The following is a 288,358-nucleotide window of genomic DNA, read 5'->3' on the forward strand; positions in this document are numbered from 1 at the left end:
CACAAAACCAGAAATAGAGACCAATGGGATGAGAGAGAAAGCCCAGAGATAAACTTATACACTTATGGGTACTTTGACAAAGGAGCCAAGAATATACAATGGAGAAAAGACAGCCTCTTCAATAAGTGGTGCTGGGAAAACTGGACAACTACGTGCAAAAGAAGGAAACTAGAACACTTCCAAACACCATACACAAAAATAAACTCAAATGGATTAAAGACTTAAGTGTAACATCAGACACTATAAAGCTCTTAGCAGAAAACACAAGCAGTATGCTTCTCATCATAAATCACAGCAATCCTCTGTGACCCACCTCCTAGAGTAATGGAAATAAAAACAAAAATAAACAAGTGGACCTAATTAAACTTAAAAGCTTTTGCACAGCAAAGGAAACAATCAGTTCAGTTCAGTCGCTCAGTCGTGTCCAACTCTTTGCAACCCCACAGACTGCAGCAAGCCAGGCCTCCCTGTCCATCACCAACCCCCGGAGTTTACCCAAACTCATGTCCATTGAGTCAGTGATGCCATCCAACCATCTCATCCTCTGTCATCCCCTTTTCCTCCTGCCTTCAATCTTTCCCAGCATCAGGGTCTTTTCAAATGAGTCAGCTCTTAGCATCAGGTGGCCAAGTATTGGAGTTTCAGCTTCAGCATCAGTCCTTCCAATGAACACCCAGGACTGATCTCCTTTAGGATGGACTGGTTGGATCTCCTTGCAGTCCAAGGGACTCTCAAGTCTTCTCTAACACCACAGTTCAAAAGCATCAATTCTTTGATGATCAGCTTTCTTTATAGTCCAACTCTCACATCCATACATGACCACTGGAAAAACCATAGCTTTGACTAGATGGACCTTTGTTGGCAAAGTAATGTCTCTGCTCTTTAATATGCTGCCTAGGCTGGTCATAACTTTCTTTCTAAGGAGTAAGCATCTTTTAATTTCATAGCTGCAGTCATTATCTGCAGTGATTTTGGAGCCCCCAAAAATAAAGTCTGTCACTGTTTCCACTGTTTCCCCAAGTATTTGCCATGAAGTGATGGGACCAGATGCCACGATCTTAGTTTTCTGAATGTTGAGTTTTAAGCCAACTTTTTCACTCTCCTCTTTCACTTTCATCAAGAGGCTCTTTTGTTCTTCCTCACTTTTTGCCATAAGGGTGGTGTCATCTGCATATCTGAGGTTATTAATATTTCTCCCAGCAATCTTGATTCCAGCTTGTGCTTCCTGCAGCCCAGCGTTTCTTATGATGTACTCTGCATATAAGTTAAATAAGCAGGGTGACAATTTATAGTCTTGACATACTCCTTTCCCTATTTCGACCAGTCTGTTGTTCCATGTCCAGTTCTAACTGTTGCTTCCTGACCTGCATACAGATTTCTCAAGAGACAGGTCAGGTGGTCTGGTATTCCCATCTCTTGAAGAATTTTCCAGTTTGTTGTGATCCACACAGTCAAAGGCTTTGATATAGTCAATAAAGCAGAAATAGATGTTTTTCTGGAATTCTCTTGCTTTTTCAATGATCCAGAGGATGTTGGCAATTTGATCTCTGGTTCCTCTGCCTTTTCTAAATCCAGCTTGAACATCTGGAAGTTCACGGCTCACGTTCACCCCACTGTTGTTTACCCCACATCCAAGGTCAGAGAAGCCCCAGCAAGATGGTTAGCACTGGAGTGGAGGCTGTGCAGTGATGGAGCAACTTTGAGGAGATACCCCATGTCCAGGGGCTAAGGAGAAGCCCCAGTAAGATGGCAGGAGGGGCGAATTTGTGTTTAGAATCAAACCCCATTCCCACCAGAGATGCTCAGAGAGCTCAAACAAACCTTCCATGCACCAGGACCCAGAGACCCACAGAGACAGAATGGCATTTGAGCATCTGCTGTGGGGGTATGGGTCAGCAGCGGACTGCCGCAGGCACAGGGGCTCTGGATGCAGCAGACTTGGGTATGGCATAAGCCCTCTTGGAGGAGGTTGCCATTAATCCCACCATGGAGCTACCAGAACTTACACAGGACTGGGGAAATAGACTCTTGGAGGGCACAAACAGAAACTTGTGTGCACCAGGACTCAGGAGAAAGGAGCAGTGATCCCACAAGAGACTGACCCAGACTTGCCCAGGAGTGTCCAGAAGTCTGCAGCGGAGGTGTGGGTCGGTGGTAGCCTGCTGCAGGGTTGGGGGCAGTGAGTGTAGCAGTGCAGGCATGGGATCTTTTGAAGGAGGTCACCATTATCTTCATTACCTCCACCATAATTTGGCCCCAGGTAAATAACAGGGAGGAAACACAGCTCCACCCATCAACAGAAAAGTGGATTAAAGATTTACTGAGCACAGCCTCGCCCATCAGAACAAGACCCAGTTTCACCCTCAGTCAGTCTCTCCCATCAAGAAGCTTCCATAAGCCTCTTATCCTTATCCATCAGAGAGCAGACAGACTGAAAACCACAGTCACAGAAAACTACCAATCTGATCACATGGACCACAGCCTTGTCTAACTCAATAAAACTATGAGCCATGCCCTGTAGGGTCCCCCAAGATGGAACTGGTCATGGTGGAGAGTTCTGAAAAAATGTCCACTGGAGAAGGGAATGGCAAACCACTTTAGTATTCTTGCCTGGAGAATCCCATGAAGATTATGAAAAGGCAAAAAGATAGGACACTGAAAGAGGAACTCCCCAGGGCAGTAGGTGCCCAATATGCTACTGGAGATCAGTGGAGGAATAACTCCAGAAAGAATGAAGAGACGGAGCCAAAGCAAAAACAACACACAGCTGTGGATGTGACTGGTGATAGAAGTAAGTCCGATGCTATAAAGAGCAGTATTGCATAGGAACCTGGAATGTTAGGTCCACAAATCAAGGCAAATTGTAAGTGGTCAAACAGGAGATGGCAACGGTCAATGTCGACATTTTAGGAATCCATGAACTAAAATGGACTGGAATGGGTGAATTTAACTCAGATAACCATTATATCTACTACTGTGGGCAGGAATCCCTTAGAAGAAGTGGAGTAGCCATCATGGTCAAAAAAGAGTCCGAAATGCAGTACTTGGATGCAATCTCAAAAACGACAGAACGATCTCTGTTTGTTTCCAAGGCAAACCATTCAATGTCACAGTAATCCAAGTCTATGCCCTGACCCGTAACGCTGAAGAAGCTGAAGTTGAACGGTTCTATGAAGACCTACAATACCTTCTAGAACTAACACCCCCCAAAAAATGTCCTTTTCATTACAGGGAACTGAAATGCAAAAGTAGAAAATCAAGGAAATAATAAACAAAATTAAAAGACAGCCCTCAGAATGCAAGAAAATAATTGCAAATGAAACAACTGATAAAGGATTAATCTCTAGAATATATAAGCAGCTCATACAGCTCAATATTAGGAAAACAAACAGCCCAATCACAAAATGGGCAGAAGACCTAAACAGACATTTCTCCAAAGAAGACATACAGATGACTAATAAACATATAAAAAGATACTCAATATCACTAATTATTAGAGAAATGCAAATCAAAACTACAATGATGTATCATCTCACACCAGTCAGAAAGGCCATTGTCAAAAAAATCTACAGACAATAAATGCTGGAGAGGATGTGGAGGAAAGGGAACCCTCCTACACTGTTGGTGGGAATGTAAACTGATACAGCCATAATGGAGAAGAGTATGGAGATTCCTTTAAAAAAAAAACCTAGGAATAAATCAACCATATGACCCAGCAACCCTACCACTAGGCATATACCCTGAGAAAACCATAAGCAAAGAAGACACATGTACCTCAATGTTCATAACAGCATTGTTTACAATAGCCAGGACATGGAAACAACCAAGATGTCCATCAACAGATGAATGGATCAAGACGATATGGTACATATAGACAATAGAACTTTACTCAGCCATAAAAAAAGAATGAATTTGAGTCAGTCCTAATGAGGTGGATGAACCTAGAGCTTGTTATAAAGAGTGAAGTAAATCAGAAAGAGAAATACAAATATAGTATACTAACACATATATAAGAAATCTACAAAGGTGGTACTGATCAATCTAGTTGCAGGGAAGGAATGGAGACACATGTAGACAATGGACTTGCGGACACAGTCAGAGGGGAGAGAGTGGGACGAACGGAGAAAGTAGCATCTATCTATCTATCTATCTATATATATGTACATTATATATATATATACACACACACATATATATATATACACATTATCAGATGTAAGATGGAAAGATGGAAAGCTGGTGAGATGTTGCTGTAGCACAGGAAGCCCAGTCTGGCTCTCTGTGATGACCTGGAGGGATGGGATGAGGGTAGAGGAAGGATGCTAAGGAGGGAGGAGATGTACGAATAATTACGGCTGATTTGCTTTGTTGTATGGCAGAAACCAACATAACATTGAAAAAATTTTTTTAATGTTTAATATTTAAATAAAAAGTTGAAAAAATTATTGTATCAGAAAGTATGTAACATATATTATCTTTTTGATAAGCCATATAGAGATGATGTGAGGGTTTCCCAGGTGGCACTAACGGTAAACAACCCACCTGCCAATGCAGGATATGTAAGAGACACAGGTTTGATCCCTGGGTCGAGCAGATCCCCTGGAGGAGAAAATGGAAACCCACTCTAGAACTCTTGCCTGGAGAATCCCATGGACAGAGGAGCTTGGTGGGCCACAGTCCACAGGACTGCAGAGTCGGATATGACTGAAGCAACGTAGCACACATGCACAGATGACGTGAAGTGAAATTTCAGGAGAGTTTTTACTTTTCTACATAAAATAAAGAAATAGAAACTACAACGTTAAAAATGCAAGGTATATATAAAGGTGATAGAACCCATGTTTATCCTTGGATGAAAACTGCTAATCATGTTGGCAAACAAAAAAAGAATCATGCGTTTCAGGTGAAAAAAAATAAAGGTGAAGGAGAGGAGGAGTTAGTAAGAGAAAGAGAAGCAGAAAAGTGGCTTTGATATTAACTTTATAAAATCAAAACAGCTAAAAATGTCAGGTGATAATATTTCAAATACAAAGCCTTATGGATCATTTTCCTAAATTGTGTAGTACTAAAAATGTGTATCCATTTACATGGTAAGTCAACTATGTTGAATTTTAGCAACACGTCTTTCAACATCAATTGTATGCATAAAAGTAAATTAGAAAATCTACCACTTTGAAAATAATACAACTTAAAAAATTAAATGGCACAGTAGTAAAGTACACTACAGTAACGTTTACACTAACATGGAAAACAAATAATTACGTACCATTACACATCTTAGGTTGATCCATCTGTAATTTCTGTTTGCTCACATCTCTAGGAACTTAATTCATTAACGAGTAAGGCAACATAAAATCTGATGTAAAACCAAAGTGTATATTAAACCTAGTCACAAACTTAGAGTAAATGTGAAGTAAGCTTCACTTTCACGAACAGAATAAATAGCCACTTCACCCTTACAGCATAGCTACTGTAACTATTAAAAAGATGGTTGATTATCTGTTTCTAACCATGAGTTAATTTTTTTTTCATTTATTTTTATTAGTTGGAGGCTAATTACTTCACAACACTGCAGTGGGTTTTGTCATACATTGACATGAATCAGCCATGGAGTTACATGTATTCCCCATCCCGATCCCCCCTCCCACCTCCCTCTCCACCCACTCTCTCTGGGTCTTCCCAGTGCACCAGGCCTGAGCACTTGTCTCCCATGAGTTAATTTTGAAGGGAGACATAGGAGACATAAAAGTCAATTGGTCCCTCCAGAGATTCTAGGCAAATCGTCAAGGTCATTATATGACTTGGTGGAGGATCACGTAAGGAGAATTAAACTAATGAAAATTCTCCTACAAAGAGTTTCCATTAAATAATCTATGAATTACCAGCTGCCTTCAGAATTCACTTAGTTAGAAATAAAAGGATCAAAGAAGACCATAAATAAAAAAAGAAATCCCAATATTTGAGACAGGAAGTGATTAAGGTAAAAAGATGGACTTGAGTAGAGTCAAGGTCATGGTAAGGATGATTTCTATTTTGACCCTGTTCCAGTATATTGATAATTACAAGCCTATAGAGTGAAAAAGTAATTCCATGGTGCCAACAGCAGGCATATGTTAGACTTTCAATTATTTTATCATCCACTTTGATGGGAATGAGGCCAAATTTTTAAGCTAGAAAATGAAAATTTGTAGGAATATGAATACATGTCATGGATAATGTAATCCTGAGTTTAACTTAAAAGTTAAGATTGTGAAGTCATTTTTTTCAAATTCATGACATTCTGATGTTTTCAGATTCATTGTGCGAGAGAATGGAAGGATATGATGTTTTCACTGCTTCATTCTATGAGCAGCAGGCATGAAGCCCTCTCTGTAGGGGTAGCTTTGGGAAAAACCCTACCCTTTTGTAGGGAGCAAGGCTCCCTCCTTCTCAGGGATGCACTTTGATTCCTGCATTAAGACACACCCAGGCTTGCTGAGGAAGCAGGCTGCCTAGCCTCACCCAACAGAATGATCTCTTCTGTACACAGGCTGATGACATAGACAGCTGAACCTCACATTCACCTGTGTGCAGTCCTGATGTCCAGGAGGAAAATAAGAGATGCTAATGAGACTATGGAGGATGAGAGAAAAGGAAATTCAAAAAAAATCCCCAAACTAAGATTCTGATATATTTGAATGGAAATTAAAGACCTAGAAGAAATAACTAGGATAAACTGAAAGGGGTAGAATTGTTTGTACTTGGGAAAAAAACACACAGTAGAAGGATAGCACATTGAATCCTTTAAGCCAGAATGGAGATACAAGTTCCTCTGGAATGAAAGAAAAAGTACAAAACATTTATCAATATCTATATCATTAACAGTATATAGCACTTTGCTTATAATTGGTATTCAGTATTCATTATAGGGATTAATAAACTTTGGGAGTTTTAATAATACTACATTGCATACCAGGGCTTCCCTTGTGGCTCAGTGGTGAAGAATCTGCCTGCGATGCAGAAGACACAGGAAAGCTGGATTCAATCCCTGGGTCGGGAAGATCCCCTGGAGGAGGACATGGCAACCCACTCCAGTATCCTTGCCTAGAGAATCCCATGGACTGAGGATCCTGGGGGGCTACAGTCCATAGAGTCGCAAAGAGTCGGACACAACTGAAGCAACTTAGCACACACACACACATGCATACCAAGCACGAATGGGGTGACCACTGTGTTAAGTAATTTGTTATATGATTTTATCCTCACTGATTCGATGAGACAGGTAAAAACATGAGTTTTTCACAGAAGAAAAAACTGAGATTTAAAAAATTTAAGTTACTTGCCTGAGGTCTCATGGTTAGTAAATGAAGAATAAGGAGCGAATCCAGCCTGGCTTGATTTAAAGGTTCACAGTCTTATCAGTACAATAGCAAGCTTGCTAGACCTCCTACCAGCAAAGGGTCTGGGTCGCACACACTTGTACTAGTGGTTCTCAGCCCTATAAACCCACACCTCCACATCCCATTGTTATAAGAAATATTTTGTAATGCTCACTTTACTAGAGAAATTCATAGACAAGTACACACATATTTAATCAATATAATGCACTGGCTTCAATATAAAGAGTGAACTAAAGAAAGATAATTAATAATAAGCAATATCCATTTCAAAATATTCAACAGATACACTAAAACAATTTGTTAAGAAATCTGGTGCTTGTATCTAATCATAGAATCACCATGAAAAGAACAATTATACATATAGGGTAATATCAGTGTGGGATTCTTACATGGAGCCTCAGAGCTCCCAGACTATTCCAAGAATCAAGAAGTGCCCATTTCTAAACACTTGGGCCTGGAAATTTGCATCATGTCACTTCTGTGATGTTGTATCGATCAAAGAAATTCTAGAACCAGCCAAGATTCAAGGAGAGGGGCCATGGATCTCACATGCCATCTCTTGGTGGCAAGAGTGCCAAAAAATGTATGACAAGCACGAGAGTCCATTCTGTGACCACAGATTACTTACATTCCTCTCACTTGTAAAATACACTCCCTCTCTTCCCAAATTCCAAAATTCCCTTACAGCACCAGTCTCAGGCCAAGTTACAGGGTCTCATTATCTGCATCACAATCTCTTTCCCTATCTCCCATTTCTCCCAGTCTATGAGATCTTATTCTAATCAGGATGGAGTATCATCATACATTTTTTTTCAAATAACTTTAAAAGGCAAATACCTCATGTTCTCTTGACTTTGGGGCTTCATCTTTAAATCTTTTTCTCCCACAAGTTCAACCCTATCAAGTGAAAGTATTGGCTTGAAGACTTGTCTCTGATAAAAAATTTTAAAAGTCTTTTTGAAAGTGTCTATCCAGAAACTTTTTTCCTTTCTTTGTTTTTAAGCCGTATGAGAAAATAAATGTCACAGTACAGAATGGGTACTCCTGGGGAAAAAACTGGAGGCTGAGAGGTTATAAATGACCTCTGTGTCATAAATGAGGCTGTGTGATATTGTACACCTAAGATGATGTGCACCCAAAATCCTGCTTTGGATTGAGTCAGTGATTTGTCCTCTTGCCTAATGATAATGTTGAAAATTATTATTTCTTCCTTAGGTTATATTGACTCAATCCAAAACATAGTTTATTATTCTGTCATTTACCCTTTCATAAAATTCTTGATAGGTTCTCCAAGTCCTTAAAGTGCTCAGTATATGTTAATCCTTATTATTAGTAGCAGTACTTTATATCTTTAAAAGTAAGAACTTTCAGTTTTCACTAATTGAATAATATTATTTAGAGTTACCAGTAGGTGGGGATGTTGAACAATATTTTTCTAGGATGTCATAAGCTTTGTTCCTGACATTAAAAAAAAAAGCCTATGAATAAAGAACTTCTCTACTGTATTACAAATCTCTTTTTAATGGAAATTTTTTTCAAAATTTACAAATAACTTTTTTAAGTATTCAAAATAACCATAAAAAAAAGATTGGGTTCAGCCTGGAATATGAACTCTAGAGCTCCTGGGGGAGGTAGTCACTGAAAGGTCAGTCTCTTGCCTCTGGGCTGCTTAGTGGACTTTAAATCAATGCCTCATCACAATTTTGGACCCAGTACTTTGAGAGTGGATTACAAAATAGAAATAAAGAATAAGTACCTGTGTCTGATCCAGATGTCAAAAATACTAGGATAGACTCTGACTCTACTTCTTTCACTAATAGTAGCTATTCAGCAACTACAGGTGCCAGGTGCTAAATTACATGCTCTTCAGATTTGGTAAGAAGGCTGAGCGTCAAAAGAATTGATGCTTTTGCATTGTGGTGTTAGAGAAGACTCTTGAGAGTCCCTTGGACTGCAAGGAGATCAGTCCTCAAGGAAATCAGTCCTGAATATTCATTGGAAAGACTGATGCTGAAGCGAAAGCTTCAATACTTGGGCCACTTGATGCGAAGAGCAGACTCATTAGAAAAGACCCTGATGCTTGGAAAAATTAAAGGCAGGAGGAGAAGGGGACGACAGAGGAATAAGTGGTTGGATGGCATCACTGACTCAATGGACATTAGTTTGAGCAAGCTCTGGGAGATGGTGAAGGACAGGGAAGCCTGGCGTGCTGCAGTCCACGGGGTTGCAAAGAATCAGACACAACTGAGCGAGTGAACAACAACAAATTCTCATAGCAACCCTAGGAGGTCGATATTATTAGCTCTGTTTACAGATAAGAGAACTGAGGAATTAATTTACTTAGCTAGTTTCATTCAACATTCAACTATTAGATGGTGGAGACAGAATTTCATCTCTGCCTTCACTGATTCTTATGTTTTGCTTGCAAGCCTGCGTGTGTGCTAAGTCGCTTCAGTCGTGTCTGACTCTTCCACTCTTTGTGACGCTGTGGACTATAGCCCTTCGGGCTCCTCTGTCCATGGAATTCTCCTGGCAAAAATAGTGAAGAAGATCCCTTCTTCCTCACCCAGGGATCTTCCCCACCCAGGGACTGAACCTGCGCCTCTTACATCTCCTGCATTGACAACTGATGGTCTATGTTTTATCCTGGGAGTCAATTCTGACTAAATATCCTAAAGATGAAGTGAAACCAGCAAATATCTCCCCCAGTGCCAAACTACAGCATTCAAATGAAACTGCAGCTTCAATCTCATGTGGCATTTATGGAAAATGAGACTTCATTTTTGAAGTTGGCATTTATGGAAACTTCCAGTTTAGCAACAAAAGAACCATCTTTTCCGGATTTACCCATAAAATTGTTTCCTTGAACTTGTCATTCTAACCTAAATGGGACATTATTTTTCTCTAATACCCTAGGGAATAACAACGGAGAGAGGTTTGAGAAGACAAGATATAGAGTGTTAGAAAATAATTTTAATTCATATGTGTAGCCGAATTTATAAAGAACCCTTAAGAAACACATACAACCCTATTTTCAAATGGACAAAGCACTTAGCAGGTGCGTTTTATAAATGATACCTCCATGTGTCTGTATCTCTCTAGGGTAAAGGCTGAGAAATCAGAGACCTTGGCTGGGACAAGGGATTTGGGGGGATATGCCTATTTAGTCTGACCCAAAGTTTCCTATTTAATTAAATAAAAAAATCCTTTTATCAAAGGACAACTATTAACATCCTAAGCAAGTCTGGGAAACATTGACCTGGAGATTTTATTTTTTCTCTTCCTCTAGTTGCTCACACAAAATTTTCTCTCAGATCTTCCTAGTACCCAAACTAGGAGGTCGTCAGACACCTCTCTTGCTAGCATTCTATCATTCATTGAAATTGTAACTCATCAGTGTTTTGTTTTTCTTGTATCTCCTGGAAGATTATTTTCTAACTGGAGTTTAAATTTTTGGTTTACTTCATAATCCAAAGAAAATGCTTTTATCATTTCTTGTTTACTAAAGCAAGTTCTAGTAGTTTTAAACTGAGCATGAAAGTGAAGTGTGGAAACACACTAAGAGAGAGTGACAGACTTCAAAAGTTGAAAAATGTCAATGATTATCCTTTTCCTGTTTGTCCTTTACTGTCTTTGAAGCCAAATGTTTGATCTTTTGCATTTTCCAAGATGGACATATTATGCTATTGTTAGGTAAACACCAAGACAGAACCATGAAGCTCAACATAAATGTTTAAGCCACACCTCATTAAAAATAATATTTACCACATACTTAGTAAGAGAAAAGTACAAACTGTGTTTTATCTTGTATCCCATTTTATTGAATATTTTAGGAAAAATAGTGATAGTACAAAATGTAGAGAAATTTTATGTAGTTTTTCTTGAACATTTACCTATTTCAAAATATAGGTTCTATAGCCAAATAACTTGACTTCCTGAATCTATATCTGCATGCTTAGTGCAGCTGTAATGGAAATTGAAAAAAGAAAAAAATTTGAATTTTAGAGTTGGCAATTTTTCTAAGTAAGTCAGCAACTTCTGTTGGCTGTGGTTTTTAAATACATCCAGAACTTGACTACTTCTGACTTACTCTGCTACTAGACTCACCAGAGTCACCATCATCTTGCCTAAATTATTGTAATGACTACCAACTCTCTTCCAATCTACTCTCAACACAGAAACAAACTGACCCTTTAAAAATTTAAATCAAGTAACACAACATTGTAAATCAACTATACTCCAATAAAAGCTTTTAAAAAAGAACATGAAAAAGCAATGAAGTGGTCTAAAAAATGTAAATGAAGATATACATCACTACTATTCAAAACCTTTCAATAACTTCTCATTTAAAGTCAAAGTCCTTACAATGATCTACAAGGCCCTCATATACGGTCCCCAGTCATTTCTCTAATTCATCTCTTACTGCCCTCCTCCTTATTCCCCTTACTCCAAATGCTACTCTCTGCTATTCTGGATGCTCTCTATTCAACTTTATTTATTTTTTTTTAATCTTTATTGCTTCTGTTTTATGTTTTGGTTTTTTGACCACAAATCATGTGGGATCTTAGTTCCCCGAGCAAGGATCAGACTACATGCACTGCAAGGCGAAGTCTTAACCACTAAGCTGCCAGGGAAGTCTCCCTCTTCAAGCCTTTGTAACTGAATCACTCTTTCCTCCCATATCCACAGGCTCCTCTCCCTCACCTTTTTAAAATCTTTGTTCAAATGTCTCATCTTCTCAGCAAGCCCTTGAATGACCAACTTGCCTTACCAACTCTGGAACTTTCTATCTCTCTCTCTTTATTCTCTTTACAACCTTCTTAATACCTTCTAATACATTATAAAACATACATTTTCTGTAATTATTGGCCTTCTTCATTAGAGTGTAAGCCTCATGAAGGATGGATTTCTTTTTCTGTTTTTTTCACTTTTGTTTCTCCAGCACCTATGCTAGAGACATAGAAGACACTTAATAAGTATTTATTGAATATGAATATAGCATAGGCACAGTTTAATATGCCTTTTAACCAAGAAAGGAAAGAATGTATAAACAAATGAAAAGTAACTTTGGTCAATTGCCAGGCAACTGAGACTATTTTAGATAAATTATACCTGAGAATAGAATTGTAAGTATAACTGATCCAAGCTCTCTCTACATTTCTCCTAAAGCATTGAGTTGCTACATAATCAGTTTACCTTTGATAGAAATGGACAGTAGTCTATCAGCACACAAATGTTTATGTTTCAATTTTATTCTTGTTTCCAACTCTCATTTTCCACTTTATACATTTAAAGAATTATATACATCTATTTCTACAATGTTTGAGGACAAATTGAATGGATTCAAAGAGCTAAACAATGCTGGTCAATCTAACCAACGAGGATTCTATATAGCAGTCATAAGTATAATTGTTATCTTTCTTAGTAAGATATCTGTTTCACTGTCTTTTGTAGTCATAACAGAGAAGATTTTTACCCGTTTGTTTTCAATAGTGCTGTTATCTCTTTTTATAAATAAACTTTGAAAAAACCCTTCAGTGATTGCTTGCCAACAGAAGCAGCTAGATCTGCAATAATTCACCAACCTGGTTTAACCAAATTTGTCTGCCTTTGTTTGAGGGATTAAATCTGTTGATTATCTGGAATCTCAAGGGAGGAAGAGTTGAGCTTGTCTCTTACACTGGGTCCTATTCCCACTCAAACTCCCAACCCCATTACTTCTGCCTATGTGGATAAGGAACCTATAAAGGGAAACACCCCCATTCCTGAGCAACTTTGCAGTTTTTTCACTGATGAGCTCTTCATATGACAGAGTTCTGAGTTTCTTGTCTACTTATTTATCACTTACTTCGGCCTGTTCCTGTTAGTGATTTGAATTGAACAACTGCATGTGTAGCACATATAAAAAGTTATTTATCCTTAAAACACTCACATGTGACACTCAAAATGTGAACTGCAAAACTGATGGAGTATGTTGAAAACAAATAACAGGTCAGTAGTGAACCGTCTGTTGGGGCTACAATCAGCCAGGTGCTTACTATTTCAGCTCATTAGAAGTGGAAGTTGGAGAATGAATAAATAGGGGAGCAGGTATCATTGACTTCAATACAAATCTTCCTTTTGCGATCACAAACCAGAGAAAACCAATGTGAACTTGGGAGTTTCTGTTTTTAGCTACTTTTTGTGGGATTCACCAATATTCAGCTTTCAGAGTTTCTATGGGTGCTGTAGGTTCCTAAAGCTATGTGCACCCAGTCAAGGACAGCAGTCTCAACTGTAGCCATCCATTTTTGTCCTGTTTCAAAGTATTCATTCATTTGTCCAACAGCTTATTATTGAGTGTCTACCATGTGCTGGGCCCTGTATAAGATACTGGATACAGTCAAGTAACCTTATGGACATAATCTCTATCCTTGTAGAGTTTTAAAATATAATGGAGGAGGTGGACAGTAAACAAATAACTAATGGTGAGAGATATCAATAAATGCTGTGAAGAAAATGAATGAGTTCTCTAAGGAGCTTACACATTTAAAGCCAAAACCAAACACAAACAGGTTGAAAATACTCTAGTATCAACATCAGTAGGGTAACAAAAAGTGATCTCTAGACTTTTTCAACTTTGAACTCAACAGGGTAACCTGGTTAAGAAGGAATAGGTTTATCACTAGCATAAGTATTGTGTGCAGAATATTTATTAGGGAATGTGGAGATACAGGAACACAGTTTAGAAATTTCTGAAGAAAGTTTATTTTATAAATTAAGCATTATTTACTCATTATAGAGAAAAGAAAGCTTAGCATTTGTCTTGGACTGTATATGTGCACATCAAAAAACTGAAAAGTGAAACATTCAATCAGCCAATTGTATCAACAACTTGAAAGTAGTGATTCAGCAAATTTATTTTTTTCAAGGAATCTATAACTTAGCTTGATCCTGAAAATGGCTTTCAAGCATGTGCAACTTAGACAAAAGATGAAAGCCTTAAAACTTTTTTATAACTCCACTGAAGATAAGTTTGGGAGATTCAATTAATACATAAAAAGAAGGCTGAGACAGTGATTGGATACTGAGGCTAATCATTTGGGATTTTTATTTCCTTCCCTAATTTACAATTAGGGCTGAGCTGGGTGAAAAAAGTATTTGTACAACTGGAACAGTATATCAGAGTTAAAAGAGAAGATGATGAAATGCTATATTAGCATTCCATGTAAGACTGTGAAAGGTAGATCTCAATGGCAGCCTAAATTACTAAAGTTCTCCTCTTAAGAGAGAGAGGGGAACACACACACCCCCTCAAATTATAACAAAGTATTTATTTTAGTAGCAGCAGTTTTGCATGATTGGCAAAAAAAAAAAAAAGAAAGAAAATGAAAATAGCTTTGCAAAATGAACACTCAGAAAAAGGTCTGTTCTGTTTTGAACTAATGAAACAGTATAGACTGTTTCTGCTGCTTAACTTCGCTGGGAAACAGCAATCCTTCCCTTCATTTTGTGGTCAGTAATGTAAGTAGGTGTTCTTAGGGTGGTGATCTAGTTGTGATCTGCTTTGCCACTGATGAGAAGTACTTTGTGGGTCTTTTGACTGGTGGTTTTAAATGACAACTGGATATCAAGAAAATGATGAAGTTGTTAGTGCAAGATTAGTGAGAATGATTGGAGGTACAAATGGATAACAACAAAGGCAGTATCATTATCTTGGAAAACATTCCCTTGTTTCCTGGGAAGCAAGGCTCCAAACAGTTCTAATAGACAGTGGCACTTAACTTTGTGGGAAACAGACTCTGAGAATCTGATAAAAGCACTGCCTGCTCTCCCCCCCAAAAAATACATACATGCATGTCCACTCAAAAATTTTATACAGTTTTAAGGGATTCACAGATTTTCATAGATATACTAGGGTGACTTGAGTAGGTCACCTATGTTGAACATTAAAGAACACTAGCTTTCTAATGCTAAATCTATATATTACACACAAACAAAATGCTAGGAGAGAAATTTCAATTACAGGCAGGAGTACAGCAGATGGGGTATGATGGAGCAGCAGTGTTGCAGTGATAACAGACAATTCAGTGAGGATTACACAATGATGGAATACAGACAAGCTAAGTAAACAAAGAGGAACAAAGGAACTAGCAGATGAAAAACTGTAAGAACGCCAAAATTTGACTCAATTATTTTATAATCTTAAGAACCAACTCTAAAATTACATATTTGAAATATATTTTGAAATACTTTTAAAATTTGAAATTCAAATACTTACATATCTGAAATCGCTGAGTCTTGTCCGACTCTTTGCGACCCCATGGACTGTAGTCCATGGATTATACAGTCCATGGAATTCTCCAGGCCAGAATACTGGAAAGGATAGTCTTTCCCTTCTCCAGGGGGTCTTCCCAACCCAGGGATTGAACCCCGGTCTCCTGCATCACAGGTGGATTCTTTACCAGCTGAACCACAAGGGAAGCCCAAGAATCCTGGAGTGGGTGACCTATCCCTTCTCCAGTGGATCTTCCCAACCCAGAAATCCAACCGGGGTCTCCTGCATTGCAGGTGGATTCTATACCAACTGAGCTATTAGGGAAGCCTGGAAATCCAACTAAAGGAAATCAATTACTTAGCTAAGCAGCTAACTAGTTCCACTGGTGATTTAGGCCATCTAATTTTACCTCTAGCTGAAGTTTGCTGTGCTTTGTGATGTACGATACAGTGTTATCCCTCTAGCATCCAATGCTGCTTAAACGTCATATGCCTTGATAATTTGATTTTTCCAAGTGGGCAATAATAGTAATAGCCCATCTAAAATGCTGATCATATCTAGTAACCACTGTAGCTCAGATTAGCTTACTGGGCTGCAGCAACTCACCCTATTAAAGTGCTATAAACTAATGATAGTGCAAAGCACCTTTACTAATTGATTTTACATCCCTTACTGTACTTGTCCAAGCAGGGTTATGGTGTCTTTATGAGAATTACGTGGCTAGTGCTATCACTTCTGTGCTATCACCTTTAAATAATATTAGCCAGATATGTCTTGACATAAAGAAAATTTCAAAGAAATATAGAACCTTGAGATCAGAGGAGGAGCAAGCTAGTGCCATCAGCAATTCATCTCACTGGAAAGTTTTTTTCCAATTTTTATCTTTCAGAAGCAGTTAATTAAAAAAAACTTTTGGAATAGTAGTAATTATTATTGTCATTTTAAAGTCTTTTAAAATTGCATAAAATGTATAGTAACTGTAGATTCAAAATGATGGCTAAAACTTTTGTCCCTGGTCCAAAATTAAATCTTGATAGTAATGGAAACTACAACAATGAAGATAACATGTCCAGTGAAATTCTGAAGTAATTAATATACCTTTATCTTTCCTTATGCTGAACTTAGTAATGGATTTACATTCTAGGGAGACTATAGCCAGCTAATGGTTCTATCACAAACATCATCATTTCTACCAGGCATGCATTTAAGATATTTGAGAAAGACCTTTGAACAATGATTTACTTAGCCGATTGTGGAAAGCACTCCACATTTAGGAATTAATAACTTTCAGTTTGGTTTTAGGAAGGGACAGGAGAGGACTGCTAAGTTCTGAATGTTTATATCCTCCCCAAATTCAGATGTTAAAACCTAAGCCTAAAGGTGATGGTATTAGGAGGTGGGGCCTTCAGGAGGTGATTAGGTCATGAGAGCAGAGCCCTCCCAGTTGGATTAGGGCCTGTATGAAAGCAGCCTTGAGAAAGCTGCCTTGCCCTTTCTGCCACGTGAGGTTTATAGAAGCTCTCAGCAAACACTGAATCTGCCCGCACCATGATCTTGGACTTCACAACCTTCAGTACTGTGAGAATAAGTGTTTGTTGATTCTAGCCCAACCAGTTTACAGTATTTCTGTGATAGCAGCCCTGATGGATTAAAACAAGAGCTAATTATTGAGTGCCTACTAGAATCTAGGAGCTTTACAAATCGATTCAGCTCAAGTTTCAGAACATATCCATGAGACAGAGGATCTTATCTATTTTATATATGAAAAAATTATTGTCCAGAAAAGCTCAGTAATTCATTCATGGTCACATGCTAAGTGGTAGGCAGAGTCAGCCAATCTGTCAGTTTCCAAAGTCTGAGCACTTTCTGCCACATGACACTGAGTTTTATAGCACAAAGTCTTTTGAAACTTTCTGTTTTTTACCTTAGTAAGGCTCCTTAGTAGAAATAGATTTTCCAACTTAGATTAAACAGAAAGTCACAAATACCTAAATTTAACTGAATTTCATTTTTTACATAGAGTTTTTCTGGGAAAATAAATTTGGGATGCTATTTTTTTAATAAACTGCTCTGCAGCTTTTGTGCCTTGAATGTGATACCTTTGAAAATGCATAATTGTCCTTTTCCAAGATGAGAAAATGTTCCTGAACTGCTTCCTCTTGAAGATTCTATATCCCAGTTCAAAAGAAATGCCAACATGACTCAAAGCCCTTGACACATCAGAGGAATAAAAGATGCTATCACAGTGAGGAGCTGTGTATAAACACACACATTATACAATTCTACTGACTTTTATTTTGTGTTAGCCCTATCACACATCAACAATGGGGTGTGAGAGGGTCTGATATGTTCTTACTGGTGAAGAACTGTTTGGACCATCATCAGGTATCTGAACACTGGGTGTTTCTGCCCTTGACAGTGTCCCATGCTGTATATGTGTTTACAGGTGAAATAGGAATCATGTTACTGTCACCTGTGAGCTCAGAGAGTCCTAAGAACTCTCAAGAAGTCAGCAACGAAGACAGAAGCATGGCACAGTTGATAGTACTGATCACCTGTTTTGTGATTGTTTTTGCTACTTCTCAGCCTTGCCAGACCCCTGATGACTTTGTGGCTGCCACTTCACCAGGACACGTCATGACTGGAGGTTTGTTTGCCATTCATGAAAAAATGCTGTCCTCAGAAGAATACCCTAGAAGGCCAGAAATCCAGAAATGTGCCAGGTGAGTGAAGCCTCAGAGAACACATTTAGATTTCGAGCTTGCACCGTGAGACTAGGGCATGTAAATGTTTACTTGTATTAACATCTAAATTATTTTAATAAAATTTCAACTCATATACTTCTAAGTTGCATATAGTTAAGCCTTGCTATTCTTCCTTAAAAGAAAAATATATTAGTACTATATGTATAATCAGCCTCCAAGTACAGAGGCTATGACTGCTTCCCATTAATGTGTTTATTTGGATTTTGCCTAAAAAGAATAACCCCTGCAGTCACGAGGAAACCAATGAGAAGACACAATAGGTAGCCTGTCCACTACATGCACACATAGCACATTTTTATTTCTGTCACCCACAAATGCAGGTTGTTCCAAACATGAATCTTAATTCTTTAAAATAGACTGCACTTAAAATTTTTCTCTACACTGTTTTTGTCAACACAGTACTTATTTCATTCTTGAAGTAATCTAATTCTTTCATAATAAATTAAGACCTTACTTCAACTCAGAGTGTTCGTTCGTGAACACTTTATATTGTGAAAGCTGGACTATAGAACAGACATTTCTCATGGTGTATTACAGAAAAGTAAAGCTGAATGGAGGATATTGCAGATAGCTTTCTTTAAGGGGAGCAGACTATTTGAATTCTAATTTCAGTTTTGGGACAAAGTTATTTTGTAGATTTAGGCACATCATTTAAACTCTTTGAGTTCTAGCTTCTGATTTTTCTTTTCTGTAAAACAACAGCCTGGATAACTTTTAAAGGCAGGTGACATCAGCTTCTGCTGCTCTGGTAATGTGATTCCAGTGCTTCCTGCTAACTCTCAAATCTTGATTTTTTTATCTTGATATTTTTGGATGTAAATTTAATCTTTTCTTTTCATCTTTTTTTTTTTTTAAAAAAAAACACCTTTTTATTTTGTATTGGGGTATAGCTCATTAGCAATGTTGTGATAGTTTCAGATGAATAGCAAAAGGGACTCAGCCATACATATATGTATCATCATATATGGATACATACATGTATCCATTCTCCCCCAAACTCCCATCCATGCTGCCACATAACATTGAACAGAGTTCCATGTGCTGTATAGTAGGTCCTTGTTGTTCATCCATTTTAAATACAGCAGTGTGTCCATGTCCACCCCAAACTTCCTAACCATCTCTTCCCTCATCCGTCCCCCCAGCAATTTTCCGTTTTTTTTAAATCAAAAGTATTTAGCATGTCCTATATGAATGCTTTCAGGGAAAATGTGATTCCATGTCACTCTAATCTTCCTTCCTGGCATTCTCCCCAGAAGTTGGACATCTTGAGCTACTGTCATCTTAATCATTGATTATCAGGAATACCAGAGAACACTGCAAAAAAAAAATCAATGAGGATTTTTCAGAGCATGAAGTTGGCACCCAAAGAATGACTGTAGATTTAAGGCCACAATCATAGGCCAACTAATAAGGATAGAAAATGATTTCTTTTAAAAGTCATTTTGTCTAAAAAAATTTATTCCAAAAAAAAGGTCACTGAACACCCTTTGGTCTTATTGTCACTCCTTGAGAGAAATGGTATTCACTCAACACTGAACAACTATTATTAAATGCCTACATTACCTCGGCCCTATTCCAGGCATGGGTGATACTGAGGTGAACCAAAGAGATTCAGACTCTCATGGAGCTAACACTTTGAAAATATTATGCATTTTATTTGCCAGACAACTCATTACTTTAACCTCTCTCTCTTTTGTTTCTTTCTTTAAAAACTTAAAGCTTGTTGCCAAACTTCCTATTTAGATAGCTGTAGGGACAAACAGCATTATCCAAATATTATTTAATTTATCATAACTAAGTGCATTAAAAGAAACTTGAAAATATCAAAACCCTGAACAATATTCCTTTTTACTTATTCAAAAAAATTTCTTGAATTCTTCCTATATATTAGGCACTGTTTGTAACCTTTTGTATATGTGGTGGGTGAAGTAAACTTAATAGTATGTCAGTAACCAAACAATTCAATGCTCTGGAATAATTACAAGTCCAGAAGTCAACTGGAAAAACCCACTAAATTAGGAAATATCCATGCCTTAGAACTAAAATATTGCATGTTATCCAGGAGAAAGCTACTGGGCTTTTACCCAGAGCCTGTTTTATAAGTAATTCTTAAGACTCCTATTCATCTGGTTTCCAACCACAATAGCTTAGCATCACAAAACTAAAAAATGGGGAAGTGAGTCTACAAGAGCAGAATCTTGAATAGCAATAAAAATGCTGACATCTAACTACAAAAAGGAACAGATGTCAGATACATCTTCATACTGTAGAATACAAAATTGAGTATTCAAAATCATCCTGAATAATCAAGAAAAGGTTAACTCTTGTCACACCAACTCCATTCGAGAAGCTGTGGGTTCCTATATACATTAAAAAAATTTTTTTTGGCTGTGCCATGCAGCATTAGAAACACTAGACTGCCGGGGAAGTCCCCCATATACTCTTGAGAAAGGTTTCCATCAAAACCTGCTTTTAAATAAAGTTTAGATCCGTCGAGAGGTAAGCTTCACTGATTCAGGAATTGTCTATCATAAGGCAGAAATTGGGATAAAATTGCATATTATCATGTCTGAAGAAGAGTTATGTTCTAATTTCAAAAGCACATGTTTCTCAACAGCTTTGAAATATCAACTTTTCTTCAAACTCTTGATACACAGCATTGAGATGATCAATAATTCAACACTATTGTCTGGAGTCAAACTAGGGTACGAAATCTATGACACCTGTACAGATGTCACAGTGGCAATGGCAGCTGCTCTGAGGTCTTTCTAAGTTCAACAGCTCCAGAGAAATTGTGGAGTTTAAGTGCAACTATTCTAGCTACATGTCAAGGGTTAAGGCTGTCATCAGTTCAGTTCAGTTCAGTCACTCAGTCGTGTCCGACTCTTCACGACCCCATGAATCGCAGCATGCCAGGCCTCCCTGTCCATCACCAACTCCCGGAGTTGACTCAAACTCATGCCCATCGAGTCGGTGATGCCACCCAACCATCTCATCCTCTGTCGTCCCCTTCTCCTCCTGCCCCCAATCCCTCCCCCAGCATCAGGGTCTTTTCCAATGAGTCAACTCTTCGCATCAGGTGGCCAAAGTATTGTAGCTTCAGCTTCAGCATCAGTCCTTCCAATGAACACCCAGGACTGATCTCCTTTAGGATGGACTGGCTGGATCTCCTTGCAGTCCAAGGGACTCTCAAGAGTCTTCTCCAACACCACAGTTCAAAAGCATCAATTTCTTGGCGCTCAGCTTTCCTCACAGTCCAACTCTCACATCCATACATGACCACTGGAAAAACCATAGCCTTGACCAGACGGACCTTTGTTGGCAAAGTAATATCTCTGCTTTTTAATATGCTATCTAGGTTGGTCATAACTTTCCTTCCAAGGAGTAAGCATCTTTTAATTTCATGACTGCAATCACCATCTGCAGTGATTTTGGAGCCCAGAAAAATAAAGTCAGCCACTGTTTCCACTGTTTCCCCATCTATCTGCCATGAAGTGATGGGACCAGATGCCATGATCTTAGTTTTCTGAATGTTAAGCTTTAAGCCAACTTTTTCACTCTCCTCTTTCACTTTCATCAAGAGGCTTTTTAGTTCATCTTCACTTTCTGCCATAAGGGTGGTGTCATCTGCATATCTAAGGTTATTGATATTTCTCCTGGAAGGCTGTCATAGGTGCTGGCTACTCAGAAATAACCATGCTGTCTCCTGGATGTTGAGTTTACAGCTCATGACACAGGTGGGTTTTGTTCTACCACCATCGGTTGGGTGTAATCATATTCTTCATCCTGAAAGGATCAGGGTAATCTAGGAAACTAGTTGGGGAGATACTTCTACTTTAACTTTTCTTTCTCTTCAGAAAAAAATAAAGGATGTGTCCTAATATGGATAATATAGTGATCAAAGCACTAAGGAGTAGTCACCCCTCAATCTGTCAGGTCTAGTTTCTGACAGTTTTCAGCATGATTTAGATAAGACTGATGCCTCTAGGCAACTCGACTGTCTTGTTTCTAAAGTTACATCAGTTAGATGCCATGAAGAACACTGAAAAGGAAGTGAGAGGTAAAGGGGCCCAGAAGTCAAGGAATACTCTCAAGGAAATGATGTTTAGCCTGAAACTTGAATGGAAGAGACAGCCAAGAGATGGGGGAGGAGTGGAAAGTATCTAGGCTGAGAAAACAGTAAGTGCAAAGCTGAAATGTCAGAAGAAAAACAAAAGGTCAACAGGGCCAGATCAGTCTGAGCAGAAAGGTACAGAGTAAGGGATGCATTCACAGAGACGTGTAGGGGCCGGGCCATGGAGCATCCTGTAAGCCATGGTGGGCCTGGTATTTCATTCTGAGTATTATGGAAGGGCTTTGAGCAGACTGTGGAATTACTGAGCCTCCTATAATGTAAGGCCTTACCAGGAAGTAAGCAACATGGTCTCTGAAAGACCAAAGCACGTGTTTGAGAGCCGTGCACTAAGTTCCTATGCATTACTCAAACAAGTACCCCTGACTTTCATTTTGAACTAACTAACCTTTATATCACATCACTCTATAACTCAGTAGATCACTGCTTTCTAAGCTCAAGGAAGATTAGAAGCCAAAATTTAAACAATGCTCATGGTCAGATTATCAAGAAGTAACCATCTGATAGAAGTGAACAGATAAAAATATATATGAATAATAATAAACATGCATAAGAAATCAAATTATATAACTTTCTGGAGCCAGACTAAATAAGTGTGTATATACCCATAAGACTTTGAGAGTTCCATTATATTGTAGCCTAGTAAAGTTAATAGTGAAAAGTTTAAATTAAAAAAATAAAAAAGAACTATTCCTCCAAATATCTCAGAGATAAGGCTTTGGTCCCAAATTTCTAGACTATGTATAAAACTAGCTAGGTGACAAGAAAAGTAGAATATTTTTAACAATGGTTGTTTAATGTAAAAATGTAATTTCCATGATAGCATAATAGTAGAGAGGATTCTCCATGGTAACACAGAATTTACAGAAGCCCAGGTAGCAGAGTGAAGGTGAGCATAGCAATGTCTCCTGAGGCAATTAAGGTTTAGTGAATGAATGTCCACTGTGTGCCAATATCCATTTAAATCATTTACATTTTCTCCTTCAGTCTTCACAAGAACCCTGTCACTTCACAGGGAAAGCAATGTTAACTAACTTTGTCAAATTTGTTGCAGTCAGGATTCTAACAGTTTGTTTGACTTTAAAGTGTATTGTCTTTCCTTGCATACCAGTAGCTGCTATAAATAGTAAAAAAGAAAAGAAAAAAAATTCACTGAGCAAGTGGTATGGCGCAATGGCAGCTGTGGAAGGTAATCACTCTCCCTAGAATAAAATCAACAAAGCTGTAAATTAGGCAAAACTTTGCACACAGTAGGGAAATTTTCCAAAATGCTACTGCTCATTTGAGTGGATTAGGAGTCAGAAAACTATATAGCCAGTGGATCAAATGTGGCCCTCAAGGTCTTGAGTTCTCAAGCTAAGAACAATTTTTACATGTTTTTTGAAAGGTTGTTACAAAAAAATACAAACATAATATATGACAGAGACCATATATGTCCAACAAAGCTTAAAATATTTTACATTTGGTCCTTTACAGAAAGAGGTTTGCTGACCCCTGGACAGATGATTCTTTGTCTGGATGATTTATCTAGAATAAAAGTCATCAAAGTTGCCATTTATACAAATTTTGAACAAACAAGGAGTCCCAAAAGTCATGGTGCTTATTTGACTGGTTGCATTTTCCCATATTTATTTCTAAGTATTTAAATAATATCCACTGGTAGCCCTGACCTGAGATACAAGATAGATATAAATAAATATAGGCATGTAGACAGAGTTATAATATAGAGCCTGAACCCTTGCTTATACTATACACAGGCAAAACAAGTGAGACGCAATGACTCAATAATTTTCGGGTCCTAACTATCATGATTTAAGCTATTTATAAAGTAGTTCGTTGAAGGGGAAGGATAGAAAGGATCGAAGAATTTAGAAAACTTTATGGAAACTCACAGAAATTAAAGAGAAGAACATCTACTATGAATAGCCACCTGCAGCTCATCAACACCATAACTAAAATATTCTGTCCATTTCCAGGTGAGTTATGAATCTACTGCAGAAACCCTAAGTGACAAAATTCAGTTTCCTTCATTTTTATGGACGATGCCCAGTGATTTCTACCAAACTAAAGCAATGGCCCACCTGATTCAGAAATCTGGACAGAATTGGATTGGCATCCTAACCACAGATGATGACTATGGACTCTCAACACTTTTGCAGTTCAGTTCAGTTCAGTCGTTCAGTAGTGTCCTCCCTGTCCATCACCAACTCCTGGAGATTACTCAAACTCATGTCCATCGAGTGGGTGATGCCATCCAGCCATCTCATCCTCTGTCGTCCCCTTCTCCTCCTGCCTCCAATCCCTCCCAGCATCAGAGTCTTTTCCAATGAGTCAACTCTTCGCATCAGGTGGCCAAAGTATTGGAGTTTCAGCTTCAGCATCAGTCCTTCCAATGAACACCCAGGACTGATCTCCTTTGCAGTTCAGACAGCAGCAAATAATGTGTGCATAGTCTTCAGAGAAGCTCTCCCAGACTTCCTCTCATTAATGCCAGTAAATTATTGGTATTTTTGGTCAGGATCAATCAGACACTTGAGAGAATCATAGCAGAAGCCGAGGTTAATGTCGTTGTGGTATTTCTGAGTCAATTCCATGTTTTCAATCTCTTCAGTAAAGCCATTGAAAGGAATATAAATAAGACCTGGATTGCTAGCTATAGCTGATCAACATCCACCAAGATTGCTACCATTCCTGATGTTAATAGGATTGGCAAAGTTGTGAGGTTTACCTTTAGAAGAGGGAATGTGTCCTCTTTCTGTTCCCTTCTTCAAAATCTTTATGCGTTTCCCAGTGATAACAACAAACTCTCAAATGAATATGCCATGCTCTTGTCTGCTTGTGCACATACTAAAGACAGTGATCTGAGTTGATGCATCTCCAACTATTCTCAGGGCACTTTGGCCTCTGAGGACACAGAAAGGAACGTCTTCCTGAGAACTGACTTCCTGTGGGATTACACTGAACTGGGACTTGTTCACAGTATTCAGCTAGCAGTGCTGGCCCTTAGTTATGCCAGTCAGGATCTGTGACAAGCTTGAGGCTATCAGAACCCCAATGGCTTTCAACCATGGGAGGTAGTAACTCACACATACAAGAAAATTCCCCTACCATCATTTCTTTCTTTCCTTTAATTTGCAATATTGCTATAAAGTGCTCTAAATTTTATTCCTTCAATTAGTAGATACTATCAGTGTTGAATAACCTTCATTTCTATTATTAGTTCTTTGTTCTTAAGCGTAACAGAGTTATTTTACCTTCACCTTCTATTCTTTTCCACTAAAGTTGTATTATCTTATTTTCCAAGAAGATTCTGCTGATGGTGCTATTTTTCTTTAGCTTGTGGATTTATATCTGATCTTGCAGTTTTTCAAAATTTCATACGAATTATCTTTTTTGATGCTCTTAACAACACAAGACCAGGTATGTTTAATAATCCCTTTTATTATTGCTAAATATTGTGGGTAAGGAAACTAAAGCCAAAAGTACTAGACTCTAGTCTGGGTCTTCTGACTCCATACCCTTTGGGTGATTACAGCCCAGCACCTCCAGTTAGGACTCTTTCTTAGGGCAGTCTTTCTAGGACTCCAGTCTTCTTCAAAAGAATGTTATTAGGACTCCAGTCTTCTTCAAAAGAATGGTATTATAACAAGTCTTATGTTATCTCAGGTTTAAATGAACCACTACTTGTATAAAAGAAGTCTTTCTCTTTCTTCTCTTCAATTAGTTTGTAGAAACTCTAATTAGAGTGGCCCTATTTAGTGAAGATTATCCACTGTGTCTTTCAAATGTCCATAAACAAGGCATTTAAAAGCAAACTGCTGCTTTATATGGTAAATTTAACTCATTAAAAACAAATTTCTCAATATTCAAACTTGTTTGTCTTAAGGCAGAGTCATGTTCCAAAAATTTATTTCTTTTAAATTTGTTAGGGTAAAAAGGTAAAAGGGAATAAGATCCAGTTTTTTTCTGATCACATAAGTGATCAGTCCAGGGCTGTTTCTACTTTTAAACACCCACAACCACAAGCTCCGAGGTTTGAAGTGATCAGCTTACATTTGGATGAATCATGTGATGGTCAGAGGGTGTTTTAAGTTGCTCATATTAAAACTAGTTTTCACTTTGTAAATGCAAGGTCAAAAAAAACAAAAAAACAAAAAACTAATGAAGAGGTAAGACTAGAGATTAGGGGTTTTATTTTTAATTAATACATCACTATATATACACACACACATGCATATTTATATGTCTAATTATTTTAAGGTGGCTATTTGAAAATATACTCTTTGTAGTGAAAAACTTTAATGATGGATTGGTTTAAAAAAAAAAAAAAAACCCTATACGTTAAGTGGACCAACATAATGAAACCTACTAGATGAAATTTTAAGAATGAGAGGTGAGAGGTAGTGACGGAGAGGAAAATAGACAATTAGAGACAGATGGGATAAAGGGGAGGAGCTATAAAGAGACTCATAAGAAAAAAGAAATACAAATAGCAATAGCTACTTATCCTCTGGGAAAGTATTTTAAATCAGGAATAAGTCTCAAACATTCTGAGGAAAGATCTTGAGAAAGTATAATTGAAGCAGCTCTTTTAAAATGTTTTATTTAAACACTGGGAGCCTGGGGTCATTCTTTATTCACCCCCTGGGACATAGTAGTCCAGAAACAGACAGAAACAGCCTGGAAATGAGGAGCAGAGGAGCGCCTTGTTCCTTTGATCACCAGTGAGCCAAGTCCCTGCCAGATCCAGTAGGACAAATACAATAATGCAAACGATTGTCTTTTTAGGAAGAAATCTCCATGTAGATATTAAATTGAAAAGATCAGCAGTATTTAGGGTTACTGATCAAGGATATATTCCTCAAAATTATTTTGTCCCCTGGCAAAATTCACTAATCCTTAAATAATACTTTCTGAGTGATTTTAGATTCAAGTAACTTCAAAGGAGTTAGTTTTCTATAGTATTTGAGTATAATCCTTACTTTGGCTCCACATTTGGTGATATCTGTGAGCAGTATTCAGGGAGAGCGCAATCATATTTGTTTTACGGCAACAGATTTTTTTATGCTCCTCAGATGTGTGTGAGGACTCCTACCTCCTTGTCCCCAGTAGTGATTATGGTTTCCGTTTTTGTTTTCCTTTACTCTGGATCAGATACAAGGTAGTGAGTGATGTATGTGGGACAAGAGAATGTATAAGAGTCAAACTACTATTCACAATTATTTGGCAAATATTTACTGGATGTCTCAGTGTTCTGGACATGGTGTTGAAATTTGAAAATATTACAGGCAACGAGATAATTCTCTCTCTGAAGGAGGCATGTGTCTAGAGGAGTAAATGGTCAAAGAATTAAGGAGCTGATTACAGTGAAGAACAATGCATTACAACGTTTCATATAACTACAAGATGGCAGAGAATATTCTCCAAAGATCATGACATCCCTGGTGAATATGATAGATGAGTGGGTGCTAGGCAGGACAGAAACACTCCAGCGAAGTCACAGAGAGAGAAAGCGTGGCATCTTCACTTCACGAACTAAGCATTAACATACCTCATCTTTAATCTTTAAATATTATGGTAGATCCACAGATTCATGTTCACTACACTTCATCCTAAAGAACTGGCAAGAGGAGGTGTTACTGGTGATTGAGACTTGCAGCAGTTTAGAGATGGGGGACCTCAATTGTAATGATCTGGGGCCCATCAATAGCATAGAATTAGCAGCGAAACTCTCCCAGTCTTAGTCATGTGCTTTTGCTACACCATGGAAAACTTTACACAAGTAAAAGACATAGGTTGGGTACCAGAGAGAGATGTAAGGGTGCTTCCTCTGCAAGTCTCTGCTTGAGTCACGTAGATATCTTTCATAAGCACCACTCACTTAGAGTTGCAGCAGACAGCAGAGCGCCTGAGGACATGGAAAACAACATCAACCACAGCAGCTTAATGGGAGAGGCCTCCTGACCTTGTGTTCTCAAAAATAGGTCATTACCAAACTGAGGTGAATCATGGAAATGCAACTCCTACTCTCTAAATATTTTTGGGTCAATTTATCATGAGGGTCAGAGTCATGATGAAAAACAAAGAAATTATGAATGGAAGAAATCTTTAACAGCTTAATAACCGTAGCATTAGTGTTCAGAATTTAATCCACAGCAAACGTTCAAAAGAATATTTAACAAGTAATGAATGCACTGTTTTGTTTCCATCCTCTTTCCTATAAGAACAAATGTGGAATTGTGCCATTTTATTTACATCATGCAATGTTATCATTATTTACAGAACATATATGTGTCAGAAATTTACTCTGTAAAACCTAATTAAATACAGGAAAAAAGCTGGTGGAAATTACAGTTCGAACAAGAGAATGGAAGAGGATTTGCTCACTAAAGAACTAAGATACTAGGGCTTACATGTGTATGTTGCTTAAGGAAGGAACAGAAGAAAAATCAATATACAGGTAGAGCTGGGAACACTGAAAGCTGGGATTTTTTGCCTATTTTTGTTCCCTCCATATTTTTTTTTTCTTCCAGGCAACTGCTGCAATAAGATTTGGGTTAATTCCACCATGTTAGATTTGATATTCTGCTTCTTTAAAGTAATACTAATTAAATTTGAATTAATTAAAAGAACTAGAAGTCTGCAAAGACATATAATAAAATCAATTTAAAAAAAAGTGAAAGCAAAGTTGCTCAGTCGTGTCCGACTCTTTGCAACCCCATGGACTGTAGCCCACCAGGCTCCTCTGTCCATGGGATTCTCCAGGCAAGAATACTGGAGTGGGTTGCCATTTCTTTTCCCAGAATAAAATCAATACACATGTGTAAAGATTTTGCTAAAGTTATATTTGGTCATTGACCTGACCATTGTAGCTAATATATTCACTTAAAATACAACTTGATTTTCTTACACTGTATTTGCCAAAGGGGGAAAAAACTGAAGGAAGGAAACACTCATAAAAGATTAACTGAGAAAAAACAGAGGAAGAATAACTCTATTCAAGTAGAATAACTTCTGCCTTGTTCCATAGATTTTGCACCCAACAAAAACCACAGAAGCATCGCAGGTACAGATGTGATGGTATTTGCTTAGCCATGATTATATATCACATTAACGGTGGAGCCAGAACTCAAATGTTCTCTTCCTTCTCAGTCTAGTATTCTCTCCTGCACCACAAGTTCGATATGGCTGGCTCATTGGTCAGTAAAACATTTCTGTTCTAGCTGTACTGCATACAAGTTCTCACTGTAGAAACTGAATAATAAGAAGAGTAATTTTTCATTATATCTCTTTCTTCTCAGGTTAAAAAAATCATTTTCTGAACTAAATTGGAAATAGAATTTAGAGGTCTCTTTATTATACTCTGGGGCTTCCCCAGCAGCTCAGTGGTTAAGAATTCACCTGCGTTGCAGGAGACATGGGTTTGATCCCTGGGTTGGGAAGATCCTCTGGAGGAGGAAATGGCAACCCACTCTGGTATTCTTGCCTGGGAAATGCCATGGACAGAGGAGCTTGGCAGGCTACAGTCCATCAGGTTGCAAAAGAGTCAACACAACTTAGCAGCTGAACAACAATGACTATACCCTCTTACTGAAACAGACTTAAAAACCGTTGGTGATAGTTAAGATTCCCCCACTCCCACCTAATGAGTATGGACTCAGAGGGAGGTCACTAGCAGTTACTCTGTGCTCAGTTGTGTCCGACACTTCTGTGACCCCGGGGGCTGCAACCTGCCTGACTCCTCTGTCCATGGGATTTCTCAGGCAAGAATGGAGCGGGTTGCCATTTCCTTCTTCAGGGGATCTTCCTGACCCAGGGACTGAACCCTAGTCTCCTGCTTTGCAGGTGGATTCTTTACCATGAAGACATCTGGGAAGCCCGAGAAGTTACATTAGGTCCACCAGTTAAACTTCTCAGGTAGGGATGCACCCAAGAACAGGGTGCATTTGTTACTGAACTCTCTGGGTTTGCAGCTCTGTCACCTCAGCCTTCATTTTGGGGCTGGTGAGCATGACAACTCCCAGCTTGGATCGCCTGCTGAGACCCAGGTCAAAGACCCAGGATGAGTGTGACTCTAGAAGGAAAGGATGAATTTTCCTGCCTCCAAATGGCACCTTGATTATGGCTTTGAGTCAGAAGGAGAAAAAAAAAAGAAAAACACAGTGAGGAAAATTTAAACTAATATATCATTAGGTGCAACAGAAAGACCCCATAATGAAAGTCAAGATGTGTATCTTCAGAGAAGGTCTTTCACTCCCTGGCTGGGGTCCTCCTCTGAGAAAGGAAGATGATCCCTGCTAAGTGTGCTTTACTGAGTTGTTATGGAGTAAAAGGGCATCACAGATTTGAGTATTAGAAAGTAGCATATGAATGTCGGGTGACTTTATTACTTGATAGACTCAAAGCATTTTCATTTATTTGCACAACATCCCTGTTAGCTAATTATAGGTACTTAAAAGTATTAAGTTAATCTTTATTGACCTATTAACAATCTGTTATTAATCTGTTCCTGATGCTAGGCTAAAGTGTTCATACACATGTGTGTGTGTGCTCAGTTGCTCGGTCATGTCCAATTCTTTTGCGACCCTATGGACTGCAACCTGCCAGGCTCCTCTGTCCATGGGGTTTTCCAGGCAAGAATACTGGAGTGGGTTGCCATCTCCTTTTCCAGGGGAACCACCCAATCCAGGGATTGAACCCGCATCTCTTACGTCTCCTGCATTGGCAGGCAGACTCCTTATGCTGCAGCCACCTAGGAATAATTACATTTAATTCTTGCAACAATCCTATTAAGTATAATAGGTTACATTTATCTCAACTGAGGCCTAGAAAGAAGTTGTAAATGTCAAGATCACACCACTAATGAAATTTGGAACCAGAATTAGAGTGGCATCTGCTCTAGAAGACCCATTCTGAAATTATGCAAAGTGGAATACAGAAAGGTGCTCAGATTTCAGTTCTGTAAGTAAGAGAATCTACCTCCGTAAACATTAACTTGCTTTCTCAAATTCACAGAGCAAGACATCAGAAATTCTCAACAATTCTCAAATTGTTGCTTAGTAGTTAAGAACTACTAGTTCTCAAGTAGTTCTCACACTCTTTGACCAGAATGTCTTTTTTTCTAATTTTTAAGTGATATTCCTTGCAAGGCAGTGTTATAATTGGGATAATGGATACACTTAAAATATTTCTATCAGTCTTTATTTCTGTTTTTATTTTTCATAGTTACTTGCTATACTGAAAAATGTCACATTCATGGAGGGCTGCTGCTGCTAAGTCGCTTCAGACATGTCCGACTCTGTGCAACCCCATAGACAGCGGCCCACCAGGCTCCCCTGTCCCTGGGATTCTCCAGGCAAGGACACTGGAGTGGGTTGCCATTTCCTTCTCCAATGCATGAAAGTGAAAAGTGAAAGTGAAGTCGCTCAGTCATGTCCGACTCTTAGCGACCCCATGGACTGCAGCCCACCAGGGTCCTCCGTCCATGGGGTTTTCCAGCAAGAGTACTGGAGTGGGGTGCCATTGCCTTCTCTGATTCATGGATGGAGGGAGTTCATTTCATTTTGATGCCCATGGAACTATGAATACTGGATACAATATTGTGCTCTGGAGGGAGATCAGTGGCCACATGACTTTCACAAGATGGTACAATATGACCTGAAAAATGACGTCTTCATTGCCACAAATCAAGAAACAAAAAATGATCACAGGAATCTTAAGGTAATTTTGTATTGGCTGCTTCGTAGCATTCAAATCAATTGATACTTCAGCTGCAAAATTCCGTGTCCCCACCAGACCCTTCAGTGGCCCTACTGCCTGTTCAATGTTCCCAATTTCCCTCCTTAAATTCCAAGGTCAACTTGTATATTACTGCCTCGTACACACCCTCAGTTTCCTTGCCCATCTCTCTATTCATCATTCATTGGACCAAAGTATAATCCTGATTATATTAAACTTTGTCTGACCGATACAGCTGATCTTGGCAAAAACGAACAAAAATGAAAACAAAAAAATCCCACCTACTTTGCTAACTGTTCTCACTTAAAATTCATGATCTCTAACTTCCATTGGGTTCTAAATGCTATTGGGAAATCAGATTATTATCCTAGCCCATTGGTTTGTCTACCATTCTAGACAGTTATTTATACTTTCTTTTCTGTCCTTCGGCTCCAACACACCTTTCCCATCTTCACTTTCAGTGGACCCTGCTTCCTATTTGACTGACAAAAGTGAGACAATCAAAAGCGATGGACTGCCTCCACCACATCTGTGCTGCGTCGCTGCTTTCCATCTGGCACTGTTCATGGACTGTCCATGCTCCGAGGAGCCAAGATAGGCTCCTCTAAATCCCAGCACCTTTTACTTACTCAGAGATGTTTCTCTGGCAATTCTCCACTCTCTTCTGCACCCTCAAGTATTTTCTCTTCTATGTTATCTAAATGGTGATACAAATAAGTTGTTCTTCCATCTTAAGAAAAAAAAATCCAAAGAACTCTACTGATCCCCATCTTCCTCCTTCGTATACTGCCCATTCCTGTTTTCCTTTATGGCAAAACTCCTTGAAAAAGTTGAATATATTCACTGGCTTCAATTTCTCACCTCTCATAATTCTTTTAAATTCTTTTCAGTCCATCAAAATTATTCCTTTCTGGTTAATAAACACAAACATCATCTTACTTCGCTTACTGGCTAATTATTCTCCCCTCCGTGAAACGCTTTCTTTATTTGCTTCACGACAGCAGACTCCCTGGGTTTTCTTCCTTTGTCTCTGGCCATAACTTCTCAGTCTCCTTTGCCCTTTTCTTACCATTCCTGCTCCCTCTGAATATTGGTGGACCCAGAACTCAGAACTGCTCTTTTTAAAAATTTTTTTTATTTTCGCTACACCCTGTGGCATGTAGGATCTTAGTTCCCAGACCAGGGATCAAACCTGTGCCTTATAAACTGAAAGTGCAGAGTCTTAACCACTGGACCACCAGGGAAGTTCCCTGCTCGTCTTTTCTGTCTGCACTTTTCCTTAGTGATCTCATCCATGCCCTTAAACAATGTCATTATATAGAAGGCAGATGACTCCCACATTTTTATCTTCTGAATTTCAACTCAAGTAAATATACAACTGTCTATCTGACATCTCTACATGGGGGTCTAATAGTTTTTCATCTTAACTGATTATCTCCAAGACTAACCTCCAAAACCTACCTCCATCCCAATAAATGGTAACTCATTTCTCCTAGCTGCTTATGAAAAATACCTAGTGGGATCCTTGTCACTTCTCTTTCTGTCACACTTCACAGCCATTCTAGGTTACAATTTCAAAATCCACAGTCTACACTTCTGTCCTCTACTCCATTGCTACCACCACCCCGATCCAAGCTCCAGTCACCTCTCACCCAGACTCATTTTCTTATTGCTGCCTTTTATGTGGGGAGAGAGAAAAAAACTGTACAGCTGGGAAGCAAGGTTTCACTTTTATCCCCGTAATGATGTTCAACTTTATCTCATAGTTCAAACCTTTTGTGTCTTCTGAGCATCCTTTAGGAATGTGGATACTCTGGACTAAGTCTTCCTTGGGGAATCGACAGGGCAGATATCCTGCCTGCTGAAAATCCAGATCAGACATAGCTCTAGTGAAGACAAGAAAGCCAGCATCTGTGAACCCAGAGTTACTAACCTTGGCTACTTTTCTCTCTCACTCAGATCATTTTCATGTCCCAAAGAAAAGACTAGTTAGCCACAGACCTCATTTTCCAGGCTAAGGATAGCTGTTAAGACACTCTAGAGAAAGTCTCATTTATTTGTTCAGCTTTGGCTTCCCAAGGGTAAGAGTGAGACAAAAAAAAAATTATCTCACAAGATGAGTCATGAGAAAGGGATTAGGAATGGAGGAAAAAAAACAGATGAATTAAATATTATATTTTATTTATATATTAAGGGTTATCTTTTTAACTAATACTTTAATGGTTTTAAATTATAATTTTTCCAGTATTTTGTTTTTCAGGATTAGACTGGGCATGCTTCTTGGAAGCCATGATTAATAATCTTCATCTAAAGTATATAAATGGAGAAGGCAATGGCACCGCACTCCAGTACGCTTGCCTGGAAAATCCTGTGGACAGAGGAGCCTGGTAGGCTGCAGTCCACGCGGTCGCTGAGAGTAGGACACGACTGAGCGACTTCACTTTCATTTTTCACTTTCATGCATTGGAGAAGGAAATGGCAGCCCACTCCAGTGTTCTTGCCTGGAGAATCCCAGGGACAGAGGAACCTGGCAGGCTACAGTCCATGGGGTCACAAAGAGTCGGACACGACTGAGTGACTAACAACAACAAAGTATATAAAAGTCCAATGATTCTTATATAGTTGAGCTCTTTATATTTTATAAAATATAAAGTTATATTTTATAATTTCCAAAACATCATTTCCTCCATTAGTTCCACCACTACACATTTTTATGTCTGCTAGTGACTTTTTGAAAGAGTTAATTTCCTTATTTGCTTACAAAAATTATTCATATGATAAAAACTGTATTCTTCCTGAGCAGTTTCACTATCTGAAATACTTTCTATTTTTTAAAGTTGTTGAAATTCCTCCAGATGACAAAATAATTCTTTTACACTATGAAGAAAAAAAGACCAAAATACTGTTTTGTAAATAAATCTTTAAATTAAATCAGAGATATTATAGTTAGGATAAATCTTTTTAAAACTTATTTGGAATTTCTTTTTACTTTACAGAAAATTCAATCTAAATTCTCCAAGGAATGCAGTCCTGGGCAAATGAAGAAAACCACAAAAAGTCAACATACTTGCTGCTATGAATATGTGACCTGTCCTGAAAATCACTATAACAATCGGACAGGTAATTAATTACACTCCCTACAACATGCATAGTGATACACCTGAAACATTTCTCTTTAAGCTGATTTTTTAACATGAATTCTATTTGGTTTATTTTTTTTCATTTCAAAAAATAAAAAGTGTTTTATGCTTCTGCAGCAAATGAACACTCAATACCTAACAGATGGAAAAGTAACTTCACTTCCAAGGGAAGATGTTGTTCCTCTACTGGACTTGCTCTCCCAGCACCTCTTAAAATAATGCAAGTTCTCTGTTAATTTTTGTCTATGTATTCCACACAGACGTGTCTGATTTGTAACTGAGGCAGAATAACTATAGACAAATAAATGCTGAATTAACTAAACTGAGTATGATGAAAACCCAGAGGTGTGCATACCCTAGAGATCTCGTTATTCCTACCAAGAAGCACTAGTTCAATCAGCTTGTTCAAGATTACAGGACCCATAAGGGATAGAGAAAGGGCTTGAAATATGTCTGGTACCAAAGCTCTTATTCTTGACAGTCCCTGAACTGCTACCTATAATAGCAAGTTCATAAGAGGCTAGCATCTATCTTGAGTATATTAATTTTCTAAAGACTCATAGCCCAGATGAACTTTTCTCTTCCACTCTTCCTGTTCCCTCACTGTCACCCCTTCTTTCTCACCTTCCTGGGTCATGTGCATGCTTTATTTTAATAAGTAACCAATGTGACAATTATCTATATCCATTTTCCAGTCAGAACTCTCACTGAGGAGTCTCATTTGTAGCGCTGGGGACAATCACCTGGTTTAAATATTTGCAATGTAACCAAATCTGCTGTGTCTTTTAGATACGGATCATTGCCTTTTATGCAACAGCGAAACTCACTGGGCCCCTATAGGGCGCACAATGTACTTTGAAAAGGAAATGGAGTACCTTGACTGGAATGATTCCTTGGCTATCTTGCTCCTGGCCCTCTCTCTGCTGGGAATCCTGTTTGTTCTGGCCATTGGCATAATATTTGCAAGAAACCTGAACACACCCATTGTGAAATCATCCGGGGAATTGATGGTCTGCTACGTAATCCTCTTCTGTCATTTCCTCAATTTGGCCGGCTCAGGCTTTTTCATTAGAGAACCACAAAGCTTCACGTGTAAAACCAGGCAGACACTACTTGGCATGAGCTTTACTCTCTGCATCTCCCACATTCTGATGAAGACCCTGAAAATTCTGCTGGCCTTCAGCTTTGATCCCAAGCTTCAGAACTTCCTGAAGTGCTTCTATAAACCCATCCCCATCATTTTCACTTGCACCCTCCTGCTCATCTTTGCAGCCCCTGCTGTGGGACAAAATGTTTCCTTGCCCAGAGCCATTATCTTCGAATGTGAGGAGGGGTCCATTCTTGCATTTGGCTCCATGCTGGTCTATACTGCCATCCTGGCCTTCCAGTGCTTCATTTGTGCCTTCAAAGGCAGGAAATTACCTGAGAATTACAATGAGGCCAAATTCATAACATTTGGCATGCTCATTTACTTCATAGCTTGGATCACCTTTATCCCCATCCACTACGTTTGACAAATATTTGCTGGCTGTGGAGATTATTGTTATTTTAATATCTAACTACGGGATTCTATGTTGCATGCTCTTCCCCAAATGCTATGCTATTCTTTCTAAGCAAGAGACTAACACAAAATCTGTCTTTCTCAAGATGGTTTACAGTTACTACTCCCACAGTGCAGGCAGCCTTGCCATGAGCCACAGCAACAGCAAGGTCACAATAACCAACCCCAGCTCTGCTGGTGAGTCTGCAGTCCAGCAGAAAAGTAGAGATCTTCAGGTACAAGGCTTTGCACACACATGCAGAGAAAATGCTATGTGCAGATCTAAAACTTTGCCTCAAAAAAGAATCTCAAGTATATGAATGAGTCCTTAAGACATGGTACGTTTCAGAACAAAATGTTTTCTAGGGTCTCTGCATTTAAGATGTACATTTCTTTCTGAACAAATACACACTATGTTTCTTCACTACGACTCCCTGCACCGAATTTCCCCGTGTTCAACCAAAGAAACAATCAAACGAAGAAAACAGAGCCCTCAACCCGAAACTCCTTGCCTTCCTTAACCAACCCCATCAGCCTCCGTCTTTGCCTCCTTCCTTTTAGGCACAGAGTCAGAGGTATCTTTTCTACCGAAATCAACCCGTAATGCCTCATCCTTATTCCATTATCTATAACCTCTTCTCAAACCTCTTTGTATGGGTTCTCCTCCTCTCTTGAGCATCTTTACCTTCTAGCCTTGTCTGCTGAACAGGCAGTTGATCAATTAAGGTCAGTTAAACAAGAAGTTGAGCAGTTACCATGTTCAGGTGATATGCTAAATACAAAGGTACAAAAAGGACTGAGGCATCATTTCTGACTTTAAAGAGCTCAAAATCCTGGGGAGAACAGTCACAAAATCATTGTTCAGTCGCTCAGTCATGTCTGACTCTTTGTGACCCCATGGACTGCACCATGCCAGGCTTCCCCATCCTTCATCATCTCCTGGAGCTTGCTCAAACTCAGGTCCATTGAGTCGGTGATACCATCCAACCATCTTGTCCTCTGTCAACCCCTTCTCTTCCTGCCTTCAATCTTTCCCAGCATCAGTGTCTTTTCTCATGAATAGGCTCTTTGCATCAGGAGGCCAAAGTATTGGAGCTTCAGCTTCAGCATCAGTCCTTCCAATGAATATTCAGAGTTCAATTCCTTTAGGATTGACTGGTTTAAACTCCTTGCATCCAAGGGACTCTTAAGAGTCTTTTTGAAAGCATCAATCAATTCAGAGCGGTTGTGATTGATGGTTGTAATGTGAGTAGGGCACTATAATCACATAGTGAAGTAGCACTTAGCCACCGGGGGAATAATGGGAGGGCTTTAAAGAAGGTTAAATAAAGAATGTGATATTTAGTTGAAGTCTTGAAAGATGAGTAAGAGTCATGGCTAATCAAAGAAAATACAGAAAGCTGTTCCAGATAAAGGGGGAAAACAGCAGCAGAAAATGTATCAAGAGTATGTACCCAGGGAAGGACAGTCATTTTGTAGGATGGGAGAGAAGTCTTCAGCCATATGTAAAGATGAAATTATAAATGAGTGTCACAGACCAGAGTTCTTTTATGAAAACCTTAGGTCTTTATCTTATGGGTAGAAGGTGACCATCAAAGAAAGATAATAGGTTCAAAGTCCTGTTCTAACAATTTGAATGTACTTCATGCCACTGAATAGTATACTTAAAATTGTCAAAACAGTAAATTTATGTTGGTGGTTTAGTCACTAAGTCGTGTCTGACTCTTTGTGACCCCATGGACTGTAGCCCGCCAGGGTCCTCGGTCCTTGGAATTCTTCAGGCAAAGTTACTGGAGTGGGTTGCCATTTCCTTCTCCAGGGGATCTTCCCAACCCAGGGCTCGAACCTGGGTCTCCTGGATTACAGGCAGATTCCTTACTGATTGAGCCTCCAGGGATGTGCAAATTTATGTTATATATATTTTATCACAATAGAAAAAAGTATGCAAAGAAGAGTCCTGTTTAAGGCTGATCACTCTGACACAAGGTGATGGATGGAGTCTAGTTAACAGAGGATTAAGATCTATGCCAGGGAACAGAAAGAAGCATGTGGGGTGTGTGTGTGTGTGTGTGTGTGTGTGTGTGTGTTCAAGCTACATAGGAGGTGGGAATTTATTTTGGAGTAGCAGTTGAAGGTTAAGGTAATAGGCTTCTAGCTTGGTTTATTGAAGGGTGGCATAGAATACAGGAGAAAGACTAGTTTAAAGTAAAGGAAGAATACTGGACTTGTCTGGCGTCTAATATTGGAGGTACCTGGAGTCATCTCAAGATGTAACAGGAATTTACATGCATACAAGACTCTGAGCTCAGGGAATAGGTCGGGATGGTGATAAGGATTTGGATGCATGTTCACATCATTTCCATCCTTATAAAATAGATAAATGTACAAAATAATATCTCCCTCCTTTCCCTAACTGAATGCTTGAGGGAATAGTGTCATAAATGACTTGTGATCCATTAACTCTGAGACCACTAAAATCTGGCTTCTAGTTGCACCGCTCTGCAAAAAAGATCTCAGAAAAACGAGGCTTTTTAATCTATCAAATTCAATGGTCATTTTTAAGCATCTCCTTTTAATCTTAGTGGCATTTGTGGTATAATTCCTCCTACTTGAAATTCTCTTTCTTCATGACTGCCATAGTGTTTTTTTTAAAGCTTTCAGTTATTCCTCAATCTAATGCAAAGGCTCTTTTGGTTCTACTCTGACATCCCTGACCATTCAGATTTGGTCTCCATTGCTGATATGTCTTCCTCCTTTTGACTCTACATGTGGTTATTCCCCAGAGTTCCTCCCTCAGTATGAATCTCGCTTCTTTCAACACCCTTTCTCACTACAATATTATCCATCTTCATGTCTTAACTTTGATACAGATAACTCACCAAACTCTGGTCCAGGTCATTCTCTAATCAAACTACCTGTTTGTCACTCTAACACTTCAAAGTCAGTATGCCTAAAATTTATTCCATTATTTCCTTCTCCTAACTCCTCCTCCTCCTGTTTTCCATTTCTCAGCTTGTTGTACCACCACTGGACTAGGTGGAACCCTGGAATTCATCCTCGTCACCTTTAACTTCACTATTTCCTTCATTCTTCTCCATTTTTAATTCATCATCTATGTATTTTTTAAGTCGTGATTGAATTTGTTACAATATCGTTTCTGTTTTATGTTTTGGTTTTCTGGTTGTGAAGCAAGTGGGAATATTATCTCCATGACCAAAGACGAACCCACACACCCTGCATAGGAAGTAAGTAAGTGTCAGCTGCTCAGTTGTGCCCGACTCATTGCCACCCCGTGGAGTGTGATCCACCTGGCTCTTCTGTCCATGGAATTCTCCAGGCAAGAATACAGGAGTGGGTTGTCATTCCCTTCTCCAGGGGAATCATCTTGGCTCAGGGATCAAACCCGGGTCTCCTGCATTGCAGGCAGATTCTTTACTGTCTGAGCCACCAGAAGGCAAAGTCTTAACCACTGGACAGCCAGGGAAGTTCCTGTCTTTTATTTTCTAATTCTTGCATTTTCTCAAAATCTTGCCAAGATCTCTACCCCTGTCCTTAGTTCCTTAACCTAGACCTTCATCACTTCTTACATAGATTATTGCAATAGCCTTCAAATTGACTCTGGTCTCTCAATGTTTTATTCTAAACATAGAGAAGGACTCACTAAACCTTTCACTCATTTCTGATACACACATTTCTATATTAAAAACCTCTTTGCTTTACTGCAATTAGTCAAAACTCCTTATTCAGGTGCTCAAATTCTACAAGTCCATCTCCAACATGTAGGTAATGTCTACTGCCTTTCCTTGGGAAATGGCCAACTGCTGGAGATTGTCTGTTCCCACAGCTCAGAGCCCACCTCTTTGCCCTGCCTTAATGTCCTCTCCACCCCTCTGTCCTCCTCACTGGTCCATCAGATACAATTCAACCATCTCCTCTTCTACCAAGAATTTCTGCTTCTGTCAAAGCACATATTACATTTTACTGCATTCATCTGTTTTTATTCTAATTTATTCTACTAACATTTATCAAATGTTTTACTATACACAGGCATACCATTCTATGCAAGGGGAATATAGAAATGATAAAAGACAAACAAGTTCTCACCTCTTGAGGAGTTTATGTTCTAGTGTTTTCATCATTTTGCAGTGAGCGGTCAATTCTTCTTTAGAAAGATCTCTTTCAGCTGACCTTTCCTCTCTGCTATTACTGCTGTCATCATCACAATTTAAGCCCTTATGACTTTATCTCTCTCTGTTGGAAAATTCCATACTAGCTACCTACCCCAAGATTCTCCTTCAGATATACAGAATACCTCATTAGAGATCAACCTCTAACAAGTTTGTTCCAATACTATCATTTTCCTATTCAGAAAACTGAATAACCTCCTATTGCCTTCAGAATTAAATTCCCCCACCTTGCTAAGCAAGATCTTCCACAGTCTTATCTCAGCATGGACTAAACATTAAGATAAGTAAATAAATAAGCAAATGAAAAGAACAAAGATATTAATCCTAGGTGACTGCTTAGCTTAGCTTATTGTATGTAAATACAATATGGTGATAATATCTCATAAAATTGTTAAGGGTATAAAATATTCTGATGTACATGAAAGTGTTGAGAAATGAGTCTTCTGTTTGTCATTTCATTGACTCATTGTGCTGTTGACATGAACACAGTTTCTCCTATTGACGTGGGAGCAAAGCTGTGGGAATGCTTTCAGATTCTCAAGTGTAATCACACAAAACAGAAATCCCAGCACTGTTGTGCCAACAGAACGATAAAAGAAATATTGTTTCCTAGGAGTTGTGAGTTTTACTACAGTTACAAAGCTTTCAACAGTTATTCCACTAGAAAATGCTATTCAACCTATGAAATCAAGTTCTGAATTCTTTAAACCCAAAGCTACCTCCTTGCTTCCATGTAAAACGAACAACTAAATGAATGACTATTATACCTTTCATTTTTCTGTTAACTTTTGAGGTTTCAGAATTCAACTGGGTATAAACTCAATGATTTTCTTACTATTTTGTCATAAAGGGCTTATTTTTTATTATAAAGACAGAATACTAATATTATAAAAATGAGAAAATAGATTTATTATTTCTTCCCTGGTAGCTCAGACTGTAAACAATCTGCCTGCAATGCAAGAGACCTGGGTTTGATCCCTGGGTTGGGAAGATTTCCCTGGAGAAAGGAATGGCTACCCACTCCAGTATTCTAGCCTGGAGAATCCCATGGACAGGGGAGCTGGGTGGGCTACAGTCTTTGGGGTTGGAAAGAGTTGGACATGACTGAGTGACTAATACTACTAATAATAAAACAAAAATAAGCAAATGAACACTCAAAAAGGACCCATATAGTCATCTCCTTACTCTGTTTGTGGAGACACACTAATATATTTTATTGCTAAAATGCAGGGGTGGGGAAATAATACACATCGTACCACCACTTTTATTGGCAGGATGAAATCAGAAGCCTATCAGCCCAGGTTGTGAGGATCTCAAGATCAAGGTCCAAGTGTAATTGTGCACTCTGGGTTTGGTATAAGGCCACCTCTGAAACTGGCATTCAATAAATGTTAAATGAGCAATTTTAATGTTCTCACCAATTTTCCTTACATCTTGGTCAGCACAATAACTCAATGTTTGTGTTCCCAACTTTCTCCACAGTTCTTGAGCTATCTTTAAACCAAATCTTCAGATAGGCCCTTCACTGCCATGGTCAACAAAATTAGACTTTCAGAGCAGAAAACAATGAATTGCATAACCTTCAAAAGATGGCTTAAAATAAGGTGGAGAATAAGCATGTGAGCAATGAAACATGGAAGTAAGTGACACTTCCCTTGTGACATTAAAAGGAAAGGATATGCCCTCTCCCATCTTCCTTTCCCTTCTTGCTGCTTCTATGCAGCAATGGAGCCATGATCTCAGACCATGAGATAGAATCTGCAAGTTGAAGACGGTAAAGCAACAAGTCTGAGGAAGACTTGGTCCCCAACACTCTAGCACTGCTTTTTCAGCCCTGGATGACTTATGCTTAGAGAATATGTAAGAAACACAAACAGCCTGATAAATTCATGTATGGGCTGCTTGTCTGCTTTAATGGGTGGCCAACTTCAAAATCAATGTCAAGTACTGGAAGACAAAACACACAAACAGATGTATACATCAAAAGCTCTTTGGAGGAAAATCTCAATTGACATTTCTTGCATTTCATAATTTCTGCTCTTACATAATTTTTCTGGTACCTGGTATTATGTTTCCAGCTAAAATCAGATTATAGGAAAATAAAATTTTGAGAATGCCAGACCTAAAACAAATTAATCAAAGATCTTCTCATTTTTGCAAATAACCATTCCTTCACATCCATAAATATGTGAACTTGATCTGTTTCTTGCTTGTTAGAAATAGAAGGCAGGACTGTAAGATGTACAAGCTGACAGTGTGAAATCTAGTCAGCAGTTAACCAGTGGGTCTGTGTTAGATTATTTCCCATCTAAAGAGCTATCAATTGTAAATACTTTAGATAAACAAAACCTGGAGGTCAAATTCTGCACGTTACCAACGTAAAACTAATGGAATCCAGGATATTAGTCCTTACATGCCACTGGATAGACATAAGAACTGATAGTAAGAGATGCCCATGTTGGTAAAAAGCACAAGTGAAGTGTTGAAGGGTGCGAGTTATTTATTATATTTGCAACCACCTATTTCCAAAAAGAGATCTGAAGTGTATTTTTTAAAGGAAAATACATATAATAGAACTCTTAAACATTCTAGAAGGTAAATAATAGAAAGGCATTCTAGAAAGGCAAATAATAGCTGAAATTGAAGCTAGGAGTAGTGATTGCTCAACTTAGCTCTGGGCATCTTGGCAGACAAGGGAAGTGGACACCAGCGCCCTCAGCAGGCATAACCTGCGGTGCTGTTGGGAAGTTCATAGTCTCCGACGCTTGTTTTCTGGTCTCAGCTCCTTCCGCATTTGCTGTGCTCCAAGTCTCCATCCCTCTTCATAATTCTTTGAGGAGCTGTCTACTCCATGTGACACTGAAAGGACTGTCAATCCTGGGGCACTACAAGGGTGGAAAGCATCTGTGACTGAGCCAGCCACAAGAGTCCTGGGTCCTCTCTGCACTGGGAAGGAGACAGAAAGACCCTCCTTGACTTCAGTTTGTGAACGATTGGGCTATCACCCTTCACCTTTCCTGTCACATGAAGGAAACTTGTTTGAGATAGAAGAAAATGAGTTCAAAATGAAAAGTGATACAGAAGTGAGAAGCAGGTAGAGGGGAAGAAGAGGAGAGGAAGACCAACATTTGAACACCTTGATACAGCAGTACCTAAAGCTGAACTCTCTTTAGACTATGGGCTGTGAAAGCAAATTTTCCTGTTTTCTTCAGTTTATTTTTCTTGGATGTCTACTAATTGAAACTAAAGAATCATGACTAAAACCCTTGTGTTTCACATCACTGGTTACATGTTCTCATCTTAAAATGCAAGACATGAAATAAATTGATTTCAAACTTCCCTTTCCAATCTAAAATTCTATAGCTCTGACTAGATTAATATGTGAATTCCTTCAGCACAAGGATATTATCTCATCGACTTTGGTATCAAGAATTTGTGCCACCTAGAAGACTCTCATTAGCTATGTCTGGGAATCAATTGAAAAAATAGGCGGGCCACTCTTCAAACCTATTCTGTAATTATTTATCTCTAATTTTGCTTACTTATTTCCCATCTGCATCCCCAAATAAAGCAGTATCAGATATATGCTCATAGGCTAATCTTTCCTGGAAAAAGAGCTAAATAATGCAGCTAAATCACTGAATGTGTTTACAACCCAAGTGAGAAATACACATTGAATTAGAAGTCTGATTTCATAGGAAATATAATATTCCAAGAGAGTTATTTATTAGTGACATAGTTGAAGTTAGGGAGAAAAATTAATCATCCCACTCATAATGAACTTTAAGATTTGAATCAAGGGGAGTATAAAAGCATTTACTGGATCAGTAGATTTTAAAAGTATAAGCCAAATTTTGGAACTCTAGCTCATGAATCTGTTAATGTCAAGACTTTCTTTTCTTTCAAGTATCTGCTTCTACTCCTCAGAAAGAAATAAAAATGCACACTTACATACACGTCCTCCAGGATGGGGAAGAAGATGACAAATCACTCTGCAAAGCCACCTGAGAGAGGGCCCTTTTCTGGTTCTCCTCTAAGAGCCACCGTGTATTATGTTCTGGGGCTATTCCTAATAACCTAGTGTGTGCACAGCTACAAATCAGTGCTTGTAATGAAGCTCTAGTGGAAGCTGAGAAAACAGAAGGCGCAAATTAGATGCAGAACCAAGGCTTCCAGTTGTGGAAGAAACAAGAGGAAACTTGCCTGTTCTATTTCCAGTTGGGCATAGGTGAGTGAATTGCTATACGAAAGCAATGGCTGTCTAATAATTCATAGTACTTTTATCACGTACACATTTAGAAATCACACACACATATTTCTATTTTCTAGTAGTTAAACTTTTCTCCATAACTATATTCAAACAGTTTTGGTGGGAAAAGCAGAGGGAGAACTGTTGGTCACAGACTGGTCTTCTCATAGTAAACATCCTTAGGAACACTCGAAGAAATGCCATATACACACAGGAGCCCCTGAAACTCTTTGCTAGGAATATTTATGTAAGTGTCCTTGTCCTTGGTATTACCTTTGTGTAGTAAGATTAGCTTCTCAAAGAAACATTCCTTGATACTGTTAACATCTTAACTGTGCCTTAGTTTTCTTATGTGAGAAAATGATGATAAAAATGCAAGTTCTGCCTGCTATATCGGGTTACTCTAAAGATCTTCCCTGGCAGCTCAGCTGGTAAAGATTGCCTACAGTTCAGGAGACCCTGGTTCGATCCCTGCGTTAGTAAGTTCCCCTGGAGAAGGGATAGGCTACCCATTCCAGTATTTTGAGGCTTTCGTGGTGGCTCAGATGGTAAAGAATCCGCCTACAATCTGGGAGACCTGGGTTTGATCCCTGGGTCGGGAAGATCCCCTGGAGGAGGGCATGGCAACCCACTCCAGTATTCTTGCCTGGAGAGCCACCATGGACAAAGGAGCCTGGTGGGCTACAGTCCATGGGGTTGCAAAGAGTGGACATGACTGAGTGACTAAGCACAGCACAGCATAAAGATCTAAAGAGATAATGCACCATTAATGTGTTTTGAAAGCTATAAATCACTATTCAAAAATATTATTACTATCCTCATCACTGTTATTACTGATTTTCACAACAATCTTGTGAAGTTGGTAACTATTACAAGGAGAAAATCATGGAACAGTAAGATCAAGCATCTTGCCTGAAGTCTACAGCTATTTAGTGCCCAAACTGATGTGAATTCAGACACTCCAACTTGCTGCTAGACCATACAAATCCATATATTCTGCAAATTACAAGCAGAAAAGGTTTCCAGAGTTGTGTATCAACACTTTTTTCATGCCTTGGACCTAAAAATGTTTAAACTTTTAAGGGGATACATTAAATGACCTTACAGACATCCAAGTATCAGGTTAGAGTCATAAACCTGTTTCTCCAGTGAGTCAATCAAAACCAGATACAGAACAAGAGGAAAGCGTGTGTTGAACACAGTGTTTATTCAACCAGGAAAAGATATCATTGGAACCTTCAAATTGTGTTAAATTTACTAGTTTGGAAATAGGAATTATTATATACTGTAGATGAAACAGTAATTCAGGACAACTTTTTGAAGGTCAATTTGTCAGTATCTATCACAATTAAAGAACAGTCTCTGACTTAACAATTCTCCCACTAGAACATTCATACATCAGAAATAAACTCTCAACTACACAGAAATATATTTATTTACAAGATATTCCTTGTAAAAAAAAACCATATAAGGATAAATTTATCTTAAAAACTTCAATTTTTTTAATACCAAAAAAAATTTTTTTTAAACTTCAAATAAGTTAAATGTCTATAAAGAATTCACTAAATAAATAATCGCACATCTGTTCAATAAATGACTGTTCAGCCACTTGAAAAAGTGAAGTAAGTTTATATGAACAGGTATTAAAAGTCCTGCCTCCCATTCTGAATGTTGAAAATCAGTTGCAGAATAGTAAATTTTTTGCATATATGATATGTATAAAGATTGGAAAGATAAGAATCTAACTGAAAACACTAGTCTTCTCTAAAGAATACTCGGTCGAGTAGACTTTCATTTGCTATGCTTCATTACTGTATGAATTTTCATTACAATAAGCATGTTTCGTTTCAGAATAAAAATTTTAATAAAAATAATTTCTCAATTTAGCCCATTCACTTTTTTCATGTTATCACAATGAAGATCATAAAAAGCTATTTTGTATAATAAAAATGAAAAATAAATGGCAGAGAATATTCTAAAAGAGAATAAGAATGATAAAGGTGGGAGAAGTACCAGGAGTCAGTTGTGCTTCCAGATAAAGTAACAATAATTAAATGATGCAATATTGAAACAAAAACAAGCGTAAGTAAATTAGAACTTTAAAGTCCAAATTAACCCATTTGTATATTACAGTTAAGCAGGCAGTAAAATAAGAATCACATAATTCTAGGAAAGTGATTATTATTTAATAGACAGAGAGGGATATTGAAGAGCAGTTTAGAGAAAATTGATTTAGATCTAAAACTTACACCTTGAATGAACTCTCTGTCAATTATTTGGTTATAGAAAAGTGAAAAAAAAGTAAAGCATTACTTACAAAAAATAAAGTTATGATAACATTCCCAGAATTTAAGTAAAGTCTGAAGAAATATCATAACATTGTATTACTTTGACATTTTTGTTTGTGTGAACTGTTTCCTTAAGTCAACTTCCCAGACTAAAACTCTTGGTGCACGTGTATGCACACAGACACACACACACATACATTTACATGATTCTTGGCAGGTGCTGGGAATCAAATTCAGAATACATGTTTTGAAAAATATGAGAGTACATATTTACAGATAGAATTCTACAAAATATCTGAACTAAAGCCTATCCAGGACAACATATATTCTATAACTAATTACAACAGGTAAAGTTAGAAACCTGTCACTAACTTTCAGTGGTTGGGAAAGCCTCGGCCTACCGCCATCCACCATCCAGTGTCCATCCACCATCCAGTGTCCATCCACCGTCCAGTGTCCATCCACCATCCAGACTTCTGGGGCTCCAAAATGACTGCAGATGGTGACTGCAGCCGTGAAATTAAAAGACGCTTACTCCTTGGAAGGAAAGTTATGAACAACCTTATCAGCATATTAAAAAGCAGAGACATTACTTTGTCAACAAAGGTCCATCTAGTCAAAGCTATGGTTTTCCCAGTAGTCATGTATGGATGCGAGAGTTGGACTATAAAGAAAGCTGAATGCCGAAGAATTGATTCTTCTGAACTGTGGTGTTGGAGAAGACTCTTGAGAGTCCCTTGGACTGCAAGGAGATCCAACCAGTCCACCCTAAAGGAGATCAGTCCTGGGTGTTCATTGGAAGGACTGATGTTGAAGCTGAGACTCCAATACTTTGGCCACCTGATGCGAAGAGCTGACTCATTTGAAAAGACCCTGATGCTGGGAAAGATTGAGGGCAGGAGGAGAAGGGAACGACAAGATGAGATGGTTGGATGGCATCACCGACTCAATGGACATGGGTTTGGGTGAACTCTTGGAGTTGGAGATAGACAGGGAGGCCTGGCGTGCTGCGGTTCATGGGGTTGCAAAGAGTCGGACATGACTGAGCGACTGAACTAAACTGAACTGAAAGAAACAACCTATGTCTATCATATAAATTAAAATAAATTATAATATATCTTTATAGCTAAATTTTAAGATGCTGCATAAAAAGATAAATATAAAGATTAGGCTGCAAAATGGAAATGATTTATCATCTAGTAAGTGAAAAATTTTAGATATAATGGATACTGTAATTAGAACTGTGTATAAATGTAGATCTTCCTGCTGATGCAGGAGACATAAGAGACACGGTTTCAATCCCTGGGTTAGGAAGATGTCCTGGAGGAAGAAAATGGCAACCCACTCCAATATTCTTGCCTGGAGAATCCCATGATCGGAGGAGCCTGGCAGGCTATGGTCCGTGGGGTTACAAAGAGCCAGATATGACTGAGCAGCTGAACACAGTACTTTAAGGAAGCATAAGAGATAGAAAATATTTGTGTTCGGGATGGAGAATATGGACAATTTTATGTTACCTTTAATAAGACTTTAATAATATACAATATAAGTTAAATAACGTAATGGAATACAATGAAATATACAGATGAAAAGAATGAGATTGTTCCCATCAACTTGCAATTCTACTGCTACTAGTTAGAGCAAAAGTAGACTATGAAGTAAATAAAATAACCGTGAACTGAATGCCCTAAAGCACAGCTGCTTTCTAATCATAAATGCTAGTTTAATTGTCTGGAGGCTGAGAAAAATCATGATAAAAAGCAATGCCTGAAACCAAATACATTTTTAGTGGAAAAGCTATCAAAAAATGTCTATTTAACCTTTGGGGGGCTGGGTTCATGGGACACAAATCTTATAACTTGCTTCCAGGCACCTCACATAACCACTTGGTTGCTCAGAATCCACACTGGCAAAAAAAAGGCTACAGTAAACTCAGTTACTTTTCTGATATTTGAGAATAGTCTGTATTTAGAATTTTTAGCTACAAAAAGGGAAAAGGAAAAAAAAAAAAAAAACAGAAAGTACATATACAGCTGCAGAATGCAGACTGTGAGCTAGCTGAGGGCAGGGACAGAACTCATCCTTTTCATACCTATCATGAGATTTTAGGAAGACTTTATTTTGTAGGTGTGTATTCCTTGGATAAGGAAATGGCAACCCACTCCAATACTCTTGCTTGGAAAATCCCATGGATGGAGGAGTCTCATAGGCTACAGTCCATGGGGTCAAAAAGAGTCGGACACAACTGAGCGACGACACGTTTATGAGCGACAGGTTTATTCCCAGAACAATTTGGAATTCCGCTGCCACCTAGTGGGCAATCACATTTTTACTGTTTATTTATGGTCAATAGCATAATGGGAACTAGGACCCTCGTGGAATGATTTTAGAACCACTTCGTGATAAACACTTATATTTATGTTTCTGTTTCATTCAATACTAACAAGCATTAGATGAAAATACATATTTTGTTAGTTTACCAGATAAAGTATTTAAGAAGTGGTAATGTAAAGATATATCCTTAGGAGCAAAGAATTTGCTTTAAAATTGACTCAAAAAATTGCAATTTATCATTTTGTCAGGGCAATAATCCCTTATTTTCAACTTTTAAACATTTTTTTCTTTGGGGAAAACTGGTTATAGAAATTGCTTTGTTTCCTAAAAAGTCAAACTATAACACAGATGAACAAGATCTTCACAAAAATTTTTAAAACTTTCCCATCATTTATTCATTCACTCAGCATTTCTTGTTGTAGTCTTTCTTTTTTCATTTGAAGAAGCTCTTTTTAACACTTCTATAAAGTTGGTTTAGGATTGATGAACACTTAGTTTTTTCTGCCTGAGAAGCTTTCTCTCCCCTTCAATTCTGAATTACAACCTTCCTGGGTAAAGTATCCTAGATCATAGGATTATAGTTTTTCCCCCCTTTAAGTACTTTAAATATATCATGCCACTCCCTTCTGGCCTTATAACTCAATTTTTAAATAAAATGCTTACACAACTAGTAAGTGTTTTAATGGCCTCTTAGAGCAGTCTAGCTTTTTATGAACCAGCTTTCAAGATTTTAGATGACTACTAGAGGAAGCCAGGAAACAATTCAAACTCAGAACATGATGTTTGTAATAGAAGTAAAGAGTATTTAACATTCAGCTACCTCTGTCTCTGTTCCCATTTAACTTTTTTTTTCATGATCTAAACAAAACTTTGTTATTGAATCAATACGTTTCAGCCTGTCAGTGTTATAATTTTTTTTGTTTTAGAACTGCCATTTAGTCAAAATACACATGGAAATTCCAATAACAAGTAGGTATTCAAGGAGATAGCTTTTTAAATATTATTAGTGTTTTATTTTTGGATTGTCTAGTAGGGTTAACTCTTGGATATTTAGTAGTATTAAGCTTTTGAGAATAGATGTTTAATCTCTACTTTTTGGCTGAGTGAAAGAATGAAGGAATACTACACAAATAATAGCTGATTTTTAACCTATATAACATTCTGAATCCTGGGCCATCTAGTTTTGACCTTAAAATATTTCCCTAGATTTTGATTTTTTCACCTAGCTCTCTTGTAGGAGAGCTCTGATAATTTAAATGACTTGCGGTATTAGTGCCCTGTCAATTACCTTTAACCAATTCTGTTGTTAATCTTCATTATCACAATTATAAATAGTAAATAATAATTTAGTGTGAATTTGTAGATGGTGGTGTAAGGAGAAATATGAAAAAAAAAAAAACACACTTGAGACTCTACCCTTTTAATTAGCTATGCCTAGATATTATTAGACTTCACACTGGAAATTAGAAATTGGTATGAGTAGTCCCAAGAAAAAAGGTTCAGAAAGGCAAAAAGGAAATTATTCTGATAAGCTGATCTATTTACTCTGAACAGGGAAAACATTCAAATAGGCCAATTCCCTATTTCCTAGAAAATATGATCACATGAACCAAGAGACAGAAAAGCAGCTGGGAGAAGCTGAAGAACTGAATACATGCATGTAGGGAAAGAGGCAGTTGTCTTAAGAGAACGTGAGATGGCATCATTCACATCATGATTATGAAAAAAAAAAAACTTCAACTGTAACTGTATAAGTAAGGTACTATATCATACATTTATAGTGGACATCATTACTTTTGCAAGACCATTTTCCTATTATTCATGTGTGAGCAGGGGGATGAGGGACTCGGAGCTGGAGAAGTACTAGCAAGTCATTATAAATGTCTGTTGCAAGACACAGATTTGAACCACATAAGGGTATGACTGTGCCTCAAGGGAGTGAAGTCTGTAGCAAATTCAGGGTTGGGGGCCATAAAATCCTCATTTTTGTTATAAAACATTGTTACTAGGAATTTTGGAGTTTGAAATTGATCATGGGTGCCAGAGGCTGCTCCGCCAAAAATGATTAGCAACTACATACAATCTGACACTTAGGTGTCTTTCAGTTCAGTTCAGTCACTCAGTCGTGTCCAACTCTGCGACCCCATGAATCACAGCACGCCCGGCCTCCCTGTCCATCACCAACTCCCGGAGTTTACTCAACCTCATGCCCATTGAGTCGGTGATGCCATCCAGCCATCTCATCTTCTGTCGTCCCCTTCTCCTCCTGCCCCCAATCCCTCCCAGCATCAGGGTCTTTTCCAATGAGTCAACTCTTCGCATCAGGTGGCCAAAGTATTGTAGCTTCAGCTTCAGCATCAGTCCTTCCAATGAACACCCAGGACTGATCTCCTTTAGGATGGACTGGCTGGATCTCCTTGCAGTCCAAGGGACTCTCAAGAGTCTTCTCCAACACCACAGTTCAAAAGCATCAATTTTTCGGCGCTCAGCTTTCTTCACAGTCCAACTCTCACGTCCATACATGACCACTGGAAAAACCATAGCCCTGACCAGACGGACCTTTGTTGGCAAAGTAATGTTTCTGCTTTTTAATATGGTATCTAGATTGGTCATAACTTTCCTTCCAAGGAATAAGCGTCTTTTAATTTCATGGCTGCAGTCACCATCTGCAGTGATTTTGGAGCCCCCAAAAATAAAGTCTGACACTGTTTCCACTGTCTCCCCATCTATTTCTCATGAAGTGATGGGACCAGATGCCATGATCTTAGTTTTCTGAATGTTAAGCTTTAAGCCAACTTTTTCACTCTCCTCTTTCACTTTCATCAAGAGGCTTTTTAGTTCCTCTTCACTTTCTGCCATAAAGTGGTGTCATCTGCATATCTGAGGTTATTGATATTTCTTCTGGCAATCTTGATTCCAGCTTGTGCTTCTTCCAGCCCAGCGTTTCTCATGATGTACTCTGCATATAAATTAAATAAGCAGGGTGACAATATACAGACTTGATGTACTCCTTTTCCTATTGGGAACCAGTCTGTTGTTCCATTCCAAGTTCTAACTGTTGCGTCTTGACTTGCATACAGGTTTCTCAAGAGGCAGGTCAGGTGTTCTTGTATTCCCATCTCTTTCAGAATTTTCCACAGTTTATTGTGATCCACACAGTCAAAAGCTTTGGCATAGTCAATAAAGCAGAAATAGATACTTTTCTGGAACTCTCTTGCTTTTTCGATGATTCAGCGGATGTTGGCAGTTTGATCTCTGGTTCCTCTGCCTTTTCTAAAACCAGCTTGAACATCTGGAAGTTCACAGTTCACGTATTGCTGAAGCCTGGCTTGGAGAATTTTAAGCATTACTTTACTAGCGTGTGAGATGAGTGCAATTGTGCGGTAGTTTGAGCATTCTTTGGGGTTGCCTTTCTTAGGGATTGGAATGAAAACTGACCTTTTCCAGTCCTGTGGCTGCCAGGGTCCAGCCCCAGCAGGATCCAGGGGAACCCTCAGGATGAATGGCATCGGCGAGAGAAGACATGTAGGACTGGCTTTGATAGGGCCAAGACTATGAGGGGGAGAGAGAGAGAGAGAGAGGGAGAGAGACACCAGACTAGGAATATGCAGCAGAGTCTGGCAGTTGCTTTATTTTTCACCATCGCCTTTATACCCTAAGTTGGCACATTTCTAAAGGGCAGATAAGCACACAGACTTAGTTTAACATGACATCAGCTTGTCCTTCACGAAACCAGGTGTGCTCTGTATATTTTTGTTTATGAGAGTCTTTTCCCATAGATTTTTTTTACATTATCTTCTGGCCTTGAGGTTAGCAGAAAACAGAAAATTGGCAGTCTCATGGTACAGCAAGTCGCAACATAATAGAAATACAATCCTGTTAACATAAAAGTCAGTCTTTTTGCAGAAATTTTCGGCTAAATTTATCTAAAAAGTTTAACACACAAAGACTCTGCGGCTCTGGTGAGGGAGCCCCTGTTTAGCACTCCTGGTTAAAATTAGCAATTATCTTATAGTTTTTACACTGGGGCTAAACTCTTATTTTTCTAGATCTCCAACTATATTAACAATAGTTTCCACTGCACAACCTCAGCACATTAACATCAATCAAACGTTGATCTAATAACCACTTTTAAAACAATATTTTTTGTATTCTCTAATAGGGCTTCTTCACCCCCGAAAGGGCTCTGTGCCTATTAGGGCCTTTTTTATGGTTAATCTCTATGTATAATATCTTTTGGCCTTCAGGCCTGTTGACAATTTATGGCTTGCACCTGGTGCAACTTTAAGCAACTTTAGTAGCCGACCCTGTCTATTTTGTGGTTAATCTATTTTCTTTCTATTAGATTTCATCTCCATGGGAACTAGATAGGATTACATTTTCACAGAACAGAAATGCAAAGGATTGCAAAAACAGCAGATATAGCACAAAACAGGCTCTTAGTCTAAAAGTTAACTACCTGCAAGAAGTTGCCAGCTAATCTCTATCTAAAGTATTTTCTATTAGGCACATTTGTGGCTATAACATTTGTGGAGCTTTTATCACCCCGTGAAGGGGCCTGTGCTTAATAGTTTCTTTTGTTAGCGTGCTGTGCTTAGGATATTTAGAACAATCATGAGCATTTTTTGCAATAAGAGCACACATTTATCAAACAAGCCAGAATGCCAGCAAAAGGGTTTGAATTGAAGCATTTCCTTCATCCCTGGCCCCTTCATAGGGTACCAGCATCCAGGAGATTTATTAGTTAGGGTTTTAAGTTGTTCTTTATTCAGTGAAAGAGGAGCAGGAGAACTCCCAGCAGGCAACACAAGAATTCGCAGCAGGGCAAACAAGAACAACAGCAGAAAAGTGGAGAGGATATAGGGTGGGGTAGAGGCCGAGGCCAATCTGGAGGGTCCCTTATCCTAGACGGCCTTGCCTGTCGTATTTTCCTCATGACCTCATCATGGATGGGATCCCAGACGGCCTTGCCTGCCCGGTATTTTCTTCATGACCCCGTCACGGGCGGGACCTTCCATAATGGCTCCCGGCATGTGGCCACTGCTGAGTTTTCCAAATTTGCTGGCATATTGAGTGCAGCACTTTCACAGCATCATCTTTCAGGATTTGAAATCGCTCAACTGGAATTCCATCACCTCCACTAGCTTTGTTCGTAGTGATGCTTTCTGAGGCCCACTTGGCTTCATATTCCAGGATGCCTCGCTCTAGGTGAGTGATCACACCATCGTGATTATCTGGGTCATGAAGATCTTTTTTGTACAGTTCTGTGTATTCTTGCCACCTCTTCTTAATATCTTCTGCTTCTGTTAGGTCCATACTATTTCTGTCCTTTATTGAGCCCATCTTTGCATGAAATGTTCCCTTGGTATCTCTAATTTTCTTGAAGAGATCTCTAGTCTTTCCCATTCTGTTGTTTTCCTCTATTTCTTTGCATTGATTGCTGTGGAAGGCTTTCTTATCTCTCCTGGCTATTCTTTGGAACTTTGCACTCAAATGGGAATATCTTCCCTTTTCTCCTTTGCTTTTTGCTTCTCTTCTTTTCACAGCTATTTGTAAGGCCTCCTCAGACAACCATTTTGCCTTTTTGCATTCCTTTTTCTTGGGGATGGTCTTGATTGCTTGTCTCCTGTACAATGTCATGAACCTCCGTCTTTAGAGACATTCAAGTAGGCTACAAAAATAACCTTTCAGCCAAAGAAAGTGAGAGACACGACCACTATAGATGCCTCTTCACTGTCCTGGGGGACAGTTTGCATAAATAGTACTTCATAAATATGCTTATATCTCAGATTTGCTATTTCTGGAAAAAAATACAAGCTAGGTATTACTGAAAATATAAAAGGCTGTGATTGGTGCAAAAGCAGCTAATGCAGCCTGGTTTCTTCTGAATGTATTTCTCAGACTGATGTTTAGAACAATGGGACTACAAGCAACCCAGCCAGTCAGAACTCAGCCGTGCCCTGATGAGTATCATGCCCACCCAGCATGTAAGCCAGAACTAAACCATGATGTTAGTTGATTGCTGTTGTGCATCACTATTAGCACAGAGTAATTCAATGTAATCTACCTACCTGGGCTTAGTGACATTTTAAATGTCTAGGGATATGACAAGGGCATAGATTTGAATCAAACTATGCAAAATATCAAAGCAGAAGACTTTAAAAGAGCCCTCCCTGCCTCGCTATAAGTTTTTTCAAGGTCCTTTCTGTAGTCTGGGAATCGGGATGTGCAGAGCAGGATTAGAAAAGGAATAGGGAAGAAATTGGCACCATGAAAGGTTTACACAGTAACATCCATGTTTTAGAAAGCTATTTCCGGCAACTAGGCAGAGAAAGGACTGGAGATGGAACTGACCAGAGATGGGGAAGATACTTTGGAGGTCCTTACAATAGGATGATTGACAGAGAATAAAAGACTGAACTGCAGCAATGAACATGGGAATTAAAAGGAATAACATGAAGAGAAGTACATAGATCTTTTTGGTTTTCGAGATCTCATTTTGAACTTTGGCTGGTGTCCTCAGCATATACTTAGTACAGAGCAGGTAATCCGACACTTACCTGGACCACCCACTTGGGAAGGCTGCCTGAACCACTGGAGACCACTGTAACCTGGGTCTTCCAGGAAACTGTCACTTTAGAACTTTCCCTACAGAGGGGCCAGTAGGGGATTGGAAACAGATTAGTTAAAGTCCCTCCCAGCTCCTCCTTTGGGAGCAAGGCATTTCCTGATGAGGGACTACCATCTCAGCCAAACTGGGAACTTCTCCAGGACTGCGGCAGTCTTTGCATTTCCTGCCTTAGCCCAGTACTGAGCACACACTAGCTTTCAATAATAAAAAATGATAATAATTTAAAATTACCCACACTTTCCACTTACTTTATGTAATAACTTTACTCTAAAAAATTATATATCTATCTATAACACTCTATCTATAACAGAAGTAGGAAAATTAACTGTAGGAAATGGGAAAATGAGTTCAGTTCAGTTGCTCAGTTGTGTCCGACTCTTCACGACTCCATGAACCACAGCACGCCAGGCCTCACTGTCCATCACCAACTCCCGGAGTTTATTCAAACTCATATCCATTGAGTCAGTGATGCCATCCAGCCATCTCATCCTCTGTCATCCCCTTCTCCTCCTGCCCCCAATCCCTCCCAGCATCAGGGTCTTTTCCAATGAGTTAACTCTTCGCATCAGGTGGTCAAAGTGTTGGAGTTTCAGTTTCAGCATCAGTCCTTCCAATGAACACCCAGGACTGATCTCCTTTAGGATGGACTAGTTGGATCTCCTTGCAGTCCAAGGGACTCTCAAGAGTCTTCTCCAACACCACAGTTCAAAAGCATCAATTTTTCGGCACTCAGCTTTCTTCACAGTCCAACTCTCACATCCATACATGACCACTGGAAAAACTATAGCCTTGACTAGACGGACCTTTGTTGGCAAAGTGATGTCTCTGCTTTTTAATATGCTATCTAGGTTGGTCATAACTTTCCTTCCAAGGAATAAGCGTCTTTTAATTTTGTGACTGCAATCACCATCTGCAGTGATTTTGGAGCCCCCAAAAATAAAGTCTGACACTGTTTCCACTGTTTCCCCATCTATTTCCCATGAAGTGATGGGACCGGATGCCATGATCTTAGTTTTCTGAATGTTAAGCTTTAAGCCAACTTTTTCACTCTCCTCTTTCACTTTCATCAAGAGGCTTTTTAGTTCCTCTTCACTTTCTGCCATAAGGGTGGTGTCATATCCTAATCCAAACAAGCTCTGAAGGAGCAAAACTGAAAACAATACATGCAAGTTAGATGAACCATTGGACTGAGAAATAATATTGTATGGAATGGGTAAACTGAAAGCACCACGGATTAATAATAAGCTCTATAAGAAACAAAAAAATTTTGTATGCTTACCTGCTATGCCATGACCTCAGAGCCCAGAACAGTACTCAGTGCATAGGAGACACTCAACGAACATCTGTGGAATGAAGAAATGAACTGTCCTGGTTTAAAAGAAAGAAAGAAATATAAATGGCATATCTTTCTATTAGGAGTTGATTTGAGTTTGTTTGTTTATGTTTTTGGTTGGTTATCCCAATTCTAGAGCTAAAGAAAATATCTCTCATGCAGCTGTAACTTTTTAAAAATGGAGAACACTGCCAAAAAGTGGTATTTTAATCCCATCAGGACCAGAGAACAGAATGCAAACTGTTCTTTCTCTCATGACATAAGCCACGATTCTCTTGCCCTATGGTTCTGCAATGCTAGAGAAGCCTGAGATAGAAAACCATGTGTCGATGCCTGACATTTGGTTCTCTCCAGGGAAATAAACTTATTTAACTAGTTTAATATTTCTTGGTGAACTATTAATGACTGGCTGATTCACAGAGATGTTTTCCTCTAGCTCTATGGATATTCTCAGTGACGTGAAGAAAAATAAAATAATAAAGGAAAAAACAACACATTTGAATAATGGGAGAATTTTCAAGTGGCATATATGTGCAACCATCAAGTATTACCTATGGCAACATAATTTTTCAGGTAGGAATTCATTCTGTTTATCACGCAGCATGTCCTAAGTATCCAGTCTTTTCTTAAACTAGCCCAGATGCAGTCCATTTTATTATTGAATATTCACATTAATTTTTTCATTTATGTAAGATTAAAATTAAGTATCTATTAAGAGCCAGTGTTTGGGCTATACCCTCAGGGAGCTCATAGCCTCCTACAGTTCCCTTACAAGGGATTTCATGAATTAAAATGCACTTGTCTTTGGGAACTAGTTAAAGAATGTGAAGGGAAAGAAACATCTTTGAAAGTTTATTAATGTGCCAGGGACATTTAGAAGGGTAACCTAAACTATCCTCTCTAAACAGTTTCTACCTCACGTCTGCTTACTTTTTCTCATACTGTTTTTTTCCCCCTCTTCATATGTTAATCCTCACTGGACATTGTTCACTGCTCTATGGCAGGCTCTGAGGAGTAGCTGGCATAGCACAGGGGTTTTTTTTTTTTTTATAGTTGTTGCATGAATGAACTTGAAAGGAAGCCATTCTTATTTTACAAATGAGACCAAGACTAATGACTTAAAAAATGATTTGCTAATAATTGTGCAACTCTTAAATCACAAATTAGGGGTTTAAACCTTGGTGTGACGGCAAAGCTCATGGTTCTTTCCATTATCACATCTCTCAATGCATGTTTCTTTACTGAGATAATGAATGTCTTCTTTTATTGAACACATTAAGCGAAAGATGCAGAGTTACAGAGATATTGCCCTCAAGCGCTGGACACTTCTAGTTAGGAAGGAAAGAAGTATCTGGAGACCCAACTAAAAGTAGTTCAGTGTCTGGGTTCAGAAAAACCTCAGAGACAGAAAAAGGGAGGGTGGACTGGCCTGGGGCTCCCTCCAGGGGAGCACTTTAACTTGGGTGGGGTCTGTGGTCCCTTGTGTGTTGTTATGTTAGTTGCTCGGTCCTGTCTGGCTCTTTGCGATCCCATGAACTGTAGCCCTCCAGGCTCCTCTATCCATGGAATTCTCCAGGCAAGAATACTGGAGTGGGTTGCCATTCCCTTCTCCAGGGGCTCTCCCCTACCCAGGGAACCCAGGTCTCCTCATAGCAGGCAGATTTTTTATCCTCTGAGCCACCAGGGAATATGAGGACATAAAGTATATTTCTTTAGAGTTGACAGTTTTCCTACAAGCCCTTTTTTTTCTGAGTTCCTATCCACATTTAGATGCCAAAGAATAGAGGATTCTCCCCTCTTTTTGAGAGGGAATGATGGTAGAAATGTAGAATAGCTCATTTTGAAGAGTGTCTGGAGAGTTTGCAGTCTAAGAAATGAAGAGGTGGACAAAAACTGTAGGAACTGAGGTTGTTTTGTCTGGAAAAGAAAAAAGTATGGGAGTGGAGGGTGAGGTGAAGAGCTAACTTCAAAAAATCGCCTCATGGGAAAATCAGGAGTTTGTTGAAAGCCCTTACACTCACTTGGTAAACATCTGAAACGACCTGCACTTGAAGGCCTGACTGTTGGCTTTCCCTGGAGGATAGAGAGGTTAAATTTATTCTCTTAAGCACCAGTGAAATTTTAAAAAAAAAAAAGTGTGATGGAAACACGTTTCTACTGAATACCAAGAATTGCCTTTAAAAGGCATGGAGCTGTTTCGGGAGGAAAGTCGTCCGCGGCGCGCCGGGGGACCGACTCAGCCCCAGGGTCGAGACGCCCGGGTCGGGGGTCGCCGGCTGGGGGCGGGGACCCGGAGCCCAGGGTGCGCACGTCAGACTCCAGCTGCGCATCCGGGGCTCCCCTGGGAGCGGCGCGGGGCGGGGCGGCAGGGGTCCCGGGAGCTCCGGCCCCGGCTGGGCTGAGGGCGCGGGATCAGGGCTCAGCAGCATGCTGGCCACCGTCGGGAGCCTCCTGCGCCTCCGCCTAGGGCGCATCCCCTGCTGCGCCCCGGGAGCGCCCCCAGAAGCCGAGCGGCGGCCGGTCGCGTCTCTCTGGCCCCGGGGTCGCCCCCAATACTCCAGTGGCGGGAGCCCCGGCGGCTCGGAGCCCCCAGGTTCTGGTGAGCAGGGTCTGGGAACGACCCGGGAGGGACGGGTCCGTGGAGCGCTGAGGCTGGGGGATGGAGGCGTGAGCGCGCCCCGGTCACTGGGCCGTCGGTCTCTCCGTCCCTCTGTATGTCCCTGTCGCCTTCGCAGCCGGGAAGGTCCATAGGGTCCCCGCCGAGCACAAGCCGTCGCAATTCGACAAGAGAATCCTGCTGTGGACCGGGCGTTTCAAAGCGATGGAGGATATCCCGCCTCGGATTCCGTAAGTGTGGCCCGTGCCGGGCCGGGGTGAGGGCGCCCTGGAGGGTCGGCCCCAGGCCTGGAAGGCTCGGGGTCCACCCACTTCCCGACCTGCGTGCACAGAGGTCGGGAGAGGTGTGCAGAGCCACACGGGTCTTCACGGTATCACCTACCACTCTAAGGGAATTACTCACGCGCCCCTAGTGCGGCTAAATGCCAAGCTCCTTCACTGGACTGTGGGGGCCAAGCTAAGCTTGTGGGGAGATTGTTGAAATCGTGTGGAAATCCCGAAGTTCAGTGGGTACTTCCACCGTCGCTCAGATACCCGCCCCCGGTGATCTCCGGGGCCGGGAGGCAGTGGCGCCCTTAGGCCAAACAAAAACCAGGGTCCTCGCTGAGAGGCGGAGGGGCCCTGGCCTGGGCTGGGGAGGGGAGGAGTTGCGGCTCCCTAATCCACCCAAGGAGGGATCATGACTCGTGGGGTGGCCGGAGGGTCTCTGCGAAGAAGCCACATCCGTGTGACCTCCTCTTCTGGGGCGGGAGATGCCTGGTGTACGCGGTTTTGCAGCTATCTGAGCGTGGGTTTTCTAGGACTAGGGGCCAGGGCGCATCTGTGTCTCTGGCCTCCTCATCCCATTCTCAGGACAGACGTTCCCTTGATAAAAACCTAAGCTGACAACTTCAACTCCAGGGTAAATGTAATCTTTTACGAAAACAAGAACAAAGTAAAGGTCACCCTTAAAAAGCATTTTTTCTACAGCTTTAGTTTATGCAAAGCCCAGAAATCTTCCCAGCACCTTACAAGGGAGTGGTTAAAAGGGGAAGGAAGGAAACTAAGGATAAAACCAATCTACCACTTCTTAAACTGATCTCAGAAAAAAGTGAGACTAGAACTATAAAATCAAATAAGGATTTCAGATGTTCAAATATTATTTTATATGATGTGATCAATGCCTGTTAGAATGGATGATGGAAACTGGGTCTACACCTTGTTCTGTGCATATTGTGCACACTTTTTATTGATTGTTAATTTATTAGTCATCAAAAGCATCTCAAATGGGAAAAATATGGTGGGAAATGTTCAGTAATGAATTCTCAAACAGTTTTATTCCTTTCTTGAATTAAATGATTTAATGAGGAATGGACATAGAATTTGAAATAACATGGAATTTGAACTCTGTTTTCAGCATTTATTCACCACGGAGATTTTTTTTTTTAATATTATAAAACAAATTTTGTTGTCCTTGAGATCTATAATTTAGCTCAGAGCAGAAATTAGCCCCAGAAAAGCTTAAAAAGACCATCCTCAGTGTTTTTGGATTTTGAATTCTAGGGCTATATGACAGAGTAATCAAAAATGTAAAGAACCTGAATTATTGTAAATTAACACATCTAGAGATTCTAGACCCAAGATTATAGCAATATCGCTGTATATGTGAAGAGACCCATTTTACAAAAATAATTCTTCCCCAGGATTACAGTCAAAGAAATATTGTTAAAAAGGAGAAATTCTGTTAAATTAACTTTGAGCAAGGTGCCTAGGAAAAGTATTGTAGTTTTGGGTTGGAAACATGAAAGTATTTGAATATTTTTTATTATATTCTATAATTTTTAAATCATTGCTATTTAGGAGAGATATGCCTCCTAAGCATTAGATTTACAATGTAAACAGCTTTCACTTTTATGCTTTTAATGGACATAATTAACAAGTGACCTATAATTTTTGTACCATACACTAATGATATTTAATAATGATTGTACTTTTCTTTTCAGTGTTAAACTAATTTGGTATAGCAGTTCAAAGCCAGATGGATGGGTAAAAAAGATTAGATCTTTCAGGTTCCATCTGGAACAAAAATCAACAACAAATGTAATCTAATAATGTGCTAATATTAACCTGTTTGCAACTAATATCTTAAAACTTACATTAATCTGCCTAAAACCTGAAGAAAACAGGCTAGATATTGGTTTTCTGTGTTCTTTCAACCGGTGGAAAGTTAAAGAAATATTTTTTAATTTTTAAGAGGAATTGCTTCCTAGAATTTCTTTTTCTCTATTCAAACGACATATATAAGAAAAAATACTGCTGAATACTTTCTCAAAAATCATTCTTTACTTGTGTCTATTTATAAGCTGCCACTTCATATTACTGCAGCAATATAAATAATAAATACCTGTTAATTTGAAATTAGTAAGATAATGTACTAGAATTTGTAAGGCTTTCACATCCGCCAGTTGAATTCAGGGAAATTTTTGGAGTATTTATGTAAAAAATAATTGTCTATTGTGCCAGTCAGGAAATCATATTGCTTTAATGTAGTTAACAGAATACACATCTTGGTTTAGGCCAGAAATGATAGATGCTGCAAGAAACAAAGCTCGGGTGAAAGCTTGTTACATAATGATTGGACTCACGATCATCGCCTGCTTTGCAGTGATAGCATCAGCCAAAAGGGTGAGTACCTCTTTAAAGTAAAAATAGGCTTGAGAATTTTAAGAAGGATTATGAGCTTTGTTCTCACATGGGGGATTATTGCTGGTTTTCCAATGTAAGAACAGTCTCATCTCAGACATCTTGACCCATCTGCATATATCAGTTGTACTGGAAACAACACTGTTCATGGAAATTTGAGTCAACAAATTAACCATCTGGACAGAAGGGACAGAAGCTTGTTTCCATTTATAAGACAAAGAAAAATGAGAAATTACAGTTTATAACCTGGTTAAAATCGGCAAAGGAAGAACTTTTTGTATGAAAGTTATCCAAACTACATCCTTCCTTAAATAATGAACTGTTTAGCTATGGCATCAGTTCAGTTCAGTCGCTCAGTCCTGTCCGACTCTGCGACCCCATGAACCCCAGCATGCCAGGCCTCCCTGTCCATCACCAATTCCCGGAGTCCACCCAAACCCATGTCCATTGAGTCAGTGATGCCATCCGACCATCTCATCCTCTGTTGTCCCCTTCTCCTCCTGCCCTCAATCTTTCCCAGCATTAGGGTCTTTTCCAATGAGTCAGCTCTTTGCATCAGGTGGCCAAGTATTGGAGTTTCAGCTTCAACATCAGTCCTACCAGTGAACACCCAGGACTGATCTCCTTTAGGATGGACTGGTTGGATCTCCTTGCAGTCCAAGGGACTCTCAAGAGTCTTCTCCAACACTACAGTTCAAAAGCATCAATTCTTTGGTGCCCAGCTTTCTTTATAGTCCAACTCTCACATTCATACATGACCACTGGAAAAACTGTAGCCTTGACTAGATGGACCTTTGTTGACAAAGTAATATCTCTGCTTTTTATTATGCTATCTAGGTTGGGCATAACTTTCCTTCCAAGGAGTAAGCGTCTTTTAATTTCATGGCTGCAGTCACCATCTGCAGTGATTTTGGAGCCCAGAAAAATATAGTCAGCCACTGTTTCCACTATTTCCCCATCTATTTGCCATGAAGTCATGGGACCGAATGCCATGATTTTAGTTTCTGAATGTTGAGCTTTAAGCCAACTTTTTCACTCTCCTCTTTCACTTTCAGAGGCTCTTTAGTTCTTCACTTTATCCTATAAGGGTGGTGTCATCTGCATAACTGAGGTTATTGATATTTCTCCCGGCAATCTTGAGTCCAGCTTGTGCTTCTTCCAGCCCAGCATTTCTCATGATGTACTCTGCATATAAGTTAAATAAGCAGGGTGACAATATACAGCCTTGACATATTCCTTTTCCTTGGGAACCAGTCTGTTGTTCCATGTCCAGTTCTAACTGTTGCTTCCTGACCTGCATACAGGTTTCTCAAAGAGGCAGGTCAGGTGGTCTGGTATTCCCATCTCTTTCAGAATTTTTCACAGTTTATTGTGATCCACACAGTCAAAAAGTCAATAAAGCAGAAATAGATGATTTCTGGAACTCTCTTGCTTTTTCGATGATCCAGCGGATGTTGGCAATTTGATCTCTGGTTCCTCTGCCTTTCCTAAAACCAGCTTGGACATCTGGAAGGTCATGGTTCACGTATTGCTGAAGCCGGGCTTGGAGAATTTTGAGCATTACTTTACTAGCGTGTGAGATGAGTGCAATTGTGTGGTTGTCTGAGCATTCTTTGGCATTGCCTTTCTTTGGGATTGGAATGAAAACGGACCTTTTCCAGTCCTGTGGCCACTGCTGAGTTTTCCAAATTTGCTGGCATATTGAGTGCAGCACTTTCACAGCATCATCATTCAGGATTTGAAATAGCTCAACTGGAATTCCATCACCTCCACTAGCTTTGCTTGTAGTGATGGTTTCTAAGGCCCACTTGACTTCACATTCCAGGATGTCTGGCTCTAGGTGAGTGATCACACTATCGTGATTATCTGGGTCATGAAGATCTTTTTTGTACAGTTCTTCTGTGTATTCTTGCCACTTCTTCTTAATATCTTCTTCTTCTATTTGGTCCCTACCATTTCTGTCCTTTATAGAGCCCATCTTTGCATGAAATGTTCCCTCGGTATCTCTAATTTTCTTGAAGAGATCTCTAGTCTTTCCCATTCTGTTGTTTTCCTCTATTTCTTTGCATTGATCACTGAGGAAGGCTTTCTTATCTCTCCTTGCTGTTCTTTGGAACTCTGCATTCAAATGGGTATATCTTTCCTTTTCTCCTTTGCTTTTCACTTCTCTTCTTTTCACAGCTATTTGTAAGGCCTCCTCAGATAGTCATTTTGCTTTTTTGCATTTCTTTTGCTTGGGGATGGTCTTGATCCCTGTCTCCTGTACAATGTCACGAACCTCCATCCATAGTTCATCAGGCTCTCTGTCTATCAGATCTAGTCCCTTAAATCTATTTCTCACTTCCACTGTATAGTCATAAGGGATTTGATTTCGGTCATACCTGAATGGTCTAGTAGTTTTCCCTACTTTCTTCAATTTAAGTCTGAATTTGGCAATAAGGAGTTCATGATCTGAGCCACAGTCAGCTCCTGGTCTTGTTTTTGCTGACTGTATAGAGCTTCTCCATCTTTGGCTGCAAAGAATATAATCAGTCTGATTTCGGTGTTGACCATCTGGTGATGTCCATGTGTAGAGTCTTCTCTTGTGTTGTTGGAAGAGGGTGTTTGCTATGACCAGTGCATTCTCTTGGCAGAACTCTATAAACTTTGCTTTGCTTCATTCCATACTCCAAGGCCAAATTTTCCTGTTACTCCAGGTGTTTCTTGACTTCCTACTTTTGCATTCCAGTCCCCTATAATGAAAAGGACATCTTTTTTGGGTGTTAGTTCTAGAAGGTCTTGTAGGTCTTCATAGAACTGTTCAACTTCAGCTTCTTCAGTGTTACTGGTTGGGGCATAGACTTGGATTACTGTGATATTCAATGGTTTGCCTTGGAAACGAACAGAGATCATTCTGTTGTTTTTGAGATTGCATCCAAGTACTGCATTTCGGACTCCTTTGTTGACCATGATGGCTATTCCATTTCTTCTAAGGGATTCCTAGGCTATGGTTTTTCCAGTAGTCATGTACGGATGTGAGAGTTGGACTATAAAGAGAGCTGAGTGCCGAAGAATTGATGCTTTTGAACTGTGGTGTTGGAGAAGACTCTTGAGAGTCCCTTGGACTGCAAGGAGATCCAACCAGTCCATCCTAAAGGAGATCAGTCCTGGGTGTTCACTGGTAGGACTGATGTTGAAGCTGAAACTCCAATACTTGGCCACCTGATGCAAAGAACTGACTCACTGGAAAAGACCCTCATGCTGGGAGGGATTGGGGGCAAGAGGAGAAGGGGACGACAGAGGATGAGATGGTTGAATGGCATCACCAACTCAATGGACATGAGTTTGGGTAAACTCTGGGAGTTGGTGTTGGACAGGGAAGCCTGGCGTGTTGCAGTTCATGGGGTCGCAAAGAGTTGGACACCACTTAGCGACTAAACTGAACTGAACTGTATCCATCTTCCTTCTCTCCAATTCACCTGTCACTTTGAATAATTAAACTTATTTAATTTGAATAATTTGATATTTAATATTCAATTTGAATAATTAAACCTTAAATCTTATTTAAGATACTGTCAGATAGAGATGGAGAAATCGTTAGCAATTTGAGATATGTTTGGAAAGGTAAAAAGGATAGAGCTTTATGGTAAATTCAGTGTGGGAAGAGGAAACAAAATGGAAGAATGACACAAAAAATGCTTGGATTTCTGCCTTGAGCATCTAGGATGGATGGTGTTGCCATTCCCCATGTGTACAGCTGGGGAAAGAACTGGTAGGCCTGACAGACAAAATATATCAAGTCCTCTATTTTGGATATGTTAAGTGTGAAATGCATATCAGACTTCCACCAGTATCTATTAGATTTTTATTCTGCAAAGGACTTTGTGTGTTCTTGAGTCTGAGGGACCTATAGCTTTGCTCACTTCTGAAAAAGTGTAAGCTGTTTTTACTTCAAATATGACCTCTCCCCCCATTCTAATCACTCACCTATTGGGAATATATGTTGGAATTTCTAATTCTATTCTTCATGTCTCTTGTTTTTTTGTACTTATATCTCTGTGCCACATTTAGATTATTTCCTCTGATCCATTTTCTAGCTAGAGTTCTTTCCTCCTGATCACAATGCTAATTATCTTCTCTTTTCACAAGTAATTCTCCCCCCCAGGTAAATGCCTAGTGTCCTTGCCAGTTCTCAGGCTGGTAAGAGCTTTAGTCATTTCACAGGAATACCTCAGCTCCATGCCCATGATCTAAATCCTGAACTTGCCTATTGGCATAGCAACTCAGTTTCTAGCCCACAGCTGTTAAAGCCAGTATTTCCCCCTAATAAAGCCATTTCCGCTATTCTAGTGTTCGTCCTTCTCATTCCCCATCAACTTACGCCTTTTGCATTCTTTTCATAAAAGGTACCTGGGGATTTCCCTTTCTTGATTTTGAGTTTAATTATTTGAAAGTGTATGTATTTATTTTTTGTCCAACAACTATATCTATGTGTGCCAAGAGAGGGTGGGGGCAGATTTCTATATAGCAGTAGTATTGACTAGAAGTCTAATAACTTAGGCAGATTTTTTTCTGTATCAAAGGATTGTTTTTCTTAAATGCTACATGTGATTGATGCTTTATTTTTCTTCTTTTCATGGAGTCTGCTATATATCTCTAAATACAAATTTTTCCAGAGTGCCAAAATGCTTCGCCTTTTGCTTCTGCAGGCTGCAGAACGACATGAATCTTTAACAAGTTGGAATCTGGCAAAGAAGGCAAAATGGCGTGAAGAAGCGGCACTGGCTGCACAGGCCAAGGCTAAATGATATTCTGACAAAGTGTTCATCGGAATATCATCACTGTTACCAGCAACAATAAATGATAGGTAAAAGAGAATATTTAACAAAGTACTTGTCAAGGCTTTATTTTGGTAACAAGAATGGCAAAGTCTTTTTTTATTTCTACTTTTAGTAAACTTTTGCTGAAGTATAACATACATTTAGAAAGTGCACAAAAGTGTACACAGTTTGATAGAATTTTAGTGAACACACCTGCATAACCACTGTTCAGGTCAAGCCATAAAACATCTCCTTTCTGCCTCATTTCTGCCCTCAGTCAGTCATTATCACACAGATAAAAAAAGATGTTGTTTTATCACCATAGACTAGTTTTGCCTGTTTTAACTTTATATACATAGAATGATATAATATACACTTGTGTAAATTCTTATACTCAGTATTATATTGTGAAATTCATCCAGACTCTGAGTAGCAGGAAGTCATTCATTTTCATTGTTATAGTATTCCATTGTATGAATATGCCAGTTTATCTGATTATTTGGTCCAGTTTTTGGCCACTAGAGATGATGCTAAAATGAGCATTCTGGGGATTTCTTTGGCAGTCCAGTGGTTGAGACTGCGCTTCCACCACACGAGGCACAGGTTTCATCCCTGGTTGGGAAACTAAGATCCCACATGCCTCAGGAACAAAAGTAAAACAAACTTCCCTTACCAGACATCACGATGTAGTCACAAAACAGGATAGTAAACAGCAAAGAAAATGAACAAACCACACATATATGCATCAATATGAATCTCAAAAAATGTTAACATTGAGCCAAAACCCGAAACTCCCAGATATAGAAAATATATGTAAACTTCCAGTTTACACATTTAGAAAAAAGTTAAGTGAGGCTGTATTTCTTAGGGATATATACACATGAGATGAAACAATGAAGAAAAGCACAAGGATTATTAATAAAATCCAGAGTAATAGTTACAAGGGACTGATAATAATTAAATTGGATGGTGAGTACACAGGTGTTTTATTATTCAAACTGTCTTCTTACACATTATTCTCTTTGTGTATTTTATAATAAAACAATTTAGAAGGTGGAATGCTCAGAAAATAATGAGTCATGTTAAACCCCTAAAATTTTGCCATGCTTTTTTAGACAAGTTTAAAAAAACAACCATGACTGAAAGGGAACAAGAGGGATCCCTCAAAAGTAAAGCTGTCCAAAGTTTAGAACTCCCAATTTTTAAATAACAGATACTTTTGAGCATTACACATTAAATTCTCCAAACTGCCTACTGCTTCCAAATTGAAATGTTTATGCAAAAGCTAGTGAGCATTTTGACCTCTTTACTTGGTAGGGTTGCTCCCAATCAGCATTTTAGTTCTGGGGGTACTGTACAGCCATGCTCGGAAGTGCAACTATTTGAAAATTTTATTTCATAAGAATGGAAAATTGAAATGTTAAAGTGACTAATATTGATATGATGTATGTGTCTCTTAAAATTGCAGACTGCTTTATTGGGAGCAAGAAACCCTAAAAATAACTGACATAATTACTTTTACTACTCTGTGATTGACAAAGTTTCAAATACTGAAGGAAATGAGGCCAGATGAAGCCAAAAAAAAAAAAAAAAATAGTAGCAGAATAAGAAAATAAAAACACTAAACTAGGGGGGCCTAAGCTTGGCTACTGTGTGATTTTGGTTTCGAGCACACTAAGAAAGTTAAATCAGATATTCCCTTCTATTTCCATTTATTAGGTTTAAAACTCTAAGCCTTAAATAAATGCACTGTATTACATTAAAATAATAGAAAAGCAAAAATAATCTCAGTTGAAACATGTGAATGTCCCATTAATTGCCAAGGCATGAGATACAAACATAAATTAGATTCATCCTCCATTATAGTTGAATATACATATAAGTTCTAAAATAAAAGCAACATACTATTTTATCATATAATCCTACCAACAAAATCATACTGGTTTTAGAAAGGGGATGGAATTTTAATCATTGAGGGCATCTATTTTTGCTGTTAGGAATACACAATTGTGAGAACAAATGAAACAGACACGCTTATATAAATGCAATTGTAAAATAGCATTTTATTGTTTTTAATATAGTGCTGTAACATTTCATAATATTGCATATTACTCAAATATTGATTTTTTTAGTTAGTCAAGAACATCTTCCCCCATCCCACTTCCCAATCAGAACTTAAAGACACATTATCCTTCTAGAGCTCTATCATATTGGCTCCTAATATGTTACATTCCATAAAACAGTAATGCTATGAACTAAAATGAGTAAAGGTTAACAGTTACTTTGATTTCACAGTTTCACAATGCAGCCAGTAGACTGCTGAATTTAGAACAGCAACAAAAATCCACTAAGACTTTGTATTGTAATTACTTTTTCCATAATGCTCCTTCCTAAGAGAAGAAAAAATATGAAGGCAAAGGTAATGTTCTGTCCAACAAAAGTCCTTTATCAACAAATCAATCTTTATCTGCAAACAGGTTTTACAGTTACCGAATGATATGCTGTTTCTGTGCCAGCAGATTTTATTACATTTTTTTGTTTTTATTTTTTGCTTTCCTGTTCTAGTGCTACCAGTAAGTGAACAAAATGACACTAAGAATTAAGTTCTACAAACAGTTTTCAAAATAAAACTGATAGTAAAAACACCCGGGTCATTGAGTCAAGTACTTACAAATATAAAACAAGTAAATTGCATAGATTAGCTAGTAAAAATTCAAATTCAGACAAAAATAAAACACCAAATTTAATTAAACGTAAAGGACTCTTTCAAGTATTTTTTTTAATTTCTGCATTAATGTTGCATGCATTGCCCTTTAGAACATGTTTTCTTTTCTTTTTTTTTTTTTTGGCACAGTTTCTCTCAGATTTAAATATAATAAATCTCAGGAAAGCAAGTTGAAAAAAGAAAATTTCCCACATAAGGGCCAGTGAAGATTAAGGAAAATACATTTTGGAGCATTTAAAATAGTACATTTGAAAAGAGTAGTCATATTAAGAAAAATTTTAGAAACAAAGTATTTGCTAGTATTGGTTCAATAAAGTTATTACCACACCAATAGCTGGTCCCAATTGCCCCTTGCACTCAAATCTAATCAAATCAATTATCCTAGTAACAGATCCAATGAATTAAATATAATTTTTGTATATAAATGCCTAAAATATGGTCAAATTCTATACTTAGAGGTATAATGCTTGCTTTACTGGCAAAAATTTAAAATTAAAGGCCATTCTATTATTTCCATTATTTTTCCTTCTGTAAGAACTATTTTGTTTGAAAGACGTGGCTTAGAGATTTATTAATATAAATCTCCTAAACTGACTACAGGGTCCTCAAAATAAAAGCAGGCACAGCTGGTTAGTTTATGAATTATGCTGCATTATCAAGTTCAATTGATTAGAAAGAGTGGAATACCCTGTCACCTGATACTTACACTAGCAGCATCACAAAAAAGCGTTGATCTGATCAATTCACCACCAATTTGGTCATCTTTAATATAACTACCCTGTTCTTTTGAATATACATATACTGAACTTCATAACTTCTACTACAATAGAAAGGGCACAGATACAATACTCTACTTAATAATATAAAAGAGGTTTGGCAGATGCAGTCAGCATTATGGACACCATTTAAACCTGTAGTCTATAGCCTGTAGGTTTTAAGTGTCTTGCCAAAAGCTTAGTTTCATGATATATAATTTTACAAAGTGTCATACTATTTAAAAGTACCTCTGTATACATTTTCTTCTTGTTAACATGCCTCTGATTTCCAGCAGAAACATTATAAATGATACCATAAATGAAATCTTTCTTTACAGAATAGACTATGAGTTATATCAAAAATGCTTTTAGTTTCTATCTTAAAACAGCAATAAACTAATTTTTAAATAAGTATTTTAGATATATAACTGGAAATGTAAATAGCCTGTATATAACTATAAATGAAAAAGACTGAGCTCAACAGTACCATATCTGCTTAGAAAACTACCGAGTATAGTACTGTGAAAAAAAACACAGGTAAGACACATGCATATATATGGATCTATAAATAAATATATATATATAATTTTCTACTGAAACTTTTTTCAAAGTTTCACAATATGAAGAGGTTTTTGCTGTTAATACATAAACACTTACATTATATTAACCAATCTGATACAAATGTAATCTAATACAATGGTACATTGACAAGCAGCAGTATGACCCTCTGAATATTACCAAAGGGAAAAAAAATCCTAATATAGGTTTCAACCAATTAAAGAATCCTTAGTAATTTTCATTAATATCATCCTTTTGTGTCCAAACATTAAGTACATTTAATAAAATTTAATACATAACAAGGTGATTTCTTCAGAACAATTTTGCCATTCAAGTACCTAAGTTCATTATTACACAGAAAGTGAAACTTCTCAATTAGTGCTCTGAAAAATCAGAGAAAGGAATACAGTATTATTTTTGCTATGCAGCACTACTTTAGATTCATGATGGCATCTCTATCATGATGCTCTTTAAAATGAGCAGTGAAAAAATAAAAAAACACTATTTCAAAAATGTTAGCATATTTGGTCAAAATATAAAATATACTAATATAGCATTTATATGTTAAAAACACAAATATTTAAATGTTGTGTAATTATTTTAATGTGTTCAATATGAAAAACAGCTTCTCTCTTCACAATTGCTACATTTTAATCGATTACCAGTACAACATTTTTCCTATGTTTTGTAAGTAACTTTTACAGGTTTTGTTAAACCTTTTTTTTTTTTGCAAAGTATAACCTACAGCACAGTGATTTATAATTTCTGGTAACATCTATCTTTACATTCTAATTTAGCCTTTTCTCTATTTCATGCTTCTGAAGCTTTTTTGTTTTGTTTTTGCTTTGAGAGGTAGATTTAGTAGAGAATGGGAATGTCAAACACTGCCAAAATGCAACAGCTGTACTGTTATTGTGCAGTATCCAAGAGTGCTAGAAAAATTCAGAACCATTATTGTAATACTTTACCAAAATTCTCCTCCTCAGGCTTAAATTATTAAATAATGTATTTAACTGTTCTCAAACAGATACAAAAAAAGATAAAACAATGAAAGACATATATACAGGCAGACCAACATAACAACAAAACTATAATAAAAGGTTGCATATGAATGGAAACTTTTGTTTTGCTTTCTAAAAGTGCATCTTCTTTCTTTTTTTGTTCTACACAAAAACGCATCAACTATTCCTACTGACAATGCAAGAAAGGGGAGATATGTAAAGCTACCCTTCTTAGCCATTAATTTACCTCCTACCAAGTTAGAGTTGGAACCCTTCCATTGGTGCTTCCTGCTGCTGAAATACAAACTGTTGCTGATTTTCATCCACTTGAGGTACAATACTGGGGTCGTCATCTTCTACACCAAAGTAATGTTCAATCAGATCAAAAGCCTTTTGGTAAATTTCCTGATTTTCATGGCTTTGCAGAAATTCAATTTTATCTAGACCTATTATATAAAGCATATACATAAAATCAAAGTTATTACTCAGATTTAAATATATATTTAAATCAAAATAATGAATCAATAGTATCACCAGTCCACTGGCAATGGAACTGTTATTTTTAATCTAATTAAAAAAATTAAAACATAATTTTTAAAGGTTGTATTCCATTTACTGTTATTACAAAATATTGGCTATATTCCCTGTGTTGTACAATACATCCTTGAATCTATCTTACCCAATAATTTGCACTCCACCCCCACTGGTTGCACTGGTTACCACTAGTTTATATGAGTTTGCTTCTCTTTTGTTATATTCACTAGTTTGTAGTATTTTTTAGATTACACATTTAAGTGATTGTGTAGTTTTTATCTGATTTTTGCATATAACGATAGTCAGTGAAAGTGAAGTCGCTCAGTCGTGTCTGACTCTTTGCGACCCTGTGGACTGTAGCCTACCAGCCTCCTCCGTCCATGGGGTTCTCCAGGCAAGAATACTGGAGTGGGTTGCCTGGGATTCTCCAGGCAAGAATACTGGAATGGGTTGCCATTTCCTTCTCCAGGGGATCTTCCCGACCCAGGGATTGAACCTGGGTCTCCCACATTGTAGGCAGACGCTTTAACCTCTGAGCCACCAGGGAAGCCCCATGACAGTCAATACTTATGCTTTATAGTTCACGAATAAAAATATTGGGCAATAGGGTATGAAAAGTAAACATAGGCTGGGCAGTAGGAAGATCAGAGAATCCACCCTTTTAGTTGTATGATTTTTCCCAAGTAAGTTTGATTCCTCTGTACTTCAGTTTCTGAATTTTAAAATGACAGTTTTAGATCATGGAAACGTCACAAGTTGTTTCCAGAGTAATCATGCCAAACAAAAAGCACAAAAAGGGAAAGCAACAAAACAAAAACAAGTAAAAAACCTAAAATTAATGAGCAAAGTAACAATCAGTTCTCTCACAGAATAAGCCAAAGTGTATCAATAAGGAATAAATGAATACTATTTGTAAATCCAACACAGTTTATAAGTGAAACTGGAAAAACCCATTTGCATAGTGTAAGGAGAATCTACAATGCTCTATTTTACTGCTTACAAGAAAATAATCCATGTATCAGTCTGGATGATACTAAAAGTATTTTTCACTTAATTACAGATAAACCTCTTCAATTTGTTGCAGGTTATAAAGAATACATCAAGTAATCATATCTATATACACTCATAGAACAGCTCAAACTCTAGTATAACTTGGGGCCAAAATAATAATTGTAGTCAGGAAATATTCTTAAATCAGTGACTGATATCTTAACCAGTGACATTATGTAATTTGAAATAAAGGCAAAGTGGTCTCCCAGGCTTGGTTGAAGAATAGCAAATAAAAGCTTGAGTGGATATAATAGGACTTAAGACAGAAAGTGATATTTAATGGAAATATACTGAGAGGAAAAAGAACTGACTTAGATTCATGCCTCATCAGGAAATAAATTCCAGTCTTGGTGACAGCTGTTTGAATTCTGAATCTGATACCAAACACAAAGGACAAAAAAGCAAAAATAAACAAGTGGGACCACATTAAACTAAAAAACTTCTGCACAGCAAAGGAAAACATCAGCAATATGAAAAGATAACCTAGGAAATAAGAGAAAGTATTTGCGAATCATATACCTAGTAGGGGATTAATATCCAAAATATATAAAGAACTCATATAACTCAATACCCAAAAACCAAACTATCTGATTAAAAAATGGGCAGAAGATCTGAATGAACATTTTTTTCCAAGGGAGATACACAGATGCCCAACAGGTATATGACAAGATGTTCAACATTATTAATCATTAGGGAAATGGAAATCAAAACCACAATAAGACATCACCTTACAACTGTTAGAATGACCACCGTCAAAAAGATGAGACAGGAAGTGTTGGTAAGGATGTGGGAAAATGAAACCCTTGTGCACTATTGGTGGGAATGTAAACTGGTGCAATCCCTATGGATAACAATATGGATTATATGGTAGTTCTAGTTTTAACTTTTTACATTTATGTTTTTAAATATAATCCAGCAATTTCACTTCTTGATATTTATCGCAAGAAAATGAAAAAAAAATATATGAACTCAAAGATATTATGAACCCCCATGTTCACTTCAGCATTATTTATAACAGCCCAGACATGGAAGCAATTTTATCTATCAAAGAATGAATCGATAAAGAAAATGTGGTACATACACACACAACACATACACATACAGAGGAATATTATTCAGCTTTTTAAAAAAAAAAGACAACCTTGCCATCTGCAACAACCTGGATGGACCTTGGGGGCATTACACTCAGTGAAATAAGTCACAGATACAGACAAATACCTTATAATCTCACTTATATGCAGAATCTAAACAAACGAAAACAAAGAGCTCAGAGTGAGCACATTGGTACAGGGTAGACTGGCTGTTGCCAGAGACAGGAGGTGAGGGGGTGAATTAAACGGGTGAAAGGGGATGTCAAAAGGCACAAACTTCTAGTCTGTATAAGCTTTGGGGAAGTAATGTACAGTGATGGGGACTACATTTATTAATACTGTAAAATGTAAATGAAAGCTGCCAAGAGTAAATCTGAAGAGTTCTCATTACAAGAAAAAAATTTAAACTATGGTGACATGAACTATAATTATTACACTCATTTTCCAGCATATACAAATATTGAATCATTATGTTATATACATGAAACCAATGTGTCACTTGGATCTCAATTAAAAAAATTGTTAGCAACTATAAATTTTACTGAATGCTCACCATATGCTTCTTCAATGAGGGCACAGTATGGATTAATGCCCATTCCGTTCTGCTTAGATTCTTGTTCTCCAAGCCGTAAAATATTTTCAAGTCCATTTAAAGCCACTTGAACTATTTTAGAGTCCATAACAGTCAATAGATCACAAAGTGGTTTAATGCAGCCCAAGGCTACCAAATACCTTCAGAATAATTAAAAAAAAATGTGGGGGAGAAACATTTTAAAAGACTTAAATATTTAGAGCAATGACATGAAAACATTCTTCAATGAAATGTTACATAAACACTTAAGTATTCCTAAACAGTCTCAAACATTAAAAATACTTAAATTTTCACTTATATAGGAACCTGAAAATTCTTACTCTCTTATTTTCATAATTTACATAATTAGCAATTAATGGTATTACAAATATTACAAAAAATACATACAGGCAAATTGGTACTTATAGTTGTTTTTGCATAGCATATGAGTGCAAAGAATAGTGGGCTCAAGGTCTGTTTTTGTTTTAAAGGTTAGTTAGCCCGTGTAACACATGAAGCCATATCAGGGTAGGTAGAAATGAAGACGGAAAAGAGACACCTAAATCAAACTGAAAGAAATTTTCCACAGAAACAATCGTAGTTAATGTTCTAAAATATAGGCTGTATTTCAGAAGCACAGAAGGCTTGTAGGAGCAAAACAGGCCATGTTGTGAATAATCTTAATAAACAATGATCACAAAAATTATTCTACTCATTTCCTAATGCTTTTTCCTTTTCTAGTTGCTATTATATCTTTAAAATAGCTAATTCCTTCACCTGGCAAAAAGTCCATATTAAGCATGCTCTAAAGTCCATATTAAACATGCTCTGAAGCCAAACTCCATGGTTTCAAGTCCTAATCCCACTCCTTATTAGTTGTGTGATTTTGTGTAACCTCTCTGTGCCTCAGTTTCCACATCAAAAGTGGAAATAATAATAGTACTAAACTAGAATGTTGCTGTGAGAATACTGCAAACATTCAGTAGAAGTTAGTTTTCATCCCCACCTCTTTTAAATGTGCATATCTTCACTGGAATGCTCACTTGCCATATACTAACCTGTGACTGATCAAATATAATTGCTGAATGAATAACTATCTCATAGTTATAAAGTTAATGGAAATAAAATACATGAAAGCATCTGAAGTACTGCTGATGCTCAATAACTGAAATGACTTAGCATAACAACTAGCAGTCAATAAATATTAGTGATATGAATGCTGAACCTTATCTGAGATCAAGTCATCTTCCCCTATATATAGAGTTAATGAAATGGTGAAAACAGCTAGAAAAATAATAATCTCAGTTTGGACACCTGAGTCATACTAATACATTTTGAGGAACAGACACAAAGATGAAAATGAATTGAAAAATAAAATACAACTGTTGATAAACTGCTTACAAACTTTAGGCCCCAAAAAAGACAAAAATCATATCAGCATCAAAAAAATATACAATTTAGAACAAATGAAAGATCTTATTTTATTACTGTTTGTAATCATGACACAAATGAAATGGAAATAATACTGATTAAATCAAAGAGGAGGAATGGAAAATAAAAGGCAGAGACAGATGGTATCAACATATGTGAGAAAAGAAAGTAACAGTAGAAATGAAGGCAATAACAGACAATGATGTCCCAATAAGTAGATTTCAAAATCCTCCTAGTGACTTGTAAAGTGGCACAGCAGCCTGACTTCCTGTTATATAAACTAAGAATTAAATCAAATATGTATTAGAAAATATTTCCTAAATAAGCACTTCAAGAAACCAAAAAAGTCTCAAGTTTCATGAAGTGACCCTCAGAACAATAAGATTCTGTAGAAAGTCAGGCTTTTATAGAAGGGCAAAGTAGAACTTTGCTATGGAGGAAAAAAGAGTGAAAGCAGGGAATTCTCTGGCAGTCAAATGGTTAGGATTCTGTGTTTCCACTGCAGGGGGTATGGGTTTGATCCTTGTCCTGGAACTAAGATCCCACAAACCACACAATGCAGGGGAAAAAAATGCAGCAGAAAAGAGAATACCGATAATAAAAATTATGATGATTACAAATAATAATGATAATAGCTAATCTTAGTAGAGAGCTTAATGTTTAGGCATCATGTTAAAGCACTGTCTAAGACTGTAAGTGTACAAACTACATTTAATCATCAATATACTAACATAATGTACTAATCATTATTCAATCCATTTTTAAAAATGAAGACAATCATGGATTAGAGAGACTAAATGACTTTGGAAGGTCATGCATCTTTTACCGAATAGGATTTGAAAGCAGGCTGACTTCAAAGTCCATATATCTATTATTTACGTTGTTAGGAAAAGAAACAAAAACAATAAAAAGCCTAGAATCAAACAAATATCCTAAAAAAAATAAATTTTATTAATGAAAGAATAAAAATGAGATAATATACACAGATAAGGCTAAGAAAGAATGAAGGGATGGAGCCAAAGCATAAACAATACCCAGCTTGTGGATGTGACTGGTGATAGAAGCAAGGTCTGATGCTGTAAAGAGCAATATTGCATAGGAACCTGGAACGTTAGGTCCATGAATCAAGGCAAATTGGAAGTGGTCAAACAGGCGATGGCAAGAGTGAATGTCGACATTCTAGGAATCAGCGAACTAAAATGGACTGGAATGGATGAATTTAACTCAGATGACCATTATATCCACTACTGTGGGCAGGAATCCCTTAGAAGAAGTGGAGTAGCCATCATGGTCAACAAAAGAGTCTGAAATGCAGTACTTGGATGCAATCTCAAAAACAACAGAATGATCTCTGTTCGTTTCCAAGGCAAACCATTGAATATCACAGTAATCCAAGTCTATGCCCCAACCAGTAACGCTGAAGAAGCTGAAAGGTTCTATGAAGACCTATAAGACCTTCTAGAACTAACACCCAAAAAAGATGTCCTTTTCATTATAGGGGACTGGAATGCAAAAGTAGGAAGTCAAGAAACACCTGGAGTAACAGGAAAATTTGGCCTTGGAGTATGGAATGAAGCAAAGCAAAGTTTATAGAGTTCTGCCAAGAGAACGCACTGGTCATAGCAAACACCCTCTTCTAACAACACGAGAAGACTCTACACATGGACATCACCAGATGGTCAACACCGAAATCAGACTGATTATATTCTTTGCAGCCAAAGATGGAGAAGCTCTATACAGTCAGCAAAAACAAGACCAGGAGCTGACTGTGGCTCAGATCATGAACTCCTTAGTGCCAAATTCAGACTTAAATTGAAGAAAGTAGGGAAAACTACTAGACCATTCAGGTATGACCGAAATCAAATTCCTTATGACTATACAGTGGAAGTGAGAAATAGATTCAAGGGACTAGATCTGATAGACAGAGTGCCTGATGAACTATGGATGGAGGTTCGTGACATTGTACAGGAGACAGGGATCAAGACCATCCCCAAGCAAAAGAAATGCAAAAAAGCAAAATGACTGTCTGAGGAGGCCTTAAAAATAGCTGTGAAAAGAAGAGAAGCGAAAAGCAAAGGAGAAAAGGAAAGATATATCCATTTGAATGCAGAGTTCCAAAGAATAGCCAGGAGAGATAAGAAAGCCTTCCTCAGTGATCAATGCAAAGAAATAGAGGAAAACAACAGAATGGGAAAGACTAGAGATCTCTTCAAGAAAATTAGAGATACCGAGGGAATATTTCATGCAAAGATGAGCTCTATAAAGGACAGAAATGGTAGGGACCAAATAGAAGAAGAAGGTATTAAGAAGAATACACAAGAATACAAGAAGAATACACAAGAATACACAGAAGAACTGTACCAAAAAGATCTTCACGACCCAGATAATCACGATGGTGTGATCACTCACCTAGAGCCAGACATCCTGGAATGTGAAGCCAAGTGGGCCTTAGAAAGCATCACTACAAGCAAAGATAGTGGAGGTGATGGAGTTCCAGTTGAGCTATTTCAAATCCTGAATGATGATGCTGTGAAAGTGCTGCACTCAATATGCCAGCAAATTTGGAAAACTCAGCAGTGGCCACAGGACTGGAAAAGGTCACTTTTCATTCCAATCCCAAAGAAAGGCAATGCCAAAGAATGCTGAAACTACCGCACAATTGCACTCTTCTCACACTCTAGTAAAGTAATGTTCAAAATTCTCCAAGCCAGGCTTCAGCAATACGTGAACCCTGAACTTCCAGATGTCCAAGCTGGTTTTAGAAAAGGCAAAGGAGCAAGAGATCAAATTGCCAACATCCACTGGATCATCAAAAAAGCAACAGAGTTTCAGAAAAACATGTATTTCTGTTTTATTGACTATGCCAAGGCTTTTGACTGTGTGGATCACAATAAACTGTGGAAAATTCTGAAAGAGATGGGAATACCAGACCACCTGACCTGCCTCTTGAGAAACCTGTATGCAGGTCAGGAAGCAACAGTTAGAACTGGACATGCAACAACAGACTGGTTCCCAATAGGAAAAGGAGTATGTCAAGGCTGTATGTTGTCACCCTGCCTATTTAACTTATATGCAGAGTACATTATGAGAAATGCTGGGCTGGAAGAAGCACAAGCTGGAATCAAGATTGCCGGGAGAAATATCAATAACCTCAGATATGCAGATGACACCACCCTTATGGCAGAAAGTTAAGAGGAACTAAAAAGCCTCTTGAGGAAAGTGAGGAGGAGAGTGAAAAAGTTGGCTTAAAGCTCAACATTCAGAAAACTAAGATCATGGCATCTGGTCCCATTACTTCATGGGAAATAGTTGGGGAAACAATGGAAACAGTGTCAGACTTTATTTTTTTGGGCTCCAAAATCACTGCAGATGGTGACTGCAGCCATGAAATTAAAAGACACTTACTCCTTGGAAGGAAAGGTATGCCTAGACAGCATATTAAAAAGCAGAGACATACTTTGCCAACAAAGGTCCGTTTAGTCAAGGCTAGTGGTCGTGTATGGATGTGAGAGTTGGACTGTGAAGAAAGCTGAGTGCCGAAAAATTGATGCTTTTGAACTGTGGTGTTGGAGGAGACTCTTGAGAGTCCCTTGGACTGCAAGGAGATCCAACCAGTCCATCCTAAAGGACAGCAGTCCTGGGTGTTCATTAGAAGGACTGATGCTGAAGCTGAAACTCCAATACTTTGACTACCTCCTGTGAAGAGATGACTCATTTGAAAAGACCCTGATGCTGGGAGGGATTAGGGGCAGGAGGAGAAGGGGATGACAGAGGATGAGATGGCTGCATGGCATCACCGACTCAATGGACATGAGTTTGGGTAAACTCCGGAAGTTGGTGATGGACAGGGAGGCCTGGCATGCTGCAATTCATGGGGTTGCAAAGAGTCGGACACGACTGAGCGACTGAACTGAACCCTGAACTGAAGGCTGACAACCAAACAGGAATGTCTATTTCAATTTTATTTTAAATAAGTGGATATTCAAATTTATTAGCCATTTTATAATGTTACACGCATGAGATTTTAATGGTCAAAAAAATACTTAGCGTCCATAATGGTCAAAAAAATACTTAGCGTCCATAACAGTACAGTTTTCCAATTAACATATACTTCTTTTTCAGAGATTTTAATCTCTGATTTTTCATAGTTTACCTAGGAGAATATCAATTATACTTTGACAAAAATAAACCACTGTGAATGAATAAAAGATGTAAGAGATGCTATCATTTCACATTAGAAATGCTTATAAAACTAACTTAGAAATAATGTTTTAGTTTTATCAACAAATAAAGGTATGTATTATTCTAAATTTTGTCCTATTTACATTTAAAAAACAATTAAAAAATTTTTTTCACCTGATCTGTTCTGGAGTGCCTCCTGATGTTGCATTAGTTATAGCCCAAGCTGCTTCTTTCCTGGTGCGAAACTCTGCTTTCTGAAGAATCTCAATTAAAACAGGAAAAATATTTGCATCTATAACAGCCTGAGGAGAAAAAGTGATATAGCATAATCAGTGCAAATAGTGTCTTATAAATATTATGAAGTAGAGGAATCTTGAAACTCATTGGCTTTAAAATGTCACACTTTGTGGGAATGCAAACTAGTACAGCCACTACGGAGAACAGTGTGGAGATTTCTTAAAAAACTGGAATAGAACTGCCGTATGACCCAGCAATCCCACTCCTGGGCATACATACCGAGGAAACTAGATCTGAAAGAGACACGTGCACCCCAATGTTCATCGCAGCACTGTTTATAATTGCCAGGACATGGAAGCAACCTAGATGTCCATCAGCAGACGAATGGATAAGGAAGCTATGGTACATATACACAATGGAATATTACTCAGCCATTAAAAAGAATTCATTTGAATCAGTTCTAATGAGATGGATGAAACCGGAGCCCATTATACAGAGTGAAGTAAGCCGGAAACATAAAGACCAATACAGTATATTAACACATATATATGGAATTTAAAAAGATGGTAATGATAACCCAAAATGCAAAACAGAAAAAGAGACACAGATGTACAGAACAGACTTTGGGACTCTGTGGGAAAAGGTGAGGGTGGGATGTTCTGAGAGAATAGCATTGAAACAAGTATACTATCAAGGGTGAAACAGACCACCAGCCCAGGTTGGATGCATGAGACAAGTGCTCAGGGCTGGTGCACTGGGAAGACCCAGAGGGATGGGATGGGGAGGGAGGCGGGAGGGGGGATTGGGATGGGGAACACATGTAAATTCATGGCTGATTCATGTCAATGTATGGCAAAAACCACTACAATATTGTAAAGTAATTAGCCTCCAACTATTAAAAATAAATGAAAAAAAAATAAAAAATAAAAAAATAAAATAAAATGTCACACTTTTTGGAAACACCTTTAGAAATACTTTATTTCTAAATTTTCAACAAACTTTCACATACTTTCCTTTAAAGACTGGAAAATATATTAGCAGAATACAAATTTTAAAGATGATATAGCACAGGCTGGTGATTGATCAAAATGAAATTAGTATTAAATGACTCAAGGAGCTCGATGGTTCATTAATAAATCATTATTTAAAAGCATTGAGACGAAGATTATTGCCCAGTGTGTTAGTTGCTCAGTCATGTCTGACTCTTTGTAACCCTATGGACAGTAGCCTGTCAGGCTCCTCTATCCGTGGGATTTTCCAGGCAAGAATACTGGAGTAGGTAGCCAATCTTTCCAACCCAGGGATCAAACCTGGGTCTCTTGCAGGCAGATTCTTTACCATCTGACCCACCAGGGAAGCCCGATCATTGCTGATATTGAAACCTAATGAAATTCAACCTCTTCTTAATGACTAACCATTATGTGTCAGGCACTGTACTAGAATACCTACTACAAGTAAATGTTATTATTTTAGAGGAGGAAAATTCAGTTCTATAAAAAACTTTTCAAGGACCTTTTAAGAATCTGTTTTTAGTAACTCACTTAAAAAAAAAAAATCACTGATAAAATGCCGACTTTTGTCCAAAATGACTCCTGAGATCATCCTGTTTTTTCAGATATGAAAGCTGTTTACCTGAATCTGAGCTCTGTTTCCGGCAGTGATGTTTGAAACAGTCCAGCAGGCTTCTTTTCTGATTGACTCCTTTGAGCTACTCAGTAAGTGTAAAAGACAGGGTAAAGCAGAGCAATTCAAAATCACCTAAAACAACAACAAGAAAATGAAAAGTTTTATTGGAAAAGAACTACACAAAAATATACTATTTAGAAACACAATAATAATTCTGGGAAACTGTATTAAGAAAAAAGAAATTTCTCTCAAAGTAAAACTTAGTTACGCACTTGCTGCCTTCTACTCTCCCAATTTGCCAAAACTCGGTGAAGTGCCCTGTTCTGCAGAATACAGAGGTGCATCCTTCAAGTTTACAAATATATTCAGAGTTCAACTGACACAACTATTTGAGCAGAGATTTAGTGATTGGTCAGGATCCAACCAAATAAATTAATGGGGAAAATATATCTATATCTATACCCCAAACAGTTTGAATGTGTCTAATTCCATAACTGGAATTAAGAAACAGTGTCTATTAAGAAACTGTTAAGAAATGTGTGTATTAAGTCTATTTGTTTCATTAAAATTTATACTGTCCTATTTTCCTCTTGTAAGTAAGTACAGTTTGCTTCCCCGGTAGCTAGCTGGTAAAGAATGTGCCTGCAATGCAGGAGACCCTGGTTCGATTCCTGGGTCAGAAGATCCCTTGGAGAAGGGAAAGGCCACCCACTCAAGTATTCTTAGGAGCTTCCCTAGTGGCTCAGACAGCAAAGAATCTGCCTATAACACAGGAGACCTGGGTTCGATCCCTGGGTTGGAAGATTCCCCTGGAGGAGAGCATGGCAACCCACTCCAGTGTTCTTGCCTGGAGAACCCCACGGACAGAGGAACCTGGTGGGCTTCAGTCCATGGGGTCACAAAGAGTCGGACATGACTGAATGACTGAGCACGGCACGGTTTGCTTTGTCTCTCTACGTTCTGTATTTCATGGCAAGATTAATTATGCTCCATGTTCACAATGACCACAGTGATTTACAGTAAGTTTACTTGGTGAAGGACATATGAAGCCATGCACCAAAATTCTGCTGAAAACAGTGTATGTGTAGAAGCGCATTTTATTTTAAAGAGCTATTTTAAATTAATAATTATCAATTACTAAAGGTCTACTGTTTAATAACTAAGTATCTAAATATGACTTCAAAAGACTAAAACTGAAAGAATGTAGATTAGAATGTACAGTTTATGATAGCAATGGATAATTTAATGTTTCCGAGTTTAAGTTTGTATCTTTAAGAAAGAGTACTCCAGATATGAAATCAATCTGACATCATACCTTTTGTTTTTAAGTCTCACCATCATCTAAGACAGGCAAACACACACGCAGACACACACAGACACACACACACACACAGTTAGTTACCAATCTGGGAAATGTTTCCTTGCTATCCTTCCTTCAACTTTCATAATCTAGTTTTTCAATCTATTACAAAGACCCTTGCATTTCCAACCCAACTTGTAACCTGCTTATAATCAATCCCCATCTCCTAAGCAGTTTCTTTTCCAGCCAAGTTTAACACCTCTTAATCATAACTCACACATATGTGTCTCTACCCTATGACCACATAAATGTCTTCTAGTCTACTGAAATTCTTCTCCAGCTTTAATTCCAACTACTTTATGGAATCTACAAAGATTTCTCAGCACATCGATTAAAAAAAAATTTTATAGTATTTACTGACAAATCAGTTCTCAGCAAACATACTACTTTAGGTAAGTTGCTTTATTTCATGATATATTTTCTCCTCAATTGAAATGTAAACCCCTCAAGAGCCAAAGTCCTATCTTGTACTTCTTTACATTGATATAGGTCTAGGACAGTGCCTTCATATAGAGGTATTTGAGATGGATTACTTATTACTGAGAATATGCTTACTGACATATAACAGATGCCTGCATAATTATGGTAATGCTAACATCTTGATTAACATGTAATCAATTCATATGAAAATGATAAACTTCTTAAAAGTTCCTTATGCTACCAATTTATCATATTAAAGTCTGAACTCACCTGTGTTTGAATATCATCACCAGTCACAATATTACCAACTGCTCTTAATGCAGGTGATACAACTTTATAATCATTGTGCCTAAAAGTAATAAAAATATGAAATTATATTCTATATTAAAATTTACAGAAAATTTGCAAAAATAGTACAGAAAATTCCTCCGTACTCTTTACCCAGAGATCCCATTCAAGTTTCACTAATTATCCCAGTAATATTCCTCTAACAAAGAAATCTAACCCAGAATCATGTGTTGTACCCATGTCTTTCCAGTCTCTTTCAAGTCAAAAGAATTCCTTAGTTTTCCCTGTGACAATCAAAAGCTAATTATTTGGTTTTGTTCAATGATTAAAACGAAGTTATATGCTTTTGGCTGAGATATCTGAAATGCTATAGTCTTTGCATTACATGGTATTGGGTGGCATGTGGTATCTATTTTGTCCATTATACTGGCATTGGCCTTCTGTCACTTACATAAGATGGTGTCCCCCAGATTTCTTCACTATTGTTTTTCCCTTTATAATTAATGTTTTGTGAGAAAATACTTTTAGACTATGTAAAATACCATTCCTTAATCCACTTTCACCACTAGCTTTAGCATATTCTGATATTTATTGTCTGAATTAATAATAATCATCAATATTGTTGCCAATGATGACTTTCTAATACTATCACGTACACCATGTACCTTTTTTTAATCTACTGATCTATCTACTTATTTAAGTGTGGACTCATGGATTGCTATTTTATTCAAAAAAGCTGTAATATGTTACTACAATTTATTTCAATGTTCAAATCATCCCAGGTTTAAACTGTAGGAGTCCCTTCAAGGGGCCTTCTGATATTTCTCTCTTCTTTGAGCTCTCAATACTTTCTGGATTCATCTTGCCTTTTTTTTTTTTTCCAGGCCCAGCCCTGGTATTAGTTATTTCTTCAAGAACCCATGACTCTACTTGATGAGAGTAGTGATTAAAAACCAAGATTTGTGCATTCGGTGTGTTCATCTTGTTAGTATAGGTTTGTCACTGCTCCCAGGCCCTCTAAGAGGACACATATACACACATATATGTATGTTTACATATATATTTATTTCTACATCTATCTCTTTATGATGAACGCCATGAGTTCACACTGATACCTTTACTTCTGATCTGGTACCATAAGATTATTCTGGCTTTTCTCCCTTCCATACATATATCTCCATTTTCTAAGAATAAGAGGCTGGCTTCCATTATCACAACCTCCCTATGTATGACCAGTCTTCTGACTCAGCTAGGCTGCTGTCCTGTATTGGTCAATTCCTGCCCCAGCCTGCTTATCTGCTCTGCTCTCGTGGGTGTCATCGTCAGTGTGGGCCCTGATCTGATCCCTCTGTTGGACTGTGTTTCTCTCCTCCTCAGATGCTGTCTTCAAGCTAGGGCCACAACCTCTTACTGAACCTTTCTTTTGTACCATCTTCCTTGTTTGAGCCTACCTGATGACTTTTTGACAAAAGAAAAAAAGAAGAAAAATAACACACTTTTTTAAAAGAAGAGGATGAGGAAGCTAAAATAATCTTTTTAAAACAAGCTTTCTTACAAGTTTTTAATTTCTTTGTATAGAAAATCTGTTCTTTTTAATGAAAGTAGCAACAATAGCCCAGCAAAGAGAAACATGATCTTTAATTCAAGTGAAATACTATGCATGGACCCATACACAAATTGATTACTATAATGAACAATTAACTAAATTATTGGTTCTGTGAGAGCAGAACTGTGTTCCATGCATTATTAATATGTTGCATAACACTCTAGCAGGTAATAGGCATTCAATAAATACTTGCTGAATGAAGTCCCACCCATTCATGAAGAGATTAAACTAGTAAAATTCACTAACAAACCGATTAGTTCCAAATAGAGGATATAAAAGTTAAGTTTAAGGGTCAGATTCTCAGTATTTCAGCTATTCTGCAGAGTAGATTTAGTAGCTTTTCAATCCTTCCTAAAGTTATTAACTCTTGAGATGTTTAGAAGGCCATTACTCTAACTGCTAAACTTAAAACACAATCATATACTTATTAACCATAAATTATAGTTACATCAAAAGTTCCACCAATCTTCGACAGACTCCAGAATCAATGACTGCTTGAATTTTATCATTGGATCCATCAGAAAGATAAGAAAGGGCCCAACACACATCTGCTAATACGTCTGAGTCACTGCTAAACAACAATCGTGACAGGACATTTAAGCAAGGTGAAACCTGGAAGGGAAGAAAGAATCGGTATTTTAAATTTTTCTCTATCCAAAACAGTTTCTTTAGGAAAATAATTTCTACTCAGTTTAAAATAAAAATTTTAAATACAAAATTGAAGCTAGAAAAATATTAGAGAAATTAAGACATCTCACTGTTTTAAAATTATGATCATGAAAACTACATATAAACATGAAACTAACTATGATTCCTATTTATCTTATACTGAATAAGTTATTTGGCAAAGTTCGTAATAATAATTATGTATTAGGGAATTTCCTATGTCTGAATCATATACACACATCCCCACAATGATTTAAAAAACAATGAAATCCTACAGAGTTCTAGTTTTAAGAAAACAAAATAAAACCATTTTTGCCCCACTGTCTTCTCAGAAACTAGGAAAAGAAGAAATAGAAATACAAATTCCATCTTTGAGGAGTCCAGTAGACATTTATAATCCTGACTACAGCTGGTGAGCTACAGAAACTGAACCTCGGGGTACAGTTCATAGAAGATGCTGAAATGAAACACTGGACTGTAAACTAGGGAGATTAAGTAAAAGTTACATACTGATTGAATTGAAAACTTCCAGCCCTCTTGCAATTCACAGCTCCTAGATATCCAATGGTATTTATTACCTGCTCAACCTAATCTACCAACCTTCCAACAGGTGAGTAGAAAATCTGTCCCTAGAGAAACAAAACAGTTTCAGAAAACATACTGAAACTTGGAGTTTCTCAAAGAAAACATGGTTTTGCTGCCCAATTAGTCTACAGTGAAGCTCATAAGATGATGAGCCCATATAGCCATCTTTCAATCAGCTTTTTAGTGCCTGCCTCTTGAGTATTTCCAGAGTGTCAAGGATCACTAGCTGTATGAGAGCCTATAGTAGGGAAGAAATCAAAAGAGACGATAAACAAAATGAAGGAGACATCAGAAAAAAAGAAAAATTCAAAAATTATAAACCCACAGATAAGACAATTTGCTGCAATTATAAAAAAACAAAAATTTATATAAAGATGAGCAATCAAAGAACAAAAAATATTATTCTTGCAAATATAAAATATGATTGTGAAAATAAAATTTTTAAAAATTTGCATGATAAAAGAATCTCTCTCATAGAAAATCACAAAAAATTTACTTAACAACAGTCTAATGAAATAAAAAGACTCCTAACTTTAAGAATTTTACACTTTAGAGGAAGAAAGATTTTTTTTAAATATAAAAAAATCAACAAATAAACACATATTATATTAAAAGGTAGTGACAAAAAAGAGTAAAATGTGGAGGTCAGTGGCTAGGGATAGTCATAGATTACATTAAATACAGGAATTAAGGTAGAGATTGAACAGGTAATTTTTAAGGAAGGACTTAAAGATAAGAAATTAGTCAGGTAGATATTAAAGCAGTATTGCAGGTCAGGGGCTTTCAAAGTGTGGTTCTATGGACCCCTGGGGGATTCTTGAAACCTTTAGGGGGTCTTTAATGCCAAAATTATTTTCATAGTTATTATGTGTTAGCTTATAATCAGCCTTTTTCATTTTGTTGACATTTGAACTAAAAGTATAAAAACAGTGGTGGGTAGTAAAATTATCAGCACATTTACACAAACCAAGGCAGTGATACCAAAATGTACCACAAATCATTGTAGTCTTCACATCCACATACTTATAGTTAATAGTGGGGAGGGAGAATAATCCCGAAGAAGCAGTAAATATTACTAATATTTTAGTAAACCTCAACTCCTGAATACATGTCTTTTGAATACTGTGAGATAAAGTGGAAAATACACATCAAGCACTTCTGCATGTCAAAAAACTATGATGATGATCTCCAGGAAAAATACACATTTGAGTTACAAGCTGAATTAGCTATTTTCCCCATAGTAATACAATTTTTACTTAAAAGACTGACTCTTAATCGTTATTCAGTCAAATATTTCGCAGACTTTTTTCTTTGGGAAAATAAAACAAGTGTGCCTTTTCATTATGCCTCTTTTGATTTTGTGTATGTGCAAACATTGTCTAGTTAATTAAAAAATAATTACTAAAAAAGAGTACAGTCCCTTCAATCTCTAAAAATCTATTATAAGGAGATTTTAAAATTTTCATAGACAGATTCCTTAATTTGTGTACTTTACAAATACCTTACTAAAGTTTGGAGGAGGATTTTTGCCTCTACATAAATTTGAGAGGGCCCATACGGCATTTCTGGTTGTTGTAAGTCTGTTTGAATTTGTTAGTAACCTGCCAAGAAAAAGAAAAAAGGAACTGTCACTTTATATTCATTTTTCCTTTTCAGCTAGCTTCTACTATCAAAACAATAAAATTCTTAATATATCTTATAAGGAATAAAACTGATCTGATAAAAGGAAAAGTGAGTTTTAAAGATTCATTATATTTCCAGAAAAAAAAAAAAAAACATTCAAAATAAAGAGTGCCATGGGAAATTGACTTAGTTATTTCTAAATATTTTAAAGAGTACATTATTAGATTACTTGTTTTTAATGAAGAAAATAATACACAATACAAATTCATGAAGTAAGGAATATAGAGTCAAATTGAATGAAGATCAGATATTAAGAAAAAATAGTTTTTTGTTTTGTTTTTAACAGACTGCCTGTCTTAGTATTTCCATGTGCAACCTGCTAGCAAACTGCAAGAAGTACAGAGAACCTAGATTTAGGAAAAATTCTTATTCTAGAGTGACTTTGGCAAAAATGGTACAGAAGATAACCCTGGAGGCCTATCCTTCCCCAAAACACCAATTTTTGCAAACTCTGTTAGAATTAGCTTAATTAGAACTGTCCAAGATAGTAAATGTTCATAGTAAGGAAGTAAACTTTTAATCAGGAAGGGGTTGAAATGTGGAAGGAGAGCTTTCTGGCAATATAACTTACTTTTTTGTCCAATCCCCTCCCTAGCCTGGAAGCAGCCTTGAGGACAAAAGCTGGAGTTCCCACTGTGAGTTCTGTTTCCAAAAGGGCCTATGGAGACTTGTTTCCAAGTCATTACTGTGTTTCTCTGTTTTGACCTGTCTGGGAACTCTCTGAAAGATTGATGAAGGGGGCTTGGCTTCATTTTGCCTAGCTGGGAGCTCTCTCATCATGATCAATAGCTGATCTGTCATCAAAAATCATGGAGGACAGAGGCAATAATATACTTAAACTGCTGAAAGAAAACCATCAAACAAGAATTCTATATCAGCAATATTACCCTTCAAAAATGAAGGAACAACAAAAGCTGAGAAAATTCCATCATTAGTATATTCACTTTATAAGAATAAGTAAAATAACTAAAATGTCCTGAAATAAGATAATAACTAATAACTCAGGACTGTATGAAGAAAAGACAACACTAAAAATAACTACACAGGTAAATATAAAAGACAATATTATTTCATTTTTGGTTTCAAATTTCTTCTATGATTTAAAAAATATACACATAGAGCACTAATTACAAATTTATGTTAACAGGCACACAATGTATAACAATGTAATCTCTAATAATAGTAACTTATTGTAAGACAGAGGTATAAAGGAGCAGAGCTTTTGTATCATACTGAGACTAAAGTGGTATAAATTCAAAGTTATTCTAAATTTAAGATGTTCATTGTACTCCTTAGATTTTAAAAATACAACCGAAAATATACTAAAAAAGAAATGAGAAGGGAATAAATACAGTATATTATTTTAGAAAGTCAATAAATGCAAAAGGCAGCAAGAAGGAAGGAACTGAAGAACATAAAAGGTTTGAGGCATGAGACACAGAGAAAACAACCAAAGGGCAGAAGCACTTCCCGTGAGCGTTTACACTGAATATAAACAGACGAAACTCCTGAATGAGACTTAAAAGGCAGTGACTAGCAGCACGCACTAAAAACAATAAAAAAATAGTAATTCATGAGCCGTCTGGAATGCACTCTACAAGACACTCATGTTAGATTCAAAGATACAGACAGGCTGAAAGGATGGAAAAAGTATTCCATGCAAATAATAACCCAAAGAGAGCCAGGGTACCTATATTAATATTAGAAAAATAGACTTAAGAAAAAAATTGTTTAAGAGATAAAGAATAACATTACATGCTAATAAGAATGACAATCCATCATGAAGTTTTAACATTTAGCAACAAAGCAAATTGTACAAAGCAAAACCTGACAGAAGAGGGAGAAATAGACAGCTGTACCATCACAAAGGTCTTAATATAGTTTTCAGTAATAGCTAGAAAACTTGAACAGAAGATCAATAAGAAGATAGTGGACTGCATCAACACTATAAATTAACTAATAGTAAGACACCTAACCATCTATGGGGACACAATGAGTTGGACATGACCAAGCACAGCACATACAACACTCTTCTCATTAACAGCAGAACATACATTCTTTTCAAGTGCACATGGAATATTCTCCAGGATACATCAAATATGAGACCACAAGGTAAATCTGATATATTTTTAAAGATTGAAATCATACAGAGAACAATGGAATGAAGCTAAAAATCACTAAAAGAAGAGAAACTGGAAAATTCACAAATGTATGGAAATTAAGTAACATAATCTTAAACAACCAATAAGTCAGAAAAAAAATCACCAGGAAATGAGGAAATATTTCAGAATAAATGAAAATGAAAACCCAACATGCTAAAACTTACAGAATTCACCAAAAACTCAGAGAGAAAATTATAACTGAAAACACCTACATTAAACAATTTATCAAATAACATAAACCTTCATCTTAATTGAGAAACTAAAAAACGTGCAGCAAACTAAACCCCAAGCTAGAAGAAAGAAGGCAATAATAAAGAGCAGAGATAAATGAAACAGAAGAGAAAAACACTAGAGAAAATGAACTCCATCAAGAGTTGATTCTGTGAAAGAAAAATCAACAAAATAACCACTTACCCAGACTGACGAAGAATAAAAGACTTAAATCAGGAATGAGAGTTGGGGATAGTACTACTTATCTTTCAGAAACACAAGTAATTATAAGAGAATACTATGAACTATAAGCCAACAAATTGGATAGTGCAAAAGAAATGAACCATTTCTCAGAAACACATAAACTACCAAACTGATTCAAGAAGAAACAGAAAATCTAAATAGATATATAACAATTAACGATACTGAATGAGTAATCAAAACCCTCCTAATAAAGAAAAGTCAAACATGAAATGATTTCACTGGTAAATTCTACTAAACATTATAGAAGAATTAAATCCTTCTCAAACTCTTCTGGGAAATAAAAGAGAACATTTCTACCTTATTTTATGATGCCAGCATTACCCTGATACCAAAGCCAAAGACATGACAAGAGTGTGTGTGTGTGTGTGTGTGTGTGTGTGTGTGTATGTATTATTAACAGATACAAAAAAATCCTCAACACAATTCTAGGAAACTGAATCCAGGAACGTATTAGAATTATACCCTATGAACTACTGAGATTTATCCCAGGAATGCAAAGATGGTTCAATGAACAAAGACCAAACAATATATTCACCACATTAACAGCATAAAGGAAAACAAAACAAAACATGTGATCATGTCAACTGATGCAGAAAAAGCATTTAACAGATCCCAACACCTCTTCATGACAAAAACACTCAACAACCTAGCAAAAGGAAACCATCTCAATATGATAAAGGATATTTATGAAAAACCCACAGCTAACATTAATCTCAATGGTGAATGAGTGATAAAAAACATAATGTCACCACTTTTATGCAACATCATGGTGGCTCACCGGGTAAAGAATCTGCCTGCAGATTCAACTCACACATGATGGTCAACTCCTTTTCACCAAAGGTATCAAGATCATTCAACGAGGAGAGAATAGTCTCTTCAAGCAACCAAGCTGGAACAAGTGGATGTCCACATGTATTTCAAGTCACATTAAAAACATTACCTTAAGATGGACCAAAAATGCAAATCTAAGAGGTAAAACTCTTAGAAGAAAACATAGTGTTTCATGACCTTAAATCTGACCATAGTTTTTTACATATGACACTGAAAACATAAGTAAAAAGAGAAAAAAATAGATACTACTGGACTTCATCAAAATCAGAAATTATGTGAATAAAGAAATTATCAAGAGAGTGAAAAGAAAACCCACAGAATACAAAAGGTATTCTAAAATCTATCTGATAAGAATCTATCCAGAATATATGAAGAATTTTTACAACTCAACAACAAAATGACAACTGAATTTAAGAATATGCAAAGGTATTAGATATTTCTCCAAAGAACATACACAAATAGCCAACAAATGTATGAAAAGATATTCAATGTCATTAGGAAATGTAAATCAAAGCAAAATTAAATACCACCTCACACCCTTTAATCAGAATAACAGACAACAGAAGATGGTGGAGGAAGAGGATGGGGAGACTACTTTCTCCCCCATAAATTTATCAAAAGATCCTTTGAATGTTGCACAACTTCCACAAAACATCTGAATGCTGGCAGAGGACACTAGGCACCCAGAAAGGCAACCCATTCTCTTTGAAAGGAGGTGGGACAAAACATAAAAGACAAAAAGAGAGACAGAAGATTTAGGGATGGATATCTGTCCTGGGGAAGGAGTTGTGAAGAAGTTTCCACAGTAGGTCTGTGGGGAGTTTTGGAATCTCAGAGGGCAACATAACTGGGAGGAAAACAAACAAACAAACAAAAAAAAAAACCACAGATCATGTGCCTAACCACCACTGCCAGTGGAGAAGTAGCCCAGGTGCTTGCTGAGGCCAGGCTGCATCATCAGACCGGGCCTAAATGCCCCGAGGGCAATCTGAAGGAACTAACATGAGATAGCAACCAAAACTGTGATTCTCCACAGAGACAAAAAAAAAAAAAAACTTTCCAGGGGCTCTAAGGCTCTAAGCCTGGCATGCTCACAGAACAAAGGATTGAGTGTATACCAAAGGAGAGCCAGACAGCTGCAAATAGGCCCCTCTGCCCGCCCCCCACCCCGCCCCCCCAGCCCCCCCAGCCTGGAGGCAGAGAGGCAGCCAGAAGGCAAGAGGTGGCCCCAGAGACCAACATTTCAGCATCTTCCACCAAAAAATCACAAAAATCATAGCAGAAATATATGAAAAAGAAACAAAGGAGATATAGCAAAAATCAACAAAACTAAAAGCTGGTTCTTGGAGTAGATAAATAAAATAGACAAACCATTAGCCAGACTCATCAAGAAAAAAAGGGAGAAGAATCAAATCAATAAAATTAGAAATGAAAATGGAGAAATCACAACAGACAACACAGAGATACAAAGAATCATAAGAGACTACTATCAGCAGCTATATGCCAATAAAATGGACAACTTGGAAGAAATGGGCGAATTCTTAGAAAAATATAACCTTCCAAAACTGAACCAGGGAGAAACAGAAAATCTTAACAGACCCATTACAAGCATGGAAATCGAAACTGTAATCAAATATCTGCCAACAAACAAAAGTCCAGGACCAGATGGCTTCACAGCTGAATTCAATCAAAAATTTAGAGAAGCGCTAACACCTATCCTACTCAAACTCTTCCAGAAAACTGCAAAGGTAAACTCCCAAACTCATTCTATGAGGCCACCATCACCCTAATACCAAAACCAGACAAAGATGCCACAAAAAAAGAGAAAACTACAGGCCAATATCACTGATGAACAGAGATGCAAAATTCAAGAAAATTCTAGCAAGCAGAATCCAACAACATATTAAAAAGATCACACATAATGACCAAGTGGGCTTTATCCTAGGGATGCAAGGATTCTTCAATATTTGCAAATCAATGTAATACACCACATTAACAAACTGAAAGAAAAGCCATATGATTATCTCAATAGATTCAGAGAAAGCTTTTGACAAAATTCAACAACCCATTTACGATAAAAACTCTCCAGAAAGCAGGCATAGAAGGAACATACCTCAACATAACAAAAGCCATGTAGGATAAACCCACAGCAAACATTATCCTCAATGGCAAATCATTGAAAGCATTTCCCCTAAAGTCAGCAATAAGACAAGGGTGCCCACTCTCACCACTACTTTTCAACATAGCTTTGGAAGTTTTAGCCACAGCAATCAGAGAAGAAAAAGAAAAAAAGGAATCCAGATTGGAAAAGAAGTAAAACTCTTACTGTTTGCAGATGACATGATCCTCTACATAGAAAACCCTAAAGACACAACAAGAAAATTACTAGAGCTAATCAATGAATATAGTAAAGTTGGAGGATATAAAATTAATACACAGAAATCCCTTGCATTCCTATACACTAACAATGAGAAAACAAGGAGAAATTAAGGAAACAATCCCATTCACCACTGCCAACGAAAAGAATAAAGTACTTAGGAAAACCTCGAATAGCCAAAGCAATCTTGAGAAAGAAGAATGGAACTGGAAGAATCAACCTGCCTGACTTCAGACTATACTACAAAGCTACAGTCATCAAGACAGTTTGGTAGTGGCACAAAGACAGAAATATAGATCAATGGAACAAGACAGAAAGCCCAGAGGTAAATCCACAAACCTATGGACACCTTATCTTTAACAAAGGAAGCAAAAATATACAATGGAGAAAGACAATCTCTTTAACAAGTGGTGCTGGAAACACTGGTCAACCAGTTGTAAAAGAATGAAACTAGAACACTTTCTAACACCATACACAAAAATAAACTCAAAATGAATTAAAGATCTAAATGTAAGATCAGAAACTATAAAACTCCTAAAGGAAAACATAGGCAAAACACTCTCTGACATAATCATGACAAAATCCTCTATGACCCACCTCCCAGAGTAATGGAAATAAAAGAAAAAATAAACAGATGGGACCAAATTAAACTTAAAAACTTTTGCACAACAAAGGAAACTATAAGCAAGGTAAAAAGACAGCTTTCAGAGTGGGAGAAAATAATAGCAAATGAAGCAACTGAAAAAGAATTAATCTCAAAAATATACAAGCTGCTCAAGCAGCTCAATACCAGAAAAATAAATGATCCAATCAAACAATGGGCCAAAAAACTAAACACTAAACAGACATTTCTCCAAAGAGGACATACAGATGGCTAACAAACACATGAAAAGATGCTCAACATCACTCATTATCAGAGAAATGCAAATCAAAACCACAATGAGGTCCCATCTGACGCAGGTCAGAACGGCTGCTATCAAAAAGTCTACAAACAGTAAATGCTGGAGAGGGTGTGGAGAAAAGGGAACCCTCTTACACTGTTGGTGAGAATGCAAACTAGTACAGCCACTATGGAGAATAGTGTGGAGATTCCTTAAAAAAACTGGAAATAGAACTGCTACACAACCCAGCAATCCCACTGCTGGGCATACACACCGAGGAAACCAGAACTGAAAGAGACACGTGTACCCCAATGTTCACTGCAGTGCTCTTTACAAAAGCTAGGACATGGAAGTAACCTAGATATCCATCTGCAGATGAATGGATAAGAAAGTTGTGATGCATATACACAATGGATTACTCAGCTATTAAAAAGAACACATTTGAGTCCATTCTAATGAGGTGGATGAAACAGGAGCCTATTATACACAGTGAAGTAAGTCAGAAAGAAAAACACCAATACAGTATATTATTGCATATATATGGAATTTAGAAAGATGGTAACAATGACCCTATATGCGAGACAGCAAAAGAGACACAGATATAAAGAACAGACTTTTGGACTGTGTGGGAGAAGGTGAGGGTGGGATGATTTGAGAGAATAGCATTGAAACATGTATATTACCATATGTGAAATAGATGACCCGTCCAAGTTCGATGCCTGAAACAGGGCAATCAAAGCTGGTGCACTGAGACAACCCAGAGGGATGGGATAGGGAAGGAGGTGGGAGAGGGGCTCGGGTCGGGGGGACACATGTACACACATGGCTGATTCATATCAATGTATGGCAAAAATCACCACAATATTGTAAAGTAATTAGCCTCCATTAAAATAAATAAATCAATTAAAAACAACAACAACAACAGACAACTGTTGGTGAGAAACTGGAACTCTAACATGTTGTTGGTAGAAACAGAATGGTGCAGCTACTATGGAAAAAGTCTGGTGGTAAAAGGTAAAGACAGCATTAGCACATTACCCAGCAATTCCACTGGTAGGTATATACCTAAAAAGAATTGAAAACACTGGTGTTCAAACAAAAACCTGTACACAAATGTTCACAGGAGTACTACATATATACAGTAGCCAAAAGGTGGAAATAACCCAAATGATCAAGTGATGAATGTACCACAAAATGTGGTAAATCCATATAATGGAATATTATTTAACTATAAGAAGAATGAAATATTGATACATTCTACCATATGAATGAACCCTGAAAACCATATGCTAAGTGAAAGAAGCAGACACAAAAAGTCACACAGTATATGATTTCATTTATGTAAAATATCCAGAATAGGCAAATCCACAGAGACAGAAAACAGATTAGTGGTATCCAAGTACTTGGAAAAAGGGGTCCTGGGGTTTCTGTTTGGGAGGACAGAAAGTTCTAGAACTAGATAGTTGTTATGGTTGAGAAACACTGTGAACATACCGAGTGAGAGTAAACTGTACACTTTTAAATGGTAAACTTTTTGTAGTGTATATTCTGTCACACAAAAAATATGCGCTAAAAGTTTTGCTATAAAGAGTATTTGAAACCTCCTAAAACCATAACTCATTTAGAAATAAGTTAGTTACACTGACTTACATCAGGAATTGACAAACTTTTCAGTAAATACTTTTGGCTTCACAGGCCTTTCTCTGTTGCAGCTACTGAACTCTGCTGATACAGCATGAAAGCAACCACAGACAGTAAGTAAGCAAATTGATGTGACTGTATCCCAGTAAAATTTAATTTTCAAAAACAGGGGACAGGCCAAATTTGGCATGAAGACTGTACTTGGCCAAGCTGTGATATATATTATCCTCCTTGTATTAATGGGGGTATTATGAGAAATTACAAGTATTTTCTTGTCCAAATTTGCTGTATTATAAATTAAAGTGGCATTAAATTAAAACAACAAAGCTATATCAGTATATTGGGATCTTCCCTTGTAGCTCAGTCAGTAAAGAATCTGCCTGAAAGGCAAGAGACCCGGGTTTGATTCTTGGGTTGGGAAGATCCACTGGAGAAGGAAATGGCAACCCACTCCAGTATTCTTGCCTGGAGAATCCCATGGACAGAGGAGCCTGGCAGGCTACAGTTCATGGGGTCGCAAGAGTCAGACATGACCTGGTGACTAAATCACCACATCAGTATATAAGTCCGCAATAGTAAAAGGTTCACATTTACTGAGAACCAAAAGGCAGAACTGATAAAACTGTATTATATTAATAGAAATTTCATACATACTTAACACATTAGCGAAATGTTAATTTAACTTCAATGTGAACTTCAGATTATCCATAATCTTCTTAAAGTTAATACCATTTTTCCTTTAGACCAACTATGGTGAGAACATCTTGACATACCTTCCTTCTTATCACCTTCCTCAATTTTTTAATGAAACTTTGAAACTTTCTAAACCTACTCTTTTTCTGAAATTTATTACATTTATAACCATGATTAGATAGCTGGGTATTGTTTGTTTTTCATTAGACCTTTGTTTTTTAGTTTGGTTTCTTCAGTCATAATTAAAAGCTTCTTAGAACATTTAGAGTAATTAGAACTAAGAAATGCTTACTTACTATTTCATAAACCATTACTGACTTTAAATATTAACAAATAATAAATGACCCAAAGACAGAGAGCAAAGAATATGACCTAGAGACAAAGTAAAAAGAGAAACCAAGTGCTCACAGTTAATCTACAAACCATAAAATCAGGCCAGAAAAACCCCAAGTTGGAAATTTAAGAGATACTTTTTTTTAGTATATGATACTTTTTTTAGTTCATACATACTTTAGTAGTATGAACATCAAAATAATTTTGATATTGAACTCTAAATCAGTATTTTCCTTTATAATTGGACTAACTGCTCAGATATTATTTTGAATAAGCCCAAAGTAAATGAAATCACAAGTGGTTCAGTGGCCTGAACATAGTTAAGTACTCAGTGTGAGTTGAGTGAAATGATGCTGAGAAATCCATTTTGTCCATGGAAAGTTACACATTCTAAAACAATAAAATATATTTTGCAAAACTGTATCTAAAAACATATTCTTTCTGTTTGTATCTAAAAACAAAATAAAATTGTATCTAAAAGCATATTCTAATTTCTAAGCTTGGAAAGGATGGCGAATGGCACAAAAATGGTTAAGAATAAAATTTTCCCTCTCAAAATATCTCAATTACTTTTTCCTTCTTCACTATTTGCCAATGGTATTCAGCCTATATTAAAATTCTGTCAGTAAATGATAACCAACTTGGATAAATAAACATCTTTCAAATAATTTTATGTCATTTCTGTAAGGAACCCTATAATATAGGGTAGCTTCTTTTCTCAAAAAAAAGTGTAAATAAAGTATTAGAAAAAGAAACCACTAGCTAAGTCATTTTAAGTAAAATTCTAATTCTGGAAAAAATCTCTGTTCTCTGAACATTTCAAAATCAAATATGAAAATCTGACAAGATCAACACATCATCTGTTCATCAACTCAATACTATCTGCTTTAGTAACTTAAAATTTTTAGTGTATTAAAAACTACTACTTATCCTTGTTCTCTAGAATAATTGTTTTAGCACAGTAAGCATCAAGTAAGCAATGAATATTGTGAAGTGTGGCTTAAGGGAAAATAAAAGACAAATATATGACACAACCGGAAATTTTCTTTGTCAGTTTTATGCAATTCCAAGCTATTTCAGGCTTGGCCAAATATAAGCAAAATTTAAAAGTATCACTGAAGAAGTAAATGTGTATGTAGAAATATAGTGTAGAAAATAGTTTGCTTTTCCAAAAGTTAACAGTATTTAATTGTGATAAACTTAAAGTACTTACTCTAAAAGAGGTGGAAGTATTTCACAATTCAAAACAAAATCTCTGCATTCTGCATTGTCACCAGCAATATTACCAAGCGCCCAAACAGCCTTTAAAAAATAATAAAAAATATTCTTTTATGACAATATTTTAAATAAGATTCTCTCTTAAGAATGAAATTTTATTGTAAAAGGAAAAAATTGGTTAGTTTTCAAGATGTTAAAAAAAACATGCTAGTAGACAAGAAAGGAAAACTTCAAAAGTATCTTTAATAGTATTTTTAGTCAAATTAAAACACAGGGCATTTAAACTTTTTTTCTTATAGGCTAGTGAAATGTTTATTCTCTTTAAGAAGGAGATAGTTTGTCTACTTTGAATCTACATGGAGAGACAAAATATAGTTGACCTTTGAACAATTTGGCAGTGAGGGGGACCAACCCCTGCACAGTCGAAAACCCATGAATAACTTTAAAGCTGGCCCTCCTTACACAGGATCACTTGCAGACTCAAGCAACTTCGGATTGTGTAGTACTGCAGTATGTATTTATTGCAAAAAAAAAACTGTGTGTAAGTGAACCATGCATTCAAACCTGTTTTGTTCAAGGGTCAACTGTGTATCTATTTAGGGAATTTTCCAATTACCTATGCTAGAGGTTTGCTCCTATGCCAAAGAATCCACTCACTGGGAAGGAACTGACTTGTAAAAGAAAAAAGGAAGGAGAGATAAACCATAGAAAACTAAGGTAAAGCCAATGTGAGAACTGTCTTGAATCGATGCTTAAAAATAAGCTTAGAGATAGTCCAGGTTAAATAAACGACAGTAAAAGATCAAATTATTCATGTATTAAATTTCAATTAGGTAAGAAATTACACAAATGCAAATGATTATATTTTCATTTCAAGTTTCTCATATACGTACAAAAGTAGAAAGAAATTAATTTTTCAACTGGGAAAATTATATTTTAACATTCAAAATTTACACTAATATTTTTAACATCTACTCTAGATCTAAGTTTATTTTTACATTTTTAAGAAAACGTTTTTAAAGTGATGACATTTTGCACCCTGTGAAGTATTTTGTTGGTGGGATATCAATTTTTATAATATTTTGGAAGTCAACTTTGAAATAGTAATAGCACTTTAAAAGCTTTTCTTTGAGTACAATCATTTTTCCCTAATGAAATAATCAAGGCCTATATTAATGTCAAGACATATTACTATCAAGATTGATATATAATGATGCTCACCACAATATTATTAACACCATTAAGCTAGACATAACTCAACTGTACAACTACTGAGGAATAGATAAATTATGGTAGCTACCTGAATGGGTAATGAGTAATCAGTAAAGTTTTCTTCAAGAATAATTAATGACATAAGAAAAGGCTCTCCATACTATTGTTAAGTGGGAAAAAAATATAACACAAAAATAAAAATATAAACAAACAAATGGAATGGTAGTGAGATCTATGGATCAATTTGCATGAAAATGAATCAAAACAAAAATAACAAAACATTTGACTTTCTCTAGATGATAAAAATTATACGTGATTAAATTTTTCCTGTTACAATAAATATGATAATTTATATACAAAGTCTAATCTAAAATGGCTAATTAAAAATAACATGACATATTAAAAAGAAACAATAAAATAATCTACATACATATAAAGAACAAGGAGTCAGACTGGTCCAGGTTTAAAACCTGGCTCAGTCCTTCACTGTGACTTTGGGTAAATTATTATCTTTTCTGGGTCTCAGTATGCTCTTTTATAAATGGGAATAGTAATTCTCAATAGCTGAAATCTATGTACAAAGGACCCAGGATTATACCTAAAACAGTTCATTCTTCCTTCCTTCTAATTTGACACTAAACAGCAATTATTATATTCTAACAAACGTAATGCACAGGCAACTTGGTAAAAATTAATTTCAAATCATAATGACAAATGACACTTTCAAAAGAAAACTAAAATCTAGTAGATACGACAGTTCAAATTAGAAACTTACCTGTTCTTGAACATCTTCATGCTCTGAATTAAGAAGTTTGATAAAAATTGGAACAGCCCCAGTTTCAATCACTACTTTGGTATGCAGAAAAGTTCCAGATGCTATATTAGTTAATGCCCATGCAGCTTCAAACTAAGGAAAAATAAAAGCAAAATAAATGAAAGCCCCAAAGAAATGCCAGAAAGAGGAAGAAAGGAAGAAGAGAGGGAGTCAAGACTTAGCTGAACAAGTCTGAGAGAAAGATTCACTTATGATTAATAAGATTCAATGTGAAATCAGATTTGATAGGTAAAAATACTTAATTTTTTTAAAAAAGGACTCTTCAATCTGGAAAAATAAGAACTGAGAAGAATGTAATAAAAATTTATAAAATCATGAACAATAAATGAACAGATCTGAATTTATATTTCATAAGACCCTTGATGTTGACTATTAGGGAGCCAGGTATTCTAAATCAAGCCGTTTAAAACAAAATGATACACATCACTTAATAAATAGAATATTTATGGAACTTAGAATCATAAAAGGTATTTTTGTTTCCTTAAGGATCATCTATTCCTAACCTCCTCACTTAAGAAATAAGAAAAATTAGGAAGCCATACATTTAGGTGGTTAGTTCAAGGTCAAAGAGTTCATTATTAGCAGAGCCACAAGAACTTGTGGTATTCTTTCAAGTAGCAGAGCCTCTGGGAAGTTACTCTTATCAATCAGAATTCAGATATACTTATCCGTGATGGATTTATAATGATGCAATTGAGAAAAATTTAAGTCATGGTTCTCTAACAAACTAGCAAATTAGACCTGCAAATTAAGGAGTGACAATAGCTTTAAAAATGTTTGGCCTAGACAACTTCTCACATTAAGGTAGGTATTATTATGATTAATAAAAGTATAATAAAAAGCATTAGTGAAAGGCATGAAAAGTACAGCTAAAACAAGAGAATAGTGAAAGGCATGAAAAGTACAGCTAAAACAAGAGAAAATGGTTATAATTTTAAAAAGAAAAAAAAAAGAGGCAGAGTTCCTATTCAACTCCAATAGGTCTTTAGTATGTGGCAACAATGCCAATTCTTCTGATTTGTAAAAAGAAGCCCCAAATCTAGACTTCCATTTGAAATTCTTCAACTTTCGAAAGCCTGACATCTAAATTCATATATTTTAAAACATGTGCAGGCCAAACATGTAGGTCCCCAGTTTGAGGCCTCTCTACTACAGTAAGTCCCCTACAAATGAACCTTCAAGACACAAACTTTCAAAGATGTGAACGTGTGTTCCATCAACATCAGGCAAGAGTGAGACTGCAGCTTAACCTCCATCTCCTCTTGCTGACGATCCTCCAGCTCTACCATCTCCCACTTTCTCTCCCTCCTCGTCAGTAACTCTTCTCGCTGTACTACACCACTGTACTTTTCAAGGTAGTACACTATGCGATTAAAAATGTTTTCTTTATTTTTCGGTTGTTTTTTATGTATTATTTGTGTGGAAAGTATTATAAACCTTTTATAGGACAGTACTATATAGCCAATTGAGTTAGTTGGGTACCTAGGCTAACTTTATTGAGACTGACAGACGCACTCTCAGAACAGAACTTAGTACAGTTAGATCTATGGTTTGAACAATATATTTCATATTAACTTGGATAATACGGCACACCATATAGCTGCCCCAAGAACACACTGTTGAATTTCACTAGGTTTCAAGTACAACGATTAACTGGAGAACAAAATGGCAACTCACTCCAGTATTGTTGCCTGGAGAACTCCATGAACAGAGGAGCCTGGAGGGCTACAGTCCACAGGAGTACAAAGAGACAGGACTGAGTGACTCACACACACACACAATGACTGACAAACACTCAAATCCCCAGTGTTTTGAATACTATGTGCTTTCTACACATGCTATTTTCACAACCTGAAATTACTTTTCCTTTTATTCAGCCTGTTAAACTCTCCTTCTTCCTTAAGACTAGCTGAGTAACACTGTAAACATAAGCTGCTATGTTCTCTCTGCTCTCAAAGAACTTTGTATAATTTTCTGTTAGCACTAAGTGTACTATAGTATCACAGATCTGTTTAGGTGTTTGTCTTCCCCAACAGAGTGAAGAATTTCTGCAAAGAGAGAAATATCTTACTATTCTGTAACTACAATGCCTTATACAATGTATTGTTTAAACTAACATTCAATTATATCCATTCATTTCTTCTTTCAATCACTTAGAATTAGAGTGTCAAATAATAAACTAGCTATCAGGAGGCTTATGTTTTAGTTTGGACTCAGAGCTGACAAATAAAGCGAAAGACCAGATCATGATTTCCAGCCCTTACAGCACTATTACCTAAAGACTCTAGGTGACAGATTTTAGGTGATTAATAGTCCTTACAGCACTATCACTTAATTGACAATAAGACTATCCTTATTGTAAACATTCTCAGGATTTTTTATAAAGCTCATGATGGGTAATATTCAGAAGTGCAGCAAATTTTGTTGCTTATACCTAGAGAGAGGATCTTTCCCAAATTACTCAGATTAAGTAGAACACTATTCTAAGATGTAATTTCAAATTATTCGAATACCAGGAACAGTTCTCCAATACCAATAAAAGCACTGAGAAAGCAGGTGTAGGTCTGTACAATTCCTGATAGATATAATTCCATCCTGTACACTTACTTAAGAATATATATATAGCAATGAAAGTCAGGAAGAACAATCTTAAACAGTAAAATATTTGCAAACTTCAATACTTTTAGTAGCCAATTATTTGGAAGACATCTTAAAATTTTCACTATAACTGAGAAGCAACACTCTTTAAGACACACTTAACTTTGGTCACATTTTAAGTATATTATACTGATTTGTTCTTTCTTCAAAAAAAAAAAAGGAACTGATCAATCAGATAAAAATGTTTTAAGAGGTACAAGAGTTTATACTAAAAGTTACAACTTTAGTTAGGAGCCAAAATAAATTTTACCATTAAGTTAGTTAATATTTTGATTTATGATTTTCTAAAGCAAAAATTATTAAAGGTTGACAACTATAAAATTTTTCTTAAAATTACAAATGATTTTAAATATATTTTTCAAAAAAAATTGTTTAATAATCGTAGTTTCTAGAGAAAATAACAGTTCCTAGGAAAAATCAGCACTGTAAACTTGACCAGGGCAAGAGAGGTAGCACCACCTTTAATTGCCACCTATTGACATTTCCTGAATGCTTACAATATATTCAGTACTATAGAAGTTGCTTTCACTAGAAATTAATCCTATGTCATTTCTGGAAAGAGATAATTAAGAATGTAAACTACAGAACTCACTTGTAATGTACAATTTTCATTTCTTTCAAGAAATTTCACAAATCTCTGCACCACTCCTGGCTTCTGTATAACTTGATCGATTGGTGGATTAGGTTCTAGAAATTAAAAAAAGAATAAAGCTATTATGCAGACACAAAAGCACAATGATCTGGACCCTGTGTCAGTTAACAGGACACACAAAATAACTCTTTCCTAGATTTCACTGCCCAGATTTGAAACCCTTAGCTGGATGTAACTGAAGAAAACAAATGGTCTCATAACTGCAATGTTTACTGCAAAAAAATAAAAAGCAAATTCTTTTTCATTAGCATAACAGTAAGAAAATTTTAAAATACTTCCTATACAAATATTTAAAATTATAAAGGCTATTTAGGAGGTCACCTTTACAGTGTGGAAGTATTTCAGTCCAATACTCAAAACACCAATCAAAGGATAATAATCCTTCTAAGGATAACAGTCCTTCTAATTCTTCACAACCATACTCCAATTTCCAGGGATGTCCCTTTCACTATCAACCATGAACTGCCTAATATCTTTCAGCAAGACAAGTCCTATCTTCTCAAGATGTTATTTATAAAAATGCTATTGAACTATCTAGAATTCTTGATAAACTCTCATGATAGGCTGAGGAATTAAGAGAATAATAAAATCTCTAAGAAATTTAAATGCAAATTTAAAACAAATGCAATTAAAATAAATGCAAACTTAAAATAAAGATACTTCTGGGACTCCCTGGCAGTCCAGTGCACTTGCAATGCAGGGGGCTCAGGTTCAGTGGTTGGGAACTAAGATCCCACAAGTCAAGCAATGTGACCAAAAGAAAAAAAAAAAGGAATAGACTTTCTTCCTTTTCTTTTTTCTACAAATTTGCTATCCTAACTTTCTCAAAACCTGGGCGATTTCTGCAAAGTTAGTAAAATACTACAAAGTTTTGTTTCAGTGTTCTACACAAGAAGTCTGGATTCTTCAAAATGTAAATCACAGACTACAGCCTAAACTGCTCTTACAGTTACAAAACATCAGCAAGATAATACATACTATTATTAATGCTTTTACTCCCACCCAATATAAAATACAAATTACATTTTTTAAAATTTGGAAAAAAAGAAATATCTGATTGATTAAATTATTTTACATTCATGCTCTGCTGTCATGCTGCCATTTTTAAAAAGTCTGAAAAATATTTCTGTAAGAATTTAGAAATATGTATCTCTAACTTTCTTAGCAATGGTACTGATTTGGGACTATTTTGCTTCTTTAAATTCTTTTATATTTGCAGATATTCTACAGTCAACATGTGTTACTTTGACAGTATAATGGTTTTAAAAAAGAGATTATTATAGAAAAAATTAAGATGTACTGGCAAAGAAAGTGTCTTAAAAAAAAAAAAAACTAACAAAATTGCACTACAAATTCCTGTAACATCAGGAAATAAGTAACATCAAATAAGCACAATGAAAATAATTCTTGCCTTTAGAAAGCAGCTTTCTAAATTTTTGTGTAGCTGTTAGTTGTTGATCAGCATTATTAGAAAAAATCATCTGAACCATATCTGAAGTAATAACTTCTTCCTAAAACACAGAAAATGTAATTATTATCTAAATTTTTTACATCAATAATTTTGCAGTATCATCTCTGAAATACTGAAGAAATATAATTTGAAATACATTTGTAATATCTACCTCTGGAATGGGTACAGTGGAACTGATGTCTGGATCCTGGATAGGATTTTCTAACATAAATTCATCATTTCTGGGCAAAGAGACATTTCTGCGTTTGAATAACTATAATAAAGAGAAATAATACATTAAGCTTTCCATAAAACACTAAATTCCCATAGAATTATTTTTTCCTTTAAGTGAACAAAACAAAACAATCATTTTATCAATTAAAATTCTGAATATTTTAGTATTTTGTAATCACCATACCATAAACACCTAAATTATTCAAGAGAAGTTAAACATTTGGGGCTAGATTAGCTCTTGTCCTATAGACTGCTTTGGGACATTCTTAATCTCAGGTCTTTTAACCAATTTCCAGTACCATAACCATAAACATTTATATTTTGCAGCACCTGGAAAAGCACATATTCCTACACTGAATTATGAGGTATTTAAGAAGAAAAGCAGATATGTTATATGAGTAAGATAACATGATATATTAACAGAGCCGGAATATCAGACTAACAAGAAACAAAAACAACTCTCAGGAAAGATGACCCTATGCTTATTAACTGAGTGAACATAAAGAAAAAAAAAAAGAGAGGAAGAAAGAGACATGGTCAAGTCACTGAGCAAGATTTACAGGTATATTTCATAAATCAAAACTGATAAAAAAATCTGGTATAATCTTTTTGATAGCTATATAAAATTCTGCTCTTCCTCAGTCTCTACACAGTTCTTTTCGTACTCATTCAACAGACTTTTTTTCATGAGTACCTACTGTAATATAGTAGAGACTGTGTTAGACGTTATAAATAGGGGGGATAATCATATTTCTAAAACAGGCCCTTTTTTACTTTCTACATTGCTAGTCCCTTTTACATAGTAGGTTTAATTTATGTATGTGAGGACCATACCCTACTACTTATTTATGAATACTTCTAAATTTCAGTGCATCTTGGAATGAAACGTGGAGATGCATTCTTTTAAATGAATTTTTCTATTCCTTATGTTCCACATATAAAGTCCAAACAGATAAGGCTAAGAGGTCTGCCTGATGAGACTATAGGAGGAACAGTATGAGTAGCACAGGAAAACGATTATAATTAACTTAGGGGCAAGAGTTATGAAAACCACAAAGTGACAAATGAATATAGTTAATTTTTCTAGGGGGCAAATTTTACAATGCTGAGTGGAAGTGATACAAATAGGCTCAAGAGTAAATATGTCTTAGCACTGGGGTAGAAATATTGACATAAAAGGTTTATCAATGGAATAGAAAAATCATTCTTGTCAGTGATTAAAAATGGCATAGGATTCTGATTCATGAATTTGCTAATATTACTGGATTCTAATAAAAATATATATTCAATGTCCTAGAAAAAAAATTTTCATTTAAAATTATCTAAAAATTAGCAATAACAGAATTACATATTTTAAAACACCTACCTGTTCTTCCCTTTTTTGTTTTCGAAGCTGTATTCCTTCTTCTTCTCTTCGTCTACGCATCTCCTGGGGGTTTAGGGCTTTATTCTTATAACTTTTCATTCTATAGTTATCTTTCCCTGGACTAGCCATGGCATCTTAAGATTAGGAGAGAAGAAAATAGATATCAATTACTTTCAAAATAACATGAGATGTTTACTCTAGGGCAACTAAATTCAGGCTCGTGGATTAAATACACCAACAAAACTCATCCTGAAAATTATGTACAATGAATACATCCTCTCACCCCCACACCAAAATTGGAGGAAAATGATCAAATGTTTTAGGACTTCATATCAAACAAATAGATTTTGGTCTAAACACAAAGTCATTACCCTAATTTCACTGATTCAGAGAGGCACTCTCCTATCCCTGATATTTTAACCTTTCTATAAGTGAGGTGCATCTTAAAATAACTGTTAGCCAGGAAATAATCATGAAACAGTCGGAAAAAAACTTCTAAATCACAGCTTCTGGAAAGATCAAGAAATAATCAGCAATGAATCGTCTTATTTTCAATAAAATATGGCATCAAGTTTCAGTAAGCACATCTTTTATACATTTATTGGTGTCTGGCTTCTTTCATTTACTTAAGGAACTGCCTAAAGAACTAAAGTCACACAGGTCAGGACTTGAGTTATGACTATAATACCAGTTTTCAGTACTAGAGTATAATCAGTTCATTTAAAATACTGAAATATTTCTATAGTTTTCAGTAGTTATATTATACATGTTTTAAAAAATTAACACAAATATTTTATAAATATATAAAACATAAAATATATTTTTAAGGGGGCAGGAGATCAAACTAGAAAGGTAGGTAATGTTGAAATATACAGTTCCTGCAATCTAGCTGAGAAATCTGGTCTTGATCCTAAGGAGAAGAATTAAGAAATTAAAGAGAAGGTTGTTTCAAACTTTGATGATAAAGACCTAAAGTAAATTAGTAGCTGCACTGAAAAACACAGAAGACAGACTGATTCCAGAAACATTTCAGATATTGATTCAGTAAGAATTAGAGGCCAAGTGAACGTAAGGAAAATGTGCTAAGGAAGAGAAAGGAGTTGAGGATGATTTCATGGTTTTCAGCATGAACTCTTTCAGAATAATGACAAAATAACCCAACACGGGGAATACAGATGGAGGACTGGCGTGGTGGTTTTGTTTTCTTGCCTCCTTGTTTTTGAGATGAAAACGATGAATTCAATTATTTTATTTTTCATTTACATACAACAAAAATCACTCAGTACACAGTTCTACGAACTTGACACAATGCTCAGGCATATAACCAACACGATTAAGATACAGAACAGCTTCATAATTCCCCCCAAAGCTTCCTCTTGCTGCTCCTATTTAGTCCTTCTCCTACTCCTAAAACCTGGCAACCACTATTTCCATAGCTCTGCCTTTCCCCAAATTTCACATAAATGAAATAATAACAGTATATAGTCTTAACTGTCTTCTTTCATTTAACAGTGTATCTGTGAGTCACCATATTGTTGGAATGTATCAAAATTCATTCTTTATTGTTTAGTAATATTCTATTGTACAGATACACCACAGTTTATTGATTCATTAGCTGAAGGACATTTAGGTTTTTTCTAGTTTAGGGCAGTTACAAATAAAACTGTTATAAACATTCATGTACAGGTTGTGTAAATATAAGTTTTCATTTCTCTCAGATAAATATCTAGGAGTAGAATCTATGGATAACAGGACAAGCATATGCTTCACATTTTATAACATATTGCCATTCTGAAAAGTAAGTATACCACTTTGCATTTCCATTAGCTATTACTGTTGCTCTGTATCCTGGCTACCCTTATTAGAATTTTGCTATTGTTTACTGTAGCCACTCTAATGATATATAGTGACTTTAATCTTAAATGTGTTAAATTTACAGTACATAGAGCACAAACAGAAGGTTTTGATTTATAGATGGTTAAAAATTACGAGTCAAACTCAGGAAAAGAGTATTGAATGATTATTCAAGAGCATTAGAACTATAAATGAAAGACGTCCAAAAGAGAAATCTTAAGGATGTTCACATTTCCATGGAAAATGGAAAGCAAAGGAAACCAAACATAAATAGAAGGATGAGAAGAAAATAAGAGTCATGAAAAAGAAGGGAATTTAAAAGATAAAGAAATATTTCAGTTGCAGTGACACTAAAAAAAAAAAGTCACTCAATTTATTCATTCATGGATTTATCTCACAAATATTTAAGTGTCTAGAATAAGTCAAATGCCATTGGAAGGAAGATAGACTTGATAACTAGGTCACTGGTAAAGACAGAGAAATTTCTTTAGTGGTGGAACTAAAGGTAGAATGGAAGGGCTGAGGACTTTACAATGATTTAAAAAGTACTTTGCGCCTCTGAACACATGTATATAGTTGTGCAATTAAAATACATGTATAATCAACCAATATCTCTTTATAAAATATTCAATAAATTAATCTTAGCAGTACTGTGTGCACCTACAAATACTTATGTCTAGAAACTTATGTCATAAGAATACTTATGTCAACCTAACTTTCTTAATAACAACGTTTAGCATTATTTTCTATTTTATATATAAAAGCTCTGTTGCACTAATAAAAGCTTAAGCTCTTGGAAGAGAAAAACAAAGTTAATTACCGAGCAAACCGGGCTCCACATTAGTTGTTGAATTACACTTAACAGTATAAAATATCTTAGCAAAATGAAATGTTCGCAGCAATAAACCTCTTTACAATATTTACCACCTATACATTAGGTATCTTTTAGGCCACTGGCCTTTAAACTTTTGATCACATATCCTATGCACACAAAATACATTTGTGAATTCACCCTCAATATGCTTGTTTATTTATATATGTGTATTACTAACTTAATAAACTATCCAATTATAAATTCACAGAAATTTTTTTAAAAAAAGAATAGTTTTAAAAGATAAGCAGTGAAGTCGCTCAGTCATGTCTCTTTGCAATCCCATGGACTGTAGCCTACCAGGCTCCTCTGTCCATGGATTTTCCAGGCAAGAATACTGGAGTGGTTTGCCATTTCCTTCTCCAGGAGATCTTCCTGACCCAGGGATTGAACCAGAGTCTCCTGCATTGTAGGCAGACACTTTACCATCTAAGCCACTCTCCCCACATCTGAATCACCTTGTACCTACCAACACACACAGCAGACAGTACTCCTAAGACGATCAATCTAGGCAATGACAAATTAAAATCTTTCAGGATAAATGCTAATCAAATAAAATCTCGCCCCAGCAACTCATATATCATTTGTTCGTTTGCTTTCTATAAAACTAACTTCTTGTCTCTTATTTAACATCTGCATCCTCACTGCAGTTGTTTTAAAGGGGGTATAAAGTTCAAGGAAAATGATTTTCTTAAAGCTACCTCACCCAAAGGGATTTTCTTTCTCTGGAATATAGCTTAAAAGACTGTACTTCAAAGGCTGCTGTCTCATACAAGTTATTTCAAATATACGAAATGCCATTCAAACACTATAAAGTTGCCAGAGGAATTTTTTTTTTTTTTTCAGCCATAAGCTTATTTTTGTCTCCGCTCTTTGAAAAAAACTGTGCTGAGGGTGGGCAAACAACTGGAATCTGAACTTTTTCTATTACAGATTAACGGAATTTCTTGTCTCCATAAAGCCTGCGTTTCTACGTGTTTGGGCGTCTGTTAGTAAAATGACAAGATCAGTACAAAGGGGAAAGTGCAGCAACCAGAGCCTCTACAAGCAAACAAGCAGTACTTGAAGATCTAAAGGACAGAGCTATTTCCTGTTTATCATGAGAGAAAGTCACTTTTAAAATAAAATATAAATCATGGAATGCTGTAACTAAGGGACATCAGATCAGAAGGTTTTTTTTAAAAAAAAAGCGTTCAAAAAGACGAAGAGTAGATGCCAGTGTCATATTCTTTTGAAACAGCACTATCCCTTCTCACAGCTTTCAATTCCTCTCATCTCTTGGGCATTAGTGAGGAGACACTATTAAATTGTCACCGTGGAAGTGAGCTAGCAGAAGCATCTAACCCACGGCAGCCCGCGTCAGGACTGAGCCCTTCCAGGCATCTGCGCCAGGTGGGCGGCAGCTGCTGGAGGTGGAGGGTGAGACACGCAGGCCCCTGGGACCGAACCTGCCTTATTCTGGACACGAAGGAACTTCTAACAAGCTGAGCTGCGGAACAGACTGCTGAGCCCCTGAAGTGACAGGCAACGTCTGATAAGATCATGTACCGAAAAAAAAAAAGAACTATCGAGAGACAGCAAAGCAGAGCGGCCAGAGGATCCTGTGCCTAATGCTCCTGAGCATCAGCCTGGCTCTCGGAGAGGCTCTGAGCTCCCTGCGCCTTCGCGTCCCCAAGGGAAAGGTCTGGCTGCCACGCCCCCGCCACCGCTGTCTCCCTCTGGAGAAGCTGAGAGAACCCGGCCCGGCCCTGAACCCTTTGTAGGGGAAGAGATAAAAACAGTGGCCTCAGGAACTAGTAGCTCCCGAAAGGACCAAACCCGAGGCTCACCCCACCCGGCGTGTGTCACTCCCACTTACCCATTAATGTGGCACTAACCGGCGCCCTGACTTCCCAGTGCCCGGCTGCGGCGGCTGCTGCAGTAACTGTGGGGTCAGCACTCCGCCCCTAGCGATGAGTACAGAGACCAGGCTCACAACTCAAGATGGCGGCCTCCTGCGCCCCTTACTCCAGACCCCCAGGTCTGGGCTCCCAGAAGCCCTTGCACGCGGCGGCGGCGGCGGCGGCGGCGGCGGCGGCGGCGGCGGCAGCGGACGCAGCGAAGCTGCTGCACCGACCGGCCGAGGGGCGGAGAGAAACGGACGCCCCAGCCCCACCCACTCATGGAGGATCCGGCCACTTCTGGACTCTGGGATTTTAACTCTGCCCGTTGCTGTGGCCGGAGTGTGTCCTACTGCCCTGCCAGCAAAAGCGCTCCCTGCCAGTTCTGTCATTCACCCGTTCCTTCTTTTGTTCATCCATCCAAGCTTCCATCCATTCATTTAATTCATTTTACAACGTAGTATTGACGGAGGGACTAATCTGTGCCAGACTTTAATGATGTCGGAGGTACAATAGTGTACACAACGGATAAAAATCCTGACCTCATGGAGCTTCATTTTCTTTAACTTCATTGACTTCTTCCTATCTTCTCTGCTCATTTGTTTCAACCTTTCAGTTGAAAAATTTTGGATTCCGTAACATCTGTGGATTTTTGTTTTTGCAAAATAGTAGCCACTGATGTATGAAATAAATAACTCCAGGTAAAGTACTCTTAATTTATTATAACACACATATAGCCTTGTTCAACACATGATTCAACCTTGGGGTTGAACAAGCTGTATTGAAAGCAGATTGTTTTCTCTATGCAGTGCTAGGCACAGAATATGCAAGATAAATGACACATGATTCCTTCCCCAAAGAAGCTCCTGTTTTCCATCTCTTCCTTTTTGTTCTCTTTTCTGAGAAAATTTTTGGGTTACCTTACAGCTCTCTATTGATATGATTTTTAAATTCTGATATTGTATTTTTTAAGTACCAAGAACTGTTTCATATTTTTTAAGTCAGGGGTCAAAATAGTGTTATCTTGTAACCTTGAGGCAAGAACAGGTCTTTGTCACCCTCCATAGTTAGGAGTTTGGCACGCTGTAACATTATAAGCCCTTGATTGATGATGTAATAGAGTGCTACTCAGTCAGGCCCTAGATGGTGGGTATTGTGGATTCGTGTAATGCCTTAGGACCCAACCTGGGAATTCATTCATAGAGACCTCTGAGTCTAGTGTCTCCTCTTAAATTAGGCGTTGGAACCTTGATGGGAAAACGACTACGACTCCCAGAATGCACTACGACCCAGATTAGCGTGCAGAGGTTCATGCTGGGATTCCTTCTCTTCCGGGGAAAAGAGGAAAAGCTTTTTTGAATTTGCGTCTGAAGGCTGAAGCTTTTCAGAGTCGCTGGTTCTCTTCTAGGTTAACCGTGAGTCTCTGGGTATAAAGAAGGGCCTACCTCAATTTTTCAGGCCGGGAAAGGTAATCGACACCGCGCAGCACTCCTTTGCCCGCGAGCCAGACGGCATCCGCTGCGGCATCCGAAGAGGAAGCCAAGCATAGGGCTGTGTGACAGCGGCCGGCTCGCCAGGCCGGTAGGAACTGACCATCCCAGCCCCGGATCCCTAGGCCCAACGCTTTGACCCAGTTAGTATCGGGACTGGTTTCATGTCCTGGCCTTGGGACGTTGGCATGGACCTTTAGGCAGGCTCCGGCACCTCTCGCCGACCTCCACACATCTGTCATCCACTTGTTGTGATCTAAGTGTTGGGGAGCTCAGGCACACCCTTCTGGGTCTAGCTGTATCCTGGCCTGGGAAAAGAAGAAACTTCTCTGGGTGTCACGTTCTTTGCACTGGTGGTTTGGGAGAATTTACATCAAAATCATAGACTTTTCACTTGTCTGAGGAAAAAGGGGGCGGGGGGGAAAGAGGAAGTTGGGCGATCTTACAAAACTAAGTTTATTTAAATGGTGGGGATAGTTGCCTTATTTTCACTTTCTGTTTGTTTTAAAACAGTTTCTAGCTGAAAGATAGTCTAGATAGTAGAAATGTTGTGACTGTTCTTGCTTTTAAAAAACGTCTTAGCAAAATCACTTTTGTGTCATAGCCAGAACTTTGTAAAACCCAGAAGTGACTGCTGATTCAGTACAACACATTTTGAAGGCCGGACCTCAGATAGGTGAGGTGTCTCATCTAAAATTATGAAACCTGAGGTTATAACCCAGTTCTCTTGACTCTGGAATCAGTGCTCTTTTTAACTCTGCTCACTGTGCTTTTATATTTTGGGTGGAGAGTGCAGCTCTGGAGCCTGACTGGGTTAGCATTTTGGCTAACCATTTTTTGGTGCTGGTGACTTTGAGCCAGTTTCCTTCATTTAGAATGATCGTGTGTGCCCAGTCAATTCAGTCCTTACAACCACATGGACTATAGCCTGACAGGCTCCTCTGTACATGGGATTTTCATGGCAGGAATACTGGAGTGGGTTGCTATGCCCTCCTCTACGGGATCTTCCCGACCCAGGGATCCAACCTGCGTCTCCTGCATTGCTGGTGAATTCTTTACCGCTGAGCCATCAGTGAATCCCAGAATGATAGTAATGGTGCTTAAATTAGTTTGACATGTAAAACTCTTTAACTGTTAACTGCTATTATGAAATTTGTTTATTTGCACAGCTCATTATTAATAACTTTAAAAAGTTTTTGTATTTAGATATATTGGTTGGTAAGATTTCTTCTCTTTGTTTTCTCTTACTTGGGTTATTTTACCTGGGCGAGTTTATATACGTTTTTTCTTCACCTTAGTCCAGACACACTTTGAAATTTTTGAAAAATTGTTTATTTTAATATGCAGTATCATTGCCTTTGTTTAGGGATTCCTTGATGGCTCAGACAGTAAAGAGTCTGACCCAGGGCTCCATCCCTGGGTCAGGAAGATCCCCTGGAGAAGGAAATAACAACTCACTCCAGTATTTTTGCCTGGAAAATCCCATGGATAGAAGAGCCTGATGGACTACAGTCCACAAGAGTCAGACACGACTGAGCATCTTCACTTTCGCTTTGCCTTTGTTTCATCCAAACTATAAACTTGAAATACAGTAGTGAAGATTTGGTTGAGATTTATAAATAAATTCATATATTTGAGGAACAGTAAGGACACTGAAGACGGAGGAGCCTGGTAGGCTGCAGTCCATGGGGTCGCTAAGAGTCGGACAGGACTGAGCGACTTCACTTTCACTTTTCACTTTCATGCATTGGAGAAGGAAATGGCAACCCACTCCAGTGTTCTTGCCTGGAGAATCCCAGGGATGGAGGAGAGCTGGTGGGCTGCCGTCTGTGGGGTTGCGCAGAGTCGGACACGACTGAAGTGACTCAGCAGCAGCAGCAAGGACATTGAAAATTTCTCATCTAAATAATATAGTTATAAATAACAAATATAGTTGTTCCAAATCCTTTTATAAAATGTATTTTCTTGTTTTTCAGCTCTTACTTTCTAACATAAATAACATGTATTCTAACATAAATAAACATTGTATTCTTTTCTAGTTACCTGCTCTACCATGCTATCTTGTGATATTTGTGGTGAAACAGTATCCTCAGAACCAGACATGAAGGCTCACCTCCTAATTGTTCACATGGAAAATGAAGTTATATGTCCATTTTGCAAGTTGTCAGGTGTGAATTATGATGAAATGTGTTTTCATATTGAAACTGCTCATTTTGAGCAAAATGAACTAGAAAGAAACTTTGAGAGGATCAATACAGTACAGTATGGAACTTCTGATAACAGGAAGGACAGCAGCCTACAGTGTAGAGCAGACATTAATTCCGGTATTCATTCAGCTTGTGCATCTAATCAGCCGAAGACTTCAGCTCAAAGCCTGCCAAAGGATGGTACTTTAAAACATAAAGACTTTTATTCAGAGAACTTAACTGAATCTAGAAAATTCCTGAAAAGTATGGAAAAACAGCCTGACCAAACCGAACTTAAAGAATCAATTTATGAAACAATGTACAGTCCTCCTGAATGTCCATTCTGTGGAAAAATAGAAGATAATAGTCAAGATATGGAAACTCATGTGAAAACAAAGCATGCTGATCTTTTAGACACTCCATTAGAAGGTAAAGTATTCATTTTATGTAATAAGTAGCATTAGTCTCAATTTAATATGTAGTATCCCAAAAGTTGGTTAGTAAATAAGATTACTACAAATGTGTTTTTAATTTCAGTTTATAGCATTGCTCATTTGCCATTACTATAATATGAAACTACTATAATGGCAAAGAGTTTTGATGCAAACAATACATGTTTCATCTACTTCGAAAGTAGCTGTAGAAACTTTCTGAGGAGAAGTAGACTCACAGTCTAGTTTCCAGAGGAAGAAAGTGGAAATGAAAGTGTTAGTTGCTCAGTCCTATCTGACTCTTTGTGATATCATGGACTGTAACCTACAAGATTCTTCAGTCCATGAAATTCTCGAGGCAAGAATACTGGAGTGGGTTACCATTTCCTTCTCCAGGGGATATTTCCAACCCAGGGATGGAACCTTGGTCTCTTGCATTGCAGGCAGATTCTTTACCATCTAAGCCACAGGGAAGACCAGTTTCCAGAGGGTATTCTTTTATTTACCACCAGGCCAGTGACATCTGGATCGTCTGGGATTCTGATTTTCTGTTACTGAGTTCTACTATGATTCTTTTTTGATTAGAGAGCAAACTTTATGATTTAAGTTCTTTTGAATTTGTTGAAGTTGTTGAAACTTGTTTTATGGCCTAAGATATGGGGTGTGGTCTGTCTTAGCACATGTTCACATGTTCCATAGACATTTGAGGAAAAAAATATATATTCTGCTGTTGTTGGATCAAGTGTTCTATATTTGTCAGTTACAGTGTGTTGTTTGATTGTGTTCAGATCTTCCATGTCCTTATTGATTTCCTATCTAGCTGTTCTACCAGTTTTTGGATGGAGGTTAAAGTTCCCAATCATGATCTCTGTATATCTATATATCCCAGTATATTTATCTCTTTTTCCTTTAGGCTCTATCAGACTTGTTTCATGTATCTGAGGCTCTGTTGTTGGTGCATACACATTTAGAATCATGTGTCTCTTTGATACTGTTGATTTTTAAGAATAATTTATATATTGTGGATGCACGTCCTTTATTGGATTTTGCAAATTTTTTTTGCAAATATTTCACAGATATTTTCTCCCAGTCTGAGACTTGTCTTTTCATTCTCTTAACAGTGTCTTTCACAGATCAGAAGTTTTTACTTTTAATGAAGTTTGCCTTATTTGATTTCTTTTTTTCATGGGTGGTGCTTTTGGTGTTGTATCAAAACTCTGCCAAACCCAAGGTCACTTTTCCCATGTTATCTTCTAGAAGTTTTGAATTCTACATTTAAGTCCGATTCATTTGAATAATTTTTATGAAAGGTTAAGGAGAGGGCATATATTTGTGTTTTGAATTTTAATAAATGCTATTTTTTAAGGAAGTTTCGGGTTTACAGTAAAATTGAATAGAAAGTACAGAGAGTACCCAAGTACCCCCCTCCCTGTATCCTCATAAACTCCTCTGGCATTCAACAACCAGCCCATACCAAGTGATACATTTGTCAAAGTCAGTGAATCTACATTGATGGCAATATCACCCAAAGTCCATGTTTATATTAGGGTTCACTCTTGGTGATGTACACAGGTTTTGACAAATGTATAATGACATGAACCCACCATTTAGTATTTAGTATCATACAGAATAGCTTCACTGCCCTGAAAATCCCCTGTGCTCCACCTGTTCATCCTTCCCTCCCTCCCTGTGGCCACTGGCTACAAAATTGATCTTTTTATTGTCTCCATATTCTTGCCTTTTCCAGAGTGTCATATAATTGGAATCATATGCCATGTAGCTTTTTCATATTGGTTTATTTCACTTAGCAATGTGCATTTAAGATTCCTCCATCTTTTTATGGCTTAATAGCTTTTTTTTTTTTTTTTACATTGAAGAATCATCTTTTGGATGTTCCACAGTTTTTCTGTTCACCTACTGAAGGTCCCTTTGTTTGCTTCCAAGTTTTGGCAATTATGAATAAAGCTGCTATAAACTGTACTGGCTTTTGTGTGGACAGTAGTTTTCAATTCATTTTGGTGAACACAAGGGAATTCGTGATTTTGGATCATGTAATAATAGTGTGTTTGGTTTTATAAGAAATTGCCAGACTTTTTCAAAGTGATTGGACCATTTTGCATTCCCACCAGCAGTGAATGAGAGTTCCTGTTGCTCGTGTCCTTGCCAGCATTTGCTGTTGTCAGTGATTTTGTTGTTGTTGTTCAGTCACTAAGTCACATCCAACTCTTTGTGACCCCCATGAACTGTGGCACACAAGGCTTCCCTGTCCTTTGATATATCCCTGAGTTTGCTCAAACTCCTGTCCATTGAGTCAGTGATGCCATCCAACCATCTCATTCTCTGTCACCCACTCCTCCTCTTGTCCTCAGTCTTTTCCAGCATCAAGGTCTTTTCCAAAGAATGGCTCTTCATATCAGGTGGCCGATGGCTGGAGCTTCAGCTTCAGCATCAGTCCTTCCAATATGTTCAGGGTTGATTTCCTTTAGGATAAACTGGTTTGATCTCCTTGCTGTCCAAGGGACCATCAGAAGTCTTCTCCAACACCATAGTTCAAAAGCATCTATTCTTCAGCACTCAGCCTTCTTTATGGTCCAACTCTCACATCCACACATAACTTAGGAAAAACCAGAGTTTTGATCACACAGATTTTGACTATCCAGATTTTGGTTATTCTAATATGTATGTAGTGTTGTTTTATTTTAATTTGTAATTTTCTAATAACATCTTCTATACCCAGTATCAGCTAGGTCTTGGTCTTATAGAGGTACCATTTCTTGGGCAAGTTGTACCTGTCTGTCTGCAATGCTGGTTAATGGATGCAGCTCTTTGGTCTTATGCCTCCAACTAGGGCATTTGATCCCAGTGTCCAGCTTTATGCTGAATGCTTGAATTCTGCATATCACCACTTAGTTTGGAGGGTACTGAGAATCCAGCCTGCAAAATCCATTTCTAGACTGACCACTACTTACCATGTGATTTCCCTTTCTACTTTTCTTATTTTGACTACAGAGCTGAATATTTATTGTTAATGTTTTCTTTCACTGTAGTGATAAGAGGTTTGTGCTTATGCTCAGTCTTTCATCTAGAAGTAGAAAATTGCTTTGAATCTAACTACAAAGAGCTTTTACTTAATAAAGTTAGTGAGTAGTAGACAGTCTTTGACTTGATGTGAAAAATCTAAAGATTTTAAAAATAAAATCAACTAAATTATATCTCTAATACAGACTGTAATCAACTACTCTATGACTGCCCTATGTGTGGGCTTATTTGTACAAACTACCATATTCTGCAGGAACACGTTGACTTGCATTTGGAAGAAAGCAGCTTTGGACAAGGTATGACTATATGTTTAAAGATAAGGATGTTATGATTTAATTTCTATTTCCTAGGACATTATCTACTTTTTAGATTAGTGTTATAGAGGGGAAGAAAATACATTGGTTAAAAATAAATCTGTCCCTTAAAAAATTTTAATACAGCTTCAACTTGTCACAAATTTTTCACAGAAAAGATTGTAAAGGATTAACTGGTGTGACCAACAATTGAATTAGGGGTGTACATCCAAGGTTTTGACCCAGAACATCAGAAGATAATGACACATTGTACCATTTTTAAAATCTTTTTGATTTGAAATTTGAGGCCATTCTTTTAGCAGCTGGAATTAATTGAATTTGACATCTTATGAGTAAAAATTGTTCATGAACTCAGAAGCTGCCATATGGCACATGTAATTTTAAAAAGAATGTGAAGTATGTGACTTCAAAGTTTTTCAAGTACATTTTCAACTACTCTTCTAGCTTCTTTATTACCACTGACTAGTTTTATAAGAGATTCTAAAATTTTCTTCTGTTCCCCTATCTTTTTTGCTAGTGGCATTGATTAAGTAATCATGATGGTGCCTTAGAAGTGGAAAGATCCTATATGAGTTTCACAATTCCATTGAAACAAAATATAAAGTAGACCAAAAGAGAAACCATTGTGTTCTACTGGATATCAGTTTCTTAAGGTACATAGATATCTCCTGTCAATGCAGAGGTTTGTAGTATTCATTATTAACGATCCTAGTACCAGTTAGCGATGTCCATGGATAGCATTATACCGACCACTCAGCCTAATACCAAGATGAGAATTGCTGGAGTAAAGATGGAACAGTTCTTCACTGTGTTGGTTCTTTACTAATTACTGTGGGAGAATAACTCTGAAGTTGAGTTTCTGATAATTCTTTGTTTATGATAAGCTTTGTATGCTGCTGCTGCTGAGTCACCACTGAGCCCCCAGGGAAACCCAAGCTTTGCTTGGATACATGAGTTACTCTGTAACCTCCATAGGCTTACACATGGGCTGTGTGTACTCCATAGGCTGGAGTCTGAGGTGAATCTGAGCAAATCACTGTAGATAGCCTCATAAGTATGCTAAAAATCAGTATTGAATTGCATATCTCCACCAGTAGAAGTGGGGACCAGTTAGGAAGAGGTATCAGAGGCTGAGAGATTTGAAGGGAAAGAAAGAATATTCAGATACATAATTAAACCAACAAATTGGGAGATCAAGGAGATGCTAGCCAGAGGGCACTGAATAATGGATGTGTAGGACACTGGATAGAGAGCAAAATGGGCAAGTTATACTATTTGCTTGAGGTCAGACATTAGGTTATGATCTAATATCTGTACTTTGCTCACTTGTTTTTTTATTCTCTTAATTATTTCCACATACCGTGCCCCCTCCCCCCAAGTATTTCTCTTAAAAACCAATCTGCCTTATATGTATTTATGAGGGGCACCACTCCAGGGTGCTACTTAATTTCTCTTAAGATTTGGTTTCTTCAATAGATAATAATACTTCCTAGCTGTTATGAAGATCCAAATGAGATAATTGATGATAATGAGAAGTGTTTGTCACAGCCTAAACATTCAGTGAATATTAGTGATTTAAGTGGAGGTTGTACCCTTATAGAGGCAGTTTAAGTTCTGCTGGATTTATACTCAGTGTTTCTATGACATCATAGTCATGCATAAATGGCAAAATAATAGCCTTTACTCCATTTAAAAAATGTGTACTAACATATAAGTGAGCCTTGATTGCAGTGTTTTATTCTAAACATTAAAAATATATAATAGGTGTGAATAGAGTGCAGTGTTCTAGAGATCTAGAGTTGGCTCAACAGCTTCAACAAGAAGAAGACCGAAAGAGGAGATCTGATGAATCAAGACAAGAAATGGAAGAATTTCAGAAGTTGCAGGTACAAAGATTAATAATAATTATATTATTTCGGTTTAGTTAGAGTTCTTATTTTTCAAACATGCTGTTAAGACTTCAGCCTATTATTTTTGTCTTTATTATAATACAAAATATTTTTTACATATATTTTTTATAGTTCATAACAACCACCATTCATAAGTATACATTTACATACTGGGGTAAACACTTCTTTTAAAGTGGCAGTCCCCAACTTTTTTGGCACCAGGGACCAAGACAGTTTTTTCATGGACCTGGAGTGGCAGGGGGAATGGTTTCAGATTGATTCAAGTGCATTATATTTATTATGCTGCTGATGATCTGACAAAAGTTTCAGACAGTAATGGAAGTGATGGGGAGCGGTGGTAAATACAGGTGAAACTTTGCTCACTCACCTCCTGTTAATCTCCGGCTATGCGGCCTGGTTCCTAACAGGTCATGAACTGGTACCAGTCTGTGGCCCTGGGCTTGGGTACCCTAATGTAAAGTATCTTACAGTCTTCCATACTCCCATGAAGTTATTTTAGATTTTTTTTTTTGAATAGCAGGTGAAGAAATGGAAACAGAGTGCTTATGTAGCTTAACTGGTTCAGGATTGGGCAGTATTAAATGGTGAAGCCTACTTTTAAACCTATGTTAATGGAGAAAACTAAGAAATTGAGACTCAGAATTTTAAATGTTTGTATAAATACTTAAAACATGAACTTAGAATTAATGTCTCTTGAGCCTTAAATTCTTTTAGTGACTGCAGTTCAGGAATTTAGAAAGAACCATTTTTAATGGATAATGCTTTTTTATGAAGTTTGAGCCAATCTTAGGTGAATGGTAGTATCTACTGAACTAAACTGGTAGCTTCTTTTATATTTTAACAGCTTTTTCTACTCTTTTCAGTCTTAACTTGCTGTAGACTATGTAGTCATTTGCTAATAATGCTTATAGATTTTAAGCATTCTTTTTGTATGTGCTTATAGGATAATGTGTGAATAAAAAGGGTTTATTTATGAATGAATAGGTTTGAAAATGTTCAGTTAAACAGGTTTGTGTACCTGATGTCTTCTTAAAGCCTTTAATATACTAATATGCATTGTACATACCATAATCTTCCTGAACTTGTTTGACCTCTAACTTTTTTCCTCTGATTTCTTGCACATGGCTATTCTTTCTTTACAATATCTAATTTAGGCTATTTTTCTCACCTGTGGTTCATCTATTTGCATAATTATTTTCCCACCAAGATTCAGAGGAAGAAAAATTTGACTTTTCCTATATCTTCTCTACCTTATATTATCAACACAAAAAGTTTTCAGTGTTTAAGGGAGTATAAGTTTATTATGTAACTTTGCAGGTTAGTTGTTTAGATCTCAGAAATATTTTTGTAGGGGCTGTTTTAACATATTATTTTAGATTTTCTGTCAGTGTGAAAAAACATAGTTCATTTACTGCATAGAGTGAATACCTGAGTGAATTGTGGATTAAGTAGGCCTTTTTAAGCTAGCCTAGGAACCAAGTAACAAGTACAGGTTCCTTGACAGGTTGTCTTGAAAAAAATCAGCAGTATGGTCAGAACTCATCTGCTTGTCACATTACCATTAGTAGGAAGATTGGATTCTCTACTTTCCCTACTTCAAGGAAAACAAGTCTCTTGCCAAGATGGTTGTTTGTAGAGAAAGGCTCTCTACAAAATCCTGTTATTAACTCAGGGATTTTTTTGTTGTGTTATCATTTTTCATAAAAATCTGTAAGTTGGCTCATATAGAAGTCTATAAACCAGAATGTTTCAAAATATATTTCCAGATACATAAAATAGTGGTAAATTTCTCACCTCATTGATGTAAAGGGACATAAAAATTAAGTCATCTGTTTTTATGTTCAATAGAGACAATACGGTTTAGATAATTCTGGAGGGTACAAACAACAGCAGCTACGAAATATGGAGATAGAAGTAAATAGGGGAAGAATGCATCCATCTGAATTTCATAGAAGAAAAGCTGATATGATGGAATCACTAGCTATTGGTGTTGATGATGGAAAAACAAAAACGTCTGGTGAGTATTTAAACATCCAAATCATGGTTTTAATACTGCATACATAACTGAAGTAATAGGATTATTTGAATTGTGCTTGATTTTCACAACCCACAGTTTATATATTTTTAGGTGAGACCATATATTCAAATAATTTTTTTGTGTGTTGTTTTAAAACTCCTGAACTTTTATTTTTATAGTGAATGATTCACTTTTATCCTGTATCAATTTACTTGACATTTGAAAACGGACCTGTGAGAATAGTTTTTATTGAGAGCTTACTATTTTCCAGACAATTGCTGTCTAGTAGAATGTAAGTGAGCCACATAAATAATTTTAAATTTCCAATAGTCACATTAGAAAAATAAGAAAAGGCTAGATGAAATTAATTTTAATATTTTTCCAGTATGTCCAAAATATATTTCAATGTGTAATCAGTATTAAAAATTATCAGTGCAGTATTTTGCAATCTTTGTACATTCTTTAAAATCCAGTGTGTATTTTAGTTTGCAGAATATCTGAGGTTGGACAAGCCACATTTCAGGTGTTCAGATAGCCATATGCAAATAGTTTCTGCCATATTGTTCAGTCTAGTTTTAGACACTAAGACCTTTATATATATTGTATCATGTAACTCTCAAAAGAAAAATCTGTGTATTAGATTTTTCTGGTTGAGGAAATTGTGACTTAGGTTAAATTACTTTCCTAAGGTAAGGTTGGGCTTCTGAGGTGGCGCTAGCGGTAAAGAACCTGCCTTCCAATGCAGGAGACATAAGAGAGACAGTTTCAACCCCTGGGTTGGGAAGATCCCCTGGAGAAGGGCATGGCAACCAACCCGCTCCAGTATTCTTGCCTGGTAAATCCCATGAACAGGAGCCTGGAAGGCTACAGTCCATAAGGTTGCAAAGAGTCAGACGTGACTGAAGCAAATTAGCACAAGGTGAGGTTGCATAGCTAGTTATTGGCCCAGTTGGCATTCACAATCAGATCTGCCTTGTTCCAAAGAATGTATTTTTTCCTGATATTGTCCACATTTTTAAAAAACATACCTGTTAGTATAGTTAAAAAAGATTATATGGAAACAACTTTGTTCCTGCCACCCAGTTTTTATGAAACTTAATGTTTTTAAGCTGTAAAACCTTTTATATGTATTTTAAACCCCTGGTATACCCCTCTTTGATTTCTGATTTCTCCTCCTCCACAAAGGGAATCATCATCCTGAATTTGGTATTTATCAGTCTCATATATGTTTTAGTAATTTTATCTTGTATGTAAGTTTCCATAGTAATATATAATCTTTTATATTTTAAACTATGTGTAAGTTGGTGTACAATATGTATGCTCTGATTGGATTTGCTTAAATATGTTTATTCTTACAACTGTGCTGCTTTCACTTTGCTGAATAGAATTTGCTTTTATGACTTACTTTGTTGCCAGTGTTTTATTTTTAAAAATTATGAACAGGTTTCCTCCTCAAAAGTTTCTTTAACATCCAGACTAGAAATGCTAGGTTAAAGAGCATTTGCATAATTAATTTTGTTAAGAGTATTATGAAGTTGTTTTTTAGAATGTTTGTAACTGACATTAGGTCAGTGTGTTTTGACTCACACTTTATATTGTGACTCTTTTAAGTTTTTGCCATTTAATGGTGAGCTGCATCTCTTAATTGTATTTCTCTGATGACTCCTGAGCTCGTTTCTTCTGTAAATAACCTAGTCCATTTTCTCGTCTCTGTTGGGTTGTTTGTCTTTTTCTTATTGATTTTTGAAAGTCCGTTAAGTATTCAAGATATTAATTCTTCGTTGATTATATGAGGAGCAGTTTTCTTCTTCAAATCTATAATTTGCCTTGAACCCAGGTCTCCCACATGGCAAGTGGATTCTTTACCCGCTGAGCCACAAGGGAAGCCCGAGAACACTGCGGTGGTAGCCTGTCCCTTCTCCAGGGGATCTTCCCGACCCAGGAATTGAACCGGGGTCTCCTGCACTGCAGGCAGATTCTTTACCAACTGAGCTATCAGGGAAGCCCACATTTTTATATGGTGTCTTTAATTAGGCAGAATTATAAATTTGAATGTAATCAGATTTCTCAATCTTTCCCTTTACTTGTGTCTTAAGTGTCTTATTTAAGAAATTCCTCCATCTTTGATATCATAAACATATCCCTTTATATTGTCTTTAAATATTTATACCCTTAAAATTGATAACCAGCAAGGACCTACTGTATAGCACAGGGAACTCTGTTCAATATTATATAATAATCGTAATGGGAAAAAGAATTTGAAAAAGAACAGAATTATGTATGACTGAATCACTTTGCTGTATACCTGAAATTATCACATTGTTAATGTTAATCAACTATACTCAATATAAAATAAAAAGTTAAAAAAATTATATATGTATATGTACATAAAAACAATTCCTTCATGTAGATCTTGGTATTCTTTTATGCCAATTGGAAGTAATTATATCACATAAAAATCAACTCACTGTGATAAACCATAATGAAGTTTTTAAATTGGGAGCAAATTGATTAGAACTGAGCAGAGAGAATGATGTCCAGCAGAATGTATAATAAAATGGAGAGATAAGGACATTCATTCAGCAGTGTACTTTTTTTTTTTCCCATTTATTTTTATTAGTTGGAGGCTAATTACTTTATAATATTGTAGTGGTTTTTGTCATACATTGACATGAATCAGCCATGGATTTACATGTATTCCCCATCCCGATCCCCCCTTCCACCTCCCTCTCTACCCGATCCCTCTGGGACTTCCCAGTGCACCAGCTCCGAGCACTTGTCTCATGCATCCAACCTGGGCTGGTGATCTGTTTCACCCTAGATAATATACGTTTTGATGCTGTTCTCTCGAGACATCCCACCCTCGCCTTCTCCCACAGAGTCCAAAAGTCTGTTCTGTACATCTGTGTCTCTTTTTCTCTTTTGCATATAGGGTTATCATTACCATCTTTCTAAATTCCATATATATGTGTTAGTATACTGTATTGGTCTTTATCTTTCTGGCTTACTTCACTCTGTATAATGGGCTCCAGTTTCATCCATCTCATTAGAACTGATTCAAATGAATTCTTTTTAATAGCTGAGTAATATTCCATGGTGTATATGTACCACAACTTCCTTATCCATTCATCTGCTGATGGGCATCTAGGTTGCTTCCATGTCCTGGCTATTATAAACAGTTAAGCAGTGTACTTTCATGTGCTAGGCCCTGCAGATGCAGAAATGAAAAAGGCAAACAATTTCAATTCAGCATAATAAGTAATATGCTAGTGTTAGGAACCTTGCATTGTGTAAAACAAGCAGGACAATAACTAAGACTATGTCAGTAAAAAGGTAGAAGATGGAATTGGCAGCATTTACATGTGCTCTTGAGAAAGAGGCTGATACTGGAAATGTATGAGACATCCATGAAAGGTGATACCCTTCTAAGCCTTCTAAATCTCTTTTCCACTTTAGGAGTTATGGAAGCACTTTACAGGTATTATCAGAATGCTGCCACAGATGTGAGGCGTGTGTGGCTTTCTGCAGGAGTGGATCACTTTCATTCATCTTTTGGTGATAAAGGTTGGGGTTGTGGTTACAGAAATTTCCAAATGCTGCTTTCATCATTATTGCAAAATGATGCTTATGGTGATAGCTTGAAAGGTATGTGAAATACAGACTCTGAATTTACCATCTAATAAAGTACATATGTGGAATGAATTAGTATATAGTATGCATATTAAAATTAATAGCTTTAATAAAGATGTATTTTAGTGGATATTTACATTAAAAATCTTCATTCTGGTTGTAGAAAGAGAAAATAGCAGATGTCAGAAATAACTGTCTTAAAAATGATAGGTTCTTGTAGAATATGTGATGTACTGCTAAATATTATTCAGTACTTTAGTAATTGTCATATTACATGTTTGCTTTGTATAATTTTAGATATGTCAGTTCCTTGCATTCCAAAAATTCAGTCTATGATTGAAGATGCTTGGAAGGAAGGTTTTGATCCCCAAGGTGCCTCTCAGCTTAATAACAGGTTACAGGGAACAAAGGCCTGGATTGGAGCATGTGAAATATATACCCTTCTCACCTCCCTGAGGATAAAGTATGTACCTAAAAAGCCAAGTTAATGTTATTGTCACATCTAGGAAGTTTTTGTTGTTTGTGTTTTTTATCAAAGGGATAGTTTAAAAATAAGATTTAAGTAGCATTAATAAAATGAAAGTCTTATAATGAAAACCAACCACACGTACCCTGTTTCTTGCTCTTCTCTATTCTCAAGTCTTATTTCTTAGAGACGCTGTCACTTTCATTTTTTTTAAATAATATGCTTTCATGGCTTTATCTTGGTTTGTCAGCTTTAGACATTGTCTGTTGCATTCTCCTTATATCTCCCACCTGTTTCTCCTCACTTTTTGTAACACGGTTAAATCTCAGTTTCTATTAAGTTAGAGTCAACCATGTAAATATTATTCACTGATGATTTTATGTCTTTCCTGAAAAGCTTTTTAAAGCTTTCCTTAAGAATCGCCTTTCCTTTTCCCTTTTACTGTTTGACTGCATCATGTTTACGTTTTTACAGATAACTCCACTTATGTAATCTGAGGTACTCCTGATTCCTGGAGATATTTTTCTTGAAGCCGATTGTCCTCTTCTGTAGTCTGGATTGTTTGCTTCTAGATCTTTCCATAGCTCTGATCGTGTAGTATTTCTTCACTCTGTTGAATTGGATCCTAGAGTTTTTCCTGGATTCCATGTCTTTCTCGTTTTTGGATTATTCTCTTTTACTTGAACACTTCCTTTATTAGCTTCCTAAGAAAGGATGCCTAGTCTTATTACTGAGTGATAGTTTGTGTTGCTGTATTATTCTTAACTCAAAATCATTTATGAATCAGATTTTGTCATTCCTCTACTGGCTTCTCATAATCAGTATTACTTAATGAGAAGGCAAGACGTACCTGGAGAATCCCGTGGACAGAGGAGCCTGATGGGCTACAGTCCATGGGGTCGCAAAGAGTTGGGTATGACTAAGGGACTAGGCACATAGTGGATAAGAGCTTAGACGTTTTGAAGTGAAGTTGCCTACAGCTGATTCTAGCTCTCTGCTTACTAGCTCTATGACTTGACTTGTTCGTACCCTAGTTCCACCACTGAAAAAAGAACATGTAAATAGTGACTGCTTCATAGAGTTGTAGTGATAATATAGTGCTTAAGACTGTGACTGGCATGTGGTAAGGGCTTAAGGGTTCACTGTTGTTTGATGAGTATGATCTCTCCATTTTCTTTATTTTGCTTTCTGGCACTCCTGTTTGTTGGCCCCTGAACTTTTTTGACTTTTTGAGTTCACTGGTCGTGTCTCACATTTTGATCTTTGCTTTTTGTTTTACTATCTGGATTCTCAACTTTATCTCCTCACTACTTTATTGAAATTTTTATTTTAACAATAATGTTTTTCAATTTTAAGGAGTAATTTCATAGCATCACAGCCTTTTGTGGTTGTAAAATTTTTCTATTCCTTGCATTTTTCTGTTTCCTCCATGTTAAATTAGTTTCATGTCTATTTATTTTAGTCTGTTTGTTTAGAAGACTTCTAACTTTTAAAAATCCTTACTATTTTTCCTAAAGTGAAGAATGCAGCACTAAAAAAGCTGATTGGCATTCCTGTAGGGTTTCATGGAGCTTGTACTTGAGAAAACTTCATTTCTGAGGTGGAAGTTTGCTGTGTGGTTGGAGACTGTCAACTATTAGTATAAGACAAAAGTCTTTTCTGAGTCCGTTCTTGCCTGTAGTTCCTCCATCAGTAGAGGTGAGGAGTTGATTATTGATTTGCTCTATTTATTCAACCTTCCAATTAATCTCTTGTTTTCAGCCTCAGTACTACCCTACCCAATACCTGGTGTTCATTAAACTTCTGTCCTCTTTTGCGTTTTAAGAAAGTTGTCTCTATTTCTTTGTATTCACTTTTATGTTTCCTCTCTCCTGCTATCCATTTTCCAGAAATGTGTGCCTGTTTCTTGTCGGTCCCTATTCTTTTTCTCCATAGGTGTTTAAATCATTTTCTCCTTCAGTATTATGTTGTTGGGCTTTCAAGAGGCATCAGAGATAAATGCTTATGATCATCTTTAATAGAAAGTTTGCCTTAAGCTTCATGACTGTATATTTCCTTTTATGTTTGTTTCCAAGTCATTTTGCCAGTGTTTTATATCATTTCTATATATGAGTTATATTCAGAGATAAAAATACTTCTTAAATTTTAAACAGAAAAATGAATGTGTGTATAATAATTTTCTTGAATTATTAAATTCAAAGGACTGTTTTAATGCCCTTTAAATTTTTCTTCTTTTCCTTTTTGACAGTTTGTTCACACCTTCAGATTATTTATACTATATCATGTTTTGAGCTTTTAAGTAATTTTTAAGGAAAGGAAAATTTTTGTTTAAAGTACCTGATATATCAAGCTGTTTTCTTAGTACCTGAAATAAGTTAGTTCTTTGTAAAGCCTTTTTATTACTATACCCTCAATTTGTTTACTAGTTATTTAAATGTCTTCCTTTTGCTCTCTATGAATTTATCCATAGAATACTATTCTGATTCTAAATCTAAACCTGTAGTCAACTGCTAACCCAAGATCACTGTTCTTACTTTTTGATAGTTTTTCCAGAAGTTTATTTCAATATTTAAAGCTCAGGAGTAATCAGCTGAAAGTTATCAACATTAAACTTGCTGACGTTGAAGATAGCAACTAGTATAATGTGGGTGTATTTGGAAACTTTATGGCCAAGCAAGACAAGAATAGGATATCTGTGCTATACTTTAAAGTGAAAATAAATCTTTTAATTGTTTTTCCTTTCCTTTATACTCAGTCTTTTTAAAATAGTTGTTGAGAAGTGTAAATAACGCTCCTGGTTAAAATAATTTGGTTTATTCATGGTTGACTTCCTTTTGAGGAGACAGTACCAGCATGGTCTGTTGCCAAATAGTAGATAGATAGATAGATGTATAGATGGGGGTACACACAGGTTTTCTGTGACCTTTACAGGTATTCTTTTCTTGTCTATTATTGAAATTTGAGAGAACTGACAGGAAAAATATTTAGGATATTTTTGATAGCTCCTTATGGCTGCTGAGGAATCAAAAATCAACTTTTAATTAATCATCAGGTTTAGAGACTTTAGAATAAAAGTCCCCATGTCTCAGGTTATATGTAGACTCTTTAAAATCAGGTATGATTCTCATTTACTACGAAGGGAGATTTTCTGTGTGAGAAAATTTTTGTAACTTTGATAGCTGTCATCAACCTTATTTTTTTATCAACCTATTTAAAGAAATTCCTCCTAAAATAACAGTTTTCAGATAAATAATAAAATTTTATTTCTTCTTAGGAAAATAATGATGAAATAAAATTAATTAAAAATGTTTGCATTTTATAACTCCATTGATAAAAAGTTTCAAAAATATTTTCTAAATAATCCATTTTGTAAATTTTTTTTATAGATGCCGCATTGTTGACTTTCACAAGTCAACTGGTCCTTTGGGTACACACCCTCGCTTATTTGAATGGATATTGAGCTACTATGCTTCAGAGAGAGAAGGAAGTCCAAAAGTAGTGTGTACGTCTAAACCTCCTATCTATCTTCAGCATCAAGGTTAGTATAATTTATAGATACTGAGTGTAACTTATAAGATGGTTTATTTATATAAGACAACTAATCAGCTTTTGCTTTAGGGTATGTTAAGATTCTGATAATGAGAGGAGTATACTGACAGTACTCTGATTTTTAGAGCTATATTGTCATCATAATACATTGCAGTAATGGATGATATCCTTGATATCTTTGGGGGTACCTGATTCAGGGCTACCTCTTCCTTTATTATTCATCGTTAATTTTTTTCAGGACTTTTCTCACTTCAGTGAGGCCTTCCCTGACCACCCTTTAAAATGTTTTAGCTCATTTTTCTATCCCTCTCTAGCACTGGCATTTCCTTACCTTCTTCCCTGCATTATTTTGCTTTAGCTAACATATATAGACTTTACTCATTTACCTTATTTATGGAGTATTTCTTCCTATTAGAATGTAAACTCCATGAAAACAGACATGTTTGTTTTGTTTGCTTTTGTGTCACTAACTGCCTGGAACAGTGCTTGATGTATGGGTGTTTCATGAAATATGTCAAGTGGATGATTTGGATTGACAGGAAGAAGGAGAAGTAAATGTTAGGAATTTCATTGTTTAGGATATAAGCTATAAAAGTTAAGCCCTTCCCATTGAAATTCTCTTATATATAAATTAACTTTTGTTTACCTTTTGGAACCATGAGTTTTTGTTTTCCAGCAGTTAAATTTCAAATCCTTTTATCTGAGATCACTTGAATAAAAAGGACTATGGGATTAGGAAAGGAAACTAAAATATTTGGCATAGTAGAAGTAGAATATTTTGCTATGAAGCCTTTGGAAAACTAAAATTGAACAAAAGAAAACTGAAGGTTAGGAAGTAGAACTAAAGTTTTGTGTCTGAGAACTGAAAGAACTCAGATAACCAATATGTCAGAGGGACTGACTGTATTTATATTCAAAACACACATAAAAAGTATATATAGGGTGTCTATATATATGTGTGTGTGTGTGTGTGTGTGTGTGTGTATAGTAACTTACACCTATACGTAGCTGCTCAAATAGGTATCTCTGTCACATTTATATACGTACTCTTTTTTTTTATTTTTCTATAGGTCATAGTCGAACAATTGTTGGAATTGAAGAGAGAAAAAACCGAACATTATGTTTACTGGTATTTGATCCTGGATGTCCTTCTCGAGAAATGCAGAAACTCTTAAAGCAAGACATGGAAGTTAGCAGTCTCAAGCAACTACGGAAGTTTGTGGGGAATTTAAAACATAAACAATACCAGATAGTGGCAGTAGAAGGTGTGCTTTCTTCAGAGGAGAAAATTGTAAGTATCTAAATATTTTTCATGTGACGCTTGGACAGGTTGAACTTCAGAGTATAAAATTTTTAAGTTAAAAATCAATGTTATTCCTTTGTAACTCCTAACACCTCAGTCTATAACATTAGATTGGCAAAGATATGTTGTTGTTCACTACGTCACTTAATTCCAGAATGGACATCTTTAAATTTCACATGATACCCAAATATTGTCAAATACTTTGCTCAGAACTTCATAAAAATGTTTAATTTTATAATATATAATTTAATTTTGATTATTGGGGGAGTAATGAAAATGGCAATAGTATGATAAGAAAGTCTAACTTAATCCAAGGAGTTCCAGCTCATATTGGTCTTAGTTGATTAAATGTGATTCTAGAGATTCCTGAGGCTCTGTGTTAGGCACTTGAATATATTGGATGTACTATTGGAGATATAATTATCACACTATTGAGAGAGTTAAGTTCTCTGAGGGACATGTTTTTCTTTTAGATTCAAGAACTGTTCATACACATAATACTTAGTGGATATATACAATTCCAGAAATTAACTCCAGTAGTGTTGCCTCTTTATCCCTTGCATTTAAGTGATGAGCAGTACATTATAGAAAAATTCCTAGGAAGTGGAACCCCTCCATTTGTATAAACAGAAGCTATATGATAGCATATCAAATCTAGAAAATGCACAATTCTCTAATCTTGAAGAGAAAAAGTCCCTATTAGAGTACTCCACATTTGTTTCCCTCTAAAGAGAAAAGGGCTTCCCTTATGGCTCAGCTGGTAAAGAATCCTGCAATGTGGGAGACCTAGGTTCAATCTCTGGGTTGGGAAGATCCACTGGAGAAGGGAACACTTACCCACTCCAGTATTCAGGCCTGGAGATTCCATGGACTGTATAGTCTGTGGGGTCACAAAGAGTTGGACACGACCGAGCGACTTTCACTTTCACTTTCAAAGGGAGAAGAGACACCGCAGTAGAGAAGAGCAGTTATGAAGAATAATAGGATCATGAGGAAAAGAACTAAAGTTGTTTGAAATGAGATCTCTTTCATTTAGAGAGAGTAATCTTTGTAGCCTCACAACTTGGGATGTAAAGGCAAGGATTGTTGAAGAAGTTCTTCAATTTAATTATAAGTTTCTTTGCAAATGTTTGTGCAAAGAGGTTTCTTTGCAATGACTTAAATACAAAAATTGCATTCCTTTTTTTAACCCTATCATTTATTTGGCTGAATAAAGTTAGAAGTTAATTTTAACTGTTAGAAAAAGCAAGATGCTTGTTCACCAATATACAGATAACGTTTGAGATCATAGATGAGGTTAGATAACAAAGATGGAATTTAGCTGAGTGTTTTATTTGGCTGTTGTCCTTCTGGTCTTGAAAGTGAGGCGTTGGTGGTATTTCTCTGCTCATAGTCTCATCTTTATCTCTCCTTCCCTGTTTTTACTTGTCTCTGTGAGTTTCAGCCAGATTTTTACTTTTGATTCATTATTCCATAAAAAGGTGATATTTTAAAAAAATTTTTTGTGTTTTATCTTTATCTCAAATTTTCTTTAATTTTTTATGGCTTGACTTTTAAAATGATTTCCTAAATTTGAAGTTGTACTATTCCTTACAGGATTTTCATTATCTAGAAAAAAAATCCCAGATTTCAGTTTTTTTGATACTAGATGATAATGCATATTTTAATTAATTGACTTCTCACATACTTAACATTTTTAAAATTTCTTTTCAAGGCTAGGAGACAAGCTTCTCAAGTCTTTACAGCTGAGAAGATCCCTTGAAGAAGTCGGCATTGCAGTGATTGTGGAATTTTACTTTGTTTTCCAAATTCTGGTATTAACCTTAATGCAACATATGAATCTGTGGATTTTCTAAATACTCCATTTATGTTTTAATTTCTAAAATGCCTAAATTATACCTTTAGTGCTTCATTGTTTAGTAATTATTCCAATAAAATACCTTGCTTGCATTGTGAGTTTTGTATTTCTTGATTTATTCATGTTTTAGAAACTAGTTTTGTGTTATAGTCATATGACTATTTGTTGAGTTCTAACTCGTGTTAGGTATTCTCAGTATTTTGCATGTATTAATTAGCTTGATTTCCAAAATATTTTATAGTTCTGTGAGATAAATACTGTTATTAGCCCCGTGAGGAAGCTGAAACTTGCGAGATTAGTAATTTGCCCAAGAAAGTGGCCCTAATCCAAGATGTGAACCCAGACTGTCTCACCTCCAAGCTCTTACCATTAGAGCATTCTGCTTTATTCTGTTATTAATATATATATAATGAAATTCCTTCCTCACTAGATAGAAAGAACCTTAATACTTCATAGGCATAGTTCTGAAAAGAGTAATTTGCTTTTGTTAAATATTTACACTCTTATATAACTGTGAGAGTCTTATGTTTAATGTGTCCTGTAAGAAGGAATCTTTCAGTTTCATGTTAGATTTGCTAGTTAAGGTTGAAGCAAGAATCTTATTCTGGCCAGTTTTAAGCAGAAAAGAATTTGTTCAAATTATCAGAAGTTCTCAGAATCCGCAGGTAACTAGGGAACTATTCTAGAACAAAGGCAACAGTTGAGGCTAGAATATGGCCTAATAATAACAGGGGCAATCAGGTTAGGAGTCGAGGTAGAATGTCTGCTTAGATTTCAGATTCCAGAGAAGGCACATCTAATTAGTATGTGACCGTCTGCCATGGGTCAGAGGCACTTTCTCAAAAAGAAATCTGGGTAGATGAAAAAAGATGTTAAAAAGGAGAAGCAGTAAGGGGCTGCTACCCCATTAAAAAGTGAACAAGAACTTACCTGAATGAAGTTCTATGAATATTATCTATTGTATTAAATACTAAGTGTTGCACTCCTGGAATGAATAGTATTGCCAGTTGGAAAATTATAGAAAACCTCCTTTCTAATACTGTCATTCAGACTGGTAAACAGGTTTCCACTCTATATCCCCATGCAGTTCTGGTGCTTCATGCCATCATTATCTCTTACCTAGACAGTGTAATATCCTAACTGGTCTGTTTGTCTTGATCCTCTGTCAGTCCATCTTCCACACAGAAGCCAAATTGTTCTAAAATACAAATACGATTTTGTGACTGCCTGGTTGAGTCCCGCTCATTGCTCATGGTTAAAATCCAAACGTCCTACACAATCTGGGCTCTGCTTACCTCTTCAGTTTCATCTCTCACCATGCTCAAAGTTTCACTCCTTTCAGCCTAGAGTCCTTTGCCAAAATACAACTGGTGCTGCCTAGGACTCTTTCCTCCTTAGTTCTCCTCTTAGAAGGGCTTCCTCTTAGAAGGGCTTCCTGAACTGCTCAAGTTTGGATTAAATACACCTTCTAAGGGTTTGATAAGCAATGTTGCTCGAAGGTAAGATCACTGATCTGCAAATTGCCAGTCTATGACAAGAAAATTACAGAAACTACAATTACTGATACTTTTATTTTACACAGATAATAACCATGGAGTAGAAAGGTTTTTTATTTTTATTTTTTAACTGGTTCTTCACCACAGGGCTTGACAAACACTGTACTATGGCATAATATTTGTATCACAAAATATTTCCCTCCTTGAATGTAAGCTCCTAAGATTTCTGAAGCAATGCCTAGTTTTTAACAGTAGCCTTGGAGTGCCAGGGATATAGGACTTAAAAATACTTTTTTAGTGAATAAAAACAACCAGTTTAGAAAAGCAGTGATAGAAAATATCAGTCTGAAGTCTTTGGAGGTCCCAGCTAGCCATCTCTGCAAATAGTTTTCCCCCAAATCAGATAAAAACCAATTTCTATAGGATGAAAGAAGAGTTACATTGAGAAATTTCTTTAAGAAGTAACAGGTAAAAGTTAAAAAATTTGAATGTTCCTACAGTCTTGGAGCAGGTAATGGAATTGTATACCCTCTCCACATAGAGGGTTGGGGGGAATATATATGTATATACAGATAGATGTATATACATACAGTATTTGCAACAGTATCACAAATTGCTGAAGAACACATGCTCTAATTTGGTTATCAATATTTTTGGTCTCAGTATTCCTTGACACTCAAAAAATATTTAAGCCCCCAAGTAGCTTTTGTGGGGTATATATTACCATGTTTGCCCATTAGAAATTCAACCTGAGGCTTAAAAAATACAGAAGTACATAATTCGGTTAGCTGAAGCCATCAGAACAGTAATTAAGAAAATGTCATTTAGCCTCTGAAAAATCTGTTGAGCATCTTTCTAAAAGTACATATTAATAGTCCCAAATATGAAATTCCAAATTTTTATTTTCAGGGAATGATATTTTACACATGAATAGTTCTAATTTATATATATAAATCAGTCCCAAATAAGGAGTATGTGTGTATCAGTCTCATAAGACTGGGCTAATTCTACTTGTATTAGTCATAATCATCTTCGTCATCTTCCTCTTCCTCAGTTTCTTCATTCTCCTCTGTTGAATCTGCTGCTGCTTCTTGTGCAGCCCTGAAAGCCTGCTCCTCTCCCACAGTAGGGTCATCCATTTCCGTAATTTCTGGTCCACTGGGGTACTCTTGATAAACGGGTGGTGGAACTGGAGGTGTATAGCTGTCTGGACTATATTTATGACCCCAGCCTATGTAGAGATTTTCAAACTTTCTGTAAGTTAAAAAAAAAATGTAGATCATATAATTTTTCAGTAAGAAAAACTTATCCTTTTCTGTAACAATAAAGTACTTAAGAGTATCATAGTCCCATAATGTTAAAACAGTACAATATATTTAAAATGCATTAGAGCTGAAATATCCCTACACGATTCTTCTACCACAGGGAGTTGTGTGTGTTTGTGCTCAGTTGTGTCCAACTCTTCGCGACCCCGTGTACTATAGCCTGCCAGGTTCCTTTCTGTCCATGGGACTTCCCAGGCAAGAATACTGGAGCTGGTTGCCATTACCTCTTCCAGGGGATCTTCCTGACCCAGGGATTGAACCCACATCTCTCACATCTCCTGCATTGGCAGGTAGATTCTTTACCAAGCATAACCTGGGAAGCCCACAGGGGGTTACTATGACCCAAACTGCTCAAGCTGGTTAAGAAAACATAGAGCCAGACCCTGTCAAAATGTACCCTACACCTGGACCACAGCCTTTGATCTTTTAATTATTTTCAGAAAAACAAAACAACAAAGTTAAAAGTTGCATACATTCCTTAGAGTTAGGAACAATTAAGAAGTTGCCAGTCTAGCAAACGGCTGCATGAGGAGTTGGGCTTGTGGTTAGAAACCTATGTGTGATTTTTCAGGTCCAACCTTGGGCAATCACAAAAGCTTCCCCTGGTAGACCTCACGGAAAAACTGCTCTCTCCACACCAGACTTGGTGCACACCCGGGGCACTGCAGTCTCAAAGGAGTTGTGGGCAAGGACTCTGGCCCCTCTGGCCTGTCATGCTCTTGATAGAATTGTGTTTCTGGCCCAGGTGCCTTTATTCCCAAGCCTCTTCATCTGGGGCCTTCAGCAGAAGTCTTCAGGCCCCTCTGCCAAGGCTTCCTAATGGGGGTTGAGTAAGAAAAAAGGAGACCTTATAGATGCTTTCCCCTACTCTGCCTCAGTACCTAGTAGCTTTTTTGTTTTGTTTTTGATTTTTGGCATTATGGCATGTGGGATCTTAGTTCCTCAACCAGCGATTGAATCTGCATCCCCTGGAGTGGAAGCTCAGAGTCTTAACCGCTGAACCACCATGATAGCCCCAGTACCCAGTCCTTTTTTCTAGCCCTCCCCACCTTCCTCTGGTCACAGGTCCATACAACTGCAAGAGCCTTATGTTGAGGACTTCCTTGTCAATGGGATGACCTCACAACTGTGCTGACCCATCTGACTTTCCACCAGTGTGGCATTCCATGTGGGCAAATGGAATGAGGTGGTGGACAGCAAGTAGAATCAGTGCTTCAACTTGCTTATGCTATCACAGTAAGTCATTAAAGGCTTGAAAACACTTTCATTTTTGGCTTGTTGATCTCATGGCTACTCTGACATTTGACCACTCAGTTCTCCAGCTCAGCCAAGCTTCTGACCTTAGGTTATTAAGTAAGAAATGGAAGCATAAGACAAATGGAAATATATGCTCTGGGTGACAAAAGGACATTGACTATCCTCTTATCCTAATTCTCTTGAAAGTGATAGCCTAAATCATACATATTTTAAATTATCTTTTCTCAAGATATCTAACAAAAATGATGACTCAATTTAACACTGCTTAGAATTACCTCCATGAAATGATTATCAATTACTCAAATAACCGTAGAATAAAAAACATTTTAGCTCCATTAATTGGATAATTCAGATGAAAACGCAGAAGTCTGAATTACTCTAATGTTCTGAATTTGATGCTTTGTTGTATAAGATGGATGTTGTTTGAATTCATCTTATGCCATTACAGACGACATGCCAAAGAAGAGTTAAAACAGTAGTAACTTAACATTCCAGTGATAACTTATAATTTCCAGAAGTTAAATCATCAAAATAACAGCCTTATAAGTGGGCACATACTTACTTGCCGTTGGAAAAGGCATATGCTCCAGGCCAAAGGTTGGATCTAAGGACTGCAATCGCATATTGAGGAATGAGATTTGAGGATAACCGTGTTGTCCAAGGCGATGTGTTCTGGATCTCTGTAAACCAAAGAGAAATTCAAAATAGATTTAACTCCTAAATAGACAAGCATATACTGTGTAGCAGAAAAGCTATATTTATAAACCTTAAAACACACACACACTTGACATAGAAAAGTTAAAACATCTGTTTAACATAGGATCAGGAGGGTATTATATGAACATCGTGGAACAATGAAATTTGAAAAAAATGTGTGTTTATATATATTTGTGTTTATATATGTGTGTACATTTGAACAACAGAGAAAATAAGTTTTACCAACGGAGAGGAGGCCTGTGTGGTAGGGGGAAAAATATGTGATGACCAAATCATTATTGTGAAAGAGAGCTAGGGTTTGGAGCGTGAACACTCCAAAACTGAATAGGAAGAAAAGAAGAATATGAGAACAATAGTATATTGGAAAAAAAAATAGTACTCCTTGATACTTTACTCTATGTCATGTGTTTACGATCTGTAGAATGCAGAACAAGTATGATTAAAAAAAAAAAAAAAAAAAGATAACTGTCAGCATTTCTAGTAAGAGAGCCAACTTATGTTTCCCCTCTGCAATACACTCCTGCAACCTCTGTCCTAGAAAGTTCTTTGTGGGGCTGGCCACATTACATTCTTTACTCCCACCATTAACTACAGTGTGTGTGTGTGTGTGTGTGTGTGTGTGTGTGTGTGTGTGTGTGTGTGTGTGTGTGTGTGTGTAAAGGTTTCCCGCACTATCCAAAAGTAGAGCGCTCCTATGAAACCTTTTGTAAGCCGAAATGACATAGAGCAAAGAAGCAATTACCTTAGGACACATCTTGCTAATAGATTGCCAAGATAAACTGAGATAAAGCACAGAAGCTCCAAACACAATTCAAAGCTATGACAACTTGATGCTGAGTGTAGTTCCTGGGGAAGGAACTTGGAGGTGCCGCTCTGACAGCCTGAAGTGTGTGGGGCCCTATAACTGCTCACAGCAAAAATGCTGAACATTATTTTTGTTTTGCCTTTTTAAAAAAAAAATTTATATCAGTGAAAATTGGTACTGATGTAGTTCTCTCAGAAAAGCAAAGTGCTGTAAAGTGGTTTTTTGAAAAGCAAGAAATACCTGTGTATATATTAATATATGGGTTTCCCTCATAGCTCAGTCAGTAAAGAATCCGCCTGCAATATCGGAGACCCCGGTTTGATGCCTGAGTCAGGAAGATCCTCTGGAGGAGGGCATGGCTACCCACTCCAGTAATTCCTGCCTGGAGAATCCTCATGGTAAGAGAAGCCTGGTGGGCAGCAGTCCAAGGGGTCACAAAGAGTCGGACACAACTGAGCAACTTAGCATGCAGCATGTCACCATGCCAAGATCTTATGTTATTTGGACTATATTCCCCACACTCTACCTTTCATAGCCATGAGTGATTTATCTTGTAACTGGAAATCTGTCTCTCCTAATCTCCCTCACCCAATTCTCTCATATAGTATTTTCTAATTAAGGCATGTACATTTTTTAGATATTATGTTATTATACACTTAATAGACTGCAGTAGAGTGTAAACATAATTTTTATGTGCACTGGGAAACCAAAAAATTGACTCATTTTACTGTAATATTCACATTTTCTGCAGTGGTCTGGAATCTGTCTTACAATATCTCCAAGGTATGTTCCTATATGGGCTTCCCTGGTGGCTCAGAGGGTAAAGCGTCTGCATGCAATGGGGGAGACCGGGGTTTGATCCCTGGGTCAGAAAGATCCCCTGGAGAAGGAAATGGCAATCCACTCCAGTACTCTTGCCTGGAAAATCCCATGGACAGAGGAGCCTGGTAGACTACAGTCCATGGGGTCGCAAAGAGTCAGACACGACTGAGCGACTTCACTTTCACTTTCATGCTCGTATATACATGTGTACGTATTTATGTATGCCTGTATAAACACACACACATATGTATACATATATGAACACACATACATATGTAGGATATGTAAAATTACCTAAATCTTCAGAGATTGGTGTCAAGAGTGGAGGCCCCACTTCCTGCTCTATGTCGTCAGGCTCTTCTCCTTTTTCTTCTTCTTTTTCTTCATCTTCTTCTTCCTCTTCCTCCTCACTTTTTTGTATGGGGTTGAACCAATTACAGCGACCCTGGGTAAAAATACTGCAAGATCTAGTGATCTAATGAGGACCTTAAAATGCCAGAATATTCCTTTGGATTGAAGTAAGTATCTGCATGGTGTTCCACTGTGTGGCATATTGATCATTCATTCATTCAACGTATATTTACCAAATGCTATCTTGATCTATGTTATTTCAAGCAAAATATTGTTACAGGGTATTTATATATTAAAATTATTCAAACCTTAGTGAAAAATGTAATAATGCATTTTACTAATTTATATGACGGTAAGTTACTATTATTATTAATAGCAACAATGTGATAATAAGATTAGGTATGAAGTTTTGAGGTTACAATTTCTCATTTAATTAACTCATCTAGAGATATTTAAGAATATCTCTTATCTACATCAAAGTATAGTGAAGATATTCTACCTGCCAATGAGACCGTTTAATGGATTGTTTAAGAGTGTGGACTCTGGATCCATTCTGCTCATTCACATCCGAAACTTATTAGATATGTTTCCCTTGTGACATTTCCTAAACTTTCTGCCTTAATTTCCTCATCTGTACCATAAGGATATTAGTCTTTTATACAGGTGTGAGTTTTAAATGAGCTACTATATATAAAGTGCTATTAAAAACTGGCAGAATAGATTCTATGTAACTACTATATGACACTTGTTTTTGTTAAAATCTTTTATTGTTCATGCAAAAAAAGTTCCTTGGCTAATAAAAATAGAATAAAAGAACTCTTCCCAAAATTAATGTACCCATTTATATTTAACTTGTAAAAATAATTTCACAACACGTTTAAACCTAAATTCTTCCATAACTTGCCAAATACTCCATGTGTGTGCTTAGTCGTTCAGTGTGTCTGACTTTTAGCAACCCCCTGGACTGTAGCCCACCAGGCTCCTCTGTCCATGGGGATTCTCCAGGCAAGAACATTGGAGTGGGTTGCCATTCCCTCCTCCAGGGGATCTTCCCAACTCAGGGATCAAATCCTGGTCTCTAACATTGCGGGCAGATTCTTTACCATCTGAGCCACGAGGGAAGCTCAAATAAAATACAGCCCATTTTACTTCCATTTGGAAATAAAATCTGTTTGAAGATCCTGGGTCTAAACGACTTGACAATTATATACCACTTTGTGTTTAGATTTTTTTAATTGTCTCTGTCTTTGTCTACAGTCTGAAGGCCTTTGTCTTGAATATACTGTGTGCATTATAGACAGAATTTAACAAATATTTATTGACTAGCTGATAGGCTGAGAATTGCAAAACTCCTACCTGAGGGAGGATATGTTGTACATGATGAACCCAATTGGATAGGGATTCCACTAGATCAGTCACTTGGATGCCTTCAAAATCAGGGTTTTCTTCAAAGCTATCTCTCCCACTTTCTATTTCTTCTTCCTCTTCTCCTTCTTCTTCACCAAAATGATAGAATCCTAGAGGGCTGACATGGGTCCCTGCTGAAATTCTGGCAATTTGTGCTCGTAAGTAATTACTTTCATTTCCTGGGAAGGGTGGGTAGCTTATAATGGGGGTATCCAATCGCCCAGTGAAAAACTTCTTGATTTTTCTTGCAATAACGATTTGTGCAGGTGTCACTGCTGGTAACTTCACCCATGGTCTTCCTGGTTCATTGCAAACAAAATAGACATATTTGTTGGCACCTGTTCTGCTTTCTTCTTTTGGAATAGCCTGTGGGACCTTGTAAAAGGGCCTTGGTAATTCATCTTCATCGTCTTCATCAGCTTCACTATCTCCATTGTCCCTCTCTTCAGGTACGTCTTCCTCTTCCACCTCCTCTTCATCTTCTCCCTCACGGAATTCCACTTCAGCTACAATATAATTCATTTCCAGACCTAAGATCTTGCCCCAGAAACGACATTTTTGGATTGGGTGGGTGTCAGTAAGCTGCTTGAGGGCAAGAAATATGCGGTAAGTCTCATCTGTGCCCAAACCAACTCCAGCTTGTTCAAAATAAAAAGCTGATTCCATTATGTTTGGAAGAGCGTGTTCTGCCTGGGAATACAAGCACTGTGATTAATATTTTATCCATAAGAGAACTGCTTACAACCCGAAGACTTAATGCAATCCCTATAAAAAAAAGACCTTTTTCATAGAACTAGAACAATTAATACTAAACTTTATTTGGAGCTACAAAAGACCCAGAATAGACAAAGCAATCCTGAGGGGAAAAAGAAGCTGGAGGTATAACCCTCCTAGACTTCAGACAATACTACAAATGCTACTATAATCAAAACAGCATGGTATTGGCACAAAAATAGACATATAGATCAATGAAACAGAATAGAGAGCCTAGAAATAAACCTGTGTACCTGTGGGCAATTAATCTACAACAAAGGAGGCAAGAACAGTATACAGTGGAGAAAGGACAATCTCTTCAGCAAGTGGTTTTGGTAAAGCTGGACAGCTACATACAAATAAGTGAAATTAGAACATTCCCTCATACAATCTACAAAAATAAACTCAAATGGCTTAACAACCTACATATGAGTCATGACACCATAAAACTCCTAGAACAAAACATAGGCAAAACATTCTTGGACATAAATCATAGCAATATTTTCTCAGATCAGTCTCCCAAGGCAAAAGAAATAAAAGCAAAAATAACAAATATTTGATCCCCACATGCTGTTTGTCCCCAGTCTTGTCAATACTATATACAGCTACATAACCAAGTGTTTGGAGTAAGATATTTTTAGAAAAGATCAGCTAATGTCAAGTCCTTGACACCTATCACTTGTCCCTTCTGACTAGTCTATATCTCACTATGCCATTTGCGTCTCCTTATGAAGGCTACAGAGCTCTAGAGGGTTTGTGTGTGTGTTTACTAAGTTGCTTCAGTCATGTCCAGCTCTTTGAGACCCTGTGGACTGCAGTCCTCCAGGCTCCTCTGTCCATGGGATTCTCCAGGCAAGAATATTGGAGTGGGTTGCCATGTCCTCCTCTAGGGGATCTTTCCAACCCAGATACCTAACTCGCGTATCTTAGGTCTCCTGCACTGGCAGGCGGGTTCTTTACCATTAGATCCACCTTGTATATCCCTACCCCTCCTATCTATCCTTGACTGAACTCTGTGTCCTTTTTTGAACATATCTTACTCCAAACATCAAGTTTGCAAGTATGTAGATGGTTTTAAATAGCCTAACAGTAATGGAACATAGAAGCTCAGTAAATGTACAGTATAAATTACTCAGTAGAATAAATTGCAAATATGCAGGCTTTTAGGAAACAAAGCGGATACTGATTTGAAATATTTGAAGGTAAAATTTCTGTAATACAGCTGATTTTATTCTTGAGTGATAGCTTTTAATCTCTGTCACCAACTTTCTCTGTAAATATTTTCAACAATTTATCTTCGGGGATTAAAAGAAATATTTTATTTCTCTCCTATTATGTCTGATTGACATAATATACATACTGTCAAGGTGCAATATGAAGAAGTAGCCTTGGAAGAAAATGCAAATGACATTAGAAGCTCTTTTAATTTTTCCAGTAAATTAAAGGGGAAAATATGCATTTTGATTGAAAGCCAAATTTTATGTGCCATTTATTCATTCATTCAACAAATACTCAGTAAGAAACAGCTATGCACTCAGGCTGTCTCAGGCATTTTGGAAAATATAAAAGATGAAGGAACCATTTCTGCTGATACCAAGGGGTTTAGCCCCACAAACATAAAATAGCTAAATCTGTGAAATACTAAAACACAATGTGAAAACATAAGAAACTCTAACCAAGGAAATGAGTGGTGTGAAATGAGGTTGCAAATACTATTTAATAAGCTATAAAAAGGCAGTGGGTATGAATTTAAAGTCACACCCCATTCACCTCAAAAAACCCATAAGATTGACCTATTCAAATTTACAAGAGTGACTTACTATTTCATCTTCCAGCTCTTGGTCAGCTCCTTCTAAATTTCCCTGAAGAAAAAGAGTTTTCTGCTTCTCTGCTATTTCATAGGTTGCAAGCATCTCATTCTCATTTTGGAGTGTATCTAATTTTTTACTAAAATGTTCCATCTTGACATCTTGGCTAATATTTTCAATGATGTCCACAGCATTTTCAGGACGCTCATCTAAGACCTTGGTCAGCATTTCAGAAAGATGATCATATCTACCCAAAGAGAAAATTCCAGATAATATCCCTGTCTAAAGCACTTGAAGAAATATTTCATACATATTCAATGGGTTTTTAGGAAACTTCAACAACCTGAAGACTTGAGAGATTTTTAGTGGAAAAACTCAGTAACTTTTACCACTGCCAAGAATAACTTATCCTAGAACTTTTTAAGAAATTCCTTCAATATGATATGAATATTTAACTTATTAAAGAAAAACACATTACAGCAAGATACATGTTCTACATCAGCTACATTTTTCACTTTTTATTTCAGATCAAAATCTCTCAGTTTTATATTTAAAAGTGACTAAGCTTATTTTTCACTCTTTTAACATAACTTCTTTTCCATCCCCCTTTCCTACCCCTCATTAAATCCAACTTGATTTTTAAATCCAGCTGACTCTCTTAAGATCAGTTCTCTTTTTACACATTTCCTAAGCCAGTTATATACTTCATTGTTTTTAGACCTACAAGAAATACATTTCATATTGCAACCCCAACCCACCCCCCACACACAAATGGAGAGAAAAATGTCATCTGATGTTACTCACGTTTATTAAAATGTGATGCACTCTAATATTTTTTGTCCTTTTCTGTTAAAACCACTGCTGTAACTTTTTATTTCATAACTGAGTTAGTGAAGCTGCCTCTAACCTCTCTATTGATTCATTAATTAATCTCTAATCTCTCATTAATTCATTACATTTTACACAGAACTGCTAGGAGGTGCTTTTTAAGATACCAGTTTTACAATGTGAAATTTACTACTGAAGAACCCAAAATGCCTGTCAAACTGCTCTCAGGCAAGATAGAAATTCCTCTGTCCAGTGTGAGGACTTGCATAAATTACCTCTCTGGTGGATAAGCACTGTATCTCTTCTTTCATTTCTAATAATTAGTTCAGTTAGAATGGCTGCCCAGCAAGGTAAATCTACCAAATAGCCCTTTCATCTTGTTGCTATCTGACTTGAGATCCTTTGCTTGCTGTGTCCTATACATATTTTTCTCAAGAAATGATTTAAAATACACTTAATCCTCAAAGTCTTACCACTCAGATTATCCCTGAAACTCTTCTTCCTCAGTGTGGACTGGGCCTTTCTAAAATCACTGAAACACTGTGGTGTAATTGTGTACATTATATATTTCTCATTCAGCAACTGCAGTAGGTTCTTCCAGGGCTGAAATTAGGTTTTTGTTTATTGTTTTAATATATCTCTTTCCTTATTATAGTGAAACAAAATGGAAGTTCAATAAATCCCTACTATCTTTAACCTGCCCTAGTTATTTAATTCTTTCTTTAATATCTGTATTTATCTAATGGATCTTAAGAACATCAACGAAAAATAGGTAAATTATATGCACAACCAATGTGAGGGACAGTTTGCAAATATTATATATGAAGGATATCTTATTCTCCAAAAATTGCTATTTTTATATAAATGAACAGAAATGTTATGACTGACAGAAAAGAAGAAAGCAGTCTTTTTCTGCAGGCTTTTTATTCAACAATATGAAAACCAATTTTGTATTTTAGTCAAAATTGTTTTAACGGTAATTAAAAAAATAGCTTTCAAGGTTGTCAAATAAGAGCTGTGTATAAGATATGGAGTTTAGTTCATCTTTAATGAGCCATTTTTAACTATAGTCTATACAGCACTTAGAAAGTAATAGTGAATATTATGGATGGCATTCAGTCCTGGGTGTTCATTGGAAGGACTGATGTTGAAGCTGAAACTCCAATACTTTGGCCACCTGATGTGAAGAGCTGACTCATTTGAAAAGACCCTGATGCTGGGAAAGATTGAAGGCAGGAGAAGGGGATGACAGAGGATGAGATGGTTGGATGGCATCACTGACTCAATGGACATGGGTTTGGGTGGACTCCAGGAGTTGGTGATGGACAGGGAGGCCTGGAGTGCTGCGGTTCATGGGGTCGCAAAGACTCAGACACGACTGAGTGACTGAACTGATGGATGGTATTCATTTATTACCTCAGAGACTTAGCATTTGGACACTAAATTAAATTTGGCTATTTAAGTAATGTCAGTTATAAAATAATTCAGTAAAAGAAATTTTCCCATTTTATGTTTTGTATTCAGTTTTAAATTGTGAACTTTCAAATATTTATAATGAACTTTTTTGACATTTTATCAAAGTTTGTAAATACTTGCTTATTATTTACCCAGGGAATTGTGACAAGAAGTTTATATCAGCAATTCAAGTAGAATCCAGCAAATCACATCCCTGAAGTTTAAGTAAATTGTAGTTAGAAACAGTTATTTATAAATAATATTTAATTTGGGTTCTGTGAAGACCTCTCACATTAAATATTAATTGATATCTTATTCTTCAGACTTTAAGATTATACTTCATATTTTTAAAAGCCAAGTAATAGCTTTGCCACATACGTATATTGAATGACATTCATTTAATGTTTGCCGACTAATCAGGAGACATCTCAGCAAATTGAGGATTGTTGTCATTGTTCAGTCACTAAGTTGTGTTCAACTCTGTTGCGACCCCATGGTCTGTAGCCCGCCAGGCTCCTTCTGTCCATGGGATTTACCAGACAAGAATACTGGAGTGGGTTGTCATTTCCTTCTCCATGGCACCTCCAGGGGATCCCAACCAAGGAATTGAACCTGCATCTCCGGCATTGGCAGACGAGTCGTTTACCACTGAATCACCAAAGAAGCCCCCATGTTGAGGATTAACTAGATTCAAAAGGTCTAGAGTGTGTCTCCTGTACTGCCATTAATTAATTAATTCTTTATTCAGTAAATAGCTGATAGCACTGTGCTAGGCATTAAATATATAGTGGTATTCAACACTCAAACGGTCCCTGTACTCTGGGGACCTGCACTTTAGAGGGAAGAGTCAAACATTAAATATAAGTCTGTAAGTCTCTATACAATTATAAATGACCTTAAGTACTATGAAGGAAAGAGCAGGCAGTTATAATAGAGTTCTATGGAAGCTGATTCCTAAAAGATGTGAAGACAGCCAGCAAAGGCTAAGGAGGACTTAGGGAAGAAGCCGTCTGGGCCAAGAGAGCAACACTCAAACTGACGAGGCCATGTGGTTGGAGCATAGCGATGGAGGAAAGCTAAGAGTCAGACAGTGTTGTAGCCAGAGAAATGTTGCGCAAATTAATTTTTCCATGACTTAGTCCCTTCATTTAACAAACAAGCGGATTATATTAGACGTTTTCTCAAGTCCCTTCTAGCCCTATAATTTTGTTGACCCTATGATTATGTAACCCTGGAAGCAAGAACCTCTAGAAATCTAGACTCAATGATGAGACCTGAATCTTAGCTATAATAGGATGGTCAGAAAATTCCTGGGTCATTGGTTACCACATTTTAAAAGAGATCTGGATAAAATGGCATGTACTTGGGGTGGCCTGTATAGCAAGGAATTCTCCTGATTTGCCTTGGACTGAGAAGTTCCTCGGGATGCCATGCCTAGTCAGGACAGTCCCAGGTGAAGCAGACGTTTATCACTCCAGCACTGGCCTGGGTAGGGACTTGAAACCACGCCATACAAGCACTGAGAATGCTTAGATTTTGGTAGACAGTCCTTTTTAACAAGCATCCTGGAGAGATACTTTATGGTTTCTTTCTAACCCCAGATTCCATAATTCCTAGATTTTATTTGTGTGTATCTAGGATTTTTAAAGAAGCTAAAAGAAACTCCACCAGTGACCTGTCTTGAGTCCTACAATTCAAAGAGTTATGAAGTCACTCTCTCACTAATCCAGACTTTTCAGATATATTTTCATTCACCCACAGAAGCACATCCTCACACAGAGATAATCATACCCCCTCCTTTTGCCACATTTTCCTCTCTCTTTTCCTCCAAGACTTACAGATTTAAGCCCGACTTGCTACTGGTCTTCAGTAGGTAAGCCTTAGCATTCTGAATGGCAATCTCAAGCATGCTGGGGGCCACTTCAGAAGCCCCAGACTCAGGCTGATCCAGATGATAGTTATTGTTTGAGTCATCTTCTTGAAAAATGTCAAATCTCAGCTCTTTCTGTTTAGAGGTGTGGTGGCTCACATCCCTCAGTTCATGCAGCAGATATTTGGTTTGCTGAGGTTGATGAAAGGTGTTTCCCTCTGATTGACATGTTTGATGAGGAGTTGATCCGCCTTTATCAGATAATTGTTCCAAATGGCCAAAATGAGGTGTCTCAGCTTCAGAAATAACACTAATGGTCTTGTCTGACTGCGATGGTGCCATAAAGTCCTGCCTGGCCAGAGCCAGGGGAGAAAGAGTGGAAGGGAGCTCCTGAGATGAGGAAGGTGGAAACGATGAGCATTGTCCTACGAGGTCATCCACAGGTCGATCCGGCGTTCTGGCTCCAGAGCCGGGCGTCCTAGGAGGGCTGCTCCTGGGCTGGAGTCCAGTTTCTGGCCTCTGCTCTAACTCTAGGACCTCGGATAGCCCAAGCTCAGGATCTTGGGAAGTAGTTACCGTTTCTTCCCACGGCCGCCCTGTTTCCCCAAGTTCTTGGTGTTCTATTTTTTGGTTGACGGGGATGGAGTCTTCCATGGAAGAAGTCAAGAGAAAAAAAAGTTTTGGATGAAGAGGGCGTGCAGATATGGAAGGTAGCAGCGCAGGGCACTGGCTTTGCTTAGGTTTGCAAGGCGATATCTAGGTTCTAGCAGCTCTGCAAGTCGCAGCGTCAGGTCTCCATAGCAACCCCAGGCTGGGTTCCCCCTAAGAGAAACAACGCGCGCCTGTTGCCAGGAGTCTAGGGAGGAGACCGAGAAAGATGAGAATCCTGGATTTGTGATTTGGCGGAGCCTCTGCTCCCTAATAGCTCAGCCAATCTAATCTGCCGTCCATCAGGCCCGCCTGGAAACCTGAGAACTGGGCCGACGCAGAGGAGGAGCCCCGGGAGAACTTTCAGGGTCTGAGACTAATATCTTGATTCAGGTTGCGCGCTGAGGAGTGAGTCTTGTGTTAATGGGGGAGGGGGAGAATGCATTTACAGAGCTTGTGTGTGTTTGAGAGAGAGAGAGAGTGTGTGTGTGTGTGTGTGTGTGTGTGTGTGTGTGTGTAACGGAGAAGAGATTGAGGGTGAGGGCGAGGTGAAGATCTTGGAAATCTGGAGGTTCAGGTGACAAGGAGTCTCCAGTGTGCAGAACATCAGAGTCCAAAACTCAGAAATCAAAGGTGTCTCGTCTGTGCCAACCAAACCAGAGACTTTTAGACAATAAACAAGGGAGTCCTGAGTTTCCTCTTCTCCCTCCTGTGGAATCCGCCAGATAAGTAGGCAGAAAATTACCTTCAAGGAGAAGGCAATGAGAAGGTTACCCTATGTAAATAGATAATTCATGGGTTACCTGTTTTCTAATAACTGAAATTCAAATTAACCCTAAAGCTATATTAGTATAATGTAATCTTTCTTTGATAATACACCTGTGATTTCATAATTTTGCAGTATCTAAGGTCATGATTATGACTATTAATTCATATTATTCCATCTCCAACCAAAAGAATGTATAGAGGATGGAATCATACATATCTGGCCTTGACTAAAACTGTAAATCAATTAAAGTCTTTCATGTTAATTTGTTCTGTATCTCTCTTTTAAAACAAGCCACTTGATCCTTGATATAGCTTCTAATTAACAATTTGTTGGTCATAAATTCTAACTTCATGAAAGAGCATCATATTTACCACCACGCACCCCGAGTTTAGTGGAGGTTAAAAAGCACAGAACTTTGTTCAAAGCTGTGGATCTTTACCCCTCCCAAAATGTACATCGGCGTGCACACACGGAATGTTGTATGTAATTTCTTCTGGTTCAGGGACTCCTTGAAGTCAGAGGCCTCAGACAGATCTCTTAGAATAGATTCAAAAAACAAAATGAAAAACTAGAATTATAAATTGGAGATTTTTTTTTTTGTAATTGGTACAAGGATTGAAGGGGGGATAGCATTTTATTCCCCTTCATAGATCTATGCTCTCCACCCTTGAAGCTGGCAAGAAGTGATGGAGGCTCTTTTCTTGGACTGACAAGCCAGAGCAGGATGGTAAGACCAGGAGAAAAGGATAAGGAACAGTTTTTTGCATCTGTATTCTCAAGAAGTGTTTGTCTGTAGTTTACTTTTCTTGTAATGTCTGTCTGGTTTTGTTATTAGAGTAATTCTAACTTCATAGAATGAATCAGAAAGTATCTTCTCTAGTTCTATTTTCTAGACGAGATTGTAGAGAATTGGTAGAATTCACCTGTGAACCCATCTGGACCTATTTTTGAAGATTATCAATTATTTATTAATTTATTAATTATTAGAGATTATTAATTATTGATTCAATTGATTCACACACACACACACATATATATGAGGAAATTGCCTCTATATATGAGTCTATGTATGTTTTGGCAGACTGCTTTTTTCAAGGGATCGGTCCATTTTACCTAAGTTATCAAACTTACAAACCTAGACTTCTTCGTAGAATCTTTTATTATCCTTTTAATGTCTATGGGACCACTAGTGGTACTATGTCTTTAATTTTTGAACTAGTAATTGCAGCTTCTCTCCTTTTTTTCTTTTACTTAACCTTGCTAGAGGCTGATTAATTGATTGACCCTTTCATAGAAATAGTTTTTGGTCTTGTTAATTTTCTGTTTTCAATTTCATTAATTTCTGCTCTAATTTATATTATTTCTCTTCTTTTGCTTACTTTGGATTTAATTTGCTCCTTTTTTCTAGTTCCCTAAGATGGAAGTTTAGATGATTGAAGCTTATATGACTTAGATCTTACTTTTTTTCTGATATGTGTTCACTTCTATAAATTTTCCTCTAAATACTGATTTTGCTGCATTCCCCAAATTTTGATGTTACCTGGTATTGAAGTTAGCTTTGTTTGAAATTAGTCAATCCTAAAGGAAATCAGTCCTGAATATTCATTGGAAGGACTGATGCTGAAGCTCCAATACTCTGGACACCTGATTTGAAGAACTTACTCATTGGAAAAGACTGGGAAATCCGATGCTGGGTAAGATTGAAGACAGGAGGAGAAAGGGACGACAGGATGAGATGGTTGGATGACATCACTGATTTGATGGACATGAGTTTGAGTAAGCTCTGGGAGTTGGTGATGGACAGAGATGCCTGGTGTGCTGCAGCCCACGTGGCCGCAAAGAGTCGGACATGACTGAGTGACTGAACTGACTGATATGTGTATTTATATTTAAAGTGGGTTTCTTGTATATTAGATAGAATTGGCTTTGTTAAATCTTTTATAATTGTAACCGACATGCCTAATGTACAAACAAAACCATTGGTATATACAGGAATCCAACACCCCTAACTACTTGTACTTCGTTCAGTATCATTATTCTTTGTCCATGGTACGGAGAATGAGTATCAAGTAGACAAAAAATGGATATATCATCGTCCTCTTGCTTTCCTGTTTCTACTAACTGCCAATTTAGTAGACCAATTTCATTACAGAATAAAAATACTGGAAGAATGCAAAAAAGACAAAAAGAACTAAAATTGCATCTCAATAACCTCTGACCTTTATAATAGCCTATCACATTAGCTCACTCAGACTTCACTGTTATCTCAGATTTTAGAAACAAACCAATTGCTCCCTGACAGTTATATGTCTTTCTGTGATTGAAGAAATGCCCATGAGTTAAAGACTCTCAAATTAGGGCCAGATTACTCTTTAGCTCTTGAAGGGAGGCTTCTAATTCTTTTGTCATTATCAAATTACTCTGAAAGAAACACTTTTGCAGACAATGAATATCCAACTTGATACCAGGTTATTTTGGGGGAATTTCTTATATAAATAGGCTCTTGGCTCTCAAATTTTTTATTGAGAGCCACTGTACACTTTTTACAATGAATAGCTCCTGAAATAGATCTTGCTAATGTGGGATATAATTTATATAATATACTCGCAAACTCTTTCCATTTTAAAGATATGCTTTTTCATTCTGCCCACTGCCTTCTCTACCATGTCATTATTATCATTTTAGACAATGCTAGCAATTCTTAAGATGAAGGGTGGCAGAGGCATTTGGGTTTGTTCACGGGATAAAAGTCTATCAAGTATTTATGTAAAAACAGGATGAATTAAATCTATAACTTGGAAGATGTTGTTAGCCCTCTAACCTTAGAAGCTGTCCAGCTTTCTGTTTAATTTTCTGGCATGGACCTGTTGATTTTGGTTGTGATTCCACCGCCATCTTTGGTATTCCTTTTTCTCTTTTTGCAAGGACTTAAACACATAGAATTGTGAATTCCAGTCCTGGCTCTCTACTTACTAGTTATGTGATAAACATAGGTAAGTTTCTTAAAGACTTCTTGCCTCAGATTTTATCCATAAAAATGTGGGACTAACATCTATAAAGGGTTGTGGTAAGAATTTCAAGATGTGTGGTCAAATAGTGGTATTTATTATGATTAACATCATTATTTTTAATACAGTTAGATATAAATCTTATGTTGAATTTAGTATTTGGAGACATTCTCTAAAGTACTTTCACCTGATTGCTTTAATGACACAAATTACAGATCTAGTACATGTAGTTTATTTTTGATAGGATAAAATTTCATTATTCAGGGTACTTAAAAGTAGTTCTCAAACAGAAATAATATGTGCTCATAATAAACATTTAAACAGTATAATGTAAAAAAGTTTATGTATATGCAATTTTGAATTCATTAATCAAATATGAATGTTGTAATAGTGTATATTTCTAAGCCAATTGATAAAAATGCATGAACTTAGAAAAAATATTTTCCCACTGTTTAGTTTATCTTTTTTATTAAACTAGGAGGGAATATATGTATTTGTGAATGTACTTTGTAAAGAAACAAATGGGATAATGCTAGGCACTATTCTAGAACTGTTTATTACATTCAATAATTATTCAACACATTCTAAAATTTGTACATATATGTGTGTATAACATATTTGATATTAAATATGTTCTATAATTTATTTAACCCTAATGGCTATTGATGGAGACTTAGTTGTTCAACTTTTAATATTTGAAATAATGTAACACTAAACATCTTACCACAATTATGTTTGTTCATATCATAAAGTATATATTGTATGTGTGTATATATATCTATATATATGTGATAAATTCTAAATGTGAAATTTCTGGGTCAGAAGTTATGTACGTTTAAAATTTTTATTTACATGGTCAAGTGATAGCTAACGAGATTGATAATGACTTCCCTCATGAATCTGCCTGCCGATGCAGAAGACAAGGGTTCAATCCCTGGGTCTGGAAGATCCCCTAGAGAAGAAAATGGCAACCCACTCCAGTATTCTTTCCTGAAAAATCCCATGGAGAGAGGAGCCTGAAGGGTTACAGTCCATGGAGTCTCAAAAGAGTCAGACGTGACTTAGTGACTAAATAACAACAACAAAGATTGACATTCTACAATTGTCACATTTTTAAGATGTCTGAAAAATCTGGGGCAGTATTTTAACTGACAAATTATTTGAGTTGTGTAGATATGAATGGCTTGTGCTCATATTTATAAATTAACCTCAATAAGGCAAGCTCCGGGAGATAGTGAAGGACAGGGAAGCCTGGTGTGACAGTCCATGAGGTCGCAAAGAGTCAGATACAACTGAGCAACTGAACAAGTCAGTTGGTTAAATAATATCTTACCTGAAATATTCTGATTCTGTACAAAGAATTTTCAATTAAATTGTATTTATAAATGCTTCATTTTCCAGTTAAACTTTTATATGGAGAAGCAGCAATGCAACCATCTTAAAATATCAATATATCAATTACATTGATATGTCACAGAGAATGTGATGCAAATACAAATAAATACCATGATCTAGTGTTTTGGCCATTCAGAACAAGTTTGTACTGATGTACATGCTATGTGATATACTCTTTACAACTTAGCACTCGGATAATGCACACAAACATCTAACGAACCATTTAAAATTAGAAGCTAAATGTAGCTGTGTAAGAATACCGGACTTTAAAGCACCTTATTGGCTGGCAGTAGTGCCAAGAGTCCAGACTATCTTGTTTCTATTCCCTATGTACTGCCCTGTTACACAGTGACTAGTAAAGAAATTAAGCTCACTTTTTCTAAACTGCTACTCTGCTTTAGTAGCATTTCACTGAACAATGGCAGATCAAAACAAAGGCAGTTGATAACCAGTGGAACTTTCAGAGCTCTAACTTTTCATGCCCACTTTTGAACCCAAATTTTCTAAATGTGCTGGCAGACTTTGAAATCCATGCTACTCATCTTTGTTGATTCTTACTTGAAATATAGTAAGTCATATGATTATTTTTATTTTTAAAACATTTTTAGTGTATATATCTGGAGAAGGCAATGGCAACCCACTCCAGTACTCCTGCCTGGAAAATCCCATGGACAGAGGAGGCTGGTAGGCTGCAGTCCATGGGGTCGCGAAGAGTCAGACGCTACTAAGCGACTTCACTTTGACTTTTCACTTTAATGCATTGGAGAAGAAAATGGCAACCCACTCCAGTGTTCTTGCCTGAGAATCCCAGGGACGGGGGAGCCTGGTGGGCTGCCGTCTGTGGGGTCGCACAGAGTCGGACACGACTGAAGCGACTTAGCAGCAGCAGCAACAGTGTATATATCAATAATCACTAGAAAATATTGTTAGAAGTATTTATTATCATTTTTTAGGAATAATTTTTTCCCAAACATGTCCCAAGAGAAGAAAGGTGTAAGAAAGTATGTGTATCCTGATCAGTTTTAATGGAATATATCACTTCATTGTTAAATGCACAAACCATTCTTTCTTGAGGGAGCCCAAGAATTCCCAATCATTGATGACTAACTTGAAAGATTTTAGAGTGTGAGCTGGATCTACTCAAGGCTGGAAACATTTTCTTCTACTTCCCACCAAGTATAGCTCTATAAGATCCTGTTTTCTGCTTTTTTGTTTTGTTCTGTTCTTGTTTTTCCAATACTTTAACTTGACAACTTTGTCAAATAGAGCCCTTCCTAAAGTATTTTGAGGAGGGAAAGGCAGAAGGAGAAGGCATGGGAAAAAAGCTCATTTGACTGCTCCACTAGCACCCGTTCAGCAGGACCAGTGTCTTGTTTTTTCCCCCACATTCATTTAAATGATATATTTGAAGCTGTCCAGGATAGGTGTTTGTATTTGGGCCTCCCGCACAAATCTTGATGACGGGACCCAAGTTTACTGGGCAGGTGCATCTAGTCTGTTTAAAATTTTGACAGGTGATATTCTCAATTCAGTATGGGTTTTAAGACGACACGTTCTACAAATTTCTTGAAAAGCAGCTGATGAATGAGCTTGTGGAATACACAGTGAAACAGGCTACTTTCAAAACCATGGAAGAAGACTTCTGAGTAAATTATGAGTTTGTGGCCCACACGCTTGGGAGGACAGAGAAATAAGACTTTCTTCCAAAAATTAATGAAGTACTGTGCTCTGTTTCAAAATCAAGGATAAACTCCTACTATCAGAATGCTGTTAGAAATATTCTGTCTGGAGATGGGTTTTGCTTCTTACACTCTCTCACCATCTCTTGTGTCCAATGACTCGGCTTGGTGAGCCAATTAACTGTTATCAGATGGCTGTCAGGCATTGCTTGGAAATCTAGTCATTTCAAAAGGATGTTGTTCTAGGAAATTTGTCTAAACTCTGTATAACAAAAGAAAAGGAATATAAATATAAGTTATAATTCAAGAAGAGTTATTAGATACGTGACTTGGTAAACTAAAATTATAAAGTTACCATATATACTATCCATACAATGTGGAGTTAAAACAATGTTTGGATTTCTAGTATCATCTTCTGTCGTATGATCATGCTCTCGTAGCATGTCTTTACTGGCCTAACTGTGCTCTTTGGGATAAGGTTCATCTCTGAACAAAGGTTTACCACTACTGACTTTATTTGGATCTTTGATTTCATGAGTTGGCATTCCTTAGCTAATGTTGCACAGATTTATTGTTCTTTAATATTAATTACTCATATTGAAGCTGTGGTGAACTTTTTACCAGTTACTTTCCCAATATACTCTTCTGTATATTCTGTGGTTTCTAATAAGAGAGTGGATTATGATAATGCTATCAGAGCCCAAACAAATTACATTTCATATTATCCCTGTTTATTTAGCACAATTTGATAAATATCAAACTAATATTTAGAGCTTTGTTTTTCACATTCATTCGGTATATGTCTAGGTATGAACAATAATATAATACCCATGGAAGATCAACTTGACTACATCCTGTTTATTTAACAGTAACACATCTGAGAGTATCTTCCTTCTCTTTTATGAATTGACAGTATTCTTTGTCCAGAAAATACACTCCTTTCCTTATCTTTCACAAATCTATGTTCTTTATTACAACACTTCAAAAGGTATTTGTTTTTATAGGATGATATACTTTCCTCTAGAAAATATTACTAGTTTGTTCAATATTACCTTTAATCTGGAGCCACGGCCTTGATTCCATATTCAGTCCTCTTCTCTAGATCCTTTCTTCACCTTCTCTAACAGCCAAATTTATCAGGAAGCTAATGAGACTTAGCGTCAGGGCCCCACCCTTGTATATGCCCCTTGATAAGCCCTCTGCTTAATTCTGAATTCACAAATTTGCATTCTATTTCTTTGTATTTCTTAAGAGACCCCCCCCCCATCCAAATTACATAAAATTTAGGCACCACAAAGCCTGGATCTGCCTTATTTTCCTGTATAGGAATCAAGAGAAGTTTCATGCAAATAAAAAGTAACGCTGTGTCTGGATTTAAACTTGTAACTTTGCAGATTAGCAGTCTAATTCTGTCTGGTGGCCAGCTCTTCTATGCTGTTTGAGGTGAATAGATGTAATTCATTTATGGCTTAGTGCATTCTCCTATAGAACCCTATTTTACAGTGAGAAATTAACACTTTTGAAAACACATATGTGCTATGTTGTTGATATGGAATTTTTTATTTGACCCCCACTAGAACCCAAAACTAAGATCATGGCAAACTGTCCCATCACTTCATGGCAAATAGATGGGGAAACAGCGGAAACAGTGGCTGACTTTATTTTTCTGGGCTCCAAAATCACTGCAGATGGTGATTGCAGTCATGAAATTAAAAGACGCTTACTCCTTGGAAGGAAAGTTATGACCAACCTAGACAGCATATTAAAAAGCAGAGACATTACTTTGTCAACAAAAGTCCATCTAGTCAAGGCTATGGTTTTTCCAGTGGTCATGTATGGATGTGAGAGTTGGACTATGAAGAAAGCTGAGCGCCAAAAAACTGATGCTTTTGAACTGTGGTGTTGGAGAAGACTTTTGAGAGTCCCTTGGACTGCAAGGAGATCCAACCAGTCCATCCTAAAGGAGATCAGCCCTGGGTGTTCATTGGAAGGACTGATGCTGAAGCTGAAACTCCAATACTTTGGCCACCTGATGGGAAGAGATGACTCATTGGAAAAGACCCTGATGCTGGGAAAGATTGAGGGCAGGAGGAGAAGGTGATGACAGAGGATGAGATGGTTGGATGGCATCATCGACTCAATGGACATGGGTTTGGGTGAACTCTGGGAGTTGGTGATGGACAGGGAGGCCTGGCCTGCTGTGGTTTGTGGGGTCACAAAGAGTTGGACACAACTGCGCGACTGAACTGAACTGAACTGAGAACCCAAAACTGTAGGAATTGAGGCCCCCAACTGTGTCTCAGCGTATTAATGTGTCCAAGCTTATACAGCTGGAAAGTTTGCCTCTGGGATTTAAACCAAGCTCTGTGTGACCCTACAGCTTGTAGGGCCTCCATACAACACAGCTGTAGTGCTCTTTTAATTTTTCCTCAATTGATATTTGGTTTATCATTCACAGAATACAAAGTTAGAGATTAATATGAGGGCTAAAACAGAAACTTTTCAAATAAATCACTTGTAATAATCACTATGTAATAATTTTAACATAATATATTGCATTTTTCTATTTGCCACAAGATAAAATTGTCCATGAGGACTATTTAAAAGAAACATTCAGCTCTGAATAGGTGGCGGTGGCAACATTTTGCTTTCACAGAGTAACTTTTTCACTTCCTCACACAATTAACATCCAAGTGGAAAAATTTGTCATGGGCTTCTGCAAAGGCCAGGAAAATAAAAATAGGACACGTCCTCTCTTAACTTCCTAGTCGGCTAACTGTAAACTCAATTAACATTTGGAGGATGGATTTCTAAAATCTGGCCATAGTGGTGCGGAACATTTATTTGCAAAACGGTAGATTTCCTTAATTCTTAAGCATCGATTTCCACAACTTCTGTCCAATGCCTTCAACCCTGCTCACCCCTACCTGTGACTCCTCTGGCTGGGGTGGGGGCTAGTAATCAAAGTCCGGAAGGTCACGGAAGGAGCAGCCCGGGCAGCCTCGGTAGGCTCTGTAGGCGACGATCAGGTAGTAAAACCCGGGGAGGAACACCAGGATGCCGACAGTCAGGACTGGGAAGGCTCGATTGGCGCCCACTTTGCTGATATAGCCTGCCAGCAGGAGGCAGCCCGTAATAATGAGAAAAGCACCAACCAAAAACTGTGAGAAGGCGCAGGCGATGGCCTTAAAAGGAATGTCAGTACGGCTTTTCTCCAATACATGAGGTCTTACGACACCTGGGCATCTTTTCGGCTTTAAGCTCTCCTTGGCAGGTGAAGTTTCCTTCTGACTGTTAATATGTCCGCCGTCGGGACTGGGGAGCTTTGCGTATCTCACTTTGCCGCTGGGCATGCCAGCAGCCACGTTGATGCGAGTGGGCACGATAACCCGCCGAGTGGGCGCGGAGCTTGCCCGTGGCCACGCAGCGGGCGGAGGCGCCAAGGCCAGGGCATCCACCCAACGGCTGCCTGACCACGCGGTGGGCTGCCCCAGCATCTCTCCTCCATCTGCCTTCCCTTTCTGGGAGACTGCCCTGTTTTTGATGGAATCTCTCTTTTATCGTGTGAGTTTGCCATTGGTTTGATAATGATCAATTTATTGGCTGTATTTGTTATTTTCTTAAGCCAGTTCTAGTAAACTCCCAAATCCTTTACCATTAAAACTATTTAGATTGAGCAGATTAGATTACATTCTTTGTTTTCATTTAGTCAATTTCATAGAATTTCCATTTATACTTGCTTATAGCAGGTGCCCTCAATAAAGCTCAAATCCTGATATGATGATCAAAGGCAAAATATGTTCAAAGACCGCAAGGCAGTTCACTCCTAAATTTTGGCTCATTTTATAGGGAACAGCTCTCTTATAGGTTATATTGTCTCAACACTGATTCAGTGATTGTGGGAGTGATAAGCTCTTTGGAATGTTAGAGTTTAATGAGAAGCAGTGTGATGTTTTAGGAGATTGCAAAGAGGGGCGGTTCCTACTTTATGAGAGTTCAAACTGGAAACCTCTAAGTTCTCTCTCAGTATCTAGAATATCTAGAGAGCTTGGTCCAGAGCTGCAGCCTCTGGTCAAGGTTCTTTACTAACCAAGCGTTTGACTTCTGCCCTTTTCTGTGTTCTATGTCTACTTCTTAATGACCTGTGTGTCTTATAAGTTTATAATTCATCTTAAAATTTATTACCTACTACATTCATGATCATATTTAATTCCATCTGATCTCATTTGGAATGTGCATTCTAAATTCAATCACAAAATTCTGTTTTTTAAAACATATTCTTTTATATTTGGGATTACCTCATTACCCTAACTAGAGTATAAATTTGTTCATGGAAGTAATAGTATGACTTCCCCATTCTTTTAACCACAGAGATCCTAGCAGTGAGCCCTTGACCTTCTGTAAACCTAGTGTTTGTTGGTTAAATTTACTACAAAATGCAAATATTGTTGTTGTTCAGTTGCTGAGTCCTGTCTTATTTGTGGCCCCATGGACTGCAGCACGTCAGACCTCCTTGTCCTTCACTACCTCCCAGAGTTTGCTTAAACTCATGTCCATTGAGTCGGTGATGCTGATAATTTTCCCTATGACTATTTAAAGTTAATTATAATCTTACTTTTATTTACATGAATTTTATAATGTACATCTCTTCTCCCTAACATATGTCAGAAATATAAAGTTGGAGTGGTACATTTGACCCCAAGGTCACACAGCTGGAAATTAATGATATGAAGAACATCTTCCAACTATTAAGAGCTAGAGGTGAGTCATTTGTAATGGAGATAAAGCTTAACTTCATTCCAGTTTATTGTATTATATGCATATGATCACATTTTATATGAGCCAAATGAGAAAGATAGTGTCTCAGACCTGTATGTTATAGGCTGTTGAGAGGAGATCTGTGCGTTATGAAAGAGCAGAGCGTTCAGAAGAGATATCTTAGAAAAGAGGGTTGAACTGAGTCAAGGGAGGATATTCTTATTTCAAACAGGCCAATCTCAGAGAGGCTAACCACTTTCAGTGAGATTCTGCTGGCACAAAGGAGAGCCATGTCTGATGTTGAAATTGTGCTTCTGGGAAACAAGAGAAAAAGGTATAAATCAGAGAGCATAAACTGTAGGGCAACGCTGACATAGCAGAATACAGAGGAATTTGGTAATTCATTGTAGAAATGTATTTCAAATAGCTTAACGTTATTATTTTATTAAATTGATTTTATCAACTAGGATGGTCCAAATTATGTTTTGTTTGCTTAAATTAGGCCATTAAGTTTATTTTATGCATATGTAGGTATATGAACAATTTTGAAGTTTAAGAATATAGTAGCTATAAATCTCAGTACTCATTTAAAATAATTTAGGGTCCAGACTTCACTGACATTATGTGACAGTTTAGCCAGTTGTTAACTTGGGATCATGAAAATGAAGTGATAGCTTTGCAGACCTGAGCCAGGTGTCACCTCATGTGTGTATGTGTTAGTCACTCAGTCATGTTGGACTCTGCAATCCCATGGACTGTAGCCCTCCAGGCTCCTCTGACAATGGAATTCTCCAGGCAAGAATGCTGGACTGGGTAGCCATTCCCTTCTCCAGGGGACCTTCCTGGCCCAGGGATCCACGAACCCAAGTCTCTCACATTGCAGGCAGAATCTACCATCTGAGCCACCTACCTCACACTTCTCTAAATTAAAAGTGGCCAGGATGCAGTAAATTACTCAGAGATTTGAGGCTTTCAACAAAATATACCTTACTTGTGCAAAACTCACTTGCAGCTGACCTTTTTACTATTTCCTCCCATCTGTACCCACCTCTGTTACATATGGTTATTGGCAACTGACAGCAACAAAATCATGATTTTTTTTTCAGGAAAAGATGAAAAATATTCCTATTGAGTTTATCTGGGGGTAATAATGAGCTTTAAATTCAAGGCAACAGAAAATCACCTATGATATTTGTGCATTAGAATGACACAGGTATGTAAAACAGTGCAGGTGCTTTCTTGATTTTTTAATATTTTGCCCTACATTGCTTCTTTTAAGCTTTGAATTTAATTTTGGACATAGTTTTTTCCCTTGACTAGATGGGGTAAATTTTGACCTTGACTACTTAGAGGAGACACATTTCCTGCTTCTTAACTTACAGACTATTTTAAACTCCCATACCTCTGTTTACCAAGAGAGAAAAATGAGACTGGTGGGAAGACTATTTCCATAGGATCCTTTCATGAATATGGTCCCTCAGTTACAATTCAGTCTTATCTCTGGTAGTATGCTTCACAATGGTTCTCTGTTTTCCCCTTTGATGAGAAAGAAAAGATTGTCACAGTGAAGTAACTCCAGGATCAGCAGCCACTCATGTTTACCATCATTCCAATAGCCTTGAATATGACATCTATCTCTGTTTCCTCATAACACTTCTTTTTGCTTTCCTTTTATTGCAATGCATGCATGCTAAGTCGGTTCAGTTGTGTCTGATTCTATGCAACACTATGGACGATACCTCGCCAGGCTCCTCTGTTCATGGGATTCTCCAGGAAAGAATACTGGAGTGGATTGCCATGCCCTCCTTCAGGGGATTGTCCTGACCCAGGGATTGAACCCTCCTGTACTGCAACTCCTGAATTGCAGTCAGATTCTTTTACCACTGAGCTGCCAAGGAAGCCTTTTATTGCAATAGCTGTATAATAACCTTGCTATACAATACCTATTTTCTTCTTGTGGAAAAGCGTCAATTAAATGGTTGTATTACTGAATCATTAGACTTGGACTTGGTCTGGTTATTCATCTATGTATGTCTGGTTTAATGGAATTAGATTGTTTACAATATTTACCTGCCACACACACATTAGTGAACCTGCTATAGGCTACAACAGAAGCTGTTCTGTTGGGGGCAAGATCAGATAGAGATAATAGATTCTCCTTTGTCCAAGGTTATGAAGAAATTGTCTATTTATTTAAATGCTTCCTGTTTAGAAATAATTGTTATGACGATCACAAGTGATTCTGTACATCAGCGATTCTGCCAGAATTATTTGGATTAAAAACATTTAACAGAACTCTCCATTCATATACACATGCACTTTTCATGGTTTGTTGTTCACTTGAAGATCCATTCATAATTTAAAAAACAATAGTGGAAATATTAGTATTTCCTTCTTTTTAAAAGAATTAGTTGCATTACTGGACGTGCTTATGTGTTTATTAACTTTTCTTATCTCTTTCCTTTTATCCTGTAATCCTTAGGTGATTTTCTGGGAATTTGTCCTCAAATCCACCTTTTCTGTATATTGTCTACCCTTTACTGTGTGCACACTGACCTCTGGCCACATCAAACTATTTGGCGATTCACAAAAGCATCAATACTCTTCTTATCTTGTGAGTTTTCATACTTCCTACTTGTTTTCCCAGGAGTAATTTCGCTCTTTTGTCTGCCTAGTTACTTTTATACTCCTTTGAGAGTTAAATCATTGAACAATTTTTTTGTGTGTGATTACTATGTACCAGACCCTGTGAAATAACAGAATAGAGTCCCTTTTCTCACAGCCTATTTAGTCCCAGCATAAGGGTGGAGAGTGCAGTGAGACTTCCGCACTGCCACCTCATGGGGTGTGGATTCGATCCCTGGTCAGGAAGCTAAGATCTCACATGCTGCAGGCAGTGTGGTCAAAAAATACATTAAAAAAAAAAAAAAGAAGAAGAAGAATGGAGAGAGAAGTGTTAAATAAAATACACAAATATAGAACTGTAGACTGCAATAAATGTAATGTGAAAAAGTAAATGAATCAATAACACTGCAATTGAGTGACCTACACCACGTTAAGGAATCAGGGAAATCTTACAGAGAATATAGATGTGGGTGAAAGGACTATTGGTCAAAGAGACTGTGGCTCTGTAGAAACTGATAGGAGACAAAGTGGCTGTAGAATAGCAAATGAAAAGCTCAGCAGTATAGGCTGAGGTTGCAGTTAGACCTGGACGAGCCACACTAGATTTTTAAGGCTAAGGTACTGAGGTGAAGGATGTGAGCTCGTTTAGTCGCTAAGTTGTGTCTGACTCTTTGTGACCCCATGGACTATAGCCCGCCAGGACCCTCTGTCCAGGCAAGAATACTGGAGTGGGTTGCCATTTCCTTTTCCATGGGATCTTCTGGACCCAGCGATCGAACCCGCATATATGTAACAAGCACTGTAAATCAGTTCAGTTCAGTTCAGTTCAGTCGCTCAATCGTGTCCAACTCTTTGCGACCCCATGGACCGCAGCACACCAGGCCTCCCTGTCCATCACCAACTACTGGAGTCTACCCAAACTCATGCCCACTGAGTCGGTGATGCCATCCAACCATCTCATCCTCTGTCATCCCTTTCTCCTCCTGCCTTCAATCTTTCCCAACATCAGGGTCTTTTCAAAAGAGTGCATCAGGTGGCCAAAGTATTGGAGTTTCATCTTCACCATCAGTCCTTCCAATGAATATTCAGGACTGATTTCCTTTAGGATGGACTGGTTGGACCTCCTTGAAGTCCAAGGGACTCTCAAAAGTCTTCTCCAACACCACAGTTCAAAAGCATCAATTCTTCAGCACTCAGCTTTCTTTATAATCCAACTCTCACATCTGTACATCACTACTGGAAAAACCACAGCTTTGACTAGACAGATCTTTGTTGGCAAAGTAATATCTCTGCTTTTTAATATACTGTCTAGTTTGGTCATAACTTTTCTTCCAAGGAGCAAGTGTATTGTAAATCAATTGTATTCCAATTAAAAATAAATAATAAAAAATAAAATATAAATAAATAAACTGTAGAAATCAAATTTTGTCCATACATTGTAAGGCTAAAAATAAAAAAAAACTGAATACCAACACTGTAATCCAGTTGGTAAATTTCTTCTCATAGAAATATGACTTAGCAATTGTTAGACTACTTACATGTATACTAGTGTTGAACATATAAGCAAGTGGATTATAGAGATCACTTTCTCAGAGAAAGAGGGAACATTGGAACTATACACTATCTTTGAAAAACTTTTTTAGATCTAATTATTCAAAAATAAAGAGGTTTGAAAATAGATCTCGATAACTGTCTAGGATGAATTCTCCAACTTTGTTCTTTAAGGACTGCTAAACTGAGGTTCTATTTTATAATTTTTATTTGGAAAGCGTTTGATCCATAAGAACATGTAAAAATAATACAAAAACTCATGAAGTTCCCTTCTCCATGTTTTCCCCAATAATGATATCCTACCTAACCATAATACATTATCAAAAGCATGAAGTTGATTTTAGTGCAATATTATTAACTCAAAAACAGACATTATTAAGATTTCACCAGTTTTTACATGCACTTGTTTTTTGGGATTGAGGTAATTATACTCCTATGAAACATTATCTCGTGTAGAATCATGTAAACTTCAGCACAATCAGGATATACAAAGTACCCCATCACCATAAAGAAACCTCCTGTCATTGCCCATTAGTAGTTATACCCACCCATCTACTTTAGCACCTGGATTTTTCTTAGCTGCTTTGCATCACTGTAATTTTGTCAGGTTGAGAATGTCATGAAAATAAAATCATAAACTATGTTACCTTTTGAGTTTATCTTTCTTCAGTTAGGGTAATGCCCTGGAAATCTGTTGAAGTTATTGTGTTTTGTACATTTCTTTTTATTCCTGAGTGAAATGCCATTGTGTGGCTATACTATGGTGTCTTTATCCGTTCACCTACTGAAGGGACATTTGGGATACATCTAGTTTAGGTTATCACAAACAGATGTAATAAAAATTCATGTACAACTTTGTATGTGCATAAAAGTTTTCATTCTCTAGGATTAAGCTTCAACAGTGGGATTGCTTAATTACATGTTGTTGTTGCTATTGTTTAGTCCCTAAGTTGTGTCCAACTTGTTTGTAACCCCCATGGACTCTAGTCTCCCAGACTCCTCTGTCCATGGGATTTCCCAGGCAAGAATACTTGAGTGGGTTGCCATTTTCTTCTTTAGGGGATCTTCCTAATCCAGAGGTCCAACAGACATCTCTTGTATTGGCAGGCAGATTCTTTACCATTGAGCCAGCAGGAAAACCCAATCATATGTTAAGTCTATGTTTAATTTTATAAGAAATTTCCAAACTGTCTTCCAAGTGGCTGTGACATTTTGTGTATCACTCAACAATGTAAGAGAGATCTATTTGCTCCATATCATTGGCAGCATCTGGTGGTGTCAGTAGTTCATAAAACCGATTCAAATAAGTATGCAGTGATATCTCACAATTGTTTTATCCGTTTCTCTGATGACTAATGGTGGCATATATATTTTGAAATGTTTATTCACCATTCCTTTATCCTCTGTGATAAAGTGTCTTTCAAGTCTTTTGCTAATTTTCTGGTTGGACCGATTGTTTCCTGACTGTTGAGCTTAGAGAATTCATTTTCTCTGGATACAAGTCCTTCAGGAAATACTGTATGTGATTTGAAAATATTTCCTTCCAGTCTATGGCTTTTCTGTCTTTCTTTGAAAATAAATGGTTTTATTAAAATAAGAATATTCATAGTATATTACATTAATTAAAAAGCTTTCTGTGTCTCCTAAGAAGATCATTTGCAGTGTGTTTTTTTTTCTTAATTTTAAACAGGTTCATTATATCTTTTTAATGGATGATGCCTTGATTTCAAGGCTAAGAACTTTGTGCGTAAGTCATGAATATTTTCTCCTATGTTTTCTTCTAAAAGTATTATAGATTTATGTTTTATATTTATATCCACAATGAACTTTGAGTTAATTTCTATTAGATATAATACTTAGATCAAATGTCATTGTTTTTGTTTATGAATGTCCAGTTATTACAACACCATTTGCTAAAAAATCTATTTTTCTTGATGTAATGGCCTTTGCAATTTTCTCAAAATTCAGCTGTACTTCTGTAATTTTATATGTGGGACATTTATGCTGTTCCATTGGTCTGTGTGTCTTCTTCTGCCAATACAATGCTGTATTGATTAACTGCTCCTCTACAGTCTCTTGAAATTAAATTTTGTGTCATAATTTCTATAAAGAACATTTGAACTGATTTCCATTTTCACAAAAATGTATAAGAATGTTTATTTCACTCTACTCTTTCAAACATTGAGCATTACTCTGTTTTTAAAATTTTGCTAATTATGAATTGGGCTTCCCAGGTGGCATTAATGGTAAAGAACCTGCCTGCCAAAGCAGGAAATATAATAGATGTGGGTTCGATCCCTGGGCCAGGAAGATTCCCTGAAGGAGGGCATGGCAACTCACTGCAGTATTCTTGTCTGGAGAATTCCATGGACAGAGGAACCTGGTGGGCTACAGTCCATGAGGTCGCAAAGCATTCAACATGACTGCTTGCATGCAGTTATGAATTAATGTTTTGTCTTTTCTATAAATGACAAGCTTTGTGTTTACAAATGTTTTCATATTTGTTATTTATTTCACATATTTACTAAATATGACACAAATACAGGAAAATTCACAAATTATTGTGAATAATAATATTTGCAAAATGACTAAACCTATGGAATTAGCACTAAGATCAAGAAATAAACTATTTCTAAAAGCAGAGACATTACTTTGCCAACAAAGGTCCGTCTAGTCAAGGCTATGGTTTTTCCAGCGGTCATGTATGGATGTGAGAGTTGGACAGTAAAGAAAGCTGAGTGCCTATCCTTTTGAACTGTGGTGTTGGAGAAGACTCTTGAGAGTCCTTTCACTGCAAGGAGATCCAACCAGTCCATCCTAAAGGAGATCAGTCCTGGGTGTTCACTGGAAGGACTGATGTTGAAGCTGAAACTCCGATACTTTGGCCACCTGATGGGAAGAGCTGGCTCTTTTGAAAAGACCCTGATGCTGGGAAAGATTGAGGGCAGGAGGAGAAGGGGACGACAGAGGATGAGATGGTTGGATGGCATCATCGACTCAATAGACATGAGTTTGGGTGGACTCTGGGAGTTGGTGATGGACAGGGAGGCCTGGCATGCTGCAGTCCATGGTGTTGCAAAGAGTCAGACACGACTGAGCGACTGAACTGAACTGAAGACAAACTAGTGGTTACCAGTGGGAAGAGGGAAGTAAGGAAGGGCAATATAGTGGTAGAGGATTAAAAGGTACAAACTATTATGTATAAAATAAGCTACAAGGATATATTGTACAATAAAGGGAATAATGGCCAATATTTTATAATAGCTATAAATGGAGTATAATCTTTAAAAACTTTGAATCATTGTATTATACATCTATAACTCATATAATATTGTACAGCAACTATAACTCAATTAAAAATATTGCTAAGACCTTAAGACTGTTCTCATTTACCTAATCAGTTACTATACCATCCTCAAAAGGTAATTACTCTCCTTTTCAAGCCATAGATTGATCTTGCTGTTTTTTAAACTCTTATAATGAATTGTGTGATGTGTCTGTTTTTTCCACTGAATATTATATTTCTGAGATTCATATATGTTTTCCATGTAGTTGTAATTCATGCATTCTTATAGTGTTTCCTTATACAAAGTCATACAATTTCTTTATTTGTATTGCTATATGTGAGTATTGGGTTATTTCTATTTACTGGATAGTAGTCCTCAAAATGTTTATTATTGTAAATATACTAATTTTTTAAAGTTTCTTCCACTGCTTTTATGGTTCACAAGTTTTTTGCAATTTGGAAATTATGATCAGATTCACCTATACTTTTCTAGCTGTTCAAAATGGTTTTATCTTAAATATTTAAGTATTAAATATAGCCAGAATTAATTTAGTTAGTGATGTACGTAACTATGTTTTTCATCCAAATAGTTAAATGATTAATTTACCTTGAACTTTTAATCTTTTGTGAAAACTTTGATCTGGTAAATTATTAGTAGATGTGTGTATTTACATGTGATTTCTCAATTTCAATGTTTACATTGATTGTAAGCCAAAGCATTAAAGTTTAGTTAAAAGGATGAAAAGACTGTTTAACATTTGATTGATCCTAAATTTAATTGAGATAAAGAAAAGTACACACTACATAAAACCCAAGACATTTTTGTATGCTTTTTGTCTTTCCTTTATCATTCAGTCTGACAATGCAGTCCATTATTTTATTTTTTGAACTTTCAAAGTGTTCATCAAATTCATGACAACTAATCCAAGCACAGTTTACTTATTTTGTTAACTTATAGTTAACATTTGTATTAGAAATACAAATATATGTATATTAAAATATGCTCTCTAGTTAGTAGATTTTTTTATATGATTCTTTTGTAAATTGTACTCCTCATTCATATCTCTGATGAACTTAAAGGAAAATGTCTCATCTTCCTTTGGAATACTCTGTCAAACCTTTCATTTTGCCCCATTGTCAAGTGATGCTTCCAGTTTCCAACCATATCTACTAAGACAAGCACATGTGTGTCGTTTCATGTAACTGTCAGCACAGCCAGGGTACAAACTGATTCCTCAACAGGAAGAAACACTTCCTGTGTTACACACTTGTTTGTGTCACCTGTTAATATTCACAAATGCTCCCCGAATTTAACACCTGGAAATCACTGATCTGTTCTCCCTCACTATACCTTTGTTACTTTGAGAATGTCATAACAATGAGATGATGAATTATGTAACCTTTTGTGTTTGGCTTTCTTCACTTAACATAACACCCTTGCAGTCCACTGAAGTTATTGTGCTTTGTTCATGCCTGTTCATGTCAATTCATACATTCCATTGTACAAATACACTAGAGATTTTTTAATCCAATCACCTATTAAAGGACATTTTTTAAAGGACATTCTTCCACTGCTCTTATGCTTCACAATTTTCCCCCAGTTGAAATTTGTGATCAGATTCACCTATATTTTTTTAGTTATTTGAAATGATTTTATCTTAAACTATTTAGCTTATTAAATACATGTGAAATTAGCTCAGTGAGTGTTATATTATAAATACAATTTTTTTTTCATGCAAATAGTTAAATGTTTGAACCATTAGATGATTACTCCACCTCTGAGCCTTTGATTGTTAGTGTAGACTTTGTGATCTGGTAACCACTTCAGTATTCTTGCATTGAGAACCACATGAACAGTATGAAAAGGCAAAAAGATATGACACTGAAAGATGTACTCCCCAGGTCTGTAAGTGCCCAATATGCTACTGGAGAAGAGTGGAGAAATAACTCCAGAAAGAATGAAGGGGCTGAGCCAAAGCCAAAACAGCGCACAGCTGTGGATGTGACCGGTGATGGAAATAAAGTCCAATGCTATAGGGAACAATATTGCATAGAAACCTGGAATGTTAGATCCATGAATCACGGTAAATTGGAAGTGAGCAAACAGGAGATAGCAATAGTGAACGTCAACATTTTAAGAATCAGTGAACTAAAACGAACCTGAATGGGTGAATTTAATTCAGATTACCATTATATCTACTACTGTGGGCAAGAATGCCTTAGAATAAATGAAGTAGCTCCCACAGTCAACGAAAGAGTCCAGAAGATTTCAGGACTTGGGTGCAGTCTCAAAAATGACAGGATGATCTCTGTTCGTTTCCAAGGCACACCATTCAATGTCACAGTAATCCAAGTCTATACCTCAACCACTAATGCCAAATAAGCTAAAGTTGAATTGTTCTATGATGATCTGCAAGACCATCTAGAACTAATACCAAAAAGAAGATGTGCTTTTCATCACGGGGGACTGGGATGCAAAAGTAGGAAGTCAAGAGATACCTGGAATAACAGGCAAGTTTGGTCTTGGAATACAAAATAAAGCAGGGCAAAGGCTAACAGAATTTTGCCAACAGAACACACTGCTCATAGCAAACACCCTCTTCAACATCACAAGGACATCTACACATGGACATCACCAGATGGTCAATTTTGAAATCAGATTGATTGTATTCTTTGGAGCCAAAGATGGAGAAACTCTACAAAGTCAGCAGAAACAAGTCCAGGAGCTGACTGTGGCTCAGATCATGAACTCCTTATTGCCAAATTCAGATTTAAATTGAACAAAGTAGGGAAAACCACTAGACCATTCAAGTATGACCTAAATTAAATCCCTTACGATTTTACAGTGGAAGGGACAAATAGATTCAAGGGATTAGATCTGATAGAGTGCCTGAGGAACTATTGACAGAGGTTCATAACATTGTATAGGAGTTGGTGATCAAAACCATTCCCAAGAAGAAGAAATGCGAAAAGGCAAAATGATTGTCTGAAGAGGCCTTACAAATAGCTGAGAAAAGAAGAGACGTGAAAGGCAAAGGAGAAAAGGAATGATATATCCATCTGAATGCCAAGTTCCAAAGAATAGGAAGGAGAGATAAGAAAGCCTTCCTCAGTGATCAGTGCAAAGAAATAGAGTAAAGCAATAGAATGGGAAAGACTAGAGATCTTTTCAAGAAAATTAGAGATAACAATGGAATATTTCATGTAAAGATGGGCACAATAAAGGACAGAAATGATATGGACCTAACAGAAGCAGAAGATATTAAGAAGAGGTGGCAAGAATACACAGAAAAACTGTACGAAAAAGAACTTAATGACCCAGATAACCACAATGGTGTGATCACTCACCTAGACGGACATCCTGGAATGTGAAGACAAGTGGGCTTTAGAAAGCATCACTACGAACAAAACTAGTAGGTGATGGAATTTCAGTTGAGCTTTTTCAAATCCTTAGAGATGATGCTGTGAAAGTGCTTCACTCAATATGCCAGCAAATTTGGAAAACTCAGCAGTCGCCACAGGACTGGAAAAAGTCAGTTTTCATTCCAATCCCAAGGAAAGGTAATGCCAAAGAATGCTCAAACTACCGCACAATTGCACTCATCTCACACTCTAGTAAAGTAATGCTCAAAATTCCCCAAGCCAGGCTTCAGCAATATGTAAACTGTGAACTTCCAGATGTTGAAGCTGGTTTTTGAAAAGGCAGAGGAAGCAGAGATCAAATTTCCAACATCCATTGGATCATTGAAAAGACAAGAGAGTTCCAGAAAAAATCTACGTCTGTTTTATTGACTATGCCAAAGCGTTGGACTGTGTGGACCACAGCAAACTGTGGAAAATTCTTCAAGAGAGAGGAATACCAGACCACCTGACATTCCTCCTGAGAAATCTGTATGCAGGTCAGGAAGCAACAATTAAAACTGGACATGAAAAAACAGACTGCTTCCAATCAGGGAAAGGAGTATGTCAAGGCTGTATACTGTCACCTTGCTTATTTAACTTATATGCAGAGTACATCATGAGAAACGCTAGGCTGGATGAAGCACAAGCTGAAATAAGATTGTTGGGAGAAATGTCAGTAACCTCAGATATTCAGATGACACAACCCTTATGGCAGAAAGTGAAGAAGAACTAAAGAGCCTCTTGATGAAAGTGAAAGTGGGGAGTGAAAAAGTTGGCTTAAAGCTCAACATTCAGAAAACTAAGATCATGGCATCTGGTCCTATCACTTCATGGCAAATAGATGGAGAAACAGTGGAAACAGTGGCTGACTTTATTTTTCTGGGCTCCAAAATCATTGCAGATGGTGATTGCAGTCATGAAATCGAAAGACGCTTACTCCTTGGAAGGAAAGTTATGACCAATCTAGACAGCATATTAAAAAGCAGAGACATTATTTTGTCAACAAAAGTCCGTCTAGTCAAGACTATGGTTTTTCCAGTGGTCATGTATGGATGTGAGAGTTGGACAGTAAAGAAAGCTGAGTGCCGAAGAATTGATGCTTTTGAACTGTGGTGTTGGAGAAGACTCTTGAGAGTCCCTTGGACTGCAAGGAGATCCAACCAGACCATCCTAAAGGAGATTAGTCCTGGGTGTTCATTGGAAGGACTGATGTGGAAGCTGAAACTCCAATACTTCGGCCACCTGATATGAAGAGCTGACTCATTTGAAAAGACCCTGATGCTGGGAAAGGTTGAGGGCAGGAGGAGAAGGGGACGACAGAGGAGGAGATGGCTGGATGGCATCATCGACTCAATGGACATGGGTTTGGGTGGACTCTGGGAGTTGGTGATGGACAGGGAGGCCTGGGGTGCTGGGGTTCATGGGGTCACAAAGAGTCGGACAGGACTGAGCGACTGAACTGAACTGAACTGAACTTCTCCAAAATCACATATACATTGGCCTCCCCGCTTACCTCTTCAGAGAAGTTCCTCAGAGCTATTGAGAGGCTGTGTCCCAGGCAATAATCCTCAGAAAGCCCCCAAATAAAACTGAAACACACAGGTCTTATGTTGTGTGTTTTTATTAATTATTCTTAAATTTTATTAATATATGACAAATACAGAAATCTGTAAATCATATATGCACAGACTGATGAATATTAACAGAGTGGCCACTAAGATCATAAAACAGAATATTATCTAGACTGTAGGAATTCTCTCAGTTACCTCAGCAATTCCAATTATTGGTGTCCTTTATCTCTCCCAGAACATTCTAGAAGAAAGTTTAACATTTATTTTTTGTGTCATGGGCAGGGTCAGAGGAGAAGTTTGTAACCCTGCTTTTCCATCAAGTTCTGATCTTCATTGTGAAACATAGATTGATACATCATTAACTTAGTCTGCTATGATTTCAAATACTCAACAACATGCAATAAATTTTTTATGCTCCATGATTTGCCAAGGATATTTAAGAATAAATATATTTTACTACTAATACCCTTAAGGTCATGTATTTTTTCTTAAACACTTTAATATGTACCATTCTAAAACATAATTTTTACCTCTCTATTTTATTCATATTTTTTTCTGAATAGCATCATGATGACAGACATTGATTATTTCTTAATTGTGTAAGATCTTATTGAAGTTACTGTAAATACTAGTATTTTTAAAAATTTGTTTTTCTTTGTCACATTTATTATCAACTTTCATTTTGATTACTCAACTAGGTCAGTTATAAAACATTTCTCATACTCATATGAGCTTATTATTTCTACCATGCCAATAATTAACTTTACACAAGAAATTCTGATAGCTGAAAAATGTCAAATTATTTATCTTCATTAAAAAATGTGCTCAATAATGGTTTCAATCTTCCATCAAGTAAAACTATAGCAATTACATGCCTGAGCACCTTCTGGGAGCTTGACTTCATTTCTTGAATGTCTTTGAATCTTATTCTTTTTTCAATATTAAAAATGAAGAAACACTTACTTTGAAGGGGAGTGTTAAGAACTATGTTACATGATAGATGCAGTTCACCAAGTGCAGTGCATGGCATTTATTGAAATATATTTGAATATTCTACTCATGTCATTTATTTTAGGTTTGTTTTTCCATCTAAAGAAAGTTTATTTAATGGTAATGATTAATGGAAGTTGAACAGATAAGAAAGTGGACTCTAAGTCATTTTCAGAATTATTCGATACTAAATTTGTTTCTTAGCTCATCCGTGTGCAAGGAAAATTGAAGTATTAAGCCCCATGGAGAACTCTCAATATTCAGCTGCATGAGAAGAGATTACGGTGGGTTGTAGGAAGTGTTTCCATGACAGTGCTACCTCCTCACCCAGACTTGTGCATGTGCTTGTCCCATCAGAGACTGGAAACATCACTTCACAGTGGAGCAAGATGAAAGTTTTGACAGAGAATTACAAAAGAAGATGAAAGATTTTCCCTTGAAGTTCATCTGGGGTATAGATGGGGAGTAGAATCAATGCAGAAAAAAAAAAGTCACATAAAAATCTACTAAATAGAGAACATATTTTAATATACATATTAATTTGTATTTCTCATATAGATGTTTATATTAAAGTGTTATAAAAAGAATTAGTAAAAATCAAACTGTGATAAGTTGAATGAAACCCTAAAATCTCAAAAATGAAAATTATTTGAGAGATACTCTTCATTATTAGCCTATATGATAAAGTGAACAAATGAAAGCATGCAACAGGAATTGTAAATGTCTTGAGTGCTTTCTGTAGCATGCATTATTTCTTTACAGTTAAATATAGGATAAATCAAGCATTAAAAAAAAGTCATTTCATTCTAATTTAACTTTAATTTTTTGGGTACAAATCAGCATGCCTGTCAAATAGAGAAATCATATAAAACACATGCATTTGTTTAATAACTGATCAGATCATGAAGTTTACACTAAAGATCAAATGTTCAAAGGAAAGAAACTGTCTGGTACCATGGATCCTTTGCTGCAATGCTTGTACCTAGACAAATAGCTCCTTGGGCAACAAAATACGAAGAAGCTATAAGGGACTAAAATTAACTGCCTACTTGTGCAGTGGGGGCCATTTATGACCAACAAGGGGTTTCCCTAGTAGCTCAGCTGGTAAAGCTGGTCACTTGCAATGCAGGAGACCCTGGTTCAATTCCTGGCTTGGGAAGATCCTCTGGAGAAGGGATAGGCTACCCACTCCATATTCTTGGGCTTCCCTGGTGGCTCAGCTGGTTAAGAATCTGCCTGCAAGACTCATCAAGAAAATAAGAGAGAAGAATCAAATCAACAAAATTAGAAATGAAAAAGGAGAGGTTACAACAGATAATGCAGAAATATAAAGGATTATAAGAGACTATTATGAAAAACTATATGGCAATAAAATGGATAACCTGGCAGAAATGGACAGATTCTTAGAAAAGTTCAATTTGCCAAGACTGAACCAGGAAGAAATTATGAACAATCCAATAGAACCCATTGATAATTTGACAGGGATTATACTGAATCGGTAGGTTGCATTTGGTTGTATGATCATTTTTGCAATATTGATTCTTCCTACCCAGGAACATGGACTATCTCTCCATCTGCTTATGTCATCTTGGATCTCTTTCATCAGTGTCTTATAATTTTCTGTGTACAGTTCTTTTGAAATTGCAGTTGTAATAAAAAATCTCCCAAAAAACAAAAGCCCAGAACCAGATGGTTCCACAGGAGAATTCTATCAAACATTTAGAGAAGAGCTAATACCTATCCTTCTAAATCTCTTTCAAAAATTGAAGAGGAAGGAATACTGCCAAACTCATTCTATGAGACCACCATCACCCTGATACCAAAACCAGACAAACACAACACAAAAAAAGAAAACTATAGGCTAATATCACTGATAAACATAGATGCAAAAATCCTTAACAAAATTTTAGCAGAATTCAACAGAATTCAACATTAAAAAGCTCATACACATGATCAAGTTGGGTTTATGCCAGGGATGTAAGGATTCTTCGATATACACAAATTAATCAATGTGATACACCATATTAATAAATTGAAAGATAAAACATATGTTGATCTCAGTAGATTCAGAAAGCCTTTGACAAAATTCAGAACCCATTTGTTATTAAAATGCTTCAAAAAATACTGTTGTTTCACCATATTCTCAATGGTGAAAAACTGAAAGCATTCCCTGTAAGATCAGGGACAAGACGAGGGTGTCCACTTTCACCACTATAATTGCACATAGTTTTGGAAGTCCTAACTACAGCAGTCAGATAATAAAAAGAAATAAAAGGGATCCAGATCGGAAAAGAAGATGTAAAATTCTACTGTTTGCAGGTGACATGATACTGTACATAGGAAACCCTAAAAATACTATCAGAGAATTACTAGAACTTATCAGTGAACTTACCAAAGTCACAGGATACAAAATAAATACACAGAAATCACCTTTATTTCTATATACTAACAATGAAAAATCAGAAAGAGAAATTAAGGAATCAGTCCCATTTGCCATTGCAACAAAAAGAATAAAAGATCTAGGAATAAACTTACCTAAGGAGACAAAATAACTCTACACAGAAAATTATGAGACACTGATGAAAGAGATCAAAGGTGACATAAACAGACGGAGAGATATTCCATATTCCTGGGTAGGAAGAATCAATATTGTGAAAATGACTATACTACCAAATGCAACCTACTGATTCAATGCAATCCCTGTCAAATTATCAATGGCATTTTTCACAGAACTAAAACAAAAAATTTCACAATTCATATGGAAACACAAAAGACCCCGAATAGCCAAAGCAGTCTTGGAAAGAAGAATGGAACTGGAGGAATCAATCTTCCTGACTTCAGATTATACTACAAAGCTACAGTCATCAAGACAGTATGGTACTGCACAAAGACAGAAATATAGACCAATGGAACACGACAGAAAGCCAAGAAATAAACCCACGCACCTACAGGCACCTTATTTTTGACCAAGGAGGGGAAAATATACAATTGGGCAAAGACAGCCTCTTTGATAAATGGTGCTGGAAACCTGGACAGCTACATGTAAAAGAATGAAATTAGAACACTTCCTAACACCATACACAAAGAGAAACTCAAAATAAATTAAAGACCTAAATGTAAGACCAGAAACTATAAAAACTCTTAGAGGAAACAATAGGCAGAACACTCGATGACATAAATCAAAGAAAGCAAGATCCTCTATGACCCACCTCCTAGAGTAACAGAAATAAAAGCAAAAGTAAACAAATGGGACTTGATTAAAGTTAAAAGCTTTTGCACAGCAAAGGAAACTATAAGCAAGGTGAAGACAACCGTAGGAATGCGAGAAAATAATGGCAAATGAAACAACTGACAAAGGATTAATTTCCAAAATATACAAGCAGCTCATACAACTCAATATCAGAAAAACAAACAACCCAATCAAAAAGTGGGGAAAAGACCTAAACAGACATTTCTTCAAAGAAGACATACAAATGGCTAACAAACACATGAAAAGATGCTCAACATCACTCATTATTAGAGAAATGCAAATCAAAGCCACAGTGAGATATAACCTCACTCCGGTCAGAATGGCCATCATCAAAAAGTCTATGAATAATAAATGCTGAAGAGGATATGGATAAACGGGGACGCTCTTGCACTGTTGGTGGGAATGTAAACTGATATAGCCACTGTGGAAGATGGTATGGAGATTCCTTAAAAAACTAGGAATAAAACCACCATATGACCCAGCAGCCTCACTCATAGGATATACCCTGAGGACACCAAAACTGAGAAAGGCATATGTATCCTACAGTTCATTGCAGCACTATCTACAATAGCTAGAACATGGAAGCAACCTGGGTGTCCATTGACAGATGAATGGATAAAGAAGTCGTGCTACATACACACAATGGAATATTACTCAGCCATAAAAATGAACACATTTGAGTCATTTCTAATGAGGTGGATGAACCTAGAGCCTATTATACAGAGTGAAATTAAGTCAGACAGAGAAAGATAAATATCCTGTACTAATGCAAATATACAGAATCTAGAAAAATGGTACTGAAGAATTAATTTGCAGGGCCGCAATAAAGAAACAAACATACAGAATAGACTTATGGATATAGGGAGAGGGGAGAAGAGGGGAGATGTATGGAAAGAGTAACATGGAAACTTACATTACCATATGTAAGATAGGTAGCCAACGGGGGAATTTGCTGTATGGCTCAGGAAACTCAAATGGGTCTGTATCAACCTAGAGGCATGGGATGGGGAGGGAGAAGGGAGGAGGTTCAAAAGGGAAGGGATATATGCATGTGTATGGCTGATTCATGTTGAAGTCTGACAGAAAACAATACAATTCTGTAAAGCAATTATCCTTCAATTAAGACATAAATTAAAAAAAAAAAAGAAGAATCTGCCTTCAATGTAGGAGACCTGGGTTTGATCCCTGAGTTGTGAGTTTCCTTTGGAGAAGAGAATGGCTAACCCACTCCAGTATTCTGGCCTGGAGAATTCCATGAACTGTATAGTCCATGGGGTCGCAAAGAATCAGACACGACTGAGCTAATTTCACTCACTCATCACCAACAAGATAAAAAAAAAACAAAAAAAAACTGCTGCTTCTGAAGAGTCGGTAGCAAAAGCAGGGTACTCTGCATGCCCCCTGTCCACAAACACCAAGAAAGGGATGGGCAAACCACTGAAGCAACACTTCTAGCCTGACCCCTGGACACACCCCACTCTCAACCCATATAAGGATCCAGCTCATCCCATCTCAGCGAGGGATCAAGCAAAGGAATCTGTTGCTTGTTGCTGCATCCTCCTACTACAACAAGGGCCCCAGTAAAGCCTTGTCTGAATTTCTTCTTGCCTCTGATCACTTTCTGTTGATTCAGGAGGCCAAGAGCCCTGGTCATTAACAGGAGGATTATCTATCTAATGGCCTAATCATTTAATTAAATGGGGAAAAAGTAGCTGTATCAGAGCATATCATTCAGCTAACTAATTCCACATATATTTAATAGCTAAATATTTAAGATAAAATCATTTTTGAATAACTAGGAAAATATAGGTGAATTTGTTTATTGAGATTTATTTTAATTCCCAAATGGAGAAAAATTTATGAAGAGTAAAAGCAGAGGAAGAAAATTAAAAGAAAAGGTTAGTAAATTTAAAGTCAAACATTTCAAGGCACCACCCTCCACAGAGTAAACAAATATAACTCAGTGTTCATGTACAGTGAACAAATGTACAAATGTTCATGTACAAATAAGCAAACTGTGAATTTCACATAAGCAAGTACAATGCATCAATAGGATGCCTGAATTTCAACTATGTGGAAGACATACATGAAACTAAAACACACAATAATATTCAGTGGGAAAAAAGCCATCACTTACTCATGATTCAGCATATAATTTAAAAAATTGCTAACATTAATGTATTGGTTTAGAAAGAAAATGATTATCTGTGGGGTGTTGTATAGTACCAGTCAGTCGATGAGAATTCCCAGGGCTGTGGTAATATTCTGTTTATTGATTTTAATGCTAATTCCACAGTGTGGTCACTTTATTCATATCTATCAAGCTGTACAGTTATGATTTGTGAAGCTTTCTGTATTTTTTCACATGTTAATAAAATTAGTAAAATAACTCATGAAGTGAAAACATTCTACTAGACTAGGGAAAAAAACAAACTTGCAATTGACTGAAAAAACAGATGCTGATTCAAAAGAATAAAGTTTATCACCTGAAGAATACTCAATGTTACAGAGAGCAAGGTGAAATAAATGCAGTCCTATACAGATTTGGAAATGGAAATCAGTTCAAATGTTTTAACAATCTGAAACAAAATCAACAGTCTCAATAATAGTCACATTTTATAATCCTGTCATTTTTTTAAAAATCTGACCTCCATTTATGTGAATTTTCTGAAATTTTACTTTCATTACATTTCATTATTCAGTTAGCATACTTTTCCATTTCTAACAAATTAGCTTATTTGTATTGCACATATAAAATATCTATTTATACCTCAGTGGAGAATATGAAGTCTGAGGTTTTATCTCATTTTTGAAACACTTTCTCCTGTCATCTTAATCAAGCACTTTGTTATAAATAAGCACTTTGCGTACTTCTAACAAGTTTTGGCAAAATAGAGTACTTAATGAATATAATACACATTTCCACTTCCCAGACCTAAGCATATATTAAGAAAATAAAAGCACATAATTTCTGCCTCCATTGATTTTTCATTGTTGGGCAATGAAATTCATTCATGTTGTTGTATGTGTTAATATTTTGTTCATTCTTACTTCTGAATAGTCTGCCATTGTATATTTTTAGTCTATTCACCAGTCGATAGCCATTTGAATTATTTCCACTTTGTCTATGGTGAATAATGGTGCCATGAGCATCTTATATTTTCATTACTTATGTTTTCACTACTTTTGGGTAGATATCTAGAAGTAGAATCTCCAAACTGTTTCCCAAGGATACTGTGCCGTTTACATTCCCACAGTGTGTGAGGATTCACGTTTCTATACATCTTTGCCAATGCTTGTTAATGTCTGTTATTTTACTTTGGTGGTGGTGGTTTAGTCGGTAAGCCATGTCCAACTCTTGTGATCCCATGGACTGTGGCCTGCCAGGCTTCTCTGTCCATGGGATTCTCCAGGCAAGAATACTGGAGTGGGTTGCCATTTCTTTCTCCATATTTATACTGAAGAGACTTTAATAATATTGTAGTAGGTTAATAAGTAAAAATTTCAAATAATAGAACTATGTATAGCCATATTGGCACCTGAGGCAGAGGAAAGATCAGTAATTATTTTAAATTTGAATGTTTTAATCAATGACCTTATATCAGTTTTCATCTTTAAAATATTGAACTCAAATACTTTCATCTTTATTACTGGCTTTTGCATACCACCTTCAATTTTGCACCCAAGTCAAGTGCCTCATTCATTCCTCATCATCCTTGGTGGTTCAAAAGACACTCAGGTTTTTCTGGTTTCTATTCCCAAGGACATTAGGTAGAAAGACAGGGAGATGCAATCATGGTGAGCCTTCAGGTAAGGGAGGATACAGTGCATAAATCAAAGTGTTCAGTGGACAAAGAAAATGAAGACATAGTATTACCACCCCCAAGTAGATAGCCAAGATGAGCCATTAGAGATATGGGAATTACTGGGAGGAGAGCTGCTGACAAGTGCCCAAGACATTAAAACATAGATTATTGGATTTGACCACATCAGTCCAAACATATCTCAATGTGCTATAGTCACTGTATTTAAATAAATTATACTTCACATTTGGTAGTATTTTTAGTGGTTTGATTCTTGAGGAAGTGAGACTGTTTTGAAAATATGGATTTAGAACATTTTCCAACTATAATTTTGACATAAAGTTTTATTTAAGAAACTTCTTAATGTTTATTTGGATGTAACTTCTAACTTAGTCTTTCAATTTATTCTTTAAAGTATCAGAATGTTCCATCTTTGTGTAAAAGCCCTTAAGACATGAACAAGTGTTACTGACGGAGTTGGTATTAAAAGGTAAATATTGACACGGAGGCCATCAATATTAGGCACATTCTCAAGGGTAAGCACTTAATGTCTCCCCTGCAATTATGAACTAGTTTTATGGGATTCAGCTTGAGATACAGAGTGTCTCCTGGTGCACGTGTAATTTTTACTCAGGGAGACTGGGATTTCTCTCTTTCTGACATTGATGCTCCATCATTAAAAACCACCACACTATGTCAAAGAATGTTTAAACTACCACACGATGACACTCATTTCACATGCTAGCCAGATAATGCTTCAAGCTGGGCTTCAACAGTAGGTGAACCAAGAACCTCCACACTGACAAGCTGGATTTAGAAAAGGCAGAGGAACTAGAGATCAAATCATGATTAGCACTGGATCATACAAAAAGCAAGAGAATCGAGAAAAACATCTACTTCTGCTTCACTGACTACGTTAAAGCCTTTGATTGTGTGGATCACAACAAACTATGGGAAATTATTTAAGAGATGGGAATACCAGACCACCTGACCTGCTTCCTGAGAAATGGATATGCAAGTCAAGAAGCAAAAGTCAGAACCAGAGATGGAAAAATGGACTGGTTCCAAGTTGGGAAAGGAGTACGTCAATGCTGTATATTGTCACCCTGTTCATTTAACTTATATGCAGAGTATATCAGGCAAAATGCTGGACTGGTAAAAGCACAAACTGAAACAAGATTGCCAGGAGGAATATCAATAACTTCAGATATTCAGGTGACACCACCTTAATGGCAGAAAGGGAAGAGGAACTAAAGAGCCTCTTGTCAAAAGTGAAAGGAGTGCTCGTTTCGGCAGCACATATACTAAAATTGGAATGATACAGAGAAGATTAGCATGGCCCGTGAGCAAGGATGACACGCAAATTCGTGAAGCGTTCCATATTTTTGAAAAAAAAAAAGAAAGTGAAAGGAGAGTGAAAAATCTCAATCCTGGCTTAAAACTCAACATTCAGAAAACTATGATTGTGGCATCTGGTCCCATCACCTCATGGTAAATAAATGGGGAGACACTGGAAACAGAAGCAGACTTTACTGTCTTGGGCTCCAAAATCACTGCAGATGGTGACTGCAGCCATGAAATTAAAATATGCTTCTTCCTTGGAAGAAAAGTTGCAACAAACCTAGACAGTGTATTAGAAAGCAGAGACATTACTTTGACAACAAAAGTCCATCTAGTCAAAGCTATGGGTTTTCCAGTAGTCATGTATGGATGTGATAGTTGGGCCATAAAGAAGGTTGAGTGCAGAAGAATTGCTGCCTTTGAACTGTGATGTTGGAGAAGACTCTGGAGAGTCTTGGACTGCAAGGAGATGCAACCAGTCCATCCTAAAGGAGATCAACCCTGAATATTCATTGTAAGCACTGGTGCTGAAGTTGAAGGTCTAATACTTTGGCCACCTGATGCAAAAAGCCCACTCATTGGCCAAAACCCCTGATGCTGGGAAAGATAAAAGGCCAGAGGAGAAGGGGACAATAGAGGATGAGATGGTGGGATGGCATCACCACTCAGTGGACATGATTTTGAGCAAACTCTGGAAGATGCTGAAGGACAGGGAAGGCTGGTGTGCTGCAGACCGTGGGGTTACAAAGAGTGAGACACAACTGAGTGACTGAACTACAACTATGATCCAGCCCCTGGGTGCTTGAGCAAACGGGGAAATAAAATGAAGGTTTAATATTTAGTACCTAATACTGGAGATCACACTAAAATTTAACACACTGTTTGGTATACAAATAATTGAGATGATTCTGGTGAAAAAAGTGTGAGAATTGCAGTAATAGGCTCTTCTACTAACTGGGAGCTAGACAAAAATCATATGACATCTGATCTTCAATTTTCTCTTCTGTACAGTGAGATTTATAATGAATAAGTGAGTGAAATTTGCTCAGTCTTGACGGACTCTTTTTGACCCCAGGGACTGTAGCCTGCCAGGTTCCTATTTCCGTGGAATTCTCTAGGCAAGAATACTGGAGTCGGTAGCCATTTCATTCTCCATGGGATCTTCTCAATCCAGAGATTGAACCCAGGTCTCCTGCATTGCAGGCAGATTCTTTACCATCTGAGTACCAGGGAGGCCCAAGAGTACTGGAATAGATAGCCTATCCCTTCCCCACGGGATCTCCCAAATCTAGGAATTGAACTGAGGTCTCCAGCATTGCAGGCAGAATCTTTACCAGCTGAGCTACCACTCTCCCTTAATTTATGTATTAAAAAAATTAGTTTAAAAGGGAAAATAAATAAACATTAAAAATGGCCCAAAAGAGTCCATTTACCAATGAATTTCTACACAGGGTTTTGTCTACAAATCTCCACTTTGCCTGCTTCATCTTATTCTAACCATACTACACAAACGAAATACCAAAATGAAGTCCATGGCTATGAATGGAATACTTGTGTCCCTCCAAAATTCATATGTTGTAATTATAACCCCCAAGGTGATGATGTTGGGAGGTGAGTTCTTTAGGAAGTATGAATGGGGTTAGTGCCCTTGTACAAGAGGCCCTTGTAAGCTGCCTGCTCCTTCTGCCATGTGAGGTTACAGTGAGTGGACAGCTTAGGAAGCAGATTCTCACCAAACATGAAGTAGGTGTCACAACCATGACTTCCCAGCCTCCAGAACTGTAAGAAATAAATTCAAATACTTAGAGTGTTCTGTTTTGTCGTGTCAGCCCAAATGGACTAAAATAAATACTCCTCCATATTCCTTTGCTGGTGTTTCATCAAAAAATCAAATTCAGAAAAAAACAAAAGATTTCATTTGCAGCTTGGATACAGATGCAGTGACAGATGCAGAAGTGTTGCTATGCACTTGCATCTGCAGCAGCAAAACTGCCTCAAGTGAAAACAGCTCTGAAGGGCATCCCAGCTTCTGAGCCCGTGTTTATGGTCCCCTGTGGATTCTGTTGCACCACGCTGCAGCTTAACATCTCCCTGAGCCCTTTCTTGCTTCCTTCACTTCCTCAGAGGTATTGTCCCTGAGACTGTTTTCCAGGTTGCATGCACATCTCAGTCTGTTTCCTGGGAAATCCAACCTAAAATGACTTACAACATAATTTAAAGCATCAGGGTGAACCAAACATAGAACAACAATAAAGCAGAACATATGAAGACATTTTGGTGGGATGAATCTTGAGACATTGCCCTTGGTTCCCCATAGACTCTAAGTGGTGCTTGGAAGTGGTTCTGGGTGGGGGTTGTTAAAGTGTGGGTGGGGTGTTGTGGCTGTCACAGTTAGCAGGGTGGCTAGGAGTCAGAGACACTAACTGTTTTCTGATAGAAGAACAGCGTCACAACATGACAAATTGTTTCTGAATCCTGCACAAATTCCTCACACTCCACTGGACCATCATGGCTGTGAAAAACATGTGTAACTACCTATCTGACAATGTAAATTAAAACAGCATGAGGGGACTTCCCTGGTGGCCCAGTGGTTAAGAGTCCGCCTTGCAATGCAAGGGACACCAGTTCAATCCGTGGCCCAGGATCCCACATGCCTCAGAGCAAAGAAGCCCCTTCACCACGACTACTGAGCCAGTGCTCTGGAGCCTGCAAGCTGCAACTTCTGCGCCCACGTGCAGCAGCTCCTGAAGCCTGGGCACCCACAGCCCGTGCTCCACAGCAGGAGAAGCCACCCCAGTGAGAAGCCTGTGTACCACAACTGGAGAAGCAACCAGGACAGCACAGCTGAAAACAAGTGCATCTTCAAAAACAATTGAAACTGCATGTGAATCAATAGGAGAACTATGAAAAGAAAGGTGACCTTTAATCTCAAAGTGTCACTTATTCATTTATTAATTTACTTATTTATTTATGAGCGGGAGGGGGAATTTGAGAATAAGATGAATTGGTAATACAAACAAAATAATTTATTTTTGCACACATGTCACAGAGTGTAATCCATTTACTTGATTGTGGGAGAATTAAATACAATTAAATGTCTTGAATTTGATTCAGTCCTAGCACCTGGCTTCCAGGGAGCCAGCTTTGCCAGTGAATAAGCAGAGAATCTGTTAAAGATCCCTGTGAATATGAAATCATAAAGGTCCTATAGATACACTTCAAGAATTTTGGGTCAGCTATTTCAAAAGACAGCAGAGCTTGTTCTGGAGCAAGGGGGATGAGTTTCTTTACTATTGATGGTTTATCATTTTATAGTGAAAAAAGAAGCAAAAAATAAGCATGTGTCAAGCTTATCTGACATGTCAATTTTATTACTAATTTATGTAAAATTTCTTGAGAACTGCCATATGATACAAATGCATCTATACAGTTTCATAAGAAACTTTTTGTTCATAATCGAGTTCCTTTTGCAAAACACAGAGTGTAATCCTGATGCTTATCCTAGTGAAAATAAAAATGATGATAAATTAAAATATCTCTTTTGATAAAGAAAAGTACACCATTGTCACCTGTTAGGTAATAAGTTAGGCGTGAGCCACAGGGGTTGGCCTAGCCGAAAGAGATTCAAGCTGCTCTCTAAACCCCACCCCACACACATGCCAATGTGGCAGAAGAGAGCTCACACATATGCTACAAAATAGCCAAAAAGACTGTTCCAACTTCCCCTGTGCAGCCCAGGCACCACACAGTGGAGAAGACTAACCACAGTGGCTTCTCCAACTCAGGCACATGCATCCTTGAGGCACAGCTGTGTCTCCAGGTGACCTTAGGCAGCCAGGAGCCCACTGAGGGTTCACAAACATTCTATACACACATACATCTGATTATAACAGACTGAATTATGGGAAAGGCATGTGCATTCAAGCCTGTTGTTACGTAACTTGCAACTGTCTATCAAATCTGTCTGTCCACGACCACCTAGATGTACATGGAAGAGCCCTGTCTTGCACACACCCATACCTGATCATTCCAGTCCCATTGCGTCTCTGGGCTTGGCCCATCTCTCCCCTGGGATCTTCCTGTTCTGTTTTCTGTAAACCTGGGGCCAAAGCCTCTCATGGCTTGGCTCATCTCTCCCTTGAGGTGTTCTTTCTGTTCTTTCTTCAATAAACCCGAGGAAAGAGCTTCTCTTGGCTTGGCCCAACTCTCCCTTCAGGTGTTCTTTCTGTTCTTTCTTCTCGAAATCCGGGGCCAGTGCCTCTCTTGGCTTGGTCCACCTCTTCCTTCATATGTTCTTTCTGTTCTTTCCTTAATATACCAGTTTTTGCCATGGGTAAGACTTCAGATTTTTTCTTTGTGTCATTCCCAAGAACGGAGATGCACAAGGGAGGATCCTCTTTCAGTTTAGTTCAGATCAGTCGCTTAGTCGTGTTCCACTCTTTGCCAGCCTGTGGACTGCACCTTGCCAGGCCTCCCTGTCCAACGCCAATTCCCAGAGTTTACTCGAACTCGTGTCCATTGAGTCGGTGATGCCACCCAACCATCTCGTCCTCTGTCATCCCCTTTCCTCCTGCCTTCAATCTTTCCCAGCATCAAGGTCTTCTCAAATAAGTAGTTCTTCGCATCAGGTGGCCAAAGTATTGGAGTTTCATCTTCAGCATCAGTCCTTCCAGTGAATATTCAAGACTGATTTGCTTTAGGATGGACCGGTTGGATCTCCTTGCAGTTGAAGGGACTCTCAAGAGTCTTCTCCAACACCACAGCTCAAAAGCATGAATTCTCCAGCTCTTAACTTTCTTTACAGTCCAACTCTCACATCCATACATGACTACTGGAAGAACCATAGCTTTGACTAGATGGACCTTTGTTGGTCTTTTTTGACCCTTCCCAAATCCTCTAACACCTATCAACCAGATCAAGACCATGGTCTTGAAAAATGTTAGGTTCTCAAGTGCCATCTAGTGATTAAAGACTCTATCGTGCTTTCAGTTGCCAATTTCCCCAGTGGCTCACAGGTAAAGAATCCCTCTGCAAGGCAGTAGACTAGGGTTTGACCCCTAGGTTGAAAGATCTCCTGAAGGAGAGCATGCCACTACAGTGCTCATGGCCTGACAGAGGAGCCCGGAGGGCTCTGGTCCAAGGGATCCAAAGAGTCAGGCACAACTGAAGTGACTGAGAACAACACTGCTGGACCGCTGAGGCCAACTCCAGGGACACAGAGGTCAAAAATCAAAACCTAACAAACAAAATCAGAAAACTTATTCCCGGTCCTATTCTGGATACTTCTTCAACTTTTATCTCTCCTCTGCAAAATGCCTGTCTTTATTTACCATTTGCTGTCCTCAACGAGCTGCCCAAGTCATAGCATTCAAAGGTTTTATTGATCCTGCTTCACACTCAGTATGTACCGTCTCATGTTCCTTGTGCTTCCCTAGTGGCTCAGAGGGTAAAGCATATGCCTGTGATGCAGGAGACCCGGGTTCAATCCCTGGGTCGGGAAGATCCCTTGGAGAAGGAAATGGCAACCCACTCCAGTATTCTTGCCTGGAGAATCCCATGGACAGAGGAGCCTGGTGGGCTACAGTCCACAGGGTTGCAAAGAGTCGGACACGACTGAGTGACTACACACTTTCATGTTGCTTACACTGTTTCTTAAAGCTCAGTTCAGTGGCTCAGTCCTGTCTGACTCTTTGTGACCCCATGGACTGCCCCAGACTTCTAGATATTTTGTAACTCTATTTTTTCTCTTTCTTTCTTTATGAATTGGTGGTTTTTCCATAGTAATGTGCTAGGTCCCCCTTTATTTGTTTCATATCTTTAGTCTAGAAGCTTACATAAAACATCGAATAGTTTAAAATAGTCTTTTTTTCTGCTGTTAAAAACTTATCTTTATTTGCCTTTATTGAATTTACCCTTTTCTCCTTACCTTTTGTATTTTGATGCCACAGATTGCCTCTTATTATGCAGGTAATTTACATTCTACAAAATTCATAAATATTTATGTAGGTTCTATTATCACTTCTTCATCCTTCATAGAGCTTGATGGGACTTTTCTATGCTCTAGGAAAGCAATTCTGCACCTTACCATACCCCACCTCTTCTATTTTTCTTTCTTTTCTTTCTCACAATGCTCTTGCTAAAACTGAACTATAATTAACATTGCACAAAATTAATGTATGTTATGTATATAGTTGGTAAATTTTGTTAAATATGTTTATTGTATATCCATAAAACAGCACACTATTAGGAATAAAACTGGAAAAAAATGTTAATACAATGGTACAACATGAATGAACTTCAATGTCCAGAAAAGTCAAGTCATAGAGGCAGAAATTATGCTGTTTACTTCCTTAGTATGTGCCTGGATCTTGGATATAAGAATGGGGATTAATCATTTTGATGAACCACTCTGTTTTGCTTCCCAGGTGGCGCTAGTGGTAAAGAACCCACCTGCCAATGAAGGAGATACAAGAGACATGGATTCAACCCCTGGGTTGGGAAGATCCCCTGGAGAAGGGCATGGCAACTCACTCCAGTATTCTTGCCTGGAGAATCCCATAAGCAAAGGAGCCTGGCGGGCTGCAGACCCTAGGGTTGCAAAGAGACAGATAAAAATGAAGTGACTTAGCACGCACACATGAACCCTGTTTTGCATAATCTGGTTAGAAGTAGATTATTCTTATGTGTAACAAAGTGTTTAACCAAGATGCAAGGGGAAAGAGTTTAAAAAATGAGAGAAAACTCCACATTCCTGTTCTTCACAAACAGATGAATGTGTGTATATCTGTGCAGTAAAAATACACCAATTTCATGGAAATGGAAATGTTTGTTGGTTAAAAAAGAAATGTAGTAAAGGTAAAATTTTAATTGCAGAAAATTGAGTTCATTGAAGTAATCAGAAATTTTTAAAGTAAAATTACAGGATTATAGAATATGACTATTTTTTAGGATTTTAAAAATTTGTTTCAAATAGTTATGAAGCATATTTGAACTGATTTCCATTTCCACAGTTTATTTAAGAGAACATTTATTTTACCTTACTCTCTCTTAACATTGAGCATTACTTAGTTTTTAAACTTTTGCTTATTTTGAATCAATGTTTTGTCTTTTCTATAAACTTCAAGAATTTGTGGGGAGAGATCTGCTCTAACAGAATGATTTCATGTTTATTAGTTATTTCATACTTTATTAACATTTGACAAAATGCACAAAATTTCACAAGTACAGCTTCGTAATATTGAAAAAGTGACCACACCTATGGAACCAGTACTAAGATAAAAAAAACAGAGTATTACCAACCCCCAGGATCCAATACCAACATGCAATACTTTGGCCACCTGATGTGAAGAACTGACTCAGTGCAAAAGGCCCTGATGCTGGAAAAGATTGAAGGCAGGAGGTGAAGGGGATGACCGAAGATGAGATGGTTGGACGGCATCACTGACTCGATGGACTTGAGTTTAAGCAGGCTCTGGGAGTTGGTGATGGACAGGAAAAGTGGCATGCTGCAGTCCATGGGGTCGCAGAGAGTTGGACATGGCTGAGCAACTGAATTGACTGAATACCCAGGAATGATTGATCTCATTTGCCTGACCAATTACTATACTCCTCCCTCTGCAAAGCTCACCACACCCTTTCTAAATCTATAGTTTAAATTTATCAATTTTCCTGTCTTGTATAATGAATTCTGAAACAAACATACAGATTTTCTTCCAGTGCATACCGTGTTCCTGGGGTTAACATATGTTTACCATGTAATGACAATTCTTGCATCCTTACTGATGTATAGAGTTTTCTTATATGAAATACTACAATGTACTTACTTATTTTTACTATACTTAAGTATCGAGTTGTTTTTATTTATTGACTGTTATGAAGGGTGATACCTTGAAGTGTTTGATTGTGAATTTATAAACTTTATTAGTTTTGTTACAACACTTTTATTCATCACAAGGTTTTCTCCATTTAGTAATTAAAAGACACATTTATCTATATTTTTCTTGTTGTTCAAAGTAATTTTATTCTAAATATTCAACTCTTAAATACACATAGAATTATTTTAGTGAGTGATAAAGATACAAATATTTCTTTCCATTCAAATAGTTAAATAATTGGACCATTAGATGATCAATCTACCTTTGAACCTTAATTCCTTAGTGTAAACTTTGTGATCTGGTAAATCGTTAAACAGATGCATCTGCTTCTCAGGTGCATATGATTTCTCTATTTACTCAATATTCACATTGGTTTTAAGCCAAAATATCAAATTTCAGTTAGAAAATTATAGATAAATAATGAATGCCTGCTATGGAAAACACTCTCAAAATATTCATGTTGCATGCTTTCTTTCTTTCACTTTATCATATAGGCCAACAATGCAGATTATCCAAATCATTTTAATGAGTGAAATCGCAAAGTTTCATTAAGGCATGGAAATGAATCTAAGCAGTTTACTTATTTTGTTAATTAAGAAAGTTCTATAATTAACATTTGTATGAGAAGCACAAATTAATGTGTATATTAAAATATGCTTTCCAGTTGTTAGATTTTTACAATATTATTGTACTTTGCACTGATCCTACTCCTCATCTATTTCCCAGATGAACTTCAAGGGAAAATCTTTCATCTTCCTTTGGAATACTCTGTCAAATCGTTCATTTTGCTCCACCGTCAAGTGATGTTTCCAGTCTCCAATGGTACCTGGTGGGACAAACACACGGACAGCCCTGGGTGAGGAGGTAGTACTGTTGGGGCAAAAGCTTCCTTCAATCCACTTTATTATCTTCACAAGGAGATAAATATCTATTTGTTTTCCATGGAATTTGATGCCTCACTTTTTCTTATACATGGCTGAGCTAAAAACACACTTAAGACACGGTAGCACAGAAAATAGAGCTATAATCCACTTCCTTATCTTATACTTTCATTATCCACTACCAGTAATATAGAACTTTCTTAAGAAGGAAAAATAAAGCTAAATATGCAAAGAGATTAGAATATTTAAATATATCTTACAAAGTTCCACACACCATACTTGGCAAACCACATCTATTATATCACATAATGTAGTTCTTAATGATACCCTTCAAAGTAAGTATTTTCTTCATCTTTAAAGTTGCAGGAAAAAAAAGAGAGAGACACAAAGATTTTTAAGTAGAAGAGAGATCAAGATGGTGAGCAAAAGGAGTTGAACTTCACCTCTCCCCAAGAACATGTCAAAAATCCACCTTCGTGTGAAAGAATTCTCATTGAAACGTTGCTTCTCACTGATTCTTTCTCACAGAAAGAATTCTACCTAGAAACAGGCAGTCAGGCTCCTGGAAAACCAGGACTATCAGAAAGGTACACATGTAGCACATGGATGAAGGGAAGAAGGGTGATGAGGTCAGGACCTCTGACCCTTGGGAGAGACTCAGAGGAAAAGGGAGATCACGTGAGAAGATACGGGGGAGTGAACAGATCGAGCCATGATCTGGGCGTCTCAGACTTGGGCTGGTTGGAAAACCACTGGGACAGTTAGAGAGGCTGGAGAACTCTGGGCCCCAGGATTCCAGCATAAAGTAGATAAACAACAAGGGTACATTGTATGGCACAGGGAATTATAGCAATTACCTTGCAATAATTTATAATGGAGTATAACCTCCAAAAATTGTGAATCACTATGCTGTACATATATGATTGAGTAGCCATCATAGTCAGAAAAAGAGTCTGAAATGCAGTACTTGGATACAATCTCAAAAACAACAGAATGATCTCTGTTTATTTCCAATGCAAACCATTCAATATCACGGTAATCCAAGTCTATGCCCTGACCAGTAATGCTGAAGAAGCTGAAGCTGAACGGTTCTATGAAGACCTACAAGACCTTCTAGAACTAACATCCAAAATAAGATGTCTTTTGCATTATAGGGGACTGGAATGTAAAAAGTAGGAAGTCAAGAAATACCTGGAGTAACAGGCAAATTTGGCCTTGGAGTACAGAATGAAGCAGAGCAAAAGCTAATAGAGTTTTGCCGAGAGAACACACTGGTCATGGCAAACACCCTCTTCCAACAACAGAAGAGAAGACTCTACACATGGACATCAGCAGATGGTCGACACCGAAATCAGACTGATTATATTTTTGCAGTCAAAGATGGAGGAGCTTTATACAGTCAGCAAAAACAAGACCGGGAGCTGACTCTGGCTCAGATCATGATCTCCTTATTGCCAAATTCAGACTAAAATTGAGGAAAGTAGGGAAAACCACTAGATGATTCAGGTATGACCTAAATAAAATCCCTTGTGTTATATAGTGGAAGGGACAAATAGATTCAAGAGATTAGATCTGATAGACAAAGTGCCTGAAGAACTATGGATGGAGGTTCGTGACTTGTACAGGAGACAAGAATCAAGACCATCTCCAAGAAAAAGAAATGCAAAAAAGCAAAATGGCTGTCTGAGGAGGCCTTACAAATAGCTGTGAAAAGAAGAGATGCGAAAGGCAAAGGAAAAAAGGACAGATATACCCATCTGAATGCAGAGTTCCATAGAATAGCAAGGAGAAATAAGAAAGCCTTCTCCCTCAGTGATCAATACAGAGAAATAGACAAAAACAATAGAATAGGAAACACTAGAGATCTCTTCAAGAAAAGTAGAGATATCAAGGGAATATTTCATGCAAAGATGGGATCGATAAAGGACACAACTGGTATGGACCTAACAGAAGCAGAAGATATTAAGAAGAGGTGGCAAGAATACACAGAAGAACAAGACAAAAACTATCTTCATGATCCAGGTAATCACAATGGTGTGATCATTTACCTAGAGCCAGGCATCCTGGAATGTGAAGTCAAGTGGGCCTTAGGAAACATCACTGTGAACAAAGCTAGTGGAGATGATGGAATTCCAGTTGAGCTATTTCAAATCCTAAAAGATGATGCTGTGAAAGTGCTGCACTCAATATGCCAGCAAACTGGGAAAACTCAGCAGTGGCCACAGGACTGGAAATGGTCAGTTTTTATTCTAATCCCAAAGAAAGGCAATGCCAAAGAATGCTCAAACTACCACAGAATTGCACTCATCTCACACATTAGTAAAGTAATGCTCAAAATTCTCCAAGCTAGACTTCAACAGTATGTGAACTATGAACTTCCAAATGTTCAAGCTGGATTTAGAAAAGGAGAGGAACCAGAGATTAAATTGCCAAAATCCGTTGCATCACCGAAAAAGTAAGAGAGTTCCAGAAAAACATGTACTTCTGTTTTATTGACTATGCCAAAGCCTTTTACTATGTGGATCACAACAAACTGGAAAATCTTAAAAGAGATGAGAATACCAGACCAACTGACCTGTCTCTTGAGAAATCTGTATGTGAGTCAGGAAGCAGCAATTAGAACTAGACATGGAACAACAGACTGGTTCCAAATTGGGAAGGAGTATATCAAGGCTGTATACTGTCACCCTGATTATTTAACTTATATGCAGAGTATATCATGCGGGAATTCTGGGCTGGAGGAAGCACAAGCTGGAATCAAGATTGCTGGGAGAAATATCAATAACCTCAGATACGCAGATGACACAACCCTTATGGCAGATAGCAAAGAAGAACTAAAGAGCCTCTTGAAAGTGAAAGAGAAGAGTGAAAAAGTTGGCTTCAAACTCAACATTCAGAAAACTAAGATCATGGCATCTGGTCCCATCACTTCATGGCAAATAGATGGGGAAACAGTGGAAACAGTGTCAGACTTTATTTTTTTGGGCTCCAAAATCACTTCAGGTCGTGTGTGCAACCATAAAATTAAAAGATACTTTCTCCTTGGAAGAAAAGTTATGACCAGCCTAGACAGCATTTTAAAAAGCAGAGACATTACTTTGCCGACAAAGGTCCATCTAGTTGGACTATAAAGAAAGCTGAGAGCCAAAGAATTGATGCTTTTGAACTGTGGTGTTGGAGAAGACTCTTGAGAGTCCCTTGGATGGCACAGAGATCTATCCAGTCCATCCTAGAGGAAATCAGTCCTGAATATTCATTGGAAGAACTGATGTTGAAGCTGAAACTTCAATACTTTGGCCATCTGATGCAAAGAACCAACTCATTACAAAAGACCCTGATGCTGGGAAAGATGAAGGCGGGAGGAGAAGGGGATGGCAGAGAATGAGATGATTGGATGGCATCACTGACTCAATGGACAGGGGGTCTGAGTAAACTCCAGGAGTTGTTGATGGACAGGAAAGCCTGGCATGGGCAGTCCATGGGTCACAAAGAGTCAGACACAACTGAGCAACTGAACTGAACTATGCTGTACAACTGAAACTAATATAATATTGTAAATAAACTGTACCCTGCCTGCCAGTGTAGGAGACACAGAGACTGGGGTTTGATCCCTGGGTCAGCAAGATTCCCTGGAGGAGGGCATGGCAAGCCACTCTAGTACTTTTGCCTGGAGCATCCCATGGAAAGAGGAACCATTACAAATAGATTTTCAAGTCATAAATTCAAGGAAAAGAGGGTGCCACGGGCTGTCATTAATACAAAAGTTTCACTTGATGGAAGTTTGAAACCAACACTAATTCAATTATGTAATAAAGATGAATAAACTGGCATCTTTAGTTATCAGAATTTATTTTGTAAATATTATGGTCATTTGGCAGTAAGTTAGTTACATGGGCATGAGAAATGCTTTATATCAGATCTAGTTGAGCAATGAGAAGTGAAAACTGATAATAAATGGGACAAAGAGGAAGCAATGACTTTTTAAAATGTTGGTATCCATGGTAATTTTAATAAGATCTTTACATAATTAAAATTTAACCAGTGTCTATTGTCTTAGTGCTGTAATGAATATATTAGGATAAAATATGAGTCTAGTGATGTAAATAAGTGCAAATTATGCTTTAGAATAATGTACATTAAAAAGATGAAATGAAAAAATTGAAATTAAGGAGTATCAGGAGAAAATATATTTATTCTTAGCAACCCCTGGCAACTTAATGGAGCATAAAAAAAATTTATTCATATTGTTGGATGATAGAATTCATAGCAGATTGGGTTAATGAGGTATTAATCCACTTTTTACAATGAAGAATAATGAACTTGAGGGGAAAGTAATGATATAAAAATCCTTCTCCAAACAAAATACATATTAACCTTCTGTCTAGAATGTTCTAAAGAGCAATAAGGTAAATCAAGAATTGGAGCTCTCCTGGACACATATCTTTTGCCTTTTGGTAAGACTTTTAAACAAATTTTTAAAAATAGGGTCATATGGTCTAGAAAGAAGGAACCTAATATTTATTAGTCAGTTGCTGAAGTTCTGTTCTGTTTCCTGGGATAATTTTCAGGTTCTTCTTAGTTAGGATCATTGATTCTCTGTTTGGCTTCAGTGGTGATTCTTGGAGAGACATGTTGCAGGCCACATCTAACTTAATCTAGCAGCCGAGGACTCAAGACAAGTCTCAACACTTTTGCTTCTATTACCCACTTAACCCACCTTTGCGCAGGAAGTGTCCCTCGTTTGTTCTCATCCCGACTTCATTTTTCAGGATACTATCATAATTAGCTTGAGGATCAAGCTTCATGTTCTGAAATGTAGCCTGATTCACAACAGCATCCAGATCCTCTTCACTCAGTTCTTTCTCAAGAAAACTGCTGATTTTCAGCACAGAACTTCTGAGATCCTGAAAGAATCGTATGAGAAACTGTTCATTCTATAACGAACATCTGAGTTATAGCCCAACATCTTTACCATATTTTAGAAAACTGAGAGTGCTTGGGCTTTTTCCAAGTCCAAAGTTTGGCTAAGATCTGTAACATTCAATCTTTTAAACTGAGTGATGTTGTCAGCTTTGTTAGAGTTTCCTATCACTTGATTTTATAAAGAGAGCTCAACTTCAGTCACTCATTCAAGCAACACTTTGAGACTTATTATATACACTTCAGAGGGCTCCCCAGGTGAAACTAGTGGTAAAGAACCTGCCTGCCAGTGCAGGAGACGTGTGAGACAGGGGTTCGATCCCTGGGTCGGGAAGATCCCCTGGAGGAGGGCATGGCAACCCAGTCAGGTATTCTTGTCTGGAGAATCCCATAGACAGAGGAGCCTGGTGGGCTATAGCCCAGAGGGTTGCAAAGAGTCCGACATGACTGAAGTGACAGCGTGCACACATGCATGCATTTCAGAAACGACCAAGTTCTGCAGTGTGTTATCAGGTCAGAACATTCTCTCTGTGTTTGTGGTGTGTGTGCTCAGCCTCTCAGTCATGTCCAGCTCTTTGCACCCCCATGGATTGCAACCCACCAGCTCCTCTGTTCATGGGATTTTCCAGACAAGAATAGCAGAGTGGGTTGCCATTATCTACTTCAGGGGATCTTCCTGACGCAGGGATCAAAATCGCATATCTTGCTTCTCTTACATTGGCAGGGAGATTCTCTATTGCTGTCACCAACTGGGAAGCCCCCGGGAGTCCATAATTCATAAGGGAATGAATAAAGCAACTAACTGAATACAAAGAAAAACCCATTTTGATGACTTTCCTAGTGACTTCTACCAAATATTTAACAAAGTATTAACACCAATTCTCTTCATATTCTTCCAAAAAATTGAAGAGTATGAAAGATTTCCAAAAGCATTCATTTAAGCAAGAATTACTTTGGTACAAAAGCCAGAAAAACGGTGTAAGGAAAAGCTAAAGACCAAAATCACTTATGAAACATAGGGTGCAAAATTCCTCAACAAATTAATAACAAATTCAACAACATATTGAAAAGATTAAAAACCATAATAAAATTGGATTTACTCCTGGCATGCAAGATAGTTCAAACTAAGAAAATTCTTTAGTGTAATATCACATAAACAGAATGAAGGGAAAGACCACATGATCACATCACTTATTGCAAAAATAGCATTTGACAATATCCAACATGTTTTCATGATTCAAAAACACTCAACAAATGAAGAATTAAAGGAAACTATCTCAATAAGAAAAAGCTCTATATAAAGTACCTACTGCTAACATCACACTTAATGGTGAAAGACTCAAAGATTTTCTACTAAAATCAGGAACAAGGCAAAGATTCTCGTTCTGTCCACTTCAACACTTCTCCCCACTTTTCAACATAGTACTGGAAGTCCTAGCCAGAACAATTAGGAAAAAATAAACAAATATTAATAAAAGGCATCTAAATTGGAAAGGAAAATTGTTCACAGGAACATGATTTCATACCTAGAAAAATCCTAAATATTCTACACACACACACACACAAAACCTTGCTAGAACTAATAAACAATTTTAGCAAAGTTGCAGGATACAAAGCCAACATGCAAAACTCATATTTCTATACACTAACAATGAACAATCCAAAGGCTAAAAGTGAAAGTGAATTTGCTCAGTCCAACTCTTTGCAACCCCATGAACTGTAGCCTACCAGGCTCCTCCATCCATGGGATTTTCCAGGCAATAATACTGGGGTGGGTTGCCATTTCCTTCTCCAAAAGGCTAAATTATAGCAAAATAATTCTAATTTCAATTGTTTCAAAACTGATAAGATACTAGGAATAAGTTTAATCAATGTGGTGAAATATTTGTGTTCTGGAAAATATTTTAGAAAGTTGACTAGAACAACATCTCATGGTCATGAACTGGAAAATTTAATAATGTCAAGATGTTAATACCACCAAAAGTGATTCACAGATTCAGTGCAATCCCTATCAATATCCCATGATATTTTTACACATTGAAAAATTCATTGTAAAATTCAAATGGAATCTCAAGGGGCATTAGATATCCAATAGAGTCTTGAATGAGAATATCACATATAAAGGCATTAGACTTCCTCTTTCAAAGTTTACTACTCTTTCAAAGTCCTCAAAAAATTAAAGTCCATATCCAATAAGTCCACTTGTGGGCATACATGCAAAAGAAATGAAGATGAGGATCAGATATGTACACTCATGGTAATAGCATTATTTACAATTGCCAGGAAGTGGAAGTCATCCATGTGTCTGTCAATGGATGAATGCATAAACAAAATACATAGATGCAATTAAATATCATTCACCCTTCAAAAGGAAGGCAATTCTGATATATTTTTTTTTAATATAACTATTTTATTATTATTATTATTTTTTTTTTTTTCCAGTGGGTTTTGGGAATACATGTAAATCCATGGCTGATACATATCAATGTATGACAAAACCCACTGATATATTTTGCTGTATGAATAAATTAGTAGATCCCAATTCATGAATAGAAATGAAGACCTTGGTGATTAAGTTTACTCACATATTATAGGCAGAAGAATAGAGTGACAGTGATATGGGAGTAGGGGCAGAAAAGAAGTAGTTATATAAATAAGGATAGCAGTTACTGCCCCCAAATAACCACTATCCTTATTTATATAACTACTTCTTTGATTTTACTTATAATTTTATAATTTAGTTATGAATCTCCAAACAACATAGCTACTTCTGCCTTCATTTAAACTACATACTTCGATACACTTCACGAGTATCTAGAAAATGTTTCAACATTTTCTACAGTTGTATAGACACTATATAGTTAAGAATACCACCTTCAGCTCTGTGAGAAATCTTCAAAGTGCTTTGTGATCATCTATATGGACTTGTCAATTCCAATCAAAGAATAGACATAAATTGTATTAGCTCAAATTATCAAAAAATATTCAAGGGAAGTAGTAGACAAAGAAGACCTCAAAATCTACATCAATATTGATGGTACTGAGCTACATAGGGATTCTGTTTTAGAAACGGCTTTAAGGCAGAAACTTGAGTTGACCAAATTCTATTTTCCTGAAGAGAGAAAGTTAAGAGTTTCTCCCCAAGATATGGTGAAAAAAATATTTGTTTGAAAGGCTGATGAAAAAACTAGACCAAAAATATATGAACAATGGGCAGCTTGGTGGAAGGTAAGATAAAATTGATACCTGGTGACAGTATACTGATGACAGAACAGACAAATACTCCAGGATTTTGCATAGCTTACTCAGTGTCTTCTATGTCCACATTTTCAGCAAAATCTGTTGTTTATGAATATATTTTTGTGATCACATTCTCATGGAACAGCTCAAATATAAAAATAAGGAAGGGAACACATTTGCATTTTAAGATGATAACATGGGTTGAAGAATAGAGAATAAATGGAGATGGGCTGAGAATTGCAAGTAGACAAATCAGTTAGATGAGTTGCTATAGAAGCTAAGCAAAGATAATGGTGATCTGGACCATGGAAGGGGCAATATAGGTTGATATGTTTGCGTTTTCCACAAAGGAATCAGAGACAGAATTCAGACATTAACTAGTTAAATTAAGAGGCAAGGGAGAAGGAGATATCAAGCATGAAGGCTAGTTTCTGACTTTGATCACGAGATAACATATATTTCATGAGACAACAGGCAACTTCTGTTGGGAGATGATAATTCTACTGGGGGCAGGATTTTTTGGAAGTTCAAATATTAGCTATAAAAATAGGTATATAGAAGACAGTTGCAATATATTAATACATGTGTCTGTGCCAGTGTTACACATCTGGGATTCATCAATTTCACCCCAACCCCTCCAACCCAGTTTACACTACTGCACTCTATACTTCATGTAATTAGATTTGATGGATATTTTAAACTTTCATTTTCACTTGACTTCTCAGTCCTGACAGGTTAAAAAGTCTTAAAAAGGTTTCTTGACACACCTGCTTGGCTTCTGTCAGCACACACAATGTTTTTCTCCCTTCCTCTCTGAGAGTTCCTTTTCAGTGTCCTTCGTGGGCTCACCCTTTCTACCCAAAAGTTATGTTTTAAATTCTCTCAGAAATAGTACTCGTCCCCCTTGTTTTTCTCCCATACACTCTCTTTCTTTGTTTCTCTTTTCCTCCTCTTTTTCTGACCTTTTCCTCTTCACTCTCAATTTTAAGCATAATCATGGTTTCAACTATAGTCTATATAGTGATGTCCAAATTAATATCATTGATAATTTTAGAGCAAACCTCTTTGAAATGTAGACCTGTATGTTCCCCTAATTTTCAAATATCTTCTTGGATACTTCTAAATCATCTTAAACTCCATATGTTAAAACAGATCTCACAATCTTCTCTTAGCTTTACCCTGCTTGGGTGTTCCTTAAACAGTAAATGAATTACATCATTGTCAACACAGGTATATGAGCCAGAATATAGAAAGCATCTTAATATTTCTCGCTTTTTCTTTTTTCCTGTATATAATCCCTTTCCTTTTGACTGTAAACATATGTGTTAAAACTCCGCAGTTTCTCCAGTCTCAGAGTGACCATTCTAACCTAAAGCGTTGCTGGTGTTCAGTGGGTTATCACACTAGTATCTAACTAATTTGCCTGTATTCACTACCATCTTTTTCAATCCACAAAAGGGAATGATATTCTAAAAATATTAATTGCATTACATAACGCTCCTTCTTGTGATTTTTAAAAGACTTCTTACTGCCTTTAAGGTGAAAGAAATCACCATCATTTATTACAGTCTTTAAGCAGCTTGACTGTTACTGACCTCTCTTAATCTTTTAATACTTTCACTTTGCCTGTTCTTCTTCCTTCATTTTTCATCCACTTTAATGCGTCAGAAAATTTGCACATTCTCTTTCTCTGGCTTCCTTTTTCCACCTCTCTTTTTTGTTAATACATATTTATTAGCTTGCAGTTTTCAGGTTACTTTTTTTCAGAAAACACTGCCTATCACCTTTGATGATACCAGATCCTCTTCTATATACTTATATGAAATCAGCGGTTTTTCTTAATATTACTTATCATAGTTTTTAATTATTTATATTTGCTTGGGAATACCTGTCTTTCCTGTTAAATGACAAACTGTGCAAATAAAAGGTTCACTTCTCTTTTTCTCATAATTTACTGTCTGTCACATTTTAGGCATTCAATAATTTTTGATGAAATGAGTGAAGAAATGATGTCTTAGTGAATGAACATATCAATCACAGATTACAAAATAGTGAACTTAAACGTTTTCTGTTTGGTTTATGCAATATTTTAAGACACCTCTAATTGAATGACAAAGAATAAACATTATGAGATTATGCAGGAAAGCTGGTTTCAAAGTTTTTCTTAAAAAACAAAACAGGAAGCGTTTGCATCACAGAGCACACATTCACCTCAGTTAATTAGCCCTGTTTTGGTAGCTCTTCACCTCTGTGGTGCCTACTGCCCTTTCTCTATTTTAAAGTATGAGTGCTCTACACAGTTGAGTATGCCTTTATTGTGACAGATGGTTATATGAAGAGGAATCAAAAATGAGGAGCGGGTACAGTGAGAAGAGAGCATTGAAGGCCAGTAATGAATGAGCTGCAGAAAATTAAACCCCTCCCCTCCAAGAAAAAAATAACCCTGAAAAGTAGTTAGATACTGTCAACTACAAATTGGCACTTGCCATCTACTTCTACAAGGATTAAATCATGAGCTGTTGCAGCTGCTGACCTTAACACCACCTGAAAGGAGTTCAGTTGGAGACCAGAAATGAGGCACTCTGTGCTCAGGGAAAAACTGGCAGGATAGGTCCTCAGTTAGTTAGATATTTTCAGGAGCTGATTTTATGAGCCCAGTTCTTATATCTTCTCATATCTAGAAAAGCACTAAAAATCCTGCATGACGACGACTGTTCCCGTGGATAGAAAAAGCTCCACAAGACTAGAAGAAACCTTCTGGGAAAACATGTGCTCGATTGCATGTATCCCCCTTCACCAAAATCACACATATACCAACCTTCCCTCCTGAGTCTTTGGAGCAGTTTCTCAGAGCTGTCTGAGGTGCTGTCTTCTGGGCTGTAGCCCTCATTTTGCCCCAAATAAAACTTAACTCACAGCTTTTTCATAGTGCATTTTTTTAAGTCAACCACACAAAGATAAGTAGGAGAACATGGTTCATTGAAACCTTAAGAAGGAATTTCTAAGAAAGAATTTAAAAATAACTTTCCTCTCTTACCTTCTTCATCTCCTCATACATCATGAACAGGATATTGAAGTCATGTCTGTGCTCATACCAGCCTCTGATGTGATCAAACCAAAGGCTTCCTATCACTGTGGGAAAATTAATAAGTTAGCAGGTAAAGATGTCACACTTATTACATAACAAGCTATAGTCTGTCTTTTCTGTTCAAGAATCCTCAAAAGGCAAACCAAGCTCCAAACCACAGGACATCTATGCTATCTTTTAAAAAGTGGAGTTGTGGGAAACAGTTGCACCATTTTAATAGAAAACTGCTTTTGCAAGTTATTCTATGTTTGTAGGAAAGCAGCAATGCAGAGAAAAGAATCTTGAAGAACTAAATTCTTAGGTAAGAATTAAGATTAGTTTGAGAACTAAGATTTTGTTAACATCACTCCCTTCCTTCTTCTTCCTCCTTCACCTGAAAACATACATTTTTATTTCTCCTATTATTGTCGATTTAAAGATCTGTGGATAACAACTTTATTTACCTACAAACCAGCACATTAATATAAACTTCTAATGTGAGAAATCCCGGTTCCCACACTCCACAAATCGCTTGCATCAGTCTATCTTTCTCAGTGCTGGAATGAGAATCCCACAGCTGCCAGATAAGGTCTACCCCAGGACCATCACAGAGCACAAAACAGCATCTAGATTAGCTACTCTGGAATGAGATTTGGATCTGGAATGACCTTTTCTGGTTCTATTATTCCCTGGTCAAAGTTTCTCTTATACACTGTATAGCCTTGACAATTCTCAGTATAGGTGGTCCTAGTTAAAAAAAAAAAAAAACCTATAGGGTGGCAAGTAGATATCCAATACCAACCACTTGTGTATATTGAGCATATTATGATTAGCCTTCTCTTCTCACTAAATATGTTCTCTTGGTTTGAGAATTTGGCTAAATGACAACGTGGCCTCATAAACATGTTGCTTGATAAATAAATTCATAGTTACCTTTTCCATCTAGAAACTTTTCCATGAAATGTCCTATGCTATCTGAAGCTTCTAATTTAATCGCCAAATTAGAAAAATGAAAAAATGAGGTCAAAACATCCTTGGGGTTCCTGTAGATGTAAATTATCTGCAGAGGGAATAATGAAGAATTTGAACAATTCTGGGTTATCTTTACAGATTTTTTAATACCTACTTAGTATTTCATTATGTGAATGCAAAGTAATTTATTTTATCCAGGCTACTACTGACAGAAATTAACTTGTTCTCAAGGTTTTTTCTATCAAAAGGATCATGGCAATAAAATCTTAATTCTTATGAATTTTCACTTGTGTGAGCATATAGGACTAATTTCTAAAACTGAAATTATTTATTGTAAGGCTGATTAAGTTTGCAAATTACCTTCTGTAAAAGATGTTCCATTTACCCTCTGTGAGCATTAAGTGATATTTGATATACAGACAAGGTAGCATTGGAGATCAGTGAGAAAAGGAAAATCTACCTAACAGATGATGTTGGGTAAATAATAATCCATGTTTAAAAAATGGATTTCTACTTCACACAATGTATAGAAACATATTTACCAAAGGATAAATGATTTAACTTTGAAAGCAAATTTTTAGAATCTAAAAAGATAAAGAACGTATTACTGACCTTGTGTAAAGAAACTATTTTTCAAACAGGAAAATATTCCCATACAGAAATACATAAAAATGGATCAATCAGACTCCATTAAAATAAGAATGCTGTTCATCAAAATGTACCAAAACTTTACAAAAAGCAAGAAAATATAAGTGCAGCACAGATACCAAGAATAGATTAGTATCTAGAATTATGTTCAAACTATCATACAATTCGCATGCTACCAAGGTAATGCTCAAAATCCTGCAATTAGGGTTCAGCAGTATGTGAACCAAGAACTTCCAGATGTACAAGCTGGATTCAGAAAAGGCAGAGAACCATACATGGAACAATAGATTGTTCAAAATTGAAAAGGAGTACATCAAGGCTGTGTGTTGTTACCCTGCTTATTTAACCTCTATGCAGAGTGCTTGTGTGCTAAGTCACTTCAGTCATGTCTGTCTCACTGCAACCCATGGACTGTAGCCCACCAGACTCCTCTGTTCATGGGATTCTCCAGGCAAGAATACTGGAGTGGGTTGTGAGCCCTCCTCCAGGGGATCGTCCCGACTCAGGGATCGAAGCCACTCTTCTTATGTCTCCTGCATTGGCAGGTGGGTTCTTTACCACTAGCGCTACCTAGGAAGCCCTCTATGTAGAGTACATCATACAAAATGCCGGGCTGGATGAATCACAAACCGGAATCAAGATTGCTGGGAGAAATATCAACAACTTCAAATATGCAGATGATACCACTCTAATGGCAGCAAGCAAAGAAGAACTAAAGAGCCTTCTTGATGAGGGTGAAAGAGGAGAGTGAAAATGCTAGCTTAAAACTCAACATTCAAAAACTAAAATCATGACATCTAGTCTCATCACTTCACAGCAAATAGCGGGGAAGAAGTGCAAACAGTGACAGATCTTATTTTCTTGGGCTCTAGAATCACTGTGGATGGTATCTGCAGCCATGAAATTAAAAGATGCTTGCTCCTTGGAAAGAAAGCTGTGACAAACCTAGACAGTGTAGAAAGCAGAGAGTTCACTTTGCTGACAAAGGTCCTTATAGTCAAAGCTGTGTTTTTCCCAGTAGTCATGTATGGATGGGAGAGTTGGACCATAAAGAAGGCTGAGCACCAAAGAATTGATGCTTTCTAATTGTGGTGCCAGAGAAGACCCTTGAGAGTCCCTTGGACTGCAAGGAGATCAAGCCAATCAATTCTAGAGGAAATCAACTCTGAACTCATCAGAAGCACTGGTGCTGAAACTGAAGGTACAATATGTTGGCCACTTGATGCAAAGAGCCTACTCATTGTGAAAGACCCCGATACTGAGAAAGATTCAAGGAAAAAGAGGAAGGAGGCGACAGAGGAGAAGATGATTGGCCAGCATGAGTAACCTCCAGGAGATAGTATAGGACAGAGAAGCCTGGCATGCTGCAGTCCATGGGGTCCCACAGAGTCGGACATGACTTATAGACTGAACAACAACAACAACAAAATAAAACAAAAGATACGTATACAAATCTCTATGAAAAAGGTAACATAAAAAAACTGACAAAAATTATAATAATTTCACTGAATAAGAAATAACTGTGGGAATCAACCTGCCTGACTTCAGACTCTACTACAAAGCCACAGTCATCAAGACAGTATGGTACTGGCACAAAGACCGAAATATAGATCAATGGAACAGAATAGAAAGCCCAGAGATAAATCCACGAACCTATGGACACCTTATCTTCGACAAAGGAGGCAAGGATATACAATGGAAAAAAGACAACCTCTTTAACAAGTGGTGCTGGGAAAACTGGTCAACCACTTGTAAAAGAATGAAACTAGAACACTTTCTAACACCATACACAAAAATAAACTCAAAATGGATTAAAGATCTAAATGTAAGACCAGAAACTATAAAACTCCTAGAGGAGAACATAGGCAAAACACTCTCCGACATAAATCAAAGCAAGATCCTCTATGACCCACCTCCCAGAATATTGGAAATAAAAGCAAAACTAAACAAATGGGACCTAATGAAACTTAAAAGCTTTTGCACTACAAAGGAAACTATAAGTAAGGTGAAAAGACAGCCCTCAGATTGGGAGAAAATAATAGCAAATGAAGAAACAGACAAAGGATTAATCTCAAAAATATACAAGCAACTCCTGCAGCTCAATTCCAGAAAAATAAATGACCCAATCAAAAAATGGGCCAAAGAACTAAACAGACATTTCTCCAAAGAAGACATACAGATGGCTAACAAACACATGAAAAGATGCTCAACATCACTCATTATTAGAGAAATGCAAATCAAAACCACAATGAGGTACCATTACACGCCAGTCAGGATGGCTGCTATCCAAAAGTCTACAAGCAATAAATGCTGGAGAGGGTGTGGAGAAAAGGGAACCCTCTTACACTGTTGGTGGGAATGCAAACTAGTACAGCCGCTATGGAAAACAGTGTGGAGATTTCTTAAAAAACTGGAAATAGAACTGCCATATGACCCAGCAATCCCACTTCTGGGCATACACACTGAGGAAACCAGATCTGAAAGAGACACGTGCACCCCAATGTTCATCGCAGCACTGTTTATAATAGCCAGGACATGGAAGCAACCTAGATGCCCATCAGCAGATGAATGGATAAGGAAGCTGTGGTACATATACACCATGGAATATTACTCAGCCATTAAAAAGAATTCATTTGAACCAGTCCTAATGAGATGGATGAAGCTGGAGCCCCTTATACAGAGTGAAGTAAGCCAGAAAGATAAAGAACATTACAGCATACTGACACATGTATATGGAATTTAGAAAGGTGATAACGATAACCCTATATGCAGAACAGAAAAAGAGACACAGAAATACAGAACAGACTTTTGAACTTTGTGGGAGCATGTGAGGGTGGGATATTTCAAAAGAACAGCATGTATACTATCTATGGTGAAACAGATCACCAGCCCAGGTGGGATGCACGAGACAAGTGCTCCGGCCTGGTGCACTGGGAAGACCCAGAGGAATCGGGTGGAGAGGGAGGTGGGAGGGGGGATCGGGATGGGGAATACGTGTAAATCCATGGCTGATTCATATCAATGTATGACAAAACCCACTGGAAAAAAAAAATAATAATAATAATAAAAAACAAAAACAACAACAAAAAAAACAGAACATGAATAAAACGTTAGTGAACGCAAAAAAACAAAAAAAAAAAAAAAGAAAGAAATAACTGTGGGCAATAAACTTTTCAAAACCTGCTTAATTTCATCATTGATTAAATAAATGGAAATTAAGATCAATTTTAGATAGCATCTTATAATCACCAAATTGATAAAATTAGGAAATCCAATAGAAAAAAAATACTAAAAGAAAAATAAAAACTCATATTTTGTAGTTTTCACTGTTTATGCTGCAATAACTTTGAGAAAAATAGCATCATTTTATGAAGTTTAATATTTTTGTCCTTTGTGGCTTTGCAATTCTATTCTTGGGTGCTTAGGGAAGCTCATGCTGACGTGCACCACAGGACATGCTCAAGAATGTAATGTAACATGGCATGTTCTAATAACAGAATAATGGAATAACCTAAGTATTCAATGAAGGAAAAGTATGGGTCTCATAGAATTACTTACATAACATACAAAATTATACAGCAGTCAAAAATAATATTGAAAATAAAGAACAAGAAAAGACACATGTCAAATCCTCAGGGAAAGGGAAAACAATTGATAATATATAGCTAAGTAGAATTTAAAGCCAAATATTTTAATAGGATGATAAAAAAATTGGTTCTAATGACCAATAGAATAGGAATCTGTATACTGCATTAATAGAAAAATGTTAATAGCACAATGTCTAGAAATTCTGTAAAGATTTCAATTTAGTAACAATCATGAAAATTTACACACTTATCTTCAGACATAAGCATAAAGGATTAACATAAAAAATTTATAAAATTATTTAGAAAAATTTATTTTATATGTTTGTGTTAGTATCCCAAGTTAGTTCAGATGATAAAGAATCTGCCTGCAAGGCAAGATACCTGGGTTTGATCCCTAGGCCAGGAAGATCCCCTGGACAAGGAATGGCTACCCATTCTAGTATTCGTGCCTGGAGAATTCCAGGAACAGAGGAGCCTGGCACGCTACAGTCCATGAGGCCACAAAGAGTTGGACACAGCTGAATGACTAACACTTTCAATTTCTGGTGCCCCAAGCAGAGAATATACATTATTTTCTCATGTAGTCATGGAATGTATTGAAAAATTGATCTACATGTAATTGGCCATAAAACTTCTTAATGAATTTCAAAACTTAGAATTCTTACTATACCATTACCTGATTCCATAATTACTCTTTCATAATATTAATTATCAACACTGAAAAACAATTTTAGTTTTATAAATATTTATAAACATTTTATTTGAAAATAAAAATTCTTCAGAATAATTTGAACCAATGAGAAAATAAAAATGAAAAGATAGGTTACTTTGATGCTAACAACATTATACCCATAGCAATGCTGAAATCGATATTCATCATTTTAAAATGTCCATATTTAACAAATAAATATTGGATACCACATGACAAAAATATTTTCAAACAAAATATGAGAAAAAGTTAAAATCAAAGCAAAAATCAATGAAGTGGAGAATATTAAATTATGTTTAAAAATTTTAGTTCTTTCTTTGCAGCAAAAAAATATATATATATAATAAGAAAATGTCCATAGACTGAAAAATGTACAAAGGAAAGAACCTAAAAATTTTCACTGTTACTAATGAATGATAAGATGTAACCATAGAATTAGATAAATATTCATTAGTTTATGAAAGTATATGCTGCAGTTTTTTCCAAGTTTTGAAATATAGATGAAAGGATGATAATTTATTTTGAAAGTAAAATTATACTAATGATTTAGGGAAAGGTAAATAAATTAATTAAACTGAAAAAGGGAAAATGTTTTAGAACTATAGAGTTATCAGTATGAGACATATTGTAGTGGAATTTAATTAAATCTTCAAAATATTCTTCTTATTTGTAATTTTAAAATACTTGAAAAACTAACCAAATTTTAAAAGCTTCAAAATTTGTCTTACAAACTGACTTACGGTGATATTAAAATCAAATATCTTTCAATATCATAGAAAATTGTCTATTTTAAAAATAATTACAGATAGAATTTCCTGAAAAAATAAATAAAACTCTTACAACAGAATGTTAATAAAATACAATAATATAAAAATGTAAGATTTATCTCAGAAATAAATTCATAAATATCTAACCAATTTCTTTTTGCTTTAGTTTAAAGGTGGGAAAGAGGGAATGTTGTACTTATAGGGTGCCAGAAAAGGACTTTTAAGTGATTAGAACTGTTTGAAGAACAAAATTCAAATTTCAAGAGTACTGAGAAAGGGGGGGAAAGTATTTCTCAGCATTGTGTACCTCAAAATCATTGCAACAGAAAACAAAGTCAAGAAAAGTATACTAAAAAATGTCAGTCAAGGACATAATATTTCTCATCACCTCAATATGCTATTTTTCTTCTACAGATTTTTAAGTCCTGAAACAGAAAAGAAGGAAGTGCAAATATTGAAAAGCAGAGAAACATAGAATATATTATGATTTTAAAATAAAATGTATTTCAGTGAATATAGGGAAAATTAATAAAACAAATGAAGAGATTTGTGGAGCCAAATATAATAGTGTAACAAGATCAGTATCATTTACTTTATAACAGTAATAGCTAAATAGAGAAGGCAATAATGAAAACCAATTAATTACATATGTAAAATTTAAACCAAAAACTGGTAATCCGGGGGAAAAAAATGTAGGAAGTATACAAAGAGCATTACAACACTCGTGGTGGACAGAAATGTTGTTTTTGTTTAGTTGCCGAGTCATGTCCAGCACTTTTGTGACCCAAGGGACTGCAGCCCGCCAGGCTTCTCTGTCCATGGGGATTCTCCAGGCAAGAATACTGGAGAGGTTTGTCATTTCCTTTTCCAGGGGATCTTCCCAACCCAGGTATATAACCCTCATCTGCTATTTCGCTGGCAGATTCTCTACCACTGAGCTGCCTGAGAAGCCCAGACATCTGATAAATAAAGAGCAATAGAATATTGCTGGATGGAAAACAGCAGTTGTTGGAAAAGAGCAATGATAATGATTTTCTCAGACTTAATCTTATTTTATTAATGCTAATCAGTATCTAAATATTATTGGGAAATTCACATATAAAGAATAAGCTTTATGGGATTTTCCTTATCAGTTACATCATTCAAAACAGTGAAGAATGGGCACATATTAAATATATCTATTAATTTTGGGAATGAAGAATGAATAATCAGAGGAAGGAAATATGGAAATAATATATCAAAATGTAGACTTGAAAACAGTAGGGAAAGACTAAATGCTGAAATCATATTGGATCAATTGGCAAATCCTATTGGCAATTATTATGCAATCGTCATATTTCAAATCACCTGTGATATCTGATATAATTTATCATTAAATGTAAAAAATCAAAACAGAGAGGAAAACTGGAAAGTATTTGCATAATCTTTCTGGCTGGGAGGTGTTTATTAACAAAACTTGATGGCAAGATACTATGAAGGAAAGATTGTTAAGTTGGTTACATGAAATTAAAAGCATTCAACAAGTTTAAAGGTAAACTCTTAAGTGGAACAATTTTTACCCCATATAAATGCTTCAAGCAAACAGTAAATAGAGAAAAATTTTAAGAAAGATAGGCAAAGGATATGAAGGGTATTTCAAGGCCTAGAATAAGCAGAAAGGGGCTCAAATTTATTAAAACCAAATGGACTACAGTTACTCGAGAATAAGATAGTTCTTACATAACATATTAGCAAAGATTTTTTTAGCAAAGATAACTTCATTCTTTGGTGAGTGTGTAAGGAATAAAGCATTCTTATATGCTATTTGAGGAAGTGTCAGTGATAGATTTTATAAGGCAAGTAGATAACACCTACCAACACTTCAAATATTTGGACATCTAATGCTGAAATTTTCACTTTTAGGGAAACACTTCACCAGAACAAAAAAGTGTGATCTATAAGACTGTTTATTGCAATATGGTACATACATTTTCTAAAACTCACCTGTTCATCAATTCACAATCATATATATTATATACATAGACAGAATAAAATCCTACTAAATTGTTAAAAACAATAGAATTTTATGTGCTGACAAATTAATTTTGCTATATGTTTTTATAATGACACAGCAAACAATGTGTGTGAGATCCCAATCCATGTATATAGGTATAATTTCATATACAACTTTAACGTGTAAAGTAATATTTTTGTTTGGTGGGGTACCGGCGATTCCCTGGTAGCTCAGGTGGTAAAGAATCTGCTTGAAGTGCAGGAGACCCTGGTTTGATTTTAGAGTCAGAAAGGTCCCCTGGAGAAGGGATAAGCTTCTCCAGCATTCGTGGGCTTCCCTGTTGGTTCAGACTCTAAAGAATCCACCTGCAACATGGGAGACCTGGGTTCGATCCCTGGGTTGGGACGATCCCCTGGAGGAGGGCATGACAACTCACTTCAGTATTCTTTCCTGGAGAATCCTCATGGACAGAAGAGCCTGATGGAAAACAGTCCATGGAGTTGTGAAGAGTCATACAGGACTGAACGGCTAAGCACAATGTCAGAAATATTATAATAATCACATTAGAAAGAATGTGAATGAGTGAGGTTGGGAGGACATTATGTAAAGAAACTATTTTTGTTTGTTCAAAGATTCAAAAGATATTTGTGTGACTTACTTTAGCTTTTTTGTTCTTGAGACCCTTTGGCGCTAAATAGTATGGGATGTGGGAGGTAAAGAGGCGAGGCGATGGTCTTTTCTCATATTCTATTTTGCGTACATTGTATTCCAGGAAGGGGCTTCTGTCAATTGTTTCCACAATTTCAGTTCTGTTACGATGTCCCTTGTAGTAAATCAAGCTTAATATCTGCTGAGCCCAGATGGTACCTGTAAAAATATATGTCTTATTTTCAACCTTGAATTAATTTTGAACAATAAATGTCAATAATAATGCCACCCATTTCAAAATTATTTGGAGCTTTTTCTTTCTTTTTACCACCCTAAAGGTGTCAGTGAACTCGTCCAAGTTTTCTGTTTGTTTGCGTTTTACATTAAAATTATTAGAGATGAAATCAAGGGTTTTACTTCCTTTTTCACTCTGAAGAGCTGTGGGGGTTCTGATTCCATAATAGTAGTGAATCAGATTCATCCTTCAGCTCCTTCTGTTTCCTCTACTTCAAGTAAAGTCTGTTTCCACAATTTTCTCTGCCTACCTCTGTTTTCCTTTCCTTAGTCTCCTTTCTTAAAGCTTTGTCGTTTAAAAGAATAGACAAATCAAGCACTCAAGACCTCTTTTTTTTTTTTTTTTTTTTTGCTTACTTACTGTTTCTTGATGTAATACTTGGGCAAAATTAAGGGTAAAGGAAAAACTCGATATGGACTTCAGTGTTTGAACTAAAACAAGGCACAATGAGATGGCACTGACAACTAAGGGAGGAAAAATAATCACCAATCAGAGGTGTTAATAAGTTGTACAGAGTGCAAGAATCCAGGGGTAAAGGAATGTAGTACTAATTCAGTGAAGTAAACACGGTCATGAGTTTCAGACTAGATGGTAAAGGGAAGAGTTGGAGTATTTTCGTAAAAATCAGGAATAATTTTATTTCCATTACGTAGATTCCAATGTGTCTTTGAGAACACTATTCACTTCATACAACATTGCTTCAGTGGTGCCAGTCATCTTATCTTCTAAACAGAGTAATACAAAAAATTGATATGAAAAATCGTGTCTGACTCTTCGGGACCCTATGGACTGTAGCCCACTGGGCTCCTCTGTCTATGGAATCCTCCAGGCAAGAATACTGGAAGAGGTAGCATTCTCTCCTCCAGGGGATCTTGCCAACTCAGGAATCAAACCTGGGTCTCCTACTTTGCAGGCAGATTCTTTACCATCTGAGCCATCAAAGAAGCCCAATATTAAAAAATAAATTGTAAAACTTTCATGTTGAGGACAATTTGTCATAGATAAATTTATTGTCTTATCATATGGAAAGTGTTAGTTGCTCAGTTGTGTCCAACTCTTTGTGACCCTCTGGACTGTAGCCTGCCTGGCTCCTCTGTCGATGGAATTCTCCAGGCAAGAATACTGGAATAGGCTGCCATTTCCTTCTCCAAGGAATCTTCCCAATCCAGGGACTGAACCCAGGTATATTTTCCTTCATTCTCAGACCTAGGTCAGCATTTACCAAGTATCTCCTATTGGCTTCCTATTTGGTTTCTTCATATGTGCTAACAGAGATGACAATATAAGCATTTCAAATGACCTTATAAGATAGAGATATGAGATTTGTTTAACTTTTCTTCTGATCCTAAATGGTTACCTAATTGTTGACTGGGCTACTGTCAAAGTCTGGATAAGAGTACATCTGTCCACATGTATTACCAAACCAGAATGAAGAATGAAACAGGTGGCCACTCCTCAGACTTACCAGATTTGGGGTATGTAATGGTGAAGACATCATCATCTCTAATTTCAAAGTCATCTAGATTTTCTAGAAAGTCAATATCAACCAAAGAACGTTCAAAATTATAGCCTTTAAATTTCAATAAATATGTGTCTTCATCACCCATAATTATCACCTACAAGTAAAAACAGATAGAATGCAATTAAAATTCTTAGTATTTACAATAATGAATAAGACTTCCTGAATTTTCAATATGGATCAACTTGTTTACCAGAGAAACCAGCTTACATACAGTATATATCATTTAATTTTCAGAGGAACCCTTTGTTTCTAGAGATATTGTTATTACCACTGTGTTAAAGATGGGGTAAGGAAGATACTAAGTTAAAGTGCTTGCCTTGAAGGCAATATCATCATGATTTCAAACATACAGGTGAGTAAATCAGCAAACGGCTCAAGGTGGCCCAGTTACCAGAGCTGCAAGATGTTGAGAGGGCAACAGGCAGAAAGGCCAGGGTCTCCAAACGGAGGAAATAGGCTGCAAGTGTCAGACATTTTTAATCTCTCTCTTAAGCAGCAGGAGGAAACAAACTACAAGTGTTAGATATTTCCCCTTCTCTATCCAAATTCAAAAAGGAGTTTCTTTTAAAAAGAGATTTCTTTTAAAATTCTGTGTTGACATAAGGAGGACACCTGGTTCCACCTGAACTTAACTTTTCTCAAACCTTGAGCTAACCAATGCATTTTTCTTATGGAAATGTTTATCTTAAGCTATGTTAATGAACTGTCTATTTATCCTAGACTCTGTCTTCAAGTCAGTTCTTGCCTAAGACTCAGAACTGACTTTGACAAACCAGTATGTTTTACTCAAGCAAATGTTCTCTTAAGCCATGTTAATGAGACTGTATTTGCTTGGATACCTGCCTTTCTTCAAGATTCATGGCAAAACAGAACTCTTGCCTGGAGAAAAAAAAAAAAGATTCATGGCAATCCTTTTATGGTCCAGGACAACTCACACTATGCCAATGTTATCTCAGAATGCATGTTGTGGGTGAGGGGCCTGGTGCCATTCTCTGAGTTTTGAGACATTTCCTTTTTTTAATTAGCTGACTGCTAATAGCTATAAAACATACAGCTAAAGACTAGCAGGGGGGCACTCTTTCTGCCCCCTTCTGATGTCTGTGTCAGAAGCTTTCTCTCTTTTATACTTTAATAAAACATTATTACACAAAAGTTCTGAACAATCAAACTTTGCCGCTGGCCCCGGATTGAATTCTCCTCTGGAGGCCAAGAATCCCAGCGTCTTTCACAGCTCAGCAACAACCTTTCAATTTGATGCCAGACAATTTGGCAACAGAGTCCATGGTCTTAAACATTTTATCAGACAGTTTCCTATGATCTTATATGTTTACACATTACATGCTTTTCATTGTTTTAGAAGTAGACATTTCTTTAATGAATGTACTTTTAACTTCTCTTTTTCTTCTGGAACATGAAGAATCTGCTATGCCTGAAAGAAGCTTTTGAGGTTCTTGGATCTGATATGCTCTTTCAAATGAATTGTGGTATATGTTCTGTGGGAGAAATACCAATTGTATTTACACTGGAAATATTCCTTCATATAGTTGCAAGATACTATTTGGTAATTATCATATTTTCCAATAGAGGTTTCGTTTTGCTTTTTGAATCAGAATTCTGAAATAAGTCTAAAAAAGAAAATTGCAAAAATTGGAAGCAGTCTAAAGATGCATCTTCAAAAATCATGCGTGCCAAACATTTCTTCATTAGCTCCAAAAGAGAAATCTATTCTATTTTTAAATCCATGTCTAAGACTTTACTATTAATAATTATTTTTGTCAGACAGTAAGATTTGCTGATGGGTCTGGGTGAGGAAAGGACAGGGCCCTTGTCCAGTGGCCCTTTATTAGGGAGAAATCTATTCCTAATTGTTAAATAGATGAGGGAATCCAAGAAGTTCTAATAATATTATATTTAAAGCCAGCATATGTTTCAGTTATGTACTTTTTAAAAATTTCTGTGCACACCAAGAAAATGAATTTGTTAAAAATTTTGCAAATATAACTTAATCACAAAGAAACATTTAATCCTTTCAGACAATCGAACTCATTTGATCACTGCTGTTGTTGTTTAGTCACTAAGTGGTATCTGACTCTTTTGTGACCCAATGGACTATAGCCTGCCAGGCTCCTCTGTCTATGAGGTTTTTCAGGCAAGGATACTGGAGTGGATTGCTGTTTTCTTTTCCAAGGGATATTCCCATCCCAGGGATTGAACCTGCATCTCCTGCATTGCATGCAGATTCTTTACACTGAACCACCTGGAAAAGACCGCCTTATCATTAAAGGGAGATAAAAGTTAGGCTTAGTTTTCTAAGGAAGAGTATTAGAATCACCTGGGAGTCTGGGCAAGCTTTCATATTGTAGGCCCTATTTCAGACTGGGAGAATCAGAATTTCTGAGGAGTGTGACTTGGAAATCTGCATTTTAACAAACTAGCCTTTCCAAAAATGACAATCAAAATAATGTTAATTCACTATCTTTGTTTCAATTGATGTTTTATCTCAACTTTCAGAGAAGCCTTTGGGGCATGCTGTTCTGCAATGCAGGAGATGTTTGTTCAAACCATGGGTGGGGAAGATCACCTGGAGAAGAAATGGCAACCCACTCCAGCATTCTTGCCTGGGAAATCCCATAGATAGAGAAGCCTGGTGCATTATAGTCCATGGGGTCACAAAAGAGTGGGACAAGCCTTGGTAAGTAAACAACAGCAACAATTTACCTCTCAATTGAAGATTCAGTTAGAGTTTTACCAACCTGCTGGTAGTTATCTCACTCAAGTTGCCGTCCACAGAACCTCAGCTAGTGAGGACTGAGAACAGAATAGATGATAACCTGCAAAGAATGGTTTCAATAAATGTAGAGCTATTTTGACATGGCATCACAAAGATGCATGGAAAAACCTTGAAGAATTCATACTGAAGATTGTTGTGTGGCAGCATTTTTTCTGTATAACATGGACAAATGCAGAAGTTCACAAATAGAAACTATAGTTGAAATGCAAGCAAAGATGATAATGAGTCAATATCACAAACTACCTGACACCCCACAATGCCCCAAACAACTGCTTAGAAAACACAGATTCCAGGCACTGAATGCTAAGAAAAGTTGAAAGCGTATCAGGCAGTCCACACAAACCTTCTGAATACCACTTCTTTGCTATTAATAGTTCAGTTTGTCTTGCACAGCTTTAAGAGAAAATCATGAGTTGTTTGTCACAGATGCAAGAGAAGAGTTGGTTATGGGGTGGATTCATACAGGAACTCAGCATTGGCAAGACTTGTATATACCTTCATGATGAATATAGGAAAAAGTGAGAGTAGAGAGAAAGGACATCTTGTTTCTCCTTATTCTTGCACTGAAGTTTAAAATAAAAGGAGAGGGGAAAATACCCAGAAAACTGAGGAGAAAAAATTAAATGTGTTTGTGTCCTGAAAAGAGGGTAAGGCTTGAAAGAGCCTAAGTCTTCCCTGTTACTACTCACTGTTAGAGGTGAACTGATGAAGCAGGATTCCCTCTGATACAGCCTTAGGGGTGTTAGGGATTGACATGTTGCTGAGGAAGAAATACTCCTGCAAATTTTGATTTGACCAATGAGTAGTGTTCTCGCATGTCATCTAGTAGCCCAGTGTGGATAAACAGATTGAGTAATTCTGTTGACATTAGGGAAAGGATATCAGGTTTCTCAAGAAACAATAAAGTAGTCAAAACTGTCAGAGATATTAAAGAGAAATATATGTAGCCAGTAAGTCATATTTACTTAACTTTAACAACTGTACAACACACAAAAGGATGTATAATATTTGAAAGCTATAGAAACAACTTTGTTGGGCCTGAAGGGTGGTTAGTAAAATCTCGTAGATATATCTCAGAGGGCAGATGTGCATTCTTCATTTCTTTATATCACCCCATGTAAAACTGGCTATGAAAATATAAAAAAAGCCTTATAAACTCACTGAGTATTAAGTCCATTTTTCAAAGTGTCCAGATTTGTTCATCACTTAAATGATGCATTTCACCTCTCTTTATTTTTTTATTAGATGTTACAGAAGATTCAGCCCATCTTTTCTATATTCTACATAATTAACATTTGTCTCAGATCTGTGCTAGCATCTCTTTGGAGATTTCACTCATTCTTCTGTTAGCTAACCTGCATAAGCTGCTCTTCAATAATGATTCCCAGGTTTCCACTAAGCCCAGTATTTGATCCTAGAGGAGATTTTTAATCCTTTCAATGTACAAATCTTCACTGGTATGAGCTAGTGTTTAATATGAAGGGGAGTTAAGCTTCTAAATGTTCCATTTATCTGGTTTCTTACAATGTTTGTAAACTAAACACTAATCCATTTTGTGAGAGTGGCATAGCCTTAAAAATAAAAATCAATGATAAAAGAATTGTTATTAAAATTAATATCTCAGTCAAGAATTTCTGAATGTATAACATGAATTTTCATTAAACTAAATACTTTAGGTGTCTTTTGAGATGCTCTGAGATCTTTCCCCCATTCTTTCTAGATTAGTCTGCAGTAACACAAGTTTAAAAAAAAAAATTGTGCTGCATCAGTGATCAAAAGCATTGTTTTAGTTGTCTCATTTCTATACCAAACAATGATATGGTTCATGTAGCAAGTGAGAATATTAGTAATCTTTTTTTCCATGGAACTTTCCAAGGCTTACTGAAATCTTAGCTTTCTAAGGTTTTGGATGGTACCATAATTGTCTGTTCAAAATATTAACTAAAGGCAAAATGGAAGAAAGGATTTAGAAAGTCCTGTATAGTTGTGATATAGTAACTGGTTTCCCTTCCTCACTTCAAATAATCACTTCATCTTTTCTTTCTATGTCCCTTGAGGTAAGTGGGAGCACATTATTTCATATCATCTCAGACTGTACCATTTTATATTTCCTATGTCTGTCTGCTGGGGGACATAAAAAGCTATGAGAAGTCAGAGCAGTGAGCAAATAAAACCAAGATCTTGTTTTCTCAATACCAATCTGTATTTACAGAAATCAGGAGAAATAACAGATTACAGAGATGGGGCAAAGAAAATGCAAATGAGTTTGGATCATCTTATTATGCTAGAAAGAAAGGAGGTATACAAACAATCTTGGAGACATGTCAAAAGGACACCAGAACCAGCCTTGAAATATTGCATCTGACCAGTTCTGGAACAATATGAATCTTAAACCCTTTCTTCCATTTTGCCTTTAGTTAATATTTTGAACGGAAACTTAAGTCACAGTGGTGAGATAATACCTTATTTCTAAAACTGGAAATAAGTTTGTAGACTTATTTATAATTATAGAATTACCAATTTTTTTGTACTTTATACTAAAATAATAAAAGACAACCTAATATTCTATATTATCATTTTTATCCCAACTTCTTGGCATGCCCCCAGATTCCTGGGTTCTTTCCCATTGATACGAATTCAGGGTGCAGGTGAGAGGCCCATTTCTCACTTGGGAGTGTGGACTGTATTGTATGAGGTGCAATACTTGGGGAATAGTCCAGATTATTGATAATGTCACTGGTCCTCTGAGCACACAAGCCCATTGTTTTCCATTGGTTAGACTACACATATCTGACTAGTTTCCCACTTTTCATTTAAGTACTTCTTTTTTGTGTGTTCTTTATTGCAAAGAAATCCTTCACTGAAGTCCATGTTACAGAATCCCTAAGGGGGACTTCTCTGGCCATCCAGTGGTTAAGAATGTGCTTTTACTTCTGGGGCACAGGTTTGATCCCTGGTTGGTGAACTAAGATACAGCTTGCATGCTGTGCAGCCTGGACCAATAAAAAGTCACTAAGGTCCACCATTAAAGGAGGACATGCCACTTTTAGTTTCAAGGTTCCCCCTTTCTGGAAGTGGTCCTTATGGACTACTTTTTCCACAAAGCCTTTACTGCCTTCATAGATGCCTCTACTCCAAGGTTCAAAGTTTTTAAATGGAGAGAAAGACAGTTTGCTTAAGATGGGGATTCTCCCCATTTCCTTCTCTAACCATCCCTTTAAAAGGCAGAGGACAAGTGAACAAAGGGGTAGCTTAGTATTTCTATCATCCTCATAGAAATTGATGAGCCCTTGCTATGGGGCTTAAATCAAATCAACATTCTGGGATAGGCAGAGTTACGAATCTTCTCTCAAGAAGTTCCGCCATTCTGTACAACTATGCATGTGTTTGCCTTCCATGGCAAAAAAGGACTTTGCAGATGTAATTAAGGTTACTAATTAGCTGACCTTAATTAAAGTTGGGAGACTATCCTGGCTTATCCATTTGGGCTCAATATGATCCAGTGAACCTGTGGGGCAGAAGAGGAAGGTGAAAGGAAAGTCAGCAAGATTTGAAGAACAGGAGGGTTTCAAGAGGCCATGGCTTGCTAGAAGATGAAGGGGCTACTTGTCAAGTAAACAGGGTCCTCAGTTTTGCAACCACAACTAACTAAATTCTTCTAACAACCTGAATGCACTTGGAAGTGGGTTCCCCCGCCCCCCACCCAGAGTATTCAAAAAGAAATAAAAATTGGCCAACTCTTTGATTTTAGCCTTGGTGATTTTAAACAAAGAACCCAGACATCATGCTGGACCTTTTGTCTGCAGAACTCTGAGATAATAAATGGGTGCTATTTTAAACCATAGGCTTGTGATAATGTGTTATGTAGTTATACAAAACTAAAGCCCATTATATTTATTATTCAACACACTTCAACGATTTAGTTATTGTCAATGTCACCATTAAAAGCGCAGTGTCCAGAGACTAACTATCAGTTGGACAACTGATATGAGGCTGAGCTGTGAATGTTCAGGAGCTGGGATTATGTAGTATTAAAAGATAAGAACTACTTAGGCTTCATGTGAAGAGGAGCCCTGGTGTCTAGTTGCAGTTCTATGAATTACTAATTGTATGGCAGGTTATTTAATCTGTCTAAGTTTCAGTTTCCACAGTTGTAAAACATTGGGAATTAAAATAAACTCTAAGGCCAGGTACAGCATTCAAGGATTTCCCTGGTGGCTCAGATAGTAAAGCATCCTCCGGCAGTGTAGGAGACCTGGGTTCGATCCCTGGGTTGGGAAGATCCCCTGGAGAAGGAAATGGCAAATCAGTCCAGTAGATTTGCCTGGGAAATCCCATGGACAGAGGAGCCTGGAAGGCTATAGTTCATGGGGTTGCAAAGAGTCGGATACGACGGAAGGACATTCACTTTCCCACTATTCTAAAGCAAGAATCCTTGGGAATCAGTTCTAAGCACAACTGCAAAATTGTGTGTCCAAATTTTATTACCAAAAAAAATTTGGGATGTCATAATATGATACCTTAATTATCACTTAAGTTTCCCACTTGTCACATTCTCTCATATATATTTATAGTCATTTCAATGACTGCATAATAAATTTAGGTGTAGGTTTCAATTTCCTTGAAGACAGGGACCAGTTTTTTGTTCCCATGTGACCTCAGGGTCTGGAACAGAGTGAGCAGCCAGTAAATACTTATTCAACGAAAATAAATAATTCAATTGTCTTTATCATATCCTCTTAATAAGATCACAGGATTGCAAATGTATAAAACAGTTACCAACAAAGATTCTACATCACTGCCCTTTTAAAAAATTTTTTATTAGCATATAGTTGATTTACAATGTTGTGTTAGTTTCACATGTACAGCAAAGTGAAATCAGTTCTACATGTACATGTATCCACTCTTTTTTGTAGGATTCTTTTCCCATGTAGGTTATTACAGAATACTGAGTAGAGTTCACTGTGTTTTTCCTGAAAATGATTACAGCTAATGTAATTCACCACATATTATTCATCTCTTTTGCTGGCATGTTCCATATTGCTGACCAGTGTGAACATTATTCTTAAAGAGATAGGAATACCAGATCACCTTACCTGCCTCCTGAGAAATCTGTATGCAGGTCAAGAAGCAACAGTTAGAACCAGACTTGGAACAACAGACTAGTTTCAAATCAGGAAAGGAATACGTCAAGGCTGTATATTGTCACTCTGCTTATTTAACTTATATGCAGAGTACATCATGAGAAATGCTGGGCTGGAGGAAGCACATGCTGGAATCAAGATTGCTGGCAGAAAGCGAAGAAGAACTAAATAGCCTCTTGATGAAAGTGAAAGAGGAGTCAACATTCAGAAAACTAAGATCATGGCACCCGGACTCATCACTTCATGGCAAATAGATGGGGAAACAATGGAAACAGTGACTGACTTTATTTTCTTGGGCTCCAAAATCACTGTAGATGGTGACTGCAGCCATGAAATTAAAAGACGCTTGCTCCTTGGAATAAAAGCTATGACCAACCTAGACAGCATATTAAAAAGCAGAAACATTATTTTACCAACAAAGGTCCATCTAGTCAAAGCTATGGTTTTTCCAGTAGTCATGTATGGATGAGAGAGTTGGACTATAAAGAAAGCTGAGCACAGAAGAATCAATGCTCTTGAACTGTGGTGTTGAAGAAGACTCTTGAGAGTCCCCTGGACTGTAAGGAGATTCAACCAGTCCATGATAAAGTAAATTAGTCCTGAATATTCCTTGGAAGCACTGATGTTGAAGCTGAAATTCCAATACTCTGGCCACCTGATGTGAACAATTAGCTCATTGGAAAAGACCCTGATGCTGGGAAAGATTGAAGGCAAGAGGAGAAGGGGACAACAGAGGATGAGATGGTTAGATGGCATCACTGACTCAATGGAAATGAGTTTGAGCAAGTTCCGGGAGTTGGTGACAGACAGGGAAGCCTGCCGTGCTGCAGTTCACGGGGTCACAGAGTTGGACACGACTGTGCAACTGAACCGAACTGAACTGATTAATGTTACGCATTAGGGTTGTTTGAATTTCAATTCTGCAAGTCACTGTAGCGTAGTCCTCATTTGTGCAATTCTTAGTCCTTGAGTTTCTTAATGAGAATTGTAAATAATACTTCTCTGATTGCAGTCATTTTAGCACATATATTCTTTGCCCCCAGGAACTAGATGGCACACTCAAACAGATGAATGTTTAATAAACACTGACTCTTTCTACTGATGTGGGCTGATAGCAGGGAATCCTCAAGGATACTCAGGGTGATTTTTCTTTCAGTTTTTAGGGCTGATCTGTTGATAAAAGCATACACTCCAAAAGCTCAGAGAAGGGAGGCAGAACTTCCAAATATCAGAATGAGGACCTCAGAAAATTCTCTCCCTCAAACAAATGGCAACACTAGGCACAATTATCAAAAAAGAAACCATTTCATGCATCTGGAAATTGGCAAAAGGCTTAGGACAAATTGTGAAGTATTTCTTTAAGAAAACTACTGAATCTCAGTAACAGTAAATGATTCAGTAGCATTTTAACATGGTGATGATCCATTCCTTCTGGAAAATTTTGTAACTTGGAGGTTCCATAAAACTTACTGACTTGAGGGAGCTGACCCAATCTGGAATAAAGCTTGAAAAAGCCCCATGGTCGGTGGCCTGGTTGAAAACAGTCAAACAGTCATCATCTCAGTGGTCACAACCATTCAGGGAAGGTCAGTATTGCAGCTGTGATACTGGCTGGTTAAGCAACAGAACAGCCAGAAACATAACAGAAAAATCTAAAGAATGAGACAGCCAGAGTGGACTTTGGTAATCAAACATATATTCCTTGGAATTTGGGAGTTTGGACACATGGATATGGGCATATGCACACACAGGAAAGATTGAGCAGTCTCTATCAGCCTTTCGCTCGTGAATATGATGTCCTGTGCTAGAAGAAGGTAAAAACCATGGAATATTTGTAAACTGTCTTAACTTTGAATGTACACACCAACCCACATATACCTCAGCAAAAAGGTAGAAACCTTACTAACTCAAGGTGTTCACATACAACTTATGACACTTACTGCCTTATCTTTAAGCCAGGCTGACCCAGGGTTGACACCTAGGAAGCCAGACTTACAAATAAAAATGAGAATTAAAAATAAATAAATAAACACAAGGGATATCAATGATCATTGCAGGAAAGAAGATTCGAATTAGTCAAAGCATGTCACCAAACAAAAAATAGCCAAAAATAACAACAAGAAACAAATAAACCAGTGTAGGGGGCATGTGGAGGTAAAAGAATCAAGACTTTAACACATAAACTTAATTAGCAATTAAGCAACTTTTCCCTCAAAGAAAAGCTTAGTCCAATATGGCATCCTTGGTGCCGTATTAGACATTTGGAGAAGAATTTCCACATTCTTTGAGGAAATAAAGAAGATGAAACTTAATCCAAATCATTCTCTGAGTGTGATATTACTCTGTTACCAAAGCTAGACAAAGACAGTATAAGAAATGAAATTATAAACCAATGTCCCTGGTAATTAAAGACACAAAATCCTTAAACAATTACCATCAAATGAATCCAGCAGCAAACAAAAAGGATTATAAATTTAAAACCCACTGAAATTTATTCCAGAAATGAAATGTTGGTTAAGTGTGTGAAAATCAACCAATATAATACATTATGCTAATAGAATAAAGGAGAAATGCCACATGAACACCTCAATTGATGCAGTACAAAAGCATGTGACAAAATTGAACACCCATTCATGATTAACAAAAACAAACAAAACTCTCACCAAATTTGGAATAGAAGGGAACTTCCTCAACCTGATAAAAAGCACCTATAAAAAAAAATCTACTGAAAAAAAAAAATCTACTGGTAAGAATAATGATGAAAAACTGAATGCTTCCAAGTGTAGGAACAAAGTGATGATGTTCACTCTCACAACTTCTGTTCAATATGTTACTAGAGGTTCTCACCAGAAAAGAAAATCAGTACACAAAAATCAGCTGCATGCCTCCATACAAGCAATAAACAATCCAACAAAAATACTTCCATTCACAGTATCAGCAAAAGTACTAAAACACTTGGGTACAACTTTAAAAAGAGAAATGCAAGACATACACACAAAACTGTAGCATTGTTGAGGAAAATTAAAGGAAACCTAAATAAAAGAAGCATTCCATGTTCATGGGACTGAAAAAATTACTATTGTTGTTAACATTTATACCAAAATTTTTATGGAAATAAGCAGAACCTAGAATAGTTCATTTTTTAAAGCTTTGAAGAATAGCAGCAAAGTAGGAAAACATACTCTTCCTAACTGGATTCTGAATTCAAACCTTTATATAAAAGAACAGTAATAAAGATAGTGCAGTGCAAGTGTAAAGGTAGACAAATATGTAAATGGAATAGAATTGAGACTTTAGAAATAACCTTTTGTACTTATACTGAATTTATTCCCTACATAGCTGCTGAGGTAATTCAATGAGAGAAAGGAAAGTCTTTTCAACAAATGGTGCTTTGAAACTTAGATATCCACCTCAGAAAGATGAATTTAGACCTTTATCACAAACACAGAAACTACTTCAGAATGAATAGATCCTAATTCAAAAGCTAAAATGATAAAACCATGAAATAAACCTGGGAAGAATTTTCTTGGCCTTATGATAGGCGAGAATTTCTTAAGACAGAAAAGGCAAGGTCCATAAAATTAAAAATGGATAATTTGGACCTCCACAAATTTCAAAAAATTTGCCCTTCAAAAGACATGGTTAAGAAAATGGGACGATGAGATACAGACTAAGAGAATATTTGCGAATCATGTATTGATTAAAAAAACACAAAGCCAGATGATTACATTCGATAGTAAGAACATAAGCAACCCAATTAACAAATGGGCAAAAGATTTAAATAGACATTTATGACAAAACATACAAATGACTAATGAGCACATGCAACACTTACTCAGTTATCAGAGAAATTCTGTTATTCTGTTAGGAAAATGCATCTGGAAGGTTTTTGGTTGTTTTTTTACTGCACAGTGGGGCATGTGAGAAATTAGTTCTCCAACCAGGGATTGAACCTGCACCCCTCTGCAGTGGAAGGTGCAGAGTCTTAACCACTGGACCATGAGGAAAGTTCCCAGAACTCTGTTATTATGAAAATGGTAAAACCACAGTCAAAACGTACTTGCAAAGCTGTGAATAAATGGGAATACTCACATGTAGAAGGGCTGGAAATGGTACAGTCTCTTTGGAAAGGAGTTGGCATTCCCTCTTTTAGATATCTACCCAGAAGAAATTAAAATACAGATCCTTTCAAATACTTGTGCATGATTGTTCATAGCATCATTACTTATAACAGTCAGAAGTGGAGCTAATTCCAATGTCTATCACCTGGTGAACAGACAAAATGTGGTATATTCATACAATGATATATTCTTTGGGGATATAAATAAACAAAATAAACAAAATACATGCTACAACAGCATGAACTGCAAAGTCCAGAAGAGACAACTCAATAGATGCAGAAAGTAGCTTAGTGTGGAAATAAGTAGAAATAAGCCTGGATATGGGGTGTGGGGAATGGGGATTAACTATCATCAGCCTTAAGGAATTCTGGAGCTGACAAAATTGTTTGAAAACTGAATTATGGTGATGAATACACAACTCTATAAGTTACTAAAAATCACTGAAACACAGACTAAAAATGGATTAATTTTTATGGTATGTAAATAATTTCCAAGTAAAGCCATTAAAAGAACCCAGAGAAAATTCATCTGATATACAACCCAAAATATAACAACCATTTTCACTGTGAATATGGTTCCTAAATAAGCTCCAAATTTTGAAGTAAATTCCCCCTTTCTTTATCTTTTATCCCCAAGGGCAAGGTTAATAGAATAATGGAAGAAATTTCTGTAGCTCAGTTCAGGATTCTCAGTAACTCTGAAAGTTAACATAATTGAATTCAGTTTTGTCACAAATCTTTGTTTATTTTTCATAGACTTTCCTTTTATGTGCCTCTTATATGCCTCGAATAAAGGGGAAAAAACAGTACTAATATAATGATGGAGACTAAGTAACAGTCTCACCAAAAGTAGTTTAATTAGTTATATTTTCATGAACTCTTCAGAATTTGAGGGTGGCCACTATAATTGATCAATTGCAGCAGCTAAATGAGTAGTTGTGGCAAGAAACTCCAATAAAAAATATCATTAAAGACTAGGTTACAAGCATCTCTCTTGAGTAAAAAAGATATAGTAGGTCATGAGATATCAATGCTCCCATGGAAAAACACTTAAAAAGCAGTTAACATATAAAAGTCACGTTTTTAAAGACCTTTGATCTCTGGGAACAATAGGACTAAGCTAACTAAAATACCAGAGGAAAAAAGAAAATAGTCTTTTTTTAAAAACTTGAATTATTTTTTATTTCCTTCCCTGAGTACATCTGCCAATTCTCCGTTTAGGCCAGATTTTAAAACTTTAGGACAAAGTAGTATGGGACTAAAATCAACACCTCAAAGAAAAAAACTAAATACTTCAACTTTCAAGGCCTAAAGAAAAAGAAATCTTCTGGGTTCTCAGTGTAATGGGGATTAACCAGAGATAGAAATTGAATTATATTAAATAACAACTTAGTCCCAAACCATCTCAACCCCTAATTGGAAACCAAAAGCTCAGTGAAAAGTATTAAAGAGTTTTCAGTCTTAGAGTCAGAACAGGATTGGAATTACTGAGCTTGAAGAAGGAATTCATAGGGCCTGGACTCCATCTCAGGCCTGTCTGTGCTGATCGTGCTCGGCCACCTCTCCAGTGGATTCTGAACTCTCTGCTTAGTGCCTGTGGGAACGACAATGGAAGGATAAGACCCCCTCCAGACAGGGGAACCTTGAAGATCATATCCAGGTTACTCGTCACCTAAGAGAAAACAGACACTAATCACCCCTGCCTCCGGACACTATCTATCAGAAAGTAAGCACAGGCTTATCAGTTATTAACTATTTGGAATGTAACTGCGGGCTTATTGATTATTGACTGAACACATAACACGTGAATGATGGGGTTATTGTAGTTGTATTTACCCTTCCTTTGTTTATGTAAGTCTCAAGGGAATTGGGGTGGTGGGTTTGGACACGTACACATCGTACACATGGGGTATAAAAGATTTTCACAAATGCTGGTCGGGGTCCTTGGCTAAGAGGAGACTCTGCCTTGGGCCCGCCGGTGTAATAAACTGCACTCCACTATCTGCATTGTCCTTCTGAGTGAGTCTGTTTCCCGGAAAGCGTGGCTATAACTTTTGGTGCGTTGGTCAGGAAACTCCTCGCTTTGAGGAGACAGGTCTCATTTGAAGCCACCCCGAGGCTTTGTAGCTTGAATCTCCTAGAGGGGGGGAAGGCGCCTCACCCCTCTGGAAGGATTCTGCTTCTCAACGCCCGGACCTTTCACGTCAGCAGGTAGTGGACAGCAGCAGGGGAACTGAGCGCTCAGGTGAGGAGGAGCCCACCCAGCAGGGTGGAAGAGGGGGCCTGATCACCCCCCTGGGAGGGACTAGAAGGAGCGGGGACCCACAGGCGCCTGGAATAGGCAGGCGGCGATTGCTTGGTACACAGGTCGACGAGTGTGCTAGGGTTTAGGAAGGAAATTTGTGAAGGTCATTTAGGAGGTGTGTCCACGCCGTCTCGGGGAAAATTATTACCAAGCGATCGCCAGGGGATTTTTAGGATAAGAAACTGGTCCTTGTATGCTCATATTCTGCCCTCCCCCAGGAGGTGTCCTGTCTGCTGTGAAATTCTTGACCCCCTCGGAATTGTTAGGCTAGAAGGAGGGGGATACAGAAGTGAGTATGAATTGGCTTTTCCGGAGATGGCCTGGGACATGGGATATTTAACCCATCTGTGTTTTCATTCGCACCTGATCAAGCCCACCAAGGCAGAATGGACTTTAAGGGAGAAACAGTCTTGGACCATGTGATGTTCTGGTTCAGCTGTGCTGACCGGCAGGTGAAGACACGCTGATCCCCCTTCTCCCTCTGGGGTCTGGCAGGTAAGGCTCTTCTCGCCCCAGTTAGGAAGGAGGCAGAATGGCAATTTAAGTGTCACTGAGTGGAAATATCAGAAGTACATAGGGTACTGAGAACTTCGTAGACAGAACGAAAAGGAAAAGTAGAAGAAAGTCCGAGAAGGTAAGCAAGATGGGGGAAAGTGAATCTAAGGCAACTGTATTGGAGTGCATGATTAAAATTTTAAAGAAGGGATTAGGAGGAGACTATGGGGTGAAGATGAAGCCTAACTGCCTCCACATACTCTGTGAGGTCGAATGGCCCCCTATGGGAGCAGGATGGCCACCAGAGAACACCGTGAACTTAAAAATAGTGGAAGCAATCTATACAGTAGTCACAGGAGAGCCAGGACACCTGGATCAATATCCATCTATTGACTCATGGCTAGGGTTAGCTTGAGACCCTCCTACTTGGACAAGCTTCTGTATCCAGAAGGGAAAGGGAAAAATATTAAGGGCACAAAAATTGACTGATGATAAAAAAGGAAATTCTACAGGATTTGGACGGGGATGACCTGACCCCTCCCCCATGCTGGATAAGGACACGCCTGCCTCCCAGTGCTTCACCAGGACCGGAGGCCGCCTTAATGCCCGATCCAGGGCCAGGTGAAGTTTCTGCAACAGCCACTGCTCCTCCGCCAGCTTTCCCAGAGTTCGTAGAGCCGCCGTTTGGGCAGGCTCTGATCCCTGTGACAGAAGCCTCTGGCCAACACTTCCAGGATCCGGCTCCAACCGAACCGCCCAAGCTATACCCGCCTCTCCCTGTGAGTACTGACAAGAGGGGGAGGGAGATGTTGGAATTAAGCAGAGACTGTGCTCTGCCAGAGAGCCGGAGGGAATAAAAGAGAACAGACAAGAGCCTTACAGTGCTAGCTGCTGCTCTGGAAAAGTCTATCTCGGGCCCTCCGGAAAACCTCATCTGCCCCAGGGACAGGACAGTCCTTCAACCGGTCCCAAGGGAGGCCCCGGTCCCCGTTACAGCCAAACCATTGTGCCCGGTGCAAGCTTTTGGCCACTGGAAGAATGAATGCCCTAAGGCAAGGAAGGAAGAGGAAGTTCCTACAGTTTTGGGGCTTGCTGACTTGGAAATTAACTAGGGCTGCCAGGGCTCAGAGATATCAGGTCCCTGAGAGCCCATGGTAACCATAAAAGTGGGGGACCAAAACACTGACTTCATGGTGGATACAGGAGCAGAACTGTCGGTAGTAACAAAACCTGTGGCACCTCTGTCCAAAAAGACTACCGCTGTAACTGGGGTATCGGGAGAAGAGATGACTAAATCATTTTGCCAGCCCAGAAAATGTCAGATGGGGGGGGGGGGGGCACCAAGTGACAATCCTGAGTGCCCAGTACCCCTGTTGGGAGGAGACTTGCTCTCCAAACTAGGAGCACAGGTGACTTTCTCCCCTGAGGAGAGGCCCACCTTCTGGACGGACTCTATGACTTATTCGCCCTCTCTCTCAGTGCCAACCCAAGATGAGTGGAGGTTGCATGAGCCCCTGAGGGCAGAGCCGGGTTGGCCGGAAGAGCATGAGAGAGCTAACTCAATTGTTCCCTGAGGTCTGGGTGGAAGACAACCCCCCCTCCCCCCCAGGCTGGCTGAACATCACGCCCCAGTGATAATGGAACTCAAACCAGGTACCATCCTGGTTAGAGGGCGCCGGTACCCGCTATGGATGGAGCCTGAACCGGCATATTGCCCCACATCAATAGATTGAAACAAGCAGGCATTCTAGTAGAGTGCCAGTCGGCTTGGAATATGCCAATCCTGCCAGTCAAAAGGGAAGGAGGACAGGACTATAGGCCTGTACAAGATCTCAGGCTAGTCAACCAGGCTACTGTGACTTTACACCCCACTGTTCCAAACCCCTATACCTTGCTTAGCCTCCTCCCACCGAGGACTAAAGTTTACACTTGCCTAGATCTCAAGGATGCCTTCTTCTGCATATACCTCGCCCCAGCATCACAGCCCATCATTGCCTTTGAACGGGAAGATTCAGTCGGGAGCACCAGATAACAAAGGCTAACTCCACAGCCATCTTTGGGGAAGCCTTGGCTTCTGATCTGGACTCATTCCATCCGGAAGAGTATGGATGTCAGCTCCTACAATACGGGGATGAACTGCTGCTGGCTGCCTGAGACCAAGAAAAAATGCTGGAAAGGGACAAATGCACTGCTCCAGCTGTTGATGGAAGCAGATTACCAGGTGTTGAAAAAGAAGGCACAATCTACAAAGAGGAGGTAAGGTATCTGGGCGTTGTTTTAAAGAAGGGCTCAAGGTTCCAGACCCTAATTGGGTCCTATATACTGATGGCACTAGCCTGATAAAACAAGGACAATAGCTGTTGGGTTAGCCAGAGCAGAAGGGGCCATCAAGACTGAAAAGAGATGGTGGGAATTGTCAAGTGACATATTATTGGTACCGGAGGAGCTGGCACACACTCTGGTAAGCCAAACACACCAAGCGACCCACCTAGGCCATGCTGCCTGCTCACAGGTTAATGCTGCCTCTCGGGTATTCAGACAAAAACCTCTGGGTATTCAGCTGAAAGGCACACTGCCCCTTGAACACCTGGGAGTAGACTTCACTGAAATGAAACCTCACCAACACTACCATTACCTGCTATGTGCATTCTTGAGATAGGTAAAAGCTTTTCCTACCTGGACTGAAAGAGCATCAGAAGTAGCCTGGTGCCTGCTTAGGGAAATGGTTCCCAGATTTGGATTTCCTACCAGCATTGGATCAGGCAATGGCCCGGCTTTTGCAGCTGATTTATGATTTAGTACAACAAGTAAGCAAAACTTTAAATATCAAATGGAAACTGCACACTGCATATAGGCCCAGAGTTCTGAGATAGTGGAATGAACCAACCAGACACTTAAAGAGACTCTCCAAGTGGATCAGAGAGACTGACTGCTCCTGAGTGGACTTGCTTCTGATGGCTCTGCTCAGACTCAGGATGACCCCACAGTCCCAAGGCTATTCTCCATATGAAATTGTGTATGGGAGGCCTCCTCCCACAATGAAACAGGTGTCAACAAATTTGCCTCAGGTAAGGGGGGATAGGATTTCACAGCAGATGGAACTGGGTAAGGTAATAAATCGGGTAACTAAGTTTGTACAAGAAAGGGTGCCATTCCCCCTTGGGGAACAGATTCATGAGTTTACACTTGGTGACCAAGTATGGGTCAAAGATTGGAAACATGATTTGCTAGCCCTTTGGTGAAAGGGCCCTTATGTTATTCTAACTACCCCTACTGCAGTTAAAGTTGAAGATATTGTCCCTTGATCCATTACACCAGAGCAAAGAAGGCATACCACACTGACCCGGAGGACACCAAGTGGACCACCCAGAAGGACCCCACCGACCCACGGGAAACCAAGATCATTCTGAGGAGGAAGAAGAAAACGAGGTCCCGGACGAGCCCTCTACAGGGTGGAGCTGGGTAAATGACTCCTGCTGCTCGGCCACACAAATGTAGTTCTGAACCTGACCACTGCTCCTGCACAGGACAACGTCTTCATCTCGTGGGCCACAACTCTGCCAACTGTTGGGTATGTGGGGCTATGCCCCTGTCAGTAATGGACAGACTCTCCTGGTGGGTATCGCCACTCTGTTCCTCTCTCTCACCAACCATAACCTTTCTTTGCTCTCCTGGTGTAAGAAGAAGCCATCAATGGGCCAGGGACATAGGGTTACATTTAACATGAACACCAGCCTTATGGAGATAACAAAGGCTTATACCTCATATATGAAAATTAAAGAGGAAAAGGGCTCCCTTAACAAAAGAGGGACAGGCCTCCCGGTACCTTGAGCAATACTACCAGGTCTGGGATGAATATTTCTGGATGACTCCTGAGAAAGGACAGTTGATTACCCCTGCTACTATTTGCTGGGAACAAAAAGAACAGAAAGTTGGATTTGGAGACCATCCCCTAGACCCAAAAGAATTAAAATATATGGGTTATTTGTCCCTTGAACAATGTAAACAAATCTTGGAAGTTACCTATCACCCCAATCAGTCTGTTCAGTGGCCTGGTTCCGACTGGAAATATAATCCTGGAATGCACTGGGTAGTCCCCAATGGGACCCAGTGACTCTGTGGGCTTAACTTATGGCCATGGTTACCAGTTGGCTGGGTGCGGCATTGCACATTAGGATTTGCTTTCACCATGGCAGAATTAAGCCTAGCCTACACCAGCCTCCAGTAAACCTGCCTTATCTGCATGCAAGATGGACACGATCTGTGTTCCAATGGTATGACTATCTTGCTGCCTTGTTTGTACCCTTGTTTGTACCCTCTGTAGGGACAACGGATATCATGGTTAAGGTAGAGGCCTTAACTAATTTCACTAAACAGGCCCTCTTAGACAGTACAAAAGCCATTCAAGCTTTGAACAAGGAACACATTCAGATGAGGAAGGCAGTAATTCAAATAGGATGGCATTAGACATATTCACAGCAGCCCAAGGAGGGACTTGCGCCATAATTAAAGTCGAATGTTACGTGTACATCCCTGACCTGTCTGGAAATGTATCTACTGCCTTGGAGGATATGCAAAATCAAGGGAAAGCCATGTCTAATGAAAATATTCCCTTTTGGACTTCCGTCCTCTCCTGGGTAAAGGGAGACTGGTGGAAAACCATTGTAACTGTTGTTATAGTAATCTTAATCATACTGCTTTGTGGGCCCTGCCTCTTACAATGCCTTGTGAATTTTGTGACGCAGAGGTTGATAGCATTCTCTCATGTGGGTGGCAGGAGGGTTAAGGTACAATATGTCTCAATGAATGATGCTCGTTATGGAAACTAAGAGCATCAAGACGGGGGAATGAAGAAGGAACTCATAGGGCCTGGACTCCATCTCAGGCCTGTCTGTGCTGATCGTGCTCGGCCACCTCTCCAGTGGATTCTGAACTCTCTGCTTAGTGCCTGTGGGAACGACAATGGAAGGATAAGACCCCCTCCGGACAGGGGGACCTTGAAGATCATATCCAGGTTACTCATCACCTAAGAGAAAACAGACACTAATCACCCCTGCCTCCGGAGACTATCAGAATGTAAGCACAGGCCTATCAGTTATTAACTATTTGGAATGTAACTGCGGGCTTATTGATTATTGACTGTTTGAACACATAACACGTGAATGATGGGGTTATTGTAGTTGTATTTACCCTTCCTTTGTTTATGTAAGTCTCAAGGGAATTGGGGTGGTGGGTTTGAACACGTACACATCGTACACATGGGGTATAAAAGATTTTCACCAATGCTGGTCGGGGTCCTCGGCTAAGAGGAGACTTTGCCTTGGGCCCGCTGGCGTAATAAACTGCACTCCACTATCTGCATTGTCCTTCTGAGTGAATTTGTTTCCCAGAAAGCGTGGCTATAACAAGCTAACAAACACCAAATATTATACTTTAAAATGTGTTTTACCTCTCTACACTTGTTGTTCTCTCACTTATGAAACAGTACCTACCTCATAAAGTTTTTGTTAATAGAAGAGATAATTCATATACATTTTAAAACTGAATTCTTGTATGCATAAGGTGCCAATATTTACATTTTTAAAGTGTGAGATTTCTCTCCCACTAGTAACCCAAGCCCTTGCTGGAGAAGAAAGAAGAAAGGAGAAAAGGAATACTTCTCTTCTGACTGTCTCTCCCAAGCCTCATGGAAGTTATGAGCTCCTGAAAGCAAAGGAGTTCAGAAAGGCAGAAGGTTGTGAACCAGAAGGGAGCATGGGGAATGAGAAATCCTCTCTGGATGCAAGAACTGAAGCCACTATATTCTTGTGGAAAGGATCAAATTATGAAAGAAATGATCCTGTTTCTTAGCAAAGATGAAGAGAGAGATGAATAAATTAGAAATGAAAGCAAGTCAGGTAGCCAGCAACTTTACATTGGGCATGAATCAAGAGAGAGTTACCAATGGATGCAGAATCTGATGGTTGGAGGTTGCAGCATCTGCTCTACTGTGGGCCTCAGGAAAACTGCATTGCTTTCCACTCAGCCAGGTTTATTTTTTTATTTTTACTTTTTAAAATGTATTTATTTTAATTGGAGGCTAATTACTTTACAATATTGTAGTGGTTTTTGCCATACATTGACATAAATCAGCCATGGGTGTACATGTGTTCCCCATCCTGAAATCCCCACCCACCACCCTCTCCATCCCATCCCTCAGGGTTGTCCCAGTGCACCAGCCCTGAGCACTCCGTCTCATGCATTGAACCTGGACTGGCGATCTGTTTCACATATGATAATATACACATTTCAATGCAATTGTCTCAAATCATCCCACCCTCACCTTCTCCCACAGAGTCCAAAAGACTGTTCTATACATCTGTGTCTCTTTTGCTATCTTGCACATAGGGTCATCATTACCATCTTTCTAAATTCCATATATATGTGTTAGTATACTGTATTGGTGTTTTTCTTTCTAACTTACTTCACTCCGTATAATAGGCTCCAGTTTCATCTGCCTCATTAGAACTGATTCAAATGCATACCTTTTAATGTCTGAGTAATATTCCATTGTGTATATGTACCACAGCTTTCTTATCAGGTTTTGGGTTGTTGTGTTTTCATTTTCATTCGTTTCTATGCATATTTTGATTTCTTTTTTTATTTCTTCTGTGATTTGTTGGTTATTCAGAAGCGTGTTGTTTAGCCTCCATATGTTGGAATTTTTAATAGTTTTTTTCCCCTGTAGTTGACATCTAATCTTACTGCATTGTGATCAGAAAAGATGCTTGGAAAGATTTCAATTTTTTGAATGTACCAAGGCTAGATTTATGGCCCAGGATGTGATCTATCCTGGAGAAGTTTCCATGTACACTTGAGAAAAAGGTGAAATTCATCATTTTTGGGTGAAATGTCCTATAGATATCAATTAGGTCTAACTGGTCCATTGTATCATTTAAAGTTTGTGTTTCTTTGCTAATTTTCTGTTTAGTTGATCTGTCCATAGGTGTGATTGGGGTCTGATTAAAGTCTCCCACTATTATTGTGTTATAGTTAATTTCCCTTTTCATACTTGTTAGCATTTGCCTCACATATTGTGATGCTCCTATGTTGGGTGCATATATATTTATAATTGTTATATCTTCTTCTTAGATTGATCCTTTGATCATTATGTAGTGTCCTTCTTTGTCTCTTTTCATGGTCTTTATTTCAAAGTCTATTTTATCTAATTTTTATCTGATATGAGTATTGCTACTCCTACTTTATTTTGGTCTCCATTTGCGTGAAATATCTTTTTCCAGCCCTTCACTTTTAGTCTATATGTGTCCCTTGTTTTTAGGTGGATCTCTTGTAGACAATATTTTTAGGGGTCTTGTTTTGTATCCATTCAGCCAGTCTTTGTCTTTTGGTTGGGGCATTCAACCCATTTACATTTAAGGTAATTATTGATAAGTATGATCCTATTGCCATTTACTTTGTTATTTTGGGTTCGAGTTTATACACCCTTTCTGTGTTTCCTGTCTAGAGAAGATCCTTTAGCATTTGTTGGAGAGCTGGTTTGGTGGTGCTGAATTCTCTCAACTTTTGCTTGTTTGTGAAGCTTTTGATTTCTCCTTCATATTTGAATGAGATTCTTGCTGGGTACAGTAATCTGGGTTGTAGGTTTTTCTCTTTCATCACTTTAAGTATGTCCTGCCATTCCCTTCTGACCTGAAGAGTTTCTATTGAAAGATCAGCTGTTATCCTTATGGGAATCCCCTTGTGTGTTATTTGTTGTTTTTCCCTTGCTACTTTTAATATTTGTTCTTTGTGTTTGATCTTTGTTAATTTGATTAGTGTGTGTCTTGGGGTGTTTTACCTTGGGTTTATCCTGTTTGGGACTCTCTGGGTTTCTTGGGCTTGGGTGACTATTTCCTTCCTCACTTTAGGGAAGTTTTCAACTATTATCTCCTCAAGTATTTTCTCATGGTCTTTCTTTTTCTATTCTTCTTCTGGGACTCCTGTGATTTGAATGTTGGGGCGTTTGACATTGTCCCAGAGGTCTCTGAGGTTGTCTTCATTTCTTTTACTTCTTTTTTCTTTTTTCCTCTCTGCTTCATTTATTTCCACCATTCTATCTTCTACCTCACCTATCCTATCTTCTGCCTCAGTTATTCCACTCTGGTTCCCTCCAGAGTGTTTTTGATCTCATTTATTGCATTATTCATTATTGATTGACTCTTTATTTCTTCTAGGTACTTGTTAAACATTTCTTGCATCTTCTCAATCCTTGTCTCCAGGCTATTTATCTGTAACTCCATTTTGTTTTCAAGATTTTGGACCATTTTTACTTACTATCATTATTCTGAATTCTTTTTCAGGTAGACCCCTTATCTCTTCCTCTTTTGTTTGGTTTGGTGGGCATTTATCATGTTCCTTTACCTGCTATTTCTCCGCCTTTTCAACTTGTTTAGATTGCTTTGTTTGGGGTGGCCTTTCTGTATTCTGGCATTTTGTGGTTCCTCTTTATTGTGGAGGTTGCTCCCTGTGGGTGAGGTTGAACGAGTGGCTTGTCAAGGTTTCCTGGTTAGGGAAGCTTGTGTCAGTGTTCTGGTGGGTAGAGCTGGATTTCTTCTCTCTGGAGTGCAATGAAGTGTCTAGTAGTGACTTTTGAGATGTCTATGGGTTTGGTGTGACTTTGGGCAGCCTGTGTTTTAAAGCTCAGGCCTATGTTCCTGCATTGCTGGAGAATTTGCGTGGTATGTCTTGCTCTGAAACTTGTTGGCTCTTGGGTGGAGCTTGGTTTCAGTGCAGGTATGGAGGCTTTTGGATGAGCTCTTATCGATTAATGTTTCCTGGATTCAGGAGTTCTTTTGTGTTCTCAGGTTTTGGACTTAAGCCTCCTGCCTCTGGTTTTCAGTCTTATTCTTATAGTAGCCTCAAGACTTCTCCATCCATACAGCACTGATTATAAAACATCTAGGTTAATGGAGAAAAGATTCTCCACAATGAGGGACACCCAGAAAGTTTCGCTGAGTTACATGGAGAAGAGAAGAGGGAGGAGGGAGATAGAGGTGACCAGGAGGAGAAGAGGGGGGTTCAAAAGAAGAGAGACAGATCTAGCCAGTAATGAGTTCCCTAAGTGTTCTCCACAGCCCGGAATACCCAAAGAGATTCACAAAGTTGGGCAGAGAAGAGAAGGGGGAGGGAGGAGATAGAGGTGACCTAGGGGAGAAAATCGAGAGTCCAAAGGGGGAGAGGGCAATCAATCCAGTAATCACACTCCTAGGTAAAACTGGGTACTGAAGATTGGATTCTTAAAGGTACAAAATTGATAACAAATACCAAGAAGCAAAGATTAAAAATCTGGAGTAGAGGTTAGACTCTCAAAAATACAATATTACAAAAAAAAAAAAAATCACAAAAAATATAAAAAATATATATGAAGTTTGCTTTAAAAACAGGGTATTTGTTTTTTTGCAAGGTAATAGTAGGTTATAAAAATGAAAATTAAAGGAGTAATAGAGGACTTTAAAATTTAAAAAAAATTTTTTTAATTTAAAAAATGACAATAGTAAAAATATATCTAGGAATTTCTCTGTAGCTGTTGCGGGCAGCGTGGGGTCAGTTCAGTTTCAAATAGTTCCTTGTTCCAGCTTATACTTCTCAAGATCTATAGGCCGCTTCCAATGTAGTCAGTGCTAACTACAGGGTTTTAATCTGTTGCACCTGTCACTTCCAAAGCGGTTCACTCTGTTTATTTTGGCTTCTACTGTTTGCAAGTCTCTTCAGTGTCTAATTTCCACCCTGACACAAGGGTGCAAAGGTGGTCACTTCTTTAGGCTCACTTGTTCAGTCGTGCAGTGGGGAGGGAGGAACACTGCAAATATCACGGGCGTGTGTGGGGAGTGCTCGCAGTGTCTCAGCCACACTGGGTTTGCCCCCTCTCATGGCGTGTCTACACTGCTCAGGCTCCAGGTTGCTCTGCAGGGGAACTGTCTAAAGTAGGCCCTGGGTTGCATGCACTTCCCAGGTCTAAGCCGCTCAGGTTCAGGTTCTCGGGTACTCCACAAAGGCACACACTCAGTTGGGCCCACGCTTTGAGCCCTTCCCAGGTCCAAGCAGCTCAGGCGGCAGGTGTTTGGTGAGCGCACACTCCCCAGGAGCGGTGCATCTGTCCCAGCCACTCGGTTTCCTGGGTGCGCAGGGGGAGCGCCATCTCAGGTGTGTTGTGTGTCTCTTCTGGGGAGCTGACCTCTGCCTGCCACCCTCCCGGCAGATGTCAACCGTCCAGGATCCCAGGAAGACTTGGTTAGCAACTGGGAGCCTGCTTGCAGATGGCATAGAGGATGCCGTCTCTGAGGCCAAGATTGCCCCTTTCCAGCTCTTGCTGTTGCCCACCTGCGTCTCTGCCTCCAACAGGGGATGGGCCGGTCTGCAGCCGGCTAGCTCTTCTCTGGTATTCGCTCAGTCCTTTGTTGTGTGAGTGGGCCCAGCAGTGCTTAGGTTAGGGCTTTTAGAGGGAAAGTTCTCTCTCTCTGTGGGTTTTATTTATTTTTCCTCCCAGTTATGTTGCCCTCTGAGATTCCAAAACTCTCCACAGACCCACCAGTAAGAGGGTTTCCTGGTGTTTGGAAACCTCTTTTACGATTCCCTCCTGGGATGAGCCTCCATCCCTAACTCTTTTGTCTCTCGTTTTATCTTTTATATTCTGTCCTACCTCCTTTCGAAGTCTACCTTTCTGGGTGCCTGGTGTCCTCTGCCAGCATTCAGAAGTTGTTTTGTGGAATTTGCTCAGCATTCAAATGTTCTTTTGATGAATTTGTGGGGGAGAAAGTGGCCTCCCCGTCCTATTTATCCACCATCTTAGGACCGCCCCCAGACAGGTTTAATACCAGAACGCAGATTATGGGTGAGCATGAAAACCTTCCATGAGCAGCAACTAGTAGATAGAAAACTGTAACTGTAATAATGTCCAACTTACAATAGCTACAAATACTATCTATACATGCTGGGGATAAACTTAACATGAAACAAACAAGGCTTTTACAAAGGCCATGTTCCTTACCAAATGACCTAGAAGGCAACCTAAACAAATAGTAAGAATGCCATGTTTCTGAAGGTGAAGACTCAATTTTCAATGATGTCAGTCTTTAAATTACTTTTTAAGTGAGAAGCAATATTAACAAAATTCCAATATGATTTCTCACAAGTTGTGAATTTATTTTAAATTAAAATGTCAATGTCTTTAATAAGAAAAGTATATTTGCAGGATAATATGTAATTATACTTGATCCAACTCACATACATACAATTATTTACAATATGATAACATAAAATAGTATGGACTATTCAATAATGATGTTTCAGTTTTCTATATATTTTTAAAAATAGCTTTCTTAATATAAGATAATGTCTGATAAAATAAAAGGTTGACATTTGTATACAGAAAAATTAAAATATTAAATATGATAAAAGAACATACACAGTTTTTATCAATTGGCAAGACTTCCATTTCCAAACAGCAATCTGACCATGTTACAATCTCCCTCTTTTGCTTGACAACTTAGGAATTTCTGAAAGTAAAATTTAAAAAAAAATGACTCCATAGTGATAGGCCTGAAAAGAAGGGGAATCCTCTTTTGACCAGAAAAGAGGAATCCCAAGAAATGGAAAACAGGCACAGATGGCAGATGCTGTAAAGATATTATATTAACATTTATCAATAACAGTATCAATAACATTTATCAATAATTATACATTGACAGTCAAAGATTAAAGTGTATATATATATATATATATATATATATATATATATATATTTTTTTTTTTTTCTGAAAATGCTTTCTTAGGATTTCTTACACTGGGTTTAGAATTCTATTCTTCATTTATATGCCAAATAAACATCTAAAGAGAACCTTTCATCTTTTGGAAAATATTGTGAAACTTCTTACTTTGCTCCACAATTGTGTGTTTTTCCCAATCTCCAGTGGTATTTGGAAGGAAGACCAAAGAAATTACTTCAGTGTAGTTTTGGGGGTGGGAAAGGGCCTGGGAACTCAGTGTTGGGAGAAACAATATTTTTCTCATTATATTTCTCCCCATTTATGTACTCCACCAGATAGTCATGACTCTTCACTCACCCAGTTATGACAATTATTAAGCAAACATTGCAAATATACAATCATTAGATATAATTAGCCCCATCTTCTCAGCTGTCAGTCATCTGGAAAAAAGAAAATTACTACAAATTAGATCACTATTTTGTTCTAGGCTAATATCATTGTATTTTACAGAAGCATTTACATTTTTAAAATAAAATCAGATAGCACTGAGCCAGCAAGGAACACAGACAAAAAGTTAGTGCAGGGGTGGAAAAGTCAATGCAAATGACTTATCAAAGAGAGAAGTTTTTGTATATGTACAAAATCAAAACATAGGAAGATGCTTTACTTCCATAAGAAAATTTTGCTCACTACTATTTTTTTATTATCTATTTCAGTCTCTCATGTTCACGTTTTATTAAAGACATATGAACACAGAACATGTTCTTTTTTCAAAAAAATAAACAGAATGCAACAATAGTGGCTGTTGACAGCAGCCTTAGCATAGGAACACAATATTATGCTCTGGGGCTAAGAGTAAAAGACAGGTGCCCTCTTCACATTACCTTTGTATTACCAGTGCTCCTTATATTTCAAGTGAAGTGGAATTCGCTCAGTCGTGTCCAACACTTTGTGACCCCGTGGACTATACAGTCCATGGAATTCTCCCAGCCACAATACTGGAGCGGGTAGCCTTTCCCTTCTCCAAGGGATCTTCCCAACCCAGGGATTGAACCCAGGTCTCCCCCATTGCAGGCGGATTCTTTACCAACTGAACTATCAGGGAAGCCTAGAGTTAGAGTTGTCTGCCAAGAGGAGATGATCAGTCTCCCATCCTCAGCTCACGCTGAGGCCCTTTGACCAGATTCCTGTGTCCAGGACTGGGGGACTAGAAAAAGGGGGAAGGACAGGAAGGGTTAAGCAGAGAAAAGAGAGAGGGAAGGGTAGAGAGGGCAATGAAGTCTCTTGTTCCTTACTGGGTAGGGGCAGTCTGGCCAGTTGTCCTCGTCAGGAGGAGACCAGCGACAAAAGGGTCCCAGTTACAGCTGCTGGGTCTGGTCCATCAGCGAGCAAGCTGTTCCCTGAGTACCCCAAGTGGTCAGGATGTCAGTCGCAGTGAAGAAAAGTCCCCACCAGAGTCGGCATTTGTTGCAGGAAGAGGGACCCCTTCCAGGGCCCAAAACTGGGCTCTTGTCTAACACTCAGAAATGAATTGTCCAAGGAGACACATGTGCTGACAAAGCAAGCGATTTTACTGGGAAAGGGCACCCAGGTGTGAAGAATTTGTTTATTCCAAAATCTCAATCACTAGATGCCAGCTATATGGGATGTTACTCCAGATTTTTATAATGTGGCATTCTGGTTTAATAAAAGCTATGTAATAGTCCCTCCCAATAACAAAAGAAGAGTGAATTTCAGGGAACACAGTCATTCAGTCCATTAGAAATACCGAAGTGGAGGTTACATGACTTCACCTATCATTTCATACCAAAAAAAAAAGGCTTTTACTTGGGTACATTTAAATGTTCCCAAATGTAAATTTTAAAAGCTACCAAGTTGCCAGAGGAATGCAGAATGAAATTCAACTCGTGAAAAATGGATCTAACTGTATTTCAGATGTATAATAGAGCCTTACTGAATTGGATGGAGGAAAAATATCTGATCTGAAGAACTTTAGATACTGGCATTTTGTCTAGGTACTCTTAGGCTAAAGACAAAACTGAATGTCGACTCTGTATCCAGTTGGTATGATTTAGTAATTCTTAAGTTACTTTACATGTACTCATGGGCTCAGGTAGCAAAGAATCAGGCTGCAATGCAGGAGACCCAGGTTTGATCCCTAGGTCAAGAAGATTCCCTGGAGGAGGGAATGGCAACCCACTTCAATATTTTTGCCTGGCAAATTCCACGGACAGAGGCGCCTGGTGGGCTTCAGTCTGTGGGGTCACAAAGAGTCAGACATGAATGACCAAGTGACTAACACTTTCACTTTCACACTTGGGCTGAACAAATAAGCAAGTTTATTGTAGGTACCAGTTTCTTACTGTGAGAGATAGAAGGAATGTCAAAAGTCTTTTTTACTACCTTTGGAAGTCTTCTGTAATCTCTTATTTAATAATAAAAAGTATTAAAATATATTTTGGTGACTCTCTAGGATGAATTCCCCAGCTTTATTCTTCTTCAAGATTAATTAACTACTCTATTTTATGATATAGATTTGTTTGAAAAATAGTTTAAGAGCCATAAGAGATAGAAAATAATACAGAATCCTGATGTTCCCTTTACCCTGCATGCCCAAAGATGATATTTAATATGTATCTTACATAATCAGAATACTTTATCAAAAGCAGGAAGTCGACATTACACAAGACTATTAACCCAAATACAGACATTATTTCAGTTCACTAGTTTTTACACACGCATTTTGAAGGCATAAGTTGATTATACTTCACTGAAACTTTACCACATGCAGATTTATGTAACCATCAGCACAACTGGCACACAAAACACTCCCAGCACCACAAAGAAACTTCTTGTGTTTCATCTTAGTCATCACTGCAGCCCTCAACTGTAACACTTAGCTACCATGAATCTGGTCTTCATCACCATAATGTTGTCACATTGAGAATTTCATAAAAATAGGATCATAAACACTGAGATATTTTGCATTTGGTTTTCCTCACTTAGTTTAATGCCCTTGCAATTAATTCCTGGGTGGAATTCCACCGTATTGATATCCTATAGTTTTGTGTTTGTTTGTTTGTTTTATTCTCTTGGGATGCATCATATTTGGGGATATTACAAGAGATACTTTGAAATTTTATGTACAAGTTTGTGTGTGAATATAAGTTTTCATTCTCTAGGATAAATCCCAACAGAGGGATTACTGAATCCTATGTTAAGTACATGCTTGATTTTTTAAGAAGTTGACAAACTGCCTTCCAAACTAGCTGTGCCATTTTATGTGGTCACCGGCAATGTAGGAGAGATCCATTTGCCTCACATCTTTGTCAGACATCATGTTGCTAATAGCTGATCACCTATTATAATAAACACGCAGAGGTATCTCACAGCACTTTTAATTTCCATATCTGTGATGATTAATGGAAGTACACATTTTCTCAAGTGCTTACTTGCCATTCCTTTATCCTCCTTTTGGTAAAGTGTCTTTTTTTCCTCTAATTGGACTACTGGTTTACTTACTATTGAATTTAGGGAATTCTGGATGTAATTCCTTTATCAAATATAGGATTTGCAAATATTTCCTCCCATTTTGTAGATTTCCTTTTTAATCTCCAAACAAGGACTATGTGGTTATTTTTTTTTAAACATTTTGATTGTTTTTACATTTTGATAAATTTTTTTTTAATGTTGATAAAATTAATTTGTGATATCTTCTTTAATGCCTTTTGCATTATGTCTAGGAGTTCCTTGTCAACACCAGGGTCATGAATATTTTCTCCTATGTTTTCTTCTAAATGTATTACAGAATGCTGTTTCATATTTAGAACCAAAAAGTTTTTTGAGTTCCTTTGTAAAGGCATGATATTTACGTCAGCTGTCAGTGTTTTTGTATATTAATGTCCAACTATTTCAACATCTTTTGCTGTAATTTCTCCTTCTCCATGGGACTGCTTCTGAACAATTATCAAAATTCAGCTGGTGTACTGTGTAGCTCTGTGTGTGGAACCTCTATTCTGTTTTTCTGCAACACCATGCTGTCTTCATTAGCTGCTGATCTTTAGTAAGTTGTAAAATTGATAATTAGCTTTTCTATAGCTACAAAGAATTACATTTGGATATTGGTAGTAATTTAATTATGGAGAAGGCAATGGCACCCCACTCCAGTACCCTTGCCTGGAAAATCCCGTGGATGGAGGTAGGCTGCAGTCCGTGGGGTTGCTAAGAGTCAGACATGACTGAGCGACTTCACTTTCATTTTTCACTTTCATGCATTGAAGAAGGAAATGGCAACCCACTCCAGTGTTCTTGCCTAGAGAATCCCAGGGACGCGGGAGCCTGGTGGGCTGCCGTCTATGGGGTCGCATAGACCCAGACACGACTGAAGTGACTTAGCAGCAGCAGTAATTTAATTAAACCTTTAAGGTAAAGGAGTCAGAGAAGGCAACGTTCGAGAAAAAAAAATAAACAAGACCAGCACTTTACAGGAACAGATCACCTTTAATGAGGCAAGAAGGGGCAGCAGTCAGATTAGTGAGTTGCTGCGCTAAGTCAAGGAGAGAGTAGGTATATATAGAAAACATATATATGCAGAGATACATCGTTTTGAGGGGGTCTGTTTTTCCTCATGATTATTTTTTATTAGTTAGCTTTCAACAACTGGGGCAAGGAATTCCTGAGACCGGCCAGAGACTGGGTTCGGCTGGGAGCTGAACATAATCAATCTTAATGTCCATTCCTTTCTCTGGGGGAGAAAGTTCATTATAGAACTTTTTATAGAATGATGGGGAGGACCTGGAGGGGAGTTTTAACTCCAAGCTATTTTGAGCCGTGTAGCTTTCCTTCAAAACCCAAAGTTTAAAATGGGCAAAACTAGCATCTTTAGTATGATAAATCTTACAATCACTGAGCATCATACATTTTCTCATTTAGTTTTTCTTGATTTTTGTCATTAACATTTTGTTGTTGTTCATCAGCATGCAGACCCTGTACATATTTTTTAGATGTGTACCTAAATATTTGATTCTTTTTGGAGCAATTGTAAATGGTATTTTGTTTTTAATTTTTTCTTTGTTCATTGCTAGCATACAGAGACACAACTGAGTTTTTTTGTGTTGCGAACTTATATTTTACAACTTTGCAAACTCACTAATTAGTTTTGGTAATTTTTATTTTGTTTTGCTTATCCCTTGAAATAGTCTGTATAGAATATCAAGATGTTTGCAAACAGAAATGGTTTTGTTTCTTCTTTCTAAACTATATAGCTTTTGTGTCCTCTTGACATATTGTCTCAGGTGACCTTTCTTCAGTACTATGCTTAATGAGAGAGAGAGAGAGAGAGAGAGAGAGAGAGAGAGAACAGAGCTAAATCTCCAGTTACTATTACAGTTTTGCTAGGTTTCTTTTCTTTCTTTTTTTTTTTTTTTTTTAATGTCATGCAGTCAGAGCTAATCAGCATTATGCTACCTTACTTACCTCTTTGGTTTGGCTCCAGAACCTGCCTTATTGGTTGTGATTTAGAATAGCAATTCTTCAGTTGAGTTGGAGAATACTGTATTCAATTGCTATGGTTGCTGTAATAAAATACTGATATGCAGACTGCTTAAAGCAATAGAAACTTATTGTCTCACCATTTGGAGGCTAGAATTTCAAAATCAAGATGTCAGGAGGGCCATACCGATTCTGAAACCTGTAGGAGAGAGCCCTTACTTCCATCTTCTAGGGTCTGGTGTTTTCCAAGTGTTGTAGCCACACATTCCAGGAAACAAACTCACTTAAGAGGACAATGCAGATAGTGGAGTGCAGTTTATTACACCAGCGCACCCAAGGCAGAGTCTCCTCTTAGCCAAGGACCCCGGCCAGTTTTTGTGAAAACCTTATATACCCTAAGTTTATGGGCCCAAACCCACCTCCCCAAATTCCCTGAAACTAATCTGAACAAAGGAAAAGAAAGATACAAAGTTAACCCTTGATTCATATGCCTTAAGCCTAGGTGGTTAACAGAGGACAATTATCAATAGGCCTGTGGTCATACCCCAATAAGCATAATAGAATGTATGATTCTACTCGGTTACACAGATAATTAGGGTATTCTTTTAGGTGATGGAGAGTCTAGGTACGAGCCTTGGGACTCTTCCCACCAGGGATCTGGTTTTCCAGTTGGTATGTTGTTTCCATAGATACTGGACATATAGCTCAAAGTTCACAGTCCTGCCCAAGATGGAGTCATGCTTTCAAGAAGGAGCCTGTTCTGTCTGTTTCCTCCTTCACAACTTTGGTTTTCTTTGGCTTATCAATGCATCACTCCAAACTCAGACTCTTATTGTCACATGGCCATTTTCTTTCTGTATCTCTTTCCTCTTTTTTAAGGACACCGATTTTATTGGATTAAAGACCCATGCTATTCCAGTACCTGAATCTAACTAATTACATCTGCAATAACTCTATTTCCAAATACTGTCACATTTTGAGGTAATGAGAATTACAGTTCAACATATCCTTTGGGGTTAATTGAAGCAAAATCAAGAATAATAGATTTTTTCACTGCTTATCCCATTATTTCAAAGATACTCCAGGTTCTGGTAATGTGTTTGTACTCCATGACTCTTTTGCCTTGACAATAGGTAGATTGCTCCAGGAAGTGAAGAGACCTAACCTACACCATTAAGGTTTTGTTTTCACAGTTTAAATTTGAATTCCACAACACCAACCTATCTCTGTTTTGTTGTATGAAGTGAGGTCACTTGGACATAGTGTATGACTGGCATAGTGTTAAAGTAAATCCAGTTTTCAGAGGCTAAGGAAGGAAAAATGAATCCCACACTTGAAGCTCACGGAGGTGAGAAACATAAAACTCTAAGATGAGGAGACAGAGAGAAAAAAAAAGATGAAAACATATACATATCCCTGATGGTCTCATACTTCTTAGTTCTAGTTCTTCAGGAAGTTTATGACAATTCTTTTTTTCTGGTGTTCTAGGAATTTTGATGAATCACCTTATTTTGCATAAATTAGTTACAAGTAAGTTATTCTTTAAGAAAAAAAAAATTTTTGCTTAACCAGGATGGCATCAGAAAGATTCTAAAATGAGACAGAACTGCAGCCTTATGTTCTCCACAAAATATAAAAAGATGTTTCATTTGTGCAATAAAAATAAGGCAATTGCATGGAAGCATGTTAGTTAATAAGTAAATGTAATGAAGATAACATTTAAATTGTATAAAATTAATTTAGTTGAATAGGAATTTAGAAGTTTCCTAGAAACCATAGAATATGATTATTTTGATTCTGTTTCAAAAGAGTTTTAAAGAAGATTTGAACTGATCTCAATTTCCACAAAAATATTTGGTTGGTGCAAACATAATTGTGGTTTTGGATTGTGTATTTAAATCATTATAGTAGGCTCAAACACATCTTTATTAATCAAAATTGGAACCACTACAATCAACAGATTTTTGCCAATGAGAAATACATTGGTTTATTCCTGTAGCATAAAAATCTGTGCTTCCGGATTTGGCAAACTCTTGGAAAGCATTTTCTGCCTCCTGCTGTTTGTGGAAGTGTATTCCCTGTCAAAAGTTGTCAAGATGCAAAGAAGTGGTAATCAGTTGTCAAGAGGTCAGGTAAATGTGGCAGATGAGGCAAAATTTTGTAGCCCAATTCATTCAACTTTTAAAGCGTTGGTTGTGCGATGTGCAGTCAGGCACTGTCTTGGGGAAGAATTGGGCCCTTTCTGTTGACTAATGCGGGCTGCAGGCATTGCAGTTTTTGGTGTATCTCATTGATTTGCTGAGCATAATTCTCAGATGCAATGGTTTTGCCAGGATTAAGAAAGCATGATGCATGCCTTTCATGTGAATTCTCTATTTTGACATTCACATTGGTTAAAACTGAAGTATAAAGTACACTTAGAAAGTTGAAAGGATTTTTAATCTTTGATCCAAAATTTAATTGTAGATAAAGTACACAGGACTGGAAACTCTCTTGAGGCATTTACAATTAACTTTGCATAATTTCTGTTTTTCCCTGTATCATACAGGTTACCAAAGCAGGTTATCTCCCAAATCATTTTAATGTTTGAAATTTCAAAATGTTCATCAAACTCATGGCAATGAATGTCAGCACTCTTCACTAATTTTATTTAATAGTAAAGTTTTATCATCAACATTAGCTTGAGAAGTACATATTAAAATGTATATTAAAATATGCCCACTAATTTAGTAGACTGTTATGATTATTTTCCATTGATTCTATTCCTCATTTATGTCCCAAATGAAATTCAAGGGAAAATCTTTCATCTTCCTTTGGAATACCCTGTCAAATGTTTCATTTTTGCTCCATGGTCAAGTGATGTTTCCAGTCTCCAAGGCTACCTAATGGGACAAGAACATCAACAACTGGGTAAAAAGGTAGCACTATGGGAGCAAAAACTTCCTCCACCCCACTTAAATCTGTTCTCCAACTTATTTCAATCTGTTCTCAAGTCAGTTAAACATGTTAGGTCTCCATAGTGTATGCTCTTTCACATTTCTTTTACAGTTATCAGCTAAGAACCAAATTTAGGATGTAGGAAGACTGAAAGTAGGATTTAGCCCACGACATTATCAGTTAGACTTCTAACAACCATTACCATTAAATTATAACATTTCTTTGGGAGGAAAAAAAAAAAAACTAAAATACATGAAAAGATTTGAAAACTTAAATATATTTTACTAAATGACAGGTACCATTCTTGGCAAACTACATCTGTCGTGTAATATTAATTCTTAAAACAATCCTTAAAAGGTAAGTATTTCTTATTCGTAAAACTGAAATGAATTAGATTGTGAAATTTTCAAGTAATAAAGTCAGGATGACAGAGAGTTCCCAGAGCTGCCATTGCTGCAGGGTACTTGATAGGAGCTAGAAACCACCATTCAGACAATTTTTAAATAAATAATTTAGCATCTCAAGCTGTCGAATTTTCTAGTGCAGATATTATGATTGGCATTTGGAAAAGTTAGCAAGCTACTACTGGAATGGAGAAGGCTTCATATATGATCTACTTGAGCAATGAAATTGAACGTTGTTAATAAATAAGAAAAAATAGAATAATAATGGTAATAATATTAGTATCTAGAGTATATTTACACAGTTAAGTAGTTAATATTCTACTATCCATTATCATAATGCTTAACTATTAGTATGTTAGAGAATAAAATATGAAGAAAATAAAACAGTAAAAATTATGTTTTAGAACAATGTACTTTAAAAAGTTTAAATTAAAAATTTTTGAATTTAAGATTATTCAGGAGGAAAATTTATTCTTAACAATTCCTGGCATGTTATAGGAGCACAATAAAATTCATTGCATATTGGTGAGTAATTGAATTTATAGAAGATTAGGTTAATGAGGCAATCTGTTGCAGGCTTTTCTTAACTAGTCTAGGGCCCAAGGACTCTTACCACTTTTATAAGGCATCACCTTTGTGCAGGAAATATGCCTCATTCCCTCTTGTCCCAAATTCATATTTTAGAATTATATCATAGTTGCCTTGCAATTGAACTTCATGTTCTGAAAGGTAGCCTGGTTCACACTTGTCAGGAAGCATTTAACAAGAGGCTTCCTGTGTGCTGTTTTGGATCTGTCAGGAACCCTCTGGCCCTTATTGATTCCTGAATATTCAGGAATTAAGAGGAGAGGCACGCCTTTCCCGGGGCTGAGGAATCCAGGCATTTCTCGTTACAGTGATAAGTACCCTCTTCCTTATTATGAGCCAAATGGTAAAAGATGATTGTTTGCAACTCTCTCTCTTTGATAGGGATCATCTTATGTTTTGTAAGTCTGGAATTTTAATCTTTATCTTTGCTGAGAATTACTACAGTGTATATGCCCACGCCATGTTGATTAAAACACCTTTGCTCCATCAGAGCTTTGGTCCCCGGGTCTTTCTTTCTTTCTATTCCTTCTTTCTGTCTTTCTCTCTCTCTCTCTATTTCTGGCTAATTCTTTGGAGCGCGGAGGCCCGCTGAGCTCACTTTCTTGCCCGGGCTTCTAAGATCCTCTCGAGAAGGCGCACTGTGCCTTCACCCACTCGAGAGAGCGCCCGGTGCCCACGTGCAGCAGCGCGAGCCCTGAGAACAGGGCTCTATTGGCTTTCCGCGAAAACCAGGGGATGTCAGCCTCTCTCTCTCTCTTACTCTCGGAACCACCAGGTTCCGGTCCATTAAAGGACCAACAAGCGCTCTCTCTTACTTTCTTATCGTCGACTCCGGACCACCAGGTTCCGGTCCTTTAAAGGACCAACACACACTAACCTTTACATTCTCCTCACTCAGTTCTTTCTCAAGAAAACTGCTGTTTTTAAGCTGGAATTTTTGAGATTCTGAAAGAATTGTGAGTATGAGAAAGTACTTAACCAATAAGGAATCTATGAGTTGCAACTCAACATCTTCATCGTATTTTGTAAAACTGAAGGTCTTGGGCTTATTCTACATCCAGAGTTTGACTTTCTAATTCCTTCTATGAAAATCAGTGCTCTGGTTGTCACCTCTGTGAGAGTATCCTACCGTTTAATTTTATAAGGATAGATCACCTTTAATTTTATAAGGATAGATCACCTTCCTATATTCATATAACACTTTTAGGATCTTATATGTTTCAGACTGTACTGGGTCCTGGAAGTTAAGACAACAACATTCTGATAGCTTGCTTGTTAAGAGTTCACAATTTCAAGAGGAAAAGAGTAAAGCAAACAATTAAATATAGTGGGCACAAAAAAAGAAAAGCCCAGGACTAGACAGATTCACTGGTAAATTGGATACAAGATGAATGACCTTCTAAGCCTGATGAGCACCTTAGTACCTTTATATTTTAGATAGATCATATTTCCCTTTTAGTCAGTGACAGAGGTTGAGTGTGATGGAGTGACTAAAATATTAGGACCTTAGTTATCAAATTATTTCTTTAAATAATATTTGTATAAGATAACTAATATAAAATCAAGATATGCAAGAACAGGAAGAGATAAGAATATGTAGCCAAAAACAGCAGAAACTAATAGAAATAGAATGAAGATACTACACATATTGCAATATCTGAAATAATTAAATTACTATGCTATTTAAGATATCAAAGATAAAATTTAGATTAAAATTTGACTGGAAACTATAAAAATAATAAGATAGAAAATTTACAAGAGATCCCAACACATGAATAGAAATGAAGAATTTGGTGAGATTTAAATTCTAGTCAAAAATATTGGGTTGAATATTACTCTATAACGTGATTATTATCTGAACAGTACCTAAATGTATACAATTTTAAAGCATAAAAATTGAAGTGACTGCCTAGATGAACTAAATCAAAATTGCATACCCAGAATGCCTTTTCTTTCTTACCTGAATGATGGTTGCATTAGTGTTCACTTTATAGATTCATTATGTACACATACGGTTCATGAACTTTGATAATTTAACTTGATGATTTATACCAACTATTTTTTTTTAAGAGCATATGAGGCAACAGAGAGATTGGTTTTCAAAAATTTAAGGTTGAGCAGTAAAATCCTAAGGATTCCTGCTAAATCTACATTGCCAGAAATTTCTGACATGTGCCTGCTTACTAGGAAAAGAAGCAGGTCCATGTCCCACTGTAAGAAGTTCCTCAAGCATTACTTGTGTTGTGAAGAGAAACTAATGGGAAATTACACTGTTTTAAATAAGGATTCAGGGGACTTCCCTGGTGGTTCAGTGGTTTAGACTTCTCCTTCCAATGCAGGGGATGCAGGGTCCATCCCCGATCAAGGAGCTAAGATCCTACATACCTCGAGGCCAAAAAACCAAAACATAAACCAGAAGCAATGTTGTAACAAGTTCAATAAAGACTTTAAAAATAAGGATTCATGAGATGGATGAAGCTGGAGCCCCTTATACAGAGTGAAGTAAGCCAGAAAGATAAAGAACATTACAGCATACTAACACATATATATGGAATTTAGAAAGATGGTAATGATAACCCTATATGCAAAACTGAAAAAGAGACACAGAAACACAGAACAGACTTTTGAACTCTGTGGGAGAAGGTGAGGGTGGGATATTTCAAAAGAACAGCATGTATACTATCTGTGGTGAAACAGTTCACCAGCCCAGGTGGGATGCATGAGACAAGTGCTCGGGCCTGGTGCACTGGGAGGACCCAGAGGAATCGGGTGGAGAGGGAGATGGGAGCAGGGATCGGGATGGGGAATACGTGTAAATCCATGGCTGATTCATATCAATGTATGACAAAACCCACTGAAATGTTGTGAAGTGATTGGCCTCCAACTAATAAAAAAAAAAAAAGAAGAAAAATGGGCATAGAACAAAGAAGTGCAAAGTAAGAAACCATGGTAAGTCCATGGCCTAGAGGAGTATATTAGTAAATCCTCTTAATTACTAGATGAAAACCAAAAACAATTAAAAAAAAATAAGCAAATGAGAAAAAAATACTGTAGTTTAGTTAATATATATTTGTGTAAAATAAGATGTAAAAAAAAAAAAAGAAAGAAAAATAAGGATTCAAATAACTTAACATGCCCAGAGTAATGATTACAAGTTAGCGATAAGAAACAAAATATTCAATTATCTGCACATTCAGGAGCAGATCATCTGAGGATATAGAGGTAACTAGCCAATTAACCAGGGTTTCCCTGGTATTTCAGTTCATAAAGAATCCACCTGCAATGCAGGAGACCCCAGTGGATCAGGAAGATCCCCTGGAGAAGGGATAGCTACCCACTCCAGTATTCTTGGGCTTCCCTTGTGACTCAGCTGGTAAAGAATCTGCCTGCAACATGGGAGACTTGGATTCGATCCCTGGGTTGGGAAGATCCCCTGGAGAAGGCTACCCACTCCAGTATTCTGGTCTGGAGAGTTCCATGGACTGTATAGTCCATGGGATCACAAAGAGTCACACACGACTGAGCAACTTTCACTTTCAGCCAGTTAGCCATGATTGTCACATGATTTGTCCTTGACTTTTACCAAGAGTTAATGACATTCTCATTTGTTATTTTTTGCAAAGCTGTATCCCCTCTCTCAACAACTTTCTCTTCATAGCATTAAAAAGTTAAAGTGATACTGGTTTATTTTAAGATTTACATCTTTAAATAATATAATCATTTGAGAGTGCTTTTCAGCCATATAGTAAGTAGCAATGTTTCTTACCATTGTGGTCTGCCTTATTTGTATTTAAATGTATACCTATTTTGTTATATGGTCAGTGGCTATTCTCACTTTTTTAAGTTAAGCTTTCTGAAGAATTGTAAAGGCCAAAATTGTTATAATGATCTTTTCAATAGATTAGCATCAACGTAATCCTTAGATTGTGAAAGTAAAAACAGGTTTACTCATAGGGATTATCCCAATAAAATTTAAAAGCTTGATATCAGTTTAGTAAATAAGACATCTCTAATTATCCTTTATGCCTTCATAAAGAAAATAAAATCTTGTTCACAAAGAAATAAAGTTTCCCATGTGTGGAAGCTCTGAGTTCTTCTATCAAGGCAAGAGAAGGTGAACTAGAAGGGAGCATGGTGAATGAGAAATCCTCTCCTCATACAAGAAACAAGACTCATTCCACCCTTGCTTAAAGTATGAACTTAGGAAAGAAACCATATGTGTTTCTTAGGAAAGATGGACAGAGATGTGAGCAAATTGAAATAAAAGCAAGTGAAGCAGCCAGGAACCCTATGCTGGGCACAAACTAGCAGAGAGGTACCACTGGATGCAGAATCTGAGATCAGAGGTGCAACACCTGCTCTACTGTGGGCCACGGACAAACTGCGTCGCTTCTCCCTCAGCCTGATTAACCTCTAGCAACAGCAAAGAGATCCAATCAGTCCATCCTAAAGGAAATCAGTCCCGAATATTTACTGGAAGGATGGATGCTGAAGCTGAAACTCCAATACTTTGGTCACCTGATGCAAAGAACTGACTCACTGGAAAAGACTCTGATGCTGGGAATGATTGAAGGTAGGAGGAGGAGACGACAGAGGATGAGTTGATTGGATGGCATCACTGACTCAATGGACATGAGTTTGAGTAAACTCTGGGAGCTGGTGATGGACAGGGAGGCCAGTCCATGGGGTCACAAAGAGTTGGACATGACTGAGCAACTGAACTGAACTGAACCCAGATTCTGGAAAGCAAAAGCAAGAGTTGCTCAGTCGTGTCCAACTCTTTGTGACCCCAATGACTATGTAGTCCATGAAATTCTCTAGGCCAGAATATTGGAGTGGGTAGCCTTTCCCTTCTCCAGGGGATCTTCCCAACCCAGGGATTGAACCCAGGTGTCCTGCACTGCAGGTGGACTCTTTACCAGCTGAGGAGCCAGCAAAAATCGGGAACAGCAAAAAGGAGTTAGAAAAATGTAGCTAAAACAATATTCTACTCACAGTAGCTACAAACAGTATCTATACAGGTTTAAAATAAATTTAACAAGAAAGGAGTAAGGCTTTTATAAGAACTGTTTTTTACCAAGTGATCTGAAAGAAAACAAATAAATGGTAAGTGCAATATTTCTGAATGGGAAAACTCAATTTGTAATAGTGTCACTTTTAAAATTACACTTTAATGCAATATTAACAAAATTCCAGTATGATCCTTTATGAGAGTTATAAAATTGTTTTAAGTTAAATGTCAATTTTTTGAAAAAGTATAGCAGCAGGATATTGTGTCATTATCCCTGAGGGCTCAGATGGTAAAGATCTGTCTGCACTTCAGGAGACCTGGGTTCGATCCCTGGGTCAGGAAGATCCCCTGGAGAAGGGAATGGCTACCACTCCAGTATTCTTGCCTGGAGAATTCCACCAACAGAAGAGTTTGGCCAGTTATAGTCCATGAGGTCACAAAGAGTCAGACACGAGTGAGTGACTAACACACACATAAATGAATCAAATAATGTACTTAAAATTATTTAGAAGATGAACTCTAATTTAGCTTGTAATAAAATGATGGAATGTTCAATAAGTAATGAAGGGTGAATTTGCTTTATTTGAAAAGAGCACTTCCTTTTTTGGAATTTTATTTTTTAATTAATTTTTATTAGAGTATAGTTGATTTACAATGTAGTATTCATTTCTACTGTACAGCAAAATAAATCAGTTATACATATATAAAATCTTTTTTAGATTCTATTTTCATATAGGTCATTACAAGGTATTCTTAAACATAAGAATAACATTCAATGAAATGAAATGATTTTTGTATATTAAAAATATATGAGACAGGGATGCTCATAAGTAAAACACAAGACCTAGAAGCTCAAAAAGGTTGACTCATTTAATTACTTAAAAATTAAAATATTAAAAATGAAAAACTTCTCAAGCAGTTTATTTTAAATTAACAAGGCCTCCATTTCCAGACTACATTTTGATCATATGTTATAATGGCCCTTTTTGCTCAAGAACTCAGGAATTATTGAATGTAAAATTTAGAGGTATCCCATTGCCGGACCTGCCAGCAAAACGAACAGGTCGAGGACGCAATCACCAGAGCACCTGAGAAACGAAAGACTCGGAAAGATGGGGTTGAGAGGGACGGAGTCAGCTTGTGACTGATTCCAACGACTTTACTGAGGGGTAACATACATATATATGCTAACAGGACTCACCAAATTTTAGATCAAAGACATGCATACGTGCAGAACTGCAGACACTAGTTTCAGCTCAGGAGTTTTATCTCAACTCTAGCAGAGCATGGCACCAGCGTCTTACAATCAGTTAAAGACTACCTAGACATAAACCATTCACAGGAGCCCGATAATCTTATCGGAGTCAGGAAAATGGGCAAATGGTGGCTGCAGCAATTTCCTTGAGGGAGGTGAGAAAGGCCAATTTGCACTTTAATAAATCAGGGGTGGCGGGACAGAGAGGGACCTTTGGATCCTTCTCAGGGCCGAGAAGGGGCCTGAGCAGTCAGGCCCGCTCCCCGCATCCCATCATTGTTTGCCAAAGAATTCTCTGTTGATCAGAAACCGAGGAATTCCTGGAAATAAAAAACAGGCCACAGGACTTCTCTGTCGACTCAGTAGTAAAGAATCCACCTGCCAATGCAGGGGCAAATGGGTGCAGTCCCTGCGGTTAGTCCAGGAGGATCCCACACGCGGTGGAGCAATGCGCAGCACAGTTATGGAGCCTGTGTTTACCGGCCAGGAACCACAACTCCTGAGCCCACGTGACGCAAGCACTGAAGCCGGTGCACCCGACAGCCTGTGCTCCACGGCATGAGGAGCCACCGCAATGAGAAGTGCGGGTACTTCAACCACACTGCAGCCCCGGCTCGCCGCAACTCGAGAAAAGCCTGCTCAGCAACCAAGACCCAGCACAGGCAAAAATAAATACATAAACGAAGCTTAAAAAAAAAAACAAAAAGGCCATAAATGCAAATAAAGACTACTATATTAATACTTACTAATCACTGAGGCTTTTCAGTAATAAGTGAAAGGAAATCATGGATTAGAGTATATAATAAATATATTTCCTTTGGAGTGTGACCTCTTAGGATTGCTTGTGCTGAGTTGAGAACTAATATTCTTCATGTATATCCCAGATGAACTCCAAGGGGAAATTGTTCATCGTCCATTGGAAAATCTTGTGAAACCTTTCACTTTGATCCACAGTCAGGTGACTTTTCCATTCTCCAATAGTACCTGGGATGGAGAGCAAAGAAATTGCTTCAGTGGAATTTTAAGGGTGGGGGGACATGAGAACTTAGTGTCAAGGGAAACATTAGTTTTCCCCCTTTTACTTTTCTCCTTATTGAGTTCTAGTTATGCTTCACATGGCCATGACTCACCCAGTTTATGGAGCATATGAACAAACTTGCCATTGTATTTATATTATAATTAGATATAGATAATGTGCCTTCAACCACCTGGGGAAAAAAAGTTACTACAAATTGATGACTCTTTTTTCCCAGGCTAACACAGGTTGTTGTATTTTACAGAAGTACTTTAAAAGCTCCATAAGATCTGTCAGCTAATATTTAATGATGAGGACATGAATGTTCACAGAGATTTCATAATTAGTCCAATGTTATACATTTAAGGGCTTCCCTGATAGCTCAGTTGGTAAAGAATCTGCCTGTAGTTCAGGAGACTCTGGTTCGATTCCTGGGTTGGGAAGATCCGCTGGAGAAGGGATAGGCTACCCACTCCAGTATTCTTGGGCTTCCTTTGCGACTCAGCTGGTAAAGAATCCTCCTGCAATGTGAGAGACCTGGGTTTGATCCCTGGGTTGGGAAGATCCCCTGCAGAAAGGAAGGGCTACCCACTCCAGTATTCTGGCCTGGAGAATTTCATGGACTGTATGGTCCATGGGGTCGCAAAGAGTCGGACACAACTGAACGACTTTCACTACTACTACTATACATTTATAATGGCAGAGCTAAAATTACTCTACCTTTATCCAACTTAACTACGAGACAGCCTTAAACTAACTTACAGAGACACTGATTTCTGATGACAAATACCAGTTGATAAGGAGGAGCAGCGATAAAAGAAACACTGATTTTAAAAATACACAGAAATATAAACAAATGAAACTGAACAAATTAACACAAACAAAAACTTAGTGAGGACTGGTAAAGCCAATGCAAATGATGTTCAGGTAGGTAGCATCAAAAAGAAAAATGTTTGGGTCTCTGCTAAATAAACATATAGGAATATGCTTCATTTCCACAAAGAAATTTTGCTCATTTCTACTTTTTTATTAATGATGTCACACTCTCCCTGCAGGTGTTATTAAAGGTGTTGGTGGTTTGGTTGCTAAGTCTTGTCCAACTCTTGTGACCCCGTGGACTGTAGTCCAACAAGCTCCTCTGTCCATGGGATTCTCCAGGCAAGAATATTGCAGTGGGTTGTCATGCCCTCCTCCAGGAGATCTTCCCAAGACAAGGATTGAACCCACATTGCAGGTAGTCTCCTGTATTGCAGGCAGATTCTTTACCAACTGAGCCACCAGGGAAGCCCCATATTAAAGACATGGGAACACAGGAAAGTTTATTTTCTCAAAGGAAAACAAAATAGCAACGCAACAATATTGGCAGTTGAAAATGGCCTTAGCATCAGCACACAACAGAGTTTGCTCAGGCTAATAGTAAACGGTACGTCCCTTTCTTACCAGTTACTGGTGCTCCTTATTTTTCAAGATAAGGGGGAAAGTTATAACTCAGATGAAGGGAAAGAAATATTAACTTAGAGAAACACAAAGCCAGTGTTTAGTGCTACTGGACATAGAGGCATATAACCTCATAGTTAAGGTCAAAATCTTTGTCTATAATTTTATATTACAAGGTTTCCATGTCCTGAGTTAGACAATCATAACATATAATTTAGAATGAATGCATAAAATAACACAAGTATTTTCATGTGTTCCAATTTATCAGTTGTATGAAGAATTCATTCATTTTACAAACTCAAATCACCAGAGGTCAAATAAATGAAATGCCTCTATAAACATCTTATTTAATAATAAAATTCTGGTATGATAAAAGACATGTACTAGCACCTCCCAATAACAAAATAAGGTCAAATTTGTGCAATTACTCCTCCCCATGGAGAGGTTCAGGATAAACCATAGATAAATAAGAGGGGCCTGTGATGGACAACAGACCTGTCATCACTACATCATCAGATTTGTAGGTTGTTAATGAGGCAAAAGTGTCTAACGTTAAATGAACACTAAACGAACAACCACTTTGTCCCAGGCACTGTGCACCAGTAGATTTTCAAGTGTCAGGTAGAAGAACTTGCAATTTTCAAATATCTATCAGCTATCTTCCAAGATAATGTAGTTTCTTGTGAGACAAGCAGCAGAAATCATGGAAATATAGCTAACCAGAGAAGAGGGCAAACCAGACCCCATTTTTGGGAACTCTGGAAGGAAACTCAAAGGCTACATGGTGGTTTACTTGCACCGCATTCCAAGACATCCAGAAGATGCTAAACTTCACCTCTTTGAAGGAAATGGCTTTCTCATTTGGGCCAAAGTTGGTTGTTTCCATACTATCATAATTTGCTACTAGTTCATATTTCATATTCTCAAAATGTGGCCTGCTTAACTCATCCATAGCCTCCTGACTCAGTTCTTCCCCCCACAATTTGCATAATATTAACACAGAACTTGAGACTCTAAAATAAATCAGAATATTAAATTATGCAAATTATAAGAAATATGACAGCTAAGTATCATCAAGGGAATGAAAGATGAAAGTGCTTAAGTTATTTGTTAATTTTGATTTGGACAGTGAGAGGTAAATTTCTTATCTCTTCTTGGTAAATTAGTCTACTGTTATAGTATATATTTGGCTGCATTTTAAGAGTGCTTACATTTTGTTTTATCTGTGTTCACTCAGCAAACATTTTGGGACTATATATCAGACTGCCCCAGGTCATGGTGCAAGTGAACAGAAAAATAACGATAAAGTCAGTGCTAGGGGTTGAGTACAAGGACTTATACTGAGAAAGGAATTCTGGAACAGAAGTCAGAGAAAATTTCAACAAATAACAGAAATTTGTTTTGGCACAAAAAAAAACAGGAATTCTCTACGTGAACAAAACATCAGTTATATAATTTAGACAAATGAAAGAATATATGCAATACAACTGTTGCATTGAAAGTGTGAGATGTTAGGTCATAGAAAGGCTAGAAATTCAGCATCCCTGGAGCTTTAAGGGAAGAGACCTGGTATGAGGATAAAGATAGAAGAGGCTAAAGGCACTGGAGGGGGTTATGCTGTCACAAGAGGACCTGACTCCTTTGTAGGTAATAGGATTCAACAGGAGAGTCTAGGCTTAGTATCGTGACTTCAGGGCAGATTTTAACCAAAGCTATTTATAGATATTTAGCAGTTGTTTGCTGTTGCCTACAATTCAGCTATGTCTCTTCTCTCTTGGCCAAAGGTCCTGGGCTGTGTTCTGACAACAGTACCCAGGCTCATTCCAGAAATGATCTTGACTGGCTGAAAATCCCCATAGAAAGCCTTTCTCCAAGAGATTGTTCCAGAGTGGTCACAAGACCCAATTTGGCACTGAAACACACATAAGCCTCCAATTCAGTTTTCCCAACACCATTGATGGAAGAGAGAAGGCTTTCCTTTTATATTGTTGGGTCCTTTGTTTAAGTTAATTAACCTTATATCTGTGGGCTGTTTTTGAGCTGTGTATTCTGTTCCACGGTTCTGTGTCTGTTTTTATGCTAATATACTGTTTTGTTCCTATAGCTTTCTAATATAGTTGGAATGTAAGAAATGTGATTTCTTCAGCTATATGCTTCTTAAGATTTCTTGGGCTACCCACTGTCTTTTGTGGTTCCATTTTAGAAGGATTATCTGTTCTATTTTTATGAAAAATTGGAACTTTTATAGGGATGCATGGAATCTGAAGATAGCTTGAAGGAGTAAGATATTTTTGACACTATTAATTCTTTCAGTTGATGAGCATGGATTATCTTTCCACTTCTTTGTGTCTTCTTTAATTTATCAGTATCATTGTTTTCAATGTATTCAATCTTTCAACTCTGGTTAAATTCATTCTGAGACGTTTTATTGATTTTGAGGCAACTGCAAATGGGATTGTTTTCTTAGTTTCTCTTTCTGATAGTTTGTTATCAGTGTTAACAACAGTGCTATTAGTTGTTATTAGAAAAGCAGCACATTTTTATATATAGATTTTGTATCTGACTTTACTAAATCACTGAGTAAATATCATTGACCAAAGCACCTCTGAGGGAATATTAGAAGCCAGTTAAGAAAGTGCAGTCACCAAACAAACTCTCAACTGAGGGGAAAAAAAGCTTAGTCATGACGGTAGGAAAATATGTAATAATTTTGTTCAGTTTGCCTGGACTTTCCCTGGAATAAGACATTAACTAATCAGCAGAAGCTGCCAGATTCCCATTTCCTCACTTAGAATGAAAGGAGGAGAAAGGAAAATTGTTCAATAGTCTGAATAATTCACAAAAACTTGCTTCTCTCTTACATAATTGATACAAAGGAGTTGGAATTTGAAGAAAGCTGTGGCTGATGTCAGAGTTTGAGGGAGCCACAGTGGGATTATAACCCCATGGGTATCAGGACCAGATATTTATAGGCAACTGAATACAGTAAAACATGTACAGTCCTAAGAAGAAGCAGGCAAGAGACTCTGGGAAATTAAGACATTTAAAACTAACTGTGTATACATGGGAACTGGGGAAAATGAACAGGCCCAAGTCTGGGAAGACACATATCCAAAAAATACCTAAAGCTTCAAATCACACTGGGCTGATTAGTGAAGGTCTTCCTCTGGATGGAAATGAAGTGAAAGTCACTCGGTTGTGTCCGACTTTTGGCGACCCCATGGACTATACAGTCCATGGAAGTCTCCAAGCCAGAATACTGGAGTGGGTAGCCGTTCCCTTCTCCAGGGGATCTTCTCAACTCAGGGATCAAACCCAGGTCTCCCACATTGCAGGTGGATTCTTTACCAGTTGAACCACAGGGGAAGCCCTGGAGCCAGTCTACAAAGACCGAGAGATGTATTTTTTCAAATACCCAATTTTTAACAAAAATTCAAGAGTTATACAAAGAAACAGGAAAATTAGCCACAATCCAAGGCAAAAATTAATCTCCAGAAACCAACCCTGAAAAAAACACTAAAAATAAATTTGACTAGAATATCAAAACAAGCAAAATAATTGTCTGAAATAAATCAACAAGATAAAGGAAAACAGAGATAGGAATAAATGGTACTAGGAAAATGGTTAATCAACAAAATGACAGTATCAACAAAGAGATAAAGCATTCATTTTTTTTAAAAGAACCAAATAAATTATGTACTTGAACTGATAAATTCATTAGACAGATTCAACAGAAGTCTTGAATAGTCAGAATCTGAAAACTTAAAGACCAGTCATTTGAAATTACAGAATGTGAGGAGTCAGAAGAAATAGAATGACAAAAAGTAAACACAACCTAAATGGACTTTGGGAATATTATCAAAGAGAATTAATATGCATAAATCTATTGCATGAATGTCAAAAATAGGAGAGAAAGAGAAAGGGGTCGAGAATGTATTTAAAGAAATAATGACTGAAATATCTCTACATTTAGGAAAGACATGGGAGAAGGCAATGGCAACCCACTCCAGTACTCTTGCCTGGAAAATCCCATGGATGGAGGAGCCTGGTGGGCTGCAGTCCATGGGGTCGCGAAGAGTCAGACACGACTGAGTGACTTCACTTTCACTTTGTACTTTCATGCATTGGAGAAGGAAATGGCAACCCACTCCAGTGTTCTTGCCTGGAGAATCCCAGGGACGGGGGAGCCTGGTGGGCTGCAGTCTAGGGGGTCGCACAGAGTCAGACACGACTGAAGTGACTTAGCAGCAGCAGCAGGTCTACCTAAAGAAGCAGCTCAACAAACATGTAGGAGAAACCCACAGAGACCACAGTACTACATATTATACTCAAATTGTTGAATGTCAAAGACAAAGAATCTTGAGAATAGCAAAACAATGTAACTTAAAGTATCCTCAATAAGATAGTGATCAAATTTCTCAATAGTTGTTTTGCAGGTCAGGAAGAGGGATGATGCATGAAATATGCTGAAAGAGAAAAACTATCAACCAAGAATTCTGTGTGCGCCAAAACTCTCCTTTTGAAAAAGTGAGAGAAATAAAGGCAATCTGAGATAAGCAAAATTTTAAGATTTCCATTACCAACAAGATGCCCTTACAAGAAATATTAAAGGGAGTCCTTTAAGTTGGAACAAAAAACCACAGCACAGTAGCTCAAATCCTTACAAAAATACAATGAACTCCAGTAAAGGTAAACATATGGACAAATATAAAAACCTGTATTTCTATCATTTTGACTAACAGTTCCACTATTCTTTTATGTGCTTTACATAAGAAAAGCATAAGAATTATTACTAAAGGCGTCATAGAATTTAGATCATAAATAAATGCCTGATTCCATGAAATGTAATAATGTACTTCCTAGTGACAGAACCCATAATTTGTATAATATTTTTATTAATATATTTCTGCTTATACACTTAAGAACCATTCTAATCAATTTCTCTACTTTTGAATAAAATGCAATATATTGAATTTCATGACTGAAGTCTTTTAATAAAATTTCATTTTAAATTGAAAAATAAATTAACTCACTAACAATTCAAGCAGTAAAACTGTATTAGTGAATCAATCAACATATTAATCAGAGATCACAAAATAGTTACATTCAAATGCATTTTGTTTGATTTATGCAATGTTTTAAAACAGCATTGAATGGAAATCAAATGTAAGCATTATTGGCATCACAACAAAGCCACATTTCAAGATTCACATTTAAAAAAAAAATGAGAAGAACTTGTAGAACAGGCCCACATTCTTCTCTGGCTAATTAGCCATATCTTAGTGGTTTCTAACTTCAGTGCATCCCTGTGCCTTTTCTTTCTTTTAAACTGTGGGTGCTCCATACACTTGAGTATGCCTTTGTTAAATGGCAGGGAAGAGCACCAAATTACGGTTTTGAGAAGCAATTAGGTAAAGACAACTAGGAGAATGTGGTTTATGGAAACAAGGGTAAGGAAAGGTTTCCAAGAAATAATTTTTAAAAAGAAAAAAAAAACCTTTCTCTCTTACCTTGTTCATCTCCACATACATCACCAACAGAATATTGAAGTCATGCCCATGTTGGTACCAGCCTCTGTTGCAATCAAACCAGAGGCTTCCTAACAGAGTAGAAATTAATAAGTAACAAGGTAAACATGTTGCACCAATTAAAGAGCAAATGAGGACCTTTCTTTTCTGTTCTGGACTCTTCAGAATTACAAAGTTGCTACTACCACTAAACATGTGTTCCCTTTGAAAAATGGTTCTCTGGGAAACAATGACATGATTTTAATAGAAACTTGCCTTTGCAAGGTACTCAGTCTGTAGGAAAGTAGGAATGTAGAAGGATCCCTAATTGTAAATATCTACTTAAGGTAAATCTCTCCCTTTTCCTACTTTCTCTACCTGAAACCTGGAGGAGGACAAGGCAATCCACTCCAGTTTTCTTGCCTGGAGAATCCCATGGACAGAGGAGACTGGCGGGCTATAGTCCATAGCATCGCAAAGAGTCGGACACAACTCAAACGACTTAGCATACACTATCTGAAAGTATATCTCTATTTTTCTGTCTTGTTGTCTTGGGTAGCAACTTTAGCTACCTACAACGGGTCAGGAACAGAATGTAATCTTCCAAACGACTGAGAGCCCCAATTTAACCTTACAAAAGACTCTTACCTCATCAATCCTCCTCAGAGTTAGAATGAACATTCTACATGTGCCTTATAGAGCCTACGCCAGGGCCATGACAGAACACAGAAAATTACACCCACCCTGAACGTTGGCTATTCTAGAACACATGCACTGGGTTTAGTTAGATGAATTGCTATATTACTCTTGATTCTCTTATGATCTAGTCAAAATGGTTTCTTGAACAACGTGCCTTCACAACCTTGACAATCCCCAAGTGGTCCCGCTGAAATTAGAAAAGTCCCTGGGTGATAGATTAAATGAACAGACAATAGTGACCACTTATGTGCATTCTACTTTCTATGCCTTTCCTGGTGGTTCAGACGGTAAAGAATCTGCCTGCAGTGGAGAAGACATGGGTTCGATCCCTGGGTCATGAAGATGCTCTGGAGAAGGAAATAGCAACCCACTCAAGTATTCTTGCCCAGAGAATTCCAGGGACAGAGGAGCCTGGCAGGCTACAGTCCATGAGGTTGCAAAGGGTAGAACTCAACTAAGCAACTAACACTCACTCACTCATGATTTCCATTTGCCTTCTCCCTAAATCTGTTCTTCATATTTGAGAATTTGACTAAAGAGCAACATAGTATGTTTCTTGATAAATTTAGTTACCTTTTCCTTTCAGAAACCTTTTCATCCAATGTTCTATGTTATCTGAAGATTCAAATGTAGCTAACAAATTTGAAAATGAAATAGTGAGATCAAAACATCTTTAGGATTTCTAAAGATGTAAATAACCTGCAGAGGAAATAATGAAACAATTCTAACAATTCTTGGTTATCCTTACAGGTTTTTATTTTAACACCCTAAGTATTAGTCGCTCAGTCACGTCCAACTTTTTGTGACCCCATGGACTGTAGCTCACCAGGCTCCTCTGTCCATGGGATTCTCCAGGCAAGAATACTGGAGAGGGTTGCCATTTTCTCCTCCAGGGGACCTTTCCAACCATACATAAAGGAGATTTCATTAATGTGCATTAGAGGATACCCCAGGTTAACCTATCATAGAAAATTGTCTTGAGCCTTTAAATTCTATACCAGTTCTACACAGTATTTAATTACAGGAATGCAGAATAATTCATTTCATCAGTTTGCTACTAATGGACATGTAGGTTGTTCCCAATATCTGCTATTTCAAAGACTGATAGAATAAATAACTTCATTTCTAAGACATTTTACATGTGCTATCATATAGGATTAATTTCTTAAAGTGAAGTTGTTTGTACACATGATTAATATCACAAATTATCTTGCAGAGATATTCAATTTACTTTTTATCTTGCAGAGATATTCTATTTACTTTTGGTGAATATCAAGTGATATTTGATACACAGTTAACACTGGAGATGAGTGAAAAAAAGGGAAAACTACTTAATAGACGATTTTGGAATAATTATCCATATAGAAAAAGAGAAAGGAAATGCATTTCTATCTCACTCCCTACACTAAAATGCATTTACAGTTGGATTAAGGATTTAAATAGGAAAGCAAAACTTTGACATCTAAGAAAATAAAAGATATATTTCTGAAAAAGTATGGTGTAGACATTTTTGATGTTTTGAAATCTAGATGTTATGGGGACAATTAGCTTTGTAAAAATATATAATACCAGTTTAGGAAAAGGCAGCTGATTTGAGTAAACTGATGAGAAAACAAAAATGTGGTAGGATTATAGATAAACCTGATAGGATTATAAATACCTGACAGGATCATATACATATTTATAATATACTTTAATCAAATCTTTCATTTTTCAGTTTATTTATATTTTTAATCTACCTGATAACATAGCTAAACTACAAAGAGCCTTGAAATTTATTTGACAAGACTAAACTTACCATAATAAAATCAAATGATAAAATAATCATAGAAAATTAAAGTATATTTTCTAAATAATTACACATGAAAATTCCTGCACTCAAAAGAATTTTGTTAAAACAAATATTATAAGTAAGTGAAATGTATTCCAGGAATAAAATATCATTATTATTCAATTTTATTTCATTGTGGATTAAAGGGCAGGAAAAAGCATGACATCTTCAGAATTGCCAAAAAAGGCATTTTATGTCATTAGAGCTTTTCTGAAGAGTGCGAAAACAGAAGTGAATGTAAAACTCCAAATAAACTAAGAATAGAAAAAAATCTTCAACATCATGTTCCACAGAAAACAATTTCAAAACATGCCAAAACACAAAGACAAGAAAAGCTACTAAAAATACTAGTATCAAGGACAAGAGAAAACCATTACATCTATACACTGAGGAAATGGGGAACATGTTTCTGGGATGGGTGAATGATTTTTTACTTCAGTCAGGCAGATCAAATTATCAGCAGGGTTGTTGATCTATCTGTAAATATAACCAGAAATAGGCACAAATGTAAACATAAAAGGATGAAACTTGAACCAAATCCCAACTCATTCACTTACTGGTTGAGGCCATGTAGCTAGACTGTTTTAAGTTTTAGTCTCTAAACTTGAGATAAGGACACTTATTTCACAAGGTTCTAGTAGCTAAGTATTTCTCAAAAGGACTACAACATTATGTCAGCACTTTGCAAAACTGTGTCAGCCTGGTGAGATTTTTCTCTTGCTTTGGTTTGGTTTTTCCACCTCAGGAGGCTGCCTTACATACACTGTGAACCAAGGAAAACAATATGTTCGCTTACCTTCTGTTATTTTTCATGATTTCAATGAAAGGGCAAAAAGAAAACCTAAAGGGTCGCAGAAAACCATAACAAGGTTGGAAAACATGACGTGGAAACACTACATTCCCAGATAGTGAAAAACAGACCAAAGGAAAAAGTAAAAACTAGGAGAAACACTCAACCAGGAGAGCAGAGAAAAGCGTGGTTCTCCCCAGAAGAGTTCAGAGAAAACTGCAGGGAGAAGCAACCAGACTAAGGATCAGCTGTGGTCATGAGCCCTGGGGCAGGGTTAACAACCTTAATTCCAGACAGCTGGTTGCATGGGTGTTGCCTCTCCCGATTTCTGGGTTCTGTAGAGAAAAGCTTTAACTTGAATTAATCTTGAGAACCACTCTTTGAAACAGTGGCTTGTCTAGGTAACCGGTGGGTTGTAAAACCCAAGGGAGAGAGCAGAGCTTGAAGAAAGTCTGGACTTTGTTATCAGATGCTGGGAAAAAAGAAAAATACACATATAACAAAAATATCAAAGGCAGCCTTACCCAGGAATAAGTGCAAGTGTTCTCCCTGGAGATTAGGAGCCTTTATTTTGGCATTTGAGGGGATTTGCAGCCTGGCTCCCTCTCTGTTCCAGCCTCACCCAAACCCACCTCACAAAACTACCGATTGGTCCTTCCAGTAAAAGAAAAGAATTGTTAGGAAAACACTGCTACAAAGGTGGAACAAAGGAAAACCACTCAAGTCAGGTATAATGATCAACCTAATTCTTCATGGTAACAAGTTGTAAGGGGCGATCACTGAGTTTGTGAGGAAAATTAATAGAAAGTATTATATATAAGACAACAGGCCCAAAATGGAGATTATGCTAAGCCACAAATAACCAAAGCAAGACAAGCAATTACAGTCTAGATCTCCAGGAAATGAAATCTTAAACCAGTCAGTCAGTCAGGAGTCACCTAATGAACACTAGCTAGGTAACCTACCTGAGACACCCCAGTGGATCCCCTAATGGAAAGGAAATTTGTAATAACCAACCTGCCCTTTTTGCAAAGTACAACTTCCTTGTTCTCTCTCTTCTCTGCCTGTAAAAAACTCATTTTGTATAGCTCTTTGGAGACGTTCTATCTGCTGGATTGGATGCTGCCTGACTCAAATGGAATTTTGCTCAAATAAACTATTAAAAAAATTTTAAGGTAAACATAAAAGGAGCTGTTCATTGTGGGGAAATAAACAAGATGGTGCCAGTCAGGTTTTCTGGCCCCATGTTGTGTAAACGAGGATTTTGCATGGTTATGTAACAGTTGAGATCACCTGTAGCACTGCAGATGCGCGTCACGTGGTACCCACTTGGTCACGGGCTACTTTTGTTCTGTAAGAGTATATAAGCCTTACCTGAGGAACCCCGTTTTGCTGTTGCCTGAAGAAAATAAATGTGTTTGCAGTCCCAATGGCTCCTAGAGTTTTCTTCCAACTTCCCTGCACACGCCTTGTTTTCCCTGGGTTCAGCGAACAGTGTGAGAACACTCAATATTTGGATAACTCTTCTATTTGTCTGTAAGTCACCCTATCATTCTGATTTTTCTGCAGATTTTAACTACTAAAGTTTTTAAGTATAAATATTGTACAGGAAAATAAAATGTGTTACTAATTTAAGATGAAATGTACTCCAGAAAATAAAAGGAAAATTAATAAAAATAATAGTCGAGAGTAAGGCAGCCAAATGTAGTAGGGAAAGAAATCATGGCCTTTTCCTTTATAACAGCAAAACCCTGATAGAATAGACATTGCCAAATAGTTCTAGTTCATAATAGCCTCAGGAAAAATTTTTGAAGTGGAAACTGAGGGAAAATCTGTAAAATGCACAGAACAACATACTGGGCTTCCCACATGGCCCAGTGATAAAGAATCCGCCTGCAAAGCAGGAGACACAGGAGACATGGATCCAATCCTTGGGCTGGGAGGATGCCCTGGAGGAGGAAATGGCAACTCACTCCAGTATTCTTGCCTAGAAAATCCCACGGGCAGAGGAGCCTGGCGGGCCACAGTTCATAAAGATTGCATGTACACACACAGAACAGCCTAGCACATCTGGTGGACAGGAGATGACCTGATGCAAGAGGGATAGCATAATGCTGTGTGGTTTGGTGGAATATTGTGGAGGTAATGACTGTCCCTTTATTCCTCCATTAATCTATGTATTTCATCAATTCCAATCAATATCTAAAAATTACTGGGGGAATTAACATTTTAAAAATAATGTTGATGAGGATTTATCTTATCAGTTGTAAAATTTAAAACAGTGAAGAACTGCCACATGGTTAAACATATATCCATTTTTGCAGAATCAGAGGGAGAAATTATGGAAATAGTGTTCAACAATGAGATTGATAATACCTAGTACATCAGCATAGATTGGTAATTCTAATCAATGCTGAGTACATGACTGAAAAAGCATTCTTATATGCCATGTGATGAAATATGAAATATAAGTTGATATTCTATAGAAGAAAGTTACAGGGGTTAATGGTCAGCTGACTGTTACTCTGGCTAAGCCATGAGAAAATCACCATGGGAAAAGAATAAAAGCAAAATATAGCAATACAGCATAACCCAAATAAAAGTACATGGGGTTGATTAGTTGTCGGTTGCCATGCCCTGCTAAGCTAAAAGAAAAGATAGTGTCGACCTTGGAACGTCAGGTCAGTGCAAGTTCAGAACACTGCTTATGCACACACTAAGATGTTTTCCCAAGGCACATGTGGGTCTATGATCTCCAGCTAGGTGATACCCCTTGTACAAGAAAATAACAAAGATAGCTCAAAGTCATCAATAAATGGGAGACATGACCAGGGACTCAGGAGGCTGACTTCATCGGAGCACAACAGATACTTTCTGCTTGCCAAGACACTAAATAAGATGATGTGGCTCTGGGGAACAGGGTTCTTGATCCAAGAGGTCTTGAGTCCCCCAGTCCCATCTTTAAAACTTTAATTCTGTCTCTAGTTTTTTTTTCCCAAAACTGTGTGTTGACCACTTTTGATCCCTACCCGCTGCACTGGCCTCAGCAGGCAACGTATAAGGCCTACCAATTCTTAAAATATTTAGAAAATTTAAACTGAAAATTCTCTTTTAGGCAAACATTTGACCAGGTCAAAAGAGTGCAAAGATCTTTAAGAATGTTTATGTGATATATACATTTGCTATGACCTACCAGTCCATCAATATACATCAAATATTGCATGGCTATACAGTATAATTCTACTAAACCATTAAAAAGGATAGAATTTTATGGCCTGACATAAAAGAATTTTTCCAATATTTTGTATAACTATTCAGCAAACAATGTATATTGCAGCCTAATTTATGTATATGTTTATAATTCCATATATATTTTAAATGTATAGAATAATAAAAGCTATAATAATCCTGAAGAAATGTGGATGATTGGTGCTAGGGAAAAATATTTGAAAAAAGTATTTTTATTTATAAAAAGGACTATTAGCTATTTATATGACATATTTTAGCTTTTTTGTTCTTGAGGTCTTTTGGTGCTAAATAATGGCATGCAGGAAGCAAAAAGGCAGGAGGATGGTCTCTCAGCATGGTGGTCTCTTGGCAGGGTCCAATTTGTGTAGATTGTATTCCAGGAAGGACACTCCATCAAGTGTTTACACATGTTCAATTCTGTTATGATGTCCCTCAAAATAAATGTAGCTTAGCATCTGCTGGGTCCAGATGGTACCTTTAAAAATAAATAATCCTGTTTTTAATTCTGACTTAATTTTTAATAAAAGTTCAATAGGAAACCCATCTGTCTCAAAATTATTTGGCATTTTTTCTTTTAATCCTTCTAATGACCTCAATGAACTTGTCCAAAATCTTTCTGTTTATTTGTATTTTACAATAAAATTAGTAAGCATATTGTAACATCAAAAGCTTTTAGTTCTTTCCTCACTCTGAAGAGCTACGATTGTTTTGATTCCATGATAGCAGTGATTCAGATTCACCCTTCAGCTCCTTCTCCATTCCCTGTAGTACAAATAAGGTCCTTTCTTAAAATTAAACAAAGTATTAAATTTCAAATTAGGCAGCAAAAGAGAGACACTAGGACATTTTCATGAAACTCAGGAATTTTTTTTCCTATTGACTTAGATCCCAGTGTATCTTTGAGGCACAGTAACCACTCATACAGTGAAATGTAGTAGAGAAAACATTCATGGCCTTTTTCCTTTATAATAGCAAAACCTAAATAGAAATGTTGCCCTCATAGTTTCAAGATGTGCATGTGTGCTCAGATGCTCAGTCATGCCCAATTCTTTGTGACCCTATGGACTATAGCTCACCAAACTCCTCTGTCCACGGGATTCTCCTGGCAAGAATACCGGAGTAGGTTGCCTTTTCCTCCTCCAGGGGATCTTCCAAATCAGGGGTCAAACCCACATCTCTTACTTCTCCTCTATTGGCAGACAGTTTCTTTATCTGCTGAGCCACTGAGGAAATTTCAAGATACAAGAAATTTCAAGTATGGTAATTATTGTGTTTTTGAAAATAAGTTTTTTTAAAATCAGGAATCTTAAAGAAATCAAAATAAGAAAGTCTAAATAAAAATGAAAAGCAAGCATTTTGATATATATGTCCAAAATACAAACTAGACAAGTATTATTAGCTCTACCTAAAATATCTATTTTTGAGTGTTAGACAGATGAGGAAATCCCAGAAGTTGTAATGACATTGTTAGAAGCAGCATAAAGTTCCCCTGCGTGTGTATGTGCTCAGTCACTGAGCCACGTCTGACTCTTTGTGACCCCATGGACTGTAGCCCTCCAGGTTCCTCTGTCCATGGGATTTCCCAGGCAAGAGTACTGGAGTGGGGTGCCATTTCCTCATCCGGGGGATTTTCCCCACCCAGGGATCGAACCCAGGTCTCTTGTGTCTCCTGTATTTGCAGGCATATCCTTTACCACTGTGCCACCTGGGAAGCCTCATAATTCCATTATGTATTGCTAAAATTTCTATGCACACCAAGGTTTCCCTGGTGGCTCAGATGGTAGAGTCTACTTTCTGTGAAGGAGACTCGGGTTCGATTCCTGGGTCAGAAAGATCCCCTGGAGAAGGAAATGGCAACCCACTCCTGTATCCTTGTCAGGAAATTCCAGGGATGGAGGAGCCTGGCAGGCTACAGTCCATGGGGTCTCAAAGAGTCGGACACGACTGAGGGACTTCACTCACTTCTCACATGCACAGCAAGAAAATAAATTTGTTAGAAAGTTGCAAATATGGGTTTGTCTAAACTACATAGAAAAAAACTGTAATTTTTTAAAAATCCAATGTAACTCACTAACTCACTTGATTAATAAAGGGAGTCAAAGTTTAGAATTTTACAGAGTAAAAAGAGTAGAAAACCAGTTTCATGGGAGTCCCTGGGTTTCTGCACAAATGTTCCTGGTTATAGGTCCTACACCAGACTGGATAAATAAGAATTTCGGTAGATTGTTATCAAAAATCTGCATTTTAGCAATTCAAACATTCACACTAAAAGTTCAGAATCAAAATAATAAGTGATAAGGCATTGCCTTGGTTTTGATGAATGTTTTCTCTCAACCTCCAGAGAAGCCTTTGTGAGATGTTATTTGACACCCAGTTAAAAGTTCGAGATAAGGCCTTACTAACTGGCTAGAGGTTTCCTCACTGAAGCTGAAATCCAGGCATTCTCTACTCATGAGACCTGAGTTAGAATAGACTGGCTGGTAAGCCATAAATTATCATTTCAATAGAGGTAAGTGAGAGTGGTTATCTGGGTCATGAAGATCTTTTTTATATAGTTCTTCTGTATATTCTTGCCACCTCTTCTTAATATCTTCTGCTTCTGTTAGGTCCCTACCATTTCTCTCCTTCATTGTGCCCATCTTTACATGAAATGTTCCCTTGGTATCTGTAATTTTCTTGAAGAGGTCTCTAGTCTTTCCTATTCTATTGTTTTCCTCTATTTCTTTGCACTGATCACTGAGGAAGGCTTTCTTCTCTCTCCTTCAAATGGGTGTATCTTTCCTTTTCTCCTTTGCCTTTCACTTCTCTTCTTTTCACGCTATTTGTAAGACCTCCTCAGCCATTTTGCCTTTTTGCATTTCTTTTTCTTGGGGATGGTTTTGATCACTGCCTCCTGTACAAATGTCACAAACCTCCGTCCATAGTTCTTCAGGCACTCTGTCTATCAGATCTAATCCCTTGAATCTATTTGTCCCTTCCACTGTATAATCATAAGGGACTTGATTTAGGTCATACCTGAATGGTCTAGTGGTTTTCCCTACTTTCTTCAATTTTAGTCTGAATTTTGCAACGAGTTTGTGATCTGAGCCACAGTCAGCTCCTGGTCTTGTTTTTACTGACTGTATAGAGCTTCTCCATCTTTGGCTGCAGAGAATATAAAATTATTAGACTAATAAATTCAGTATTGTTGCATAATACAAAATTATAATATAGAAACCTATTGCATTTTTATATACTAATATTGAATAACCAAGAGAGAAGTGAAGAAAAGCAATCTCATTTGCAATTTCATAAAAAATAATAAAATACTTAGGAACAAATTTAACCAAGAAGGTAAAAAAACTGTACTCTGAAAACTATAAGACATTCAGGGAAGACACTGAAGACAACTGAAAAAAGGGAGCAGTATACCATGCTCATGGATACAAGAAGCAGAAGTTTAAAAATGTCCATACTACCTAAAGCAATCTACAAATGCAATGCAATGCTTGTCAAATAACCAATGGCATTTTTCAGAAAACTAGAACACATAATCTAAAGATTTGCATGCAATAGCAAAAGTCCTCAAATAGCTGAAGCAATATTGAGAAATAAAAAGAGCAGAAATTATCACATCCCAGCCCATCTTTTCTGAACTCAACAATAATTGAAATTTGTCTCAGATCTATCCTAACATATCTTTTGGACATTTCCTCATGGGAGAAGGCAACGGCACCCCACTCCAGTACTCTTGCCTGGAAAATCCCGTGGACGGGGGAGCCTGGTGGGCTGCCGTCTATGGGGTCGCACAGAGTCAGACAAGACTGAAGCGACTTAGCAGCAGCAGGAGTCATCATGCTTGCATAAGCTTCTCTTTGATAGTGATTCTCAGCTTTCCACTAAACACAGAATTTAATTCCAGGGGAGATTTTTAATCCCTTCAATGTCCAAATTGGCACTGATAAGGAAATAGGGTTTAATCTGAGGGTTATTTATGCTTGGAAATGTTCATCTTCTCTCTTGTTTCACCTAATGTTCATGAATTAAGACACAAATACATTTTGAGAACCTGAAAAGTAGGAATCAAAGAGATTAGAACACTTACAAAGGTGGATAGCTACCCCAGTAATTTCTAATTTTATGGCAGGAATTTTCATTGAAATGAATTCTTTAGGGGCCTTTAGAGATGCTTGACATCTTTCTTTAGAGAAGTCATTAATAACATAAGAGTGAAAATGACAGTACCACATTTACAATTTTAAAAATTGGTTTAGTTTTGTTATTTCCATAACAGCCACAACAGCAAAAAAAGGTGCAGTACAGCTTGCAACTAAGAATGTTAGTAACTTTTTGTTTCTTCAGCACTTTTTAATGATTACTGAAGTCTTAGTTTTCTGAAATGTTGGAGGGGATGCCCTATTCCAGTAAAGGTCTGCCCAAAATATTAACTAAAGGTGAAATGGAGAAAATGTTTTTGAAAGGCCTATATAATTTTGATGTTGTGCTGCAGTTTGTTCTCTTCTTCACTCTAAGTAATCAATTAACCTTTTCATTTTGTCATTTTGAAGCCCAAAAAGTAGAAGTAATGGGGAGCCTATCATATCATCACATAAAATTGTACCATTTTATATTACCTAGTTCTGTCTGCTGGGGGACCTGGAAGCAATGAGAAGTCAGAGCAATGAGCACACCTAAAGCCTATCTCCTGATTTCTAAATACCATTCTCTATTTAGAGGAAACACAGTAAGTGGCTGATTGCAGTGGTGCAAGGAAAGTTCAAATGAGACTAGAACATCTCCTACACCAGAAAGAACACGAAAAACACTGGAGACATGTCAAAAGCACATGAAAGCCAACTTGGACTCAAGGCATCTGAGAAATTCTGGGACATCTGAAACACTAAATAATGACAGTACAGATTATACTCTTTAAATAAGAAAGAAGATATGAGCCTAATGAGAAGTATCAGCCAACTTTTTTGGTAATAGGCCAGTAAAGGTTTTAGTTTTACAGCACAAATATTATCTAAGTGTTTATATAACAAGAAACAAAAATCCATGGATTTTTTTGTAAGAATTCATTCAAGCTTATACTTTATAATAATTCTTTGTAATACACATCTACTAAAGACAAGGTCAGATTCACAGATGTTAGAAGATAGTTTACAGTCGTATGTTTTCTATGGACATGTTTCTTTAGATGCTTTTTGTTTAGTCACTAAATTGTGTCCAACTCTTTTCAACACCATGGACTGTAGCCCGTCAGTCTCCCCTGTCCACATGATTTTCCAGGCAAGAATACTGGAGTGGGTTGCCATTTCCTTCTCCAGGGGGTCTTCCTGACCCTGTGATAGATACTTTACTCAAACTATTAGACCCAACATAGATAAATAGCTTATCTTGCTTGGTTAAGAAATGAATCACTGCAAATTTATTTTGACTGCTGAATCATTTTTTAATTTAAATTTTGTGAAGCCATTTTGTTGAGACGAGAAATTCTGTTTAAAATTTTGTATTTTTTCTGTCCATTTCTTTCATGTAACTTAGGAATACTGTGACAACTACTTAGTATGGTTAGATGAATGCATGTTGTATCCTTTTAGCTTAGCTATAGTATCATTAGGGTTTCCCTGATGGCTCAGTGGTAAAGAATCCACCTGCCAATGCAAGAGACGTGGGTTTGATCCCTGGGTCAGGAAGACCCCCCCAGAGAAGAAAATGGCAACCCACTCCAGTATTCTTGTCTGAAAAATCCCATGGACAGAGGAGGTCACAAAGGAGTCAGGCACGACTGAGCAGCTAAAACAACCAGATAGCATCATTGTGTAATAAAAACACTGCTTTATCTGTTCATCAGTAAAAGTAATCCATTCTCCACTGTGCCTTCAAAGCATGACATTCGAATCTATTTTTCTTATTTTTCCATGATAAGAATGTACTGGTAATAACAAGTAAACTATTAAAGTATGGTCATATGTACTCTGTAAGGTAGTTTATTTATAATGACATCATTGTGATCATTTTTTGAGGTAACATGGGTTGTGTTATATAAACTTTGTAACTACTAACCCAAACCTTTGTTGGAAAAGAATAAAGGAGAAAAAATACAATGTTTCTCTGGAGACATATGTCCCTTCCTCAGTCCATGTGTGGTAGCTCTGAGTCCTTCCAACAGAGAAGTTCATAAAGGTAGGAGGTAAAACCAGGAGGAGACCTGGAAAATGAGAAACCTTCTGATGGAAGAATCAGGACTCATTCCATCTTTGTTTAAAGTAAGAACTTAGGAAAGAAAATCATATATGTTTCTTGGGAAAGATAAACAGAGTTATGAGCAAATTGAAATAAAAGCAAGTGAAGCAGCCAGGAACCCTAAGTTGAGCACAAATTAGCAGAGAAGTACCAGTAGATGCGGGCTTCCCTGGTGTCTCAGATGGTAAAGAACCTGCCTGCAACGCAGGAGACCTGGGTTCAATCCCTGAGTTGGGAAGATCCCCTGGAGGAGGGCATGGCAACCCACCCCAGTATTCTTGCCTAGAGAACCCTCAGGGACAGAGGAGTCTGGTGGGCTACAATCCATGGAGTCGCAAAGAGTTGGACATGACTGAGTGTCTAAGCCCAGCATCAGTGGATGCAGAATCTCAGGTTGGAAGGGCAGCACCTGCTCTACTGTGGACCTCACACAAACTGCATCACTTCCCCCTCAGCCTGATTAACTTCCAGGAACCCAGATTCTCAAGGAGCCAGCAAAAATCAGGAGCAACAAAAAGCAGTTAGAAAATGTAGCTAAAACAGTATTCTACTCACAGTAGCTACAAAAAGTATCTATATAGGTTTAGGAATAAATTTAACAAGAAAGGAGCAAGGCTTTTATAAGAGCAGTGTTCTTTACCAAGTGACCTGAAAGAAAACAGAAATAAATGGTAAGCACAGTATTTCCAAATGGAAATACTCAATTTGTAAAGGTGTCACTTATTAAATTATAATTTAAACCAATAACAAAATTCCAACAGGATTCTTTATGAGAGCAATAAATTTATAAGTTAAAATGTCAATTTTCTGTAAAAAGTTTATCAGCCAATGCGTCATTATACAAGAATCAAATCATATACATAAAATTATTTACAAGATAATGAAGTCTATTATAGTTTGTAAGAAAATGATATTATATTCAATAAACAATGCTGGGTAAATTTGCTTTATTTGAAAAAAAAAATACGTTTTCTTAATTTTATTTTTTAATTTTTAAAAATAAATTTATATAGAAGTATAGTTAATTTGAAGAGAAATCAACCCTGAATACTCATTGAAAGGACTGATGCTGAAGCTGAAGCTCCAGAATTTTGGTCACTTGATGTGAATAGCCAACTCATTGGAAAGTCCCTGATGCTGGGAAAGATTGAGGGCAGGAGGAACAGAGGATGAGGTGGCTTGATGGCATCACCAGCGCCATGGACATGAACTTGGGCAAACTTCAGGAGCTGGTAAGGGACAGGGAGGCCTAGCGTGCTGCAGTCCATGGGGTCGCAAAGAGTCAGACACAGCTGGGCAGCTGAACAGTAACACCAGCAACAGTAGCTGATCTACAAAGTTGTGTTAGTTTCTGCCATATAGCACAGGGAATCAGTTATTCATACACACACATCTACTCTTTTTTAGGTTCTATTCCCATATGGGAATACTCATTACAGAGTATTCTTAAACATAAAAATAATATCCAGATGAAATAAGATATAATTGATGAATATATGGCAGTATTTGAGATACAGATGTTGTTATTGTTGTTTAGTTGCTAAGTTATGCCCCACTCTTTTGCGACCCCATGGACTATAGCCCGCCAGGCTCCTCTGTGAGATACAAATGCTCATAAGTAAAACACAAGATGTATAAGTCATAAAACACGGTTGAGTCATTTGATTACTTAAAAATTAAAATCTTAAAAGTGAAAATAGTCCACAAGCAGTTTATTTTAAATTGATAGTGCCTAAAGATCACAGATTGATCACATGTTATGACTGCCCCTTTTGCTCAAGAACTTCAGGAATTACTCAATGAAAAATTTAGAGATATCCCATAATTGTTTGCCACAATATTAAGGGAATCTTCTTTTGATCAGAAACTGAGGAATCCCTGGAAATAAAAAACAGGTCACAAATGCACATGATATAAAGCTACTACATTAATATTTATTAATCCCTGCGGGTTTTCACTAATGAGCCAAAGGCAGTCAAGGATTACAACATTTTAAAAAATTGTCTTTGGGATTTGATCTCTTAGGATTATTTGTATTTAGCTGAGAATTTTATTCTTCATTTATATCCCAGATGAACCTCAAGGGGAAATCTTTCATCTTCTTTTGGAAAATCTTGTGAAATCTTTCACTCTGAGCCACATACAATGTGATTTTTCCAGTCTCTAACAGTACTTGGGACAGACAGCAAAGAAATTGCTTTAGTGAAGTTTTAAGGATGGGGAAACATGATAACTTTGTGTTAGAAAAAACATTATTTTTCCTCTTTTACTTTTTTCTTTGTGAAGTTCCCAGCTATGCCTCCACAAAGCCATGACTCACCCACTTTATGGAAGCATGCGAACAAACGTACCATTGTATTTCTATTATAATTACATATAGACAATGTGCCTTCAACTACCTGGGAAAAAAGAAAGTTACTATAAATTGATGACTGTTTTGTTCCAGGCTAACACTGGTTATTGTACATTACAGAAGAACTTAAAAATTCCATAAGATCCGTCAGCTAATATTTAGCAATGAGAACATGAATTTTCACACGGAGATTTTCATAAGTAGTCCAACGTTATACATTTATAATGGCAAAGCTAAAATTATTACACCTTAGCCAGTTTAGACGTGAGATAACCTTAAACTAAACTTACAGAGATACTGATTTCTGATGATAAGCAACAGCTGATAGGAGGAGTAGCAATAAAAGAAAATGATTTTTAAAATACACGGAAATACAAACAAATGAAACTCCAAATAAACTGAAAACACAAACAAAAACTTAGTGAAGACTGGTAAAGTCTTGAGTTACCAGTTCTTCTTATTTTTCAAGAGAAAGAGGACAATTATACCTCAGATTAAGTGAAAGAAATACTAACTTACAGAAATACAAAGCCAATGTTTATTGCTACTGGACGTAGACGCATATAACCTTTCATGTGCTCCAGTTTATTTGTTATATGAAGAATTCATTTATTCTGCAAATGCAAATCACCAAAGGTCAGATAAATGAGACGTTTTTATAAATTTTATGATATGAGATTTTGGTATAATAAAAGATATTCTAATAGCCCCTCTCAATAGTGAAAAAAAGCCATTTGTGTTATCAAATCTCCCCAGGGGGAGGTTCAGGATAAATTATGGAGATGTAAAAGCAGCCTCTGATGGACAACAGTACAGTCATCACTACATCATCAGTTCTGTGGTCTTGTTAATGAGGTGAAAGAGTTTAAAGTTAAATGAACACTAAAGGAACAACCACTTTGTGCCCGGCACTGTGTTAGGCATTGGTAGATTTTCAGGTGTCAGGTAGAAGAACTTACAATTCTAGGATATTTATCAGATACCTTCCAGGAAAACATAATGTAGTTTCTTGTAAGACAAGAAGCAGAAATCATGAAAGTTCAACTAACTAGGTAAGAGAAGAAGGCAAAAGGGACACTATTTTTGGAAACTCTGGAAGGAAACCCAAAGACTACACTGTGGTTCACTTGCACCACAGTCCAAGACAACCATTCACGGTTAAACTTCACCGTTTTGAAGGAAACAGCCTTCTTTTCTTGATAAACAATGTTGGCTTATTATAGTTTCATAACTTGCTACTGGGTCATACTTCATATTCTCAAATGTGGCCTAACAACATCATCCACAGCTTCTTGATTCAGTTCTTTCCCCAGAAATTCACAGAATTTTAACACAGAATTTCTGAGATCCTAAGGGTATGAAAATTATGCAAATTATAAGAAAGAAGGCTTATACAAATGTCACAGCTAAATATCATTATGGGGATGAAAAATGTAAGTGCTTAAGCTGTATATTAATTTTGATTTACCTTCTTGGTAAATTAGTCTTGACTTGTCTACTGCTAGAGTGCTTATATGGTTGCATTTTAGGAGTTCTTACGTTTCATTTTGGCCACCTGATGCAAAGAACTGACTCATCAGAAAAAAATCCTGATGCTGAGAAGGATTGAAGGCAGGAGGAGAAGGGGACAACAGAAGATGAGATGGTTGGATGGCATCACCAACTCGATGGACATGAGTTTGAGTAAGCTCTAGGTATGGGTGATTGACAGGGAAGCCTGGCGTGCTGCAGTCCATGGGGTGGCAAAGAGTCAGACATGACTGAGTGACTAAACTGACATTTCATTTTATCTGTGTTCACTCAGCAAATATTTTGAAAGTACCTACTATATGTCAAACTGTTTCAGGTGATGGTGCAAGTGAACAGAAAAATAACAGGGCTAGGAATACAAGGACTTATGGTGAGAGAGTAATTCTGAAACAGAACTCAGATAAAGTCTCAGCCAGTAAGAGAAATTTATTTGCTGAAATTTAGAGGGGTTCAACAGAAGTCGTGAAAAGTTTAAAGAATGAATCAGAAAATTTAAAGGCAGGTCATTTGAAACTATGGAGTTTGAAGCATCAAAATAAAGTCGAATATAGAAAAGTAAATACAACCTAAATGGACTTTGGGGATATCATCCAAGAGAGAATGATACATATTATGAGACTGCCAAAAATAGGAGAGAAAGAGAAAGTGGCAGAGAACCCATTTGAAGAAATAATCATTGAAATACCTCTAAAGTTGAGGAAACAAGTGGCTACACCTAAAGATGCTCAACAAACAAGTAGGAGAAACCCACTGAGACTTACAGTACAATATGTTATATTCAAACTGTTGAATGTCAAAGACAATCTTGAGAGTAGCAAAACAATGCAACTTGTCAAAGTATCCTCAATAAAATAATGATCAGATTTCTTAACAGTTAATTTGCAGGTCAGGGAGGATGATGCATTAAAAGTGCTGAAAGAAAAAAACTACCAACCAAGAATTCTGAGTGCACCAAAACTCTCCTTTTGAAAATGTGAGAGAAATTAAGACAATCTCAGATAAGCAAAAATTTAAGATGTCCATTTCCAGTAAGGCTGCCCATACAAGAAATGCTAAAGGGAGTCTAAGTTGAAAGTCACAGCACAGTAACTCAAATCCTTATGAAAATAAAAAGATTTCCAATAAAGACAAATATATGGACAAATACAAAGTCTGTGTTTCTATAATCTTGATTCATAATTCCACTTTATTCTTTTATGAACTTTAAAAAAGAAAAGCATAAGGCTTCACAGAACTTAGACAAAAAATGCCTGATTTCAAGTAATATAACAACATATTTCCATCATTTCTACTACATTTTTATCCATATATTTCCCTTATGTACTTAAGAACCATCCTAAATCAATTTCCTTATTTTTGTACAAAATGCAATATATTGAATTTCATGGCTGAAGCCCATAATAAAACAGTATAAATTGAAAAATAAATTAATTCACTTTAGCAATTCAAGCAGTAAAAATGCATTAGTGAATCAACATATTAATCAGAGATCACAAAATGGTGAAGTTCAAAAGTATTTTGTTTGGTTTATGCAATGTTTTAAAACAGCACTGACTGGATATCAAATGTAAGCATTATGTGGTTTCATAGGAAAACTACATTTCAAGATTCTCTTTTTAAAAAATGCAAAGAATTTGCAGCACAGGGCCACATTCTTCTCTGGCCAATTATTCACATCTTAGTGGTTTCTCACTTCAGTAAGGAATCATAATTGATGTTCATGGACAGGGAGAAAAGTGCTCTGAGAAAGACCAGTAATAAAGGGAAGAGAAGGAATTAGATTTTAAAAGTTTGAGACGTCTTTAGGTATAAAGAACTGGAGTCATTAGATAAAAAGATAAAGGAGAGGGTGGCTCATGGAAACCAGGGGAGGAAAGGGTTTCAAAGAAATAATTTAAAAAAAAAAACAAAAAAACCCTTCTCTTTCCTTCTTCATCTCCTCATACATCAAGAACAACATATTAAAGTCATGTCTGTGCTCATACCAGCCTCTGATGTGATCAAACCAAAGGCTTCCTAACACTGTGGAAATTTGTAAGTAACAAAGTAAGGATAGATGTTAAAGAATAGATGACTGCCTTTCTTTTCTGTTCTGGAGTCTTTAGAATGACAAAATTGCTCCTACACTGGGCATCTATGCTGCCTTTGAAAAATGGTTTTGTGGGAACAATTACATGATTTTAATAGAAACTTGCCTTTGCAAGATACTCTATGTCTGTAGGAAAGTGGGACTGTAGAAATAAGGACACCTAATTGTAAACATTTCTTTAGGGCAAATCTCTTCCTTTTCCTACTTCCTCTTCCTGAAAACATGTGTCTTTATTTTCCCTCTTATTGTTTATTTTAAGATCTGTGGGTAACAACTTTAGCTACGCATTGTAATGGATCAGAAATGGAATATAATCTACTAAATGACTAAGAGCCCAAATTCCACATTACAAAAGTCTGTAGCCTCATATATCCTCTTCAGAGTTGAAATGAATATTCCACAGGTGCCTTATAAAGTCTACTACAGGACCATGACAGGACACAGAAAATTCCACCTGCCCTGAACATTGGCTGTTCTAGGACACAAGCGTCCAGCATTGGATCTAGCTAGATGAATTACTAGATTGCTTTTGATTCTTTTATGATCTGGTCAGAATGGTTTCTTAAACAATGTCCCTTTGCAACCTTGACAATCCCCAAGTAGTCCTGTTGAAATTAGAAAGCCGCTGGGTGACAGATTAAGTGGACAGACAATAGAGACCACTTGTATGCACTCTGCCTTCTGTGATTCTTAAAACTATTTCTTATGTTTGAGAATTTAGCTAAATGGCAACATTGTCTCAAAACATGTTCCTTGATAAATTTAGAGTTACCTTTTCCTTCTAGAAACCTTTTCATGAAATGTTCTATGTTATCTGAAGATTCAAATATAGCTATCCTATTTGAAAAATGAAAAACTGAGACCAAAACATCCTTAGGCTTTCCGTAGATGTAAATAACCTGCAGAGGAAATAATGAAACGATTTTAGCAGTTCTTGGTTATCCTTACAGGTTTTGTTTTTAACACCTACATAATATTTAATTACAGGAATAAAGAATAATTCATTTCATCAGTTTGCTACTCATTGACATTTAGGTTATTCCCAATATCTGCTATTACAAAGACTTATGGAATAAATAATTTCATTTCAAAGACATTTTACATGTGCTACCATATAAGACTAATTTCTCAAAGTGAAATAATTTATTTTCACTTTTGATTAATATCACAAACTATCTTGCAGAGATATTCGATTTATTCTTGGTAAGCATTAAGTGATATTTGAAACACAGTCAAGGTAACATTGGAGATGAGTGAAAAAAGGAAAATCTACTTAATAGATGATTTTAGAATGATTATCCATATGGAAAAAGAAAAATAAAATGCATTTCTATCTCATACCCTAGACTGAAACGCATTTATAGTTGGATTAAGGATTTAAATATGAAAGCAAAATTTGATATCTAAGAAAATAAAGGATGTTTTTCTGTTTAGATCAGGAAAATTTATGATGTAAAATTTTTTATATTTTGAAATCTAGATGTTATGGGAATAATTTGCTTTGGAAAAATATATAATACCAGTTTAAGAAAAGGCAACTGATTTAAGTAAACTGATGAGAAAACAAAAATGTGGTAAGATTATAAATAAACTTGATAAGATTATAAATACCTGACAGGATCATATATATATTATATACTTTAATCAAATTTTTCCTGTTTCAGTTCATTCATAGCTTTTAATCTACTTGATATCTAGCAAAACTACAAAGAGCCTTGAAATTTGACAAGACTAAAATTACAGTGATAAAAATCAAATACAGGTAAAATAATCATAGAAAATTAAAGTCTATTTTCTAAATAATCGCACATAAAAACTCCTGCACTCACCAGCATTATGTTAAAACAAGCATTATAAGCAAGTAGAGTTTATTCCAGGAATTAAACTTCATTAAATATTATTGACTTTTATTTCACTATGGATTAAAGAACAGGAGCATGGCATCTTCAGAATTGCCCAAAAGGCATTTTATGTCATTAGACCTTTTCTAAAGAGCACAAAAACAAAAGTGAATGTAAAACTTTAAATCAACTAAGAATAGAAAAAAATCCTCAACCTTATGTCTCACAGAAAGCAATTTCAAAACAAATCAAAACACAAAAACAAGAAAAAATACTAAAAATGCTAGTTTAAAGGACAAGAGGGGTATTCCAGGTGGTGGTAGTGGTAAAGAACACACCTGCCAATGCAGGAGACGTAAGACACGCAGGTTTGATCCCCGGGTTGGGAAGATTCCCTGGAGAAGGGCATGGCAACCGAGGCCAGTATTCTTGCCTGGAAAATCCCACGGACAGAGAAGCCTGGCAAGCTGCAGTCCATGGGGTTGCAAAGAGTCAGACATGACGAGTGACTTTCACTTATTGTGAAGTATATTGTAAAGGAAAATAAAATGTGTTATTAATTTAGGATGATATATATCCTAAAGAATAAAAGAAAAATTAATAAAAATAATAGAAGAGATTAAGGCAGCCAAATATACTAGAGGAAAAAACCAACTCGTTTTCCTTTAAAACAGCAAAATCTAAACAGAAAATACATTGAAAGTGTGTCTAGTTCATAAAGTCTTTAAAAAATAAAAAATTGGAAATTGATAAAAATATTGAAAAAAGCATACATAGAGCAGCAATAGTACATTTGGTAGACAGGAGAGATGACTTGGTAAATAAGAGTGATAGCATAATGAATTTTGGAATATAGCAATGATAATGATTGTCCTTGAATTAATCTGTATATGTCATCAATTCCATCAACATTTAAATATTACTAAGGAATTAACGTTTTAAAAATAAAGTTGATGAAGATTTACCATATCAGTTGTCAAGTTTAAAACAGTGAAGAACTGCCACATGTTAAACTTCTATTTGTGCAGAATCAGAGGGAGAGACTATGGAAATAGTATTCAAAGAATGAAATTGATAATACCTAGCATATCAGCAAAGACTGATAATTCCAACCAATGCTGAGTACATGACTAAAAAAGCATTCCTATATGCTCTGTG

The 288,358-nt window shown here is 37.3% G+C and overlaps 7 protein-coding genes and 1 non-coding gene across 13 annotated transcripts; 4 read left to right on the forward strand and 4 right to left on the reverse strand.

The window, feature by feature from the left end:
• Nucleotides 1-18,165: 18,165 nt before the first annotated feature.
• GPRC6A (G protein-coupled receptor class C group 6 member A) lies at nucleotides 18,166-37,271 on the forward strand. The gene is given in 15 exon segments (XM_061131544.1): nucleotides 18,166-18,359; nucleotides 21,019-21,048; nucleotides 21,050-21,163; nucleotides 21,165-21,240; nucleotides 22,065-22,098; nucleotides 22,101-22,138; nucleotides 24,510-24,696; nucleotides 24,938-25,032; nucleotides 25,035-25,607; nucleotides 31,759-31,798; nucleotides 32,082-32,168; nucleotides 32,171-32,253; nucleotides 35,268-35,391; nucleotides 36,201-36,912; nucleotides 36,914-37,271. Coding segments are annotated over 15 exon segments (2,745 nt in total).
• Nucleotides 37,272-60,392: 23,121 nt separating this feature from the next.
• On the forward strand, nucleotides 60,393-68,092 carry FAM162B (family with sequence similarity 162 member B). Its single transcript, XM_061131430.1, has 4 exons — nucleotides 60,393-60,572; nucleotides 60,709-60,820; nucleotides 63,145-63,253; nucleotides 67,960-68,092. The coding sequence occupies exons 1-4, from the start codon at nucleotides 60,401-60,403 to the stop codon at nucleotides 68,056-68,058; spliced, it is 492 nt and encodes a 163-aa protein (XP_060987413.1). The 5' UTR covers nucleotides 60,393-60,400; the 3' UTR covers nucleotides 68,059-68,092.
• A 2,021-nt stretch (nucleotides 68,093-70,113) lies between these two features.
• On the reverse strand, nucleotides 70,114-114,212 carry KPNA5 (karyopherin subunit alpha 5). The gene is made up of 14 exons (XM_061131619.1): nucleotides 114,040-114,212; nucleotides 109,457-109,590; nucleotides 108,029-108,130; nucleotides 107,818-107,917; nucleotides 106,347-106,441; nucleotides 103,037-103,168; nucleotides 101,045-101,133; nucleotides 90,258-90,357; nucleotides 87,954-88,117; nucleotides 85,882-85,960; nucleotides 83,838-83,963; nucleotides 82,143-82,270; nucleotides 76,338-76,516; nucleotides 70,114-73,555 (listed from the first exon to the last, which is right to left on the reverse strand). Exons 1-14 carry the CDS (start codon nucleotides 114,041-114,043, stop codon nucleotides 73,368-73,370), a joined length of 1,620 nt encoding a protein of 539 aa, XP_060987602.1. The 5' UTR covers nucleotides 114,044-114,212; the 3' UTR covers nucleotides 70,114-73,367.
• A 1,188-nt stretch (nucleotides 114,213-115,400) lies between these two features.
• Nucleotides 115,401-136,352, forward strand: ZUP1 (zinc finger containing ubiquitin peptidase 1). Of its 5 annotated transcripts, none has more exons than XM_061131453.1 (11): nucleotides 115,406-115,694; nucleotides 116,156-116,227; nucleotides 117,591-118,166; nucleotides 121,393-121,503; nucleotides 123,286-123,407; nucleotides 125,280-125,448; nucleotides 128,905-129,093; nucleotides 129,376-129,541; nucleotides 132,931-133,082; nucleotides 134,164-134,384; nucleotides 136,111-136,352. In XM_061131453.1, exons 3-11 carry the CDS (start codon nucleotides 117,605-117,607, stop codon nucleotides 136,156-136,158), a joined length of 1,740 nt encoding a protein of 579 aa, XP_060987436.1. In that variant the 5' UTR covers nucleotides 115,406-115,694; nucleotides 116,156-116,227; nucleotides 117,591-117,604; the 3' UTR covers nucleotides 136,159-136,352. The 5 variants fall into 5 exon arrangements, with proteins under 5 accessions (XP_060987434.1, XP_060987436.1, XP_060987438.1 ...); XM_061131455.1 differs by having other exon boundaries at nucleotides 115,406-115,642; XM_061131451.1 differs by lacking the exon at nucleotides 116,156-116,227 and having other exon boundaries at nucleotides 115,401-115,694.
• A 2,414-nt stretch (nucleotides 136,353-138,766) lies between these two features.
• Nucleotides 138,767-151,802, reverse strand: RSPH4A (radial spoke head component 4A). Of its 2 annotated transcripts, XM_061132057.1 has the most exons (6): nucleotides 151,117-151,802; nucleotides 147,008-147,242; nucleotides 144,384-145,124; nucleotides 142,971-143,121; nucleotides 140,895-141,012; nucleotides 138,767-139,004 (listed from the first exon to the last, which is right to left on the reverse strand). In XM_061132057.1, exons 1-6 carry the CDS (start codon nucleotides 151,800-151,802, stop codon nucleotides 138,767-138,769), a joined length of 2,169 nt encoding a protein of 722 aa, XP_060988040.1. The 2 variants fall into 2 exon arrangements, with proteins under 2 accessions (XP_060988040.1, XP_060988041.1); XM_061132058.1 differs by lacking the exon at nucleotides 142,971-143,121 and having other exon boundaries at nucleotides 138,982-139,004.
• Nucleotides 151,803-161,601: 9,799 nt separating this feature from the next.
• Nucleotides 161,602-162,144, reverse strand: LOC133048178 (transmembrane protein 230-like). The gene has a single exon (XM_061131801.1). The coding sequence runs from the start codon at nucleotides 162,142-162,144 to the stop codon at nucleotides 161,602-161,604; it is 543 nt and encodes a 180-aa protein (XP_060987784.1).
• A 23,019-nt stretch (nucleotides 162,145-185,163) lies between these two features.
• LOC133048352 (U6 spliceosomal RNA) lies at nucleotides 185,164-185,270 on the forward strand. The gene has a single exon (XR_009691014.1). It is a non-coding gene; the product is annotated as a U6 spliceosomal RNA (small nuclear RNA).
• An 8,532-nt stretch (nucleotides 185,271-193,802) lies between these two features.
• LOC133048179 (amine sulfotransferase-like) lies at nucleotides 193,803-219,894 on the reverse strand. The gene is given in 8 exon segments (XM_061131802.1): nucleotides 193,803-193,924; nucleotides 198,697-198,883; nucleotides 205,177-205,271; nucleotides 206,140-206,266; nucleotides 214,541-214,749; nucleotides 216,291-216,441; nucleotides 219,828-219,875; nucleotides 219,877-219,894. Coding segments are annotated over 8 exon segments (957 nt in total).
• Between the last annotated feature and the right edge of the window lie 68,464 nt (nucleotides 219,895-288,358).

This window comes from Dama dama, chromosome 28, assembly GCF_033118175.1.
Source record: "Dama dama isolate Ldn47 chromosome 28, ASM3311817v1, whole genome shotgun sequence".
Classification (NCBI taxonomy): Eukaryota; Metazoa; Chordata; class Mammalia; order Artiodactyla; family Cervidae; genus Dama; species Dama dama.

Coding starts and splice junctions, on each gene's coding strand:
- LOC133048178 (XM_061131801.1), bottom strand. CDS start 162,144: ATGCTGGGGCAGCCCACCGCGTGGTCAGGCAGCCGTTGGGTGGATGCC.
- FAM162B (XM_061131430.1), top strand. CDS start 60,401: ATGCTGGCCACCGTCGGGAGCCTCCTGCGCCTCCGCCTAGGGCGCATC. Junction 60,573..60,708: donor CTCGGAGCCCCCAGGTTCTG/GTGAGCAGGGTC, acceptor TCGCCTTCGCAG/CCGGGAAGGTCCATAGGGTC. Junction 60,821..63,144: donor GATATCCCGCCTCGGATTCC/GTAAGTGTGGCC, acceptor ATCTTGGTTTAG/GCCAGAAATGATAGATGCTG.
- RSPH4A (XM_061132057.1), bottom strand. CDS start 151,802: ATGGAAGACTCCATCCCCGTCAACCAAAAAATAGAACACCAAGAACTT. Junction 143,122..144,383: donor TACAACATATCCTCCCTCAG/GTAGGAGTTTTG, acceptor ATTTTTACCCAG/GGTCGCTGTAATTGGTTCAA. Junction 141,013..142,970: donor ACCAATCTCTGAAGATTTAG/GTAATTTTACAT, acceptor TTTGGTTTACAG/AGATCCAGAACACATCGCCT.
- ZUP1 (XM_061131451.1), top strand. CDS start 117,605: ATGCTATCTTGTGATATTTGTGGTGAAACAGTATCCTCAGAACCAGAC. Junction 129,542..132,930: donor CTCACCTCCCTGAGGATAAA/GTATGTACCTAA, acceptor TTTTTTTTATAG/ATGCCGCATTGTTGACTTTC. Junction 133,083..134,163: donor TATCTATCTTCAGCATCAAG/GTTAGTATAATT, acceptor ATTTTTCTATAG/GTCATAGTCGAACAATTGTT.
- KPNA5 (XM_061131619.1), bottom strand. Junction 103,169..106,346: donor ATGAAAATTGTACATTACAA/GTGAGTTCTGTA, acceptor ATTTTTCCTTAG/TTTGAAGCTGCATGGGCATT. Junction 82,271..83,837: donor GAAACAGAGCTCAGATTCAG/GTAAACAGCTTT, acceptor TTTTCTCCTCAG/GCTGTTATAGATGCAAATAT.